The following is a 276,333-nucleotide window of genomic DNA, read 5'->3' on the forward strand; positions in this document are numbered from 1 at the left end:
GGGCAGGAGGGGACAAACGTCTCACAGAGCAGGAGACCCGCCAACAAATCAGCCCGCTTGTGGCGCTGCCCCTGCCGGACAGGCCCAAGGCGCAGGGACCCACCGTTGCGCCCAGTCACACTGCGTCCGGCCGCACCGCCAGGGCCCCCCTCGGCCCGGGAGCGGCCAGCCCCTCTGCCGACAGAGCCGCCCGCAGGCCCGGCCTGCAGGAGCTGAAGGCCGCCAGATGCAGGTCGCTCCAATGTTCCCGGCTGCGTGTGAGGAAGCCGAACCGGCAGGAGCAAGGGTCCTTGTCACTGTGCCACACAAAGCCCAGGCTCAGGGATGCGTCTTCCTTCCGTGTCTGTGGGGACACTGCCCATAGCCGGCCGGTCCTCACACACCCCCGGCCCACGGAGCCCCAGGTTGAGCCCTCCCCCCAGCGGAGAGAAAGGCGTGGGGAAGCCCAGCGCCTCTGCCATCGTGTGCTCCCCCCACCCCCCAACGCCGCGGATTCAGCAACCCATCCCTGCCGCCACATCACCGCGCGGGAGACAGGTCTCGCCCGCGTTCAAGGCAACTTCCCAACGCAGATGGGCCCGGTGCCCAGTTCGTCCTCTAGGGAGAAGAGCCGACGTTGTCCCGCGCCAGTGCTGGGCAGGGTATGAGCACACTCACCCCCACCTTTCGGGGAAACTGAGGCTGGGAAGCTGCGGGGCCACCGCGTGGCGCCGGGCCCGGACTCCGAGGCGGGGGTCCTGGCTCTTTCCTCCGCTTCTATTCTGCCCCAGCGAGTCCGCCAAAAAATTTGCCCTGAGCGTCTGTGCCACTGGAGCCAGTCTGTCCGCCGTCACCCAGCACGTGCCTGGGGGCCCTGCTCGTCCACGGCCCCGGTGACTCTGGTCGGAGGAAGCCACTACCACTCTCCCCAACGCAAAGGCGAGAGGGAGGCTGGGCCGCCGCCCACCCGCCCATCAGCAGCCCGAGCGCAGTCCCAGGGACCCAGCCAAGCTAGCCCGGGGGCCAGGCCTCCCCAACGTGCTGGATGCCCCCACCCCCGAGCAGCATCCTCCCACCCAAGACCCTTTCAAGCCCGCCACCCGGCCCACGCAGACTGAGGGCGAGGGTCCTGAAAGACCCCGGACCCGGCTCTGCCCGGACTGCCCTGCGGCCACGAACACGGCTCTCCTCCGGGCTCGGGCTCACCGTCGGCGAAAAGGCCAAATGCCCCTGTGAGGCCCACGCCATCGGGTCGCTGGGATTCTCAGCGGGCAAAGCAGAAGTCCCTGGAGAAGCGGCAACGGTCACCTGGGGGCAGAGCGGCGCCGTCCACCCCCTCCGCGCTGACCCCAGATGCCCTGGGAAGGCCCCGCACCCGGGGCCAGGTGTCGCCCCCCTCCTCTGCCCGACCCACGGAGACCCCGACAGGGCCCTTCTCTCTGAGCCTCCACGTCTGTGCAGAGAGCTCCTTTCCGATGGCCCTTCCAACGCTAAACGTCTATTTTCTTGTTATTCCAAACCCATCGGGACGCCAGTGGGGCCCCCTGCCGCTGACTCGGGTCAGCTCCCATGGGATTTGGGGCCACGGCTGGTTCCACAAAACTCATTTGATGAGAGAGCCCCACGGCGGCCCACGCCCTCGGGCAAGTCACCTTCAAAACGCCCGCTGGTCTCAGCAAGAGGCTTGGGCCAGCGACTCAAGAGGAGAGAAACGCATCTGGAAGCGAGACGTCCGAGGCGCGTGGGGCATGCACGCTCTGAGCCCCCGAGGGAGCTGCCACGGGCACCGGGCCACGGTCACGGTGTCCGGTCGCAGGCGCTGACGTCCGCCGCACCCCTGAGGCCGCCCCGGCAGCACGCAGGCGGGCGAGCGGCGACACCGCATCCCCCATCACCGGGCCAGCGGGCTGGGGAAGGGGACGGCCCCCGGGTGACTGGCCAGGAAGAGAGACACAGCTATGACGTCCCACCGAGGTGACTTGAGGAACCTGAGTGGTTCGGCCGGGCCGTGCCTTCCACGGGCTGTGTCTCCCCACTGATGACGTCCGGTGATGATGGCGTCCGTCCCCGGCGGGTTCTGGGAAACATCACCTGAGCAAACGATTGCAGGATCCCGGGAACCCATTGCAGTCAAGACACAGAACGAGCCCCACAAGGGTCTCTCGTACCTCACCCTTTGTTAGAGACCCCACGGCGCCCTCCATCCACCACCCGACAAACACGACTCTGCTCCCCAATTCTCCGGTTTTGTCATTCTGAAGGGGACAGACAGCAGAGCCGTTTGAAACTGGTTTTATTCGCTCAGCCTCCCACCGCGAGCCTGCCGGGGGCTGACTGCGTCCGCTCGAGGTTTACATGTGGGCGTCCCAGCCCCCCGCTACCTCGGAACGTATCTGTGTTTGGAGACAGGGCCTTTGAGGGGGTGGCTGAGTGCAGACGAGGTTGTTGCGTGGGCCCTGGTCCAGCCTGGCTTGTGTCTTTTAAGGAGAGGACATTTGGACACACAAAGAGACACCAGGCATGCACGTGCCCCGGGGGTGGGTTGTGCAGGGACTGGGGGAGGGGCGGCCGTCTGCAGGTCAGGGAGGGAGACCTCTGGAGAAAGCAGCCCTGCGGACCCCTTGGGCTTAGGCTTCTGGCCTCCAGACCTGAGAGGTGAGTGCCTGCCGCTGGAGCCCCCAGGCCATGGGAGGGCGTCCCAGCAGCCTGCGAAAGCAGCACGCGACCCGACCCGTCCGAGCCGCGGGTATGGACTGCTTGTGTCTTTCCTCGCCGCGGAGCCCTTCTTGGTGTGCGGGGACCGCACTTCGTTGAGCTCTTCACCTATCGAGGAACATCTTGGTTGTTTCCGGTCTGGGGCTACCCCAAAGAAAGCTGCGGTGAACAGTCACGGGGGAAACCCCAGCACAGCGCACACGCAGAGACCCCGCACGCACACGCACGCACGCACCAGCCACCGCCCTCCTCGGTGGGGGGGAGGATCCGCTCCACGGTCACTCTCTGCTCCTGCTGCGGGTTTTTTCCCGCAGAGCAAGGCTTTGGGCAAAGAAAGGACTCCCCAGGCTGCCCAGCGTCCTCCTGAGCTGACGCTCCTCCTGCACGTCCCGCTGTGCCTCAGCCCAAGAAGGAATGTCACGTCCAAGCCAGGCATGTCCTATGGCAGGTCCGGTCGTAAAACCTGGCACTCCCGGTCCTGGTGCTTTCTGGGGCCGGCCAGCGGTAATTGCTTTTCTGAATGGCATTTTTAGAGGCCGAGAGCAGGGCTCGGCTGGGGCTGTCAGGGCTGAATGGAGCCAGCGGAATCCGCTCCCGGGGTCCTCCCTGGACAACAAGGGGGCCTCCAGCCCCGAGCCTGTCCTGCCGGCGGTCCGGGAGACCCCCGAGGGAAGGCCCCCGCGCCCCCACACAATAGCAGCACCTGCCGGGCCGAGCCCTCCCCGGGGAGCCCCCAGCCCGTGCCAGAGGCCGGCGCCTGGCATGAGGCCCCCATTGTTCGCCGCCCTCCCTCTCCGGGGCTCTTCCTCGGAGTGGCAGGGCAGCTCCAGAGAGGTCACCTCCGGGGCGCTCACAGGGGGCTCCCGGGCATCTGTCTCAGGCCACGGGCAGCAGGAGAGGGCCCGGCCCGGGCCTATTGTTTGGGCCCCGGCAGCCACCCGACAGGAGAGGGGCCCATTGTCCCCAGGCAATCTGCCACGCTCCTGCCTCCCCGGGCTCTCCAAGAAGAAGGGGGGCCGCCCGGCAGGCCACCGTCACGCTCAGTGAGACGTACCAGCCCGCGCCCAGGCTCCCGGCCCGCCGCAGCCCCGGGCCCTCCACGCTGCGTTCGTTTTTAAAACGTGAAAACCGGAATCCATGTCCCTGAAGCCCTTCACAGCCCCTGTTGACCATGTCCCAGCTTCCGAGCGGGCAGCCACCGACTGCAGGACTCTGAACAGGGACACGGTGAGCACGGGCCTGCTTATCCCCGCGTGACATGGTGTGACATCGCGCTTTTCCACAGGGTCCCCGGAAGCTGATGGCGTCTCTGGGCAGGTTCAAGGCTCCATCATGAGAACAGCCAAGGGGGTTTTTTTGTACATTTCCTTCTCGAAAATTCCATCACGGCCAAAAATACTCTTCCTTACTCACAAAGGTTGCTAACAAGGGGATTAGCCAATCAAGTCTATAATTTAGCCTCGATAACCCGCAAAGGGTGTCACCCTGGGCTGGCAGCCTTTGGCCGCAGACCTAGCCTGGCGTTCCAGCGCCGCCCGAGAGGCCCGGCAGCAGGAGAGCCCTGGTGGGCGATTCCTGCTCACGCCTCGCTGGGCCCCCCGGTCTGTCACCAGGGGTGGGGGGGCAAGCCCCCCGTCGAAGGCCACGCGCTGCAGCGAAGCCCGTCTTCCCCCGGCTCTGGTTCGTGCGGATCTTCATTGACCAGAGCTAGTGGAGACCGGAAAGTCGCTTTATTAGCTGCAGCAGCAGCGCGGCGTTGGAAGCTGGGAAAGCAAGGGCTGATCTGCACTGTCGTAAGAACTGGGAGGCAGCTCTTCTCCTGGGGCTGTGCCCAGTAATTACAGGTAAAGCCCTGCAGGGGTGGGCCGTGCCTTCACCCCCGAACCAGGCGGGGCCCAGGGGACAGGGCCCAGCCCGCCCCGTCCCGCAGGATCCAGCACAGGGCCGGCCGGGAGCAAGCACTCCACTGTCACTTGGAAGAAAGGATGGTGAGTGGAGGGAGGAGGAGGAGAGAGGGTGGCGGCGGGGAGGGGCGGAGGGGGCCAGCATGCCAAGCCCCACATTGTTCACTTGCGCCCCCTCCTTTGGGGAACATCTAAAGAGCAGGCTGTCCCCTCTGAAGTCGGCGGCGGGAAGGGCCTTCCCCAGCCAGCTGGACTTGGCGGTGACCCCTTTCTCTGCCGCCCAGCTGGTTGGGGACAGAGGACGCGAGTGACCGGTGGGACCCAGCGACGTCCGCTGGGCTTGGGCAGAGTTTCTCACTTACAAATAGAAATGTCACGAGGGCGCCCTTCTCGCCTGGGACATTATCACTGTAAAGCCTGGTGCCAGGAGAGGCTGCGTCGTCCTGCAACCAGAGGAGAAGGTGACCACAGCCCCGATGCCGGGGAGCCAGCTTCCTCCAGACGTCCTGGGGACAGCCCTCTGCCCGGGGCCCGGACACCAACGCTGCGCACGCCCACATCTGGCATCAGCTCCACGTTAACACCCCGAGCTCACGTGCTGCTGAGAGCGTTCAGTGGCTCAGTCCCCACAGGTCCTCCCTCTGCCTTCCCTGCAGCCACCCAATCGGCAAAGGCACCAACGATGTCCCTGTACTCACGGCTGGACCGTGGGGCGTCGCGTGCAGCGGAAGAAGACAGACTCCAAGGACCCCTCGCCACGAATGTTTCTCTGCACATGACTTTCCGGAAAAGACAAAATTATAGAGACAGAAAACAGCTCCGTGGGAGCAGGCACTAGCAGGAAGGAAGCGTCGGGGTGACGGGGACATTCTGGAACCTGAGCATGCAGGCGGGGCGGCGCCGTGTGTCGGAGTGCACCGGACTGCGCGCCTGGGCAGAGCGGGCTGCGCCGCGCGCCCACGGCGCCCCGCGGACCTGACTTCCGCACCACGTGGTTACAGCCGGGCCTGGCTGGGGGGCTGGCATGGCAGGAGCCCTTCTGGGAAGACCAGGCCCTCTCTTCCCTCACGAAGGAATGACCCCAAGGTCAGCAAACTGGTTTTGATCAATGAACCTCTTAAAATGAACTATTAGCAGAAACCCAAACTGTAAGACAGAACAAAGCAAAGGTGCCTTCTCTTCAAACCAAAGGCACCACTGAGGAGCCTTGGGGTCCCTGGAGCCCCCAGGCCAGCGCTGCACGGAGGGACGTTCCACGGAGCCGGCCGCAGAGGCCCTGCCTGCTGGGAGAGGGGAGCCTGCGGGCCCGGGGGCCCGCGCGGCCAAACACAGGGAGGGGACAGGTAGGGACCCCAGTGCAGGGCGGGGAGCACAGCCGTGGGCCCGTCAGCAGCTGCCAGCCACGGCCCAGAGGGGCGGCCAGGCACCTGGGCTCCGGGAAGGACCCAGGCAGCCTTGCCCGCGGCCCCGCTGGGTGCCTCCGGGCCGGTCCCCCGACTCCTCTGTGCCCAGGTCCCCTCAAGTGTGAAACGCAGCGGCACCCACCTCTCTTGGCTCTTGTGACTTAAGTGACATGACCAATGTGACACCCCCAACCCGCACGGAAGCCGCTGACCGTCCAAGCAGTGGCCGCGCCCTGCCCGTCACCTGCGGCCAGCGTGGAGGTGGCCGGGGGCGGTGAGCCGAGGCCCTGCGGGCACCCCCGCCCGAGTGCGTCTGTTGGGTCCGTGTCGGGGCCTGTGCGTGACTGGGTGCGCGGGGGGCACTGAGGCTCGATGGGGCCGGAAGCCCGGCCCCCAGGGCCCTCCGCCGTCAGCCCAGGGCTCTGGCCGCCACTTGCTTCGGGCCTGGAAACAGGCCTGACGATCTCCAGGCGCGGGGAATCAAAGCCCCTCTGTCGCGCGCACATTTTCCGAGCGTTTGGAGGGTCTGGGAGGTCCTGGAAGGTGGCAAGGACGAGAGGCTGTAATTGGCCCTCCCCTGGGCCGATGCCACCCCTTGAGAAGGGGCCGCTCAAAGAGGGTTCAATTTCCCAGCCCAGGGAGGGCATGCGTTTAATTAAGATCCATAAAAACGTAGCAGGCTAAGCGAGAGGGCTATTCCATCTTTCACAGTCAATACTGGTATGTGTCTTACCTGGAAAAAGCGGTTTATGCCGAAAGAATTCCCCAAATGGGTTCCATATGCCTGCCTCCCCCCGAGCGGGGCCTTCCGCGGGGCTGGGGCAGGGGCTGCGGCTCCAGCCCCCTCCTCCCAGACACTCAGCCTCCATGCACACCCTCCACCGGCTGCCGCTGTTTAAACAGAAGACGTCATGGCCAGTGACATACGGGGGACCCCAAAGATCGCCTCGTCCAGGGGAAATTGCTCCTGGAGCCGGGCCCGTCTCAGGTGAGCCACAGAGAACAGCCGTGGACCGGACTGTTCAGCCCTCCCAAGGGCCGCGCCAATTACTCGGTGGCAGATCAAGGCCATGAGCACAGGCCCACAACGCTTGGGATCCGAGAGCTGGAAGGAGCCAGAGGGACGTCTGGACGCACCTCACACGTACTGCGCGGTTGGCACCGCCCCATCCCAGAGACAGGACACGACTAGTCCAAGGCCACAGGTCCAGGAGCCACGAAGGGCGTTGTGCGCTCAGGGTCCCAGCTGAGGACCAAAACTCAGGCAAGCGGCGCACAGAGATGGGGGCGTCTGTAACGCCCGCGCCCCCGCCAGTGCACCCAGACACCACCGTCTCCTGCCGGGGCCCCGCCCGTCACATGGCTCTCCGGGTCGCCCCTCGGAGGCATAATGTTATACATTTGTAGTTTCCTTATTCACCGGCTTTCCCCCCATTCCGGCTGATTCCCAGGATGGCAGAGGCCACGCTTGTCTTGCTCACTGGGATATCCCTGAGCTTAGGACAGATTTCAGCATAGATTTCAGCGTATAGCAAGCGCTTAGTTCATCATCGCCGCCCTCGCCACCACCGTCCTCATCACCACATCGTCATCGATAGCATCCCCACCACCATCATCACTGTCACCACCATCACCACCATCACCATCATCATCATCACCACCATCACCACCATCACCATCATCACCACCATCACCACCATCACCACCATCACCATCACCACCATCACCATCACCACCACCATCACCATCACCATCACCACCACCATCACCACCATCACCACCATCACCACCATCACCACCACCATCATCACCACCATCACCACCATCACCACCATCACCATCATCATCACCATCACCACCATCACCATCACCACCATCACCATCACCATCACCACCACCATCACCATCACCATCACCACCACCATCACCACCATCACCACCATCACCACCATCACCACCATCACCACCATCACCATCACCACCATCACCACCACCACCACCATCACCATCACCATCATCACCACCATCACCACCATCACCATCATCACCACCATCACCACCATCACCACCATCACCATCATCACCATCACCATCACCACCATCACCACCATCACCACCATCACCATCATCACCATCATCATCACCATCACCACCATCACCATCACCACCACCATCACCACCATCACCATCATCACCACCATCACCATCACCATCACCATCATCATCACCATCACCACCATCACCATCACCACCATCACCATCACCACCACCATCACCATCACCACCATCACCATCACCATCACCACCACCACCATCACCATCATCACCACCATCACCACCATCACCATCATCATCACCATCACCACCATCACCATCACCACCCCCATCACCACCATCACCACCATCACCATCATCACCACCATCACCATCACCATCACCATCATCATCACCATCACCACCATCACCATCACCACCACCATCACCATCACCACCACCATCACCACCACCATCACCACCATCACCATCACCACCACCATCACCATCATCACCATCATCACCATCACCATCACCACCATCACCATCACCACCACCATCACCATCACCATCACCACCACCATCACCACCATCACCACCACCACCATCACCATCACCATCACCACCATCACCACCATCACCACCATCACCATCATCACCATCACCATCACCACCATCACCACCACCACCATCACCATCACCACCACCATCACCACCATCACCACCATCACCATCCACCATCACCATACACCACCATCACCACCATCACCACCATCACCATCATCACCATCATCACCATCACCATCACCACCACCATCACCACCATCACCACCATCACCATCACCACCATCACCACCATCACCACCATCACCATCACCATCACCACCACCATCACCATCACCATCACCACCACCATCACCACCACCACCACCATCACCATCACCACCACCACCACCATCACCACCACCACCATCACCATCACCATCACCATCACCATCACCACCATCACCATCACCATCACCATCACCATCACCACCATCACCACCATCACCACCATCACCATCATCACCATCATCACCATCACCATCACCACCACCATCACCACCATCACCACCATCACCATCACCACCATCACCACCATCACCACCATCACCACACACCATCATCACCATCACCATCACCACCACCATCACCATCATCACCATCATCACCATCACCATCACCACCATCACCATCACCACCACCATCACCATCACCATCACCACCACCATCACCACCATCACCACCACCACCATCACCATCATCACCATCACCATCACCACCATCACCACCACCACCATCACCATCACCATCACCACCATCACCATCACCATCACCATCACCATCACCACCATCACCACCATCACCACCATCACCATCATCACCATCATCACCATCACCATCACCACCACCATCACCACCATCACCACCATCACCATCACCACCATCACCACCATCACCACCATCACCATCATCACCATCATCACCATCATCACCATCACCATCACCACCATCACCATCACCACCACCATCACCATCACCATCACCACCACCATCACCACCATCACCACCATCACCACCACCACCATCACCATCACCATCACCACCATCACCACCATCACCACCACCATCACCACCATCACCATCACCACCACCATCACCATCATCACCATCACCACCATCACCACCATCACCATCACCACCACCATCACCACCATCACCATCATCACCACCATCACCATCACTATCATCACCACCATCACCACCATCACCACCATCACCATCATCACCACCATCACCACCATCACCATCACCACCACCATCACCACCATCACCACCATCACCATCACCACCACCATCACCACCATCACCACCATCACCACCATCACCACCACCATCACCACCACCATCACCACCACCGCCACCGCCACCACCGTCGCCACCGTCAGTACTCCGGTGACAGTTAACCCACACTGAGCGCCAGCCGGGCACTGTTGCCAGCGCCCTGTGCGGACTGGCCCGCTGCCGCCTGGCTCTGTGAGGCAGGCCCGCCCCCGCCCTGGTTCACCAGTGAGGACCCTGAGGCTCAGGCTGGAGAACCATCCAGAGTCAGACGGCTCACAGAGGGCAGGGCTGGGAAGGGCCCGGACCGGCAGGAGCGGCTGCTGGTTGACCGGCAGCCTCTCTGAGCGGTGTGGGGCGGCCCTCTGCCCTCACGCCCCATTGTGTCTCACAGCACCTGACGCAGGGCATGTGGTCGTCCCTGCTCCGCAGAGGAAGAAGCCAGGGCTGCTGGAGTTCTGGCCACGCACCCATGGTCACCGAGTCGCTGACCACCTGGACCTCCGACCAGTGCTCTCTGGCTGCCCCTCGTCCTGGCCTCGGTCGCACACCCATGGCCCCAACCCTGCGTCCCGTGTTCCAGCCGCAGCCCCGCCAGGCCCGGGCTTCTCTCTGCAGCGAGACGCCCACCTGAGCAGCAGGTAAAGCTGCAGGGCCTCGGAGGGAGCTTCCTCCCCAACACCCAATCCCCCGTCGTTGACCGGCTCGTGCGGGCATGTCACGGACTCAGGAGCCCGCCGGCAGGACCCGAAAGGTGGGGAGGAATTCTGGACAGCGCCCCCAAGACGCTGGGACGTCAGAACTGGCGGGAGAAGGTGTTAGGTGGCGATTCGGTGTGGCCTTCACAGAGCAGCCCCCGAGGGACCCCTGGAGGCCTGCTCAGAGCTGCCTCAGTTTCCCCATCTCTACCAAGGGGTCAGGTTTGACAGCCACACAGCACACGCCCCAGGGGTTGGCGCCGCCACTACGCAGCTCCGGGTCGATGCTTTTAACTCTCACGTGGTCCCAAGAACCCCTTCCACTATTTGAGACTGAAATATATGGTGAAGGTGCGTGGCAAGGTTTTAAAAACAGGTCCACTCGGGGACCTTTCTTCAGGATTTCCGGGCAGACCGCCAGCTTCTCTTTCCAATTAAACGCCCCATTTGGCCAGCCGGCGGGCCCCTGGGCTGGAGGGGAGAGAGGCCTGCCTGCTACCGCCGCTGTCTGGATGTGATTTGGGGGGTAGGAGGTTTCATGAGCGGGGGAGGGGATGAGTCTGAGACGTGATCACCGCGGAAGCCTCCCCCGTCGGTTCCCTGGAAGGGAGAATCCGTGTGTCCCGGCCGGGCACAGGCTCCCACAGGAGGACAAGCTCTGGGAACAGCCAGGGGCTGGGGGCTGGGGGAGCCCGACATCACCGCGGCAGGGACGCGGGAGAGGGTGGCCCCCGAACGCCAGGGCACCTCTGCCAACCCCTGCGTCCGGTGATGCTGGAGCGGACGTAATAACAATGCGATCGTCAGAACAGGCAGCGCTGCGCAAGCGCACTGCATGCCGAACTCCCCCAAACGCTTCACGTGGCCGTACAACCACCCGCAGGAGGAGGCGCCGTTATGCCGACGGGGAAACGGAGGAAGCTCGGGGGAAGGGACTGAGCCGACCAAAGTCACCGGCCGGTAGCAGGGGACCTGGCCCTGAGGGAGAAATGAGTGCCCCAAGCCTCCCTTCAACCCTGAGTCTTGGCCGGCCGCTGCCTGCCTGGGGGGCCCCTGTGCACGCACACACACGTGTGCACGGGCTTGTGGACATTTGCACATATTTGCACAAGTTGGAAAGAGTCTTTGAAGAAAAAAAAGTAATGAAATGACTGTGAGCGAAGCCAGGTGCCCGGAAAGGAAGTGGAGGAAAGATGAAAGGCGGCAGCCGTGCCCCCCACCCCACCTCCGGAAGCTTCCGCCGGGCAGGAGGCCGCCTGATGGCTCCCATTTGTGGAGGCTGGGTGCCGGGGCTGCAGCCGCACGGGCTGTGTGGCTGCGGGGACACGTCGAGCGGGGGCCGTGACCCGGAGGCGGCTATCTCGGCCCGCGATCTGATCACCAGATGGACCCTCTCCAGCTCCCTCAACAGCAGGAAATCCGTCTGAAAGGGAGACAAATCGCATCCCTGCCTCCTCCCCATCTGCTGCGATCTGTGCGCACGGCGGCTGTCGGCGGCGCGCTGCCTAATTCCGGGTATTTACGGCCGAGGGCCTGCTAGCAGCGGGCTCTCCTGGGCTGAGCCGGGCTGCGCCGACCCCACCAGCTCTTTCAATCTGCCGCCCCTCGGGAACACGTCCAAGCCTCTAATTCAAGGTGACAGCAATCCTATTTCATGTCAGGCCCAAAGAGACCTCTTCCTGTTTTGCAGAGGACTTGTGCCTGATTTCAAGGCAAATGGAAGACAACTCGGCAACGTCCCCACCTATCCTCAGGCCCGGGGCTCCGCAGGCACCCCTCTCAGCCAGGATGTCACCTCCACGGCCACATCCTGGGTCAGAGGCTGGGGACGCCGGCCGCCTGCCCTGGGGAGACAGCGTGGAGAGGAGGAGGAGAATACCCTTCCCTGTCCCGGTTTGCCACCGAAGTGCTGTGTGCCATTGGCTAAGTCACCCGCCGTCTCTGTTCCTTATTTTCTTCGGCGGCACAGCCGGCGTTTCCGTGTTACAGTCTGAAGCCTGAGCTCTCCGGCCTGGCCTTCCAAACCCCCGAGGACGCCCAGGCCCTTCTCACCTGCCGCGGCGCGTGCTCCTGGGCACGGGAGAGCCTCGCTGGTCTCCGAGCCAGGCCCACCCACGGCCGCCACCCCGCCTCTCCTGGGGCCAGTTCTCCACTGGCAACACCCTCCGCAGCCCTATCTTTTGAGGGACGACCACCAGCAAGGCCCCCTGGCCCCAGCTCGCAGACGCCTCTGGCCCTGGGCATCCTGTCCACAGCGTCTCCCGGGGCAGGGGAGGGGCGGCCACTCTCCCCCCGAGAGGCAGGAGGTGGCCGGGAGCAGGTGGGTGGGACTTGCTCCTGCGGAAATGGCTTCACCAGTCAGCCCCCACGGACGTTGCTCCTCCTGTAAGTTCCACTTCTCCCTGCAGGCCCTGTCCCCAGGTCTGTCCCTCGCATCACCGGAAGGAGCTGAACTAAGTGCTACAAGGGAACTGCGGCCTCCTGAAGGGCCACCCTCCTAGGCCTCCTCCGGGTGACAACGACAACTTTATTGTTGAATGGCTACCGCCCACATCCTGCGCCCGGGACCCGGCCCCGCCCTCCCTGCGTGGACGAGGCCTCCGCCTCCGCGGGAAGGCTTCCAAGGGCGCAGGCCCCACCTCAGCTTCCCGCAGCCCAGCCTCACCCCTGCTGCCCCGACGGCCAGGGACTGACTCGGGCCACGCCGGCCAATACCGAGGCGGTGCAGCTCCACGGAGGGCCCATCGAGGCCACCCTGGGACGCCAGCCCTGCGACCCGTGGGGACAACCCCACCCAACGGGCGGCAGAGCAGCGAGCAGAAGGCAGGGCCTCTGCGGCAGAGCCAGAGAGACGTGCTGGGCCCGGCCCCTGACCTCCCGCCGAGTATCGTCAGGGGAGTCCTGCCTCCTCCCCGGCGGAGAAGAGAGGGGCCCAGGGAGGCCAGGAACGTGCCTGTGCCTGGTGTCCCTTGACGCAAACGTCTCCTCTCAGGTGCGAATGCCTCCGCTCTGATTTTTCTGTCTGCAGAACGTGCCGCCCCAAACCGAGGGCTCAAACGACACTCGCCGTTTATTGCCCCCCATGGCTTCTGTGGGCCAGGGCTTCCGACGGGCACAGCAGGGACGGTGCGTCTCTGGCCCATGACGCCGGCGCCTCGGCTGGGCACCCCGAAGGCGGGGGCAGCATCGTCGGCCGCTCGCCTGCTCCCAGGGCTGCCAGGAGAAGCTGCCGGCGGCGGGGGCCTCGTGCGTGGGCTGTCGGCCAGAACCATGTGCCGCCTCTTGGGGCGGCGCGGGCTTCCTCACAACATGGAGGACAGGTCCCAGGACAAGCCCCACGGGCGGCCAAGTGGAAGCCAGGCTGCCTCTTCTGACCCCCGGCTGGGAGCCGCAGGGCCTTGTTTTTGCCATCACCTCATCGGGAGCTGTGAGGTCGGCCAGGCCCCCTCCCCTCCTCACACTGTGCCAAGTGCAGGCCGGGGGGGCAACACCCCTGTAGGATGTGCCACCTTCCCTAGCCCCTCACGTTGAGCTTGGCCCAGGCACGACTCCACAGCTGTTCCCCAAACCTGGCTCCATCTCAGCCCCGGGCACCTCCGGGCACAGCCGCAGCACCGTCAGCTGGCGGCCGGCCAGGTGGGTCTGGACCAAGAGGGAACCCGGCCGCCTCCAACGGGGTCGGAGACCTGGGTCCTCCCTGTGGGGCGCCGCCCCGACCCCAGGGACCCGGGGCAAGCTGGCAGGAGCAGCGTCCCCACTGGCTGGGGGCCAGCGAGGCCGCCACGCTGCCCTGCCCGATTGCCTCATCCTCCTCTGATAAATGGAGAGATAGGCCGGCTAATTCTCGGGCGCCGCCGGGGAGCACGCCCTGTCCCTGCTAAAACGGGCCCGGACTCCTTATCGGATGGTCACTGCGCAAATCACCAAAGACAGGCTTACGTCACCCCCTCCGCGGGCTCCGGGGGGGGGGGGGCGGCTGGTCCTGATGGATTTGTCCACATGGAGATAAAGGGCCTTCTCCTGCCGCCTGCGCTGCGGTAGCTCATGTTGCAAACACATTCAAGGAAAGCGGCCGCGGCGCTGCTCAGCCACACAGAGCGCTGGGTTTTCCAGGAGACGATATTCTGGAATATTCCCACAGGACAACTGCGGGCACCCTGCCAAGGAACATGGTCCAGCCAGCGGGAACCGCCTCCCAGGAGGCCAGGGTCAGGTCCCGCCGCGTCCCTGCAGGGCCCAGCGCAGAACAGACTGGGCCCTGTGTTCAAAAATGAGGGAGAATTCGCAAGAGCGACCGCATGAGGCCAGCGTCGGCCTTTCTGGGAGCGGGGCCCTCAGCCACCACGCAGGGCACACGTCCACGAAGCCAGCTCTGCTCCCGGCCACATCGGGGGCACAGAAAAGCCAGAGTCCTTAGAACTCGGATTGCTCAGGAAGGTCAGAGTTGACGCTGGCGGCCCCCGAGGACCACCGGCGGGGCCTGGAGTGGCTGTGGAGCCCCTAGAACGGGGCCCGCAGGTCTGAGGTCAGAGCCCGGCTCCCCACCCCCGAGCCGTGCCGCCTCGCGTGCGGCGCTTGACCACCCTGAGCCTCGGTCTCCTCGCCTGCACGCGGGGTCATAACGGGGACCGCCCTCCCACGCGGCCGGGAGGCTGAGGTGCGGCCCAGTCCGAGGCCCAGCGCAGGATTAACCCAGGGCTCCTGTTCTCACCGAGGGGCGGGGGTTGCCGTCCTGTCACAAAGCTGTGAATGCTGGAGCCCTGGGCGGCCGACGGGGGCCCAGAGCCGAAGCCAGGGCCCCACCCCGCTCCCCCAAGGCCCAGGCGGGGAGCTCCGGCCTCAAGTCCCTGGGGTGGCGAGCAGCATGTGCGTGTCCCGCCCCCTCGTCCTCAGGCTTGGGCGCTACACGGGGCGCAGTCCTTGGTCGGGACGAGGTTCAGCGCGCGTTCCAAGGGGCGACCCAGCCCGCCGGCTGTCTGTAGGCTGCGGTCTGCGCACCCCGGGGTCCTGCCACGCTACTTCCTCGTGATTCCCGCCAGGAAGAGGACCACAGGCCCAGACAGCAGGATGTTCTGTTTATCATCACACACCTGCATCATCGGGTAAATTCCTGAAAGGAGACACCTGCCCTTTAGACCAGATCACGATAAGAACCGAATCCCCTGCCCACAGCGGGGCCCTTGTGGCAATGGGACGCATTTCCCAGACCAGCTTCTGGCTCCAGGAGTGTCAAGCTTCCTGTGCCCTGTGTCCCAACACGGCCTCACCCCACCGCGTCGCAGGAGAAAGCCGAGGGGTCTCCCCCGTGGGCACAGGGGAAGCCCTGGGAGTGACCAGGACCTCACAAACGTCCCCGCCAGGCTCCTCGTCCCTCACCTGGGCTCTGGGGATGCCAGAGGCCTCCCAGCACCTCCTCTGCCCCAAAGCAAGGGCAAGTCGGAGAGGGAAGGGACAGCGGCTTTGTCCACTGCCACTTAAGTGCCTCACTTCTCAAATAGAAAAAAACGTGCCCGGCCGTGCGACCACACTGCGTGGCCCTCGTGGGGGGACCTGGCGCCCAGTCTGTGACGAGCCACCGTGTGAGCAGGATGCCAGCACCCCAGGCCGGCAGAACCCTAGGCTCCTTCCGCAGGGCCACATGGTGCTGCTAAAAGGCCAGGAGAGCCCGGAGAGACTGTGAGTCCCCATGCCAAGCCTCTTGGTGACTCCTGATGGGTCAGACCATCCGAGGGGTCAGCCCAGGGGTGGGGAGAAACAGGGGGGCGCCCCACCCCCAACTCCCACCTAGCCTGGCCCCAAAACCCAGGTGAACCCCAGACACCTCACCGTGGCCAGGGAACTGCCAGAGAAGGCGTCCCTGTCCCTGCTCAAAATCCCTCTTCTCCTCGGCCACCCTGTGACCTTCGACAGCCGAGCCTGACAGGCTCGGACTTCCCTGTGGCTTCCTGTCACCTGCACAAGAAAGCCCCAGGCACCCCTCTGTGACCCGAGCCCGCCACCCCTCCAGCCTCCTTTCCTCACGCCCGCAGGGGCCCAGCTCGGAGGAGACAGGGACGGGGCGCCCTGCCCACCCCGACCGTTTCCCAGAGAAGACCCCTCTCCCCTGCCCCGCAAACTGTCAGAAACGTGGTAAGACCGTCACGACCCCTTCACAGCAGCCCCGGAAATAACAACGCTCAGGTCCGGGGAGCATTCTTCCTTGGGGCCACAGAGGTAGCCGGCTCTTCAAGGAGAGAGGGGCTGAAACACGTGCAAGGCCAAGGCGCTGGCTGACGCTCCTCCGGCGGCGGCGACTGACCGCCGTCCCGGGGGCCTCGGCTCCGCCCACCAAGTCTCCCCATCCCGCTTCCCCCCACACCCCAGGTTTTCCTGCGGAGCCCGCGCAGGCCCGGGCGCCGACCACAGAGCAGCCTCAGGTTTCTCCACCGTCAATAATTAATCGGAGTCCATCTGGGGTCAGAGAACGACACCGCTGGGGATTAGAATCCAGCACATGGTTGGAAACGTGAGAAAATAAGGGGTGGACCGTGGCCAGCCCCCGCCGCCCTCCGAGGGCCAAAAGTTCCGGTGCAGGTGGCGGCATCGGGGAGACTTTTCCCCTTCGCGTTTCCGACGGCCGCGCAGTGGCTGTGTGGGGCAGGGACGGCACTTCCTGTCGCGGAGGCTCACCACCCTGGGAACAAAAATTCCGTTGTCCAGGAGCGTCGCCCGCACCCCGCAGCACTTCTCCTGACAAAGGCAGCTCTGGAAACGATCAGGAAACAGTAAAGACGCAAACGCATCTGGCCTCGCTGCGACGTCGGCGCGCGCGTCCACTTTGTCGGGAGCCGTCACAGATAAGGCATCGGCTCATTCAATTAGGCCGAGGAAAATGGGAAAGGGCTTCAAGTCGCAGTCGGAATATTTCACTTCTTAGCAAACACTGTGTCCTGTTAAAAGGGGGGCATGGCCTACGTTGTCTGCGAATAAAGGCAATTTAGGGAGGCCCTGGACCCGGGAGCGGGAGATAAAAGCGAAGGCCTATTTTGACCTATGAGTTCACCCGCTGACTCCTGCAGCAGCACAGAGATTTGAAATGCAATCACTGGACTAACACGGATTGAGATGTTACAGGACATCAGGGATGACAAGCCGCGTCCCCGCCTTCGTGGGTAATGTGTAATGAGCCCGCCGGCAATGCGATCGGAGGCCAGCTGGCGGTCTGCGTGGCGACATACGCGTGGCCGGCGGTCACCGGGCCAGATCCCACTTCCTGCAGGCCTCCTTCGCGCCGCAGAGGGGACAGGACCCACGACGAGGGGTTTCAAGAAAAGTCACCTGCAGCAAAGCAGGAGCCACGCGGGCTGAAATGCGGGATCTCGGCTGGGTATGGGGAACCGACCGCAAAGTTCGGTGGAGCTTGAACAGCGTAGGAAGCCCACGCCGGGCGCGGCAATGTGCCCAGGCGGCACCTGCATCTGTGATGGGGGCTCTCCTGAAGAAACGGAAGGACGCCGGGTGTTTTCAACTGCACCAGTTCTCATAGAAGGAGGAGGGCTCTGTGCACAGCCAGGCGCCGCGGCCCAGCGCCGGGCGCGCAGCCCAAGCTGCCCCAGCGGGCTGCTGGCTGGTGATCAGAAACACCTGGTGACTGTGCAGCAAATGCAGGACCCAGGCAAAGTGCTGTGCCGGAGAAGGAGGATGCAGGAGACCTAGCAGGGTGGCCAGAGCTGGGGAAGGGCCCCAAGCCTTTGCAGGACTTGCAAGGAGTCAGGCTTGGCGGACAAGAATGTGGCCAGTCAAGGCCAAGATCGCCAGGGTCCCCGAGGTCTGCTCTGCGGGTGGGGTGGCCGCTAAGAGGAGAAAGGGGGTAGGGAAGGGCGCCGGTTCATATCCAGCCACCAGGACACCCGGTCTGGCTCAGCGCGCACGCCTGGCTTCCCTGGCGCGGCACAAACACCTACTCATGCCTCAGCATCTCTGAAAGGCAGGCCCCTCCCCACTCTCCCCGCTCCGCTCCCAGAAGCAGCCCTGGACTCTCGCCGGAAGGCCTGGAAGGTCCCGGCGCCCGGCCTCCGGGCTCCGGGGCCCAGAGGCAGTGCAGCTCCGGCAGCCTTGCTGCGCCACCTTCCAGCTACTCCTCTCCCAAGGGATTCTCAGGAACCTCTGGGGAATGAGGTGCCCCCTCATCAGGTCACCTTGGGCTCCTAAGGAGGACTCCTTAGAGACCCTGGATGAAGATACTTAATAAAGTTCTACACACATATCAGGAGGTGGACAACGCTCACCGCCTTTCTCAAACTGACCCGCCTAAGGGGACGTCCTGGGTGGAGAATTTCTCAGGATGAAGGACTCAGGGAGCGTGCTTTGGGGAGAGCTCAGGGCCCCTTCCTGGCACTCGGGAGAGCTTGGCCCCAGTTCCCGGACGACGCCGCAGCACCCCCCAGCCGAAGGGCGGGCCCCGGGGCGCCCGCCGCTGGCGTTCCCCTCTGGGTCTGTGCGAGGCGGGGCGCGTTTGCACAGGCTCGATCTCAAGGACTCCGGGCGCAAGTGCGGGTGGCAGGCGAGGCTGGCCTTGGGGCCCCGCACCCCTCCTCCCGCACACGCACGCACACTCGTGTCTTCCCTCACGGCACCCCACAGCAATCAGGGACTCAAGGCTGGGAGACCGACGCCCAGGCCTACAAGTTGCCCTCCCCACACAGACATTGCGTTCGCCGGCCGCCTCGCTAACCTCCTGGGCTTTCATGTGTCTCAGTGGGGAACTTAGGGGAAGCTTCCATGCGGACTGTCCAACCAGGGCCCCCAGCCAGGGCGGGCCTCCCCATTTACCAGCACCACCGTGGGGGTCCCCTCCCCAGGAAGCAGGGACCAGACAGTTCAGGTGAGTCAACGGCACCGACCCTCCCAGGTGAGGGCCTTCGGAGCAAGCCCAGCCCTTCTGAGAAGCCCTGCTAGAGCGGGACTGCAGGCTGGGTGAGAGGGGAGCTGGGGCCAGGGGCGCCCAGGGGGCGCGGGGGCCCCGAGGGGCAGCGGAGCCGTGCCCCAGCCCGCCGGTGTCCCGACCCGGAGCCCGGCGGGAATTCCCGGCCAAGGCCGGCCCATTGTCTGGAGGATTCTTATCAGCAGAGGCAGACGGCCCCTTTCCCGGACATCTGCCAACCCTTGTCCCAGGCTGGGTCTTGGGTTTCCGCAGGGAGGCGGCGGCCAGCGCCGGGAGATGGGCCACAGCGCAGGGACAGGCGCTGTTTGCGCACAGCGGTGCTGGGCGCCGGCTCCCACGGGGTCGTGTGTCTTTGTGCACAGGTGGCGGGGGCCCTGCTCTGCTCGCACGGTGCCTGCGGCCGCCTCCCTCTCATCGTCCCCTTCCCCTCGCCCTTTTCCCTCCCTTCCTCCTGCCTCCCTCCCTCCTTCCCTCTTTCCTTCCAGCAGATACTTGGTGCTCTTTCTGCTCCAGCCCCAGGCTGGACACCGGGCTCCCGGCGCTGCATGGGACTTGTCCACAGGCAGCCACAGGCCAGGGGGGGCTCAGCGCACCATCGCCAGACAGGTGACAGGCGGGAGCGCACCGGGGCTCGCTTAGCCAGGCCTGAGGCCTCAGCAGGCTTCCTGGAGGAGGTGACCTATTCCTAACAGCTGGCACGAGACTGGACATGTGACTGGTGTTCGGTATACATCTCAGGATTGATCAGAACATCTCTGATCACAGCAAGATGTCGCGTCACCCCCAGCAGAAGGGGGTCATTAAGGAGGCTGACCAAGTTCCGGAGACGATGCAGAGCGCCTGGCACGCTCCCACGCCGCTGGCGGGCTGGACAGCGGCACCAGCGCGCCGGAGGAAAGCGAGGCAGCTCCCGAGAAAGGAGGCACAGCTTCACCCTCAGACCCAGCAGCTCCGCCTCAGAGCTCGTATCTAAAAATCAGGGCATATGGCCGTTAAAAGACACGTGCACACATGTTCAGAGGCTTTATTCAAAGTAAAGAAAACCTGAAAACAGCCCAGATGCCCTCCACCCGGAGAGCAGATAACACCCACCCAACGGGACACTGCTTGGCATCCAGAAGGACCGCGTGGTGACGCACGTGGACACACGGGCAACTCTGACAGGCCCCGTTCCAGGAAAAAGAGGCCGGACATTGAAAAGGAAGCACATGCCGTGTGCATTCTCTCCGCTGCGATGTTCGAACCCAGGCCAACCTCCGCTGCGGGGCAGAAATCAGGGCAGCGGCTCCCCCAGTTGGGGGCGCCCCGGGGACTGGGAACTTCTGCAACTTGGTCTCTCACTGGATGGCCATATGGTTATGCACACGCAGGTACATGCTTTCACTATAAGAAAATCATACCTCGATTTTACAAGTACATTAAAGCCGGAGGGTGCTGGGCAGGGAGAACGGACACTCCAGGGTAGACTTGATGACGATGGACACGGGGCAGCAAGAGGGGCGGGGACACTGCGGCTCCAGGAACGCTCAGAGTCAGCAGCCGGGGGGCCGCGGGGAGGCCAGGGGCTCCGGGGCCCGCGGGGCGGGGCGCGCCGTGGGCGGCGGCCCGCAGGTCTCTGAACGCGCCCAGGCTGTGGATAACAGGCCCTGAAACTGACGGCACTTTCCCTCGTAAACGCCGACACATCCCAGACTCACCTGGCGCCAGAACACCTTTTTGCCATGGAACGTGCTTTTGGAAAGAGAAGTCTCCGTTGGCGAGGGCTGGGCGGGACCTGGCAACGACGCCAAACACGACCGGTAGGTGAGAAAGGGCAGAGACGGCTCCTGGAGGCAGCTGATTGGCTGGTGCTCTCTAACTCCGCCCCTTGCCCATTCCGGACCCGAGCGCGACGCGGCACAGGGGCCTGCTGGTGAAAGGGCGCAGAAGAGCGGAAACAGCAAGCACAGCAACCAGTGTTATTATGTTGTTGTTGTTGTCATAACACCAGAGAGAGAGGAAGAGAGAAAGAGGGAGAGGAACATCGATGTGCAAGAGAAACATCAACTGGCCGCCTCCCGCAGAAGCCTGGGAATGGAGCTCACACCCTGGTAGGTGCCTTGCCCGAGAATCGAACCCGCACCTTTCTGTGCACAGGACGGCACTCGACCATCTGCGGCCACATGGGCCAGGGCCAGCAACCCAATTTTAGGGGGTGGATGGAGGACGATGAGGAGGAAGAAAGTCTGACCCGGCAGACAACCTCAGAACGCTGGTCCCACGGCGGGCCCCTGGGAAAGCTGGGGGGGTGGCGGGAGACGCGCTTATTTACACAGGAGACTCCTCCAAAAGTCCCCTCTGGACCTGGGGTGAGGAGGCTGCCACCCAAGAGAACTAGGTTCAGAGATGTGGTGGAAGCCCACACCCCCACCCCAGCCCCCACCACTGGAAGGACTCCTCCTGTCTTGGAAGAATAGAAATTTATCCTCTGCAAGAAGGAGGGGTGGGGGATGGGGACACCAGCACAGTTGAGGCCTGGGACTGGCCAAAACCAGCATGGCCGGTTCAGTGACCCTTTGCACCCCCTTCCCCAGCTCAGCTCCCAGGACGGAAGCCATCCACCCCCCGCCCCCACCTGGGAGACTTGATCCAGCCCAAGAGGAAAAGCATTCTGACCGCAGGGGGTGCTCAAAGGCCAGCCCGGATCGTTCCACCGCGACGCCTGGAGTGGGCAAGCTCCACTCCCGAACGTCCACGGGGCCCCCGACTCCCGGCCGCCCCGGGTCCCCAGCCATCTGGGAACAGCCTCTCACGTGGGAGTGAGAGGCCAAAACAAACAACAGCAACAAAAATGGCAACTTGGACGCAACAGAGACTCTTCAAGGGAAAGAAGGCTCCAACAACTGTATCGGCCAAAAGGGACAGCGTCCGGTGCCCTCAGAGAGACAAGACCGCACAGCCCCGCGCGAGAACGGGGCGCGTCGGAAAGGGACGTCCGGGGGACAAAAGAAAGCAAGGGCCCCCGAACTTAAAAATAAAGTAATCACAGCAGGACTGGGCACTGCAGAGAAGCGTTAGAAAGTAAAGCTGAGAAAATACCCCCGAGAGCATAGAAAAAGGGTCAGGGATGAAAAGGAGGGCGGGGGAAGAAAGGAGAAGGGTGACGACGGAGGGGGGAAGGGATCCAACGTGCAGACAGCGGGTGCTACAAACGGACGAGGCGGAACATGGGGAAGGGGAGGGAACGAAAGAGGTGAAGCCTTGGGTGTCTGGACTGAGGAGGCCCACGAAATGCCCAGCACGGGAAATAAATACAGACCTACACCAGCACACTGTTTTTAAATTTCAGCACACTTGTGACAAAAAAGAGTCTACCAGCTTCCAGAGAGGACAGCCAGACCACCTACAAAGGATCGGCTCTCCACATGGCTTCAGAATTCTCACAGGCAACACTGGACGCAAGGGAGCAATGGAGCAAGGCCTTCACACTTCCAGGGGAAAAGTCACTGCGCACCAAACCCCACGGCCAGCCAAGCGTGACGGTGCAACAAAGGCCATCTGCGATAGGCGAGGGCTCCAAGATATCTGCCACTTTCTCAAGAAGCTGCTGACACACGCGCTACCCCAGCGTGAGAGTGTATACCGAGGACGAGAAGACTGGAGACACGGGGAGCCACTCAGCCCCACAGGGGAGGGGTGGAGGAAGTCCCAGGGAGACTGTGGAAGGACACAGCGTGCCGCCAGTCCAGGTGACAGCCAGCCATGTGACTCAGGACGTCCGTTCCGCTGCCCCCCTTCACCCAAGGCTGAACGCTGGCGCAGAATCTTGGCTCTTGGCCGGCGCTGACCAGGGACTGAGGCAGTGCCCAGCACCGGCGTACTCCCGAGAGCCGGAGTCCACCCAGGGCGAGCGCAGAGGATGGCACTACCGCATCCACGCTCTCTGGCCGCCCGCCCTTCCAGCAGGATCCCCGGGCCGGTCCCAGCAGGCATTCCAGCACCAGGACGCGCTCACATCTTTGCCCGCCAACAGGCTCAGCGAGGACTTTGTCAGGCTCAGGGCGACGGGCCAGGCTCTGACCCACAGACTGCCTTCAGCGCATCTTCACACGTGACATTTTCCTGGGAGCCTTCAGTCATCGGTGGCAATACTGCGCTCGTGCCCCTCCGCGGCGTGGGTTTTGCTACCCCTGCATTCTTCAGAACCAGACCATGTGTTGTGGAGAGGCCGTGGCAGATGTTGGCCTGGTGGTCACCAAAGCTGCATCCTTTTCCTGGTGGGCACCCAGTTGGATATGGCCAGCCTCCCGTGCAGGGAGTTCAGGTGCAGGACAGAGTCCGCCAGCTCCGGGCTCTGCCAGGAAAGCCCCCGGTGCCATCCACTCGGCCTGTCCCTCTCTGCTCATCCTCTGCCAGCCCCGTGCACACACTGAACGGAGGGCTCTGAGGCTCGGAGGACAGAGGCCCACGGGGAGGGAGGGGCCCGGGTCCCTGCGTGACCGTGTGGAGCAGAGCCGCGGCCCAGCCTGCACTGCGCTGTCTTGAACAAGCAGTACCCGTTGATTGGACGAGGCCACTACAATTGGGAGCTGACGGTTACAACAGTGGATATACTGGACTTAGCAAGGGATATTAACACCAGCTGTACAATGTAAAAGGAAAATCTAAAATTATTCCTACAAGCCCAGCTCTTGATGCAGAGTGGTTGTGCATTTAGTTAACATTTGCCGGACAACTCGGAACCAACGAGACCGCTCTTTAAAGCACGCACGGGTGATGCGTCCAGGGCACAGGGGATGGGGGGCGGGGGGCAACACTCCTGCTGTTCCTGGGAGACAGCGTGGAGCCCGCCTCTCCCACCGTGTCCATGCCAAGCTCGAGACGTCGGCACACACAGCTCTCCAGACAGACGTTCCTTTGCAAGCGGGAGCTCGTTTCTCCGACAGCACAGGATCAGCCTGGGCGCCCCCGCCCAGCGGCCTGCCCTCCACGGCCGCCCACGCCATCCCCGCCCCCTGCACCGGGCCTCTGCCCTGCCTGCCCCGGGAAAGCCCCCATGGCCGCCACAAACATGCTCTGCAGCCTTCGAGGCCAAGCTCAGACGTCACCGGAGCTGAGTCCCTCACCCATCCTCTGTCCCCTTCCCCGCCCCGGGGATCTGACTCTGTGGGGGCATCAGCCCACTCTGCCTCGCAGCACCAGGAAGACAGCTTGCCTGGGGCCAGGGTCTCCGGCCCACCGCGCTCCGCCCGCCTGCACCCACAGCCGGGATGCCCACCGCGCTCAGACCACCTGCGCCTGCAGCCCAGATGCCCACTGGCCCGGTGAAGGGTGTGGACACATTGCTCTGAGGCCAGGGGATGATTACAATGCTTCTGAAGAGCCCAAGAAAGGACAGGTGGACCGCTCCTAGAAAGGTGGCAGGCCCACCCTGGCTGGCGGGACTCCGCTGGTTGGAGCCTTGTCCCGTGTACAGAGGGCTGCGGGTTTGACCCTCGGCTGGGGCACATGCAGGGGCAACCAATCGATGTTTCTCTCTCTCTCTCTCTCTCCTCCTCCCTTGCTCTCTCTTAAATCAATACACATTTCTGAAAAAATATTATTTAATAAAAGGAAGGTGACAGATCCATACAGGTTCTTCTTTCCCAATAAGCCTGGGCTCTTCTTTCCCAAGCCGGACCCCCCGGGATAATAAATCCATGAGTCGGTGCAGGGCGGCCGCATGCTCGGCGGCAGCCCAGTGGGAGGAGCTCGGACCTGCGCGGTGGCCGGGCTGTGGCCCGGCGGCAGCGGCACACCTCTCCCCCTGGGGAGCCTGCACCCCTGCACCCCCTTCGCTGCACACTTCCTCATGCAAACCGGTTCGTTTTGGCACCCAGGTGGTCTGAGAGGCCCGCCGAGGACCCTAAACGCACCCTGAGCCGTCCAGCTGCCAGGCCTCTGTTCAGGCCATTCCTTTGCCTGGGACACCGTCCCCCGCCCCCCGCCCCCGCTGCCCGTCAGCACACCCCACACCCCGCCCCTCCCCTCCGGCAGCAGCCTTCCCCAGCCCTCCCCCTGGCTGTATCGCTGGGCACTCTGAGCCCCCTTTGGGACCCATGGGTGTGGGCACCGTGTAGGTGCTGCTGTGGTTCCCTCCGGCCGGGAGCTGTTGGGGGCAAGGCCATCCCATCCTCTGTCCGTCTGCACTAACGTGGAGCCTGCACGGGCTCCAACACCAGCGGCCGGGGCGGCATGAGCGAGGGGAAGAGCCGCCAGCCCCCGGCCCCAGGTCCCCAGCCTCCCGCTGCCGCACCAAACCCCGCCTGCGACCCCCCAGCCAATCCCGCCAGCTGAAAAAGGAGCCACACTACTTCATGACTTGACTCTTTATTTTTAGACCCAGTGACTCATCTCCACAACAGGGGGCTCTGCTCCTGGGGCGGGGGGTTCGGCGAGGCCGAGTGCCTGTCCTCAGGCCCAGCGAGAGGAGGGAGGGGGCGAGGCTGCCAGGCCACGCCCACAGAGGTGGCTGCACAGTGTGCCACAGCGCGTCCCATCTCAGGGGCAACGAGGGTGCAGCCAGGGAGCTGTTTTTCAGACACGCAGACTGGCCTGGGGGTGCAGGGGGGCCGGGCTGCGTCCTCCTCCGCGGCAGGGCGGGGGACAGAAGAAGGAGCCGCTTCCCGGGCCACATGACCCCTTTGGTGTTCGGGGAGGTTCTTTGATGAGATTAGTGCACGGAACGAGGGACCACACTGCCCTTTGCCCTGCCCCCCTCCGGGCGCCCTTCCCCACTCCCCCCTGCCCCTGAACACACAGGGAAACAGCCGACGGCCCACCCCCCGGCCCCGCCCCGAGCCTCGTCCGCGGAGCCCGGCTGCGGCGCTTTTTCAGTAGGTGTCACTCAATTCTTCCTTTAGTTCTTTCTTTAAAAATAATACATTATGGAAATCCACAGAAACCCCACAAAAAGAACAGATATGGGACAATGGACTAGTGTGGGGAGCTTGCTACCAGTGATGGGGAGAGAGCAGGCAGTGGGCAAAGACGTGTGGATTTGCTCGAAAGCCCTCGGAAGAGCTCCGGGCGAGACGCGAGAGAGGGCGCCGCGGCTGCACGTGCCGGGAGGCCGCCGGCCGGCAGGGGCCCTAGTCCTCCTTGGGCTTGCGGGGCCGCCGCCGGGCCAGCCTGTAGTCGATGTAGGTCCCGAGGCAGGACCACAGGAGGAAGCGCGCCAGCAAGATGATGACCAGCAGGACCACGAGGGGGTCGGGGCCCGCGCTGCCCCCCAACCAGGAGGAGGCCATGCTGCGGGCGGGCACACCGCGGAGGGGCGGCCGCGACACGGGTTACAGGCCAGGCTCTGCCAAGCACCCACGTGCGGCCAGGGGCAGGGCGGGGCGCTGGGGGCCGCCGGGCGCTCCCGGGCCCACGCCTGCCCTCAGGGGCAGCCCTGTCCTCTCCTCAGCCCCTGCAGCGGCGGTGGCCAGGCTCCAGTCCAGGGCCTCCTGGACGGCGAGAGGACAGATCAGGACGGCCAGCGGCCGCCTCGGTCAAGAGGCCCGTGCGCCGTTCATCCAGAATGAGCCGCTCTCCGGGCCGACAATGGCCGCATTGTGGGGAGGCCCGGGCAGGCGGCTGCCGAGCCCCCCTCCACCCACTCCCCCTGCTTGCGGCGCTGACGTAATCTGCAAACGTCTCCGGCGGCAGCTGCTGGGCGAAGCTGGCCACCTTCTCCGGCTCTTTCAGCCGCCCACGCCCGCTCTTCCGGCCCCGCGAGACAATCGGGCCCTTTCTCTCCCCAATTAGCTATCACTCTGGAGGCCGGCGCTGTCCAGCGGCCGCGGTCTTTGCAGCAGCAGCAGCAGCAGCAGCAGCAGCAGCAGCAGGCCTGGGATGGGGTGGGGGCGGGGAGGCGCAGGGAGCTGGGGCCGCAGCGGGACGCAGGCAGAGAGCTGTGCAGATGCAAAGGGGAGAGAGATGGGAGACAGTGAGGACAGTCCCCTCGAGCCCAGAGGGACCCCAAATGTGGCCCGGTTAGCACACGGGCCGCAGCAAGACAGAACGGGGATCCCAGCACCTCCTCCCTGCCCAAACACACCAGCAGACCCATGGCCAAGCTGGACAAGACAGTCCTGCAGGGTCCCCTGACATCCCTCACAGTGGCCCTTGTCCCCAACCAGGTCCCACTGCAGACCTGCCGAGTGACCTTGGGCAAGCGGCTCGCCTCCTCAGGGCCACGGACCCCTTGTCGGAAAGGGAGCGGGTGACAGATATCTATGAGAAGGTCGTGGAGCGGATTAGGGGAGAGTCGTGCCGGGACCAGCAGTGTCTGGGCGTGAAGCTCTGGTCCCCTCTCCCCCAAAGCGGAGGCCCTGCGATGTATCTGCCCACCCTCCTCTGCCCGGCATGTGTGCACACACACACACGCATGCACACGCACCAGGGCGTGCGCACCTCAACAGACCCGGTCCACCCCCAAGTTCAGAGCCACATTTCTGGGGGTGAAGACACAGTCTGAGCCCCTCCTCCAGCTTCGGTCCTGTGGTCCCTGAACACACGGGGCCCCGTTGGAGCTCGGGGGCCCCGTAAAAGGAGCGGGGAGCCCCAGGTGCCCGGTCCTGGGAGCCCAACCATCCTCTCAGTCGGGAAGTGGTCCGCCCACAGGCCCCCGAGCCGGAGAGAAGGCTCAGGCGCCCTCCAAGGCTGCAGGCCGCCAGAAGTCAGCTCTGGGACTCCTTTGCCTATAAAATGGCAATGCGCTCCCACCCAGCCTTTCTGGAAGGTTCTAAGGAATAAGTGCAAAGGCTTTGACGGTGAACACACCTCAAGGTGAGCAATGGAGCTGGGTGACCTGCTCCCTTGTGGTTTCCATAACGACAATCCCAGCAAACCCCAGACTCATGCTGAGGGCCCCTTGGCCCCCGCCCCACAGCTCCTGGGCCGGCAGCTCAGCACCGCTTGCTGCCCAAGGCTCCTTGGAAAGTGTGCCAGGCCCTGCTTTGCTCTTTGGATGGCGAAGCCTTTTTCTGTCCACAGAGAGAACCCCTGGCCACGGACCTGGCCAGGGGACCTGGCACAGCACGGGCCGAATGGCCCTCCCGGGCGACGTGCCGCTCTGGGTTTATCTGACACACGCAGAGGCTTGCGGAGCCCTTCTAACAGGCGGGAGCATGTAGGTGGTAGAACCCCAACATGGGGTCAGCGGTCGCGGAAGGCTCTGGCAAGGACGTCGCTTCCTGCACGTTGCAGAGACCCCTCCGCAGGGTCACGGTCCCCTCCCTGGAGACACCCCCTGCCCGCAGAGGGAAGGTCCCCGGGGAAGCAGCCGTGAGCCAGGGGAGGAAGAGGCTGAGTCCCCAGCGGCATCGCACTCACCTGAGCGGTCAGAGGCCCCAGCGGCGGGCGTGCTGGGGGAGCCGGCGGCCGCAGCCGCGCACACGGCAGGGCCCGTTCTCAGCCTCTGCCCCGGCAGGTGGGGACAAGGTGGCCTTAGATAAATGTTTGCTGAGCTCACGAAGTCCACAATGCCCTGTCACGTGACATCCAGGCAAGGAAACTCAGGGTCACAGCGGCCTCCCCCTTCCTGCTCAGATGTCCCCGGGGCCCCGGGACTCCACGAGGCCAAGGTCGGCAAGCCCTTCCAGAAAGGCAGCGAATGGCCCTCTGCCCTGGACAAGGTCATGGCTGTTCTCAGGGCTGCCCTCCTCTGAGAAAGGTCTACCTGGTGCAGGTGCAGGGGCCTGAGACGGATACGGGGGCCATCGCCCACAAGGAAAAATAATTAAGTGACAATGAAACACAGCAGGCAGGCATCGCTCGCTCAGCACCCACAGCCTCCGTGGGGGGGCGCCAGGGGCTCCCCGTTCACGGGACGGAAACGCCCCAGACACCCCGCCACCAGCAGTGACGGTGGATGTGGGGTACCTCCAGGGCTCCAGCCGCGTGCCGGGGACCCTGCCACCTGTCTCGGTGCCCCATCCTCTGGCTGCCGTGTCCCTCTGCTCCCAGCACAACTCTTCCAGGGGACACGTCCTCAGCTGGGGCAGCCACCCCAACACACAGAGGCCAAGCGCCCAGGGCTCATCCCCCCACCCCCAGCAGCCGTCCACCAAAGACTGACCGCGCGGGGCAGGGTTGGGGGGTGAAGACAACGCTCGCCAGGGTCAGGACAGAGGCAAAGGCCAACCCTGGCCCCCAGAGTTCCGCCCGAGCTGGCAGCGAACTTGGGGCCTGAAGTCACACCTCTCCTTGTCCCTCCCCCTTTTCTCCTGCCCCCCACTCCTCCCGCCCGTTTCTCCAGGGTCCCCTTCCTCTGACGCACCCACCAGAACGCAACCTGTGACAGATGACAAAGACGGCCCGCGTGCCCGGAGCCACCTGCCCGGGGTCGCTGAGGGCAGACTGGGGATCCGGGTTAATTTCAGGAGGACGAAGGGCTTGGGGGGTCTCCCTAGGCCCGAACGTCCCACCAGCGAAGCAGCGACCTGCATGTCCTCCCTGAGGAGCCGTTTCCACAGGTGAGGTCCGTGGAGGAGGGCCGGGGACGGAGACACAGCCTGTCCCCCCCCAGAGCCAGGCCCCGCTGTGGTGACGGCGCCAGATCAAGCCCCAAGGGCCCATTTGAGCTGCTCGCCGGGTCCCCATCAAGGTGTCCGTGCTGCTCTGGGCTCGGCTTCCTCGTCTGTTAAAGGGGCCAATAGCCGCTCCCCGTGTTCTGCACACAGGCCAGGGCTGAGAGCATCTGCAGGGGGAAACCACCGCTCCAACGCCACAAGGACCCCGGGGACTTGCTGGACTGGGGGCAGGACTGGTAAGCGAAGTCGAGTGTAGTTCCCCCCCGACCCGCGTCCATCACAGCTGCCCCGTGACCCTGGCTTCTGGTTGGTCGGTCGGTTGGGTGGCTGGTCTGGGGTTTTGTTTCACAGCAGGAACATCCCCTGAGACCTTTCACTGTGTTTCTGGGCTCTGAGCCCCACCCAAATCCCCCGGGGCCCTCGCAGCCCCCGGCCTGGGAAGCGCCCGGGGGAGGAGTTCTGCGCAGAGGTTTGGAGAGGCTGAACTAAAGGAAGCGCCCGTTTTCCCGCGGCCGGATTTGTACTCTCACCGGCCCCAACTGCGCTAAGACTCCGGTTCTCAGACGTGGAGTCTTACTGAAAACCGTTACCATTGTTTCTCTTTCATGCACGAGCAAGACGTGCTCCTGTGACAAAAAATAAAGCAGTCGGCGGAAATGGGCGCGTTAGCGAGCGACCGTGGAGTCGCGCTTCTGCCGAGATGGGCGCAGGCTGCTGGAGAAACTGAGGCCCACGCAGACCCCGTGTGCTTGCAGGCCCTCGGCTTTCCTCTCCTGCGAAGGCTTGTCTCTTCTCCCATTTGCCTCTTCTCCGAGGACATGGCACCTCAAAACCAGGCACAACCCAGTTTCCCCTGAAAGACTCCCCACTCACAGGCCCACATCCTTCGAGATCTTGTCCATATGAACATTTCTGGAACATGAAACTAATTTCCTTTCTTCCTGCATCACAAAAGCAGGTTACAGTCCCACAGTGGGAGAAGCAGGGAAACGTGGGGAGCTTCCCCGCGGGGGCAGGAGGCCCGGCAGTGGGGCCCCCTCCCCCCCAAGGGTTGTCCCCCGCCCCCGCCCCCCGAGTCGTGGGCCGAGCAGAAAGCCGGGCAGGGAGAGCGCGCTTGAGAAAAACAACGCTGCCGCCTGCAGCAGTTGAAAGCCGGGATGTAACTTTGCTCGGAGTGATCAAACAGCTAGTCAAGGACGCTGTCAGAGACAGAATGAAATTCCAAATAAATTAGCCATGTCTGAGGAGCCAATACAACACCGGATTAAGGCTCACAAAAGCAGCGCAATTTATTCAGCCTACCTTGTCAGAATTCTTAATAACCTCGCCTGGAGTTTCCCACCTCGGGCTGGGAGTCCCTGGGCGGGAGGGAGGGAGGGCACAGAGTGACCCCACTTGGAACGCGGGGCCGCTCAGTGTATGCGTGCAGCCTCCGTGAGCATTTATAAGACGTTGTTTTCACAAGCATTTCCGCGGAGACCATACGTGTCACACGGCAAGCTGTCGCCGAGCCCGACAAGCTTCCACAGCTTCCCCACATCTGAGTGAGGGAGTTCAGAGAGAATACAGACGTGGGGGCCCAAGGGGGCTATTAGCCACTTCGGCTTAACGCCCAGGGGCCTGGGAGGAGCGGCACCCAGCCCGCTGGCTGCTCCCCGTGCGTTCAGGCAGGGGTGTCCCTACCAGACCACCACTCCATTCAAGGCAACAAGACGGTGAAAGGTAAGCATCGCCCTTCGCAAATACTAACTGTCCCGTGATCCAACTCATTAATATATTCAGCGGCCCCACAAACAATACCTTTTTTTAATCCATGAACCCAGCCGGCTCTGAAGCCAACAAGCGCCCTTTGAAAGAGTTCACAGGCAGGGGCTTGTGTGGCTTCGAGGAGGCACCTTGAAGGCTCGTGGGGACCTCAGTGAGAGCCCGGGGCCCCTTCTCATCCACAGAGAGGGGGCGGGGAGGTGGGGGGTGGCTTTTCAGCACTGAGGCATGTGCTAGAGGTAAAACCAGCAGGAATTTCAGAGGCACTGGGAGGAAGCGGGGTGGTGGAGAGCCTGAGAACCAATGTCCCCATGCTTGAGAAATACAGAAAATAAAGATTTTCCCAGAAATGAAAAAAAAAGGAGTTGATCTAATAGTATTCATTTGTTTTAAATATGTAAAAGAAATATACTGAGCGGAGAGATAAAAAAGTCTCCACAGTTCCCCACACGTGACCTGGCTTAGACTCTCGCTTTCTGAATGAAACGGAAGGCAGACGACGGGGACGGGACGGGGAGACTCCGCGAGGCCGGCTGTGCCCGTGCAGAAGGGCGGCGCCGCGCGGAGTGTCCTCCAGGTCAGGCCGTGCCCTGGAGGGTGACAGCGTGAGGGCCTGGAGCCACCAGCAGCCTCCCGAGGTTGGCTGCGCCTTGGGGAGACGCGTCTGTCATCTCAGGACCCCTGAGGCGCTGGGGTTCACGAGCCTCCTGGAGTCTCCACTGTCACCAGTGGGCGACAGGGTTCAGTTACCAGCAAGAAGGGGCCACACAGGCCAGCTCGGGCATGTCCCCTGCTTATAAGCCGACTCAGGCAGGTCACCAGGCATGGCCAGCGCACAGAAGATGAGCGGGAACCGTCAGGCCGCGTCCTCCCGGCTTGTCAGCTTCCTCTGCTTGGGTCTGCCCCACGGTGCTGCGGGGCAGAGTGAGGGGTAAAACCCGTCACCAAGGGGCTCCAGCAGGACAGGGCAAAGGCTGTCTGCAGGGAACGTGACCAAGAATTCTTCAGAACGGATGAAAGACATCAATGCACAGATTCAGGCATCCCAACGAATCCAGCGTAGGATGAAGGCAAAGCAACCCACACCCGGCGGTATCACAGCGAAACTACGCCGTCCCAACGAGGAAGATGTCTTAGAGTATACGTAGGACTTAACAAAACCTTGAGCACCTTTGTTAAAATGACAGACACAGAGAAGCTGACTTGAAAGAAGAATTTATATGGCACCTACAGCTCCCAGGGGGAATGGGCAGGCGGGGCAAGCACACCGCCTCCCGGCTCTCAGGGGACAGGAGGCCCTGGGGGCCCAGAGCGAGAGCCTTGATCACTGTAGTGGCAGGAAGGTGTTGGGTGGAGACGTCCCCTCTCGGGCAGGAAGTAAAATGCTGGTCTGGGCAGGTTTAGTAGGTTTGTAATGGGACTTTCACGCACCCGTAAAAACACAGGGAGGATGTGGATGCAAATGACTCTGGCCGTCACTCTGGCCCGCGACTCGGGATGCCAAGCCGTCAGTTGTGGCACGCCAGAAATGACTGTCCCAGAAGAGAACACCCCGGGGCAGCCGGCAAGGCGAGGCGAGGCGAAGCGGGAGAGGCCGGCTGAGACCCGCCGCTGGCTGGGAGGCAGACGCGAGTCGAACCCCATCTTCAGGCGCCGGGGGAACGTGGCCGCCTAGACTTGTAAATCCAACCAAAAACGTTTACACAAAAGCCCAAGCTGGGGATTTCTTCTGGGGCCTTAGCTGTGAAGGCATGTGCTTGGCTAAAGGGAATGGAAAACTCAAACTTCACAAGAAACGTGCTTAATTGTTTTCCGAACAGATGACATCGAGCTCCACCCCAGCAGCCGCGTGTGGCTGTCCCGTTGCTCCTTGTCCTCACTGATGCTGGCTTTTCAGTGTCTGGCTGACCGGGTGGGCGAGGGACAGTGTCTCCGTGTGTCTGAATTTGCATTTCTGTGTTTATTTTCCATGTGCTTATCGGCATTTGGGTTTCCTGTCCTGGGAAGCGGCAGTGGCTTCTTTCGCCTGCTGGGCCACTGCCTCTCCCTGGTGATTTCAGGTCATCTTCACTGCGCCGGGCCTTTCGCTTTCTGCCTTCCGGAGCTCTGACCCCGGGGGCCTCGCCGGGCCGGAGGGACGGCCCCTCCCGGGGGAGCCAGCTCCTAGAGGCAGAAAACGACGCACCCACCAGCACACTCCTCGGACACAACCGACCGCCCACAGCACGAACCCTCGCCCCTTCCCTACGTGGCACTCACAGGCCGCGCCACCCAGGGGGTGGGTACCAGGCACCGGGACAGCCCTGGCGCCCCGGAGGCCACTGACACCACGCAAGCCAGCCGTCCTCGGTCTGCTCGCCCCGCCGGGCGTCCCTTCCCACCGAGGCTACCGCAGAGCCTCCAGCGCACACCTCCCCCACCCCACTGCCCAGTGCTGCCCCCCAGGGCGCCCAGGATACGCCGCGCCCCTCCCCGGGGGGCCTGGGAGTAACAAACTGTCTCTGCGATGGCGGTTATCTCCTGACCTGTCGGCTTAATAACAAAACCTACATTAAAACTTTCCCTCTCTTCACACTAACCCTTTGTCAGTTCTCAGCATGGCACCAGCCCCCTCAGTATGGCGGTTTGTCTTTTCCCGCTTTTTCCCCCAGTTCTCACCCGAGGATATGTTTCTTGATTTGAGAGAGAGAAACATCGATCGGTTGCCTCCCGTGCGTGCCCCAGCCAGGGATCGAGCCTGCAGCTGAGGTATGTGCCCGCACCGGGGATCGTCCCCGCGACCTTGTGGTGCACGGGACGACACTCCCACCAGCTGAGCCACCCAGCCGGGGCTTTCCATGCTTTTTATGGTGTCTTTCGACAAACGTTAAGTTCTGACTGTGATGCAGACAAACTTATCCACCGCGCTGAAGGCCCTGACTGGGACGGTAAGGCAAGGGAAGTTACACCCACCAAGATGGGAGAGGACACAATGCGGTCATTGCTCCCCAGCTACAGAGGCAGAGGGGGCTGGGCCATGTGACAAGTTGCACAGAGCCGCTCCCGCTCCTCTCGGGGGTGACGGCCGCGCACCCCCCCCCCGCACTGCCCCGCTCACACATCCCTGACCAGCGCAAGTCCCACGATCGCGCCTCACGCCGGTGTGGCACAGTCCCTCCCATTATTAGGTTACGTCACACAAGACTCCGTCCAGCAGAGAGGGATGAGGGTCACCCGCTGCTTTGAGGAAGTGGCAGCCACGTGAGCGGAGGCGGCCCCCGGGGGGGACCTGAGGACCGCCGCTAGGGACCGAGCGCCCACGTGCCCCAGCCGACGGCCAGCGGGGAAACGGGGACCTCGGTGTTGCACCTGCAAAGAACTGAGTTCCGTCGACGACCCCAAGGGCGGGGAGCGGGTTCCACCCCCGAGCCTCCGGCGGAGACCAGGTCCCTGGTCTCGGTAAGAACCTGGGCGGAAAACCCAGCCGAGGTGGCCGGGGCTGCTGCCCTAAGGAACCGCCGGCTGCTGAGCAGGTGCTGCTTGGAGCTGCGGCGGGCGTGGCCCTCGGCCACGAGGCCCGGGTAAGGGACACAGATCTGGGCGGCACCCTGGCATCCCGGAATGCTCCGAGCCCTAAGTGCGCGGTGGAGGCCCCGGGGTCCAGCACAGCCCCGCCTCACACTTCATACAAAAACCCAGTCCAGGCGGTTTAACCATTGAGGTGAAAGGCGAAACAATACAACTTTTAGAGGATGATATAGAACAACACTTTTATCCTAACCCAGAAATTACAAACCATACAAGAAGATTGATCAACTTATTATTTTTAGACAAGCAACAGGGATGTTTGTCCCTCATAGACTTATCAGCAAGAACAACCCCAAGGAACATGTTTCAGGCCAAGGAGAAATAGTTACAGAAGGCAGATGTAAAATGCAAGGAAAAGTGGTAAGCCCAGGGCTGGGTAAATCTAAACAAACACCAACTGCATAAAACAAGAAAACCCAGGTCTGACTTGGGACCTTAAAATTAGAAGTAAAATGGATAACACGATCGCTTGTAAGTCAGAAGAACGCTGACATCTTCTAAGGTCTTGTATCACTGGGCAGGAATATGAACTATTGACTTAGACATTTAAAAGTTAACCATGTCTGGTAAAAGTCTTTAGGGTCACAGCTGAAAAACAGACATGGAGTGTATTAAGCGTGACTAAGGCAGCAGAAGAGGAGGGAAGAAAGTGAGAAAGACCAGCCGCGTGGCAGGCTCAAAGAAAGGGCGGGGAGGAACCCCACCACCCCGAGGTCACGCTGACGGAGACCGTGACCGCTTGACCTTGAGACAACACCCGGCTGAGCCCTTACAAGGCTGCCATGGCTGTTTGCTCCGCTACCTGCAGGTTTCGGCGTGAACGTCCCCTTGTCGGATAGGCCTCCGCAGATCTCCCTGTCAGGCCAGTCCCGGGGTGCCCCGTTTTCGCTGCAGAGGCTCCCCTGGCTGGGAACAGTCCTCTCTCATTACTTGTGCATCCCACACTTGTGAATGCGCCTGCTCGCGAAAACGACGCGCAAGCCCAAATCCACACACGCAGCCCGTCCGTGGCCACCCGCAGACGTGCACAGAGCGTGAGCCTCCAGACGCAGGCTCCCCGGGAGGCCGAGCGAGGCGACAGCGTGCCTGCTGCAGCTCGCGCTGTGAACAAGTGTGCTCCTCGTGGTCCCCTTGTGCATTTTTGAGCATCGCGTGGGTGACTCTGGGGTTCGGAACAGTCCTGGGCGCACGCGGTGAGCCTCACGGAGACACGTGAGTGAGAGGAGGCTCGTCCAGGCATGGGTTACAGAGCTGCTGGCCTGGGTTCCATGTCAATGAATCAAAGTATGTATCAGATCAGTGTCTTTAAACAGAAACACATAGAACAGGGTTACGGACTGATCAGTTCACAGCGGTGTGGCCCAGGGTCCGCAGGAACCCAACCCCGTGTGTCCCCCGTGGGTCCATGTGTAAACATAATTACCACCCCGTGACATGTGCAAAAAGAATGAGTTAAAGGCACCTGAACCCACGTTCATACACTCGAGGTCCCACAACTCTGAGAGCTTTGAAAGGGGATCAGCCTGAGCACCTAGAGAGCTGGGCTTGAGAACCAGTTTCCTCCTTATTGAGCGAGTAACTCCCTCTCTCTGGGCCTCAGAAGCCTAGAAAAGGGGAGAGTAGTTTTTAGACTTAATTGAGCATCTACTTTATGCCAAACACTGTATGGATCAATCAGGGTATCTGAAACTGTCTACAGAGGGTTCACACATGGGGGTTCATTTTCCTCACCGACAAGGGTTGGGGCAGCACGCCAACCATGGGAAACTGCATCTCACCCCCGCATCCTGACCTTGTAGTTTTAGCCTCACGGCCCCAGATGGCTGCTGCACCTCCAGCCCTTAATCTAAACTCCAGGAAGAACAACATAGCCCAGGAGGAGACAGCAGTGCTTGGATCAGGGAAGCAAAGCTTACTGGGGAACTCCTAGCTCACCTCCACTTATACCCCCTTTAGGCAAGAATGGTGTCGCACGGCCCTGGATTCCAGGGCAGCAGGGAGGGCTGGGATCCTCGCTGGGCACTCTGCGGGTGATTTTGCATTCATTCCCGTGAGGCAGTTATTTGTAACAAACTCTAGTGCAAAGAAGTAAAATAACTCGAATCACATCCCCAGAGCTGGGACCTGAACCCACGGGAAGGTCTCCGAGCTCGTTCTCAGAACCACTGGCTTCTCCCAAGAAGCCTCTCCCAAGGGGGGGTTAATGTTTACTTTTTAATTGTTTTCCTCGATTCCTCTTCCGAAGTGCCCGTCCTGCTCCTAGGTGACCTTGACGGAGCCTGGCCCGCCTTCTGGTGCTCGGCACCCTCGACCCGAGAGCAGTGCTTCCCGGGAGTTAAGTCGCCGCTCCTGCTAAAGCTCCTTTCCTCGTGGGGCCCGTGGCTTTGGACCCCAGCTTGTCACCGTCCCGTGGCCCCAGACCTCAAGGGCCTCTCCTGACATCACCTGTCGACCCCTTCCCCAGAAGGCACCAGCGCCAGCAGGGGGATACCGAGTGAACGAAGCCGCGGAAACGGCAAACCCTTCGTGAGCCGGGAGCCGCCCCTGCAGCGTGGGAATCGGGCCGTCCCGTGGGGACGCCTGCCCGCCTGCCGGAGGCGCTAGGCTTCCCCGCCTCCCTCCGAGCCACCCCCCTCACTTCCGACAGCTCCCGCCCAGGCCATCTGAGATTACACAGCGGCCAGGCGCAGCCCGGAGGCCGCGTCTAAGGTTTCCTAGTAAATCGGGGTCCGCGTGCTTGTCTGTGGCCGCGAGTGCGGGACAATGGGGCTCCCCAGCCAAGCCACGTTGCGTAAGGCCCAGAGGCCGGCTCTCCATCCACCAGGAAATGAGCCCCTGGGTCACAATGAGAGGTCTATGTGGCCAGAGCGCTTCCTAAAATCTTTTTTTTTTTTTTTGTATGCGTATAGATTTGTTTTAGGAACAGGAGGGGCTAGGGATTAAGATAACTCTCCCAGGGCAGCCCACCTCTCCCAGGTAAACACTTCCTGTTCGCAGAGGCCCGGGTTCTGCCTCAGCCCTGGGCGAGGCCCTCGCTGACCGCAGGCGCCCCCCACCCCGCGCCCCCGCCGGGGCCGGGACTGCAGAGGAGGGTCGGCGGTCCCAGGGCCTGCGGAGCCGGGTGCCGCTGCACCCCCAGAGCCGGGGGGAGAGCGGGCGCATGGGCGGCGGGCAGGGCAGCGGCCCTGGGCCCCAGCCACCCCTTCGGAGGACATGCCGGGTGAGGACAAAAGCTTGGAGCTGCAGGTCCCAGCGGAGGGGCGGCAGGGCCCATGGGAGCATTTCCGGTCCCATCCTCCAGAGGGGCTTGTCGAGAGCCACCACACCACAAAGCCACACCCAGGCGGGGGCCGCTGTCCCCGAGCGGCTTCCCACACAGTCACCGTCCAGGCCGGCGCGTCCGCCTCGCCTTCCTCCACGCAACCCGGATCCGGGCAGGTCTTTCCCCTCCGGTCCTCTCTGCGCACCCCCGCCCCAGCCAGCTTCCCAAAACACCACGCGCACTCACTCACACACACGCGCGCACACGCACACACTGCAAACCCATCGACGAGAGACCCGTCCACTTCGTCCGGGCCCGCGAGGAGCACCCAGCTCGCATGGCCGCACTCAGTCTTCAGACGTCCCTGTGCAGCATCTCCGTCTCTGTTCTACAGATGAGCAATCGAGCTCAGGGAGAGGAAGTACTTCCCCAACCCCCCACAGCCGCCCCGTGGCACCGCTTCCCCCCTCGGTGACGCCAGCAGGGGACGCAGGTCTCTGTGACAGCACTTAGCCACTCTGTCTCCCCTGGGCAAACCTCGTCACCCGGCCTCTGAGCTCCCTCCCCGACGTGGCCATTCGCTCACGCAAACCAGGCTGCTCCCCCTCCCCAGACACACCCCCTCGGCCAACGGTGTCCCCAGTGGGAACGCCCCCTGCCTTCCAGCCAGCTCCCAAGGTCGCCCCCAGCGAGCTCAGCTCCTGGGATTGACTCCTGTGTAGTCCCCTTCCGCTCCACCCAGGACTGACCGGGGAACCAGTAGCGTGCTGCGGAAATGACAGTGTGTGATTCCTGAGTCTGGGCGTTAAGGACATTGTGGTTTCCTCTGGGGTCACCCACAGGGGAGGAGGCCGGCCACCCTGCTGTGAGGACACTCAAGCCGCCCTGGGGAGGGAGGTCTACACAGCGAAGAGCTGAGGCCTCCCGCCCACAGCCAGCCCCAGCCCTTGGGAGCGACTCAGCCCATCCCCAGCGGAGGCTTCCGACGGGTGCAGCCTGAGCGGGGACTGCGACCTTACGCAGTCCTGGGCCAAAACCACCTGCAGAGGCCGCCCCCAACCCCGGGCCCATAGAAACTGTGAGATAACGAACAGGTGCTGTGGGTTTCAGCGGTGGCACTTCAGGGAACTGTATCACACAGTAAGAGGTAATGGATCCAGTCCTCATTCCCCAAGACAGAAAACTGGGTGGCAGAGAAGCAAGCGGATGGCAACTTGAAAAGACGCGCAGCAGTATTAGACAGCGCTAGACACTTACTGAAATCGCTAAAATTTTAAACAGACAATGGCAAGTGTTGACAAACACACACGGCAGACAGATCTCCGCTGGTGGGAACCCAAAAGGGTGCCTCCATGTTGGAAAAGGGTTTGGCAGTTTCTCATAAAGGCAGGCACGCACTTAACATGCCGCCCCGCCATCCTGCTCTCGGGGGGCACCCACTAACACGTCCGCGCCGAGACCTGCACCCGGGGCTCAGAGCAGCAGCTTTGCTCGCAGCCGCCACAAAGGAAAACGGGGTGAAACGGGGTTACCTGGTAGATAGGAAAGCGATCGCGGTTTATCTGTGCGGCGCGGCATTCACACCCCTTTCGCACAACACTCAGCGGCCAGACGGGCGAACTACAGATACACGCCCCGTGCGAGGCATGGGAGCCAGACCCGAAGGGTTACATGTGTGTGATTTCACTTGTGTGGCATTTTGCAAAAGACAAAACCGCAGGGACAAGGAAAAGGTCCGTGGTTGCCAGGTGCTGAAGGGGGAAGGACCTTTGGGGATGAGGGGACAGTTCCCTACCTTGGTTGTGGTGGCAGCCACACAGCTGCATCCCTTTATCGAAAAGGCATTCAACTGCAGAACGCGCAACTTTTCCTACGTGGCAATTATAGCTCAGCAACCTCCCCGGAAGAAAAATCATCGTCCTCGTCACCGAAGGTAACGACGCGGGAGGAAGGGAGGCGCTCGCTCTATGCAGCCGACACAGAGCCCAGTGACCAACAGGCAGCGTCCCCTGGGGCCAGCTGTCCCGGGGTCCCTGTATTCTCCCCATTCGACAGATGAGCAGACTGAAACCAGAGAAGGGATGTCACCGGTGCCACCAGCGTCCACAGCACAGGCCACTGAGGCTGTGCTGGGGGGGACCCAGAGGCCGCAGCCGCCCGGGGAAGGTCCTGCTGAGCCCAAGTTCATGTGCTGTGGAGCAGCCTCAAGGGGAAGCCAGGCCTTATGGGTCAACACTCACCCCTCCTGGAAGCACCCTGGGGACAGAGAAGCCCCGGCACATGAGGGGAATGAGGACGGTGGGAGGGGGCGGAGGAGGGGCCCCAGAGCCTGAGCCAGGCCCTGCCCTCGGGAAGCCCACGGCTGCGTCTGCCCAGGGCCGCCTCCCAGACCAGGACATGCGGCTGCCCAGACACGCGGGTCCCCCTGAGAGCCACCCTCAGGCCCCAGGGGCATGGGGCCCAGAGTCCCGCACCCAGGGGCTGGGGTTTCAAGAAAAGAGGGGGACTCACAACGTGTCTCGGCCTGTCCAGGGAAAGCCGGGGAAGAGACCCTGGATGTCCGCCTTCAACCGCCGCATGGCCCAGGGGCCTGCAGGAAGGGGCCGAGGCTGGGGTGGCTCACTTAGGGACCGCTGCATCCCCCGCAGTTCTGCCTGAAATTTCTGGAATGTTCAGCCCCTGAATGTCTCGCTCCAGGCGCACAGCTGCAGGCCCAGCACGTGCAGAAGGCCCCCCCTAGAGGCAGGAACGGCCCGCGCCCCGGCCACGCGGCCGGCTGTGCTCTCCCCGCAGGTCTGAGTGCCGGGAGGAGGGCGGCCGGCTGCGCACAGGGCCACCTCCGGGCACGCCCGCCAGCCCGTGCCTCAGGGCCCTCCTCCGCGGGGGAGGGTGGGACGCTGTCTGTGCCCTGTGTCCCCACGCTGCTGCAGGGACGACATGTGCACAGCAAGATGGCGCAGGCCTGGGAGGCGGCAGGCGCACCCGGGAGGGAGCCCCCTGCCCTCAGCCGTCTCCCATCGAAGGTTCAGCCGCGGTGCCAGCGTGCCAAGATGTCCCAGTCTGGGAACCGTCCTGAGCTGTCCCCGGTGGCGCCATCCAGCTCACATGGCGGCCCGGCCGGACCGGGCAGCCCTTTGCCCCACGGTCTGCTGAGGTCCTCATCGCTCACGGGTTTAGGGGCTTCACACAAGGCCTGGCATGGGCACATGCCCCCACCCCCGAGGAAGGGACTTCTGGGTGGAAGCAGGTGACAGGCTTCGGGGTCTCCATTCAGGACCAGTGTGGTACTAAGCCGACCATAGGGACAAACACCTCCAGGACAGGGAACCCACGCTGGACAAAGGGCGGAGAGGGACATGTGTCGGACCCTCCCTCACGGGAGGAGGGCCGGCTCTTTCCAAACCTGGAAGTCCCCCAGGTAGGGATGGCCTTGTTGAAGATGCCTCCCGGTCACCTCCCTCGGGCTCCAAGTGCCGAGCAAGCCCTGGACCACGGGCAGGTGGCAGGCACCGCAACAGGGCGCTCGCCACCCCGGAGCCCTGAAACCGAGCTTCTAGAACGCACTAGCGCCTTTCTCGCACGCTCCTTGGGAGCATCCTCAAAAATGGCAGCCAACAGAGCAGGGACGGAGGCTTAGCGAGGTGGTGTCCCTTTTCCCAGCCCCATGGCTGAGAAACGCAGAGCCGGAGCCGAACCCCCCGTTCTCACTGCAGGGCCCCATCTCTTCTCCGAGCCTCCCCCTGCGCGGACGCTTGGATCCATTCATTCAGGGCGCCCCCCTCCCCCACCACCCAGCCAACCGCCCCCCGACCCAGGAGGGGCGTTCCCAGAAGGGAGACTCTTCTCACCTTGAATTAAGACTTTCATGAGCTCCCGGGGACATTTTGCTTTCGAGGGTTTCCTCTTTCATAAAATAGTAACAATAGTGATTTCTATTGATAGTTGCATTGGAACAAAAGCGAATTAATGTTCTCTATTGTGTTACTTTCTGGGGCCGCCATGACGAGTCACCACAAACCAGAAACCGATCTCACTGCCTGTAGACTGGAAGTGCACACCCCAGGTGCGGCAGGGCCGCGCTCCCTCCAGAGGCTCTGGGGAGGCTCCTTCCTGCCCCCCCCCCCAGCTCCCGGGGGCTCCAGGCGTCCCTAGGCTGGTGGTCGGGTCCCTCCGGTCCCTGCCTGTGTGTGCCCGCGAGCTTGTCAGAAGGAGGCCAGTCACTGGATTCCAACCCACCGTCCTCCGCTGTGGCTGCATCTTCAGCACCTCCACCTGCAAAGACCTTATTTCTGAACAACGTCACATTCTGCGGCTCCAGGCGGACAGGAAGTGTTGCCGGGACACAATTCAAGCCGGTACATGTATTTAAACATTTTCCTCAATGAGAAAGTTTATTTTTTTTTAATTCTGATTTTAAGAGAAAACATTTGTGTAAGCCCAGGCACTGTGCCCCCTGGAGACGGACCTCACCCTAGGACCTGCTCACCCCTGAGCCTGGCACGCCCGCTGGCGCGTAGCAGGGGCCGGCCCAGCGCTGTGCACCGGGCAGCCGGGGGGCAGGCCGGGCCCAGCTCTCTGCCCCGGAGGGCTCTCAGCCGCCCCTCCCCCCCAGCGCTGGGCAGGTAACTCTGCTGTAATCTCTCCTGTCCCAGGCACCTCCCCGCTGACCGCCCTGTGCAAACAGCCCTGCACAGGCCGCCACCCGCCGCCACCCGCCTGGCTCCAGGCTCCCGATAGGAAGGCAAAGGTTGGATTTTTCTTGACACCACTCTGATTTTTCAAATAGCAATCGAGTTACCAAGCTCGCGGGCACCTGGGCGCGGTTCCACCACGACTTGGCAGGGCCTGCAAGGGCAGCTGGCAGTGATGGATGCAGGGCCCCTCGGCACGCCCCCAGCCCGCCCGCCCTCCCCGGTCTGCCCGGCCACCCGTGCCAGCCCGGGGACCGCACGCGGCTAGCCCCTGGCAGCTGCGAGGCCTGAGTGCCAAGACGCAGAGCGGGCTTCTCCCAGCATCGGGATCCGGTGGGGCCGCTTCCTGGCGGGGCCTCCGAGGCCATGTGCGGGGGGCCTGTCCCCTGACAGTGGCCGTGCAACACGGTTTCCCACCCTCCCGGCCGCACCCTCCCTCAGCCCCATCACCAAAACCAAACCACTTGGAAAATGAAAGGAGTGCTGCGGAGGCGAGAAGGCGCGGAGCCGGCCCCTCGCGGTACGGCCGGGGAAACTGAGGCCAGACCAGGAGGCTGCAGAGCCTGGAGGGAACAGGGATTTTGCCTGTCACTCATCCACAGGGGTCCTCAGGTGCGGGGTAGGTGGCCGGGGGAGCTCTGCCGCTCCGGGCAAGCTGGGTGACCTGTCTGTGCCTTGGTCCTTCCTCGCACAGCGTGCATGCCAGGTAGCACCCGCTTCCCGGGGCGCCGTCTGGAGGACGGGGATCGATCTGTGTGTGGGGGACGTGAGTCCCTCGCCTGGCCAGGGTCACTGTGGGACACAGACCCTGGAACAGCAGAGGTCGCTGAAGGGGGCTCGTCAGCTCCGTGGCGGGGGCGGGGGGGACCAAAGGCGACTCCAGCAGACAGCTCCGCCCTGGGAGGCCACAGAGGAGTGCCGTCTGCACGCAAGCCCATCTCAGTGCCGCCGAGCATCCCAGGAAGGGAGGCTCGCTGCTACGAGAGAGAGACTGAGCCCTTGGGGCAGACCCTAAGGGAACGGGACCAGTTCAAAGTCCCAGACCGCGCCCAGACCCAGGCCTGTGCACTCCTCGGCACGCCACCGCGGGCCGGGCCGGCTCCAACAGGCCCACCCCTCCCCTGCCCGTCCGCATCGAAGCCTGGTGACCCCACCTCATCGCCTCTTGGACATCCCCAGAGCTCTGCCTTCCCATAGAGGAGCGTCTCCGGGGAGCCAGGGCCACACAGGCCAGAGGGAGGCACCCGGACAGGAGCAGGGAGGACCCAGGCACGGCCGGGACCGGCCCATCCCCGCGGCGGCCCCTGGCCACAGGGGCCGGGGAGCTGCTGGCCTGCGGCAGACAAGCCCGGTGAAGTGGGTTTTTTTTAATTTACTTCCTTTCAGTCGATTTACATTTTAGAACTGAAGCGCTGTAACGTGCTCTCCTGTGACACACGCTTCACTGCTTTGGCAGGACGATGAACATTCAGCATCCGATGTAAGATGCTTTATACACGTAAAGTGACACTGGATTGTGGAGAATGTAAAAATACCTTTATAATTCTGATACTATGTGCAGAAGCAATATTTTGGATAGGTTGGGTTAAAGAGTTATTAAAACGCATTTCAGGACCTGGCCAGTGTGGCTCCGTGGACTGCAGCATCGTCTCGTAAACTCAAAGGCTGTGGGCTCCACTCCTGGTCGGGGCACGTGCCTGGGCTGCAGGTTTGTTCTCCGGCCGAGGTGCGTGCGAGAGGCAACTGATCGATGTTTCTCTCTCAGATCGATGTTTCTCTCCCTCTTTCTCCCTCCCTTTCCTCTAAAATTAATAAGCATGTCCTCAGGTGACAAGTTTTAGAAATTGTCACTGGCTCTTCACCAGTTTCATCTTCCTGATTTAATGCAGCTACTAAAACTCGTTACCTCCGTCCACGCTTCGCGCTGCATTTCCGTCGGGCGGGGCTGGCCTGGACAGAACTGGAGGCCCCAACCCCAGGGTGCCAGCAGCGCTCTGTCGGGGGGACGCCTGTGAAGGGACTCATTTTGAACAACAGGGGAGCGCGCGCCCGGCCCCAGGCTCGGCGCACGCCGAGCTCCAGGCACCCAGACCCACCCCAGTGGCCCCCTCGGGCTCAGCAGGACGGACTCACTGGCCTGGGTCACACCACGAGCAGCTGGGGCCACTCATCTAGCCTCATGTTTGCATTTCGGCCGAGACGCTTGCAGCCTCCGGGACCATAGGCTCAAACGCCCACTGGAGCCCAGCCTTGACCTTGGCCTAGTTGGGGCGCAGAAGGTCCGCACGGGGAGCATCCTTGAGGGCTTCGGGGAAGCCTGGGGGCTTCGCCTGGCGACGATTCAGAGCCCCCCGGTCTCTCTCTCCCCCTCCAAATCCCCCCCCCCACCTGCCTGTCCAAATGGGCCGCACAGAAGAGTCTGCGGGTATCTGGGCTCTGCAGCCACCAGCACCAGACACCCCGGTGTCTCTCACAGGTAGGTGACTTGACTCGCCCGGGTCACGGAGCCAGCTGGGGCAGACGGGGCAGGAGGAGGTGCTCTAGCCCCTGTGTCCCGCCCGACGTGGTGTGGGTAAGACTGAAGGACAACTCCCAAGGGACACCCGGAGACACGCCCGGCAGCAGGTCCCAGATGTGGGGACAGGCTGTCTCCATGAAGAGGCACAGGGAGAGTGAGGGGTGCTTCCCGGGGACCCCCCGCTCAGGTTCAGAGAGCGCCCTGTCACCCCAGAGAGCCTGCCGCAGGGCGAGGGCTCCGGAATGTCAGCAGGACATAGCAAGGCAGTGAGTCAGCGGGAGCCGAGGGCGGGCGGCCGGCAGGGCTGCGGGCAGGGAGCGGGCGTGAGGGCAGACCGTCCATGCGGAACAGGGAAAACAGCGGCCTGGAACCAGCCCCTGGGCACCGTCCTCCCAGCCCGGCCCGCCCTGAGCAGGGCGCGGAGAGGCGCACGCCAGGAAGGGCAGGCACCTGCCCGAGGTCACCCAAGGACTTGAGGCCGGGACCCCGGGCTCCCCTCACAGCGCCCTCTGCAGGAAGTGGGGCGCCCCCGGCACAGCCACCCTGGGGCGCACGCTGGCTCTGCACGGGCAGCGCCACGCTGTGGGCGATGCAAGCCGCCCTGAGTCCGGCAAGCCTGGTTCTGGACCTGGCCCGGCTCTGCCTCCGAGGGGGACCTGGGCGGCCACTTACATGTGTGGGCCTCAGCGCCCCCGCCTGAAAACGGGACGACGACTCCGCCTCCCTAACCAAGCACGTTCGGATCCAATGAGGTGAGAACTGACATGCCCACGGTGCGCCTGGCACCCCGTAGGGGCTTTGCGTGAGTTGTCTGATTGGAGCCCCGCGCTGTGGCTGTGGGAGCTGGCGCGCAGAGACGCCAGCTCGCCTGGGGCCTTGTCCTGGACCCGTCCGGCCTGTGGACCCGCCTGCCCACCGGCAAGGCCCTGGGGGCCAGAGGAGCACACGGGAGAGTGAACTGCACCCGCAGGGGGCGGGTCTCATGCGAGAACTCTGTGGGGCGGGGCGGGGGGCACAGCAGGACAGGGACCACCATCCAGATGGAGGGGCAGGCACCGAGGTGAAGCGTCTGCAGATTCTGGGGTCACGAAGGTGGGGGGTGAAATCCCAGCTGGGGCCCTCGCCGGGGAAGCTCCCTCCCCGCCCCAAGCCCAGTCCCATATCGATAAGGCGGGGGAGGGTCCACATCGAGGGATGTGCCAAGGCTTCCAGGGGAGCTGACCCACAAGGGGCTGGTCACCATGGCAATAACTGTGACTTGCACCAGGGTTGGGGGGCGCTTATGATTTGAGGCGCTTTCTCATGTGAGCAACACTCACTCACTTGCTCACACGCAGGTACACAGACTCACACCTGCCCACACACACACACCCTCCCACATCAGCTCGCGCACACCTGTGTGGCGGGGACTCGGGGACACTGCGTGAAGGGAGAGCCAAGGGCCGACAGGGCTTGAGAACTGCCTGTTAGCAGCTCTAGTCCGAGCGGCCCTGCACCCGTGGGTCTGGGTGTGCGGAAGCGCCGGGGGCTGGTCTTCCCTAAGCCCCTCACACCCAAATCCACAGGTGCCCCCCATCATCTGCCTCCAGAAGCCCTTGGAAGCTGCCCTCTCCCGGTGCTTCAAGCACATCCCCACACCACCCAGGGGCGCTGAGAGCCCCCCAAATCCTCACATTCTGGGAGACAAGAGATGCTGCCACGTGTATGAGTTACAATGACATTTCCACATGTTCCTCTCCTATCGCGGCAAAACAGCCCAGGGACAGGTGGTCCCACGCACCCAGGACCCTGCAGGGTCCTATAGGAGCAGCAGGGATCCCAGAATAAGTGTGGACAGCTGCTTGTCCCAAAGCACATGGGCCCGTCTCTCATCACCGAGAGTTGTCACCAGCCTGATACCTGCTGGCCTTGAGGACGAGGAGCAGAGAGCCCCCCGGGAACCCACAGAGGCGCCACGTGACGAGGAGGGCCACAGGCGCTCCCCCGGCTGAAGGGGGCGCAGCAGGAGTTCGCGCTCTGGGCCAGGCGCGGGGTGTCGGGGCCGGGCGGCGGCCCACCCCAGAGAAAGGGCCCCTCCGTGCCCTCCTCCCCACCGCAGGGTGCCCGGCGGTGAGATGGAGGGGTAAGGCCAGCTCAGAGGCCCCAGGCGGGGGGCGGAGCGGCGCCCGGCAACCCCGTGAGGGCCTGCCTGTCTGCAGGGCCCCCTCTGCCGCCCAGCCCGCCTCGGGGCCAGAGGGGCGCCAGCCGGCACAGCCAGGCGCACTGATGTTTCCTAAGGCAGATCGGAACCTCCACGAGTTTGTGACATTCCCAGCAGCAGGTTGAATGGTGGCCCCCAGAATACACATCCAGTCCGCACCCCAGAACCTGTGTGTGTGACGCTCACTGGGAAGAGGCCTGGCAGGCGAGATCGCCCTGGAGGGCGCCAAACCCAACGACCAGCGTCCTGCGGAGATGGAAGAGGAGAGGCGTGAAAAGCCGAGGCCTGTGAAGACAGGAGCAGGGGCTGCAGCAACGCGGCCACAGCGCAGGGACACCCGCAGCCCCCGGGAGCTGGAAGGGGCACGGAGGGCCCTGGCCTCGAGGCCGCGCGGCCCTGGGACACCTGGTTGTCCACTCCGGCCTCCAGGACTGCTGTCAGTGTCGGAGCCGAAGCACGTGAGCGAGGAAAGAACCCTCGCCCAGGAAGCCTGGTCAGGGCCTGGACTCCAGACTGCGGCCCTCGGTGGAGCCCAGCGAGTCACCGGGTGGCGCTGGGGCCGTCCTTCAGCCTCTAGGAGCCGTAAAGGCCCCTGCCCCTCCCCCGCAGGGCAGGTACAAGGCCACTAGATACCCCGGGGCCCTGAACACTGTGAAGCGCCTTCCCTGGTAACTGGTGGCCACTGAAAAGTCCTTCGGGTTCCCATCTCCTGACGTGCCAGAGCCCGTGCGCCCCTCGCTCACACCATCCCGCCCCACCTCGGCTGGAAACCGGCGCGCGCGCCCTGCACAGAAGCTGGCAGGAGGTTGGGCAGACACGGCACCCTCGGGCTGCACCCGCCTGCCCCGGGAGGCGCGGCCGTCACATGGCTGAGGAGCCGGGCTGCTGAAAGGCCACCCTCCCCGCCGGCACTGCTGCCCGCTGCCAACGCCCGGCCCGGCTGGTGCCAGCAGCTCCCTGGGCTGCCATGTGCCGGCCTGCTGGCGGCCAGCGGTCAGCGGCCGGCCCTCCCTCCCCCGCACACACCTCTGATTCGGAGGAATGTGTGGGCGAGTGAGCTTTTCAGCCCTCCAAGGGGAAAAAGCTCACTCTCGGCAGAATTCTTCCCCGGACCCGCGGCCGCGGCCGGCGGTGGCTGGTGGGGCCCCGGGGGCTTTCCAGGGACCCCGCCCCCGTTCCCTTGCGTCCCCTGGAACCACGTGCACCCTCTCAGTCATCCCCTCGCTCGGAAAAGACCTGGCGGCCCAAGCACCAGAGTGGCTTGGCGTCAGCCCTCCAGGCTTTGGGCCACCTGGGCGAGTCGGGGACCTGGGGAGCAGCAGGTAGCCTTGCCGCCCCTGTGCCCTGAGCACCAGGCAGTCCATCCCCAAAGCGGGGACACTCCACGGGCCGTACAGGGGCGCACGTGGGGACTGTGTCCCTGACCAGCTGCCCGGGACACTGCTGACGCCGCTGCCAGGGTGGCGGGCGTCCAGCGGGACCTGGGCCTTCTGGGCCATGGGTTTAGTTAGATAAGATAACATACATCAGCGAGTGCGCGCTCGGCCCGGCCTCCAGGAGCGGCACTCGACAAACACGGGCGCGGGCACTTGTTTTCTCTGGAACAGCCCGGTCCACAGACACGGGGTCGGACGCGGGGTCAGACACGGCTTCCTCCAGGGTCACCCGGAGGTGAGCCCCCGCGCACCCGTCCTTGCACAGAGTGGGGGTCCAGCGAAGGAAGGGCGGCTCCCCTCATTCACCGTGGAGAACCCCACTGAGGGCCCTCGTGACGCTGGCCTGTTGTATGTGGCATTTTGTCTCCGACGAAAAGTTCAGGGCTGACAAAAGGAAACAATGTTTCAGGTCCATCCCGGCCCCAGCTTCCCTGAGACAACGGTGCGTTCGGGGGGGCCAGGCTTCTGTAGGAGGGGCTGTCGGTGCCCAAAGAGCCAGAGGCCCTGGGTGAACAAACCCCACAGGTTTTCCTGGGTCCCGGGGCGGCCACAGCGCCATGGCCACAGGGGTGCCCAGCCCGAGGCCCTGGAAGGGCTCCCTGCCTCACCAAGGGTCCCCCAAGAGCACGCAGGCAGCCCCCATGGGAAAAGCAGGGACAGAGGCCCAGAGGGGCCAGGTCCCAGCCGCCAGCAGCCCAACACCCAGCAGAGAGGACGGGGAGCCGGCGCATGATGCAGGCCCCTCCCTGCCCCGCGTGCATCCTGAGGAGGAGCCCGACAGCATCTTCCCACAAAGGCGGGGCGCCAGGTTGGTCTTTCTACCCCAGACGGCAGCCCCCCACGCCCCACCCAAGGGCCACCCCTCAAACCCAGGCTCCCAACACCCACTAGGCGGGGCCACGGAAGTGCTGTTGCCTCCCGTTCCCATCAGGACGAGAACACCGAAGGCACGCAGTCGGCAGCGCGCCCCAGCCAGGCTGCCCCGGCCGTCCCAGCCTGGGCACCGCGGATCCCAGCTGCCCTGGGAGCCGTCTTCCCCAGGGGGAGGGGGTGTGCGCCACCCGCACCAGAGCCTGAACACACCCCGAGAACAGGTCTCTACACCCCGACCACCACCCCACGCCCGCATCTGCCCGCCACCTCGACAGCAGGGCTTAGAGGCGACCCCGGCCTGGGACACATAGAAGGGAAAGGACCCTCCCGGAGCCCCGTTCACAGGCAGGAGTCCAGAGCACAGTGACCGCAGAGCCACAGGGCAGGGCCGGGCTGCACAGAGCCTTCCAGGATCCAACGGGGGGCGGGGGGGCTTTCTCTTAGGCAGGCACCCTGAGGAGCCACAGAGAGTTCTAAGTTCAAGGGCAGGGACGACATCTGCCATGTGGACATGTCCTCTGGGGGCCCCGCCCAGAGGAGAGGAGGCAGGGAGGCACGGCCAAGGCCTCGCAGGAGCCGACCAGGAGCACGGAACAGGGACCGTGGGACGTGGGACCACCGAGCACCGGTTTTCAGGAGGCAGGGCAGGTGGGGCACAGCCGGGGGGTCTGGGAGCTCGCGCACCGTAGGCACCTTTTTCAACGCCTCGCCACTGCCTTTGGGTTCCACAAGAAAGGATGTTTGGTAGAAAGTTCAGCAAATGCAAAACATGAGTATCGAATTATGAGTGTGCCCCCTGCAACGCGCACCCCAGCTGAGCCACCCGAGCCCAGAGCTTGAGGAGCCCGTGCGGGAGGCTTCTGGCCCCACCAAAAGCTGCGCTCGGTCAGGGATCGTTCACAGAACGAGAACACCAAACACGCTGGCCGACCGGAAGGCAGAGGCCCGAAGCGGCAGCCATGGGGCAGACCCCGGCCCGTGGCCATCCGGGGCACAAGGCAGCCGAGCGGGGGTGCCCAGAATCCAGCCGCGTGTGACAGAGGCGGGGACGGAGGCCCCCAGCCTGGGGGTGATGCGGGGGCGGGTGGCTTGCGGGGCTGTGGGGCCCACACAGAGAATAATGGGGCACTCATGCCAGAGCCCAAGGGGGCTGAGGGCCACAGCGCAGCCCAGCTGCCGGCAGGGGGGAACTCGCCGCGCCCACAGCAGGAAGGCGGCCCCCGCCACGGCCCGATGGGCAGGCGGAATCAGCACGCGGAACTGAGCTCCTTGGGCCAGAATTTGGAATGCCGCACGTAGCACACAGTTAATGATCAACTGATCACCCCTATCCAACAGACCCAGGGCTAATGGGGCCATAAAATGTGTAAAATGCCTGCCCCTGATCAGACCAGACATGACAACCGGGGAGCGAACATTCCTCGGTTTCCCCTTCTGACAACCTTGCTCTAGGAGGCAAGCCTGTGGGAAAATTCTCCCCGAGTAAAGCCATTTAGCCGGAAGGTTCCCACGCACGGGCTCACGCCTCCCCCTTAAGGGCCAAGACCCCCTCTCCCCTCGTGGCCACCGCGGAGGGGACCCGGATTCCTTCCCAAGCTGCATATTTGTGGAGACAGCCCGGAGCTTTCTCAGCCGAGCGTGTCTCTCGGCCTCCCCAAGGAACACAGGCGGGGCCGGGGGCTGGGCTGCGATCCTTCCTCTCGGATGCCCGCCACCCTGCCCTGACACCTGGGGAGGTGTGCTCGGCCAGAGCTGCTGACTTCGGCCAATTTATATGCTAATTCCAGAAATGGTTCTTCCTACATTAATCAAAGCCCAGGAATGTTCCAAAGGTCTGGACAGGTTGTACCACTGCCGACAGAGAGGCCGGGCAGACCAGCGCAGCAGCCCGGGGCGTGCGAACCCGCCGGCGGCACCGCCCATTCAGGCCCACGTGCCCCTTCAGCTGACTTGGCCGAAATAACGCTCGGTCGGCACCCCAGGCCTCCAGGCGCCCATCTTGACCTTGAGGCCCCCTTTCCAAGGAACCTTCTGAGAAAGCAAAGATTGCAAAACCACCCCTTACGGGTCCGCAGGGAGCCTGCGCCCCCAGAGTGACTGGCTGACTCCGAGTGCGTCAGCGCCACCAGACGGCTCCCCTGACGCAGAGCCTCGTCCTCACTGCCCCAACCCCGCGCACGCGCACGCACAGGCGCATGCGCGCACACATGCTTCCTTCTCTTCCCGCCTCCCCAAGGCCTTCCTGCTTCAGAGGCGTTGCACATCACCTTCCCCCAGCAAGATCTCTCCCCTCCACTCTCTTGACCAGGTTGCCCCAACTCATTCAGCTTAGAGAAGGCCCCCTGCCCCCAGTCAGACACCCAGCGGGCACCGCACCTTCCTTCCTTGGGCTCCTCACAGTTCTAGTGGGGTTATCACTTGCAGCTTCCATCCAACGGTGGGAGCAGGGACCCTGTATCCCCAGCGCCTGCCGCAGAATGCAGGTGAGGGGGAGGGAAGGAGGGTTTTTGGATGGATGGAAGGATGGACATTGGGATGGATGGAGGGATGAATGGAAGGAAGGAAAGATGGATGGATGGATGGATGGATGGATGGATGGATGGATGGATGGAAGGATGGATGGATGGATGGATGGATGGAAGGAGGGGAGGAAGGATGGATGGATGGGTGTTAAAATGGAGAGAGGGAGGGAAGGACCAGAGCAATGGCAGCCTGAGTTCGTGGATGGATAACTGGTCATCCTCCGAAAAGACCACATGGTGGAAGCATAATTTGTCTGTCTTGCCTTGTTCCTCCCAGAGCCCAGCGAGGATCTCAGTTGGGTAGACCCCCAACAGGCGGTGTCCCCCACTCCTAGCCTGGGAAGCAGCCCACCCCTTGCCTCTGTGCCTTTCCCGGCGGGCGCCGCTCATCCACCCGCCGCCCCCGCAAGCCTGTGCCTCCCTCTCCCACATCCAGACCCCAGCTGCAGCTCACGGCCCTCTTGCCTGGGGTCCCTAATCTCTCCTCCCATCTCTCGGTCCCTCAACCGGATCACGTCTGCACATAAGGTCGCCTTCACAGGGCCCAGGCGTCAGGACGTGGACATGTTTGGGGGCCACTATGAAAGTCCTGGGCAGAGCCCTGACGGGGGTTTCAGTGTGGTCCTCCCACAGCGCTGGGGATCCACTGGGAGCCGCAGCTGCCCCGTCTCCCGGGCGCGGGCCGAGGGGGCGCTGAGCTGCCCAAAGCAGCCCTCAGGGGGCTGCGCCTGCCACCCTCACCACGGCCCCCCGCCCGGGGTGGGGCGAGCACACCCACAGCACAGACGCCTGGGCAGCAAGGCCTGACACGCCCAGCACGGGGACCCGCCCCAGAGGAGCTCTCCGAGCGGGGGCCCGCAGTCCCCTCCCGGCCGTGCGGCCTGGCTGCCCCCCCCACCCCCAGGTCCCATAGCCCCCCCGCCCCTGCAGATGCGCAGGTCCCTTCAGGCCCCTCCTGCATTATGGCCCCCCAGCTCCAAGCGCGTGAGGGGCTCGCCCATCACAAGCAAGCTCACTGGCCACCTCGCCGCCGGCCATGAGCCGCCACGCTTTCTGGGCAGCAGCCCCACCTCTGCCTGCTGCACACCCCCCGCCCCAGCCTCACGCCCACGTGCAGACCCCAGGGCCCCTTCCTCCTCCCCCTCCTCGCCGTCGGTGATCATGCCCTCTCAGCATCCTCTCCCCCACGCGGGGGCTGCAGTCCTGCGAAATCCGTCTGCTGACCCCACCCGTCTTCCTGCGGTCAGGCCTCCAGGGAGCCGGACAGGGCCCGACCACTCTGCGGACTGGCCTGGAGCCGCGGCCTCTCAGTGGCCCCGAGCCAGCGCGTGAGTGTGCGGGAAGCGGGGAGAGGGAGGCGCGGAAGGCTCAGAGAACGGCTCAGGGAACCGCCCCGAGGCTCCTTCCCACAGAGGCCTCCCTGGGCAGCGCGCCTGGGAGGCAGGGCCCACGGCCTCAGGGGACTGGGCAGTACAGTTTTGCCCTGTGGATCCAGATCCGGATGAACTGGAAATGCAAAAGTCCGCACTGGGTGTACTGGCCAGCAAGCTGGAGGTGCTTCAAAGAGCCAGGAGCAGGGCCGGCCGGCCAGTTCACACGGCCACGGCCAAGCCCGGCAGGGACACAGGACCCCGCCCCGCCCCCAGGTCCCAGCCCCCGGCCCCCAGCCCCCAGCCCCCGCGCGCAGCTGGGGCGCCGACCACCAGCCAGCCCCTGGGCGGCGGGAAGCCCCCGACACCCAGGCCGGCCTCTCCCACGTCAGGCATTAATCACTCGTATCCTGATCGTGATCGATGGAGGCGACCTGGCACGCGGCCTGGCGGACCTCCAGGCCACCTCCAGCTACAGGAAAGGCTAGGATGGCAAAAGCGATCCCTGGCAAGGGGCAGCGCATTGTCCCACAGCTGTGGGAAAGTGCTCGATGTGCAAACATTTCCTTAAAACGAGCTTACAAGGCACCGTCCACGCTGGCCTTATAAAACATCGCCGCCCGGCTTGACGGGACAGAAATGACAGCAGGCTCACCCACCTCCCAGGCCCTGAGGCCCGGAGGAGCGGCCCCACAGAGCATCGCTGCCCCGCAGTGGGGGCGGGGGCGGGGGCAGCGGCGCTCGGAGGGGGTTCGCCCCGACACCCATTACGTTGGCGGGGATGGGAGCCCGCGCCCCCTCCCTCTCCCAGCGCCCCGAAGGCTCCTGAGGGCCCCGCTGGCAGAGCCGGGCAGAGGGCCTCGAGGGGCGGGGGCTCCAGGGCCACCACGCAGGAATGCTGGGGCCTGGCGCTCTCTCTGAACCTGCCATATGGCCCTGCCTCCTGGGACCCAGGCTGGTAGCCAAGCAGGAGCCCGGGGCTGGGTCCGTGGCCCTCCAGGCACCTGCACGAAGCCATTTGTCAAGGGTGTTTCCCAGAGGCTCTCTCGAAGGGGCTGCCCTTGGAGAAGCCGCTTGGGCTGCAGCCAGGCAGGGACGTCTGGGGGCTCTTGGCAAAAGTGCCAGCCGTCCCGAGATCAAACGTCCTCCCTCGGTTGTCCCTGCTTCTCTGTGCCAGGTGAGCCAGCCAAGGGGCGCCCGGGGTGGGCACGGGCGGGGCCGTCCCGTCCAGACGAAGGTGTGGGGGCGGGGGCTGACACAGGTGTGCTGGCTAGGCGGGAGACCTGCCACCCAGCCCCAGGGCGGGGCGCTGCGACGGGGGCTCCCCCGGGACACTGCCGTGTGCTCCAGGACCCTTAGCTGTTGGACAAGAAGCGAGGCCAGGAAACGGAAAGCCGGAGGGACGGGGGCCCTGCCCACTCGCGTGGCATCAGCACCAAAAAGGGAAGATGGCCAGTCAGTGCAGGCGCGGGGGGCGGTGGGGGGCCGCGCCATGGAACCGACAGAAAGCCACTTCCTCCTCCTTGGGCCCCCTTTCTGGAATGAGGGGGGCTGGGTGCAAATAAATGCGCTCTTCACGGTGTGGCGCGGGGCTTTGGGACCCCCTCCTGGCTGTCACACGGCCCAGGTCGTCCTCACACTACGGACGAGTCTGGGGGTGCCTCCGTGGGCGGGGTGCTGCCTGGCCCAGGGTCCGAGCAGCCAGCACCTGAGAGAAGCGCTGGGGGGGATGTTCCTGACGTCGGAGCGCTGCATCCCCTGCCCTCCCCCGAGGCCGTCTGGGGCCAGTCTCGCCTCCAGATATCAGAGCGGCTGTCCCCATCTGTCCCGATGGCCCTCGCCGCTAACAAAGCCAACGAAGCCTCTATTGGAACTGAAGTCTCCGGCGGGAGGCACCAGGTAGGCAAGACTCCCCTTGACCATGTCCAGGGGGCTGGGACCTGGAACAGCCACGCGGCGAGCCTGGTCTGTGCCAAGAACGGGCCCTGCGGCCGGGCACCACACGCTCATCACTCATCAGGTCCCAGCGCCCAGGGCACGCCCGCGGGGGCGGCGGGGGCGGCCCTCGGCTTCTCATTCCACAGAGGCGGCGACCGAGGCGCGAACGGTTCGCGCAGCCAGTGGGCAGTGGCACGAGACCCCCGGCCGTTCTAGAGGGCGCTGCTCCTGCTCTCACGCCAACTGGCCACCCTCCTCTGTCCCCTCCAGCGGCTGCCTGAGACCAGAATGGCAGAGTGGACACAGACCCACTTCACAGAGGTGGACAGGGACACCCAAGCCGGTTTGGCAACACGCTCAATGCCAAACAGCCGCCAGACGGCAAGACCAGGAACGGACCCCAAATGGGACACCAATGTCCAGCCTGCCGTTGGTCCCGATTCCTGCAACCCCTCCACCCTGTCCTTCTGGGCCTCAATGTCCAGCACGCGGCCCCTGGAAGCCCGCTGAGTTCAGCGGTCACCACGGAAAACATGGAGCGCCGTGGCCTACCAACGCGCGCGCGAGAGCAACGCCTCCTCGAGGGTGAATCGTGTCCCCCCAGACTCAGGTCCACCCAGAGCCCCGGAGCATGATCTTATTGGGGTACAGGGTCTTCGCAGGTGTTGACTAAGGTGGGGTCACACTGGGTTAGGGTGGGCCCTAAATCCAGGGACAAGTATCCTTATAAAATATACACAGAGGAGGAGGCCACGTGACCCCAAAGGCGGCGACCACAGGATCGCGGCCACATCCGAGTATGCCTGGCACTCCAGACGCCGGAGGCGGCAGGGGGGACCCTCGCCAAGGACCCTGGGAGGGAGCGCGGCCCTGGGGCACCTTGAGCTCAGACTTCTGGCTCCAGCCAGGAAGAGTGACTCTGTGGTTTAAAGCCCCCTGCCCCCGTCCCCTATTGACGGAGCTTCATCTCAGTGGCCCCAGGAAGCTGGTTGGACCCCCAGCCCCTGTGTTGGGTCGGGAGGGGCTACGCTGGTCAGCTCCCATCCTGCCACGTGAAACTCCTGTTCCTGCCGCGCTATCAAGTCAATTGGAATGTGGATGAATTTTGTTCTGGGGGGAAAAAAAGGGAGAAAAATAGGTTTCAGAACTCTCCACCCAGGAGCAGGGACCGCAGAGCCCGGAAGGCCGGCGCCCGCCCGTGGCCCGCCACGGGCAGCCCTCTCGCCAGGAGGCGCGCTCCCAGCCTCTGCCGGTCTCCCTCCCCCGCCCCGTCCCCCTGCAGTGTCCCGGGGCAGGCCCCTCCCCTGGCCACTGTCCACGGTGGGCTGGCAAGGAGACCGGCCTGCCTGCCTCCAAGGCCGGCCGTGCGGCCCAGCGGAGCCACCACCCCCGGCTGTGCAATGAAGCCGTGTGCCCGCGGCAGGCAGGGCCCTCCGGCCAGCCCCACGTTCCCCCAAACGCATACTTTGTGTCTCAAACACGCCAAAGGCATCCGGTCAGAGGGAGGGTGTTTCCCCAACAGGGGCTCCCTGCCCTGCCTGTGGCACCTTCCACACACCCAGCACCAAGGGGAGGGCTGGGCCCGCCCCCTGCCAGCCGCCCACTGCGTCCTCCAGCCCGGCACACGGCCACCTTCAGGCCCCTCCATCGGTGACAAGGTCCCCCAGTTCTGAGCTAAAACACCAGCGGCCGCGGCTGCGCCGGGGCGGCACTACCCTGGCCAGCCCCCGGGCCATGTCCCTGCTTTGGGACAGCAGGGCGTCCACTGCTCCTCTGGCTTCGGACCTGTACAGAGGGCAGGGGTGTCAATGCTGCTGGCGGGGAGGCTCCAGAACGTCCTCGGCCCCAGCCCCCGCGCCGTAAGACAGCAGGGAGCAGGCGTGGCCTGGACACACCGCAGGGGGGCCGGAGCCGGGGCCCCTCTGGTGCCAGTCCAGCGCCCAGTTCTATTTGGCAATTTTCCGAGAATGTGGGTGTAGGGGCCCCTAGGGCCAGAGGGAGCCCTGCCGCCACCGCACACCCCAGGTGGCCGCTGGCCTGGAGGGAGAGGGGCCCCCGTGCTCCGCAGTTCACAGGGCCACCCAGCACCAGGCCCCCCAGGTCCGCAAGACTGGTAAGGTAGTGACGAGGGAGCTGCCACGGAGGTAGCAAAGGCCGTGCAGGCCAGAGGAAGCCCCCACATAGCCCCTGGGGTCAAGGGAAGTGTGGGAGGAGGAGACTCGTTTGTAGACGGGGGAGGGAAGAAAGTTCCAGGCTCAGGTCACAGCCTCTGCCCTCTCCGGCGGACAGGACCTCCGGGGACACCGGCTGCTGGGGCTCTGCTGCCCTCTGCTGGCCGGCCCAGGTACTGCACGTGTGCCCGGCCGCAGCCCTCCAGGTGCGTGCGCCCTACCTGGCCCTGCCTCTCTGGCCGCCAGGGCCTCTTGTCGCAGGGCCCTCACCTGTATGCAAATCCCCTCTGGGGCCCCCAGCCCACTGAGAGCAGGGGCGGCATAAAGGACCTGCATTTCCTGTCACCGAAGCTGGCTCTGCAGGCGTCTGGTGAAAGGACAAGGCGCCCAGCCCACGGGACGGCCTTGGCCAGCTGGGGCCGCGCAGGCATCACAGCCGCCTCCCTGGTGCCCACCCCTGCGGGTGGGGCTCAGGCTTCATCGGACGGCACACAGCTCACCCGAAACAGGGCCCTGGCTGGTGCTGGGCGCCCCGTAGGGAGAGAAGCCGGCCCAGCCCAGGCCCTGCCTGCCAGGTGCTGGGCGAGGACAGCGGCACCGGGGGGCCGCCAGCATCGCCGGGGGCTCACTGGGGGCGCCGGCCACCCCTCCCCCGCCCCGTGGGCAGCAGCCTCGTCAGGGAAGGCTGGGCACCAAGCAGGCGCTTTAACTCACCTGGACCCCTTTAGGTCCCCAAAGCCCCACAAGGTCACTTCCATCCCCTCTCACTCCCGGCAAAGGGACCCCGTCCCAGGGCCGGGGCCTGAGACCAGGACCCGCCTACGGGAGCTGCATGGCGGAGCCTTGGGCCCGATGCGGGAACTCCGCCCTGGGTCTGGCACATCGGCTTTCTGGGCGACATCCTTCCAGCCGCCCACCTGCCTCCTTCCCCAAACGAGGTCACCGCAAGCAGCAGGTGGGGCCCAGGCGCCCGAGGACTCCAGGCGCCCTGAGCCACTTGGGACAGTGGCTGAGATGGAAGGGAGTCACCGGGAGCCCAGCCTGCCCACCGAAGCGTCCCCTCGTCATCCCTGTCCCCACCCCCTTCTGCGGGGACACGCAGAGCCCATGCAGACTGCGGAGGCCTTCCCGCATGCAGGGAGGGGCCGTCCTGCGTTGCGGAACTGGCGCAGCCACAGTCTCTCAGCAAGTGCTTCCTGCAGGAGCAAACCCCGACACTCAGGCACCACCAGGAAGGGAGGCCGGGCCAGGACCAGGCGATGCCTCTACCCACTGGGGGGCCCAGAGCAAGTAAAGCAGCCTCTCTGTGCCTCGGTGTCTCCATCTGTCAGTGCCGCGCTGCCCACGGCTCCCACAGTCTCTGGCACAGACAAGGCAAGGCCTCAGAAACATGGCTTTTCTTGTTACTAATTACCTCTGTTACGTTATTCCCAAGAGCACCTTCATGAGAAACGAAACGCCGACAACTTGTGTGTAAGCTGCACCACAGACTAGAAGGTGCTTCTATATCCTTCGCTTCCCAGGGTCCCCACAATTAGCCTTCAAAACAGGCAGTGACAAAACCAGAGCTGAGAAGACTCCCAGCCCAATTCCTGGGAGAGGCGTCCCAGCCCAGGGCCAGGCGCACCGGAGGCTGGGTGGCTCCTCCCCTGGCCAAGCCCTGCTTAGCGCGCCTCCACCAGGAAGCCCACCGAGCCTCCCCGGGCTGGTGCAGACATAGCCTGCCAACCACCTGGCAGAAACCTTCCCTTTTCCCTATGGCTGCCAGGAAGCTCTGTGCTGGCCTGCAGGCAGCCTCTTCCTGCCCACCCCCCTCCCCGGGGCCCGGGTTTTTTTACTTTCATCCCACTTCAGCTCTGCGCCCAGCACACCGTCACCCCCACACATCCATGAAGAGCAAGTGCTCATGTCTGACGTCACACACCTGTTCTAGGTGTCCACTCAGGCACTCGCTGAGCACCAGCTACACCCCAAGCACCACCAGGCCCTGGGGCCATCGGAAGGAGGGGACAGGAGCACCCCACTGCAGCGCAGGGCTCGTCGAGGGGTGCGGCAGCAAGAGCACGGAATCACGAAGTTGGGGGAGACGGCCGGGCCCCGTGAAGGCCAGGGCCCCACCTGCTGCGCCTTTGCTGGCGTTTGCGCCCCCGCCCCCCGCCGGCCCAGTGCGTGCAGCTACACAACGCGGCTCCCGCTAGGACTCTGCCACTGCCGGCCCCTGTCCACCCCTCAGGCCTGCGAGGAAAAAACTAAAGGCCAGGGGGGCAGGCGAGGCAGGTCTGGCTCACCTGCCGACAGGTGTTCAGCAGATTAGCCAACCGCTGCGGGTCCCGGGCAGCCGCAGCACCCGGCCCCGCAGGTGCGGGCCCACCGCCGGGCGCAGCTCCGATCGTGTTACCAGGAGAACAGCCCGGCCGCTGTGGCGGCCAGAGGGCCGGGGACGCCGCTACCGCGGCGCCTGCTGCCGCTTTGATGTGAGGGTGTCGTCGCACACCCACCCCCTTCTGTGAGGTTTAGGAGCAGTGCGGTGGGCCTGCCTTCCACGTCCTTTTAAGCAAGGAATTGTTCTAACCTTTTAATAAGAACCAACAATTATCTCCGAGGCGGGAAACCAAACCCTGGCCGCTTCGGTGAAAGACAAGACGCCTCCCTGCTGTGCTGAGCGGAGCAGACCACATGAAAGGCCCGGCCCATGCGCCAGGGCTCCGTCCGCTCTCGGGTCCCAGCGACAGACTGGGCCGGGCCCGGCCCCCGTCCAGCTGCCAGGGCCTGGACGGTGGGTGGGAGGGACCCGGGCAAGCACCTCCGTGGCCCTGCCTCTCCCATGACAATGCTGGGCCCGCAAGTCTGGAGTAACCCCAGGTGCAGCTGGCCCATCCGGCCCCTCGCCCCCGCGCCTCCTGCCTCCGTCCACTGCCCTCGCCCACTCAAGGCCAAGGCTCCCGGGACCCCCCGCACCGCCCGCCGGCGCGCCCACCGCAGCCTGGGCTCGCCCTGCCGCCCCCACCACACGCCAGGCAACAGCCCGAACTCGCCGAGCCCCCGCCCCTCCAACTATCACCCCCAGGTCGCCACCCCCCTTTGCAGGACAACTCCCCGGGGGAGCCGCCCAAACTCCTTGTCTTCAACGCCTCCCCTCTGGTCCTCTCCTTTTGTATTTTAGTATTTAGCACGTACGAAAGAAAACGTGTGACATGAATCTATGTCATAAAGTCCTTAACACGACGACCGTGAACCCCGCAGGGCCCAGGAATGGGGAACCCGCCCCCGGACGTGCGCACGCCGCCTCTCCCACTGTTCCCGTCTCCCGAGGTGGCCCCTCTGTGGGACCACACGCTCTCGTGCCCTCGCGCCTAAGGGAACCCACTGTCAGGGTGCAGGACTGTACGGGAGATGATGGGACGTTGGCTTTGAATTTTACATGAATAATGCTTTGTTGTGTGGAATCTTCTGGAACTTGCTTTGTTCACTCAACGCTGTGTTTCTAAGATTCCTTCGTGTAGTTCTGCGAGGCACGGAACTTATCCGTGTTCCGCGCCGTGTAATATTCCATCGCGGCAGTGGACCGGGACCGGTGTGCGCCCGTCGGCAACATCCGAGCTGTGCCCAGCTCTCTGCGGGGGCTCACGCTGCCCTTTGAACATCGACGGCCGGGCGCACACGGGCCGGGGTCTCTCAGAACAAGGTGTGTCCTGCTCAGCTACCCAAAAGGGTGCCAAACTATTCTCCCAAGAGGCTGCGTCCATTTACCATCCCTCCGAGTACCTCGAAAAGCTCCAACCGCGCGAGCGGTCAGACTGGTTCAACGCTGACCATTGAGACACAGGGAGACGCGTGGCAGCGAGGTCTCGCTCCGCACGGCGCTGACGACCAGAGAGGCGGAGCGTCTCCTCGCGTGACCGCGGGGGTCTGGCTTCTCTGTGAAAGGCAAGGTCAAGCCCGTTTTTTCCTAGGGCTCGACTTTCCCCTGCTCATTCGTAGGAGCTCTTCACGTGGTGCAGGTGCAAGTCCGTAATCAGCTGTACCTGGTACAAACACGTTTCCTCAGGTTGCGACCAGCCTGTCTACGGTGTCCATCAAAGTTTTACATTAAGTGTGTGACGTTCATCACCATTTTCTTCGCTATGCTGTTTTCAAGTTTTCCCCTCATGCCGAAGGCCACAGGGATCCACCTTCCCTCCGTCAGGGCAGCGACCCAGGCCCGGGTGTCCCCGCTGTGCTGCTCTGCTGGGTGACTGCACGGATCCCCATCCCCAATGCCCCAGCCAGGGCCACCATGGCCACAGGCAGCCACGGGGGACCCACGAGGGCCTCGCGGGCTGGGATGAGAGCACACGCTCTTCTCAGCGCATCTGCCCCCAAGCAGCGGGGTGGCCCCAGGGCAGGGACACGGGGCACTGCACACAGGCCCCCGCAGCGGCCCCGGCCCCCTGAACCGGCAGCCATGCCGGGCTCGGTTCAGCGACCGTTCTCCTTGGAACAAAGGCTCAGAGGCTGACGCCGTTTGAAACGGAGGGAGAGAACCCCCAGAGCACCTGCAGGAGCCCCGCCCAGGGTCACCAGGCACCAGAGCGGCCGCTCCAGCTTCAGCTGCCCGTGCCAAGCCCAGGGCAGCTTGTCCAGCTGCCTTGTGATGGCAAACATCGGGGAGGCTTCTCTGCACATGAGACACGCACAGGGCGGGTGGACCCCTGGCGCCAGCGCAGGCACCTGCACGGGACATCCCCCCCGGCGAGTGCCCACTGGATCCAGGCTCCCTGCGGGCAGAGGAGCCTGCAGCGCAGACCCTGGGCAGGGCCACAGCAAGTGAGAGAGAGAGAGGGAGGGAGGGAGAGAGACACGGAGGAGCCATCTCTAGGGGTCCCAGGGTGCAATAAGGTCCACGGAACCCTATCTGGCCACTAGGTGGCGCCAAGCCCTGGCCCTCAGAGGCCTAATGGTCTCAGACTTCTAACCCACTGCTCCGTGAGTCCTCCCCACCCCAAACCTGCCTTCCAGAAAGGCAGCCTGCAGAGGGGGCGGCTCTGGGGGTGTCCTCATAGCCCCCAAAGTTCCCCAAACCTGAGGGATTTCAGATGAACTCCAGGACCGGACACTACTACGTGCACGATACACTAAGACATCACCAGAGTTTACAAAACCCCGAGCCCTGGGGCTCACGACGTTTTAGAAGTTACTTTTTTACTGAAACGTCCTGGACAGAGAAGGCAGAGGTGACCCGCTCCCAGGGTGAAGCCGCGCACAGCCCACTCCCCGCGCCCTGCCTCCCCCACCACGCGCCTGAGGACACACCAGAGGGCCACTCCGGCACATCCATGTCTTTATGTAAACTACACACAGGCGCCCCTGGCCTCAAGCAGACAGCCCTGTGCCAGCGAACACCCAGGCGGCCACAACCCAAACCCCCCTCCCCGGGAGCTGGCCCGGGAGACGCCGGCCCGGCGCTGCGTCGAGGCAGGGGCGACAAGCTCCTTCTCCGCAGACTCACCGGTAGTGGCATCTGACCCGAAAGGAGGCACACCTGATCACGCTCACACAAGCCATTCAGTGGTAAACAGTCGGGACTCACTTCCCATGAAACCGCCAGGACCCCGAGCTCGAAGGCCTGGAAAAGCTGCCGGGGGCCTGCGTGGGCCCCGCGGGGCCCCAGTCCCTGATGGCCACCGGCAGCGAAGGCACCGCAGACACTGCAGGGCACGAGGGGGCTGCTGCTCCTTGCTCGCTGGGCCGTCGTGAAGGTCCCCGCGGAGTCGCCCTCTCTCCGAGTTCAGACAAGTAAAAGCCGCGCGCACGGCGCAGTGACATGGTCTGGGCGCTGCCCCAAGCGCTGGCCATCCCGAGACGCTGTGGACGGGGCTGCCGGCAGGTCCACGGGGCGGCGTGCAGGGCAGGGCCCCGGCTCTGTCGCAGCCTCAGGTGAGCGGAGGGGCTCGTCCAAGGGCAAGTCTCTCCTTCGGGCCACCGCACGCCTCTCCCCAGGACCGGCGTCGGCCCCCAGGCAGCTCCGCCATCCGCCGCCCCTGCGGGGAAGGCGCACCTGGACGTCACCTGCACAGCTGCAGGTGGGGATGATGTTTCAGCTTCTCCATCAGCTCCTCTTCCGTCGGCTCCTCCAGGACCTCCCTGCAGAAGCGGGGAGAAGGGCTCAGCGGGCTCTGGGTTCGGAGGAACACGTGCAGAGCTCGGGGGAAGCTCCATCCCTGCTCGCTGTCGGGGGGAACCTCAGGGACACGCACACAGGGGCCGTGGCAGGGCCTGGGGACCCGGGCACTTGGGCACAGCTTCAGGATGGGTGCTTGGCGCTCTTAAAAGCCCGGGCAAGGGCGGAGAGCACTGCTGGCGGTGGACCGAAAAGGGCTGTGCCAAGGCAGCAACGCCCACGGGGGAGACCGGCGCCCAGAGCTGGGCTGTCGCCGGGACACTCGGCCCCTTTCTGTGCCGGGAGAGGAGCCAAGCGCCACAGAGAGAAGTGGAGTAGGTTTGCTCGGGCCACCTGCTCCCATCCCCCAGCAGAATCACCTGAGGGCTGATGGAACCTCGGGGGGGGGGTCCCCTTAAACACGCTTGACTGGAGACCCGGACGAGGTGGCGGCCTGGGCGGCGGGAGCAGAGGACGCAACGGGCCTGACCCGGACGCTGGCCCCACTGGCACCCCACACGGCCGCCTCGGCCCCTGCACCGCGTGGAGCCCTCGGCGGCGGGGGGCGGGGGCCGGGGCCGGGGCCCGGGCTACGGGAGGGTCGCTGTCCCAGGGGCCGCCTGTAGCTCCCGCATGTCCCGCGCCCGCCTCCCCCAGGGGCCGAGCAGGGGCCCCGCCACCCACACACCTGAACAAGAGGTCCACGGTGCTTATCTCGTAGGTGGCCTCCAGGTCCCCGGAGAGGGACTGCAGGTGACCTCGGCGGTCCCACTTGTGAAGGAAGTTCTGGGAGGCAGGCAGGGTGGAGGGAGGCCAGTGGGCGTGGGCTCTGCATGAAACCAGCCTCGCCCGCCACCCCCACCCCCCCACCGCCGGGGCCCAGTGCATCCTGGACAGAAGGACAGACAGCAGGCTGCTTTCCAGAGGCCCCTTCCACCCTCCAGCCCCTGCCCAGGGTCTGGGACACCACAGGTCAAAGGTCAGGGGCACCGCAAGCAAGGCCCTCCCAGCAGCCAGGTGAGCTGTGCTGAGCCCCAGGGGCGGGCAGAGCCTGAGCTCAGGGCCCCTGAACCCGGCACAGGCTCTCGCACCCCGGTCCAGGGCAGCGGGCAAGGGTCTCTGTACCTCCAGAATCAGAGCCAGAAACAGGTTGACCCAGATGACAGACGACACCAGCCACCACAGCACGAAATAGATCTTCGACCACCTGCAAAGGACGCAAGGGAGGCCCGCCCAGGGCCCACCATGAGCCAGCGAGGTCGCGCAAGGAGCACAGACACCGCGGCGCCCCGTGACGGGGTCCCTCTGCGTCCCGCCCGGCAGTCCTAAAATGTTCCTGTTTTAGAGACGACCACACGGACGCCGACAGCCAGGCGGGGAGACGCCCAGGGAGCAGGGCCAGCGAGAGGCTGGACGCCGGGCCGTCCCCGGGGCTGACCTGAGCTCCAGGCGGAACCCCTCCACCCAGCCCCCCCCCAACACTGCCTGGTGGTGTCTCCGGGGCCTCTGCCCCTCCCACACACCCCTGCAGGGCCAGGCGCAACCCAGAGTCACGGGCCGGGGCCCAGGACGTGCGCCTTGCGCTGTGACGAGGGTGTCACTCACGGGCCTGCGTAGCGCTGATAGGCGTCCAGGAACACCTGCCAGTTGTTCACCACCATGACGTCCCACAGCGTGACCAGGGCGGCCTGTGGGCAGCAGACACGGTCCAGCAGGGCGCGGGCAGCGGGGAGGCGGGGTCCCGGGGGGCAGGGGAGGGGCTCACCGCAAAGTCGTCAAAGTTGTTGGCCCAGTACTCCAGCTGCTCGTAGCTCCCGCAGGTCACCGAGCCGTTGCCGGGGGCCAGGCTGGGGACAGGACAGCCGGGTCAGGGCGGGGCACTGGCCACCGCAGCCCCTGCAGGGCGTGCAGCCCTCTCTGGGCCCCCGAGGGGCGGGAGAAAGGAGAAGTGCCCCGGCCTCCCGAGGGGCGGTGAGGGGGCAGCGAGGCGAGGGGCGCGGGCCCAGGAGGGGCCGGCGGGGCCTCTCGAAGCTGCAGTCAGCTCCACCTGCGGACCCCTCAGCCGGCTCGGGGCCTCGAGGGCCAGCGAGCGGGGGGCTGCTCTGGGCAGGCTCGGGAACACTCAGACTCTAGGCCAGAGGTGTGGGCAGGGAGGGGAGGGCAGGGGAAGCAAGGAATTCCGCAAGGGAAGGAACCGGAAGCCCCTCCTGGGGAGCTGACCCGCGCCGCCCTCCAGCGCCTTCAGCGCCTGTGGGTCCCACCTCACCTGCCGTTCCCGGGGGGAGCCAAGATGACGCCCCGGAACATGTTCAGGCCGATGATGGCGAAGACGTAGTACACCACCTGCGGGGGCCAGGGCTGTGGTCGGCTCGGCTCCCACAGGCGTCAGGCTCCAGGGTTCGCAGCCCGGCCGCACCCCCAGCACCGGGGTCCTGCTCCCAGGCACCCCCTCCTCAGCACCGCCCTGCCCCCACGCACAGGACAAGCACCAGAGGGGAGGAGGAGGAGCCACCCCAGGGGGCCCCAAAGATACCCTGGGACCCCAGGCGAGGCCGGGGAAGCCCAGGCCGCCTGCCCCTCCGCCAGGACGGGGAAGGGTGAGGAGGACGCCACCGACAGCAGGGCCATAAGGTGGTCCCAGGGACAGGTGGGACGCCAGGCCTGGCCAGGACCATCCAGGAGGAAGTCGCACTGTGCTCCCCACGACCCCCAGGGGGCGCCCAGGAGCACCATCAGGCAGCCTGACGGGGGGAGCTGCTGCTGCCCCCGGCCCCTGCCTAATGTGCAGAGAGAAGGGGGCTAAGCCAGTCCCCTTCTGGACCTTAGTTTCCTGCAATGTGCAAACAGGGGTCTGTCTGGGGAAGGGGGGCCAAGCTTGATGCAAGACCCCATTTCCAGCCTCCTGGGACAAGCCCAGAGGGCCCGGGGCTCCCCTCCCAGGTGGCTCCCCAGCCCCTGTGGTGGTGCTCGGTGGTGGTGCTCGAAGTGCAGAGCAACGAGGCCGCCCGCAGCCGCATCTACGCAGCAGGGCTCTCGGCACCGCGCTCACCGCTGCGGCCCCTGCCCGCGGGCCCTGTGCCTAGAGCAGCCGCAGGGCGCCACCCGCACCCCGGCCAACCCGGCTGGGCCCCGGCAGGGCCGCCAGCAGCTCAGGAAAGCAGACCGTGGGGCGGGGCGGGGTCCCGCGCGTCACCTTTCCAGGAGCTCCTGAAATCACCCCGGGCAGGGCAGGGGCGGGGGGGCGACCCAAACCACACCTGGGCCCCAAGGGCCTCCTGCACTTCTTTTTGTCAGTTTTCAGTGGGTCCCATGACCCAGAAAACGGGAGGGGTTGGAAAGTGACCGGGAGGCTCTCTGGCAGCAGGAGACGCTCGGGCTCCTGCCCTCGCAGGGACAGTCCCCCCTCCCGAGCAGCCAGCCCAGCGCCGGCCGCTCGGCCTCGCGGAGCCCTGCTCCCACGGGACCCCTGCTCCCACGGGACCTCCACTGCGGCCCGCACGGCGCCAGACTCACCACCAGGATCCCGCCGAAAGCCCGCATGTTCCTGATGAGGTCCAGGATGGTGCTGGCCACCACGGCCATCAGCTGAGGGCAGGGAGAGAGCGGAGCCCTGTTCCTCCTGGTCCCCACGGCGGTGGCGCCAACCCTGCCCATGCCTCTCCCCCAGAAAGGCAGGTGGATTGCCACCAACTCACACCCCTGTACACACAGCCCACAGCCACCCCTACACACTCACTGTACACACCCACCCACACACACTCGCTCACCCACACGCCAGATCCCTCACCGGCCCAGCCGCAGGTGCCTGAGGTGGGCGCGGGCACCGCGTCCCTGTGGCGAAGCCCCGTGTGCAGCGCAGGCTGCACGGTCCGCCAGCCCGTGGGGGCTGGGTCAGCGCCTCGGTCGGAGGCTCCCAGGTTCCCAGGTCGGCCCCCCGTGACCGGTTCTGAGAGGGGCCTCAGGACACAGCCAGGCACCCTGGCCCTGGGGCTGCTCCCCACATGCAACCTAAGCCCACTCACCCCCTGGTACGTGAGAACGTCACCACGCCGGGGGCCAGCGGGCGGGGGCTGGCATATGTGCACACATGCATGCAGTGACTGTGTGCACATGTGCAGTGACTATGCACCTGCGCAGTGACTGTGGGGGGGGGGTGCAAGATGTGTATGTGTACAGTAGGTGCACAGGCATACATTGGGCACACAGGTATGACTACATGTATGTATTGTGTAATTGTGTCAGTTACATGCATATGCGTTGCTAGGTGCATGTGCATACGTAACAAAACCTGTAGTGATGTGTGTGATGTGTTGTTGCATGTGTATACTTAGATGTGGTTGCAAATGTGCCATGTGTCTGTGTGATCACATGTGATTATGTAGGTTGCGGTCCTATGTGTGCTTGTGTACATATGCACATGTATGATCGCGGGTGTGCGGGTGTGATACGTGCACAGAGGCTTCAGCGCAGCAGCCCCCACCTGCACCCAGGCCCCTGAGCTGCCCCCGGACGGGTAACACGGCGAGGTCACAGGTGACAGCTTGGTAATGAGTGCCGGTGTGCGCAGGGGAGCGGCCTGGGCACTCAGAATGGGCCTGGTACCCTCAACGTCTCCTCCTAAAAAGTCCCTGAGGGAACAGACAGAGCAGGGACCCCGCCCCTGTGACACCGCGGGCCTGGAATGACCACTGCGGTCAGTCCTGGCTTTGCTCCTCCCCCCAGGAGCCACTGAGGAGCCCACGCCGAAGGCCCAGCCTCCCTGCCCAGGCCCCCGCCCACGAACCAGCATCCGTGTGTGCGGCTGGCGGGCAGTGGGGCCGGCCGTGCCACGCACCTTCATGCTGGGGACGATGCGCAGGAACCGGAACACAATGAGCATGTTCACCAGACGCACCATGTCCCACAGCGACAGCAGGCCCTTCATCTCCGGCTTCCTGGGGAGACATGCGGGGCGGGGTCGCGAGAGGCGCAGGGCGCCCACCCCGGGGGGCAGGCGGGACCCACGCGGTCGACAGGCAGAGAGGACGATGGGTGCAGCGAGAGCTGGGAGGGCGACCCCACGACAAAAGGGCAGAGCCCGAAGGCCACGCCCGCCGCCCAGGCCCACAGTGGCCAGGGCACCTGCCACGGCACAGCCCCTCCCGGTGGCGCAGGACTCGCCGGCCCTCCATCGTACGCAGGAGACAACTGAGGGTCCAGACCCGCGACGCCCCCACTCAGGTCCCAGCGGAACTGGGAGCCTGGGCCCCGACCCCAGCCCCGACCCCGTGACCACACACCCTACCCCTGAGCCGTTCCTCCAACCCCGACCCTAACCTGGCCCCATCTCCTGACCCCTGAGCCTCTTCCTGGTTCTCCATCCCCTGACCTTCTCCCTGCCCCTTAACCACACGTCCTATCCCGACTCCTTCCCGATCCCACCTCCTGTCCCACCCTGTCCCCATCCTCTAACTGGTCCCGACCCGCGACCGTCCCCAGGCGTCCCCCACGGCCTCACCACGCTGCCGTCCCCATTCCAGTGAAAACCCAGTCCCCCGACGGGGGCAGCCCCAGGGTTCTCCGACCAGAGTGCGCGTCCGACACAGGAGAGCCAGCCCCGCGGAGGCCCGGCCACCTGGCAAGGGCCACGCCACCCCGACTGTCTCCCTGAGAAAACCCTCCCCAGCCCAGCTGCTCCCGCGGGGGGCCCTGGACAGCAGCAGCCCCTCGGGCCGCTCCGCCCCACAGGGAAGCCACAGACTGGGGCCGCCCAGGGCCGAGGCCGGCGTGGGGCCGGCTGGGGCGGCTGTGTTCCGGGCAGCTCAACCCGACGGCCACCATGGCTGCGCGGCAAGGTGTCCTGGGACCCTGCCCGGCTCCCTCTGTGTGGCCAGAACCAGGCACGGGGGCTGGCACCGCGGCAGGAGAGAGGTGAGCCCCGGGCCCATCCCCGCCGTCTTACAAGGAGGTAAACCGAGGCCCAGACCCAAAGTCACAGGACTTCTGAGCCACAGGGGCACTGCAGCCCAGCTGCAGGGCCTGCGGTCAGCCAGCCCCAAGCCGGGGCCTCTCCGCTCCGCCTGCAGGGCCCCTCCACTGTGCCTGGTGCCGGGGGCTGGGCCCACGGCTGCTGGAGGGCACCCTGACGGCGTCCTGCCTCCGCTCTAGGGACTGCGTTCGGAAGGCGGCCAGGAAACATTGGAGGCGCCCCGGGGGGCAAGGGCGCAGCGCTCCGACCGGCCCGCTCTCCTAAGGCTGGGCGAGCCCCAGCGGCCCGCGCGAGCGGGCTTGGCCAGGCGGCGGGGCGCCCTTCCCTGGGGCACCGGCCGGGCGCGGGCTGCTGTAGCCTCCCCCCGTCCTGCGGTCACGTACCAGCCTGGGTGTGGGAATCGGTACACAGCCAGAGTTGAAATCTCCAAAACCTTCAATTACAAAAGAAAAGAAGGCATTGCTACAGCAATGCCACCCTAGGCAGCTTTCCAGTGGGTTATAAAGCTCAGTCTAACACGTTCTCCCCAGAAGGGGCTGCGGGGAGCAGTCGGAGCTCGGTCCTTGTCCCTGTGGGTCGGTTCCAAATGCGGGGACTTCCCAAGGCTGACAAAGGCGTGCGGTCTCAGGAGCAGTCAGGGCTTGCACTCGTCCCGAGCAAGGGAGCGGCCGCCCCATCGACCAGGCTAAAAGGCCTCCTCAGGCGATCTCCGCTGCTGCCCCCAGGGGCCCATGGCTCCCCTCGGTCAAACATGGATACACGTCGCCTGATACCGCAGCTGATACACACGGGGCGCGACCCTCACTCCCACCCCCGGGCCCTGGGGAAGGAGACGGGACACGTCCTGAGACCCTCCTGCCCTCCCTCCGCCCACGTCAAGGGCCCACTGCCCCTCGCGGCGTCCGAGGCTGCCCGGGGGCTGGGGGGCCGATGAGGGCCACGGGCTCCCTCAGGCCTCCCTCGGGATCGGGGCCCAGGTGCCGCAGGAACTCGTGTAGCCCCGCCAGCCACCCCCCAGCCGCTGGCCGAGGCAGGGCCCCAGTTCCCGTGACCCCCGGGCCCCCGGGCAGCCTGACGTGGGCCGCAGCGCGACGCCCCCGCTCGGAGAGGCCACCCCGGCCACCCCAGGACACCCCAGGCCTTACCAGCAGGATGATGGTGAGGAGGCCGTCGAACACGTTGCTGGGGTAGGACAGGTACCCCAGCAGGCCCAGCGCAAACACCTTGAGCAGCATCTCCGCCAGGTAGTAGAGGACGAAGACGCAGTTGAGAATCTGAAAGGGCCAGCAGGTCTCGGCAACCGGGCCCAGCACCGCTGGCCTCCCTGGCCTCACCCGCCGGCATTCGGCCCCTTGAACCCTCGCGGCCCCCAGCTCTCTCTCTACATGGCCTCCCTCGGCAGTCTGCCCCGCTAGGCGGACTCCTCGGGGCTCACTGGGGCCGCCACGCCTGGCTCCCCGGCCTGCACCCATCTCCCCACCCACAGCCTCCCACCCCGGGCGACTCCACGACAGAACAAGTCACCCGGCCCTAGAATGGCCCTGCCCCCAGCAGCCCGGAGCCCCTCACTCTGCTCCCTGTCACCCCAGCAGAGGCTGGACAGCTGAGTGGCCTCAGCGCTCACCCCCAGGATGAAGTCATCGCGGTCACGGGGCAGCACGTCCGCGTCTATCACCAGAAACACCTGCAGAGCCGGCGGGCGGGGGCTGGTGCGGTCAGGCGGTCAGGGGCGGGGCGGGGGTGCGGCACCTCCCCGCGCTCCAGGGCACGCCCACACTCACACAGATGGACACGAGGTTCACAAGGACAATGAAGTTCCCCAGGTAGTCAAAGTAGCAGTGGCCGAAGAGGAACTGGGCGCTCTGCAGAAACGGGGACTGGTACTCGGGCCGCGGCGGGTGCTGGGAGGGAACGCGCGCTCAGAACCATGGGCCGTGGCGGCCGTGGCCACTGGGGGCCCAGCGTGACCCACGCCCTCTTACTCTGGGGTTCGACGTCTCCCTGCCTGGTCTCCTACCCCAGTCTGCCCACCCCAGGGAATCAGCTCTGACAGCAGCGGTCACACCCACGGACGTGTCCCTCCAGCCTCTATCAGCCCAGGGGGCAGACGCAACCCAGGCGCTGCTGCCGCCGGAGGGACCCACGAGGGCACGTCACACAGCATCTACCCAGGTGCCTGCAAAGCGCGGGCCACGGTGTGAAAAATGCTACGTAAAAAAACACCAGAAAGTCCTACACTGGGAACTACGAAAACTGAACGCAGAACAAAGGAACCCCATGGACGGACAGACAGGAGCAGAAAGTGACAGAGGGCAATTTGGCAAAAACACAGACGTGGAAGCCCTGGGACGCGGCGCAGGTCAACCCCTGCAGCGCCGCGTGGGACAGCCAGCAGGGGACACCCCGTGGTGCCTGAGTGGACGGGGCCGCGCCTGTGCCCACGGGCCCAGCCAGGGACGTTTAATTTACACCCAATTCAAGTAAACACTCAGTGCTCTTCACACCAGTCGCATCTCAGGGGCTCGGCAGCCACACGTGGCCTGTGGCCACCGCGTCGGGGAGGCAGAGTGAGAACATTCCACCCTCAAGGACACGGGACGACCTAGGAGACACCGCTGAGAGAGAGAGGACATGCAGAGGGGAAATCTCGTCACCTCCATGGCGTCAAAGAAAAGCACTTCTCAGGCTCACACACACGCGTGCCCGCAATCACGGGGGACACGCTGAGACAAGCAGAACAGAGGGGTGCTTCCAAGCGGGGTCCCAACTGGCTGTGCTGCTTCTCAACCGCCTGCCTCTCGGCTGCCAAGGCCCCGGCCACGCCCACTCTGCAGGGCAGTGAGCCCGAGGCCAGGCTTCCTCACCGAGGGCCCGGGAGGGCCTCTCGCACCAGGCACCAGGCACCAGGCACCGGCCTGGCCCCAGCCACCAGCACAGCCCCGCAAGCCTCTGGACCCAAACTGCCACCTCAGGTCACAGCTCTGGACTCCAACCCGGAGTGCCGTGGACAGCCGGTGTCCCCGTGACCATCGCCCGTGCCCCACGGAAGAACGTCGCTGAGAGGGGGACACCCCACAGGATGGCAGGCCACGTAGGGCCCGGCTCAGGGAACCTGGAAAGGCTTTAGGGAATCCAAGAAGCTCCCAAAGGGAGCTGGGGCCACGGAGGCGGACGTGCGTGCTGGAAAGCTGGCAACTGTGACAGGCGGACTCATGTCCCCAAAATTCCGCTGTCTGCGCCCTGACCCACAGGCCCTCAGCATGTCACTGTGTTCAGAGAAAGGGCCTTCAGAGAGGTGCTAGGCGAGAGGTCACTGGGGAAGGCCTCATCCCGTGAGATTGGGGTTCTTATAAGAAGGGGAGGTCGGGAAAGACACGTAGGGAGGGACGGCCACGTGGGGACACAGGGAGGAGCTGGCCGTCTGAGCGCCCAGGAGAGAGGCCTGGGGTGAAGCTGGGTCTCCGGCCTCTGGGACTAGGAGACAGCAGACCCTGCTGCTCAGGCCCCTGGGCTGCGGCCGCTGTCCTGGCAGCAGGGCTGACTCAAGGGCGCCGCAGAGCTGTGCACGGCCCGGCCAGCAGGTGGCGGGCTCTAGGTCTGCTGAGCAGCTGAGGGGCAGCACCACACCCCCACAAATGGCCCGCAGACACCTCCGCGCCCCCACCAACTGCCCGCACACACTTCCACCCGGCACCTCCGCGCACTGCCCCCCGCTGACCCGCAACCTAAAATGCAGGCAGCGGGGGCAGCAGGACAAGGGCCCTCAGGTGGCTTTACAAATCAGGGTCAGGACAGGAGACCGAGGCTTCAGACAAACTCAGGACCCTCCCAGGAAAGGACACAGGGGAAGAGGGGAAGTTCTGCCCTGGAGACGAAAAACCAATGTGGAGGGGTCTCCTGTGGATTTCCTGAGGTCGACCACACCTCCCAGCTTCCGACAGCCGACTGCCTCGGTTCCCAGTCCCCAGCCCGGGGCCTGAACCCGGGGCAGGCCAGTGCGGGTGCTGGTCATGACGTCACCCAGGCGGTCAACGCCCACAGACCCTGCACCCTCCCCACTCTCCTGGGCGGCCCTGGTCCCAGTTACCTCTTTAGTCACCCTTTTGTCAAACTCGTTGAAGAGTTTCTGGAACTCGTCGGCTGACAGCAGGCCACTGCCATAGGAGCGCACCCTCTGCAAAGCAGGCGCCCCGGTCAGCCGGGCCAGCCAGGGCGGGGCAGGCGGGGCCCGGGGCAAGGGGCGGCTGCCCATGGCGCCCCTGGCTGGCCAAGCCCCAGCTTCGCTGAAATGACACCCCTGCCCTGAAAAGGGGACTGCAGGCCCCCCGGGCCACAGGGAGGGGCCCAGAAACACAGAGCGGGGAGGGTGGGGAGGGCGGGGGGCGGGGGGCGGCACCTGCATGACGGCATGCTTCCGGGTGTTGTCCACCTGGACCCGCTGCAGCACCTGCAGGAGGGCCTGGGCCTTCACCCCGACTCCTCTGTGGGGAGGAAACACCCACGAGCTCAGCGCCCAGGGCGAGGGCCAGCGCCTCCCCACCTTCCCAGAGTACAGAACCCCGCGACAGGCCGCTGCCTGGGAGAGGAGGCGCAAAGCAGTGCACTCAGGCAGCCGGGGCAGGAGCCTTGCAGGCTGACGCGGCCCCCGACCAGGGGCGCAGCGGCACAGGGCCCAGGTCCCTCTGTTCCCGACACCCGCGTGGGGCACAGGTGGGGGAGCAAGCACCACCGCCAGGCTCCTGGCAGCCCAAGATTACAGGGGGTCACAAGGACACACACGAGAACTCAGACGCCAGAGCTGTGGGAGTCCTGGATGGTATGACCAAGTGGGGGCAGCGGAGGCCACAGGTGGCTTGACAGAGGTGCTAAGGAAGCCCCCGGGGGACATCGCTGCCCCCCCAGCAGCAGGCCCCACATCCCCGGGAAAGGGGGCCCCGTCCAGAGCCCCGCACTCACCCCTCCGCTGTTGTGGAGAGGACCTCATAGGCGGCCCGGGTCCCCAGCCGCTTCCGGAACAGCGAGGCCTGGACAGATTTCTGCAGGGAAGGCGCCTTTGAGGGACCCAGCTCGGCCCACCCAGGACGGCACGGCCCCTCGGCCCCGGCAGCCTCTGGGGGTGCCCTGCCCACCCTCGGCCGTGCGGCAGCCCCTCAGCCCACAGGGCCTGAGAAACAGTCCCAGAGAAAGGAGTGCGGCCGCCAGCCGCTGTGTCACCCACTAAGACGGGCTCCCTCTCCGCGCACTTGGCGTCCCCAGCTCTCCCACAGAGGGCCCGGGGTCGGGGCCCTGGGAGCCCCTATCTCCTTGCAGCTTCCCTTAGAGGAAGGGGACAAGGGAGGGAACCCCTGGGGGGACCGGTGGGGACGAGGGAGCAGGATGTGACACAGCTCCAGCTCATCCACCAGAGGGAGCCCGAGGGCAGTGCAGAGACCCCTGGGGACCCCGCCCCCCCACCACCACATGGGACTGGCCAGGACACAGGGCTGCTCAGCGGCTCCGCAGCCCCGCAGGCCCCAGGGGCGCAGCTCCGCTCACCAGCAGGTAGCCCCGGAACTGGTTGTAGATGATGGCCGTCAGCAGGTTCATCAGAAACAAGCTTCCTTCAAGAGGAAAACGCCACGGTCAGTGGGCAGCAGCGGCTTTGGGGGCCTGCGGCGGGGGCAGCGCCTGGAGGTGCAGCAGGTCACACGGCAAACCCCAGGGGTGCCAGCCTAGAGGACCCGGGGGCGACCACAGGGCAGGGAGTGTGGCCGGGCGCGCCGCGCCCCTGGCCTCCCTGTCCTGTGCACACGAGGCCAGTGCCGCCGGCCCGCCCGGCCGGGGGCGCCAAGGGCAGGAGCCATCAGCAGTCACAGGCTGCAAACCACGGAGTGGGCCACAGGGAGGCGAGGCCACAGGGACAGGCAGCGCTCTGGACCCTGTCACCCCCCGGGCGCCCCCACTGACCCGCCTGCACTCACCGATCAGGGTGAACACTATGAAGAAGATGGCGTAGGCCCGGTTCTTGGAATACGCGGGAACCATCACTGAGGAGGAAATAGGAGAGCCTGGAACACGCTCCCCACCTCGCGCTGCTCCCATCCCGGCCCTCGCCCCGGAGGCAAGGCCTTCTCCCTAGGCAGGCCCTGCGTGGGAGAGCCAAAGGCCTTCTGGGCCCCGCCCCGATCCTCACACCTCTGCTCGCACGCACGCCCGTGGTGATGGGGTACCTTTCAAGGACGCTCATCCCTTGTGCTGAGCTGGAATCTGCCCCTCAAGACCACTCCCTCCCCACCAACTGCAAGTTCAGCTCTCCCTTGGGTGACGCGCCGGGACACTCAGGACACCAGGGGACAGGGCTCAGGGTCCCACTGTCCTCCTGGGAAGGTCTCTGTGGTTGGTGATCACCCCTGAGCTCGAGATAAAAAGCCCAGTCCAGGCGGCCAGGCCAAGGCTGAGCTTCCAAGGACTAGAGCACCCCATCCTGGCCACAGCCCTGGCGTGAGCAGAGGCCCCATCAGCAGCCCCCGGGGGGCACCAGGGCACTCAAGACCCCAGAGCCTCCCACACACTGTGGGCCAGGCCTCAGAGAGAGGCCACGGTGGGGCGGGGGGGGCGGGGGGACCCTGAACACACTGCCATTCATCACCACATTTTTAGCTTCTCAGAGGAGTCAGGAGGGAAGGGAAAGAGGAGAGCGAGGGAAGAGAGGAAAAGGAGGGGGCGAGAAAGCAGGTGAGAAGGGAAGGAAAACAAAGAATGAGAGAGGAAAGGGAGGAAAGGCAGGAGGGAGGGGAACCGAGGCGTCCACCTGCTGAGCGGCAGGCCTCAGGCAGCCCCACGGGGCTCTCCACGGGGCGGTAACCCACCCCCTCCCAGCCCCAGGCCGGCCCGCCGCACGCGCACCGTCGGGGTTGTTGGCAGTGGTCAGCAGCACCAGCAGCGAGGTCAGGGCCTCCGGCAGGTTGCGGAAGTAGGTCAGCCTCTCCCTGTCCTCCCCATCGTCCTGCTGAGAGCGGGCGGGCATGGCAGCCTGGAGGAGCCGGGTGGGACCACCCACCCTGAGCTCCACACCCCCGCCTGCATGCCCCCTCATTTCCCCGCAGGCCCTGAGCTCGCAGCCGGGCAGGACTGAACTCCAGAGCCACTGTCCCGGGAAGCCGCCCGCCCACACGGACGCCAGCCCCTGAGCAGGCCCGCGTGGAGCCGTGGGCAAAGCTCCAGGGGGGCCCAGCTGCCAGCATCGGGGCCTGGGGACTGAGAGGCCACACGCAGGGGCCGCAGAGCACTGGCGGCCGATGCCGCACACGGTGCGCCGTGCGTCCTTCGGCGCAGCCAGGGCCGGGAGGCGCAGAGGGGCCGGGTTCCCGGGGCCCCAGCACAGATGGCCCAGGTGGGCCGGGGAGCGCGGGCCCTGGAGCAGCCTCCCTGGGTCGGCCCCCCTTTCTCCCATCAGGGGCTCGCCGGTCCCCGGGTTTGAGTGGGGACTCACAGGACCTCAGGCTGAGAAGGGGCGCTCACAGCCCTCGTTGCTCTCAGCCAGGGGCTCCCCGACCCCTCTCTCTCCTTGGGCGGCAGGGAGGGCACTGGCTCCTGACCTGCTCTCGGGGCCAGGCTGCGTTAGGCCTGGGGGTGCTGAGGGCAAGGAACCCACGTATGCGGGCCGCTCTCACCCCCTCTGACGTCCACGCTGGGGGGACCTGGGCCCGCACCACGACCGAGGCTCGCAGCCTGTCTGCCCCCCCGCCGCCCCCAGCCCCGTCACACGGCTACTCTCCTCAGCCCAGGCCCCTCCACGGGCAGAAAGGGAAACCGCGAAGGAGCCAGCCCCTCCGGGCACCTCGGGACGCTGGCGTTCCCAGGCCAGAGGCCGCCCCCACCTCGGCCTCTCCGGCACAGCAGCCGGGCCGGCGTCCCCGACAGCCCTGGGACCTGAGGTTCCGTCAGCCGGTCCCACCTCAGCCCGGTGGCCGCCACCCAGATGTGCACACACACACAATTATACAACACAGAGACACACAGGGACACCATACACACAATTACATAAACACAAAGAAACACAGACACACAGCACACACAGAAACAGACACACAGCACAACTACACGCAGAGACACACCACACACAACTACATGGCACCCAGAGTCATGCACAGAGACGCGCCACACAGTCACACAGCTGGCTCCGCCCACCCAGGGCTGGGAAGGGACAGTCCTCCGCCTCCCTCACGAGCAGCACAGCCCCAGCCCCAAAACCCTGTCACAACCTAACGAGGCCCCGCCCTGGCCGAGCGCTGGCCGCAGTCCCAGGACAGAGACGCAGGGCAGCTTCAGCCCTGAGGCAGGTGGCGGCCTGGCCAGCGTCAGGACAGGCACACCAGGCCCCAGGTGGGCGGGCCGGGGGCCGGGCCGGGACTGACGGGGGCTGGGAAGCAGTAAGGGGCTGGAAGGGGGGGACCCCAGGCAGGGAGGGCAAAGCCCACGGCCGGGAGAGGGACGTGGGGAGAGGTGCCTGTTGGACAGGTGCTGTGGCGGGACAGGCGGTGGGGCCATCCCGGTGACCCCAAGCGCCAATCTGAGGGGCCTGTCTAGGGGGGAGCAGAGAAAGCCCGGGCAGTGCCGGGGGGTGGGGGGAGCCGCAGAAAGAGGCGGAACCTCCTCTGGCTCAGGAGGCCCAGGCGGATGGGTGCCCTGGAGGGGAGCGGCGGGGCGCGGGGCCATTTGCAGACGGGCGCCGGGCGGCAAGCTGGGCGGGCGGCCCTCACCGCTGCTGCCCCCACGGCCCGCCCCCCCGCCCCGCAGGGCTCCCATGAGGGTCCCCACCAAGGATTTCCACCCTGAGGTCCCCACCAAGGGCCCGCCCTTCAACCGAACCCGCGCGGAGCGGCGAGGCGGGTACCTTCTCGCCGGTGAAGAGCAGCATCCCGAGCATGGTGAAGACGCACAGGTGCAGAGCCAGCAGCAGCACGACGCTGGGGCGGGGCGGGGGCGGCGACACAGCACTCAGCACCGGTCGGTCGCCCTCCGCCAACCCCGAGGGGGCCCCGGCGCTGGGGGCCCCGGAGCTGGCCGCCCGAGGGCAGGCCCTCCCCTCCGCCCCGCAGCCTGCCCCGCACCTCAACCAGGTCTCTGTCCTTGGCAGAGACATGTCCAGGGGGGTCCAGGGACCCCAGGGACTCTGAGGAGAAAGCCCACTTCCATCCACCTAGACGGCGCGGCCAGGGGCCAGCCACACAGGCCACTGGGGGAGGGGACTGGGGGCGGGGGACAAGTGGGGGAGGGATGGAAGGCGAGCAGGAGGGAGGGGAGCAGCCGCGGTGGGGACGAGGCGGGGGCACCCGGACTCGGACGCGGGGTCCCTGAGGGGCTGCGGGGACCCAGGGCGAGAGCGCGATGGCCGCAGCCGTCCAGGGGAGGAGCCAGGGACCCAGGGCCAGCGGGGGAGCCCCAGCCCGGACCGCCGGGCAGGCGGCAGCACAGCCCACCTGGCCATCTCCGGCAGCGACCACCGGATGCACTTGAGCATCTTCTTCATCATGGAGGAGTTCTGCAGCAGGAAGAAGGGCCGCAGGAGCCGCCGGAGCCGCAGGGGCTGCAGGAGACCAGCACCCTGAATGCCCGGCCGGCCCGGGCGCTCCGGCCCCACCCACACCTGCCACGGGAGCTGTGCCAACGGCAGAGACCTGGCTCCTGGTCACAGCCCTGGCTCCGCACTCAGACGTCCTCGCTGCTCCAGCCCGCCCAGCCCCGCAGACAAAGGTCCCGTGTCCCCCCACGGCAGGGCGGCCCACACAGCCCCCGGAGCAGCCTCCCCTTGGCTCTGGCCCTGGGGGCTGTCCCACCTCTGGGGGCTATCCCTTGCCTCCTCTCCCCTCAGCGCCCCCAGAGAAGCAAGCTGCTCAGGAAGCCCGCACCCACCCTGCACGCACACATGCACAAGCAGGTGCACACACAGCCCCGCCTTCCCCTCACTCACCCTGTCAGAACCAAAGTGCCCCGTGGCCCACTCCCTCAGGCCCCTTCTCCCTCCTCCACTCACCACCCCGCTAGCCCGAGCACCTTCCGCTCACACAAAGTGACACTGGCCCTTCACTCCTCCTATGTGTCCCTGCCCCTGTCCCAGCCAATCAGGCCCCCCGTCTGGGGCGCGGGACCCACCTATGGCAACCTGCAGGCCTCAGAGCCCAGGACGGCCTTCCGTCCACCCGTGCCCACCTGCACGGCAGGGACCCGCCGCCACCTGCCCCCCACCCGGTGCCTCAGGCCGTCTGCACGCCTGGCCCGAGCCCCGCCTCCCCGCTCTCCAGCCCGACGCCCTGGAGGCCTGGTGGTTTTCAGCCCCACATTGATGCTCTGGGCCCCCAAGTTCACCCTGTAACCCAGACTTTCCTCCCCAGACCTGCATCCTACGGAGTCTTGACTTAGAAACACAAGGCTGACGTGTCACCGCCCCCCCTGGTCGGGAACTGCCAGTTTCTAAAGCCGGAGCTCCCACCAGAGACACGCCCTAACTGTTCCTGACAAGGGGCGGGTGCCCGCAAGGCGGACGGTGCCCAGCACAGCCTGGGGTGCGGCTGCCCAGGGGGACACAATGACCATCCCTCAGGAAGCGCGGAGGCTGGGCGGTCCCGGCTCCCTTCGGGGCTGGGGCTCTTCCGTTGCGGGAGGGAGGGCAGCTCCGTATTAGGGAAAACACAAGCTGTGGGTGCTCTCCCGGCGGCGGGAGGGGCGTGTGGGTGCTGGGACCCCCACTGGCAGCTGCTCCCCGCTGCGCTCTGCCCATGGGGCCATAAGGGACCAGCAGGCCGGAGAAGGGACGTGGGCCTTTCTGTTCAAGGGTCGTTCCCGCGGCGCCGGCACGGCCAGCCTCCCTATGCTTCCTGTGCCCCCCCGGGCCAACCTCACTGAGCCTCTGGGCGACGCCGGCACCTGCCAGGCAAGGCCCCCTCCCCAGAGGTCAGAGGGCAGGTCCCAGCTCCAGAGCCGGTGGGAGGGGGTTCCCGCAGCCCACCCGATTTCCGCGGGGCCCCGTTACACTCTTTCAGTTTCTCGGCACCTGCTGAAGTCCCTACATTCGACTCTCCCCACCAAAGCACCTGCGGGGTGCCTGGGCTTCTGCGTCCCCAACGAGCCCTCACGGGCACGGGTGTCGCCAAACCAACTATGCTCCTGGGAGCTCTGCGGGGAGACATGGGTGCTGCCGCCAGAGGCTGGGCCACCTGCACTCTGGGGGCTCTACTCTCGGGGTGCCAGCTCTGGGCATGTGGTGAGGACAAGGCCCCAGGAGGAGGGGGGTGCTTCCACGGGGGACCCAGCCAGGCGGAGAATGAGCCAAAAAGGAGTGAGGTGGGTATCAAGCCCTCGTGCCTCCTCCCGGACCTCACTGTCACCTGCAGAGTGGGGACAGCTCCCCAGGCAATGCGCGACTGACGGTTGCGCAGGGCGGCGAAGCTAGGCTGGCGGATGCTGCGATGGGCACAGCGCCTCCGGACCCCGCCCGCCACCCCCCACCCCACCGGCAGCTCCGCCCTGCGGCCTGCCCCGAGGCCCCCACTCCCGCCTCGGAGGCCCGCACCACCTACCTCCTGGCACACGAGACCCAGCGACACCGTCCAGTCCACGAGAGACACAGCCAGCACCACAAGGTAGGCCAGCAGCCAGAGACTCCTCCGGAACTGGGTCCACCCTACCAGGTAGCTCTGCAAGGGAGACGGCAGGTGGGCGGCGGCCAGCTGAGGACGTGGGCGCGCGTGGCAAGGCTGCGTGTCAGAGCACAGAGCGCCTCCGCAGGCCGTGAGGTCTGCCCGGGACCTGGGGGACAGGAAGCCAGCCGCATCCCAGCCCCCCAGTGACCTCAGGCAACTAGTGACCGTGAGCCCGGCACTTGGCAGCTCAGGCGCCGGTCTCCCGCTCTGCCGATCCAGCCAGCCATCAAGTTAGCTCGTGCGACAAAACGCAAAGGCACAAGACGTGTCGCAGGGAAGACCGGGAAACAGGCCGCAGACACTGCAGCACGTCTGGGAGGGTGGGATTTTGCCCCCAGCTCTGCCCTCACCTAACTGCTACTCCTCACCACTGCCAGCTTGAAGATAAAAAGTGCACTCTGTCACCTTTTGGCGATTTCCCGAACACACCGACCATTCAAACACTGCTCACGAGCGCTTCCCCCCAGTTTCAGTTCCAGTCTGAAAACCCCCAAGCCCTGCTAACCACAGAATGAGCTAAAATGAAGAAATAAACTGTCTGGGTCCTCAGTCACACACCCACCCACGCCCCTCTCGGTCAGCACCCAGAGGCTGAGCCTCCCCTCCCCCGGCAGGACTGCTGGTCAGGCGAAAGGCACCGCGTGACCGGAGCCTGCAGGCTCCCCACAGCTGCCCCGCTGCGGCCGGCCAGGAGCCGCGGACTCCCTCTCGGTGGGAAGGAACAGAGCCCCGGGCTGCGGCCACACGGGCCCCCTGCGCCTTGGGGCTGAGGCTCTGACTCAGAAGTTCTAGCCCAGCTTCTGGAAGGGCTGGGTCTCCACACCCTGCAGGAGAAGCAGACCCCTCCCCGCCAGGGGCCAGGGGCCAGGGCCCAGCCCCTCCCTGGGCCCCTCACCCTCAGGGCGGAGGTGGGCCTGGGAGGGAGGGCGCCTCACTTCCAGGCCCTCGGCCACAGCCAGTGCTCCCCCAAGGCTGGCGGCTCCACCCTGACTCAGTTTACCCTCTAAGAGGGACAGAGCCTCTGCCTCAAGGCTCCGAATTCTCTAAGACACTGAGGCCTCAGTTCCGGCCCTGCCGGTCAAAGGGCACAGGCAGGGGAAAAGGCAGCCAGCTCCAGGGGCCTTCAAAATGGCTTGGAAAAGCAGCAGACGGGACTGGCTGGGAGGGCGCGGGGTCCCGGCTGCTGCCCCAGGGGCGCCCCCTCACCTTCACGGACAGGTCGGCCACGAAGACCAGCAGGCAAAGGCCCTCGATGCTCTCTGTCAGGCCACAGGGGGGGTCCCAGGGCTCCGAGCGATAGCGGACGTCCGAGGTGCGGGTGAGCGAGGAAGGGGTTTCAATAAAAGCCAGAGACAGGATCAAGAAAATGACGAAGCTCAGAATCCTGGGAAGGGGTCAGAGCAAGGTTAGGGTGGGAGAGCCAGCCACTCCCTGGGCCACAGAGCAGACCGGCGGGCAGAACGGTGGAGAGCAGCAGGGCGGGGCGGGACCACAGCACTCATGCGGTCAGGTGACACTGGTCGAGCAGAAACTCAATCGCCAGGGCTGACCAGAATGTTCTGGAAAGGAGCCCTCGCCAGAGAAGCCCTCCTGTCTACTGTCCGGGCTCCGTTCCAACAAGGGCAGGACACAGCCCCTTCTCCACCACGGGGACAGGGAGCCCACTGGGGCCCTGGGACCAGCCTCCCCGCCCCCAGCCAGGTCTCGGGAGCCCTGTCCCCGCCAGGCACCCTCACCATTGGCACGTGTCCGAGTAATACCAGCGGTAGAGCCACATCGACCCGGCGTCCATGCGGTGGTTAATGGAGCGATACTGGAAGTGGGCAGCCACAGGGGGAAGCGTCAGCGGGGTCCCCTCCGCGCACACAGCGCAGCCAGCCATGTGCGGGCCCAGGCGGGGACACAGGCCGTGGAGCCTCCACTCAGCACATGGACAGGCTGCTCCACATGACCTGACACCGTCCCACTGTGCACGCAGTCAGGCTCGCCCCGCGGACCCCCAGGACGGGCAGGCCTGCAGTAGGCGGAGACCCTATAGAGCCAAGGCTCAAAAGAGATCCCAGTGCCCCGTTTAGGGGCGGACCCGAGGAAGCTGTGCCCAGAGGCCCGGCCATCACCGTCACGTTGTCTGCCCCCCGTGGTCTGCCAACCTTGGCTTCGGCCCCAGGACGGCAAGGAGTACAGGGGCCATCAGGGCAGCTACCACCCCGTCCCCAAGCCGCGGGCAAGGCCAGGTCCAGCCCAGCCAGCAGGGGCAGACGCCGCCCACCTGGATCGCGTCTTCGATAAAGACCACAGCCTGGTCCAAGCACAGGTCCCTTCCCGTCGTGGGCCCTGAGGGCAGAGAGAACAAACACGTGGGGTGAAGGAGGGGCCCACACCCTGCTCACCGAGGTCAAGGAAAGAGCCTGGCCCCTCTCCCCAGGCTCTGGAAGGAGTCTGCTGCGTGTCCGCACCCGCCCTGAAGATGACCCCCCTCGGCAGTGTGCCCCATGTGGGGTGGGGTCTGAACAGGTAAAGGATCTTTCCATCGAGTGCACAGTACACGGGCCCACGGCTCTGCCCCATGTGCCCTAATCCCCGGGGACGAAGTGGAATCTCAGCCTGGAAAGATCAACAGATACAGCTTCTGAGACAAGGAGAGAAGGGAAGAGCCCTGGCTGGTGTGGCTCAACGGACTGAGTGCCGGCCTGCGAACCAAAAGGCCACCAGTTCAATTCCCAGTCAGGGCACAGGCCTGGGTTGCAGGCCAGGTCCCCAGTTGGGGTCACATGAGAGGCGACCACACATTGATGTTTCTCTCCCTCCCTTTCTCCTTCCTTTCCCCTCTCTAAAAAGAAATAAATAAAATCTTGTTTGAAAAAAGAAGAAGAAAAAGAAGAGACAGGCACCCGGGGGCCCAGGCTCGCTCGGGCCCAGGACGGGGGCCGCTGCAGGGGCTCGGCCCCCAGAAGCCATCGCAGCAGGCCAAGGCTGAGCACCCAGCACTCTCCCACACTCTCGCCCGGCTTCTGGCTGTTGGTCTGTAAAATCCTCGGGGCGGCCACCTGAGCTCACCACGCCTCGGCCCCTCGGGGCGCCCAACCTCAGGCCTGCAGCCCCAGCACCAGCCTCCCCTTCCCATCCTGCAACAGCCAGAGGGGTCTTTGTGACAAACCCGCACGTGCACATCCCAGCTTCCCGTGGGTCCCCACTGCTACGGGACAAAGGCTCCACCCTCAGCCTGGCACGTAGAGTCCCCACCCCTGCCCACCAGCCTCTTCTCCTGCTGCTTCCTCCACTCTGGGCCCTCCCTGCCATCGCCCTGAACGTGGCTCCACCAAGCCGAGCTCTCCAAGGCCTCTGAGCCCTCGCACAGGCTCTGAGCACTCCCAGGGCACTGTCTTCCACCTTGGTGGCCCAGTGACTTGCCACCCTGGGTGGCAATCCCCTGTCAGCCCCCTGGCCCCCAGTGGCCACAGCAGGTGGGAGTGAAGGAGTAGAACAGAGCCAGAGGAAAACAGGAGCCCAAACACAGCATCCACATCAGCCCTGGACCAGCCTCCCCGCCAGAAGCCTCCCTCCCCAACATCTGGGTCTAAAGCCCCCTGTCCCTCTTGCTCCAGGCTCCACGCTGCACAACCTGACCCCTCCCTGTGTGACCCTGGGCAAGCCTCTGAACCTCTCTGCGCCTCAGCTCCTTGAAGACCCTGTGCCGCCAGACAGATGTCCAGATTGAATGGGCTACTGTAGCTAAAGCGCAATGCACAGTAACTTCATAACGTTTGCTATTATTATTACTAAAAAGCCCCTTTGATAGCACAGCAATCCCTTGTCCTCCCCCCAAGTTTTCATAACCAGTAACAGCAAGAAGAGAAAACCACGGTCCTCACCCTGTGGCCATGGCCTGCAGGCGGGGCTGAGTGGGAAGGACGGGACCGCAGGGTCCCCTGGAGTCGAGGGACACCCAGCAGCAGCAGTGCCCCCCTCACTGGCAGGAGAATCTGAGTGCTGGGTGGACGTGCAGCCCCGCGCACCGGGCGCCCGATCCAGGAGCCACGCAAGGGGAGCTGGGCAGAGGCTGAGTGAGCCATTCTCAGTCCCCGCTGCCCCCGGGTCTCCTGAGCCCCCAGCGGCCTGGCAGGGAGACCCTGTTCACTGTCTCAGAAGCCCTTGCTGCAGCCGCAGCACCTGGACCAAGTGCATGCCCCTGCCCCCCCTCCCCCCCCCACCCCCCCGTCCTCAGGCTCCTGCCTCTGCAGGGCAGTCTCATCTGCCGGGACCGTGCTGGTCACAGTACTCCTCCCAGAAGAGCCATCAGCGCCAGTCGCCCAGGCTGCCCCGGGCCTGCGCTGCGGGCCTTCCACAGATTCCCTCGCACTCCTCAATGCCCCCCAGGGCAGCACCTGTAACTAGGCCTCATTTATGGAGACCCCGAAAAGTTAGGCAAGCTGCCAAGGCCACACAGCCAGGAAGCGGCAGCAGAGGAAGGCACCCAGACCCCAAGACACAAAGTCCGTGCCCCTTGAATGCCACCATATGCCCCCGTCCAGGGCCCTGCCAGGCCCGGCGTGGGCTGGATGGAGAACTTTCTGGGGACAGTCTCTGAGGTGGGCCGGCAAGCAGCCGCCTCCACCTCTAGTTTCCTCATCTCTCCTGCCACGACCTGCCACCGATGCTCCATGGATGGACACACACTACAGACCCCTCCCCGAGGGAGAAGAGTGAGTCAAGAGCAGGAAGGAGCACCCAGCCTGGTGCCAGAGCAGTGCCAGATCCCAGGGCTGTGACCTTGGACAGGTCCGGGAGACACTCTGGGCCTCAGTTTCCCCCCCCTGCAAAAGGAGGCTGGGCCCTTCATGGACGGCAACTCCCCCCTCCCAGTCCTCTTCCCTCCTGGGGATTCAGCAATCTCTCCCCGGGTAAACAGGAAAGCCAGGAGGGAGGTGCGGAGGGCGACGGGAGGAAGATGCCCTGGGGTCTGGAGAGGCCTGGCCCCAACCCCCGCGGGAAAGGACCAGCCAGTGGGGAGCCTCCTGGGCCCAGGAGTGAGAAAGTCGAGCAAAAGGACTCGCAGGTCACTCTGGGCTGGGTTCTGATCCCCCCTGGGCCACTTCCTGGCTGTGCGACCTTGGGCGGGGGAACCCGCCTCTCTGTGCCACAGTGTCTCCGGTAAGAACCGGGAAAAGTGGAACTGCTGCCTCGGAGGAGTCAGCAAAGCGATCCACGAAAAGGACGTGGTCTGGGTCCGCCCCGGGCATTCCGAGGGGGCTGCAGAGGACGGGCTGGATGCCCCGGGCAGCGCGACCGGGGGCTCGGCGAGGCCCGCGAGGCCCTCTCGCCCCGGCTGGTCCGGGGCAGGCACGACCCCGCAGTGCCTTAGCGCCGCCGCCGGGTCCCCAACTCCGCGCTGGGGTCGCAGGGCGCAGCGCCTCGCCCTCCTCAAGGCAGCTGGCCCCGCCCCCCGCGCTGCCCGGGCCCTCTCGGCTCCCGGCCGGCCGTGGGACCGCGACCGCAGTGACAGGAGCGACGCTGGGCGGGCTGAGCCGGGACCCCTGCGCCCTACCCCCGCGCGGCCCAGCCTCCTCCCCGGGCCGCCGCTCACCAGGGCCGACTTGGACGCTGCGGCAAGCGGGTGAGCCTGCCGGGCAGTCGCGCCCTCTGCCGCCGCGGACCCGGCTCAGAAGGGGTTCCGACTCCGCCATGAGGTCTCCGCTCGCCGCCGGGACCCTCGGAGAAGCTCAAAACTAGAGCGCCGAGCTCCACTGCGCAGGCGCAGTGTCCCCGCCCCGGCGTTCGGGAGGAGGAGCGACCAGCACTGTGACGTAGGGGAATGCCCTTCGCTAAGAGCCAATGAGAATGCAGTTCTACAGTCTGAAGGCGGGACTTTCTGGGCCCCGCCCCTCCGGGGTGGGGAGCCGCTTTCTTCCAGCAGGGAGGGTCCTGGAGAAACGGGTGTTCTAAGAATGGTCCCCACCTCTGGCTTTGCAGAGTCAGCAGCACCTGGTCGCCGGTTAGAAATGCAAGTTCCTGGGCCTTCCTGGGCCCTCCCAGACTTACGGAGTTCGCAGCTCTGGGGGAAGAACGTAGGAATCTGTTTTGCATGTGTTGGAAACGTGGGGTTGATCACAAAGGACACCTCCCAAAATGGAACTTTCATAATGAACTCGGCAGGATTAAATATAATTGAGGATGAAGTTTTAAAGACAAATGACACACTCGAAAAAAATACTTACATGCCCCAGCTGGTGTGGCTCGGTGGACTGAGTGCTGGCCTAGGAACCAAAGGGTCACCGGTGTGATTCCCAGCCAGGGCACATGCCTGGGTTGTGGGCCAGGCCCGTTGTGGGCCAGGTCCTCGGGGGCGCTGGAGGAAACCACACTTGAATGCTTCTCTCCCTCTCTCCCTCCCTTCCCCTCTCTCTAAAAATAAATAAATTCTTTTTTAAAAAAATACAGCACGGATAAAACATATGTGTAACATTAATATAAAAAGAGCTTGTTTTCTGTTGCTGCGGTAAGGTGACCCTGAGTCTCTGGCTTTCCGTCTGCCACAGCTCTGCTTTTAAAGCCACACGTGATTAAACGGCACCTCAGATAATCCAGGATCGTCTCCTTACCGTATAAGATCAGCTGGTTAGTAACATCAACTGCACCTGCAAAATCTCTTTTGCCTCTAACCTAACCTACCCTAACCGGTGACAGGCTTGACGCCAGCAGGCTGAAGGTCATGGGGGCCTAAATCAATGTTTTTAAAAAATGATTAAATTCTCCATTGATAGGAAAAGGGGCAAGAACACGAACCAGAAGTTCACAAAAGGAGAAATATCAACAATGAATGCTTCCAACAAAGCTCCACCTTGTTAGAACTGCCAATTAAAATAACAACGAAATCAGTGAGTGGACCCATCAGTTGGCAAATATTTGAAAGAGGATACAGCTCGGGGGCAGGAGTGTGGCTCTCTCCGGAGGGTAGAAAAAGAGCTCACAGGATATGTCCATGGGTTTGATGTTCTGGGGTTTTTTGAGCTTTTTAAAACTTGATAAAAGTGGGATTTTTATTCTGAAAAAAAGAAAATAAGAGACGCAGCCCTTTGTAAAAATGGCCACCACCTTCAGTTGCCTTGCTACAACTGAAGAATTTCCTCGATGTTTGGGTGCCAACCCACAGAGGCCCCCATGGCATGTGGCACAGTGGAAGCATTTACACCGACTTCGTGCGCTGGCCTCGCGGCTGGCGTGGATGGCGGGGGGGCGGGGGCGCTGACGGAAGGAGCCCTCACAGAAGGGGATGGAAATAACTCCGGGGGAGGGGCCCAGCTTGCTCCGGCAGGAGGGCCTGCCCCTCAGAAGCCGGCGTGCCGTCCCTGCCACAGCGAGGCTGTCCCTGGGGCGCAGACAGACGGCCTCTGGGTAGCGACGGCCTCTGTGTCCCTCAGTAGCTTTCAGGGAGCCAGCCAGGCTGAGGAGAGCAAGGGCTGGCAGGGGCCTCGGGGCAGCTGGGTTCTCAGAGCAGCAGCGGGCGGGTGACTCCCGGGCCCTGGGGCCCTGGCTGAGCTGGGCAGGTCCAGGGGGCAGTGCGGGCCTGGGAGCGGAACCGGAGCAGGGCTGATGTGACCGTGACAAACAACCCCCGAGCTTCCTGGTTTAAGACAGCGCTGTTGTCTCCCCGTTTTCCTTAGTCTGGAATCAGAAGGTCGCTCAGCCCGATGCCTCTGGTACTGGGTGTCTCAGTGTCTCGCAGTGGAGGCCTGGGCGGCAGCCACCTCAGGCTCAGCTGGACTCGGCTGCTCGTGGGCCGTTGGACTGAGCGCCCCAGGTCCTCGAGGGCTGGTGCCTGGAGGCAGCCCTCAGGTCCCAGCCACGTGGACCTCTCCACAGGGCAGCTCGGGATACACAGCCGGCGCCATCAGAAGGGACAAGCCAGAGGGAGACATCCCATCCTTCTTGCTGTGTCCTATGGTTAGAGGGAAGTCACCAGGTCCAGCCCCCGACAAGGAAGGGGCAATCACCTGCAGCAAGAACATCAGGAGGTGGGGGCCCTTGGGGGTCATCCTAGAAGACTACCTACCACCATAGGTGACAAGAAAGACTTTTTATGCTAATGCCTGCGCCCCTAAGACCATCTCCCATGCCACAATTCTCTCCTGGTTCTCACATCCACCCTCTCTCCCTGTGACGGATGAGGAAAGGGGCTGGAGGGGCTCTGTGATGTTCCTCTCAAGGCTGCATCACCCAATGGGCTGGACGCACCAGGTCTGAAAACGGCCCTGGCCCAGCATCAGCGGAGTCCAAGCACACAGGGGCTGCGCCGCAGGGGCGGGGGACGGGCGGGTGTGCAGAGAGGCAGCCCAGCAGGCAGCCCGCCACCGAGCGGGCCTGGGGAAGGGCCCTGGCTGGGCTGGCCTTGCAGTCACAGAGCAGCGGCTTCCCCCTGCAAAGGAGGCCAAGTCAGAGCCAGTGGTTAGAGAAGAAAGGGGGTCCTTGGCAGGCAGCCCCGTCCCTGCCCTGCCCCCAGGCAAGGAAACAAACCTGAGATTCAGAAGAGCACAGCGTCCTCCTCTCCCCTGCCCGCCCCACGTGCCACTCTCGAGGAATCCGCCCCGCAAGCTGCAGCTGCATCCCAGTGGTGCTTTTGTTGCCCGAGGTGTCCCTTGGAGCCTGCGGTGGAAAAAGGCATCCTCTTGGTGGGGACAGACCCTGACTGGCTCAGGCTGAGTGAGGATCAGTTCCTGTCATAGCAGGGCCACCGCGGGAGGCATGCGTCACCTGCGTAGAGCTTTTTCCCCAAGGCGTGCACCCGGAGGTTGCACCAAATTGGTGTGAATGCCCAAAATGCGTGTCCCTCCCAAAGCCCACCGGCTCCCGGACATGTGCTCCATGCTGTAGGCAAAGTGCCAACGCTCTTCATGTCGGGCTCACGCTTCACTTAACAGGGGAAATAACAGGAACTTCCTGGTGAGACAGCAGGGGCGCAAAGGAGGTTCCCAGAGGGGCCAAGCGTCCTCGTGCCTGGAGACACCGGTCCTCACGGGTCGGCGGATGCCGGGGACCTGTTCTAGGCTCCTCCTGTCACAATCCTTTCCTTCCGGGGGGCATGGGGCCCACCGCCCACACGGGGCCGGGCTTGCTCTGCGTGAGCAGTGAGCCTGTGCCCCGTGGGTCTTTCTAACGACGGCCTCTTGGTTTTCGTTCACTCGCTCAATCATCCACGTGTCTGCTGAGCGCCCACTACATGCCAGGAACTGACCCAGGCATGACCGACCGATACAAAAGGTGCCCAAATGATTCCTAAAAGCCCACGGGATAAAGTAAACATCACCTGGCCGCGTGGCAACGTAGAGAAAGCACAGGCGCCAAGTCATTCCGATCTGAACTCAGAGCCCTCCCCACCCCGCTCTCGGGAGCTCAGGCAGCCCGACACCGCGCCGGGCCCCCCTGAAGTGAGACAGGGTGCGCGCTGGGCCTCGGCCCCTGTTTCTGCTCTCCCACCCGCTCCTTCCACCTCTGGGGGAAAAACGACCCAGTGTTTTAAGACCACAAAGGGTTCTCAGGTCCCTGTCACACCTCAGCCTCGAAGCCACAGAGCAGCACTGGCTTCATCCTCTGCTCCTCCCAAAACTGAGGCTCAGAGAGGCCGTGCGCTTTGACCGCACACGAGTGTGGGGCCCGGTGGACATGAAGCCAGGCCTGCAATTAGAAGGACAGCGTGTCACTGAGCACGGGCCGCGAGCCAGGGCCTGGGTGAGCGAACCCCTCGCCTGGGTCCTGGGGACAAGTACGTGGAGCACCAAACCCTTCCGGGCCAGCACAGGCTGCACTTGGAAGGCTGAAGGCCGAGCCCAGAGGCCTGTGGGGTTGGGGCACAGCTCTGGGCAGAAGGCCCTCGGGGAGCCTGGGGTGAGGGCCTGGGAGAGGCCAGCCGACCAGGGTAGCATCTGGGGCCTTGCCAGGTCAGACTAGGCACAAACCTTGTCTTCCTGGACTGCGAGCCCTGAGACAGGGCCTGCGGAGGTGGTGCGGTGTCGATCCTGAGACGTTGCTGGGGGTCGGGCAGGAAACCAGGGGAGGAGCAGTATTGGCTGGCGGCAGCCACCTCCGGCCAGTGGAGCCCTCGGGGCAAGGGAGCTGGGAGCCCTCCCCACGCCTCTGCAGGGCTGGCCGTTAGATTAGCCAGGAGCCACTCCTAAGGCAGGACAGAGCTCCCTGCCAGAGACAGGCAAGCGCTGGCAGGGGGCACCGTCAGCGGGCACCGTCAGCCCTGTAGGTGAGCTCCAAGGCACTTCCTGTGGGCCACCCCAGCACTCTGGGCAGGGGCTGCCCCGCCCACGCCCCGCCCCCCACCCCACCCCCCTCGGCCATGCCAGCTCCGTTAAGCCTTCCCTCCGGAGGTGGCGGCTATTCAAGGAAATGGAAAAGGGGAAGAGCAGGCTCAGAGAGGACAGCACACGCTGGACGGCTGCCAGGGCGGGCGGGGCGTGTTCCTTAAACAGGATGGGCAGAGCCACATGGTGGCATATTATTCAGCCATAAAAAGGAATGAAGTGGTGAGTCCTGAAAATACTTATGCTCAGTGGAAGAAGCTAGCTGCGAAAGGCCACAGGTGCTATTCCATTTATGTGACTCAGACTCTGTAAATCACAGACACAAGCAGGTCTGTGGTTGCTCAGGCCGGGGGTGGGGGGCAGCGGCGGGGGGGCGGGGGCAGGGGTGGCGCCTGACAGGTACAGGGTTTCTTTTGGGGGATGAAAAGGTTCTGAAGTTAGAGTGGCGATGGTTGCCCAACCTTGCGAATACCCTAGAAAACATGGAATGGCATACTTTAAAAAGATACATGTTATTGTAAGTGGATTATGTCTGGATTCTGAACAGCAAACACAGGGCCGGCCATCTTTAGAGGGGGTGATCAGGGAGGGCCTCTGGGAGGAGGTGACATTTGAGCTGAGGTCTGAAGGACAAGGAGGGGTTGACCATGGGGTAGGGCAGGAGGGGGTGTGGCTGGCAAGTAGGGGGCAGAGGGCAGTGAGCTTGAGGGGAGAGGGCCAGGGGGAGGGACAGGGCAGCAGAGAACCCGTAGGGCCAGCCCTCTGTGCTGAGGGGCGCGTCCCATTCTGAGACAAGGGGAAGGCCGCTGGAGGGCCTCAAGCAGAGGAGGGACACAACAGCATTTATGCTTTTAAAGGGTGGTGGGCGGAAGGTGGTAGGTCAGAGGGGACAGGAGGCAGACCCCGGGAGACCAGATGCCTCCTGGGAATCACCTGGGACAGGTGCTGGGGTTACCGGGTTCAAACACGCTGTCATCGCCGTGCCTGAGGCTGTGGACAGGTCGCCTGGACTTGCAGTGGCTCCACAGCGTCTTAAGGCACCCTGCCCTCAGAAGACGAACCCCAGGCAGGGAGGGGAACGTCTGGGGGGCCACAGCGAAGGAAGGGGCTCAGCAGGGGGTGAGCCGTGGATGAGCACGCGACAGCAGGACAGGGACGGAAGCAGCCCCCGTGACCGCCTGGAAAGCAGCCCGGACTCTGAGCTCGCTGCCAGGCCAGCTGCCCCGGGCTCTCGGGCAGGGCACGGGTCCAAGGGGCAGAGACGGCCAGGACCACGGAGCCTGGGGGGGCGGCCCCTGGACGCCGGGGCGAAGAGGGGCCGGGGGTCACCCAGGCTGGGGAGGGCTGGCCCTGCCTCGGCCGGCAGGGTTCTAAGCCAGGCTAGGGGGCCTGGCGGTTTCATGACCAAGGTCTGTTCTGCAAGATGGAGGAGAAGACCTCACGCGGCTCAAGCGGCAGAAGGACCGTGTGAGCCCCTCAGAGCCAGCAACAGCCCAGCGGCTGGAACCAGGAAGCTGCTCAGAGAATAATGCCAAGGGGCGCTCCGCTCCCCTGCCGAGCTGGCTGAGTGCACCATGCGGGGGGGGGCTGGTACCACACCACGTGTCTCCTGTGTGCCACGTCCTCGCATTGGGTAAGCAGAGGGTCAGCCTGGGGTTCGGGAAGGGGACAATGGGAAGTTTAATGAGGACGGAGTTTCAGTTTTGCAAGATCCTGCGTTCTGGCGATGGGTGGGGACCGCTGCGTAGCAGTGTGAACGTGCCTTCAACCCCCGCGCCGTTCACTTAGAAATGGTTAAAATGGCAAATTCTGCGTTCGGTGGTTTTACCGTCATTTTTTTTAAAAGATCCCGTTTTGTTTTGGGTTTTTGGGTTTTGTTTTCGTTTTTTTTTTACTTGAAATACACATGCCCCCCCAGTCAGGACAATCTGTTCAGCTGGCAGATGGAACAAGACCTCAGGGGAAATTCCAAATCAAACTGCTGTACCAGGAGCTCGCCATCATGAGCTTCATCTGGAAAACAGCGGCGTCTGCCAGAAAGTTTAGGAAACCTGGCCTCCCGCCAGCAGGGGACACCGGCTCACTCGGACTTGAAAACAACTCTGCCATCTTGCACTTAGTCCAGGGAAGACCGTGACCAACTAGAAGCGGGGTCAAGGCAGGCTTTCATTTTATTTGCACACACGCACCGATGGCCGGCCAGGACGGCACTCCGGAAGGTGATCTCGGGACCTAGGACCGCGTCACCCCTGGCTTCCACCCTCCCGGGTCCTCCAAATCAGGAGGAGTTGTTGACACCAGTCCCCGGGGCGGTCCAAGAGCCACCCTGACTGCGGGTTACAGCCTGTCTCTGCCCCCTCCCCTGGGACACCTGCGTCGACTGCACAGGTGTGAACTGTCACAGTGACCTACTGCAGGGGCTGGGGCGATGGCGAGCCGAAGACAGCCGCCTTGATGCATGGCAGGAATGATTTCTCACCGTTTCTCTTCCCGGTCTCGTGTCCTCAAGACCATGTAGTGATTCCTGGGGTTACCCCTCAAATAAACTACATGCACCCCCCCAAAGAATGTTAAGGATGGTTGAAGGCAGGCGATGTGCCTTGATTTCCGAGTACGCCCCCAGGGGACACAGGGTTAGAGCGTGCGCAGGAGCAGAGCTCGTGGGAGGTCTGGAAGGTAGAGCAAAGTGGGGGCCATGGCTCTGCAGACCCCCTGCTTCGGGCTCAGGGCGGCCAGACGGGGCTGCTTGTCTGGCTGCTGCAGCTCCTATGCGGACACCTGGCTCCAGGCTGGTGAGTGACCACCTCTCCCTCGTCCGGCCACAGCCTGCCCGGCCGCCCTGTCCCAGCCCACCCACATGCCTCTGTGAAAGCCTTGTTTCCCCAGTGGTGTGATGTGTGTTTTCTGATCCAACTGGGGGGTTGTATTAAGGAAGGGGAGGAGGTGACAGGGAACCCCATAGATTAAAACAGGAAAAGAAGCATGTCCACCGATCAGCCTTGTTTGGACCCTCACTCACAATTCTCTACTGACTATAGAGAGACAGCTGTTTCCCGCCTCAGGGCCTTTGCACCTGCCCTTGTCTATCCTGGAACGCTTCCCCGTAGGCTCTGAGTACCTGGCTCCGCCCCCGTGCCCCTGCGGGTCTCAGCTCAAGCGGAAGGAGCCTCCAGCCCGCCCTCCCTCGCTAGGCCTTATCCGGCGCTCTGCATGAGTTTCCTACCGCTGCTATAACAAGCGAGCACAAACGTAGTGGCTAAAACAACACCCACTTACTCTCTTGTGGTTCCAGAGACAAGAAGCCTAAAATCCAGGTGGTGGCTGCCGGGCTGGCTCCCCCTGGAGGCCCTGGGGGCGGGGGGTCCGTCTGCTTGTCTTTTCCAGCATCTGGGCCACTTGTCGCCTTGGCTCCTGGCCCTTCTCTCGCATTCCCTGGCCTCTCTCTTTGGTCATCACGCCTCCCGCCCAACCTCCTGATTCTCCCCCTCATCGCGGCTCACTCCCGCCTCTGTCTTGGGAGGACCCGTGTGACCCTGGGGGACCCACCTGGATTATCCAGAAAAATCTACCTATCTCAAGATCCTTAACTTCCTCAAATCTGCAAAGCCCCTCTTGCCGTGGAAGGTCCCACAGTCTCAGGGTCTGGGAATGGGGACGTCGACAGTGTCGGAGGCCATTACGGACCCTGTGTCACTCCCCCCCTCCCACCACGTGGCTCTCTGTCGCCACGCCTGCTCGTCCTCCTCGCTGTGAGGGTCCCAGCCAGCAGCCTTCCGTTCACCTGTTTCTGCTTATCACCTCTTCCTCTTTCCCTTCACGTCTGGTCCTCCCCACAGTTCTTCCCAGGGCTCACATTGTTGGTGTTTGGTAACTGCGTGTTGAATGAAGATAAGAATGAACAAACGAATGAATGAATGAAGGATGGATGGATAGATGCATGACGGATGTGGATGGATGGATGAGGGATGGATGGATGATGGATGGATGGATAGAATGATGGATGGATGGATGGATGGATGGATGAACAAACGAATAGAGCCTCCCTCACGGAGACGGAGGAGAACATGGCCTTCTGCAGAGACTCCCAAGATGCCGCGCCTACCGCAGAAGCTGCAGCCTGGCTGGAGGAGGCGGGGGCAGGAGAGGGTCCTGCTCAGCTTTCCCCATCAGAAACGCTCACTAGACCTTTGAGAGACATTTTTATCTCAAGGGTTGACACCAAAGGGCCTCCAGGATTGACCTGGGAGGCCTAGAACATGCGCACGTTTGCCTGTCTCCTCCTGAGAACAAAGAAGCACCCACCCGTCAGAGCTAAAGTGGTAGGTGAGGGCGAGGCGTGGGACACAGGTATCACCCACCCCCGCCACCCTCTCCAGGGCCAGGTCCCCTCAGTTTGTCAGAGGCAGAGCCAGGGCTCGATCCCAGCGCTCCAGGGCCCTCCTCACATCCGGAAGTTCCCATGCCCAGGGCTGGAGAGGTGGACACGGCCAGGCCCTGCCCCCAGCGCCGGCCCGAGGCTGGGGTTGAGGGGTGTCCAGCAGACACACCAAGCTGCTCCCTGGGCCCGGCTTCCTCCTTCCTGAACATGGGCAGCCTGCAGGCAGGGATCTTATCTGTTCCACTCCCCGTAGGATTCCCGGGGCCTAGAACAGCTCCTGGCGCGTGGTAGGCGCTCGGTAGACAAACATGTGCTGGGTGAATCTGTCGAGTGGGGGTGCAGGGAAGGGGAAACGATGCCCGTTGTGCAGGCCCTGGCTCACGGACGCCTGACCCCTCATCGCTGCACCTGTCCCCTGATGGACGGGACAAATGGCCTCCGAGAGGTGAGAACATGACAAGCAGCGTGAGGTCATGGGCCTGGTGAGCTGACCAGACCTGCCCGGCTTGGCTGCCGCGCCCGCCCCCGCCCTCGCTGCGCCCCCCGGCCCCGGCGGCCCCCATCACCTGTGCGGCGGGCCTTCCTGCCCCGGGGCCTCAGCTCGTGCCCTTCCTCTGCCGGGTGCCTTCCTTCTCCCTCTCGCCTCGGCCACTTGTGCCCGCTGTCCTCGTGGGCTCCAGCGTCACCTCCTCGGAGAAGCCGGCCTGGTCCCCCTGGCACCCGCGGCCTCAGCGCCTTCCGTTCATGTGGGTTTTTACGTGTGTTTGGATCTCCTGATTCCGGTCTGCCTCCCGCCTGGACTTCAGCTGCGGTCACCCAGGGAGCGGCCGTGGGCCACGGCAGCGGACAGCCCTGTCCAGAACCGGCCTCCCGCCCCCAGGAACCCCGGCCGGGGAGGGTCCTGGCCTGAGGGGACTGTGGGACCACAGAGTCCATCGGGGAGGCCCACGGCAGGGTCAATTAAAAATAAGGCTCCTGGGCAGAGCCTTTCTGAGGGCACAGAGCACTTTGCTACCTGGATCTGATCCGATCCCCAGTGCAACTTCGTGAGTCTCTCCCGCCCCCACCTGACAGGTGAGGAAACCGAGGCCCAGGACCACCCAAGGTTGGAAGCAGCCATGTGCCGGCCAGCCGGGCTCCCTCCCCTGTCCCTGCAGGAGCCCAGCCTCCGGCTCGCGGGACGCCGGGTGGCAATAGCAGCAAACCCAGGCAAAGGACGACTTTCCCACTTGCGAGCACTCTCATTAGTTTTGAAGGAAACACATTTCCACACCAAATAAGGCGTGGGCCTCAGAGCCGCTGCCCACTTCACGCAATTCCTTTTAAGTGTCCAAATGCAATTACACTTGGAACTTGCCTGCGCTCAGCCTCCTCCAGCCTCCCCCCCGCCTCCCCTTGGCCTTCCCATATAAACAAGTGGTCCAGCTGGGCCCCAGCTGGCCTGCCCCGGGGAGGAGGGGAGGGTCACCGTTGCCTGCCAGCCGGGAGCTCCAGCCTCCTGCAGCCCCCCTTCTGCCCCACCCCCGCCCCGGCCAGCGGCCTGCAGGCCCCGCCGGGCAGGTGCAGGGGGTGCTCTATTTCGGGCTCCCTTCAAGACGCCCCAAAAGGCACCTACTCGCAATCGGGGCACCGGTCGCTGGGGCAGGGAAAGCACTGCTGGGCATTCCCTCGGGCTCCCTGGGCCGTGAGAAAGTTGGCCCAGGGCAGCAGGGCCTTCTCCAGGGGCTCCCTGGGAAGCCGCCCCTCCCCGCCCCGTCCCCATGCCACCCCTGGGGCGCCGGCACGCGCCCAGGCTCTGGCTCCCTGCCCCAGGACCCCGCGGGTGCTTGTGGTGGGGGCGAGGTGGGCTCCTCCTCCCCGTGAACAGCAGGCACCGCCGCCGCCAATTCCCGGCTTGGCCCAGGCGCGCGCGGTGATTTTCCACTTGGGCCATCTGATTGCCATTAGGGCTGGGAGAAGGGGATTCCTGGTCTTGTGAGCCCACAGGGGGCCCTGGGCAGCGTCGGGGCGGGAGGGGGCGTGCAGTGCCACCTGGGTGGCCTCACTGTGCCAAGTCTACCTCTCAGACGCCCGCACCTCCCCCTCCGTACAGCCCTCACCTGCTGTCTCCTGGCTTCTCCGTATCAGCCCCTCCGTGCATTTGAGCCACAGATGGGGACCTGCCCCTCCGGCCCGAAAGGCCTGGTGGGAACCCTCGGAAGGTACCGGGCAAGTGGACAGCGGGCGCTCCCTCTCTCCAGGATGCGCAGGAGATTAACAGCTGGACTCCGTCCACAGTGCTCCGGCCAACTTGACGTCACCAGGCGAGTGATGAGTTCCCAGTGGGGCTCTGGGGTGGGGGGGGCTCCCGAGCAGGGCATTCCTTCCCGAAGCCTCATCCCGGCTCAGCCCCTCCTGCTCCTCCCCCGCCCCTCCCCCTCCCGCCGGGCCTGGAATTGGGTTTGGGGCGGGTTCTGCTTCCAAAGCCATCTTCCCCAGCAGCAGGCAGGGCTCTCCACCGCGCTGGGCTCTTGTTTGCTGAGGCTCCGGCGGTGCTCTGCGCTGGCCTGCTGCGCCGCGGACGGAGGCGGGCGTCACCGAGGGAGCCCGCCACGCAGGGGAGGCCCTGGACGACCCGGACACCTGCAGGTAGCTCTGCGGGGCCCTGGCCCAGGGGAGGGAGGCGCAGGAGCAGGGCTGCAGGGCGAAGGCCAGGCGGGGGAGGAGGCGGAGGTGGCCTTTGGGGCAAGCAGAGCCCAGAAACCGCACAGCCCCACGCAGGAGCCCGGAGACCCCCGAGAAGGCTGTCACCACGTGAGGGCCTCCTGCAGCACTCCTGAGGCTGCGGCGGTCCCAGGGACACTGGGGGCCTCTGACAGTCCCCTTCCCGTGGGGGCAGGCCCTGGGGTCCTGGCAGTTCCCGACCCCCAGCCCTCCTCCACTTCCAGGTCCTGCTCCGTCCTCCGTGGGCGGGGGCCCCTCCTCTGTCCCTGCACCAACCGCGCCAGCAGCTGTCCCAGCCTGGAAGGGTGGGGAGGGAACACCCATCAGGCAGCATCCCAAGCTCCTACCGCTCTCACGCACTCCACGCACACCGGCTACCGCGCCTCTCCTCCTGGGGGCGCTGAGCGCGGGCAGCTTGGGGCCGCCCTGGGGTGGACACCGGTGGATCGGCCGTGGCAGGCACAGGAGGCTGGGCAGCTGCGTCCCACCTTCTCCCAGGCCAGAGGCGCCTGATGTGGAGTTGGCAGAGGGTGGAGGCTGTTCGAGAAATCTTCTGGAAGGTCTCACCCCCCGCCCCCCAGACAAGCCTCCTGAATCCAACCAAGTTGTAAGCAGAGGGGGGGGGGGCCTGGAGTGAGAAAATGCAGGCTGCCTGTGTCTGGGGGAGCGCCAGCCAGCGCTCGTGGGTCCAGGTGGCAGCTTGGGGACAAGGACAAGGGCTGGGAAGACAGGCTGGGGAATGGAGTCCGGCGGTTCCCACCTGGACCTCTGGGAGGACAGCCTCTCCTCGGGGCCCCTCGGCTTCGGGGCCGGGGGCCGGGTCGCGGAGCGCTGGGGTGACAGGCTGAGGGCCCCCCGAGGCCGGGGGAGCCATGCAGGTGTCAGGCTTGTGATTTGAGAGGAGGGTCAGGACCGAGCTGAGCTGGCAGCTTCCGGTTTTTTTTTGTCCGCTTTAGCGGAAGCTAGCTCCGCCGCAGGCCGGATCCCAGCTGCAGGGGCGCACACCCGCAGACGTCCCTCGTACACGTCCCTCGTACACGTCCCTCACACACGTTCCATGCACATGCCACACACATGTCTTTTTATGGCCCATCTGCAGTCCACTCGGCTTCTAGGGCTCTCTGCGTGAGTGCAACAGCTCCCCTTTGAGGGCTCAGAGACACACGGGGGGCACGTACCCGCCGAATCAGCCGCAGAGGTGAGCTCGGGGAGGGGGTCCCCCGCTGCAGGCCCCGTGCCAGCCAGGCATCAGGGGCAGGTCCCAGCCCACTGCCCTCGGGGGCGCCTGTGCGGTCGGGCTGCTGGCCTGCCTGGGTGAAGGGGTGGGGCTCTCTACTGTCAGGACATCTTGGGGGGCAAGCCAGGAGCCCAGGCCTCAGGGGCGGGGCACTGAGGAGAGGGGCCAGGAACGGGGGTGGCGAGTGGGTAGGTTTGCAGTCGCGGGTAGGCCCGGGAGCGCTTGGGCAAGCCCCAGCGCAGGAAGAGGCAGGGGCCTGCCCATGGCAGTGGGGACAGTGGCCCAGCTCGAGTCCAGGCCGCAGAGGGGGCGGAGGCTAAGGTGCACGGTCCCCAGCACCCGCTATCTGCGAGCCCACACTGCACATGCACCACGAACCCGCCCACTTACTCTTGCGCACAGGGCTCCCACCCGCACCCGCGAGAAACCTCCCTGGGACACCCATGCAGCCCCCACTCTGCGCGGGGTCGCTGTCCCGGGCCCCCTGGTCCGAGCCCAAGTGTCCTCGGGCCTGCATGGGCACCTGCCTCGTGGGTACCAAGGGTTAAGCAGGGGCGGGCGACCGCACCACCCTTTCCAGCCAATGAGGGGCGCGCCTGCCGTAAGGAATTCCGGGGGAGTTGAGCTGAGCACTGCCCAGCACTCCCTCCTGCCCAGGAGGGGCCTAGCAGCCTTCGCCCGGGGCTGGGCCCCGGCGAGGCGTCGTCTCGACATGCAGCCTCAGTTTCCCTGCCTGCACAGTACAAGGAATAGGTGCTTGTCTGTGGAGGCGGAGCACTCAAGTTGGGGGACCCCGCACGGGCGGACCCACAAACTTGGCCCTGGCAGGGAGGGCCAGTCTCTGGCAGGGAAACCCCCTCTCTGGCCTCCCCGACCCGCCCTGCAGTCCCGGCTGAGAGTCCGGCTGCCCCTCCACCAGCCTGGAGCCTGGGCCGCCGCAGGGCCCCCTGGCTGGCTCCCTCCCGTGGCTCCCGCCTTCCCAGCCGCGGGAGCCCTGACCACCCGCAAACCTGCAAAGCTAGGCGTGCACAGGGCTACAGGCTGTGCTCCTGGGCAGGTGGCCTCACCTCCCATCCGAGAGGAATGACAGCACCTGCCTCGCAGCTGATAGCGAGGACCCAACGGGACGATGGGGGTGGCCGGCTGGCACAGTGCCTTGGTTGCAGCGGGCATCCATTACGCAGGGACTGGCAGGGTGACAGTGACACTGATGATGACCGAGCTGTCCTGGCTTCAAGGCAGCTGTAGGGGAAAGACCAGCCACCTTCGCGTGTTAAGAACGCAAGGCCCTCCTCCTCCAGGAAGCCTCCCTGCCCTCTGGGATTGCTTCCCCGGGAACCCCTGTCGCATCGTGGGCTGAGCACAGAGGAGGGACCTAGGAAGTACGTGTGGCTCCCAGGGAGGCCTCACTCCCGTGCCAGCGGGGGTTGGACACAGGTGGCCTGCACCGGCCTCAACAGAGTGACCCCTGTGCCTCCCCCAGGGCCCTGCCCCGCAGGGAGCCGGGGGACGGCTGGTCAGCCTCTCCTCTAAGGTGCCTGCCCCAGACCCCTGGGGCAGGGGGACAGCGGTCTGGGGGGGGAGGGTGGAGAGCACCGCTGCCCTGATGTGGCCCTTTCTGCCTCGCTAGGTGGGCCGTGCCGGCTGGCGAGCCGTGAGCGGGGCCGTGAGGAACCTGGACCCCGCAGGCCCAGAGATGGCTGGAAACTGCTCCTGGGAGGGCCACCCCGGCGACAGGAACAAGGCAAGTGCCCGAGGCAGCACGGGGCAGGGCAGCCGGCGCCAGCGGCTGGGGGGCGGGGGCGGCGGAGGGGCAGGCCCTGCCCAGCGCTCCCCACCTCCACACACTCTGCTCCTCAGGCCCCTCCTCTCGCTCAGGACCCGCCGGTGGGCAGCCGGATGGCCTGGCCCTGGTGACTGGGTCCCTCAGGTCCCCAGTGTCCTCACCAGCGAGGCAAGCACAGGGCACCCCACTCCGCTGAATCCCTTGGGGGTGTCAGTTGCCACCCCAGAGACCTCCTCCACCTTTTCCCCGCAGAGATGGGGTGGTCGGCTATTTCCCATGGCCACCCCGAGGGGCCGGCTCCCAGGTGGTCCTGATGTCGCATGCTCTGCGGGGTGTGGCCAGCTCCGAGTCACCCTGCCAGGGCTGCCCAAGGCCAGGGTCTCGGTCACATTTACCTCCCGTCTTCAGACGCCGGCCGTGGCTGAGACCCTGACCGGCCTCCGTCCCACCCCCAGGACCCCTCTTCCGGAGGCCCTTGGATGCTCCGACGTCCCTTCCCACACTCAGGGAAACCCCCTCAAGGTGGAAGGAACTTCGTGTTTACCTAGCGCAGCTTTTCCACGCTCGAGGAAACTGAGGCTCCCACTGACGTAGTGACTGGGCCGCAGTTGGCCCGGAGGGCCAGGCAGAGCTGGGACCCCTGGCCCAGGGCCTGACCTCCAGCCCCCGGGATTCCCCTGCTCTGACAGTGACCCCCGTGGAGCAGCAGCCCCGGTGGGCAGAGGTGGGACTGTCTGGGGGCAGCTGCCAGAAACCCCTGATGAGAGGCAGGGCTGGAGGCAGCCGGGCTCCAGGGCAGGCATTTCACAAGGCGGTACGTGTCCAGCGATGGCAACTCCACGCCCAGTGACTCACCCTCCCGGCCCTCCCGCTCTGACTCCGAGCGTGGGATTGCAGGCTTTTTCCAGCCTGCAGAGGCACGGAGTGACCCGGCCCGTCGGGTCCAGCCCCCGCAGCCCGGCTCCCTCCCGGCGTTGGGGCTGGTCCTCCACGGCCCGTGTAGGCCCCCCGCCTCAGGGACTGCTAGGTCTGGTTTCCCAGCTGAGAGGAGGAGGAGACTGTCAAGGGGCTGCTCCGTGGCCTGGGGTGGCCCGAACCTCCCGCAGAAAAGGCTGAATAAAGGGCACAGTACGGGGCTTGGGGGCTGACAGACAGAGAGGCAGGCAGGCATTGAGCCAATCAATGATCTTAGCGGGTGATGGGTGGTGACTAGGACCCCCTGAAAGCGCGTCTGCAAAGTCTGGCCAGCACCCTCCGGCCCCCATTTGTAGATCCCCTTGAACTGGCTCAGAAGGCCCCTCACGTTTTCACGGGTGTCAGGCCCCGGGAGCAGCCCCTCCAGACCCAGCTCTCCGCCAGAGCTGGGGGCCGTCCGGAAGGCGGCACTGCTGTCCTGCCCTAAGAGCCTTCCCGCGTGCTCTGTTTTGTTTCGGGGAGTCATGAGCAGTGGGAACTGGTACCCAGCCTCGGCGGGGGGGGGGGGGGGGGGGGGGGGGGACGGTGGGGGCTGGGGCCCAGGCGGGGTGCGGGCTGTGCAGTGAAGAGTGCTGAGCTGACGGATGGGTGCTGAGATGGATTAGTGATGCCTGCCCAGGTGTGGGCGGTGGAGCATCCGTTCTGTTGGGCCCACGCAGTGTTTTTTAATGTGAACATTTAAAGATCAGGAAAGTCACCTTACAGTCTGGGGTCCTGGCTTCTCTGGGGACAGGGAAGGGTGGTCAGGGCTGGGGCAGAGCAGCCACCCACCTCCTGGTGGCCAGGTCTCTCTGGTCCCGCTAGGAGCCAGGTCCACTCTTCGGTTTTTGTAACTGAGGAAGTACGCAACCCGACCGGGGACCAGGCATGTGCCCGACTGGGAATCGAACCAGTGACCTTTCAGTTTAGCAGACGACACCCACCCCGTGAGCCACACCCGCAGGGGGCAGACAGGATTTTATTTTTTATAAATATTTTCACATTTTAGTGTGACATATTGCAAGTGTACAAAAAAGCTGGAACAAGAGTAAATGCACAGCACACACTCTCCGGCAGCTCACTCTTTCCCTTTCTCCGCATTCTCTCTCTTGCTGGACCTTTCCTCCCACAACTATTTGAAAGTAAGTTGCAGACACCAAACACTTTGCCCCCCAGTAACCTGCTTCTTCAAAGAGCAAGGACGTCCGCGCACGTAGCGCAGCCCGTTCTCCTCGTGAAGCAGTGCCGCCACCTGCACAGGGTCGGCACTCACGCAGGCCTCCCCGAAACGCCCTTGCCGCTGCTACCAGGGCCGCTGCGCAACCTAGGACGCAGCGTGCGTTCCCTGGTCATGCCTCCCTCCTTCTGGAAAGGCCCTTATCCTCCCTGTGCATGGGTGGACATTTCCGGGCATGTGTCTGGTGACAGGGAGGCGGCCTAGTGCCCTTCCTAGTGATGATGGGTTATGCTCACTGTCACTCCTGTCGGCTGCTAGCTGCAGAGTCTGGGTCATAGAGCGGAGTCAGAGGTGTCATCTGCTCTGGATGGGGCTGAGTAGTTGCTCCGGGGCCAATGGCGCTCCGGGTCCGGGATCCTAACGAGGACCAGCGTTCCTGGCTGCAGGGGCGGGGCAGGGCGGGCCGGCCTCACCAGGTGCCTCCTCTCCCTCCGTGCGGCGCAGGTGTGCCCGGGCGCGAGCGAGGCAGCGGAGCTGTACAGCCGCGGCTTCCTGACCATGGAGCAGATTGCCGCGCCGCCGCCGCCGGCCGTCATGAACTACGTCTTCCTGCTCCTCTGTCTGTGCGGGCTGGTGGGCAACGGGCTGGTGCTCTGGTTCTTCGGCTTCTCCATCAAGCGGAGCCCCTTCTCCATCTACTTCCTGCACCTGGCCGGCGCCGACGTGGGCTACCTCTTTAGCAAGGCCGTGCTCTCCGCCCTCAACACAGGGGGCTTCCTGGGCACCTTTGCAGAGTACGTGCGGGCCGTGTTCCGGATCCTGGGGCTCTGCACATTCATCACCGGCGTGAGCCTCCTGCCCGCCATCAGCGCAGAGCGCTGCCTGTCGGTCGTCTTCCCCGCCTGGTACTGGCGCCAGCGGCCCAAGCGCCTGCCGGCCGTCGTCTGCGCCCTGCTCTGGACCCTGTCGCTCCTGGTCACCGGCGTCCACAACTACTTCTGCGTGTTCCTGAGCCGCCAGGCCTCGGGGGCGGCCTGCAGGCACATGGACATCTTCCTGGGCATCCTGCTCTTCCTGGTCTTCTGCCCGCTGATGGTGCTGCCCTGCCTGGCGCTCATCGTGCACGTGGAGTGCCGTGCCCGGCGGCGCCAGCGCTCGGCCAAGCTCAACCATGTCGTCCTGGCCCTGGTCTCTGTGTTCCTCGTGTCCTCCATCTACCTAGGCATCGACTGGTTCCTCTTCTGGGTCTTCCAGATCCCAGCCCCGTTCCCCGAGTACGTCACCGACCTGTGCATCTGCATCCACTGCAGCGCCAAGCCCATCGTCTACTTCCTGGCCGGCAGGGACAAGTCGCAGCGGCTGTGGGAGCCCCTCAGGGTGGTCTTCCAGCGGGCCCTGCGGGACGGCGCGGAGCTGGCAGAGGTCGGGGGTGGCACGCCCAACACAGTCACCATGGAGATGCAGGGCCCCCCTGGGAACGCGTCCTGAGGGGCCGGGACCTCCAGGGACCCCCCGCTGGGGACAGGAGCTGGGCAGCTGCCCCTGCGCCCAGTACAAGGAGAAATGCCTGCTTCCTGCCGCTCAGGCCTCCTTCTCCCCCCCGGGCGGGAGGCTCTGTGGGTGACCAGGACGCCGGGCAGCCGCCTGCCGACAGACCCCGCGGCCCCGCCAGGCGCCCGGCAGCCGTTCTCCTCCGTCAGTGACCCACGCACAGCACAGACAGTGTCCTCAGGCGGTGGACGCCCCTTCCCCCTGGCGGGTCAGGAGAGGGGAGGGGAGGGGCTGCCAAGCCCCGCCCACTCCTGCCCCTTGAAGGGAGCCCTCCTTGAAAACGGCACAGCCCCCACTGTCACCACCGGGCCACCGGCCTTTCTCCGCGGTCGCAGCACCTGTTCCCGCCACTGCACCCTCTGGAGGGGACGCTGGCGGCCAACCCGCGTGGGACGGTGCTGTCTGGGGGAGCGCGCGGGGTCACCTGCCCCCTGGATGAATCCAGTGGTCACCACGGGCAGGTAGAGGCGGGAAGGGCCTTCGGCCACCGTGGGCAGGTCGCTTTCTTTTCTGGCTCCGCGCCAGCCAGCCCGGCAGCCTCCCGGGGCAGGCGCCGCGTCCTGGCTACTCTCTGACTGGTCCTCGGCGCCTGCAGGCCACCCACGCAGTCTCTGGGCCCCGAGCCCACCCAAACGTGGGCGCTGGCTCTACCGGGCCATGCCCGCCCACCTCCAAGCACAGCGGCCCAGCGTAGCCAGAGGAAGTTTTAAAGAAGACTATAAATGTACATCAATAAATTTTGTATCTTAACTGCCCCCGTCCTCTCCGTGGTCTGGTTCCTCGAGGAGCCGCCCTGGGCGGCTGGAGCCCCGCGGCAGCCTTTCCGGGCGCCCCTCCCCGCAGCCTGCTCACTCCTGCTCCTGTGTTTCCTCTCCCGGGGGCTCTGCCCGCCCCCCCGGCCCCCACGTGCTGTCCCATGGGCCGGGGTCCACCCGCACAGAGTGAGCTGCGTCGTCCGCCAGCCCCGCTGCCCTCCACGTGTCCTCCAGGGCCCTCTTCCCCCACCCAGGCCCCTGCTCTCCCTGGGGACCTCAGTTTCCAGCGCACCTACTGGGTGCCAGGCCCTGTGCTACTACAGCCCCCGCCTGTGAGGAGCACAGTGTGTCCGCACGGAGGCGCCGGGGCGGGAGCTGCGCTTCTCCTCTTGCTCCCTGTCCAGGCTCCCTGAGGCAGGCCAGTCCCTGGGCCCGGCGCCGCCCTGCTTCAAGCCAAGGCCGGGCCCCTCCATGAGGCCCACGCTGGAAGCGGCCTGAGGGTGACCGGGGGCCATTTGGAGGCCCCGGTCCTCAGTGCCTAGAGTCCACCTCTTCCCCGGGAGCCCCCTTCCCAGGCCTCCAGCGCTGCTCCCTTGTGGGGAGCTGCCCCCACACCCCTGCCAGGAGCTTGGAGGGGGCCTCCCTGCCGAGGCTCAGCGCCCAGGCCTGGTGGGCGAGGGCTGCCTGCCACCCACATCCCCGGCCTGGAGGGGGGTGGGGGGCCAGGCCTGGTGTGCACACCAGCCTGCCCTTAGCAACGCCAGGCCTGGGAGGGCGGGGGGCCAAGCCCAGGAACCGGGCCGCTCCCAGCCGGCGGGCCCTTCCTGTGTGCTGAACACCACAGCCTGGCTCGGGGGCAGCCCTGCCCTCCCACCAGCACCCGCAGGCCCTGGGGAACCAGGCACCTGCCGCCCGCTCCCAGGTGGTGGAGGGGGTGGCTCGAGCACCTGCCTGAGCCGCAGCCAGCAGCCACAGGCCTCTGCCACTCCCCCAACCTCCTCTGCCATGCAGGGGTGGTGGGACAGTGGGCCGCCCTCCTCCCCCACCGCCCGCCCCGAGGCAGCGTGGCTGGGCCCCCAGTGCCACGCCTGCTCCAAGCCGCCTTCTTTCTGGGTGTCTGGTAAAGGCAGGAGGCGCGGGCCTCCAGCGCCACAGATTTCTGCCCTGACGGTGTCAGGAGCCAGGGACCCAGCTGTTCCCTGCTGACCACGGCGGGCCCACAGAACAACAGAGCTGCCTCTCGGGCAGAGGGAACGGCCCTTCGGACTGAGGAGGTTCTAGGGAGCTGGACAAAGAGAGCGCGCTGCCCGGCTGCTCTGGGCATCGCTACGCCCTGCTTGTACCCCCACAGGACACACAGGGTGCGGGGTGGGGGGCGGCGGGGCAGAGCTCTGCCCTTTATCACACTTGCTATCACCACTCTCTACAAAAATGGACAAGAGGAGAAGCCCACTCTTTCAGTCAATGTGAGGGATGAGCAGCGGAAGTCAAGGGAAGTCGAGGGTAAGCCTCGGGGAGGCGGGGCCACCCCCCACCGGTGCCGGGACCTCAGTCGTGCTGTGCCTCAGTTTCCTCAAGGCCTGCAGCCAGGCTCTGGGGCCGAGGCGGGGGGAAGGGAGAACATGGGGCCACAGAAGGAGAGACATTCCTGGGGACCGTCCATGCCGGGCACAGGTGATTAAGTCAGGGACTGCCACCTATCGCGGACCTACTGTGAGCCCTGGCCCCTGTGCTGAGAGCTCCACTTACAAATCTCATTGGATCTTCACAACAGGTTCCGTGGTGGCAACGGGTGGCGCCTGCCACGGAAGCCGCGCTCACGGGAGGGTGGAGCTGTCGTCCAGGGTCAGCCCCACGCAGCGGACAGCCCTGGCTGCAGCCCCATCACCGCCCCCAGACTCGGCGACCGCCTCGCTTCCCTGGACGCCCAGGCCCCTTGCCGTCTTCCCCGGCTCGCGAGAGCACAGCTTCCCAGCGGCTGCCCGCCTGGCACCCACCCAGCTTTCTCGAACCCTCTGCCCGCTGGGGTTTTGCGATAACTTGGGTTTTCTATTGTACGCCAGATTTTCAGAGCCCAAGGTCTTTTGGCGTAAGTACAACTTGGTTCACGGCGGACCCCTCCTTCCCGGGAACCACGGGCGGCATGGGGGAGGCAGGACGGAGAAACGGCGCACTCGTGGCCCGGCCTCTCTGTGCGGGGGAAAGCCAGGTCCCATGTGCTTGTCACACGTGCCGACGAGGCCAAAGCCATGAAAACACACTGCAGAGGCCTTCCCAAATCAGGACACCCGAGTGCAAGCGCAAAACATATTTTAAGCCAGCGGGGAAGGGGGGTGGGCTGGAAAGCAGCCAGTGGGGGCTTAGAGAAAACAACAGGGCACAGTTCACAAAGTTTAGACTCATGGAAAACTCTGCTCAGTGGGTCGAAATGCCAGCGCGAAGTTTCCTGGCAATGCAGAAGAACGCTTACCCACTCGGATGGATGGCTTTTAAAAATCGTTTTCATTGGTCTAACTGCAGTCTGAGTTACGTACAGTAAAATGCAGCCGTTTCGTGTGAAGTCCAACGACCTCTGACCCGTGTTGGCCATGTCTCACCAAGGCCATGAACAGATGTGTCTCTCTATCCAGAAACTTCCCAGGGAGCCCGGGACGTCCCGCCCTGCCCCACCACTGCCCCCGGCCTGAGACCGCCACTCATCCCTGCTTTATGCCACTGGAGAGCATCCATTAGAGATTAGTTTCATCGACAGATTTCTATACCATGGCAACCGGGAGGTTTGGTGACAGTTTCATCTAGCCTTGGGGTGGTGTCGGCGGGGCAGGGGCGGGGGTGGTTCCAGAAGGGATCTTCCCCTTAAACATGGCTGGACCCGGGGTCTCGGATGATGTTCTTGCGGTCACCCCCCTGCTGCATGGTTCTCATCTCTGCTTTTGTCTGGGTTGCATTTATTCTCTGTGAACACACGAAATGGCAGGTTCCAGTGTGTATCTGACAAACTCTGCAATCCCAGCAGAGCGCGTGTCCCTCCCCAGCGAGTCTAACTGCCCCTGGCCAGGCCCTGGAGCAGGAGGCGGAGGGGGAGGGCGCCCATCTTCCCCAAACCCACCAGGCCGAGGGCTGAGGGCAGCCTCAGGCCAACCGCCAACAAGGAGCAGAGCCGCACAGTCCAACCGCCTGCCAGGGGCTGAGTAGGGCTTGGCTTCCTTGCTTTCCATCCGCTCCACGTGTGAGCAGCCAAAACCAGGCCCCTGCCCAGTCACAGGCCTTGGATCTACACCCGGCACCAGGGCACTCTCCCCAGGGACTCTCTGGGGGATGGGGGTGGGGGGGCGGGGATCCGAGGGAGGCCGGGGAGGGCACCCAAGCAGCAGCTCAACGAGGACCTGGATGCTCAGAGAGGCCAGTCACCTACTAAACGGCATGGTCCCCAACTAGCAAGTGGCTGAACTTGGATGTGGAATAAGGTCCTGGGCTCCAGGCCTGGGGCGCCTTCCTCCCGGCCCCTCAGCGGGCAGAGCCCAGGGCAAGCCTGCTAGCCAGAGCCACCGTGGCAGGAGCTGGGGGCGGGTGTAAGGGCCTCTCCTCGCCCACCAGAGCCCAGTTCCCTCCCCTGCCCTGCCCTGACTCCCGCCCATGGAGCCCGCATGTGCCCTGAGGTCGCCAAGGCTGTCCCCGATGGCCTCCAGGCAGGGAGGCCTTGTAGGACGGAGTGAGCCTCCACGGCTCCCAGCAGGCGCCGGCCCAATCCACTCCCTACCACCCAGCCCCACCCTGGGCAGGAGCCGAGGGCAGCCTGGCCGGCAGGCAGCGAGCTGGCTCTTCACTTGCCTCCCGGTGGGTGGGGGCCCGCCCGCTTCTCTGAGGGAGCCTGGAGAAGGTCTCTGACGGGTCCTAGAGCCAGGGCCCCTCTGGGAGACCGAGAGAGGCAGCCCCAGGGCCTGGGCCAAGGGGACCTGCCAAAGTTGCCCAGCCGCAGGCACAGAGGGGCCAGCCGCCATTCCCCGAAGGGCAGAGCGCCACCTCATCGGATCGGGGTGGAGGCAGGAGAACGTGGTGGGGACCCGCGATGCCTCGCCGCTCCACCAGACACAGGTGAGCTGGCTGAGCTGGGCCGGCGCCACGACGTCTCCAATCCGGCACCTCCTAACGAAATGGGGCCAATGAAGCCTCCTCATACCCATTTCAAGTTCGCATCACCCACAGCTGCTGCCGCCTGGAGAGCCCTCGCCAAGGGTGACGGCAGAGCCAGGACAAAGGCGAGACGTGCAGGAGCCAGGGACACGGTTTAAGGAGGAGACATAAAAGCAGGCTTTGAAAAAGCAGCTTATTAAACAACTGGGTAATATATTTTCATTTATGTCACAAAGTTTCTATGTAAATGCACAGGAAAAAAACCAACCCTCAAGGACATAATCACACCATGAACAGGGACACCAGGGTGAGGGCAGGGCAAGGTCCTCTTTCTTTCTCTCTTTTTAAATATCTTATTTACTTTTAGAGAGAGGGAAAGGGAGGGAGAAAGAGAGGGAGAGAAACATTGATGTGTGAGAGATACATCGATTGGTTGCCTCTCGCATGCCCCCTAATGGGTACCTGGCCCTCAACCCAGGCATGTGCCCTGACTGGGAATCGAACCGGCAAACTTTCAGTTCACAGGCTGGCATTCAATCCACAGAGCCACACCAGCCAGGGCAAGATCCTATTTCTTGATTACCATTTGGATCTTTTAAAATAAGACTGTTTTGGTATTTCATCTGTACAATTTTTTGAAATCTTTAAGTACAAGGAGACACAGAGAATATGATAACAGTCGTGGGAAATAACACACTTCCGTAAGTCTTCAGGGGAAGAGACAAAAAACTCAGACAAGACTCTAGAGAACAGGAATCCAGAGTCTACGTTGGAAGCCGTCATCCCTCAACAAGTCGTCACTGAGCGCATGCTGCATGCAGGCGCCGTGCTGGGGACGCAGGGGACAAGGACAGGGTCAAGATAGACGCAGGCCGCTGAACGAGGTGGTGAGACGGTGCCAAGGGAAGGAGGGCCCGGGTGTCCGGGGCCGCCGAGCGTTGCGTGAGCCTAGGGGCCGCCCCACACTTCCCAAGCGGAGCGCCTCCTGAGTGCCCGGACCTGGTTCAGACCAGGACGCTCCCGGCCCCGCCGTGGGGCAGGCCACAGCCCTGCGGAGATGCCAGACGGCAGTCACGGGGCCTGTTGTCACGCAGCGTATGTGGCGTTTGCTTTTATGAGGAAATATGCTCAGGTCATGAGTTCCTTTCAGGCGGCGCATCAGTCGCTCTGGCAACCGTAACCAAATACCGCCGATGGGGCGGCTTCGACCGCAGGCATTTATTTCTCACAGATCCGGAGGCTGGAGTCTGAGGTCCAGGTGCTGGCCATTTGGTCCAGGGTGAAAGTTGTCTTCTTGGCTTCCGTTGGCCCCCTTCTCACTGTCCTCACATGGTGGGGGAGGCACAGGACAGGAGAGGGAGGGCGGGAGCGCCCCCTGGTGTCTCTTCATAGGAAGGCACTAATCGTATTAGATCAGGGCCCCACCCTTACAGCCTCAATGGACCCTAATTCGCTCCTTACACCCCCCATCTCCAAATACAGTTGCACTGGGGGTCAGAGGTTCAGCAGGTGAATTTGAGGAGGACACAATTCAGTCCACAGCAGTGGGGATAAGGACTCTTCTCTCTTCAAAACTCCCAAATCCCCCTTCCTTTCCCTCAGTCCCAATACTTGACCTCCCTTCTCCTTCGGCTGAAACAGAGGAGGCCTGAGAAGAGCAGCGTCATCTACCCACCTCGCGTCCCACAACCAGGAACCGTGGCAGGCCCTCCAGCTCCCTGGGGCGCCCGCTCCCGCTGGGCCCGCCCCTCTGCCGTGTGGGGCCCCCTCGCCTCTCACGGCTGCCCCTCCACCCAGGAGCCCCTCCTGCAGCTGGGGCCTGTTTATTGTATCATCAGCCGCCCCCACCCACACATAAGCATGCAGTATGTCCACATCTTTCTAAAAAAAAAATAAAAGGAAACCTCTGCTCCCGTGTCTCACCTCCCTGCCGCATCACGACAAGCCCCTTCAGGAGGTCCCTGCACAACCTGGCTCCCCGGTGCACGTGGGGTCTCTGCTGCGGCGTGGAGCCCCGTTGGGGGTTCTTCCGGAGCCACCCCACCTCACACACCAGCCCCTCCCACGGCTCAGCGCGCCCCCCCTTGGTCCGGCTGGGCTCTGTTCGAGCTTCGCTGAATGGCTCCCCTGTGACAGCTGCCCGCTAGGGAACGTCACCGGGTGGGAGCCACGTTCTTCCTGCTCCCGCCCACCGCCCCGCAGGGCGTCGCCTCTAGGGAGGCAGCAGTGCCCGTCTGCTTGTCCGTCCGCCCCCGGACCAAGGCAGGGCGCTGGCCCAGTCCGCACCTCCGAGTGGACGCCCAGTGGCAGCTGGGAAGAGGCCCTGGGGCTCGAGGGCCCCTGCCCAGGCCCTGAGACTCCTGGCCCAGAGCAGGCAGGGGTCCGACGTGCGTGGGGAGGTGGGGGTTGGGGCAGCACTGGCCGGCGGGGCCGGGGGGCCGGCACCGAGAGGACTCCGGCGGCAATGGGCACCCGCCCTGCCCGCTCCGCGCATGGCCGCCCCTCCCGGGAGAGCTGCCCAAACACTCCTTAGTGCGGCCTTTGAGTGCGCCGTGTCCGCCGCGCCCCACGGCCAGGGTCGTGTCCGCTGGGGAGGGGCCGGGGAGCAGGGGTCCCAGCCCGTAGGAGCCCGGTAGCCCTCGCACCAGCCCCTCCCAGCAACCCGCCCTCCTCAGGGTCTCCAGGCCCCGCCCCCCCGCCCCCACGCGGAGTCCCCACCTTGTTAGTTTCCTCGCGCAGCGGTAGCGGGTGATTGTGTCTAATTGCGTGTTTCCTCCTCTGGACTGTGAGTCCTCTGAGGACGGGCTCCGCCCATTGTGGTCATTGCTGTATACGGGCCGTGTGTGTACACATACATGCATGTATTGTGTGTTGTGCACGTGCGTGTGTGCATGTGCTATGTGTATGCATGCTGTTATACATGTATGTTGCTGTGTGTGCTCTATGTATATATGTGTATGTGTGCGCTTTATTATATATGAACACATGATGTATATAGCACTACGTATCTGGCACATAACATAAGCTTGATAAATATTACTTAACTTTGGGTTGAACCTAAGAAGAGAATTCTGATTGTGGCCGCTGGATACCTACGGAGGTGGAAGCAAATAAACAGTAGAGATGGGGGTTTTTTAAAGTTCTTGAAATACAAACCTCTAGCAAACTGATCAAGGGAAAAAAGAAGTGAAGGCACAAATAAAAAATGGCAGGTAGAACGAAGCTTTTAAACATTATAAAAGTATTATACCCATACACATGACACCAGAAAGCATTTTGGAAAAATAATATTACATACTCTCACTCAAGAAGGGATTGGAAATCTGAATAGACCTAAAACATTAAATAAGTTGGAGTTGTAGGGATTTTTCAGAGCTGTGCATACAAATCACCAGACCAGATGGTTTCAGCTCCTGCCAACCTTCAAAGAAAGATAATCCTTACGTGATACAAACTGTTCTAGAGGGCAGAGGAAAAGGGCAATCTCTCCAGGATAACCTCACGGCTTTGAAATAAAAAGACAAAGATAGCCCCAGCAGGCAAAAGGATGGGCCAATTCACTGACAAACATGGATAAACACTTGCTAACAAAAAAAAAAAAAAAAATCACAGCACCCAGGCAGGGGAAAAGCAGAGCAAACCAGAAAGGGTGTATCCTGGAAATATAAGGGTAAATAAGCATGAGCAAACCTATCACTGTATGGTCACCCCAAACACAGACTGCGGAAGAAGAAGAAAATGATTAAGTAGATACAGAAGAAGAACTGTGATAAATTTTATCCTTCGTTTCTGATAAAAACTGTCGGAAAGCTAGAAAGGGAATTTTCTCACCTTGATCAAAGATAATACCATAAACTCGTAGTAAACACCCTGTCTAACGGTGAGACTGTAGACACATCCTCTTTCAGTGAGGAAGGAGGTAAGCGGACCTGGTTCCGGTCGCTGCTGAGCGGAGCACCAGCTGTTCTAGACTACGCAAGAGGACACGAAAAATAAATTGGAGGTGTGAGGACAGTTGCATAGAAAATCAAAGTATTCAACAGACAAACGGATGGGCAGGATAAAATAAATCAGGACGTTTGCCTGCTTAATAAAAACTATAAATCAGCAGGGTTGCTCCACACCAGCCATAATCAGCAGAAAGACGCAACAGGCATTTCTGTTGTGACCACGATGGGGCGACGGGCACAGGACCTCTCCCTGCAAACAACTAGGAAGCTGGGGAAGACATGAGAAACAGCCGCTGAGCCCACACGCTGGACGAGCGGTGTCCCAGGCCTCTGCCTGGACTAGCGACCCAGGGGTGGGGGCGCCAGACAGAGTGCGCGGGCCTCCCGAAGGGAGACTTCAGGGACACTGAGGTGGCTGGAATTTGTGAGATGGAGAACCAGCGAGAAGGGAGCGCGCGACTGAGGCAAAGGACTCCAAAAACCTGCCCGAGGTCCTCCCGAGGCCCTGGCTGAAAGCTAAGCTGTGCACAGCATGAAACGCCACAGAGCTGGGCAAAGAGCGACAGCTGAGTAGCCGTCAGCTGAACAACTCCCAGAGCTCACGTGAAGCCATAAATAAATAAATAAATAAATAAAGATAGATATAGATAGATATAGATATATATATATACACACACACATATATATATATATATGCTGTACAGGGACAGACAGACAAACCGATGGGACCGCATGGAGAGGTCAAAGACAGCCCCATGAATCGACAAGAACTTCCTAAGTCACCGGGGGACCGGGGATGGGAGGGGGCGTTTAGGAGGTGGGGCTGGGAAAACTGGCTCCTGACTGGGAGGAGAAACGAGGTGTGTCTGCTTTCCATCCCACTTTAGGTTCCAGTTAGAGTCAAGACCAAACTCTGAAAGGGAACCTCTATACAAGCAACGGGGGGAACGTAAGGGGCAACCTGTTTCACCCGGGGAGATGGAACGACTTAAGGCCCAAAGGGCCCGGCATCCCGGGGCGACAGTGTGCGGAGTCGGCGGTGCCAGCAGAGCCGTGCCTTTCCTACGAGCCAAGGGCCTCTCCCACAGCACGTGTGTCCCGATGTCGCGAGGCCACGCAGCCGGAAGAGGACACGTCATTGCTCCGTTTGTAGGGGATCTTCTGGTCGGAGGGCGGAGGTTAGCTTCCCTGGCCTCCGCCTCCTGCCCCTCCGCTGCGGTCCCTGCCGCCACACGCCCGTGTGTCCTCATCCTCGACCCCCGGCCTTTGCCCCAGGGTTGCCATGCACCACCCCACACCCATGGCAGGCCCCTTCACATTCCCCTCAGGAGGTCACACTGGACCCCAGAGAGCGCCTGCCTGGCCCCGGAGGTGCTCAGCTGACCTGGACAGGACTGTGCCGGACGGTGAGGCAGCAGCTCCCTCCCAGACGCCCCAGCGACAAGCAAGGCGGGCAGCTGTCCCCTGACCAGGGTCAGAACAAGGGGTGGACGCCTCTGGTGTCCAGCCAGCCTCAGGGCCGCGGGCTCGGGGGCCAGGGCGCCTGACGGGAGGTGCCCCCAGAGCCAGTGCCAACCTAGAGGGGGCGGGGAGGATGCATGGGAAGCAGATGGCTCTGCTCCCCAGACAGGGCCAGCCCACGTGCTGGCACCTGGCTGCGTGGCCCTAACAGGGGAGTCGGGAGCCGGCCGAGGGCTCCTGTTCCCGCTCTAGGCACCTTCTGCAGCAATTCCCAGTTGTCTCCTCAAAAAGGAAGGCTCCCAGCCAGCTGGGACAAAGGTCAGGCCCTCAGAGAGGAGAAAAGCCCTTCAGTAGTCAGCAAGGTGTCAGCCTGCGGCAGCACCCCCGGTCTGCAGATGTGGCACGGCAGGCAGTCAGGAGTCTGGGCAACAAGGCCGCTCGGGGCTGGACCTGGGACCCGCTGTCCTGCTTTCCCCGCGGCCTCCATTGCCCGGGGCCCGGCTGTGTGGCTGCTGTGAGCGTCCTCAGCTTCCGAATGCCCGCCATCCCACCTGAGCTCAGTCTGTGAGTCCCAGGCTGGCACGTGGGTCGGACTCTTTACCCGTCATTTTGGGGCTCTGATGGAGCCCCCAGGACCGGCACTGGCCCTGCATGCCATCAGCACCTAATTATTGCTTGTCCCGCCGCTAAGAATCCCTGGTAGCTGGACGGCGCTTCACAGTAGTGGGGCGGGGAGGCCGATGTTTGGTCCAGCGTCGCACAGCCAGGGAAGAGGGCTACGACTTGCTGTCTTCTGACCACAAAGCACGCACCTTGGCCCTTCTCTGCCTGACCTGGGCAGCGACAGAGGGGCCGCCCGAAGCAGACGGCTGGAAGGGGCCCTAGAAATTGTTCACACAGCGACGTTTGCACAGGACTGAGGGCATCGCACCTCCACGGAGCATTTTAACACACGCGCTGCCGGCTTGATTTCCTTTTAAAGAGCTGAGCACAACACACGATGGGCTCTGTCACACAGCTCGCCCAGCCTCGCACCGGGGTACGGTGACACTGTCAAGATGCTAAAACAGAGGGGTTTTTGTTTGTTTGTTTGTTCTAATTTTTAGAGAGGGGGAAGGGAGGGAGAGAGAGGAACAGATACATCCATGTGTGGCTGCCTCTCGCGCGCCCCCTACTGGGGACCTGGCCTGCCACCCAGGCCTGTGTCCTGCCTGGGAATGGAACCGTGACCCTTTGGTTCACAGGCCGGCGCTCAAACCACTGAGCCACACCAGCCAGGGCTCAAATATAGTTTTGAAGACTGGACTTGGAAGAAAAGCACAAATTGCAAACAAAAGGATTATTCAAATTTGGAAAGACATTTTGGCATGTTTCAAAAAACAGTGAGAAATTATAAACTCTTGACTTAAATGGATATGCAGGGAACCGTTGGTTGTTATCTTTAATTTTGTTTATTTGGGAAAGAAGTAAGGGAAAGATCAGGTTGAAATTAATGGGCTGTGAAAGAAAAGGGATAAAAGTAAATGGTGAAGCCAATGGATATTAGTGTGAAACTGAGACCCGGATGTGAACCAAAGTAATTCATGTAGTGAAATCACGTGGCATTTGTCTTAGTCTGTCTGGCTTATTTTACTGAGCATAATACCCTCTAGGCTGATCCACGTCGTCATAAATGGTAAGATTTCATTCTTTTTTATGGCTGAGCAATATGCCATTGTGCATATCCGTGTATGTGTGTGTATACATATATCTCTCACATCTTCTTTGTCCAATCGTCTAAATCTAGAGAACAAAATACACAAACAAACAAAACAGAAACAGACTCCTAATCACGCAGAACAAACAGTGTGGCCAGATGGGAGGGGCCGGGGGGCTGGGTGACAGAGGTGAAGGGGTCAGGAAGCACAAACTGCCAGTCTTGCGACTGTCCCAGGGACGTAAAGTGCACACGGGGAACACAGTAATGTTGTCGTCACGACGTACAGTGACAGACAGGCACTAACTGGACTTCTCAGGGGGACCCCTCCCTAAGCTACAGATCTAATCATTATGTTGTACTCCTGAAACTAATAAAAAATAATACTGTCAACCGTAATTAAAAATAATTTAAAAAGTAATTCGCCAAGAGGAATAGGTCATTTGGAAATAGGAGATGCCAGTAGGCTCTTGGATTTTTCAGAAGGAGGCAAACGAGCAGGAATGCATCTTATAAACACACTGGGAAATGCGTGGACCTGGCATCGGTTTGCCAGCAGCAAAGAGAGGCTAACACCCTCAGTCACCGCTTCAAAAGAGACACTGGCAGCAAAATACTCCATTGGTGCCGTGAGCTCAAAGACAACTTCAGATTAAACAGACAAGAGGAAACTCGAAAGGCCCTCGAGTCTCACCGGTCACCTACAAGGAACATTAATAGACATCTCCCCACATCAGACAACAATACTAAAAACGTGTGAGCCCTTTCCAAGGACCAGTGGCGGGGCTAAGGAACATTGTGAAACTATCAGTAACATGAAACAAATTTTGATCGGCCATACTAAAAATATTTGAAGTATCTTTCAGTTCTCTCTACGGAAAACATTCTCAACTGCGGAGATATGAAAAGGCGTCCAAAGAGAGTGCAGCCAAGAAAAAAACATCGCAATGTTTCATATTTTGCGTTATTTGGAGTCCTTGTTGGCTTTTAAAAACCTGGGGTGTGCTGTGCCGACTTTCCCCATTCTCAACAAATACTCTTTGTTCTCTCTCACTTTGTCTTATAAGTTTATATTCTTCAGGAGCACCCCCTCTTGCTGAGAAGCTTTTGCCTTGACAAGATTCAGCCAGCATGGAAGGCAGAGGAATTCCCATGCAAACTCCAGGACGGCCCCAACTGGTGTGGCTCAGTGGGCTGGGTGTTGTCCCGCAAAACCAAAGGTCGCAGGTTCGATTCCTATCAGGGCACAGGCCTGGGTTGCAGGCCAGGTCCCCAGTGAGGGGCACGCAAGAGGCAACCACACAGGGATGTTTCTCTCCCTATCTTCCTCCCTCCCTTCTTCTCTCTCTAAAATGAAATAAAATCTTTTTTAAAAAATTTCAAAAAGCTCCAGGAGGGTCAGCAGGCCCCCTGGGTGAATGGACGTCAGCTGACAGACGACCACACAGCTCCTGCCACGGGTGCTCGTGAGCCACAGGCGCCTGGGCGGTGGCCACTCTGATAGTACCAAACGCTTTAAGTCAACAGAAGGCAACTCAAATCCCTGATTTCTTGTTTTGGGAGCTGGACGGAAACTCAAGGACTCTCTGTGCCAATGCTGAAAGAAACTTTTTTTTTTTTTGGTAGACTGGAGGCTGAGATTGATTTGGGGGAAAAAATGTACTTTTGCCGTTGGCGGACTGTTCAACTCACCACCTCACAATTTTGTTATTCACTCAACCAACGTCTGTGAGCCCTTTCTGTGGACCAGGCATGGCTCACAAGAGGCTGCCCGTCTGTCTGCGGGGAAAAAGATCCCAAGAGCCCAGTTGCGGAACTGCCCACCGGCTTCCCCTCCCCACCCCTTCCCCCGGAGGGGGCTCTGACCGCCAGCCAAACTACCACCCCCCCGCCCCTCCCGCCGTCCTCACTGCGGATCGGCCGCCACGGGTGCGCGGGATGGGCGGCGGACAGAAACACCGGCTCTGACCCTGTGTCAGTGAACGTGGGTGACAGGGGAGGCGTGGGTTGAGGCGGAGCCTGACAAAGGAGGGCGCCTCCTCACTCCAGACAAGAGGAATGTGTGGCTGCGCACATGTTTACAGGAACCGGAGGGTGCGTGACGCCCACGCAGCTGGACATGGTCCTAGGGGTTTGCTCTCCTGTCGACACGGATCTGAAACCCGCCCAGGCCAGGGGCTGGGATGGCAGAGGGCCTCTGGCTCCACGCGGATGGAAGGGCCCAAAGCCCTCAGGGAAAGGAGGGTCTTGGGCCGGGGAGGCCCCGTGCTCCCACCGCGGCCAGCGCCAGGCCATCCCGCGGCGCCGGGCAGTGAGGGGAAGGGCGTCTTGGAAACGGGCAAATTAGGGAAAGGCCGTGTGCAGGTGGGCGTGCTGCCAGGTGGGCTGCCGTCTGACATCCAACCCCTTTTCTAGAAAAGCCGCAACCTCCTGTGTAGGAATGGCCTCCTGGCCTGTTTTGGGGAGGGGAGGGATGCGTTGTACGATGCGGGTTTTTTTAAGGTGTAACCAGCGATTTACTACATGTGTACATGGGACATGATTACCACAGTCAACACGGCCGCTCCCCATCACCGCTGCCGTGTGTGTGTGTGTGTGTGTGTGTGTGTGTGTGTGTGTGTGGTGAGAACGCTCCAGAAAGCACAGCGGTCAAGTGCCCCATTCTGCGTTGTCAGGTGGGGTCGCCGTGCGGGGCCTCGCACCCCCACGCTGGCTCGGCTTAGAGCTGGACGTTCATACCTTGACCAGCGTCTCCCCGCGTCCCCGCTGCAGGCCCAGCGGCCACCGCCCTACTCTCTGGTTCTGAGAGTTCAACTTTTGCAGGCTCCACACAGAAGTGGGATCACGCAGCGCTTGCCCTTCTGTGCCCGGCTTTTCACGGAGCCTAATGGCCCCGGACTCGTCCGCGTGGTTGCAGGCGGTGGGACCGCCGTCCTTGCATGGCCAAGTGGTGTCCCCACGTGTGCACGTGCCACGGCTTCCTCGTCCACCCGCCCGGCCGCGGACACTCACGTTGCCCCTTGTCTTGGCTATGGTGACAGATGCTGCGGCGAACGTGGGGCGCGGGCCGCCTTCGCGGTGCTGACTCCATGCCTCTGGGTGAATTTGCGGAGCCGGGGCCGCTGCAGCACACGGCAGCTCTATTTTTAACTTTTTGAGGAGCCTCCGCACTGTTTGCTATGGGCGCCTAGCCAACGTGTGTGGTCCCCGTGCAGTGAACACACAGCATGAACATAACACTCAGGCAGACTTTGTGCAGACTTCGCAGCACATGCTGCTTGGGGTTGGCCCGCGCCCCGGGGCCCGCACAGACCCCGCGGACCCCGGGCCTTAGGTTGGCCCCGGGCAGCAGCCCACGCCCAGGGGCCGTCTCAGCAGCAGCCAGGTGCAAGGGACAGGGACCACGTAAACCAGGTGAAGCACATACCTTCCCACAAGCTCATTGGTGCCCGCGATGAAAACATGCAATGCAAGCTTCAGGCAGAGCTGGATCAGGGTGCGGCCCAGAACCCGTTTCTCATTCTCACCTTTGACTTCCGCTGTGAGCTACTTTAGGCCAGCGCTCCAGGCCCCCGAGGGCAGGCACCGCCAGCTCCGCTAGGCCCCTGTCCCCCTGCTGGAGACCGAGCACTTCCCGATGCCCCAGAAAAAGATGGGCCAGGACTGGCCCAGGGCCAACCTGAGCCCCATGCTCCTGCCTGGAGCAATGGCCTCGGTCAGGTGGGATGTGCTGTGGCGGGCCTGGGACCAACATGGACCCACAAACCCAGCTGAAACACAGAGCTAAGGGGGAAGCCAGGCGGGCTTCCCAGAGGACGAGGGAATTCATGCTGAGCAGGGAAAGAAACAGGTCTCTGTGTTGTGCCTCCTCATCGGCCATCGGTGCTCACCGCCCAGACCAGCTGCCCCCCGACGGGACTTGTCGGGGCACCCGGAGACCCCGGGCCAGCCCAGGAGACCCGTGGGGAGCAGCAGAGGGCGCCGGCAGCGGCTGGGCCCCTTCCCCAGGACTGGGCACTGCGGCCGGCAGCAGCGGGCGACGGGCCTTGGGGGACTCCCTGCCGCGGAGCCGGAGGCAGGGGTGCGCCAGGGGGGGAACACGCCCCCCCTCCCGCACTCGGCCACTCACCTGTCCCCTGGGCGCCCCGGGGCCACTCCTCTGACCTTTGTCAGCGTCCCCTTCTCTTCTGACTGTGGGGACACCAAAAACTCATCACACCCCTGAGCCCCAGAAGACCTGGCTACGCTGCCACACACAGGAAGTGTCCCCGCCGAGAAAACAGAGCCCTCCACAGTGGCCCCTCTGCCCGTTTGTCTCCAGGACACAGGAGCTGCTCTTTATTCAGGAAAAGGCAGCAGGACAAAGAGCGCGGAATAGTCTCCTTCTTCTTCATGTACTTCCATGGGTAAAAAAGTAGTTGGGAAAAAAAGCAGATTTGTGAATAACGATCATAGAAAGGTGATTTGGGGCAAATCTCGTTGTTCTTGTAGATGGTGCTACTTCACCAGCACGAACAAGGGCCACAAACCGCACCCCAGCCTCCCCAGCCCACCGCCCACCCCGGAGCCCCCGACGCCCCCGCCCCCCGCCCCCCGGCTCTGGGGCGACGGACGTCAGCAGGGCCCTGGCGACTGGGGCTGCCGCCCCCGCTGAGGCCAAACACTGCCACGCCGGTGAGCGGAGAGAGGGCTCTGCGCAGCGGGGATGGAAACAGCCTAATTTTTGTTCTCTGCAGCCCCGTAACCTTGACCCAGGCGAGGCCTCGGAATTTTCTGCTCGTTTTTCAGCGACAGAATCTTGGAATCATTTTACATTGCAAACAGGCCTGGTTCCAAAATGAAGATGTTCAGTCCCCGGGGACGGTCAAAACAGTGAACTTGACGTGGCACTTGGTCCCGGTCCTCCCAGCACAGCCCGGGGAGGGGGGAGGCCAGGGGAGGAGGGGCGGCCAGGGCACAGGGTTCGGGTGGCCTCCAGCTCCCCGTGCCCCGTGGGTGGCAGAGCCCAGGATGGCTGCAGCCCACAGACCGTGATGCCGGCCCCGGCCCCCCTTCCCCGCGGGTCTGGCAGGCGAGGAACATGGACACCCCCGCCCCCAGACTCTCCTGAGTGGACGCACCCCCTCCGCACCCCTTCCTCACCTCCAGCCTCCTCCTGCAGAGGCAGCCCCTCTGGAAGAAGCCAGGGAGACCCCATGCCAGCCACCTCCCCGCCCAGGGCCACACCTGGGCCACGGGAGACACCTGGCTGCCCCCCAAAACAGCAGCTGCCTTCGTCTCGTCCTCTGGGGTCCCCAGTGTGAGTCACACCCCAGGCTACAGCCGCTTTCAGTCCCTGGTGAGCCACACCCAGGCCTCTTCTGGGGGCGCATCCCAAAGCCCGTCCAGCCTCCCCCTCCTGAGCCCCTCAGCAGCTCAGGATAGAGCTTGCCCCCCACGTGCCCTGAGGGGCCAGGTGCCCGCCGGCCAGCACAGGCGAGGGATGGTGACGAGCACACCCCACGGACACGCACACCGATTCCTCCGTCCAGGAAACAGCACGGAAGCCAGAGGTAGAGCCCGGGCTGGCAGTTCCCACCTCAGCCCGGAGGATGCAGAGCTCCCAGGACGCACCCCGCTCCTGCCCCCCACCCCCGCTGCTCCCCGAGGGCCCCACAAAGTCCAGCTGGACACACCAGGCCGCCCACGGCACAGGCCGGGACACCCAGAACCCCTCCCCCACACACACACCAGGCACGCAGGGCTTCTGCGCAGCGGGTGTGACTTACACACATGACGAGCATGCTTCTTACTAGGAACGTTGGGGCAGCACTTCCTGAGCCACTGAGTCACACGTCAGCCAAGCCGGAAACATGGGGGCCCCCCACACCCCCACAGCGGGTGAGGCAGCAGTTCAATGACTTAACCAAGAATATCCTGCAGTTGCGCTGTGGGCGAAAGAGGCGACTCGGCTCCGGGCCTGGGGCCCAGGGGGCAGGGATTCCGCACGGGGAAGGCCGGGAGCAGAGCGTGCACAGCAGAGGCTGAGACCCCAGCAGGGCAGGTGCCTCGAGAGGCAGCCAGTCGATGTTTCTCTCCCCCACCTTCCTCTCCTTTCCTCTGTCTCTGGAATCCACAAACATATTTTCTGGTGAGGATTAAATATAAACAAAATAAAATAGTTAAGATGATCCACTAAGAAAAAAGGAAAAAGGAAAAGAAATAAAAAGACCGAGAGAGAGGAAACGGAAGGGAGGAGGTGGGTCCGGACGGTGGAAAGGGGAAGAGAGTCACCGAGAAGAGAACCTGCAACTAAACCGCCGGGGAGGACCTCCCGGGCAGGATCGCGGGACCGCTGCCGGGGGCAGGGACCCTGTCCCGCGCCGCCCACTGGCACAGGTCCACTGCGAGGCTCTGGCGGCGGGGGGAGTCCAGGGGCCTAGATGCCACCCCGCCCTGGGGAGCACAGGAACGTGTTTAACTGAGATTCACAACCAGCGCACATGCAGACGCCGAACAAGTCTCATCAAATGTGTTCCAGCTTCTATTTCATTCCACTTTCATTAAAAAACGGGTCACTGTTCACCCTGAGGATGTCACAGCCCTCCATCGGGATGTGACCTGCAGGTGAAAGGAAACAAAACCGCGCCCAGCTCACGGACAGGCAGAGCGGCGGCTGTGAAGCCCCGTGCCCCCCAGCCGAGCTTTGCCACTTCCCCTGAACCCCAGGGCTCCCCTTCTACAGCCAACGCCCAGCCCCCTTGGTCTCTGGGTGGCAGGGAGCCCAGCAGAACGGACTGCGCTCCCCAGCTCGTGGGACAAGGCTGCAAGCCGGACGTCCTGGGACCAGCTGGGCTCCGGCCAGGAGAAGGGGAAGCCGCCGTGGATGCTTCCACCCCGGATCTGACCCAGAACCCAGGCTGCACAGAGAATGCAACCCCAGGATGAGGCCACTGCTTAGCCCTGGGAGGACAGAAGGGGACAGAGAGGGTCTCCAGAGCTCGGGAGCTCAAGGGCCGGGCCCCACAGGTCTCCTGGGAGCAGGGCAGGTGGCCTTGGGGTGAGGGGCTGGCTGCAGAGGCGGCAGCAGAAGCCGGAGGCAGGGGCAGCAGGGACGCCGAGAGGGACTGGACAGCAGGCCCGGCCCCTCCTTTCCCCTCCTTCCCGAGCCTGCGCCGGCCGAGCTGGCAGCCAGTGGGCGCGTGGTTTGCTGAGGGTCAGCCCCACAGAGCACAGCGCCAGAGCGTGGCTCCGGAGCAGGAAGAAGCTATGTCAACGGCCAGCGATCCTGCACCGAGGAGCCCGGGTGACCAGCGAGGAGGCCGCTCACCCGGGGATCCCAGGAGGCGCTGTCCTCAACCAGCCCGCCACCGGGCGGTGGGGAGATGCCAGTCAGATGCGGGGATCTCCGTTCTGAAGGCCAAGGGGCTGCCGCCAGATTGGCGGGGGGCGGGGGTGTGTGAGAAAGAGACGTGCACAGGACAGCTGTGAGCGTTGGGGGCGTGCAGCCAGAGAGAGGGACCAGCGGCCTTGGAGGGCTCAGGGTCCTGCCGCGGCCACAACAAATGACGCCCCACTCACTGGGCAGCTTAACACGGCAGAGATGTATTCACTTAAGGTTCCAGGGGCTGGAAGTCTGGAATCTGGGTGCCGTGGCGCTGAGCCCCCTCCAAGGGCTCTGGGGGAGGGTCCTTCCTGCTTCTTCCAGCTTCCCGGGCTCCGGGGGTCCCTGGGTCTGTGGTCGTGTCTCCACCCTCCGCCTCTGTCTTCACATAGTCTCCTCTTCTCGTGTGCCTGTCCTCTTCTGTCTCTTACAGGGACGCCTATCACTGGATGGAGGGCCCACCTGGATAATACAGGGCGATCTCATCGCGAAATCCTTAATTACGTCCTCCAAGGCCCTTTCTCCACATAAGGTTGTGTGCACAGGTTCTGGATGTGAGGACGCAGGCAACCTTCCGGGGCCTCCACTCAGCCCCGCACCGAGGGGCAGACTGGGTGCCGGGACTGGGACATGCTGTGGTTGCCACGCCTCTTAGGTCTGAGAGGCAACGTGAGCACGCTTTCGTGCGCAGTGGTGGGGAGCTGTCTGAGCGGAAGGCCACGAGGCTGGGGAGCGGCTCTGGCCCTGCTTCCGGGACGGGAGCCCAGCGGGGCCTCTGGTGCGTGAGGTTTAAGGGCACAGGCTGCTCCGGGGCACAGTGAGGAGCACAGGGTGCGCCCAACGCAGAGGCGCTGGGGGACACCAGAGTCACCAGCCTCCCAGCAAGAAGCCGCCCTCGAACCTCTGGGTCTCACTGTGCTCTGTCCCAGTTCCTGTGCCCCCGATCCCAGGGGCAAAGCACAAAGTTTTGGGTCAAGTTGTTATGCAGCCATGGCAACGGGACAGGCCATTTCTCCCTTGGATGATCTGGGAAGCCCCGCCCCAGTGGGCCTGGCTCGGATCCCACCCGGCCCCGCAGGAAAGACGGCCCCCGCGTCCTGCCCAGGAGGAGCCTCGGGCCGCAGCCCCTGCGCCTCGGGCTGCCCTGCTTCCGTCTGGCACAGGCACCTTCATCTGCATTCAAGGAAGGCTCCACGTTTTGAAAATGCTTTCTGTTTTTCGATCCCTGCTGGGGGTCACAGATTGGGGTGCTGTGCCTCTAGGCAAGACTTGCAGTGTCCTCTTGGGGGGGGGCGGTCTCAGTCTGTGCCTCCTCTACCCAGGCCGCCCCTCCCTGAGCGGGGGCGGGGGAACCCCGGTGGGGCCAGCACCTCCCACCACCGGGCGCAGGCTGTGCAGCTGGGCTCTGCGCGGTGCCTCAGGTTCGCCCCCAGCCGGGCCCCGCTGCCTCCGGCCCCGAGGCGGCGTCACCGCGGCCACGGACAGACAGCCCACTGAGGTCTCTAGTGCGGGAGGACGGGGGGGCACATCACTGCAATGCACAAGCTGTGTCCTCTCGACTCCAGAACAGGGTGTAAATGGCACCACCAGGACACCAAGACACTCCCTCGTTCGCTCGAGATGACAGAAGAGAAATTTCTGGCACCAGCTGGGCTGTGATCCCCGCAGGCGCTCCCACCTCCGCCTGCCCACAACCTCCTTCCCCCGAGGACCACCGCGGCCCCTGCGGCATCTCTGTGCAAGTGAGAAGCTGGAAGCCCCTCCACGTGGCCACAGCTTGTGCGGGACCTGCCGGGCAGGGCGCACAGGGGGCCGCAGCCCCGGCTCGCCCCCAAAAGGCCCAACCGCACAGCCCCCCGCAGGGCCTGCTCTGTCCACCCTGAGGGTTGGGCAGAACCGCCGGCTGCTGGCGCTGCCCGCCTGGGGCCGAGGACAAGGATGGTGTGGGTGTTCGACCAGAAGTCAAGGGGCGTGAAGACGCTTGGGTGGCTCTGTCTCTGGATCCTGCCGGCCCCACCTCAGGTCACGAGAAGAGTCTACGCGCAGCCACCCCATGAAGAGCTTCACCTCAGATTTGGAGCGCACCCCAAAACCGTGGCTTCCAAACACTCTGCACCGCCCGCCCCAGCAGCTTAAGTGAAAAGGACACCCTGAGCCCCAGGGAGAACTGATCCCGGGAATTCAAGGTTGGTTCAACATTTGATGGCCAGTTCCCGGGACACCCCGCCCCAGCAGGAGAGAGGACAAATGCCACATGGCCCCCGGCAGGCCCGGAAAAAGCGTACGAGGGAGTCCGAGGCCTGGCCACAACTTAAAAATGAAAGCTCTCATAAGAAATGGTACCCGTAAACAACAACTCGCAACAAAGGAAAGAGGGGAGGGAACACAGGCTGCCGGCAAATGACACCAGGGACCCGGCGGGGTGAAGGCCGCACAGCCCGACCCGTCCCCGGACGCGGCGCTGCCCCAGGCTGCGGCTGAGTCTGCTGCATGAGGGTCACCCTCAGGAAAGCTGCACAGCAGGGCAGCTCCCTGGCAGGGGGGGCGGAGGAGGGGGCTGAGCAGCGGCTGCGGAGGGAAGGGAAGACCGCGGCTGAGAAGGCAGCCAGCCAAGCGCTGGAGAGAAGTAGCAAAATAATTCACGAGCGACGACCCTCCCTGGCAGAACCGAGCATCTGCCCGCCCAGAGGAGAAGCCTGCTTCCTCCCTCCGCTTTTCCCCCAGGCAAAGAAGTTTCCAGACCAAATAAGGCTGCAGCTCTCGCAACACTCCTGGCACAGAACGCAATTCCTTTTAAGTGCCAGGTTACAACTCGGGCCCAAGACGTCCCAGAGCAGCGCGGTGCCCATCGGCCCCGGCCCCTCCGTGTAGCGCCCTGAACACGCCCTGGGAAACGCAGAGCAGGCCGGCAGGGCCGGGACGGCCGGTCGGCCGGCGGGAGGCCCCGTGCTCACGGGGGCGGCAGGGCTCCCCGGCCAGCGGCTCCTGCGCACGGCCGCCGGCTCCTGGGGCCCGGGCGCCCTGGCCCTGACGTGCCCAGCGCCTGTGTGGGGGCCACGAGCCCGTCCCTGTTCCCCTGTCACCGCAGCTCTGCAAGATGAGGGCGAGGACGGCGAGCTCTCTGAGCGCCGAAGCGCCGGGCGCTGTGTCACAGGCCCTGGGATGCTGCAGGCGTCTCGCCTTCGCAGCAGCCCTGTGACCTAGGCCCTGTCATTTCCCCATCTTACAGGTCGGGCAGCTGAGGCCTGGGGCCGCGTAGCCTGTCGAGCAAATCTGGACGCGAACCCCAGGGCTGACCGGCCCCAAAGCGGGGCCCCCTCATGGGCTGCACAGCCTCGGACCCGAGCGGGAGGGGGTCGTGCCCACTGGGAGGAACCCTTGGCCTCCCCCCAGCCCCTGCACCCGGCTCCTGCGGTCGCCATGGTCGCGCCTCCTGGCTGGGAAGGCATCTGGCCTGGGATGTGTTTTTCCTTTTTTTGGGCTCCTCTGTCCAGACCAAGTGCAGGGCATTTTTCAAGCAACCGGCTACAAACATTTTCCTAAGAAGGTCTCCCTGGATGAGAAATGGAAACTTTTTGGGGCCGCAACCATCAACTCGGACAGTTTAACGATGCACCAAAACTGGCCGGAGGGGAGGTCCGCGGGGGCTCCGCGCAGGGGCAGGGAGCAGGGCGCAGGCACCGCACCAGCTGGCGGGGAGCCCACTCTCCTCGACCCGGTGCCACCCACTCATCGCAGGGGCTTCTCAGCACACAGGTGGGTGCAGACTGCACCCATCCCCGTCACAGAGGAGCAGACAGGCTCTGGAGAGGAAGGGACTCACCGAAGCTACGCTCCACAGAGCCGGCGCTCAGACTCGGGGTCTTCCTCCTCCAGACCCTCCCAGCGGCCCAGCCCCGTCTACCTCAAGTCCTTCCCGGCAGAACAGCCGTGGGAGGAGCATGGGGAGGAGGCACGGGGCCTGCCTGTTCTCTCGCCCCAACCCGCCCAGCCCCCCCGTGCGGAGGCGGGGCACACCCCGCGAGATATGCAGACGCGGGCTCACCTGGACAAGCCAAGGCTCTTTTAGCTGCAGTGACAGAAGCGCAAGGCAGACGTTCTTCAGCTAAAAAGGGGGGTTTAGTAGTGCAGGACCGTGGGAAGAAGGGGGCAGGGCTCAGGTGTGGCTGGATCCAGGCGCTCCCGCCATGGGACAGGCGATCCCCCTGCCTCGTTCCCGCTGTTTCCACGTCGAGTGCCTCTCTCCTGCGGGCAGGCCTCCTCTGGAAGGCAGGGTGGGGCTGCCAGCCCCACAGCGGAGAAAGGGCCGACACCTCTCCCTCAGCATCTGTGGGTGGACCCCAGGGTGGGGTCCAAGGGGCCCTGTGTGGACCCTGGCCCCTCCCTGACCCTGGCCCAGCCAAGCACACCCTGGCTGGGTGACCGGGGCCATCACCGCAAAGAGAGCGGGACAAGCAGGCACCCTCAGCCGGCACAACAGAGGCACCAGGTCCCCAACAGCCGTGACCCCAAACGCAGACACCTCGCCGCCTCACAGTCGTCTGCACGCACGGTTCCCGCTGGCCACAGCGCGAGGGCCGCGCTGACTGCAGGCGAAGCCCCCGGCCCCTCCTCCCGGTGCAACTCTGCCGACGCAAGTTGTCGGTGGACAGCGTGGCCCTTAAACACAGTGCGACGAGGCCCCTGCCCCCTTCCTGAACAGTTCAGTCCGAAGGACACCGACCGGAACAAGCAGGAAGGTGTGCATGTGAGGTGGAGGGAGGGGGGACAGTGAGGCACACAGGGCATTGGGCGGGGCCCCCACGAGAGGGCGACACAGTGCAGTGCCAGGCAGGGGGCGGCGGGCCCCACGGGCAGCCGGCCCAGCTCTGGCACAGGCAGAGGCCCCCGGCGAGTGTGCCTGCCGTGGGAGACGCATCAGAGGTGCAGAACCGACAAGGCTCCTGAGGGAGGCCGACCAAAGGCACAGCCACCCCAAACGGCCGCTCAGGGAGGCTGGGCACCACCAGAGGCCATGGGGCACGAGTGGAGGCCATGGGACAGGAGTGGCACTTATGGGGAGGGGACGTGTGCGGCAGGTCTGGGAGGGAGGGCGGCGGAGGGCGTCCCGGAGGTCACACCGGGGCTGGGAGTGGGGGCAGAGCTGGGAGGCGGGGCAGACCCCAGTGCCGATCGGCGCCACCTCTGACCCACGGCTCAGTCTGCGCGGCCCCACCCGCTCCGACATCACAAAGTCCCTGGACGCCCGAGTGTTCAGGGCAAACGGCCGACTTAGACATATGACATTCTCTGGGTGGTGTACACGTCTTTAATTTTTAAATAATTCATATCCCTTTCAAGCAAACAAAATCCTGAGACTACAGTAACACGTTCCCCTGAGCTTCTCTTAAACAAGGTAGTTGGCAAAGCACGTGAGCAGCCCTCGGGGGGCCCTGGGCTCAGACGGCCCTGTCCTAGGCGGTTCCCCAGCAATGCCATTTTGGCCTGTCCCTGACCCCAGCACCGGGAAGGGCCTGCATGGGCCAAGGCGCCCTCAGGAGCCACACCCTCCCGATTCCACAGGAGCAGGGACGGGCCACAGCGGCACCTGCTGCCTTGTGGGGTCAGGGTGGGGTCCCTGCAGCCACCAGGGACAGCAAAGGGAAACAGTCTGGGGACAGTCACAGTGCCAGCAGGGGGAGAACCAGCCCCGCGGGGACCCACAGGGAAAGTGCCCAGAGCGCTGGCACCTGGAGCATGCCCAGGGCCAGCCCCAGGCAGTGGACGGCCGGCACATCTCCAAGGGACCAGGCCCTTCCCGCCCCTCATGGAAGCAGGAACTCAGACGCTGGAATCTCGGGTTCGACTGGGAGGGAAGGGGAAGGCGGGGAACAGGCTGGGCGGGAGTGAGGAGGGGACATGGTGTCCCCGGGTCCCCCAACACCAGGCCCCCGAGAGGCCAATGCACTGCCTGGACCCTGGCCCTCTCCTCCCATTGTCTGGGAACGGCTCCTTGCTGGGTCCGGAGGCCCACCCGCCCTCCCACGGGCCCACACTGCACGCAGCCCTGGCGGAGGTGGCACGCGTGTGCTCGCCCCGCCACCAGAAGCAGCTCCGGGGAGCAGAAGGAGCCAGGGACGGCCGCACATCCCAAGACGAGGCCTGGAGGCCACGCGGGAGGACCCGCTGTCACTTGTCCTTCTCCCTCCTCTTGCTCTTCCTCTGACAGGTCAGCTCGTCCAGCTTCTTGTCCAGCCGCCGCTGGAGCTGCGCCCTCTTGGCCGGGTCCAGGGACCTGTCCTTGGTTCCGCTGCCCGCGTACAGGACCCCTTCCCGGCTGATCCTCTGCCGGGCGTGGGCGCGGGCCCTCTCCCCGCAGCCGTGAACCTGGGGGGACATAAGAGCCAGGGAGGTTGAATGGGACCTGGGGACACGGCTCTGCAGTCCCGCCCATCGCGGAGCTTGGGGGCCATGACGTCCCAGCACAAGCACTCAGAGGCGCTCCGTGCTCTCCTGCACACAACCCTTCACCTGCAGGCGCCCTGCCCCGCACCCACACTTCACCCGGGCCCCCTGGCAGGGTGGCGCAGCTCTGCAAGTGACCCACGAGACACGGGCCCACCCACGGCTGTGTTTACAAAGCAAAAGATACTGAAGGTGGGACTGTAATCTCCTCTGTACAAAAATCTTGTTCTCCGGCGCGCTGCGGCTGGGGCTCCCAGTGTGCACCTGCTGGTACGTGCCCGCCATGGGTGCGCCTGCCTGTCCCGCACTGTTCCAGGAGTCTCGGGCCTCCCCCGACCCCGGGCTGTCAGACAGGGCAGGAAGGCGGGGGCCAAGGGGGAACAAAGTGCCTCCCAGTGCCGGGGCCACAGTGCCACCCCAGTGGGCACAGTGCATGGACTCCTCCCAGAAAGTGCAGGGGCCACCAAACCCACAGGCCCCTCCCACAGCAGAGCGTCCTCGCTGCCCAACGGCGGGCACTTCCTGGTGGGCCGCTGGGGACCCAAGTTTGGGCCCAGTAAGGACCCAGACCAGACAGCCAGTGGACTTGCGGCCCCACCACAGCCAGGATTCCCCGTCCGACAAGAGGCGCTGCTGGCCTTCCCGCAGGAACCGACCGACGGCGCCGGGAGCGGCTCCGCTGGCCCTCGCGGCCTTGGCGCCCAGAGCCGCTCCTGGGAAGCCCCCAGGGGCCCGGCCACCCCCACCCCAGCCGCACAAACCCAGGTGTGACAGCTGTCTAACCCTCTACAGATACCCCCAGAACCTGCCCGCTGTGCCGAGAGTGAACCTGGAGAGGGGAAGGCAGAGGGGGAAAGCCCCTCTCGCCTGGGAGACACTTTCTGGGGTCCGACTAGGCAGGGTTCCCCGTGGGCAAGCGATTACAGCCCCTGACCCACAGTGACACAGCAGGACACAGCTCCCCCTGAGCACGCCACCCAGCGGCCCTCCCCCTCCCCCAGAGCCCACAGCCCCGAGGACCACCCTGGCTCCCTCCTCTTTTCCCCCTTGACAGGCATCAGCTCAGGGTCCCTGAACCCCCACCCCCCGCTGGACCCCTGGGGCCCCCGCCCACGTTCCTGCACCCCTCCCGCTGTCCCTGGCCTCCTCCCGGGCCCTCCCCGCCCCCCGGTCTCCCACAGCTAGCCCCGCCGCCATCAGTGGGCCTGCGCTCCGCCCGGCGCGCGCCGTCCTGCCCCGCACGCGACTCCGGCTCCCTGCACGCGCCACCTCCCGCCTGTCAGGCCTGGGCCCAAGCGTCACCGCCTCAGAAGCGGCCACCTTGGCCCTTGGGGCCCCCGCCACATTATGCCATTTGCTGGTCTCTTATCCTGATTCCCCAGCAGGCCCAGGGCTGCCTGGGGCAGAGACGAAGCCCGTTCCGGCCCCCCGTTCCCGCCCAGTCCCCACTCCTGGCAAAGGAGGTTCCCATGTGCTCAAGGCAGCTGCCAGCCAGCTTCAGACGGGCAGGCCCCGCCCCCACCGCCCCGCCTGACCCACTGACAGCCCGGGGCCCTGACAAACTCCCAGAATCCCACCCACGTGGCTGTCACGAGCAAATGCAGCATCTCCTGCTCCTGCCCGGGGCAGCGGCGGGGAGGGGGCTCCAAACAGTGAGTCAGTGTTCGTGTTTCACGTTTCAAAGAAAACACCCCTTGAGACACTTAGAGCTTACGATCAGCTACCGGTTCCGACGGGAGCATGTCCACCCGGGCCCTGGAGCCTGGAGACCAAGCCCTCGCCCCATCCCGGGCGGGGCCGGCGTACCTCGGGCAGGCAGTGGCTGAGGCAGTAGCGGCGGCTGCAGTGCGGGCAGAGCTGGCCCAGGGTCACGACGCTGGCCGTGCACTTGGCGAGGCCGCAGGTGCTGTCAGCCTTCACGGCAGCGGAGAGCAGGGCGTCGAAGTCGTCCGTGGCGGGCAGACGGGGGGCCGCGGGCCCTGGGGGAGAGCAACGCCGCTCAAACAGGGAAGAACGAAGGGTGGGACCAGACGTCTCCTGCTGGGCCCTGTTTGCCCCACCGAGAGCTGGGCCTACTCCCTGCCTTCCCTTCGGGACCAGGGCGCATGAGCAAAGGTAGGCTCTGTGGTGCTGGGACGCGTCCCTCTCAGTCCCCACCGGGCAAGGGGCCGCGCAGCCCCAGCCCCTGCAGTGCGTGGGGAGCTCTCCTGCTTTGGTCCAGAAAACATTCAATACGAGGATGTTCCTTACGAAGTTAACTATAAAAACAAACACCCGAAACCACCTACCCCCGCCCCCCAATGGTAACGGTGTGACAAACCACAGCGTGCTGGAGATGCAACGCCAGGAGACCTTAATGTTTTTAAACAGATGCATGAAAAACTTAAAAGAGCAAGATGCTTTTGAGTGAAGAGACACAGAACTACATGTGGTTGTAATTCTGCAAAATAAACACACACAAACACATAGAGAGACACAGACGCACAGGCACAGATGGGACGGGGAGGCGCCGCCCGGCGGCTGGTGTCTGCTCTCTGGGCACTGACACAGGAAGACATTTCCCTGCTCTGCGATGCCGTGACCGGTGCGCCGCGGTGCTCAGCACTCAGGTCAGAATGGTGGGCCAGGTACGGCTCACCTGTCCTACAGGCCTGCACGGCCGTCACCTCCCCAACCCTCCCCGCAGGACAGGCAGGGCTGCACATCCCAAGGGCACGGCCCTTGATTCATGGGCCTCTAGCCCACGGGGCTGCGGGTCCTGCTCAGGCTGCCTCTGCCTCTCACCGGCTGGGGCCCTGGAGACCAAGAGGGACGGGTCATGCCCAGAGCCCGAGAGGCGAGCTCAATTCTGAAAGCGGCTGCTTAAAGACACGCTTCAAACACTGTGCAGTACCCACGCCCTTGAAATGGGGCGACATCTCCCCAGGACGCTGTCCTCCAGTGACCACGCCGCGCGACTCCGCCCGGAAGGCAGGCCCGGGCCTCTGGGCACGATCTCCTGGCACCTGCCCCTTTGGGGCATCTACTCTGTCCCCAGCATGGTTTCAGAAGGAGTTCAAGGTCTCTGCTCTGCCGGGCGTTGGTTCCTGCAGAGCGGGTGGCACCTGTCCTGCTCGCTAGCGCAAAGCCTGGCCCACGGCAGCTGCTCGCTGCTGCTACGGAAAGAACTCCGCCGCTTCCAAAACCCACAGGTTACACCGGCTCCCAGGGATCACGTGAATAAAGGCGAAGGGGAGGGGCTCACCCCAAGTCTCCAGAAAATCCCGCTGCGACCACCAGGTGTCCCAGCGCTGCCCCTGGACATCGGATCCCAGCGCAGGGCGGCGTCTCAGGGGACGGCCCACGCAGCGCAGGACGCCACAGGCCACAGCCGCACCCGCGCCCTCCCTGGGCCAGAGTCAGGGCGCTGGCACGGCAGCAGGGGCCTGGCACTGCGCTTCCCACCGCCCAGAGGACACCCGCGAGCCGCCCATCTGCTCCGCCGTCCCCGCGCCCACAGCACGTGCGCTCTGTCTGCCAGGCCCTGCACGAGGCTCCGGGGACTCGAATGCCACCGTGACCAGTCGCCACCCTCGGGGGGCTCACTCCAAGCCCAAGAGGCGTGAAACACAGAATTGGGGCACCACCGGGAGGAAGCCCTACTTCTTTCTGGGGGCGCCAGGTGGGTTTCAAGTGGGGCAAACGTCCCAGTAAAGAGGACATCAAGCCTGTGTTCCTGTTAGTTGACCCGACTAACCTTTTGCATCTTTTTTCTTTTTCTTTTCTGGGAACTTCCGCGGCCCCGAGCCCGTAGCCTGCGGTCTGTCCTTGGCTTGCTGCCCCTGCCTCTCCCGCTCCCTCTGCAGTCTCTCCAGGTGCACGGCCCTCAGATCCAGGCCGCTCAGCTCTCTGGTGGGGGGCTCCGCCTGCACAGGGCTAGCGGGCTCAGGTCGGAGAGGGGCTTCGCTGTCAGCCCCTGCTGAGGGCTGGGGGGCCGAGGGGGCCGGCGTGGCCAGCGGGGCAGGTGTGGCCGACGGGGCTCTCTTGCTCACAGTGATGAACCTATTCTTCCCTTCCCCAGCGCTGTCATGCCTCAGCCCGAGCTCCTCGGCTATCTGGTGAATGCGCATCCTGTCGTGTGAGTTCAGGGAGGCAGGAAACTCCAACTGCGTTTGCTCACTCGCCACGAACTCTGCTATCACGGCCCTGAAGTTCTCGGCACCGTCCCTGCTCTCCGTCGGCTCTGGGCCGCCTCCGTTGAGGCTGGGCTGGGAATGGGCCTCAGAGCCCACAGGCTTCCCGCGCCGCGTCTTCGGGGCCGGCCTGGCCTCCCGGGCTCCCTCGGGCCGCCTGCTTCCAGGCTTCGTGGAAGACGTGGCAGAGCCTTGGGGCTTCACGTCTGCCTGGCCCTGGCCCTGGGAACTCTGGTGGGAATAGTTTTCAGGGACGATGTCGTCAAGATACTCAAAGGCCGTGCGTACCTCGCCGTGCTCTGAGATGTAATCCACCAGGGTCTTCAGGAAGGCGTGGTTGCTGACAGTGCGTGAATCGCAGACAACCGCCACGTGGCGCCGCGCGCGGGTGACAGCGACGTTGATCCGCCGGTCCTCAGCCAGGAAGCCAACCTCACCTAGAAGTGAGGCAGGGCAAGTGGGCAAGCGGGCAAGCAGATCGAAGGCTAAGCAGCAAGCCACTCTCCTGCTCTGATCAGCAACCGCCCCCTAAGACGGACCAGCGCCAGGCTCGCCACCGCTGGGGCCCCGTCCCCACGTCCCATGGACTCGCCCCGCCCCCCCAACGCCACTGTCTCATCTGCGGCTGGAAGGCCCGTCAGGTGACACCCGGCTGGCTCACCGTGGCCCATCAGGACGGTAAGATGGCACCCAACCCGTGTTTCGGTGGCCAGCATACTGTCACTCATTCCCGAGTGGGTGCGAAGTCCCTCCCCCCAGGCCCGGACCTAGGACACAGCCCAGGGGACGAGGACGCGGCTGCAGCAGCTGCCCGAGGGGCATGCGAGGGGCGCCCCGGGGTCTTCTCTGCCCACCCAGTCCTCCCTCCCACCTGCTTTCAGCCTTCCACTGACAATGCTTTCCGAAGCCCACTGCCTGGAAGCTGTTTCTGGGTTACAGTTTTCTTGCCAGACTATCCACAAGCCTCGGTGGCCTAAAAACCACGCCCTGAGGCTGACCCGGCCTCGAGACCAAACGGAGCGCTCCAGGCTTCGGGGCTCCACCTCCCCAGCAGGGCGTCCGGCCTCGCTGCCTGTCCCAGCTCCCAGCCTCCCATGCACCTCGTGCCCGGGCTCCGCCCTGCGCAGGCGACCCGTGCCCCGCCCCACGGGCGCTGCTCCTCTCCTGCCGCGGCGCCCGCAGGTGCTGGCTAGCCCCCAGAGCAGGGGCCTCTGGGAGGCCTTGCCACACTTGGCTCGCGCTGGCTTCCCAGTCGCCCCCCAACACACAGGCAGCTCGCGGAGGACGGCCAGGCGCCCTCCCGGCGGCGGCACGACCCCCAGCGGACCCCGGCCCTCCCTCCCCAGACGCCAGCGAGCGCTCCCCACCTTTCCTGTTGGATCTGACGAAGGACAGGACCACGGCCTCCTTCTCCCGGCCCTGGAAGCCGTCGACGGACCGGATTTCCAGCTCGGGGTGCCTGTGCGCAAGGCTCTGCCGGAGCAGGTCCACCTGAAACCCACGCAGGCCCGGGGCTTGGCACGCTGCCCTGCAACAGCGCAGGGCCTCGCCCACAGGGCCGCCCAACCTCGGGGACGGGCCTCCGTGCCACCCTCCTCGCAGGTGCGTGACGAGCACACAAAATGACTGTCACTGACCTGGATAGGACCCCCGCCCCACACTGACACCACCATCTCTTGCAGCTCGGGACAGCCACCAGCCGCAGACGGCCCTGTGTGTGACGCCTGCGGAGCAGGAGGGGGTGGCCGCCGAGCCAGGACCTCTCAAGGCTCTGAAGCAGGGGCGTTTTCCTACCAGGGGACACAGGCTCTGCTTCAGAGGCACAGAGACGCGGGGAGGACACATGAGAAAAGCCAAAGAGAAGGGAACAGCTGTCTGTTGCCCCTGCTGACCCGCCGCCAAGCCACCCGCAAGGGGCAGCCTGCGCTGACTCTCCGTCTGGGGAATCCACTCCCACACCCACTCCATCCACGGCGCCCCACAGGAGCCCGGCTGGGCCAGGCCCCAGCTCCCGGCCACAGCGCCTGGCTCTGCGAGGGGGACAGCCCGAGCCAGACTCACAGGATCGGACACGGAGGTTCTGGCGGAAATGCCATAAAAGGAAGACCGTTCCCCAGGGACGGCCTGTGCGAGGACAACGTCAGCGTGAGGCTGTCACAGCCACCGGGACACTGGCCAGAAATGGAAGCCAACACCAAGGGCCAGGCGGGGAGGTCACGTGGGGTGTGGGGTGGCAGAGCAAATGAGACAGTTGGATAGACAGACAGACGGACGGACAGAGCAACAGGAGCTCTTGCTGATGTCATCCGAGCCTAAATGCAGGCGTGATGGGTCCACTCCACCCCACATTTTCGGGCACAAGGACCAATACACGGCCCGTCCTCCAGGACGTGGGGAGGGTGAGTCCCACCGACAGGCATGGGGGGGCGGAGGGGCCTCTTGCACCTGCAGGTTGTACGGCGTGATGACGGCAATGTCTCTCGCCCGGACGCCAGCATCCACCAGGGCCTGGACGTGCAGGCTGACCAGGCGCACCTCACCTGCGGAGGACAGAGAGCGGGTCCAGGACAAGGGACTCTCCTGACAGCTGGATGAGCGTTTGCTCTTTCCAGCACTTTCCGTCTGTTACGAGGAGCTGATCTGACAACATCCTGGGAGCTCACACCTGAGTTGGAGGGTTGCCGGTTTGACCAACCCAAGTGCAGGACACCCTGCCCACCAGAGTTTGTAGAAACTGCAAACGCCCCTGCAGTGCAAGCGTGGCCACGCGTCCCCCGTGAGCGGCGCCTGGGAGCGGGGCTGGGCAGACGTCCTGCTGGCTGAGCAAGGACCCGGGCCCAACCCAGCCAGGAAGCGCGGGCCACTCTGCTCAGACAGGAGGTGACCCCCCGCCCAGGCCATGGCTGCCTCGACTGGCGCTGCTGGCTCACGGAGAACAGCGCCGCTGACTCAGGCCTGAGAGCCTCCAGCCACCGGCCGCCTGCGGCCCCAGGGAGCTGTGCTCACAGCCTCTCCCGCACCGTCCCCTCGAGTCCACTCCCGGTCAGCAGCTTGGACGGGCCTGTGTGTTTGAAAGGAGCCCGGGGTCCATCGCGGTGGAAAAGCCGGCCCCTCCCAGCGCGCTCACCGGGGTTGCCTCTAGACGGGTCGTCGTCCTGCTCCAGCTCGGACAGCCCGCAGCCGGCCGTGTCCACCAGCAGCAGGGGGAGGCCCGTCTCCTCGGTGGCCGCCACCCCCGGGAGGTCCCTGCCACGGGCAGACGGGGCGCGTGAGGCCCCAGCGTGCGGTCCCTGAGAGCAGCACCCGCGCTTCCCTTCCTCCCCCCATGCGGCCCCTCCCACAGGCGAGTGGGGCACCACCCACAGCAGCACGGCAGGCAGGAAGCACATCCCACGGGAGCCCCCCTCACCCAGCTCTGCAGCGCACGCCCGCCCCTCCTCCCGGAAAGCCGGCCCCCCAGGCAGCGCCTCCCCAACCGCTGCACAGCCCCGCAGTGGCGCAGCCCTGCCACTCACCGCAGCAGCCGCTCCGCCACGGATGGGTGCGCCGTGAGCCGCCCCTCGTACAGGGCCTCGGAGGCCCAGCGCATGATGGCGCGGTGCATCCGGTACTGCACCGTCAGCGTGCGCACCACGCCCCCGCCGCGCTCCGCGGCCAGGCGCTCCATCAGGCTGAGCGACAGCCCCCCCAGCGCGGCCCTGCACCGAGAGGGAAGGAGAGGAGCCTGGAGGGAGGCCTGCCCAGCCCGTCGAGTCCAGCTCGAGACCCGGGCCCGGGGGAGGCTGTGCTCAGGCCTCGAACCCGACTCCGCTCCCAGCTTGGACCTAAAACCAAGGCGGGGGGTTGGCTGAACAGGGGCTCCCGGCAAAGCCTGCATTCTCCCCCGGGCCGGCAGGCATGTGACAACGGGACTTAGCAGGTCTGAGATGGGAGCCGATCCCGGGCCACACAGGGGACCCCGCGTCATCCGGGGGTGCTTGTCGGAGGAGACACAGGGTCAGGGTCGGAGAGGACAACGTGAGGAGACAGGGGACGGGGTGCCGCTGCTGGCGCTGGAGACGGGCAGGGGCCGCAGGGTCGGGAGCACGGTGGAGGTGGGCCTCCCCCGGGAGGCAGCACCCCCCCTCCCCGGAGGAGTCTGTGCTCGGTCAGCGCTGGGAGTGCGGTCCCGCAGCGGCCGGGCTGCACGTGCTGAGTCGCTCCCAGGGCCTCCATGGAAGGATGGGCCTACTGGCCGGGCCCTGGGGTCCCTCCCCAGGGGCTGGCCAGCAGAGCCCACGGAGGCGCCTGCATGCACACGTCGGTCCCGTGACCCCCCGGACGTACCCCACCCAGCGAGCACGGCCGAGACGAGTGCGGCACGACCTCTGACCCCAGGAGCGTGGGCTGAGAGATACGGCATCTAAATGAGCAGGTGTGGAGGAGGCACCACCTGGGCCTCCTGTGAGCTCGCGACTCTCAGGCCGGCCCTCGCGGGGCAGAACAAAGCGGTGAGGATACAGAAGGAGCAGGGGCGCCGGGCAGAGGGTCTTACTTGGAGGAGACGACGGTGGGGGGCAGCTGCTTGTGGTCCCCGGCGAGGACGCACTTCCCGGCCCTCAGCAGGGGCACCCAGCAGCTGGCCTCCAGGGCCTGGGCGCACTCGTCGATGACCACCACGTCGAAGTGGTCATCGGGCAGCAGCTTCAGGGGGCCGTCAGAAGAAGCACCTGGCGAGGCCCGAACCACAGCGTTTACAGGAGGCGAGGGCCGGGCCGGGGCAGCCGCAGTCACAGCCAGAGGGACACAGCGAGCCCGCTGTCCCACACCCAGCCTCGCATGCCGACTGTGTGTGTAACGAATGTGCGTCCCGGGATAAAAAATGTGGCAAGGACGTTAAAAAGTCCACCATCCCCATCCACCTTACAGGGGACACGGTGTGTCCCCAGCCGTCGGCCACTCTGGTGCTTCAATCCCCAAACCCGATCACCCCGGGGGGGCTACGAGCCCCAAGCCCCCGGAAGGCTGCCTTATTTCTAAATATTGTTCCTGTCTCATTTTCTGAACTTAGAATGTAATGAACGCTCCTCTCAGGTGTTTTCAAAACAGTTAACCAGTGCGCCTACGCCCCGAGACAAGCCTCCAGCGTCTGAGCACACGAACCGGGGCACAGGCTCTTCCCTCCTGCAGTGCAGGGAGCGGTCCAGTGCGGGCTGGACCAAGCCCCGCGCGACTCCCTGTCCTGGCCGGGCATGTGCGTGGGCCAGCCCCCACCGCCCCTGAGCCGGTCCCGCGTCCTTAAAAATATCAGAGAATGTTACGAACAACTTTGTGCCCCTAAATCCAACAACTCAGATTAAATGAGTTAAGTCCTTCCCAGATACAAGTTCGCTCAGGAAGACGTAACCTAAATATCCCCGTATTGATGAAAGAAATTGACTTTGTAGTTAGAAACCTCCCCACAAAGAAAACTCCAAGCCCAGATGGTTTCCATGGTGAATTCCACCCAACGGGGAGGACCAGCCTGCACCCACGCTTCCAGGAAACTGCGGGGGACGCCTGCGAGGTGTCCCGGGCCCCTCACCTGTGTTTGTGGCCAGGACCACGTCCGCTGCCCGGAGGCTTTCCAGCGTGGCGGCCTCTTCCCGCTCCCTCAGCTCCTTCCTCAGCAGCTTGATTTCGTTTCGAAAGTTACTTTTCTCCCCCTTTTCCTGGGTCTTTTTCATTTTCCCCTGTAAAGGAAAGTGAAGAAAATATTAATTATTTTGACACAACTTGGCGCACACCTAACTCTTCTTAGTTCACAGAGTACTTTTACTTATGATCATTCAGTCCATTTCAGTAAGTTCACTGAAAGGCACTGAAGGAGCCAAACTCTTTCTTGAAGGAGCAACAGATGCACAGAGGTGACTAAGCCCCTGCCGCCCTGCATGGCCTGAGAGCCGCTGGCCCCTGCGCGGGCAGGGGCGGGGGTGGGAGGGAAAGCCCGGGTCCTCGGAATAGACGGTGCGTGGCCCTGGGCTCGGATGGGGCTGGCATGCGGCCCCGCCCTGCCCTGACAGAGGGTCGCTGGCGTGGCTCCGGGGCGGCAGAAAGCAACCGCCTGTCCCCGGACGCGGGCGCGGGCGGTTCATAGCCAGGGAAGCTGCGCTTTCCCTTTCATTCCGCGTTTGTCAAGAGATTAAAAAGATTTTGTTTAGTCCATAAAAGGGTTACCTAAAGCTCACCTTACTTCAATACTTAAAAAGAGACATAAGCCCCCTTCCCTGTGAGTCCTCCTCTGGGGGACGGGGTGCCCAGAGCGGGGACAGGTGGGGCCGCTGTGTCTCGCTCACAGAGCAGACAACCCAGAAGCGCCAGCTGGAAGAGGACAGGACAAGGCTGCTCCGCATTTGCGACAGAACACAACCGGGACCCCGGAGCACTGTGCCGCCGCCAACGTCAAGGGACACGCACTGACCCTGTCCCTCCCTGGCTGTCCCCACGCTGGCAGCGCGCGCCCCCCCCCGCTCTGCGGGAAAGACTGGCGCGTGGCGCCGGCCCTGAGGGGCTGGGACACGGAGGAGCTGCAGCGCAGCCGCAGGCGGCGAGCCCGCGCAGGCAGGGTGCTGCCGTAAGTCCGCGCAAACCCGGAACTGGAGACCAAAGCGCCTGGAAGGGCCGGGCCACAGCAGAACCAGTCACGCGGGCCTGCCGCCTGCCCTGTCCTCCTCCGCGAGGCGCACGCAGAAGGGAGGGACACATGGGGGGGTACGCGTGTTCTCTGAAATTTTGTTTTCAGGTTTGTTTGGTTTCTTTTGCTACCAAGAGTATCCAAACAACACGACCAGGCATAAGGGACACGTAAGAGCAGTGTCTTCTTTCAGGCAGCCCCTCGCCTGCTCGTAGAACTGCCCCGAAGACAGCCGAGCCCATACGAAGCGCCGAGCGCAAGGGGCGGCCCCCACGCGGGGCACCACTGACAGAGCCGGCGGAGGCCGCAAGGGGCCGGGGACACAGGCAGGCACAAGTCAGCCCCAGACATGACCGCGGGTCGGAGCCCCCTGGGTGCGGACGCCGACCAAGAGACACGTACAAAGGCCTGGTCGATGTCCCTCCTGATGTCCGCCACGATCCGGGCACAGTCGCTGCGCGCCAAGGCCGCGTCGAGGCAGTGCTGCAGGATGGACTCCAGGAGGCGGGCGGGGTGCCCGAGCCGCAGCACCCGCCGCCCGCTCCGAGCCAGGGCCTCCACCAGGTTGTCCACGGCAACGTTGGAGGGCGCACAGCACAGGACCTGCGGGAGCGCGAGCTGATGAGACCACTTACATCTACGCAGAGGAGAATGGGGAGGCTCCCAGGTAAAGAGCGCAGGGTGCAGCGTGCACGGGCGGTGAGGGAGAGCTCACGTCACCGCGCACCGTCACAACATCTGGACAGCCGGGACTCGGGCCCTGAGAACCTCCTCGTCTCCAGAGCCCCGGAGACGCTGAGGGACTTGCAGCTGCACAGGGAAGGATGCGGCACCCAGAAGTAACCGGTGGGCACAGGGTCTCACTGCCAACCCCACGGGTGCACCCCCGACAGCGTGGGCCGGGGGGAGCTCGACTGGGCTCAGTCTGGCTCCCAGAACCGCAGCCCCGCCATCTGCAGCAGGCGGCAGCCGGCACGGGAGGCAGACAGCAGGGCCCCTGCTCGGGTCAACGTCAGGCACGGCGGCCACGCCCCCCCCCCCCAACCAGGTGGCCACAGGCACCCCTGTGCCCGACCGTGGAGCCAGGGGCATCCTCCTTTGGGTGTAGTGAAACCCCCAAATCTGCTTCGGCCAGGAAGCCATCTTGCCCCGCTGCGCAACGCCCGCGGCACAACATCTGCCTGCAGAGAACCTCGGGATGCGGTCCCATAACCGAGTGCTGGCTGTCCCTGCAGCTCGACGTGGCAGCGGCTCCGCCCAGAGGCAGGAAGCTCACAGTCAGCTGGGCAGCCTCTGTACAAATCCAAGTCCCGACTCTGCCACTGACTGCTGAGGGACCGGGATACGGCCATCGCTCCCCTGCAAACTGGGGCCGCCCCTGCCCTGGCACCCAGGGCCCAGTGAGGACTACACGAGGGACTGCCCGGAGGCACTTGGAGGGCGCCTGGTCCATTAAAAGCACCCAGTGCATGAGACCTACAAACGTCGAGTGTTAGTCTTCCGATTCCGGTCATCCAACATTTATGAACCAGAGGATTTTTTTACAGCTTTCCCCGTGCTTAGAACCCACGATGGCTCACGCTGACAACAGAGGAGGACAAAGGAGCCTTCCCCAACCTTAAAAACACCAGTGAACAGTGACAGTGTTACTTCCCGCCTCGCAGGAAGTCAGGGGCCCGTGTGCTGCAGGCGCACGGCACAGCAATTACCCAGCCCGCCTGACTCCCGTAACCGCCCACTGCCCTCGCCCCACACCCGCGTGCGGCTCCGAGGGCACGGACAGGCCCCGGTCCCCTCCGCGCCCCAGCTTGCCCCGCGCGGCCCTGGCCTAGAGCACGCGCACAGGGTCAGCAGACGTGCCGAGCGGACACTCCCGGCCTCAGAGAGCTCAGGAGCCTGTGCCCAAGTCCCACGTGGCCATCAGGAATTAGAAGGGGCCGCCGTGCCCAGCAGACATCAGGAGGCCCTGACCAGGCCCGCCCGAGCCGCCTGGGGCCTGCTGGAGGCTGGTGAGCATGGCGGGCCGGAGCCGGTCAGCACTGGGGGGAATCCCGGGGACCCCGGCCCACCTTGAGGCCCTGTTTCACAGCCTGAAGAATGATCTCCACCAAGGTCGTGGTTTTCCCAGTGCCGGGAGGCCCGTGGATGATGGCCAGTTCCTTCTGCGACAGCGCAAACATCACCGCTTCCTGCTGGGAGGCGTCCAGGGAGGCATTGTAGAAGGCCGGCGCCTCTGCAGGAGGAGTGACCCAGTCAGGCCCGGCCTGGGCCCCGGGCACGCCTTCCCCACGGGCAGCAGGGCCGAGCCAAGGTGGGAGCCGGGCCTGCCCGGGAGTCACGCAACCAACACAACATCGACCTGCTTTGTTTCAGGTTTCCCTGGAACAGGAAGCGGCAGCCTGCGGACCAGGCCTGCTGCCCGCTTCCCTGAGTCGGGTTCCACTGCGACTGGCCACGCCTGCCCAGGCTGCAAAGCCTGAAACACTGACCATCTGCCCAGTTACTGGAAAAGTTTGCTGAGTCATGCTCAGGATAACAGACTTTTCTCCAGTAAACATTCTTGGAAAATGTTTGTTTCTACTACGCTGTCCCTTTATAGACACGTGCCCATAAAATGTCAAAAATAAATGATACAAAGAGTACTAGCAAATTCTAGGACCGTGTTCTACTCCGAGTCTTTCCGACTATTCGTTATTCACTCCGCGGGCTCCGTGACGCGACAGCAGGTGCCGCTGCATCTGGCTCTGCTCCCACAGTGTCCAGCCCGCGTGCCTGCTCGGCGGGGACACCCATGACACTGCCAGGGCTGATCCGAACATGTCAGACTCAGAGGGACGTGGGACGGAGCGATGGCACCTGGGCCAGGGCGCCCGGGCGCGTCCCGCCACTGCAGGCCGCGGCCCTTTCTCCTTAGGTGTCAGCCATGGTCCCCACAGGCCACGTTCCCTCAAAGGGAGTGAGTGAGTTCCACATGTGCGTGTGCAAAACACACGCGCATGTGGACGTGGGAAAACAACCGACCATCAGGCACACGTATCTGTGAGGCAAACCACACAGCAGGTTTCCAAGGGACCGTCTCCCTGCTCGCCTGCCTCGGTATTTCCAAATCTTCCCCGACAAACACGTCACTCTTACAGTCGGAAATTCGCTGTCTTCGATTTAAGGATGCTCAGAAGAGCCAATGAGACCTTTCCAACCGAAAAACTATACCCTCGTGCACACAGATGAGGGTACACCTCAGGCGTGACCGCTGCCCCTGCTCCCAGGCCCTGGGCCGGGAGGAGCACGGGCCCCGGAAAGGCCCTGGGCTCAGAGCGAGAGCCCAGTGCAGGCTGGCCGCTCCCAGGAACTTGTGGGAGAAGCGAGGGCGATTTCCTCCTCTACGGGTGCATTCTCAAACTCTTGCCAAAAATGGCCCAGGGCCACGGGACTCTCCTTGCTTCCCACAATGACTTCAACCAGAAGAGAAAAGGCGAACGTTCTTACGTATGTTGCTGGCCGGGCTGGGGGCTGCGCCACCAAAGAGGACCTCGATGAGCCGGGACGCAGGGCTGGCATGGTTCTTCTTCAAGGCAATCAGCGCTCTGTCGGGGAGAAAACGCAGGGCGGGTGCTTACTGAAATGCAGCCCCAAGGGCGGGGCCGGGGCCAGGCCGGCAGCTGCTCCGCCTGCGGTCCCCAGGGCTGCGGGGGCCCGCGGACGAGCCCACGCCACCCGAGCACCCCGCTCTCCCTGCCCGGCGGGGCCGTGCTCAGGTACAGCGAGCTGCGTTTAAGGAAACTGTGACACGTGAGGTCCAGCCACCTACTTACGTTTTCAGTCGCTTGTAAGTGACGTCATTGGCAAGTTTTAACAGTCGGTAGGAATTCTCATGGTCTAAGCTCAACTGGCAATCACAGGACTGGTCAAAGGCCACTGTGACCGATTTCTGGGTGATCCGGGTCAGCACCCCGGTGGCCAGCTGACCATCGCCACCATACAGACCCACGATGTCGCCTGCAAAACAAAGACTCAGTCACATAAACACCGACCAGTGTTGACTGTAAGTTATTTTATACAATAAATTCTGGCATATTTCAAATATCCTGTATGTTGCTTTCTTTAGAAATGAAACCAGTGGCAGTAAAAAAAATAAACGTTTAACCTCTAAATCATACGTGACCATTGATGTGAGATCAATGAATGGTTTAAGACAAACGTGACAGTCTATAAAACGCCAGGTGCACACCCCGGGCCATGCCCCGGGCTGGTCGCTGCCCTGGGTGGGAGTCGCCCTGGCCCCGCACGCTCATCGGGGAGGAGAAAGGTCAGCACAGCAACCAACCGGGCGCCCGTGCCAGGAATGCCCGGGGAGGGACGATGAAGCTCAGGGAGGGGAAGGAGGAGGGCAAGGGCACCGCCTTAGCGCGTGGGGCAGGGCCGGGCCAGCAGGGGGCCCTGGACGAGGCGGGGCCACGCGCACATCTGGGGAGAACACCGCTGGAGGTGGTGCAGCACGCATCTGCCACCCACGTCCTGCGGTCACTGTTCACGGTGTCACCATCGGCCAGGGACGAAGAGTGTGTGGCCCATGCCTGAGCCAACTGTGGCTTCGCCTGCCCCTGGCCACGGGGGCTGTTCAGGGACGGGCACGGGACCAAACCAGAGCCCCTGGGACACAGGGCGTCTTGGCTGGGGCAGCAGGAAAGGGGCCCTCCTCCTCCCCAGCCAGACCGTAACAGCCCCGAGAGGATGCGGGCCAGAGCTGCTCCCTCGTGGCGCCTGAGGAGGAAGCTAGCCCAGAAGGGGACAGAGCCAGAACACGGGGCGCAGCTCGGCCCAGGCGGCCGCCTCCACACCCTTGCGCTGGCCTCGCGGCTGCCTTGGCCAAGGCCGCCCTCCCTGCCCTGGCCGGTCTGGCTCCGGCTTTCCGCCGCTGGGAGGCGGCTCTGACCAAACAGAGCTCACTGTGGTGTGAAGCCAGGCCACGCACATATTCACGCCCTGCGGGCCCCACGCCTGCCAGAGTGCGCCAGGCACTGACCAGGGGCTGTGGCGCACTCTGGGCGTTTTCTTCCCGGCAGAGAGTCCTATCTGCACCTTGACTTCTTCTCTGCCTCCTTCCCCAACTTCTTTAATCCTAACCAAGGACGTGTCTTTATTGATTTTAAAGAAAAAGGGAGACAGAAAAAGAAACATCAACGTGAGAGAGAAACAGCGATAGGTTGCCTCCTGTACACGCCCCTGACCACAGACTGAACCTGCAACCTAGGCGTGTGCCCTGACAGGGAATTGAACCCGCAACCTTTTGGTGTACGGGACGACACACCAACCAACAGAGCCACCTGGCCATGGCCTTCCTTAACTTTGAAAAAGAAACACCAGGTGGCAACAGTGCTCTTGGGGCAGGGGGCAGGCTCTGTGTGCGGGGCCCACCCCGGGGCGCCCCTCCCCACTGCGGCTGCCCCGCGAGCACCGAGTGGGACCCCGTGTTCCCGAATGCCACGTCTCCAAGCCACTGAGCCTTAAAACTGCTCCTCGGATAAAAAATTACAACGCCACCTGAGTTTATCGACAGCTCTGGCAATACCCCAAATTTTCGGAGGGCTGTTTTTCCATATAAATGCCACTTCCTCTGACTTCCTGCTTATCGAGGAGTGAGCTGTCCCTTAGGTCATTCGCTCCACAGAGCCTGTCAACTGAACACACGCTTTTAGCTCCGCACTCCCAGAGTTTCCGAGCCACCCACACAGACATCCAGTCCTGCTCAGGCAACCCCGAAAGGCACTCCTGTAATCCCCTCAGCCTTGGGTGCGGCCACCCGTGTCAACTGGTCACGTGTAACCTCGTCTTTACAAGAGCAAAATCCACAGTTTGAGGCCAGTCATAGTCGGTTACACGCCCATGTCAGAAAGGCACAGACCGGAAGAAAAGCTGTTGCTGGGAAGCACGCCGGCAGATGCGCCTCTCCGGGGCTCCCAGGTGACCAGGAGCTGTCCGTACAGCCCGGTCCGCTGGCTGGACAGCTGCAGCTTCAGCAGGCAGACGCCTCGGCTCTGAAGCTCTTTCAGGGAGACGTTTTCCTGCCAGGACCTGGAAGACACCCAAGAGTTGACATCAGAATTTGCACTTCACCTGATATTATTTCCACCCGTGCAGGAGAAATCTCAAAGAGAGAAAAAATGAAGATCTGGGCACAGGCACTAAATATGGGCCAGCGACATGCCGGCTCTGCCCCCTCAGACCAGCTCCCGCCGCCTCCCCAAGTGCAGTTCATGACATGAGCCTTGGGCCACCTTCACCAGCTCCTCTCCCCCCTCCATGCAGCTCCCGTGAGTCACTAAGTCCTCTCGGGCCCCTCCTGTGTATACTGCGAACCCACCGTGGCCTCTCACTCCCCTCTCCGGAGCCCTGGTTCAGATTCAAGCCCACCTCACTGGCGGTCGGGACCGAACAGAGCTTCCTGTCTAACAGCTGGGCTCTCCCCCTCCAGTAGCCAGCATCGACACCCAAGTGATCCTCCTGAAATGCAGATGTATTCACCCTCCCCCCAACCTGCTTATTTCAGTGCAGGCTTCCTCCACGCTGGACTGTAACGCAAGCTCTTCGGCGAGGCCCTTCCCATCCTGACGCCTGTTCATCTTCCCACTGGCGTGCGCACTCCGCACTTGGTACCATGCCAAGCACTTGACTTTGAGTAGAAGCACTTCATTCTCCCGGGACACCTCTGAAGTGGGAATGATCCCATTTTACAGAGTAACTCAGGCTCAGAGACATAACCTGCAAAATGCCACAGCTAGAAACAAAGGAGCTGGGATCCTCTAAAAGCTCTTAACGGTCAGGGAGCTCTTAACAGTCATGATCGAAGCCCCTCAAACAAATGCCAGCAATGCATACAGCGCTGTGGCTGAGTGCAAACTCTGGAATCAGGTGCTGACTCTGCCTGTGTTAGCTTGGGCAGGCTGCTTAACCTCTGTCTCAGCCTCCTAGATGTGAAAGAATAATGGTGTTGTGCTTGGTAGGAGCACCGAAAGGTGCTGACGCAGGCGGAGTGCATACGGGCGCTGGCCCTTAGTGTTCGAGCACGGGAGCAGCTGCTCTTGTTCAGACACAAGCGCATCTCTCCACTCCTCCTGCAGGTCCACCTTCAGTCGTATCTTCCTGAGGCTGGGCGCAGACAGCATGTTCTCCCTGAAAGCACCCTTCCTTTACGCCCCGCCCGCCCGCAGTTAGATGTCATTTCCCCACCCCCACACTCCCACAGCACTTTCGGGCCCCCAGGCATTAGCATGTGCCCCTTGTCTCGCTGGAAGGGAACGCTCAGGCTTCTGTCTACGCCTCTGCTTATTCCCAGGCTCCCACTGCCAATCACTCTCTCACTGGGGCCTGGCACACAACAGGTGCAAACACAGGTGGGCGCCTGAGAAAGAGGGCTGGGCACGCGCTGGGATCGAAATGGGGGCAGAGGCAGGACCTCGGAGAGAAAGTCCGGGAACTGTGGGTACTCCAGGTCGAGAAACGAAAGGGCTTTCTGAGGGTCCCGAAGCAGAACGGGCTTTCCCACAGGTGACGAGGTTTCCACCTCTGGAGGTGGCCGAGCCGCTCGAAGAGTCCGCCCGCGTCTCAGATCAGGGCTGGGGAAACTGCCGGACCGACCCCGGCCGCCGTACCTGCGCTCCTCGACCTCCGCTTCTCTCTCGAGCTCCAGCAGGTCCAACTGCTTGGCCACGAAACTCTCCACAGCCGCCGAGGCCATCGCCGCCGCCCGACCCTGCCCGGAGCCGCAGAGGACCGCCCGCCGCGCGGGGAATGGGTTCCCCGCCGGGCCTGGTGCGTCGACGCACCAGGTTCATGGCGCTTCCTCTTCCGCTTCCGGCCGACGCTGCGGGAAGATGGCGGCGGCTGTGGTGGCCTCGGTCCTGCCAGTCACCTTCGGGCGGCTGGTGTCCGCGTGCAGCCGCAGCATCCTCAGACCGTCCGGGCCAGGAGCTGGTGAGACCCGGGTCTCGGGGTGAAGGGAGGAAGCGGGGGAAGCGGTACTTCCCGCCGTCCCGCCACGTGTGTGTGTGTGTGTGTGTGTGTGTGTGTGTGTGTGTGTGTCCGACCTGATGCTTTCGGTGCTGATCGCCTTTTTTTTTTTTTTTTTTTTTTTTTTTTTGATGCGGCGAACACAGTACCGGCTTTGGAGTCGGGGAAACCGACATTCAGATCCTGATTGCTTTAGTTAGTAGCTGAATCATTACCGTAGTTCTTCAACTTCGGAATAAACCCTGTGTTAGGGGAGGAGCAAACTGACGTTCAGAGAGGTTAGGTAACTTGCCCAGGGTCACCCAGCAGGGAGGCGGGCGGGGTGTGATTGAGAGAGCTGCGTCCGGCTCCAAAGCCTGCGCTTTCCCACTGCGCCCAGGCTTTGAGCCACTCTCTGAGCCTCCTCGTCCTCTCGTGGAAGAGTGGTGATGACTGTCCCTGCCTAATCTTAACCCATTCAGCGAATACAGCGGCTATATTCTAGTCACTGGATCCGGAGGCTCAAAAAAGGCTGTGTTCATCAAAAACTGTAAATGTCTGCTTCAAAATGGTTGGAGTGCGTATGTGTGCACAAGTATTTATGTATGGTTTTAAATTGGGCTAAAATGTACATTCAACGATATTGAAGAGTTTTTCCTTTTTTAGATGCCACAATAGTGTTATGGTCACCTGTATCATTTGATGTGTCGTTTTGTTTTTTTCATTTTTTACTTTATTGTATTTTCCATTACCATTTACCACCCATATCCTCTGCTGCCTCCACCCCCGCCCCCTGCCCACAGTCACCACGCTGTTGTCCACGTCCATGACTTTCCTTTTCTTTCCTTTTTTGCTTGATCCTTCCACCCCCTACCCCACTTTGTTTTGTTTTTTAACAAATTATCTTTCACATGTCCACATAAGAAATGTCCAAACCTGTAGCAAATTTTTATAAGAATTTATTTGAGCCTAAAGGAAAAGTGCCAGGAGCAAGATCTCAAATGCTCCAGAGAATAACAGCTTTATGCACTTGGGATTTAGGAAGATTACGTAACAGGTGGGAGAAGGCAGAGCGGGGACAGGGTCGTGAGATTCTGTGCTTCCTCAAGGGTGGCTGGATTTCAGAGGCGTGTGAGCCTAGGTTGCCGAGAGCAGCAGAGCTACAGGCAGGGCTGGCTTAAAACCCTTCACTGAAGAAGTGATGGGCCTGGGCTAAGACCACCCGCCATGACTGCCCAGTTAGGAATTTATGGTTGTTACAACATCCCTTTTCCATCCACACCTGGAAATGTACTGACGTCTTTTCTGATAAGACAGTGTCTGATTTGCTTTAAAGTAATGGCTAAGTTGAGCCAGAAGCAGGATAAATCCAACAGGATGGTCCTGAGTCTGTAGCCGTTGAATCGGGGCTATGGGAGGGTTCAGGGCTCACTGTGCTGTTGTCTTCACCATAGTGCGCTGGACATTTTAGGCAGTGATGTTTTTGCCAAAACAGTGGGACTTCCTCTAGAGTGCCGTGTCCAACTGCAGGCTCAAACTTTTTAGGAGATTAACGTGAAGTGCAGTGGATACAGAGAAGGTGGGCAAAATGGCAAGCAGACAGGACCTTGAGGATAAGTGAAGGAAACAGGATGGAAGGACACAGCCTCAGTCCTCAGATGCAGAGGACGGTCCTGTGGGACCCCTGTGGGGCCCAAGGCTAAGCTAAGGCCACGGGTAATAGATGCAGGAAAGCAGGTCGGTCCAGGAGCTTTCTCGCTGAGCTTCCAACAGAGGGATGGCTCCGAGGTGAGGTGCCGAGTTTCCAGGCACAGAGGATCGCAGCGGGAACGGCAAGGAAGCCAGAGGGCAGGTGCTGAGGGGGAACAAGGGGAGCGTGTCAGAGAGATGGCTTGTTCTGCCACCGCCCTATGGGCCCCTGGGAGCACTCCTGCTTTGTGTCTGAATAAAATAGGAGGCCTTTGGACGGTTTCAGCAAGAGGATGAGACGATGCGACCTAAGCTTTGAAAGGATCGCTCTACCGCTGCGCAGAGAAGGGGCCAGAGGGAGGGCAGGCATCGGTGTTAACCCAGGCAGGAGGTGGCGGCGGCGTGGATGATCTCAGTAGTCGGAGCCTGGATCACTTGACCAGAGAGCCAGCGGGACTTGCTCATAGGTTGGCTGAGAGGTGTGAGCAAAGGGTCAAAGGTTTTGGGGCTGAGAGTGGTTGGGCAAAGTTGTCAATATGTGAGACAGAGAGGAGCAGGCAGGGGGGGAGATCTGGAGCCTTTGGTAGGTTTTCAGATGCTTATCTGATGAGCAAGTGGTGATGGCATATGGCCAGGCTGCAGGTGTAAACTTAGGAGCCACCAACATATAGGTGACGTGTAAATCCATTCGACTCGATGCCGTCCCCAGCGGAATGGCCGTAGATGAAGACAAGGTAAGGTTTAAGGATGGAATGCTGGGTGCACAAGACAGGAGAGGAGGGGGAACGCCCCCAAGGAGACCAAGAACAGGGAGCGGCCGCTACCGGGCGAGCTGGAAAAGGGCACATTTCATGGTATATAAATTATAGCTCATTTTAAAAAAGAGACAACACTTACGGAGGAATCTGCCCTCTGCTTTTTGCGCCTAAGTTCTGTGCTTTTGCTTCTGAGCCCTTCTGAGGAGACTGTGAGCGCCTTGTCCTTCCGTATGTTAGTGCCTGCTGCTTCGTAATAAATTACCCCAAAACGTGGCAGCTCAGGAAACCAGCATGTTTTGATGGTTTCTGCACGTTTCTGAGCTGTCTCTGCACGTTTCTGATGGTCGTGAGCACAGTCGGTCATGAGGACTGCAGCTCCTAGTGGGCCGGCCTGGCTCCTATTCCCTCAGGACTCCACCCGGGCTGGGGCGCCTCCAGCTCCGCGCCCCCGCCCGCCAGGGCCCCCCCCACGCCCCCACCACTGTGTCAGGTGGCATCTCACGGGCGCTCGCCCTGAGATCGCTGCCGTCACTGCAGTCACACGCCATCAGTCACAGAAACCAGCTCCGTGTCGGGGGTGGGAGCGACACAGGGCGAGAACACGCGGGGGGTGGGGCCCCTGAGGGTCCCCCGCACTTGGCACAGGACAGCGTCGGAAGCTACGGAGCGCCGGAGCGCCGGGCGGTCAAGGGATGGGTCTGGTGGGAGGGTGAGGCAGCGTTAGGCCCTGTAGGAGGCCCGACGAGCAAACCTTGAAGCTCACGGTGACAACGGGCGACTAAGCGATGCCGTGAGCTCTGTGGCCTGGATTCCTGTGGACCAGCAGTGACGCCGTCTAAACCGGCAGCGGGGGCGGCTCCGAGGGCGGCCCGCGCCGCACAGCAGTGACGCCCTGTTTCTCTCTCTCCCCCAGCCTCCCTGTGGTCGGTGTCTGGAAGGTCCCATTCACAGAGCACCTCACCTCCCCAAAGGTAATGTCACAACGCGGGTTTTGGCGACTCTTCCTTTCACTTGTAGGATTCTCTTCCTGAAGCCAGAACTTCAGGCATTTGGGTTTTCAGGAGTATTTATATTTTCTTTTAATTTTTCTAAGTCTTCTTCTCAGACTCTCGACATAGATAAATTTAGACCGAACTCCAAGAGTCCGAAGAGTGAGGCGTTCAAGGCCTGATGCAGCTCTGCGTCTTTGGGGAGCAGTTCCAGCCCCGGCCTGAGATTCCGGCCGGGGAGCTCGGTTCATGGTCTCTTGGAGGGGTCTCTGGGGTCTGAAAGAGCAACTCCAGTGTTAAAATTTCATGCTTAGGGAGGAAATGCTCCTGTAAACTACAGGAGGTGACTGTTAAATTCACATGGGCAGTTGGCTCACCCAGGCAGGGGCGGGGCGGGGCGGGGCCCAGGCTGGACCTGCTGCGCCCACAAGCCCCTCCGTGGGCGCTCTGCCTCTTCTGCAGAGAGGGGCGTGTGTCCCTCGCCGCACGGAGCTCTGTGAGGATGAAGGGAGCGTGCCATGCATGGGCAGCACCCGAGTCTCAGCCGTGAGAAGCCCAGGGGACCTTTGTTTCTCAAAAGGGGAAGTTGACAGCCGAGTCAGGGTGTCCTGTGGCTTATTTTCCCACTTCCTCGGTGGAAGGTCGTGGGCTCCTTTCCCGGGTGCGGCTGGGTCCTGCCAGACCTCGTGCCTCTGGGGCCCCGGGGCGAGCACAATGGGAAAGGCCAGGTAATGTTTAGGCCAATGGCACCAACCCGGGGAGTGCACGCTCATCCCCCAGATTTGTGCTGAGCTCAGGCCGAGGGCTGGCGAGCAGAACAGAAGGCTTCACCTGCCAGTGGCAGGCAGCCACAGAAACTTAGAAACAGCTCTGAGTACTTCCGTCCAGGCGCACACACCTCCTGTTTTGTGGACTTCGGGAATGTGAGGCAAAAATGGGTCAGGAATTTAGGGAGACTCCTCCTCCTGCTTTCGAGGCCAGGTTCCCCTTCCTTTTCGCCGCCCACCCTCGGCCACCGCACTCTCCTCTACACCAGGCTGAGCGGGGTGGGGGCCCCTAAAATGAAGAAGGTGCCCACACCAAGCCCAGCGCCCTGCGGCGGGGAGGGGCGCACGAGGCGCACGCCCAGGCCAGGCCGAGGTGGTCCGCCGCTCCGGGGCCTGCGCAGGCCCTGCCCCGCTCTGCCAAGTGCTGCTGGGCACGCGGTGCCTTCCGACCCCCACGGCCCTGATGGCCGGTGCTTCTCTTCCTGTTTTCTCAGTGAAAGAAGCCGGGCCCTAGAGCAGGCAGCCCCTCGCCAAGGTCATGTGCTTGCCAGCGGCAGGGCTGGGCTCCCGACCCAGGACCCACGGAGTCCCCTGGGGAGGGCCCTCTGCAGGGCTGCGCCCGCCGCTTCTCTTCCAACGGCTGGGCCAGCGGCCACTGCTCCTGGGAGTGCGTGGCGGTTTTTAAGAGGATGTGGGGGGCCTGTCCTCAGAATTAGACCGCAGGTGGGGTCCCCCGCAGCACGGGCCCCTGAGGGTGGGGGCGCCCAGCCCGTGCTGGCGCCAGGCAGCGGCCCCGGCCAGCGAGCATGGGGACGGGATGGTCATGGTCACGGGGCAGGCCCTTGTCCTCCCCGGCATTTGCACACGGCTGTCTCACGATGTTGAACTGCCTTTGTGCATGTGTGACGCATGTGTGAAATGTTTTTTACAGCTATGTCCCTAAGACATCCCTGAGCTCACCACCGTGGCCGGAAGTCGTTCTGCCAGACCCGGCGGAGGAGACCAGACAGCACGCAGGTGGGAGGCAGGGACAGGGCAGCACCCACTGCCCCGCAGCCGGCCACCCGCCGGGGGGCCGGCCCTGCTCCTTCGCGCTCTGCGGCCCCGCATGGGGTGACCGCTCTGGGTCGTTCTTGACCCTCTAGCAGCAGCTGTGAGAGCTCCCTGAGCGCCACTGTGTTCACCGCAGTGGCCTGTGCAAGGGGAGGGTGACACACGTGACAACCCGTGGGCGCGGGCGCCGACCCGTGTGTCAGAGGGACCGTCGGGGTGTGGCAGCGGCGCCAGCCTGGAGCGCCTGTGCGAGGAGGCACCGTGTGGTGTGGCTGGTCACCGCAGCCCATGGGCATGGGGAGGTCCCCAGTTTTCCCAGAAAAGCTGGAAATTCAGGTGCATGTGTGGAACCATCCGGTCCTAAAACGCTGTGTCGGAGACTGCGAGGAAAACGAGGTGCCGTCTGGGTCCCGGCCCCTCGGCCTCGCGCGGCCTCTGGTCGGGGCCGTCTCCGGGGCCAGGTGCGGCCTGCCCTGGGGGACCCCCAGCTCAGGGCCAGTAGGAGCGTTTAGACAGTAAACCTTGCAGGGCAGAGGGGCGTGGCCCGAGCGGAGGCGGTGGCCACCGAAACGGGACCCGGCCCCCGCGCGTCGTTCCAGGTTTCCCTCATTTGCAGGAAGGCCTCCCCTCTGCCTTTCTGGGTTTGCACACTTCCCAGTCCCCCAGCTCTGTCTTAGTAACGACAGGGAACCAGACGGGGCAGCGGGGCTTCCACCCAGAGGCAGAGGACCGAGCCGGGCCTGCCGTGCGCTTGGCCAGAGGCTGTTGGGGGCGGGCACGCTGTGACGTCGGGGCGCCTGGTCTGGGGGCCCACGGGCCCAGGCGCCAGCTGTCGGCCTGTCCTGCGGCCGCTCCACCGGAGCTCCCTTCACGCCCCTGCGGGCGGGGGGGGCGGTTTTGTGTTTTAAAGCCCCCTGGGGCCAGCGTGGCGGGTAGCTCCCCCCTTCCCGTCGTGGGTCACGCCGGGCCCTCCCCCACAGAGGTCGTGAGGAAGGTGAATGAGCTGATCGCCACAGGCCAGTACGGCCGGCTCTTCGCTGTGGTGCACTTCGCCAGCCACCAGTGGAAGGTGACCCCCGAGGACCTGATTTTAATCGACAACGAACTGGACATTGCGTGTGGCGAGAGGATCCGGTTGGAGAAGGTGAGCCTGTCGGTTTCTCTGTGTATTTGGGGACTTGGTCACTAAATGTGCAATCCCGCTCCTGGGCCTTCCCTGCAGAGGTTTCCTCGAGTCGGAGGGGACCATGAGCAAAGCCAGGGGACAGGAGAGCGAATGACAATGGAACTGGCCGGGCAGGCGCAGGCAGGGCCGCGGGAGGCGTGGGCAGAGCCGGCTGGGACGTCAGCCTTGTCTCCTGACGGCCTCGTGTCACGTGGATGTGTCCCCACAGACGTGCTCCCACCACAGGTGTGGCAGAGCCCCAGCTGCAGGTGTGGGGTTTTCCAGCCCATGTTTTATGGGGGAGAAAGGTGGAGTTTCGGCTAGAACACGCCTGTGGTTGCCGGCGGCCGCGGGCCTGAAGCAGAGAGGCCTGGCCCGAGGCCCGCCCCGGGCTCCGGGGCCTTCTGAGCGTTGCCCGCTGCATGCTCCGCCCGTGCGCTTGGCCCAGCACTTCTGCCCTTCAGTCATGATTCTGTTTGCCAGGTTCATAGAGGCTCTTTGGTTTTTGCCTACTCTGCTTCTACTTACAAACCTATGTATGAAACAGAAGCTCTCTCCTGGCAGGTTGCAGCGTCATCCTACACACTAGAGGGTTGTGGGTTTGATCCCCGGTCAGCGTGTGTACGGGAAGCAACTGATTGATGTTTCTCTCCCTCCCTCCCTCCCTCCTTCCCTTACCCCTCTGTCTAAAATCAATAAGCCTGTCCTCAGGTGAGGGTTAAAAATATACACATAAGCTCTCTATGCTGTACCATTTTTCTAGAACATATATCACCATTAATGTAACGACACGCAGGGTTTTCTTTATTAATGAAGGCTCCCCCTTCCTTTGTGATCGGAGCTCCTGCACCTTCCCTCTCGGGTCCTCACACAGCCTGCGCTCCAAGCACCCCACCTCAGCTCGGAGCCGGGCGCCAGCTGCCGGCGAGCTCGCTCCTCCAGAATGACGCTGGTGGCTCTGTCTGGCTCATGACCAAGAGGATGCTGACTTCTTAGCTTCTTATAGGATCTAAGGCTTCAGGAGTGCGTTTGTGAAGATCCCTAAGAAGGTGTTATTTGGCGACATTTCACGTTGACAACATGGGAGAAAGCCCTGCCTAACGCTGGCTGATTTTTATAACATAGGATTTCTAAAAGTAACTCTGAAACATTTGTGATGATGTATGTAGTCCTTAGGTGCTGTTATAAATGTTTTCTGTCTTTAGACATTTAAGTTTAGCACAGTTGGATGTTTTTCTTTTTTATTTATTTACTATTAGCGAGAAGAGGGGGGAAGTAAGGGAAACGTCACTATGTGGTTGCATCTTTTGCGCCGCCCGCCGGGGACCTGGCCCGCAACCCAGGCCTGTGCCGTGACTGGGAATCGAACTGGCGACCCTTTGCTTTGCAGGCCGACACTCAGTCCACTGAGCCACACCAGCCGGGGCCAATTTGATGTTTTTCTTACCAGTGAGATGTTAGGCATCTTCCAGCCCCTAATAACACAGCGGTGCACTTGGCGCGAGGGCGTCTGCACCTGCAGCGACACTCAGCGTCACGGTTTCCCTGCCCTGAGGACGTGGTGGCAGTGGTGGCGCGGGATTCTGCTGTTGCCAGTTACCCCTGAGCCTGAGTCTTTGCAGTCCTGTGACCGGCTCCCAAAGATGCTCTCGTCTCACTCGTGTGTCCTTCCCTGTGTGAGACTTCCCTACGAAGTCTTCATTTGTTGTTGTCTTGTTTTTAATAAAAAAGCCACCGTTTTCATAAGAGGGGGACATGTCACTTGACAGGTGACCACCACGTCAGATCATCAGTTTTGCCCATCCTGCGCCTGACAGTCCAGGGCATGTCCACGAGGCACCACGTCTGGCGAGAGCTGTTTGCAGTTCGTTTGAAGCGAAGGGAGTGACTAGGGAGCTGGCAGCTCACAGCCACAGCTCAGCGTCTGACCGATACCCTTCTCGTCTTCCAGCGCGTTTGAGTCACTCCCTATTCTTAGATCCTCTGCCCTGTGTCACTTCCCAGGTGCTGCTGGTGGGCGCCGACACCTTCACGCTGCTGGGCAAGCCTCTGCTGGGGTAAGGTGCTCGCCGGCGCCGGCGGGGGCCCTGTCCAGGGCAGGGCAGGGCGCCGGGCGGGGGGCGCCCAGCAGGGGAGAGAGCAAGCCTTCATTCAGAAAACCTTACGTGCAGCATCAGCAAAGCTGAAAGCTGGCCGAGAAGGTACATCGTTGTTTATTTTCCTCCTTTCTAGAAGGGACCTGGTTCGCGTAGAAGCCACAGTCATTGAAAAGACAGAATCGTGGCCAAAAGTCAACATGAAATTTAAGAAAAGGAAAAACTACAGGAAGAAGAAAAGTAAGTTATCGAAAGCCAAGCAGGTGCCCTCAGGCCTCGCCCCACTTTGGGCCTCACCCCGCTCTGGGCCTCGGAGGGGCGGGCGGGGTCACCCCGCCCACGCAGCCTTCTGTCCTGTGGGATCCCGTGCAGCGGCCGGGGCACGCCACCCCCACGCAGCAGGAACGGGCCTTAGATCACCCGTGGGGCGACGCCATTTCTCGAAGCCGGGGCCGGGGGCAGTGAACAGAACCAGCCCCGTTCCGAGGGGCACACGGGTCCATGTGTGTGCATTTACACGCGCATGTGCGTGCGCACTGGGACACCCCTGAAGGGGAAGACGCCGCGCAGGACCCATGGGCACGGTTGCCTCTGGACAGGGGTGGGCTCCGGGGCAGGAGGGGTCGCCGTGTCCTCTGTCGTGGTCCAGTGCGTGTGGCAGGCTCCTCAGAGCGCTCGTCACTGAGCTCCATGCGTGTGCCATGTGTCCTCGTGCCACCGCCATCACGTGAAAATCCTCGGAAGGAGAGCGTGCGCCAGCTGTGAAGTGGGGGCCATGCGGCCAGCCCTCTCCGGGGGAGGCGGGAAGGGAGAGAGGTCCAGGACGGGTGGGCGGCTGTGAGTTCTGCTCCAGCAGTGGGGGCCCCCAGGGGCGGCGGGTCCCGGCAGGGCCTCAGTCCAGCCAACCCCGCCCAGCCAACCCCGCCCACCCTCCCCCTCCCACCCTGGAGGGCGCCCGAGCGGGGCCTGGCCTGTGCTGTGCCGTCCCTTGGACCCCACGTTACCCTTCCTTGTCCAGGCCTCGTCCACCAGCACTGCCTGGTTCGTCCACAGGCAGCAGGAGGACTGTCCTCCTAGGGGCCTCCTCTGGACGTCACAGTCCCCACGAAGCAGGGACCCGGCGGCCCGTAGGAGCCTGACTCCAGAAACGCCTGTCACCCCCAGTCCTTGGTCACAGCGGGAATCGCTGGCCCGAGCCGCCGGAGCGGGGAGCACGTCCAGTATGCCCGAGAGGGCGGCTCTGGCCCCGTCAGGGAGCCTGGGGGTCGGCCGGGTGGGGCCGTGCGCCCCTCCGCGGCCCGGGGGTCTCCACGTGGGCACGGAAGGGGGAGGAAGGCGGGGGCTGACTCACACGGCCAGGGTCTGTGGGCGGCTGTAACCGGGCTCCCTCTCCCCTCAGTTCTGGTGAACCCGCAGACTGTGCTCCGGATAAACACCATCGAGGTCGCCCCGTGTTTGTGCTGACCGCCGCGCTGACCTTTACAGAAACGTGAAAATAAACCGTCTTCCGGGAGCCCGCGTTTCTGTGTCCCGGAGCCCAAGCCCTGCGCCGGCTGGGCCCCCGCCTGGGTGCTGGGGCCATGCGCCTGGTCTCGGCACGTGCAGCCCACCCCGGGCCGAGCCTGGGTGGGTGCTCGTGTGAGAGGCAAGCTGGCGCTCCTAGCCGCCCTGGACCCCCACCGCAGGTGGCAGGCTCAGGGGGCCCGTTGGAGGGCGCCACTGGGACCCGGGGGTGACACCAAGAGACACAACCTGGATTCCGGGCCAGACCAACAGAAACCTGAGCAGGCTCCACGTCTGAGTGATCCGGCGCACCTGTGCGAAGGAATGTGCCTTTTTAAAAGCCGGGCTTGAAACCAGGCAGCCTGCAGCAGGGAGGGAAGGCGCGGGGGTGGCGCTCTGATGGCCGTGGGGGGAGGGGCTGCGCGGGGCCTGGGGCCAGAGAGCCGTTGCTGCGAAGTGGCAGAGAAGACGGCTCGCCCGAGGAGGTTTGACCTGGCTCCCGAAAGCAGACACCTGTCCCAGGGGCTTGGGGTCAGGCGGGCAGCTAACCCAGGACAGAAGGGGCGTGTCCTGAACCCAGGGCGGCCCAGGGAATGAAACGGGGACTTTGTGGAGCAAATACAGGGGAGCAAGAGACTCTCAGACACCCAGGCCCCAGTTCTGTGTGTCTCATCGGGGCAGGGCCGCCCTCCAGGAGGAGAGTCAGGGCTTTCAAGGGACATGAAACATGGCAAAAACTTTCTTGGCAAGATTCCTTCAGGAGTCCCTTGCCGGCCTCTCCCCCCACCACCACCCCGGAGGCCCCAGGTCGCCCTGACTGGAGGCCGGCCCAGCCCTGAGAACACGCTGCCCCGGCAGTGCCCTCCATGGACAGCAGGGGGCGGCCGTCCTGCAGGAGGAGCCCTGGAGCCCCATTGTCTCCCTGGCTGCAGGCGCTGGGTGGGCGGTGGAGTGGGGGGGTGACCTTTGAAGGTGGGGCACCCTCTGGTGCTACCCTGAGGTGTTTGTAATAACTTCCCACGCGCTCCGGCTCCCTCCCCATCTGAGAGCAACATTTCTGCAGCCCTGGGCTGGCCTCACTCTCTGCCAGTCTGGCACCGTGTCCTGCGATTGTCCTGGGTAAGTTGTAACATTTGAGACAGGGCTCCCCTCCCACGTTCTTTGAAATGCACACTGGCACGCTTGAAAGAGAGAACAGGTTCTGAAAGTTCTGCCCAGTCAGCTGTGTGGCTTCGCACGGCGTTCTGGAGTCCCAGGCCAGCAAGCTGTGTATGGTCTCAGCCAAGTTCCCAAGCGCTGGGCTTCATCTTCCCCACCTGTCTGTGGGGGCAGGTATGCTCGGGCAGGTGCGCCCGTGTCTCCTGGAGGGCCCAGCCTGGCGGCCCGCCCACAGAGCGCTGATGTCAGGGCTGAGCTGGTGAGAGTGCAGACCGGACCGGACGTCATTTGCAAGCAGGGGGCAGGAGCTCCTGCCCAGAAGAAAATGGACAGAGCACTGACCTGCTGCAGTGTTGGGGGGCCTCAGAAACAAGCCCTGTATTTCACGCAAGGAGAAGCTGTCCGGTTCTCCTTGCGTGAAATATCCCAGGTGGGCAGGCTCCGGGAGAGGAGGCGGTTCCTGGGGGTGGGGCGGGGAGCAGGAGAGCCAGGCACAGGGAGGTTGGCACAATGCGAGTGCCACTAGGTTTCTGCAGATGGTATGTTTTATGGCGTGGATGTTATACCAAAGTTTTTAAAAATAGTAAAAAAATGGCCCTGACTGGCGTGGCTCACTTGGGTGAGCATCGTCCTGGAAAATGGAAGGTTGCCGGCTCAATTCCCGGTCAGGGCACATGCCTGGGTTACAACCACCAATCGAAGTTTCTCTCTCATATCAATGTTTCTCTCTCCTTCCTCCCTTTCTAAAAATTAAAAGTCTTTTAAAAAAATAAAAAATGGTTAGGTTAATGGCGTCGCTTATCGGGCACGAAAAAGCGAAAGGAGATCCGCATCAGCTTCTCAACAGAGTATGAAACGTTCTCGCAGTTTCTTGGCGGGGCTGTTCTGGGCAGCGGTCTCAGCGTGCTGCAGGTACCTTGGGTCTGGCTCGCCGCTCTGACCACGCCAGCACTCGCTGCCCCGTCCCCGCTGCCCCAAGGGTTGCAGGCCGGGTTCCTGCCCAGGGAGCGAGTGGGTTCCCCCAGGGCCAGCTGGCACCTGCTGGCCGCCCCTCCCGCTGACGCAGCCGCCAACCCGGCCATTGCCCACCTGGGCCTCCTCGCCCAGCTCCTGAGGCCACGTGGCCGCCCCCAGCCGTCACCCCAGCTTCTCCCCTGGACTGTGGAACTCAGCCCGCCCTTTCCAGGCCACAAGCCCCAGGCCCGAGGCAGTGCCACCCGATGCCTCGCAGGCAAGCCCAGCATGTGCTGGGCATAGGCGGACAGGGTGGAAGGGGACAAAGGGGCCCTGGACAGCCCAGGGGTTCGGCCCTAGGGTTCGAGTCACCAAGCAGCACACCCGGCTGCCGTGAACGCGTGTCACCAGCTCTGATGGGACTGCCCTGGCCACCCGTCTCGGGAGGTCCCTCCCCGTCACTGTGCCGGCCCCCGGCCTTGTTCCTGGCGTCAACCTGTGTGTGTTTAATTGTCCTGGGCTTCTCCCCTGCTGCCCCACCGCACTGCCAGCCCCAGGGGGCGGGGGACGGCGCGCGCACCTGTTACACTCACGTGTCCGTGGCCACCGTCACCACACCCCCAGCCCGGCCGCATGTGGCCCACACGCTGAATGAGTGAGTGAACGTCGTCTCCACCAGAATCCCAGTCCCATGCTCCTGGCAGCGACCACGGGTCCCCGGAAAGGACAGGAGTGGCTGGTTCCATGCAGAGCAGGCCTGTGTGGGGCCCGGGGAGGAGGGGCGACCACCCAAACCATGGGGAAGCCCGAAACAGGTCGGGCACCGTGGCCCTGTGCAGGGGGTTCGGCGGCGTCCGCCGAGGCGGCCCACTGAGGGGCCGCCGTGGTCCCAGCCGGCAGAGCCAGCAGGCGGGTGCGGCTGCTGTGGCTTCCCTGCCGGCATCTCCACACCCCGAGAGGCCCCTGGGCCTCCGCCACTTCTGTGGGGTGGGGCCCGGCCCGCGGGGCTGGAGACCAGTGCGCCACCTGCAGCCTGGGTGCCCTTTGACCTGCTCTGCGCTGACGCCCCGAAGGACGCCCCTGGGCTTCCTCTTCCGTTCCGCCTGTCGGTGGCCGCCTGGCACACAGACATCCCCCTGGGGGCCTGCCCACCGTTCCCAGCCTCGATGTGCGAACAGAACCGCCAGGTCGTTTCTTGTTTTGTTTTGTAACAAAAACATTTTATTTATTTTTAGAGAGAAGGGCAGGGAGGGAGAGAGGGGAAACAGCGATGTGCCAGGGGCCCGGCCCACAACCCAGGCCTATGCCCAGCACCAGGAATCGAACCAGTAACCCTTTGGTTCCCAGGTCAGTGCTCAGTCTGCTGTGCCACACCAGCCGGGGGAGAATCGCAAGGTCTTGCCCTGCACCCAGTCTCTTGATGAAAGTCCAGGGCTGGTAGAGGCTGTCAAGCGTCTCCTGGAATGACCTCTGAGGGACGAAGATCGCTTCATCAAGCGGTCATTTTAAAGCGCACTTCCATTGCGTGGGGCTGCCCTGGGGCCCACCTCAGAGAGGAGACGGTCAGAGAGGGAGGCCCGCGGGGCGCGGGCCCTACGTGCCTGGCCCAGGGGGTGGGGCCCCAGGCCTGGAAAGGCTCAGGTGCACCCATGGGCCCGGCCGGGGACGCCGGCGATGCTCGCCGAGCGTGTGCCGCGCGCAGGGCTAGGCCAGGCACGTCACACGTGCCGACTCGTCCCAGCCGCCTCCTGCCCGTGACGCAGACATGCGGGCGAGGAAAGGGGGCTCTGACAGGCGTGGCTCACAGGGCCAGCTGCCCCGACGCCGCGCCACGCGGGCCGCGGCGGCCGCCCTCGCCCCCGGCCACGGTGGAGGCCCGTCATCGGCGCTTGCAGCTCTGTGGCACACGACATCTCTTGCCTTCCAGAAAATTCTCTCCTCCCAGGATGGTGCGAGGCACAGACACAGAAACACACGACTTCCTCCTGTCAAACCCATACCTTGAAATTAAAGCTGGTGTTTCACTTGATAGGGAACGCTTTCCTGGGAGAAACTTTCCAAATCTCAGGAAAGAAAACATGTTCTGTTAAAACGCTGGCCCGAGGCTGCCTCTGGGTGCCCAGCGTCTCTGGGGGCCACGCCGGCCCCGCCTGGGCTGCTTTGGGCCCTGCTGAGCTCACCTGGAGGAGAGAAATCCCCAGCCCGGGAGGCCTCCCTCCCAGGAGCGTTCGAATTGGACTGAAAGGTCTCAGAGGCTCAGAGAGCATTCTGCACAGGCGCGGGGGGCTGTCAGGAGGCAGGCTCTGAGGCCTGGACTCACAGCCCCCACCCCCCACCTGGGGAAACCGCCTGCCCTCTGTGCCTGCGCTGCCCACACGGCCCACCTGTCCCCTCCCGTTAGCACACGTTCCTGTTCCTGTCTGTCGGACACTGAACATTAGTAAGAGTTCACCACGCTCGCTCTGCCGGGGCAGGACGGGCTCCTCTCCTGGGACCGCTTCACCCACCCGGGACCGCGACCTGGTCCAGGGTCCCAGGTCTGACGGGCAGGGTCCCCTCCCGGAGCGCTGGCTCCCTCCTCAGCCCAACAGGCTCAGTGGCGTTTGCTACAGGGGAGCAGCCCTGGCCGGCAGCAGCCTCAGCCCACAGAGGGGGCGGTGACGCCTCCCTCAGGCTCTCGTGACACCCCTTGCCGCCAGCACCATTACTCCCTTTTAAAATGCAGGTTTTATTACCATGACCATTCAGGTGTGGTGAGGCCAACAGATTAGGACACAACCGCCGCTGAGGTCATGGTGTGTCACTCGGGGCACAACACACCAGAGACACAGTGACACCGGGCCATCTGGAAGCTGAGGGAGACCAGCCGCCGCAGGCAGGGGCTGGGGCTGTGGTTTCCACGGGAAGCAGCCGATGCTTCTTCTCAGGCAGGGTGAGCAGGTCTAGGTGGGGCTTGCTCGGGTCATTTCAGTGGGCTCGGGGGCAGACGGGATGTCCCTGGGTGTCTGGTGCCCTGCCCGAGTGCTTCTCAGTGGACCGTGTCCTGAGCGTGCGACCTGGGAGGTACTCGAGGTTTAGACTCCAGGTGGCTGGTCTGTGGGTGAAAGGCACACTACACTCTCTGCGAGCTGTTTACCATCCCTAGAAAGGAGCTAACACGGGTAAGGGCATGCGCTCGCCCCCCACCGCCAGAGTGTCAGGCAGAAAACGAGAAGGACAGCTGCACCCTGGGGCACTTGGGCGTGAAGGGAAGAAACACCTGATCTGGTGTTCGGATGCCAGGGCCCGGGCCCGGCCTGGTGGGTAGTGGTTGTACAACCAGGCAGGACCTTCGGGCACCTCCCATACGTCAAGCACCCAAGAGCAACCTTCTACGCCAACTTGTGGGGAGTAAACTCAACCGTGCGCATACAGGTGCCAACGTGCGGGGAAGCCCTGTCCTGGCCCTTCTCCTGAGGACAGCCCCCTGCCCCCCACATGCCCACAGTGCCCGTGAGGCGCGCCTGCCTCGCAGGGCCCTGGCCCGGAGCCGGGGCCTGTGCTGGGGACGCTGCGGTGCACTGGGCCACGGCCGGCACGGTGACGAGAAAGTAATGGCAGAGAGTGCGGGCGCAGCAGCAAGTGTGGCTGTGGCAGGGAACAAACAGAAGGGGGTGCTCCAAGGGAGGGCCCGGTCACGGTGAAGCCGCTCAGGACATAAAGGGCTCCAACGCCCCAAGGCCCCAAATCCCCAGAGACAGGAAAGAATGCAGTGTCCTGGGCCTGTTTGCCTGGCGGTTCCTGCAGAGGAGATGGCCAAAGGGATGAACTTCACAGAACAAAGTCTCCTTGTGGCAAGAAATACACGCTCTGATGCATGTGTACTTGAACATGACTTCTCTGTTCCGGGAAGCACCTGAGTGAAATCCCGAGCCCCACGTTAAACAAAATGCAGCTGGGGGCCAGCTGCCCGGAGCAGAGCAGCGGGAGGCTTTCAGCTGCTGCAGAGCTCGGGCCCTTGCCCCTGCCGCGAGCACCTGCCGGATGATCCACGTCCCAGGGGGGCATGAGCAGAGACCGCAGAACATCTGTGGGCAGGTGTGCCGGCCTGTCCTCCGAGTCTCCTGCCCTCCGCTCACGGCCACGCAGGCGAAAGGCCCAGGCGGGCGTGCGCCACGACCTCTGACTGCTCACGGGGAAGCTGGACTCGAACCCCCAGAGCGTACCTGTGCTTGTCACCGACAACAAGCTGACACGGACGAGGGCGGGGTCCAAGCAGACGATCTGGCTGAAAGAACCACGGCTGGTTGCTACGGGGTGAAGGTCCCCAGCTGCCTTCAGGGAGAGCGCGGCCCTGAGGACACCTCGGCCTCAGACCTGCAGCCTCCGCTCTCGGAGTCCAGCCCCTGCCCAGGTGCAGCCCGTGGACGTGAGCCAGGTGTGCTTCGCTGGCCGGTCAAGGCCCAGCGGACTCCCGGACAGCTGGCTCCTCCCTGTCCTGGAGCCCTGCGCCTGCGGGGCCTGCCCACCCGGGGCTGGCTGGGGTCATGGGCCAGCGACCCCCAGGCCTGCCCTGGGTGCTGGCTACCAGGCCACATTCCAAGAAGTCACCTCTGGCAGCGCGTGAACCTCAGTTCCCTCTTGTCAGGCGCCGAGGGGCTGCCAAGAGAAGACAAGGGCCCCTGTGCACCCCGGCCCTCGCTGCCGCCTCCCGTCCCCTCCGAACCCTTCGTGGGAGTGTCCCAGAGGGGACCCTGTGGGTGTGTGTCTGAGTCTCCCGTGAACACGTCCCTGGGTGATGATAGGCCACGCTCGTGCGGTCACACGAGGCCAGTGCCAGGCAGGTAGTGGGATCGAGGGCCCTTCCTGAAGACGTGACCTCTCCCCCGCGCCGGGGCCCTTGCCGGGAACCCCAGCCGTGGGTCCTTCCCGCACCCCAGCCAGAACCCGGCACCGTCAGCTACTCCACCCCCGCCTCCAACCAAGTGGCCGTGAGTTCTGCCATTTTCCCTTCACAGCGTGACTCGGATCTTTCCTCCTGGATCCATTTCCTTGGCCACCGCGGGGGTCACAGGTCACTTCACACGCCTCAGGGCCCATCCCACCCCCCAGGTGCGGCCAGGACGGCAGGTACATCAGGATCTCGCCAAGGCTTTTTGTTTGTCCCCAGAGCAGGCGGAGCTCCTTGCACACGAGGACAATGTCATCACAGCTTCCGGGTCCTGCACAGAGCGAGGCACTGGGGCCCACGCGGGACAAGACCCAAGGCTGCTGGGGGTGGCATCCAGCTCTACCCCTTTCGGCCATGGGACCTTGGACCCAGTGGCTCTGCCCGTCTCCGCCTCAGTCTCTTTGTCTGCAAAACGAACAAAATAACGGTGGGGAAGCACTTACAAGCTCGCGAAGGATCCGAACAAATGAATCACAAAAATAACATCAAGTCTGTGAGAATGAACGGAAGAACGAGTGGATGGATGAATGAATGACGAGACACAGGCACGAATGTTGGAAAAGACCGTTCTCGGGAGCTGACTTCTCCTACGCGCTCTGCTCATGAGAAATATTTGCGAACACAGGAAACCACGTTCCTGGGTCAGGTCCCAGCCACGTCGTCACGGTGAAGCCCAGAGGCCAGGCCGGGGCCCCAGCCTGAGGACCAGGCCTGGCGCAGCAGGCGTTCACACTGTTATTTTCCTTGCCCCAACGGGCACGGAATGTTTAGGACCTGGGCAAACTTGGGAGAGAGTGGCAAGTGGCTCGTGAAGGGGACAGGGATGGGGGTCGCTGTTTCCAGGGGACAGTCCAGTGGCCCGTGGCAGGTTCAGGAGGAGCACCACTTCCCTCTGGAGCTCTCTCCTCCTCTGCAAGGTGCTGGGCTCTGCCCCCGTCCCCGGGCCGGGCCAAGCACGCGGGCACTGCCTGCTGCGTTGCCGCCTCTCACCCGGTGCCAGCTGCAGCGAGGCACTGAGGCTGCCGGGTGACTTGAGTTACCACATTTAATCCCGAGAATAATGCCGCTAGGTCAGTCAGGGCCCTTCAGACAAGCAGAGCCAAGAGCGTCCCTATGGATATACAGGAAGGGGTGAGTCGGGGCTCCTGCTCTTTTGGAGGCTGTCCCACCGCCCACCACCCGCAAGCTGCAGACCACAGAGAGTATGGTTCCGGTCTGAGGCTGAAGGCCTGGGAACCAGGGAAGCCAACAGCATGAACCCTAATCCAAATTTAAAGGGCCAGGAGCACTGATGTCTGAGGGCAGGAGCAGGCAGACGTCCCAGCTCAAGCAGAGAGAAAATTCGCTCTGCCTTTTTGCACTACTTAGGTGCTGGGAGGAAGACATTTCCCCCACCCTTCTGAGTGGTCTGATGATTAAATTGACATGAGTCAGATTAACGGAAAAAAAAAAAATCATCGAATCACGTCCGAGGGCCCCTAAGCAGTCAGGCGACTGAAGCCTGCGTGTCCCCTGAGCTGAGGGGACGGGGCCTGGGAAGCAAAGGGGAGGAGGGCGATTCTCGGAGCGGGAGGAACAAAGGTGTGGTGGGTGACCTTTGCCAAAGTGGGACACAGAGAGGGCTGCAGGTGAACCGGTCTTGCCAAGTTTCTCCTCCACCTACTGCCCTTGCGGACGTCCCAGCGATGGCTCTCCTCCCGCTGCAGACCCTCGAACTAAATTCCTTTTGGCAGTTAAGGGAGAAAGAAAAACTCCGAGTCTTCTATGTCGTAAAACTAATCGGCCCAAGGTAACCCTCAGGTCAGAGAGACACATTTCGGGGTGGCCCACACATCGGTGAGGGCAAGGCGACCTTCCTTACTCAATCTACCGACTCAAGAGCAGACCTCTTCCTGAAAGTCCCTCACAGGCACGCCAAGGAAATGACGCCTTGCTCCCGCAGTGTCCCTCGGCCCAGTCAAGGTGACACATAAATCTAACCCCGTAATTCTCATAGTGATCTACACGGTAAGTTGTTACTCCTATTTTACCAATGGAGAAACTACCACATGGATGAATCTCAAACGTCACGCTATGCACAAGACGTCAGACACAGAAGGACACGTATTAGGTGGTCCCCTTATAGGGACTGTCCAGAACAGGCCAAGCTGCACAGACCCAAAACGCGGGGTTGGCCAAGAAGTCTGTTACATTTATTTCCATAAAATGAAACACATTTCTCATTTTTTAAATTTAATTTTATGTATTTCTTCTTAGAGAAAGGGGAAGGGAGGGAGAGAAGAGAAACACTGATGTATGAGAGATTCATGGATTGTTCGTCTCTCGCACATCCCCAGCCGGGGACCTGGCCCGCAGCCTGGGCACGTGCCCTGACTGGGAGTCGAACCAAAGACCTTTGGGTTCGCAGGCTGGCACTCAATTCACTGAGCCACACCAGCCAGGGTTAAAAGACCCATTTTTTCATTTTCACCAATATCTTTATTGATTTGGATACTTTGAGCATGTCGGCTGTCTCCTGTTGCTGGCCTCTAGAGTAGAGGCCAGGGGCGCTGCTAAACATCTTCCAGTGCATAGACAGCCCCACAGCAGAGAATTATTTGGTCAAAATATCAATAGTACCAAGAAACGTCACAAACCACTTTTGACACATTCAATCAGTCACAACATCTTCTCCATACACTGCACAATTTTTTTTTTTGCAATTCAATTGCATTTTTACCTTTCCTGAAATAATAAAGCATAATATGCCAAAAATGTTGCATGTTTTCTTCCATCTTCAATACTAAAATGGCTGTGCAAAAATTCACCAATTTTGATACATTCAAAAAAGATTTATTTTTAGAGAGAGGGGAAGGGAGAGAGAAATAGAGGGAGAGAAACATAGATGTGAGAGAGAAACATTGATTGGTTGCCTCTCACACTCCCCCACCTGGGGACGTGGCCCACAGCGCAGGCCTGTGCCCTGACCGGGAACTGACCCGGCGACCTTGCGGTTCACACGTCATAGCTAAATCCAGTGAGTTACACCAGCCACTGAAAAAGCATAATGGGCTTTTCGGCCAACCCAGCAGATGAGTTAGTGGTTGTGTAAGCCTGGAAGGGTTAGGGCCTGGCAGGAAGTGACAGCAAGATGTTTCTTTTGGGAGTGAAGAAAGTTTTCTACCACGGACCGCAGTGACCTTGGCACAGCTCTGTAAATACCCTGGAAACCGCTCATTCAGGTAGATGGGTTGTATTGTGTGCAGATCATATCTTGATAACGCTGCTTTAAAAAGACACACACACACGCTTCAGCTCAGTATATAAAAGGATCCACAACATAATAGAAAAAGAGGTTCTTCTAGGTGGGCAAATAATTAAATTGACATGAGACAGATCAACAGGGAAAAATGATTTAATCATATTGGTAGGAGCAGTGTGAGCAGTATCCTTACAAGGAAATACAAATGGCCTTCAAATTTATGAAAAGACACTCAGCCTGCCTCATAATAAAAGAAATGCAACTTGAAACTGCACAAGGACAGCCCTGGCCAGGCGGTTCCGTTGGTGGGAGCATCGTCCTGTGAGCCGAAAGGCCACAGGTTCGATTCCCAGTCAGGACCCGGGACTGGGTTGCAGGCCAGACCCCAGATGGGGGCGCACGAGAGGCGACCAATCGATGTATCTCTCGCATATCAATGTTTCTCTCCTTCCCTTTCTCCCTCCCTTCCCTGCTCTCTAAAAATGAATAAAATTAAATCTTTTTTATAAAAAACCATGAATATATAAGGAAACACCACATCAATGTTTCTCTCTCTCCCTTCCTCTGTAAAATCAATCAGTAAATAAAAACTAAAAAAAAAACACAAAAAACCAAAAAGAGTGGCGGGCGCCCACCATCCTGACGCACGGCTGTGGGGAGGCCCCGCGGAGCAGCGCCTCATACCTGTGCTGGGTGTGCAACCTGGGGCCGCCCCGTGGAGAGCGAGAGCGGTGGCTTCACGCGTCAACTCGACTGGGCCTCCGGGGCGTGGGGGAGACAGGCGTGTGGTCAGACATGATCCTGGGTGTGTCTGTGAGGGCCTGTCCAGGCGAGACTAGCATCTGAGCTGGTGGGCTGAGCCAAGCAGAGGGCCCTGTCTGATGTGGTGGCCTCATCCTGTCAGCTGGAGGTGTGAACAGAACAAAATGGCTTACCCTCCCCTGAGAAGGCGGGAACTCCTGCCGAACTGGGGAGTGGAACGGTGATTGTTTTCCCCGTTTTTTGGACTCAGATTGAAACGTCGGCTCTTTCTGGGGCTGGAGGCTACCAGATCGCACACTGGAATTTCGCCACCAGCTCTCCGGGGTTTCCAGGTCACCTCTTATTGTGGATTTGGGGACTTGTCAGCTTCTGTATTGCATGAGCCGATTCCTTGTAATAAATTATTTTAGCATATTTTTTACATTACATAATATTAAAAATAACATATACCTCCAATACCCTAATAACTCGGCTTCTCTCGAGAATCCTGGCAATTCAGGGACACACAGCACCCTCGAGCACCCCCGTGGCCTTGACCCAGCACCCACGATTCTGAGAATCCGCCCTTTCAGACAGACTTTCAGGTGGAAGGACTGACCTTTGTATGGTTAGCAATTGCAATAATTTTTATAGGGCAAAAGACAGCCAACACCTAAGTGTCACAAAGAACAAATAAACGGTGGTGCCATAAACCGTACAACAAAACACGGTGACCTTAGACGGTATGTGAACAATAAACAGGAATGAGAGGAAAATAGCACCAGGACACAGAAGTAAATTTTTAAAAAAACAGGGCAGGGGGCCGCTGTAAGCTTCCTTTTCGATAAATAAGAAGGAAAGATATATACATATTCATTTTTGCTTGTATTTTCATAAGGAAATTCTGGAAGGACAACCCAAGAAACCAGTACAAGTGGTTACTCGGGTGTCATTTGGGGCAGGGTGGGTACGACTTTTCCCAGGAACCCCCCACCCCCACCCCGCACTGTGCGCCGGGTATGTAACAGCTCTGGCCACCAGCACAGCATCAGCCTAGGACGAACTAGCTAAGCACTGTGCGCCTGCTTTGCCCGCCAGAGAGGAGGGCACCGCGACCAATCAGGAACCTCCTCGCCCAGTGCCCCAGAGGCTTCTCTATTGATTTGATATTTGAACCATATTAACGATTTGAACATAGTCCCTATTCAAAAATAAAGATATCCCAGGACGAGCCACCTGCGCTGTACTTGTTCACGGTTCTCCTAGAAAACGAGCCGCGGGAGGGTGGCGTCCATTCTGGTCATCACTGTCCTTGCCCCGCCTCGGAGAGGCCTGGCGCAGGCGGGTGCGTGGGTGGGGGGACGTTCGGGCGGCGTGGCTGACCAGTGAAACTGGCAACGGAAAGCAAGAAACGGCAGCGGACGCCTGACATCAAGGACGGTGCGCTCCGACCGCAATCTCATGAAGCAGTTAAGGAGGTAGCTCTAGGGCAGGTGATTTCCAAAGCACACTGCTGGGGAAGGACGGGGTGGGGGACGGGTTTCAGCACTACGTCCGCAACCCGATCTGTTCTATGCAAAAGACATCCCTAAAATAACACTATGTCATGTAAAATGTGGAAGGATCTAGAAGAACACGGAGCCGACTAACAGTTGTTACTTCCAGAGAGGGGAGTGGGATGGGGGTAGGGAGGGAGTTGGGGACCAGGCACTTCTGACCAGTTTCTACTTGTCCCCGAGAGTGCACTTCTTACCTGGGGGAAGTTAATAACGTTTAATCTAGAAAGACAGAATGGAAACGCTTCTGAACCATCCGGCTTCCATTTTGTAAAAACGCACGACATGGGAGACTAAAGAAATAGAAAGTAGCACAGAAGATCGAAAGGAAACGCAGCCGAGTGTTATCAGGTAGTGAGATTTCAGGCGATTTTTAAAAGCTCCCTGGTTTACCGTTGAGTGTTTTCTCTTTTTCCAAGTGATTACACTTCACTGCGTAATTTTAGAACTTAAAAAAAGGGGGCCCGAGTCGCCAGCACCGGAGGCCAACTCCGGCTGCAGCCCCCGAGGTGAGGGCGCTGGCCGCGGCGCGGGCGGGTCCGCCCGGGCTGGCTGCCGTAGAGACCGAGGGCCCCCGGAGCAGGAAGCCGCGCGGCGGGTCGCGGACGCCAAGGCCAGGAAGTGCTGGCTCCGCGCGTGGAGGGACGCAGGGCGCGCGCGCTCCGAGTCCCCCGACCTCGGCGCTCGGGGCCGGGTGCGGGCTCCCTGCGGAAGCTCACGCGCGCCGCCCTCACTCTCCCCACTCGTTGCGTGGTGTCAGCCAGGAGCGAGGTCCCAACGAGGCCCGCGGGAGCAGGTCCCTCCAGCAGCCTGACTCCGCCCCGCGCACGGGCCTGGGCGACCTTGACCCGCGGCGACTTCCCTGGGCTCCCCTCCCCGTCCCCAGCCCCGCCCCGCAACTCGGGCTGACCCCGGGCCGGGCTCCTAGCGCGTCTCCGGTTCTGCCTTCCTTCCCATCCCGGCTTGTCCTCGTGCCCAAAAGAGGGGCTCTAAAAGAGCCTGGGACGCAAACTGGGCTGTGGATGGGCTCGGAGAGGAGCCAGGGCAAGCGGGGAGGGAGAGCGGAGGAAGCTGGGGTGGGGGGACATCCCGGCGCCCCCAACTACCCCCCCCCCCACCCAGTGGCAGGACCCGCGGCTGCGCACGGTGCGCGGGACTTGGGCCGCGCCCTGGCCATCAGCCCCACCTCCCAGGGCCTGGGGCGGGCACCCAGGCGGGCAGGGGTGGGACTGCAGAGTCGGGATCTTTCACTGAGCTTCCTGCAGGAGAAACACAAATTCAAGGGAGCACAGGGCAACTGGGCGGGTTTTAACTGCAACTGCTCGGGCGGCCGGCAGCAGGCGGCCGCCGGAACCCTCGGGTCTGCCGCTCCTGGCCCACCTCCCGCCGCAAGGGCCTGTCACTTCCTCTCTCCAGACCTCACCCCCGAAACCCACCCCCCTCCTCCTATCAAAAGCAAATGACCTAAAGGAAACAATTAGCGTATCTGGCAGCCAATTAGAGAGCCCCGCCAATTCCCCCCTTGTCTTTTCCATGGAAGTTGTGGCCAGTTGGCCAAGTTTGGGGCGTCAGAAATGGGACTCCACCTCAGTGCCCGATCTGGAGCCGAGCGAGGGCGGCCCCTCAGATCTTAGAAAAGGCGGGTGCCCTGGAACTAGGCCCTGTGGGAGGACCCGGAGGAAGGGGTTATCAGGCTGTTCGGGGTCATCTGGGAGGCTTCTTGGAGCAGGTGGCGTCTGAGTTGGATCTTGAAGGCTAACTTAAGCATTTTCCGGGTGGGGAAGGAGATAGCCATCGGGTTACATTTCAGGGTCAAGATCAGAGTAGGAGCTCTGCTGGCCATCCCGCCCCCAACAGGTGGATTGGGCTGATTTATTCACCACTCATCAAAGGAGGATAAACAGAACGTGATCCATCTCTGCAGCAGGATATTACTCAGCCACAAAAAGGAAGGAAGCTCAGGCAGCAACATGGGTGAGCCTTGAAAACACAGGGCTCAGTGAATAAGCCAGACACAGGACACATATTGTGTGATTCCATTTGTAGGAGCTGTCCAGGATAGGGAAATCCACAGGGACAGAAGGCAGACTGGTGGTTGCCAGAGGTAGGGGCACAGGGGACGGGACTCATAATGGGGGCGGGGTCTTTAAGGGGAACATATTTTTCTAAACTGTTCTGGGATTAGAGTGTGGGAATGTTTACATAACCTTCTGTATATAGTGAAAACCACTGAATTGTATACTTTTGAAGGATGGATTTCACAGTATACCTCAGGGATGGCCTAGCAGGGTTTTTTTTTTTTTTAAGGGAGAAGGGCCGTGGGCAGAGCTCCACGTGGGGGCAGCACCATCTGCTCGCTGCCCCATTCTGCCCTGGAGGAGAGTTTACCTGCTCCGGGCCTCACAGCTGGGCAGTTCTGCCGCTGAGCCAGGACCCAGGTGCCCCCTGAGCATCTGGGAAGAGTCCCGGTTTACCCCGTCTGCCTCCCTGGCATTTAGCCCACAGCCAGGCACAGAGACAAGAGGTGAGGGGGAAGGAATTCCACACGGTGGGAACAGCAAGAACAGATGCCCAGGGGCAGGAAGTGGCGTGAGATCCTGAGTGGAACACGCACAGTGTTCGTGGAGGCTGACAAGCACAGGCCAGGAGGGCCTTTGCAGGCAGATCTCCCCGGGCCTTGCGAGGAGCCTTGGAGACAGGGCCAGCTTCACGGTGCGCCAGCCTGAGAGTGCTGGCTCTGCGCAATCTCAAGACAGTTGCGCAGAGCCAGCACTCAGACAGGCCAGGGCGGGCTTCCAGCTCAGTGGTCACTGTCTTGAGATTCTTAATAATTCTTGAACAAGGGTCGGGTCTCTGCATCTAAATTTTGCACTGAGCCTGGCAAATTACGTGGCTGCTTGTACCCAAGGCCACAGAGTGCAGCCAGGGTGCTGAGACCGGAAGGCGAGCTTTCTGTACACCGTGGAGGACAGGCAGGAGTGAGGTGCAGAGGTTCCTGCTGAGGCCCCTCTGGGTAGGAGTTTGGGAGGGTAGGAATGGGGGTGTGGGGTGGGGGGCAGAGTGGGAGCTCTGAGGAGGGTAGGTGAGGCAGGCTAGCAAGAGAGGCAGGACCACGGTGGGAGGGTCGGAGCCCCATGGAGGTCGGGGTGGCGGGGAGCAGGAGGAAGGCGGCCACGGAGACCATCCGCAGACAGGTCCCGGGAGAGGGAGAACTTGGGGCGGGGTGACTCAGAGGTTCAGGAGGGGACATGGGGCCACAGTGAAATGCAGCAGAGGATGGGACCTGGGGGACGTGGCAGGTGCCAGGGGCGGTCAGCAGCGAGCTTCGCAAGGCCCTGTGCGTGGGCTGGAGGAGGAGGTGCTGGGCGGGCCGGCGTGGGCCGGGGCCCCTGGGGTCTCGTCTGCAACCACTCCCTGGTCCACTGGCTGCCTGGCACGGAGCAGTGGCTCCAAAAATGCTTCAAAGTTCCCGCCCTGGGGAGTAAGGGCCACAGATGTGCTCATTTATTGGCCCCTCCTGAGCCCCTTTTACACAAGGACCACCTTCCAGGGACAGGAGGGGACTGAAGGGGAGAAACCAGGGGACACATGATCCCTTTCCGGTACCTGGGAGCGAGTAGAGCAAACATCACGTTCCATCTCGAATTGAGGATCCGGAAGCGTCCCCGGCCGGGGTCTGCGGGGGAGGCAGCGTCACAGCTGCCAGGGCCCAGAGCCAGGGCTTCCCTCGCCGTTGGTGTCTCCGGGCGCCATTGTAGGTCTTTTTTAAGGAAAAAGGAAATATCTGAATACATTTGAAATCTGGGGACCACAGCATTTGCAAGTGGGAAGGCGCCATGCAAACTGCGGGTCTTGGAAAGCCGTCCCGCGGTCCCCCAGGTGGCCTCTGCACCTGGGAGGTGGCTGGGGCCTCAGAGGTGACTGGGGAGCGGAGGGGCACTCGGGTGGGACAGAGCCCGTCCCTGTGGGCTCTGCGGCTGTCCTGGGGCAGACAGCGTCAGGGTCGAGTCGAAATGTGTGGGGACACCTCCGCACATTTGCTGAGCGCAAGTGAAATGTCTTGCGTCAGTCATAAAGGAGACGCTTGGGAGAGAAACAGAGTGGGGAGGAAACGTGGTACGGTTTTTCCCAACACAGAAAGGTAGGCAAAATCTGAGTTTTTCCTAAATAGGTACAAAATTGGTCAATATCGTACAGGGCAATCAGCCGTAACTTTGGGGGATACTTTTTTTCAAATGCTAGAAATCTTTTGCATTTCTCTCGGACAAAATCTGCCAGCTGGCATGTAAGCGCCTGGGAGCCACAGACACGTTTCCCTAGAGAACGCGCCGGTCCCTGGGGTCTCCAAGTGGGCTTTGGGAAGTCCAAGGCTGAAATTAGTTCCCGCAGCGTGTGCGCCTGTGCATTTTCCCGGGGAAGGTGTTGGTAGCTGTCTGCAGGGTTTCAGAGGGTCAGTGACCTGCCTGACCCCACCGCCGAAGTGTGAAAACTATGGCCGCAGATCCAGCCACCGGATCCTTCTCCTGTCCCGGAGGAGGAATTCGTTTGCAGGTCGACCCAGCAGCCATCTGTCACTATTCTCACGTGGATGGATATTCAGGCATCCGCCGAAAGAGTATAAGCACTTTGCCCCTTCCCCACCTCTGCGGCCCAGAGCCCCGGCTGGCCTAGCCCTGGCTGTGGGCCAGACAAGACCTTGACTTCAAGGCGCACCCACTGAGATGCCACCTGCTTGGTGCCCAGCAGGTCGCTCTGGTCACACCAAGCAGCTCAGGTCTGGGCCGATGGCCCACTGTCCACGTGGGCCAGGCAACTGGGGCCTCGGAGGCGACTGGGATCTGAAGAGGTCACCATGGTGACCTTTGAACTACTCTGACCTCTTCAAAAAGCCCGGAAGGGAGGCCACATTCATCTGACATCGCCGACTTGCTGGCTCCTGGCTGGCGCTCGGTGGGGCGCTTGGCGGCCCCGGTCCCGAGGCAGGAGCTTGTCAGAGGACTACGCTCCGCCTGGCAGATGTGCTCCTGTTTCTGACTCATAAACAAGGAGGTGAGTGATTCTTTCATTGGATCGATCGTACTGTTTGCAGACAAAAGCTTTTAAAGTATGGGCTCCATAGAGCGTTGTCCTGCTATGCCCGAGTTGCCGGTTCAGTCCCGGCTCGGGCGCATACAGGGGTCGCCCAGTGAATGCATGGATGCATAGAGCAACACATCGAGGTGTCTCTCTTGCTTCCTCTCTCTCTAAAGTCAATGAAAAAAAACAAACCCCATGAGCTCCACAGAGAAAAGCTAATAACCCCAGCTAACGCTTGTGCGGGCACATCGGGTTCTAGGACAGAAGGCCTGTGGCCTCCAAAACCGGCTGGATCCTCATTGGTAAAAAAAAGATTTTACTTATTTATTTTTAGAGAGGGGAAGGGAGGGAGAAAGAGGAGGAGAGAAACATCAATGTGTGGTTGCTGCTCTCATGTGCCCCCTCCTGGGGACCTGGCTCGCAACCCAGGCATGTGCCCTGACTGGGAATCAAACCAGCGACTGTTTGGTTCGCAGGCCCGCGCTCAGTCCCTGAGCCACACCAGCCAGGGCTGAACCCCCATTTTTGTAAGTAAAGAAACCGAGGCCAAAGCAAGGAAGCGAGGCGCACACTCGCAGCCGGCCAGCTGCAGGCCTGACGGGGGCCTGGGTGTGCGCCCTTGGGCCGCCGGCCTGGCTACTGGGATGCCTCCCAGGGAGGGCCAACGTCCCACCAACCCCCTGGTCTCCAAGGCACCCCATCAGGGTGGTGGGTCCTTCAAGGTGCTGAAGAAACCAGATGGGCTCCTTGCCCGGGAAGCGGGGGGAAGGCGAGGGGTGGGCGCACAGGCGCCCCTTCCCACTCCTGCCCACGCCCCGCGCCTCCCAGGCCTGGGGCTCTCTCCCTGCCTCTCCCTGCTCCAGCGGGGCTGGCAGCCAGCCTCTACTCTCCCCTCCGCCTCACCCTGCTGTCTCCCTGGGGGAGCCGGTGTCTCAGCTTCCTCACCTCTTCATTTCCTGGCCCCCCAGTACATCACCCCTGCCGCTAGCTGTCACCGCCCCACCCCCTCTCGGTCGTTTTTAATTTAAAAGATTGAGGCCTAACAGATGGCAGAGAGCACCCTGTGCACCACGTGAAGCGTGCAGCCCCCGCAGGCCCCCCACGGGCGCGCGGTCAGGGTCCGTCGCTGCCAGCACCCGGGCACGGCTTACCTGACCGAACTCGCAGTACCTGTATTTTCTGTGTGTGTGTGTTGGCTGTCTTTTGCTCAGCATACAATTGGTGAGGTCCATCCATGTTGTATATGTCTTGCTGCTTATTATTGTTACACTGTATGGAGAAACCACTGTTTGTTTATCCATTCGACAGAGGATGGACGTTGGGTTATCTGAGTTTTTGTCCCTTTGAACGACTCTTCTGTAAACGTCCCTGGCGAGCCCTCCGTGGACAGGAGCTCCCGTTTCTCTCTGGTGTGTACTCAGGGGTAGGATTACTGGGTCAGAGGGCAAGCCTATCCCATTAAGAATACATTTTCATTGTTGCTCTGAGTTCTTTCACTGGCTTTGTTCAGTTTGCTTGCAATTGTATTACCCCACTTTGTCCTCACCAAACCCCAGGGGCGCCGGCTGAGCAAATATTATTAGCAAATATTATCACTATCCTGACGTGCAACGGCAACAATGACCACCTACACAGGTTCAAGGTTCAAGTTCAAAGGGGCTCAAAGCTCTGGGAAGGGAGGGAAGCGCACAACTCTTTGAGATTACCAAAGGGTTTCCTATGGGAAATGGCAGCCGCATTCCAAAATGCCTCACACACTTTTGGATCAGAACCTGCCGAGAGCTGCCAGCAGGAGAGCGGCTGGCACCAGCGAGGGCTCAGCTGCGCTCTTGGCAGTTGGAGGGCTGAGAGGCCTCGCAGGGCTTGGTGGCGCTCTCCCCCGCACTCGGGCTGGACGATGCTGGTGCGGTCACGTTTCTAAAACATAATCCTTATCTGTTAGAGATTCTTACTCAAGAACTAGTGGACCAAAACCACAGGATTGCTGGGTTTGCTTTAAAGAAATTAGGTGTGTTGGGGCGGGGAGGGGCACGGATTAACACCTGGTCTCCAGCCCGGTCAAAGGTGAACCTCAGTTTTGGCTTTATAGGACTTTACTATTCTATTCCCATTAATTTTTTATATGTTTACATTTTTCCATACAAATATATACTTAGAATAAAAAAGGGGAAGTCTTTTAGTGAACCTAAAAACACTATATGCATTAAAAAAATTTTTTTAAAGATTTCCTTATAGCCATAATAGGCAGCTCCTAAACTAAATTCATTTCAATCCTGGAGGAGAATTTGAAGAAAGAAAAAAAAAGATAAGAAAGATTTCTTTAGTTTCTGAGGCTGACTTGGGGATACTTTTGGGTCTGGCGGGAACTCGGGATGGGACCGGGCTCAGAGCTCCCAGGGGCCTGCTCCTCCGCTGCACCCCACCCCGCCCCCACCCCCCTGGGGACCTGCAGTCCCAGGCTGCAGGGCAGGAGAGGACACGGGCGCCTCCAGGGGGCAGCTCCAGTCGCCGACGCCCCAGAGCTGGGCCACTGGGGCACAGGTGAGTGCGGTGCCCTGCCCTCTGACCCACCGAGGCCCTACCCCTGCCCCTCCCGGTCTGCAGGTGACACATGCTCAGGGAGGGGAGCCGGCGAAGAACCCCTGGGGCAGACTGGGCTCCAGGCCAATGCCAGCGGGGCGCGTGACTGAGCGCGGAATGAGGAAAGTGACCTTGGGCCGGGACCTGCAAGCAGCCAGGCTTTCAGGGAGGGGAAGGAAGGGCCTTTGAGGAGAAGGTGACAGCCCAGAGTCTGAGGCACAAGCCAGGAAGGCCCAGGTGCTGGGAAAGGCAGGCAGGTGACCCCGGAGCAGCCAGGATCGGTGAGATGCAGCCCACGGGTCAGTGTGCTTTGGCCCACATCCCCTGCCTGCTTGGACAGCAAAATCTGTGGGGGTCCGGCTCCACTTCCAACCGCAAAGAAATGCAAAATACTTATTTTAAAAAATTGGTTTGATAAACAACATATTAACAGGGTTTTCTTTTTCATTACTGATTTTAGAGAGAGAGGGAAAGGATGGGGGAGGGAGAGACATCGATTTGTTTGTTGTTCCACCCATGCCTGCATTCACTGGTTGACTCTTTCGTATGCCCGGACAGGGGATAGGACCTGAAACCTTGGCTACGGGAAAACGTTCCAGCGACTGAGCTCCCCCCGGCAGAGCCCAAGACATGCATATTAAAATAGAAGAGATGTCTGCCCCCACCTTTAGGATTGGCGAAGATGAAAAAAAGGGATCATGACAGCCAGTTAGGCCCTGGAGACAAGGGCACCCCCGCAGTGGGTGATAGTAAGCTTTCCCAGAGGGCAGCGCAGGAGGTGGCACCAAAATGTCTCACATGCGTGTGCGCCTATTGACCTGGTTGCTTCACTTCTAGGGATCAACAGAGAGAAACTGACAGCTCAGTACCAACCCCAAGGCCAGCGCAGCTTTATTTACACCTGCAGTAGTGAAAGGGATAGGGGGTCAACGTCCACGGCCTGGGCGCCGTGCTGTGAATGGTGCAGGTCGTCACCGAGCCTGTCTGCGACAGTTACACACACTGCATATCCTATGAAAGGATAAAGTCAGCCCCATTGGCTAACATGGCACCATTTGCCAAAGGGGCCTGTGACCTTGTTAAAGGTGACTGCCATTTTACTCTTCTGAGCTTGTCCCCAGGACTGGAAATGACTGGGAGTAAGAACAGAACTAACCGCCTCCCTACAGCCACAGGCGGAAGACTGCGATCACCCCGTCGCCTCCCCTTACAGCGGCCCAGGGACCTCACCACAGCAGCCGCCCCGACCCTTTTTTAATCCAAGTACAAGCCAATCAAAGTTCAAGCCCCCCCGCCATGCGGTGTGTCTCTCCACACCATGCCCCTCTCTTTTCTTGGAGAATGAATACAACCTTTATTCTTCCCCCTTCCTTCTCTCTGTGAATTCTTTCGCAGCCCGCGTCACCGACCCCCCTAACATCCAATGACTGGGTTGGAACCGTCTGGACAGCCGGCACCACTGTCAACGGGGGTGGTGGCGGTGGGCGCTAGACAGGGCTTCCGTTTTCTCCTCCAAACCCTTCTGCGGTAAAGACCAAATAAATCAGACAGAAATAGAGGCAAGCGTAGATTTTCCATAGCCAAAAGGTGATTGATCTTAAAGAGAGCCGAGACTTTGTTCATAAAACAGGTGCATTTATGAAACACCTGCTGTATGCAAAGCCTACAGGCTCCGGGCTGGGCGGACATCGAAGGCCACAATGGGGCTGTGGCTCAGCGGCTGCGAAGGCCGCTCTATCTGAGTCTCCCCTCCCCCTGCCGCGCCAGCCCTCGTCCTAGACCCCTGGGATCAGCCGGTGGGCGGCTTCCACTCCAGGCCCCTCTCCCGAGCTCAGTCGCCCGCACCTGTCCCTGGGACACTCTGCCACCACCTCCTGCCATTTCTTTCCTGGCATTTACTATACTTTAGGCGCCTGTATGATTAGTTTATGAAATCTTACCGAAGCCCCGCAAGGAGGTTGTTTTTATCCCAATTAGATGAGGAGGGGGTTTTAGGCCACCAGAATCCCCATGAGGGTGTTGGCCACTTGAGCCACACTGCCTCGGGGTCGCATCATCTGTCCCTCGGAGGATAGGGTCCAGTTTGGGGCGTGGGCCCTGGAGTCAGCCTTGGAGCCAATACCGGATCCATCTTCTTAGTCGTGTGTGATCGTGGGCACCTTAGTGATCCTCACCGCCCCATCCCCCGCCCTGGGCTGGGATCAGCTATTTATAGGGGTGCCGTGAGGATTACCCAAGGCAATGCCTTTATCTGCGAGCACAGCTGGGCGCCATGCATTGAACGGTATGGCCCTCGTGAGCTGGACCATTTTTCAGATGAGGAAACTGAGACTCGTAGGGGAGGAATCTCGCCCTAGACCTCCATGCTCGTGAAGGCCGAGGTGGTGAACACCGGTGGGAGCCCCGGTTTCCTCACCTGACCTGCTCTTGGGGACGCCCCGCCAAGGCCCCGCCCTTCCCACGGCCCGGCCCGGCCCAGGCCCCGCCCACGGTCCGCCGGGAGTCGGGAGTCACCACCCGCCCGCGCTCCAGCCAATCCGCGGCGGCGGGCGTCGGAGGCCATCCGCCTCGCCCGCGGCCCTCTTGCCCCCGGCGCCGGATCCCTAGCTCGCTCACTTCGCCGCCGCTGCCGCTGCCGCTGCCGCCGCCGTCGCCGCCGCCGCAGCCGCCGCGCGCCTCCGTCCCCGGACTCGGTAAGGCCGGGCCGAAGCCACACGCTTCTGGGAGGGCTGGCGGGCGCCGCCCTGCGGGCTGCGGCGGGGACTGCCTTGACCCGGACCCAGGTGTAGGGTAGGGGGCCAACGCCGGAGCCGGGGCGCGGAGGGGAGCCCCCAGTATTCCTCTCGGACGGTGGGGTCAGTAGAAAACCCGAAACCGGAGGTGGGCAGGGACTTCGCAGCCCCCGCAGTGGATTGGGTCTGGGGTCCTCCCTGGGGTCGGTCTGCACGCGGGCGGGTCCCGTGCTGCGGCGGCGGGGATGCTCAGCCCTCCGGCCTTGGCGAGACGCCTCCGGCCTGGGGCCGGTCGGGCCACCAGCTTCCTTCCCCGCGCCACCTCATCCGCACTTCCCAGGAGTGGAATGAGCCTGGGGGTCCGCCCGAGCGTCGGTCGACCCGCAGGCAGGTACAGTGCAGGAAATAGATGGAGGGATGCTTGGTTTTCCGGACTTGGCAGGACGCCTCCGGCCCGGGGCCATTCTTCTTCGTCATCTGGCCTCACTCTACGGACTGGATTAGGTCTGGGTTACGACAGCCCCCTGCAGGAGTCTGGGGACGCTCTGTGCCCCTCCCCCCAGGTCCCTCCCCCGCATTGCAGCCGTCGGGACACGCCCTTGGCGCGGGCACTCCCGGCCTGGGTACTGCAGACGCGGTCTGAGCGCCCGCGCTGGACCAGATTAGAGCGCTGGGCCGGGGTCCCCGCTTGCGAGGGCCCCACCCTCTCCCGTGCCGCGCGGGGTCCGGGGTAGGTGGGTGCAAAGAACCTGCCCAAGGTCGCGCGGGACCGGGGGTAGGGGGGGGCGTCACGTGACCGGGACCGACCCAGCCTGCAAGCCTGACTCCGGCAAGCCCCTAACCCCAACTCCTTACGCGAGCCGGCAGCTAGTTTCTTTCGTTTCGGTCGAAAGGCCGTGGGTCGGCGTCTTCATAATGTAGATGGTGGTTGGCTTTCATTAAAGACCGAGGAACAAAGATGACGGCTGAATTTTTTTTTTTTTTTAACACCGACAGCAAAAAATCCCAAGTCAGTCACCAGTTTGAATACAGAATAGATTTAATATTCCAAACTCCGGACAGGCTTCTCAGCCCCACTATGTATTATTACCATTTCCAAGGGCACATTTTAGTAGGAAACTTTGTAAATTACCGAATAAAATGAAAATCAGTTTAACTTTTTGAAAGTTGTATTTTATTACACCGTTTCTTGCACAGGCGTCCGGTTTCTGGTCATTCCAGATATTCAAGCATGCTTATTTCCTTATAAAACGCAAACCAAGTGAATAAAATATGGCCGAACTCACTGGTCTTTTATATTTGCCTGCGAACATCACCCTCCCAAATTACTTAGGGCGACTTGCACTGGGTGAGTGTGGTATAGGTACGCGGACATTAATGCTGATAATGCTAGTGGAGGCGGCCAGGGAGTGCCTGGTTGGAACCGAATATCGTTTTTAGACTACGGTGTGCCCCGGGGACTCTTTTCGAAAGCAAACGTCCCGCTTCCTTCCGAGGCAGTGAGGCTACACTTGACCTTGCACTTTGATCTCCATCTGAACGGCTGTGTGAATCACACAGAAAACAGGGCCATCTTTGGGAGTGCGCATGCTTTGTATCAGAGTAGCCCAAATTGGCATCGTGCACAGGCCAAAATAACCTTTCCAGTTTGTCCTGAAAACAAACGGCCTAACCCGGAGGTAAAGGGAGGAAACCTGGCGTGGCTGCCGCCCTTGGCCTCGACCGGGCCCACTGGTCACCAAGCGGTCAAGCCTTGGCCTCCAGGGAGTCCTCGGGCCAGGGCCCGCGCTTACGCAACCCTGGCTCTGCGTGCCCATTCATAGAAACACCGTTAATTAATGTTTCCTTGTGCAGCGCAGCGAGCCCCTTCCGGACGCGCTCCCGGCTCGCGGGGGGAGGTGGGGGGGCGCGGTGCTGCGTTTCTGGTGTGGGATGTCATCGGGCACACTAAGCTCTTAACTGTCCCCAAGGTTGGCCACACAGGACTTGGCCTTCCCACGAAGAGGCGCTGCGTTTCGCTCGCTGTCGCCTTGGTGGCAGCGCTGGCGACTCGCGCCAGTAAGCTCCGGAAGGTTTCTCGAGGCGCGGCGGGTGGAACAGGATCTGAGCGCCCGGGTCGCGCCAACCCGGGGGCGGGGCTCGCGCTAACCTTTCCCCTACTTTTCTCAGCCGTCACGTGACTCCCGCGGCGGGGCGGTGGAGGGGGGCGGGGTGCTTTGGGCGCAGTTTGCTGGCCTAGCCTTAGAGGACGCGTTCCAAGCGAGCAATTAGACAGCCTGAACTCCAAAGGCGGTAGGAAGGTGGCAGGCGGAAGCGCGCTCCCGCTCGGGTCCGGAGTTGGTTCTGCTCTTTGATCGGGAGCATTTTTTTTTTTTTCCTTTGTTGGAAAAAATGTTTAGTCACTGTGCATGGTTATTATTGGCAGGCCAGAGTTCTCTTGCCGGTGGGAGCCTGGACTTGCATTCCGGAAGTGGTGGTGCTTTTGAGAATGAAATTGTTCTCTAAGCTAGTATGTTTAAAGTGTGTTTCAAAAATAATCTCATACTTTACCAAGGCCTCTGCTTTCTTTGCATGGCTTGAGCCAAGCTTGAGCTTTTCCTACGAGAACTTCTCTATTTTAAAGACAAGCACATGGTGGAGGGAGGAAGGGGCGGACGTGGGGGCCCAGTGCATAGCTGGCCTCCTCCCTCCCTCTCCAGAAGACACCACGGTTAACAGCTTCTCAGATGGTTCTAGAAATAGGCTAGGCTGTACAAAGAGTGCTTAAGAACAAGCAGTTATTTAACAGACATAGTGTTCTGCTTGTTGATTTGTACTACTTCGTTGTCCTTTGTGAGCTTGATCTTCTGTCCCAAGCAAATGTTAGGTGGAGGTAGGATTGCCAGCAGGCCGTGCGGCCGGCTTGACCTTTATGGGTGACTAAGAGCCTTCATTTTCCCTCATGTCCCCGTTTTCTTTTCTTTTGCATTGGTTGTGTTCTGGGCTGTTTTTGGAAGTTGACAACCTGAAGAAGCGGTGCTGCTGAGCGAGGCCTGCCCCGCCCGGTCGTACGGCCAGGTAGTTGCCACCGGAGGGTTGAGAAACGACGGCGACTGCCCTTCTTCCCGTGGATTACTGACTGGTGGTGGACATCGAGCTCTTTAGGGTAAGCAGGAAAAGAATCTTCCGCGCTAGGTATGGGGTGGCTCGCCCACACATTCAGGAACCTGAGGGTCGTTCTGGAATCTTCTCAACTGGCTCCTAAGCCCCACCTGTCACTTCTTCCTAAATGGCCCCTGGACTTGCCTTCCTCGCCGTTTCCCTGAGGCAGAGCAGCACTCAGATGCTTGCGGCGCAAACTACAGAATGTGTGAGCAGCCTTGCTCTCCTGGATTGCTCCCACCCCCTCGTGTGGTGGGGGTCCTCTGGGGCACAGCAAGGTGGGGACAGGGCTGCCAGGAGCAGAGGAAGATGTAGGGTCCCTCCGGACCGCGCGCCTTGCTTGACCCTGTTACAGTGGTCAGGGACGTCTGGACTGGGGACCAGCAAGCTCATTCACTCCCCACACATCGAGGGGTCGGTGACCCAGCCGTCCTGGCTTCCTGTGGGGTCCCTTGGCTCTTGACCCCCAGCACGCGCACAGTATTCCGCCCTTTGCATTACACCGCAGCAGGTTGGTGAGGACGGTGGCTTTCAGCTTCCGAGGGCTCCAGTTGGGGTTAGCTCCCTCTCTTTTGAACCTTTAGACCCTCATTTAAAAAGTTTGTATTAAAAGCAACCACAAGCCTAGGCCCGGAGGCTCAGTTGGTTGGAGCGTGGCCCTGTGCGCTGGAAGGATCCGGGTTTAGCCTCCAGTCGGGGCGCACCCTGGGGGCAGCCAATCCACGTTTCTCCCTGGCCCTTCCTCTCTCTAAAATCAGTATTAAATATTCTCAGATGAGGATGAAATAAAATAAAAAATACAAAAGCAAACACAAAATAACCTTGCTTTTAAGAAGTTGTCGTGTCCTCTAACCCAAACCTTGCTTTTTATGAAATAATTCTTCATTTCTAAAACGATGCATTTCGCTCCGATTCCCCAAGCGTCAACTCCTTTACGGCCCTTAAAGAAGATAAAATGCGCACCCTTTGGGTTTCTCTCTACTTTTTCAAGCACACGTTGTATAACGTGAGGTCCGCTAAGTCTTGCTAAAAATAAATTGGCCACGCTGCGGCCAGGTCAATGTCCAAGACGATCAGGTGAGGTCTCAGACCCTGGCGTGGAAGAGGAAGAATGCAAACCCATGTGGAAACCCACATTCCTGGAGGACTCTTCCTCAGCACCCTCTGCAGCTGGGAGGGAACAAAGACTGTTCCTGCGTTGAAGACATTATGAGAGCGTGGGCCGGTTCCTTAACCCTCCTTCCATTGGCGTGAAGTGTGGGTACTACACATGCTGACAGCCCCCACCTATGATGGCATGACTTGAGATTTTCAACCTTCTCATGGTGCGAAAGCAGCATGCACTTCCGTCGGCGCTGTCCTTCAGATTTTGAATTTTGATCTTTCCCTGGGCTACCCGTGAGCCACCGCTCCCAGCAGCCACGGGATCACAGGGGTGGAGGGTCGCAGGTCCACGACCCCTACTGAACGGCCCGCTGTGTTGCCGGGGTTTTTTGGGTGCTGTGTTCTGAGCATGTTGAAAGTAGGCAGGGCTGAGGAAGCTCTGGTGTTCCGTCGGGTTGGTGCGTTATGTGCATTGTCGACTTAACGGTATTTTCAGCCTGGATGCGTTTATTGGGATGTAGCGTCATCGTTAAGGAGCACCTGTACCTCACATGCCAGGAAACGTGTGAAAGGTGACCACCTTTTCTCAGGACACATGCGTGTGCATGCCTGCGTCTGAGTCGAGTCTGTTGCTGAGCTGGAATGGGAACCCGGATCTGTGTTCTCCAGAGCCCGTCTCCCTCTCTTTTCCTGCTGCTTCCCTGGCCGCAGGGGCGGTTGGGTTTATTTCTGGGAGCAAAGGTGAAGAGTGCGTGGGACATACAGGGCAGCCCTTGGGGTTCTAGGAGCACCCGTGGCAGCCGCGTCCTGCGAGGAGGCGGGGGCGGGGGTCTCTGGGTGGCGGCACACCTCTCCCCGCGGTCGTGCCAACAAAGTTTTGTGCCCACGTGGGCAGGCGGGTCCTGCGTGCACATCGGGGAAGGCGCCTGAATACATAGTGCAGGTCTGGGTCTTGCCAAGACATCTTGTTTTCTTTATCTCCGTGACCTTTCCCCAGTTCCCGTGAAGGTCTGATGTCTCTGTTTATCTGATTCCCCAGCGCATTACTTTTCAATGGGGAGCCATACAGGCTTAGCTTGCGATTTGCTTTGTTTTCATGGGGTCTTAGTAGTCAGAAGTGCATTGTGTCTTGAGAGCCATAGAAAAGTATGATTCAGAATTTCCCTTACGACCTGGCTTGACTCCGCCCATTTACCCTGTAAATGTAAATGGTTTATCAGAAGATCCTTCCCTGCAAGACAGGAGCCCTCTGATGAGTTTAAATAAGGCAGTTGCTGAATGCCCGGGTGGGAATTCAAGGCACAGCCTTTCATACGAGGAGGTTCCTGCGCCTTCCCGGCCGTGAAGCCCCCGCAGAAGCATAATGTGAGTCCTGCTTCTGAGGCGCCTCCATCAGGTTGGATGAGGCTCCCTGAGAAAACACCAGGGCGCGGTGACAGGGCGCCGGGCCTGCGCGTGGGAGACGACGCGGCCCGGACAATGCGCACCACGCACGAGGGGCAAGGAGCTGTTTCTTTCCCCTTCCTGTCAGGACTAATTTGTGCCCCGCCTGACTTCTCGCCCTCATCGGCCATGTAGTAATAGCAGGAACTAAACACTCAAGGAGCAGGGACCCGAGGAGAGGCGAGAACCTTGCTGCGCCTGCAGGTGTCGGGGAAATCCCAGGGCTGATGACGCCCTTCCAGAACCGTCCCTGTACTTTCCTCAAAGTGCTTTGGGGGGCAGTGCCAAGGCCAGCGTGGGTGCCACTGCAGTCGTCACGTGGGGCAGGGGTGTGGTTTCCCCACGTGGGAGCCCGTCCTGAAGGACCGAACCAGCCGAACAGAGCCACCCCAGGCATTGGTGACCAGACCACAGATGTTGTGAGAGATAACTAACTGCTCTGCCCGTCAGGGAAGGTGACACAGCAGACTCCCCCGCTCAGGGGTGTTCCAGGGGTGGTGGCCCGCATGCCAGCCGGCCCTGGGCTTTCTCCCTGGGGCAGGCTAGGGCTGTGCTCCCTGAGTCCCGGCCTGGACGCTGCCCCTGTGGGGAACCTGTCCCGAGAGGATTTCCAGCACGGCCGCTTCCTGCTCGGGGAGTGGTCCCGCTGTCAGCTGTCAGCCTGGTGCTAACAGGCAGGGCCAGCTTCAGCACGCGGCCAATTGTGCAATTCTAACGGGAAGATGAGCGCGCACGTAATTTTAGAGTTGGCACTGCCGTGTCTGTAGTTACTGTAGTTTTATTGCCGGCTGCAATCACGTCCTTTTGGTTCCAACGGGGTGACCTCAGTTTATATCTTTGCTGTAACTTCAGGAAGCTTAAGTGGCATTTTCTCACGTGGCGTACTTATCCCTTCGCCTGGTAGGTCGGAACGTGCGTTTCGGAGTTGGACCCGAGGCTGGTCCCCTGCTCTGCTGTGTGCCGCCTGTGACCTTGGGCAAGTTTCTTGACAGTCAGGCCTAGCAAATGGGGTAACAGCAGTACCCACTTCAGCCCTGGCCGGGTAGCTCAGGGGGTCAGAGCGTTGTCCTGATACAGCAAGGTTGCTGGTTTGATCCCGGGTCAGGGCACACATAAGAATGAACCAGTGATGCACGAAGCAGGGGAACAACAAATGGATGTTTCCCTCTCTTTCTCCCCCTCCTTTCCTCTCTCTCTCTCTCTCAAATCAATAAATAAAAATTTTTTTAAAAAGTACCCACTTCCTAGGGTTCTAGTGGGCAGTAGATAGGCTAATGCAGGTGAAATGTCATTTCATTATCCGGCATATGCCAAAGAGTTTGGTAGAAAGAGTATTTGTATCTTCATTGCTAACAGCACAAAATCTGTGCCTCACCTGTCCGCCCACTTACCTACCCACCTGCCGCTTACCTCTCTCCTTATGTGTCAGTTTTCAAGGCTGTGTTGAAAGACTCCTGACCACACATTTTTATATTTCAGTTACTATAAAGACTGTCTTCTTGGCAGCCTGCCGTTGCCCCATGGCAAGCTTCATTGTTTTATTGTTCAGAGGTGAGCTCCACACCTCCACCTGGGCACACTTTGAACTCCGACATCACCCTTTGCTTTAATAACCTTTTACTTCTTTTCCTTCGCCATAGAGGACCTGGGGCAGGGACAGCGTCACCTCGGTCTGCCGGAGGCCCAGCGCCTGTTCTTCTCCTGGCAGGACCGAGACACACCTTTTGAATGGCTTCTTGCTTCTGGGCCAGCGGTAGGAGTTACAGGCTGCTTGCCTCTGTGGCGGAAGGTTTTAGGTGAAAAGGAATTGATAGTGGACAGCAAGACAAAGGTGCCCCGTTTGCAAAACACAGGACAGACCCAGTGATGGGCCGGGATTTGAGCGGGAGGCATCAGGCGGAGCCTTCCAGTGGAAGGGAATCTTAAGGGAGCTGAGCAGGATGAGGCAGCATTTCCTTCCCAGCCTGTCGTTTGGCATTTGGTGTTGGAGAGCGGCCTGGGGGCCCGTGGCCTGACTCACACGTGTGACCTGGGGCAGCGGAGAACTGACGTGGGGGGGGAGGATGGAGAGGGTCGTATACAAGTGGCCGTCATTGGCTGGCAGGACAGGCGGCCCTGCCAGGTGTCACAGGTGGAATTCTTGTGTTTTGGGAATGTGGAGTCTGTCGAGGTAAGAAACAGCCACACCCCCAGCGAATTTTTATGAGTTTGTTTGAACCAATCTGCAGGCGCAGGCCGGGGAGCGAGATCTCAGACACCGGAGACGGGACCGCTCCTTCCCCAGCCGCTCTGGGGCATCTGCGATTAGACGGGGGAGGGAGGAAGTCGAGGCGCGGTCCGATTCCAGGGGTGGTGCAGAGGGACTGGAGCCTGTCGCTTCCGGCGGCGGAGCCCGCTCCTGGCTGCAGAGAGGCCCACGCACCTGTGAGCGTGGTTAACGAGATCACGTGCTCTCCCGGGGACAGTTATGGCTTATGTCAAAGACGTGTTAACCCAGATACACAGAGACCATGGACAGGGCTTGAGTTGGGCAAAAAGAAACCCTTCTTTCTCTGTCTCCCCTCTTTCCTCTCTCTCTAAAATCAATACAATTAAAAACACTTAAAAAAGGACAAAGCTGGTAGTGTTACAGAGAAGTTCTCTGCGCTTCTTAACAAGTGGAGAAGAAACAACTCAAAAAAAAAAAAATAGACAAACTTTTTACTAAAAAGCTGTGTGCCTGGCCCTGGCCGGGCGGGGGGCGAGGGCGGCGGCCTGATGCACCGGGTTGTGGGCTTGACCCCTGGTCCGGTCATGCACAGGGATCGTCCAGTGAGGGCATCAGCAAGCAGAACAAATCCATGTTCTTCTCTCCGATCAATAAAAAATAAATCATTTAAAAAGTGCTATGCCTGGGGCGTGATATGCCCCCGCCCCCGACCATGACCTGCCTGGCGAGGAATTTGTGACCGGCTCACTCGGTGAGGTCCACGGACCCCTCTTCTCGCCCACACACCTGTGTCAGGCGCTGGAGGAGGTTTGTGTGCGACATGCCTGGCCTCTTCGTCTGCAGTGGGAAGGCTCGCCTGAGCAGGCCCTGGAAGAGGGCGCTCCAGGCCGGGCAGGAAGCAGGCAGGTAGGAGGGAGCAAGAGAGAGCGGGGGGCCTTGCGGCTGTGGGCGGGGGCTCTCAGGCTGGCCTCGTGGCCAGCGCGCTGGCGAGGTGGCCTGGACAGCGGACTTGCGAAGGGGTAGGGACCAACCCCAAAACCGCACGGAGGTGTAGTTTTTTTTTTTTAAATTGATCTTTTAGAGAAAGAGGAAGGGAGGCAGGGAAGGAGGGAGAGACAGAAACATCGGTTTGTTATTCCACTTATTTATGCATTCACTGGTTGGTTCTTGTATGCGGCTGACTGGGGGTCGAACCCACAACCTTGGCGTATAGGAACGACACTCTAACCAACTGAGTACCTGGCCAGGGCAGAGATGTGAAGTTTTTAAAACTATGATAAACAGGTCCTTGTTCTCACTTGGAGCCTCTTCTGGATCTTGGTGTGTTTTCCTGAGAACGGATTAGCGCAAGGCGCTTAAGCCCTAAGTGCCGACCGTGGAGAGTCGCCCTCCTCAGTGGCCTTTGTGACAGTCACCTGGTTTCCCTGCTCTGCCTGGTGTGTTGCAGGCACGGAGGTCTGTGCCAGCTCACTGTCAGGTGGGGACGCCCCGTGCCATTGGCGGAAGTGATTTGTGGCCTGCAGGGCAGCAAAGGCGCAGCGCACGGCATGCTGTCCGCAAGAGGTGGCCTTAGGTCCCCGAGGCCGCCTCCCGGCCCCCAGCCAGACCTGGGGGAGCAGCACCCTGTTTCCTCCAGGAGCTGCTCGTGTTGATCTGAGGGGTCAGTGACAGACTGGGAAGAGATTATGGTCTCTTTTCTCCTGTCTGTATTTTCTCATTCCTTCTTTAGGACGTTTCTTTCCCCTTCTCTGCTTTCTTTTCCTTTTTTTTTTCCCTTTTGATTTGTCGTTCCACTTGTTGGTGCATTCTCTGGTTGACTCTTGGATGTGCCCTGCCCAGGGATGGCGCCTACCGCCTGGGCTCTGGGGGCGACTCCCCAGCCGGCTGAGCTCCCGAGCCAGGGCCTCCTCTGCTTTTCTCGCCAGCGCACGCGTTGTCCCCTGGAGCCACCTGAGAGCCGGGGGCGCAGGTGCGCGGTCTGTGCGGATGGTTCCCAGCGGTCGTGCTGTGCAGCTTCGTCCCCAGGGAAGCCACGTCTCTCCTCCCAGATGGACAGAGCCAGTAGGGATGGTGGAGGGGGCGGCACGTACTTCTCAAAGCCAGCAGGTGTGGCGGGCGCCTCCCATGCGGGAGTGAGGAGTGTCGGTGCCCGGCTTGGCCCGCGGTGCTGCTGTTACAGTAGGAGAGCGGGCGGAGAGGGTGCGCAAAGGCGGCGAGATTCTCAGTGGACGCGTTCTAAGCGTCTCTGGAGACATGCATGAGACCCTGAGCCTTGTGTGCACAGGTAGAAGACGTTAAAGCCTGGGGTAGGGCCTGTAGGTACGGAGGGGCCGCAAGCAGGATGGTGACCCCAGCTCAGAATGCGGCGGGGACACTGCTCGCCTGACCCTCGGGGCCTTGCTGTGCCCTCTGCTGCCGTCCTGGGAGGCTGAAGGGGTGCAGAGGAGAGGCCTCCCAGCCATCCCGCATCGGCGGCCGGGACCCAGACCCCGGCCTGGCCTGACCGCGGGCCCCAGGGCCCGCCCTCTCACGGCGGGTGGGCGTGCCCCGCTGCACTCACAGCCGTGCCCAGGCTCAGGGGTCTGGGACTTGGGGGAGGCCGGCGGGGGCGGGGAGCTGCAGAAGGCAGCCTCGGGTCAGCCTGGCAAGTCCCAGCGTCCGCGCACCCCAGGAGGGGCGCGCAGGGGGCGCCGTGTTCCCCCCAAGTGTGCGGCCAGCGCGCGACATAAAACGCAAGGACAGCAGACAGCCCTGCTGGATAATAAAGGTCCTCATCACCCCTGATTGTCCGCACGTTTATCAGCTGCTCCCCTCTCCCACCTGGAGCAGGAGCCACCCCCCACTCCAAAGCCTGCTTGAAGAAAGCCTCATGTTCTTCACAGTGTTCTCCTGGTGTGAAATTAAGGTTCCCTCGCAAATGCCCGTTTCGCTGGTCAAAAAGCCGGAACATGGTATAGGAAAGCACGCTGTCTTCAGTGTGCTTCGCGGCGTCTCAGAACTTCTGTGCAGAGAGGCTGCCGTGGCCACCCCTGCCCCGGTAAACCTCTAGGCACTAACACCTAGCGCTTAGAAAGAAGAACTTCTGCCATTTCATCATTTGCTGTCGAAAGTTGCTTCAGCGAATCCAGAGGTAGCTGCTGAGCAGGAGGCTGAAACCTTCCTAGGGATGACAGCAAACAGACCAGAGGCTTTGAGTCCCTGCGGACGCGAAGCAGGCACAGGCAGGTGGATTTGCCCGCTGTGGGGAGGCCGTGCCAGTAGCCTGTCCTGCTCAGCTCCGCGTGCCGCCTCACGGGTTTGTCTCTGCAGGTGTCCCGTCCACAGGGACAGGATGGCTTTCAGCTGGCCAGGGGGCATCAGTCAAAGCCGGGCACATTCTGCTTCTGGCCGGGGGGTTTTCAGACGGGTCTGGGAGCCCTTCATTCTTTAGGGTCCAAGGGAGGCAGGAGTGGGGTGGATGGCTTAACCTGCTGACCCTTGCTGTGTGTTTCCATTTAAAGAGAAGGTCCCTAGCTTTAGGGACATTGGGGCCCTCTGGCCCAGTGACCCCGGGCTGCAGCCAGCCTTGGGGACGTGATGGCGGCTGTCATCAGGTGCTCCGGGTGCTGCTGCAGGCCGAGGGGCGGGAGGCTGCACCCACGTCCGGGCGGGAGCCGGGTGCGCGCCCTGCAGCTGCGCAGCGGTGGCAGCCCCCGCACGGCACGGTGGGGTGGGGGCGCAGCACACCTGGCCGGCCGCCGTGCGCTTCTCCTTTCACTGTTGAACCAGGTGTAGTCGGCTGGGCGGGCCCAGCAGCAGGTGTTCCCACATCTCGGATGCCGCAGCCCCGCGAAGCCACATGGCCGGCAGGCGAGGCCTGGGTGCCCCCTGGAAGGTGGGCCCGGGAGCGCTCCGAGGGTCCGGGGCTTTGAAATGCGCCCTCCAGGTGTGAAGCTGGGGTGGCACCGGCTGCTGTGGACACGTGTTTGATTTCACTGAACGTATTTTAAGAAATTGGAGAAGATCGGAAACGCACAGCAGGGGAGAGACTGGCATGACGGACCCCCGTCCAGCCGCCCGTTCTCACCGTGACCAGTTTTCGCCTCTGTCCCTCCCTCCCTCCGTCCCTCTGTCCCTCCGTCCCCCTCCCCCAGGTTCTGCAGCAAGTCCCAGGCATGATAAAACATAAAATCACATTGGTAAATATTCCAGTGTGTATTGCTAAGAGATAGCAGCCACAACTTGCCAATAACCACAATGTTAAATGACACCTGAAACCATTCCACCGCCGCCCTTCACACCTCGATGTGACAGTTGTTTGGAGGCGTGTCCTTGGTGTGAGTGCAGCGAGGACAGGGACTGGGAGGAGCGACAGCGGCCCATTGGCTGACGGGCCGCCTACCCGCCCGCCCACCTGGATTCTGTATTCGGGGAGGGAGCCTTTAGTGCGTAAGCGTTGAGGACACAGCACTTAGGTGTTATGAGGTGGTGAGTGTCTTTTTAGAACGGCTCTATCGCAGTATAATTCTTGTCCACATAAGCCCCCAGCTAGAGTAGCCGCGGCAGTGGGTTTAGTACAGTCACAGGGATGTGCGGCCATCGCCACGGTCAGTTTTAGAAGACAGTGTTGTCACCCCACAAAGAAGCCGCCCCTTCCCAGTGACGATCCCCGCCAGTCCTAGGGGACCGCTACTCTGCCTCTGTCCCCGTGGATTTGCCTGTTCTGGACGTTTCAGAGAAACGGAACCACACGCGGCGTGACCTTCATGTGTGGCTTTTGGGCCAGAGCAGAGAGCTTCCTGGGGTCACCCACGGTGTGGCTTGTGTCAGAGCCTCCTGCCTTGTCTGTGGGCGGGCCACGCGTCCCTCACCCTCCGTCACAGCAGGATGTTGGGATGTTCCCACTTTTCTGGCTCTTACGAGTAACGCCGCTGTGGACACCGGGGCACACGGTCTAGGGTGGACGTGTTTCCGGGTCTCTTGGGCACACGCCCAGGGTGGGACTGCGGGGTCATGGGGTGCCTCCGTGCTAAGGTTGCGCGGCGCGGCCCAGCCGTTTTCCACAGGGGCTCCCTGTTTGCGCGCCCCCGGCGGCGGTGCCGACTCTGGTTTCTCCAGCCCCTCGCCGGCCCTCATCATCGGCTTGTGGGTCACAGCCATGCTGGCAGGCGTGGCGTGGCCCAAGGGAGCGGCGTTCCAGTTATAGGTGTGGGCGCACACCCACGGGGCTGGAGCGCCAGGACTGGGAGGCGTGAGAGCTCGTTAGATTTGCTCTGCGAGGTTTTCGGGCCTTGGGGACGTGCAGTTCGCTGATTGCTGCTCACAGCCCCAGGCGCGAGCAGTGGCCCGGGACAGCCGTCTTGGCCCCTGCAAACCGAGAGCAGCCAGTGATCCATTCCAGGGCATTGAGGACTCTGGTGTTTCATTTTTAGGCTGAACCAATCAAAATAAGCAAATCCTTAGTTAATTCAGAGCGTTCTGACAAGGCCAGAGGAGGCCTTGGGGGTCTCGGCCTCTCTCCATCTGCCCGGCAGCGGTTTGGTTCCTGAGCAAACGTCCGCACGTGCTGTCGCATAGAATTGGCTGCGAACACTATGTGTTTAATCAACTGCCGTTGATAATCCTTTTGTGTTCTTGAGAGATCACGTAACTTTATTCACCGTGATGCACACTGCCCGGAATCCTGCCTTGGGTCACCCTGAAGGCTTTGATGGGGGGAGGGGGGAGGGGCGGGGTGGGGCGGAGTTAGCGGGAGGCTCTGGGAGAACCCCTTGGGCACTTCTCGAGAAATACATCCAGAGCACTGTGTCTGGGTGCCATCTCCACTATTCTAAAGTATTTGCGGCAAACCTTTGCTTAGAGAGCTGGCCGCTTTCAAAGCCCGGATCTGTGTCTTCAAAATTGGCCAGGCTCCGGCAGCTTGTGCCATGCCTGCTAAATTGTATGTGTATGTTCTGGAATGCTTGCTGATTGCACTAGGCTAAGGTCACACCATTTTGTGGCTGCTGTTGTTGCGTGTTCCCCCCCCAAACCCTGCGAGCAGAACTGCTCCGGCTCTGTGCTGGTGTCGCCGGTGTGCCCAGCCCAGCCCAGCCTCCCCCTCTGCCCCTGGTCACTTCTGGTGTGAAGAGGTGAAGAGTCTGAGGGGGCTGGCCGCTCAGGCCCGAGGGCAGATCCGGGCGAGGACCCCAGCGTGGCGGGGCTCCGGGCCCGGCCGCTCTCCTGTGCTGAGACTCTCCCCTGCCAGCACGGGTGGCTCAGGCCTGAAGCCCTGGAGAGCCTCTGAAGCTGGCCTGGGGAGGGCCAGCCTCCTGTCCCCACTGTCCCCACTGTCCCCACTCTGGGCCCCTCTCCCCTGGAACACCTGCAGCTTCTGGGTGTTGCTCCCTCGGCCCACCCCACCCCCTGTGGCAGCCAGAGCGGGGTTGTCTCAGAACAGAACAGTAGCAGGTACAGCCGCCTCAAAGCCCTTGGGACATTCCTGTCGCCCTTAGCACACAGCCCAGCTGCCTGCCCTTGACCCCACCCGCCTGCCTTTAACCTTTCGCCATCAGGCCTGCCCCCAGCCACCCTGCCCTTGACCTCCACCGGGAGTCCTTGCGCAGGTCTGCCTTCAGGCTGACCCTTCCTCTGGGCATGAGGCCCCCTCCAGCGCCCCCTCTCCTCTCTGCTTCCCTGTCTGAGGACAAGGGGACTTTCTTGCCGGTGTCTCGATACCCCCATGGCTTCACAGAGAGGGCAGGCCCCAAGCACTAGTTGAATGAGCAAACGAATAAAAGCTGGGCGCCCCCCAGGACCTCCTGGGGCGTCGCGCGCTCTGATCGGAGCGGAGCGGAGCGGGCTCGCTGACCTCTGCCACTGGGCATCTCTGGGATCAGTCTCCGCTCTGCGCGTGATGGGCTTCAGTGGGGAAACATGGGAAGAGCTGCGTGTGCCTAGAAAACACCGCCATGCAGCTGGAGATTTTTGTGAGGGTTCGCGGCAGGTTTTCCCCTCTCAGCTGCCTTTTCGTCCACGCGGTGCTCTGCGTCCACACAGTCGGGAGGAGATGGAACGGGCGCCTGCTCCCCTTCAGAAGGGTCAGAGAGGTTGGCGGAGGTGGCGGCGGCCGTGCGGGAAGAGGTGGCGGCTCCTCGGGGCCGCATGTCCCTGGAAGGACAGGAGGAAGCAGACAGGAGCCGGGGTGACGGGGACGAAGGGCGTACTGTAGATCCCGAAGCCGCTCCGGTGGAGCGTGCTGTCCTTTGCAGCGGCAGCTGGTCCCTGGGGCCCCACCCGGGCTGGGCGAGAGTGCTCGGAGGCTGAGTTCAGCCGTGGCCTCCGAAGCGGAAGGCCGGCTCCGGCCGGCTGGCTGTCAGGGGCCTGCAGTGGGTGTTCCAGGCGCCCGCCACTCGCACACCACAGGCCAAGGCGTGGGGTCCGTCCACGTTCCCACCTGAAGGGAAGGGCCCAGGACCACGGCGCACGCATCCGTGGCCCCCAGGTGACCGGCGGCTCCCGGACCCCTCTGGGGACCCAGGGCCTGTAAGCACAGGCAGCGACTGGCTGTTTAGTGCTGGGCGGGCGCGGGGTGGGGCCACCTCTCTCCACAAAAGCAGGTGTGTGCATGAAACACGTGAAATCCGTTCAACGGGGAAGAGAAGCTAAAATTCAGACCAAATGACACTTCTGTCTAAGGGGTCTTTCTGACATCCAGGAAGACGTCCCCCCGCGAGTCATTCTGCCTCCCCCTCTCCCCAGCAGATCGCTGACGATGGCGGAAGCTCACCAAGCCGTGGCCTTCCAGTTCACGGTCACTCCGGACGGGATCGACCTGCGGCTGAGCCATGAAGCCCTGAAGCAGATCTACCTGTCCGGACTTCATTCCTGGAAAAAGAAGTTCATTAGATTCAAGGTTTGCAGATACTTGTTTAAACCTTTCCCGTTTTCCCTGGAACACCAAGTACCACGGTCCTCTGGGTGTGCTGAAGTTTTCAGAGTGGTAGTTGGCACACGGTGTGTACTTCTGTGGTACGTTAGGCTCATGAAGCATGTTCACGTGTACTGGCTCACTGAATTCTTGAAGAAACCCCAGAAGGCTGGTGGGGTGCCCTGTTGGGGAGGTGAGAAGTCGGGGCTCAGGGAGGGCGGGTGGCCTGCTCAGGAGAGGCAGAATCAGGACGAGAACCCTCGTCTCCTGCTCCAAGCCCAGAACCCTGCTCCCCTTCTGGGAGCAGCGTTGTCTTCCAGCTGCGTGGAACCGCAGTGAGTCTATTAAACAGGTATCTCACTGATTCAGTATTCAAACATTGGCACGTAGGCACATAAATTCACGTATACCGTCACACATTCTCAGCTCTGTGTACCTGAGAGGAAATTTACCGTGTTTCACCTTGTATAATGCGCACTTTTTTGCCCACATTTTTGAGGGGAAAGTAAGGATGTGCATTATGCACAGGTAGTACGAATTCCATAGCTATATAAATGTTTTTAATTCTTTTATTTATGCTCATGCGTTAAAAGTGTAACTCTAGAAAGCAATAATGATATCTGTGTGCAAAGTAATACCCTGGAATACGATGATCAGTTTTATATATAAATTAAAGATTCAATTTAAAAAATTAAGATGAAAGGTTTTTTTCCCTGAAAGTTGGGCCAAAAATGTAGGAGCACGGTATCCACGGGGACGCATTATACTCCGCAAAATATGGTATTCACTATTTTAAGCACGTATTTTTTTAAAATTCAGCTTATTTTTAAAATTCAAGCAGGATCAAAGGGCATCAAAAGGGAATCGCCCCCCCGCCTCCCACCGCCCAGGAGTAGATCACAGAGTTGGTATTTTTCCTCTCATTTTCCCATCCAGAGGGTAGCGGAGGGCCCAGGAGCTGCAGTAGGCGATAGCAGCGACATCGGAGGTGGGCCTGGCTGGACAGGGGTCCCTGGGCTAATCCGGGGGCCTGTCCACTGATGGGCACCACAAGTGAAGCAGGGCGCCCCCTACGGGGGAAGCGAAGGTTGCCTGCAGCCTTGGGAGGGCTCCTCCAAACAGTGGGAAGTGCAAGCTGAGGGGCAGAGGGGTGGCCGCCATCTCAGCCCAGTGGCAACGCGCCTGGCGTTGAAGGCCTTGTCTTCGCGCCGGGAAGGAAGCCCGATAGATAGGAGGGTACGGGATGTGAGGCAGGGTGGGGCTGCCCACAGCCCGGGCCTCTTAGAGGGCCCGGTAACCGCTCTGAGGGGGTGCGCGGGGGCTGTCAGAGCAGCTGCAGGGGGAGGGCACTTTATCCAGAACCTTCCTCCCTCGACGTTAATTTCGCGTCCCCCTTTTAAAATCTCTTCCTTCCCGTCAACGGGAAACCCAGTGGAAACAACGCCTAGGGCACAGGTATCTTCTCAAGAAAGCAGACAAAGCTTTGGGTGTTTTTTATTTTATTTACTTATTTTAAAGGTTTTATAAATTTATTTTTAGAGAGAGGGGAAGGGAGGGAGAAAGAGAGAAACCGGTTGCCTTTTGGCGGCCCCCCGGCAGGGGCCGGCCCCCAGCCCAGGCCTGCGCCCGCTCGGGAACCGGGCAGGCGACCTTGGCCTCTGCGGGACGGTGCCCACCCAGCCTGCTGAGCCAGCCGCCCGGCCTGGGCGCTCCGAGAGGGTTTTAACCCACTGTCTTCGTCAAATTGCTCTTTTATTAGTGGCTTCAGTAAGACTTTGTTTTACTTGGAAGTTTTGAAACAGATAGAAAAGTAAGAGGCACAGGGCTTGGCTCCCAGTTTCCTCCACTGTCAACATGTTGCCAATTTTGATTCATTGTCCTCCAACCCCCTTCTTTTTGGCTGGGGGGAGGGAGTGACAAGCATCTTACAGCGCAGTCCCCAGTACATACTCCAGGGTGAAGCAGCTCCTTGGCCGGGGGGGAGGGGGGGCGGGGGGGGCGGGGGGAGGGTCTGGGCCTGGCAGGCGTAGAGGTCCGGACGAGGACTTCCTGGTGGCTCAGTGATGTCCCCCCCCCCCAGGTGTCATTCATCAGTCTGGTGGAGCTCACAAACCTGTGTGTTGAACTGGTCTTTCTTCTAACGTCCGGGGTCCCTCAGGGAACCTGTTTAAGGGAGGGTTTGGGCTCCGCAGCCGAAGGAGGGGAGGCGCCGGGCAGCTGTGGGGGAGGCAGGCGCTGGCGCTGTCGGAGATTCACAGAAGCGAGGCCGGGGCCAGCGCTGCAAGCACCTCCCCCCACTGCCCGACCCCTCGCAGCCCCCCATGCGGGGGCGCCCTGACTCTGCCAGGGGCGGGGGCGACGCTGCTCACTCGCGGCGCATCTCCTTTCAGAATGGCATCATCACCGGCGTGTACCCGGCCAGCCCCTCCAGCTGGCTCATCGTGGTGGTGGGCGTGATGTCCACCATGTACGCCAAGATCGACCCCTCGCTGGGGATCATCGCGAAGATCAGTCGGACCCTCGACACCACGTAAGGACTCCTTCGGCATCCAAGCCCCCAGGGAGTTACTTTCTTTGCCTTGGTTGCTGATACCCGTGTCTTCCCAGTGGAGCGACTGTTCGGTCCCGGACTCAGTGTGAGGCTTTGGCCCTTGCTGTCCTGTCTGCTCTCATCCCGAGCGAGGCGGGGACTGGTGTTCAGACTCCCGCAGCCCCTGACCGTCTCGGGCCGTTCCCAGCGGGATGATAGCCCCCACGTCCTCATGCCACAGCTGGGCTGCGTTTTGGGGCCAGGAGTTGCGGGTGGGACTGGAGTCCTTAGGGACGAGATACAGCCCGTGTGCGCCCCAGCTCCCAGGCTGGGTCTGTGGCGCTGGGGTCTGGCCTGAGCGACACAGGAGCTTGGGGCCTTTGCATACACAGCACCTTGCTGGCCTTTGGATGTGAGAATTATCCTTTCAGCAGCCCTGGGTCTTGACGGCAGCTCACTCACCCACAGTCTTAAGCTGCCCCGGGAATGCTGGCTCGTGCCTTTATAAGCATCCGTGAGGCCCAGGGTAAAAACCCCCCCCGTTACTGGGGTAGAAGTGGGCCCGCCCCCGATGTGCCAGATGCCCTGGCGCGCCTGCAGCCCGGCGGCCCTCGCCTTGCTCACGCTCACCGCTCCGGTCCCTGGCCCCCTCCTTTCGTCCCCCGGGGGCACTGGCCCACCCCCCGCAGACGGCTTGGCCTGAAGGCTGTGCTGTTCCTACCTGCTTTTCAGGCTGCGTGGGTTTAACACAGATTTCTAACTTCCTCTCGGCTGTGGGCTGCCTCTTAACACTGGATTATATTTAGAAGTGTTGGCTATTTCAAGCCCTTTTAAGCTGGGTCTTTATAAGACTTGTGCCTTTGTCCCTCTAAGCCAGTTGTGGTAACTGGGCCACCCCTGTCCCAAATGTAGAAAAGCCAGGTTAGGGGCCATTCTGGGGCTGTCTCCCGGGGGAGGGGGGTGCGGATGCACAGGCATCCGCGCGGCCTGTGTGAACCCCTCCACGTAGCCTCAGAAGGAACGTGTTCTTTACGAGGAGCTCTTTTTGCTCATGTTCTGTGTTTATGCTTAAAAAATCCTGAATGTGTCATTTATTTGTTAATGCTGAAATACCCTATGATTTTTGTGCATCGAGTGAGTATGGATGTCTTTTTCCTTCGGTGATGTCACCCTCAGTTGTCTGAAACGAAGATCAGCTCAGAGACAGGTCCTTGCACCCCTGCTCCCCAGCCTGCTTGTAGACGAGGCTGTGGAAAATGAACGGATAGGTTTTGAGTAGAGGCCACAGTTCAACTTGAACTCAAAATTTGACAGGTTCTAGAACGACACGTTTTGAAAAAGCAAACACACTGGACCTGGAAGAGGTGTTTGTGCGCCACTTTAAGTGCTAGGAAACGCTCAGTTGCTGGTGTCTAAATACTGGAGATGCCTTCATGTTGCATATTGGTCGTTTTAGTAACTTGAAGCACACTTAGTTTTTATTTTGTAAATACCTTGTGGTTCTCAAAACAACTGAAACTGAAAGCAAAACCACAAAGATGCGTGGTCGGCTGCGTTTCTCCTCGTCGCAGATATGCCATAAAATTGGTCGCTTTCCTCAGCACGTGAAAACACTGTCTTTATTGTTTAGAAGATCATTTTATATGGTCTGTTTCTTCGTGTAGCATGGTAAACATGCCCGCCTCCCCGAAACACAAGCTCGCTTGCTGTGAATAGCTGAGGTCGTAGTTTTGTCAAATGGCCTGAGTCTCCTGCAACAGCAGCGTCCAAAGGCTCGTGGGAGAACCGTGATGAGGGACGGGGCGGGGCCGGCTGGGCGTCGTCCTCCGGGGCAGGTCACTGCCTCCCGTGTCACCTCTGTCTTCCTCCCCAGACCCAGGAGGATGTGGTGCATTTTCCCTCGTTACACAAATCAGTCTTGGCTGGTTTTGAGGATCCCAGAAGCAGGCGGGGTGGGGGTTCCTGTTGAGGCGAGAAGGAAAATGCCCAAGCCTCCACGGTGTCCTCTCCCGTCGGGCAGACTCCGGTTCCCGACCCTGGGTCCGACGGCGCGTCAGCGTCAACGGGAGGCCGCTGCGGCGTGTGGTGCCCGGCGTCGTGCGGGGCCGTCCCCGCGGCCTCTTTGGCTCGCTCACACGTTCCCTGCTTGTCCCGTTGCTGCGGCAGGGGCTGCATGTCCAGCCAGACGAAGAACGTGGTCAGCGGTGTGCTGTTCGGCACAGGCCTGTGGGTGGCCCTGATCTTCACCATGCGCTACTCCCTGAAGGTGCTGCTGTCCTACCACGGCTGGATATTCGCCGAGCACGGCAAGCTGAGCCGCGCCACCAGGATCTGGATGGTAATGGAGCGCGTGCGGGCGGGCGGTTTTCTAGGCGCATGAGGGAAGCGCACAGGACCGGCGACACCGGCGCAGTTTGTGGTGTGTGTGGCAAAGCCGACGCCTGGGAAGCCGTCGCCACTGTCAGCGACGCAGGCGTAGCATCCCCCCGGAGTGTCCCCATAAGTTTCCTCGCGTCCCCGTTTCTCCTTTGGTCTGAGGCCCTCGGTTGCACAGTAGGCCCCCGGAATTGTTTATTTCATGGAAGTGAGGCTTGGTGCCCGGCGCCCCGCACACCCCTGCGCGCGAGCCCACTGCGCGCCCCTGCCCATCCGCCTTTCCCCAGCTGACCTCCGCGCTCTCTTGGATTACGTCTCTGATCGCCCGAGAGGCAGAACGGAACACCCAGAGCAGACGCAGGCAGAGACGGTTTCCCAGGCGTCTCAAAACAAGTGACGTGCCCTCGGGGGCACTCAGGGCTGATGGCCAGTTGGGTCCCAGCGCCCTTCACCAAGAATCCCCCCGCCCCCGACGCACGCACACACCTCGTGAACCCTAGAAATTCCTGAGGTCTGGTCAGCATGAGATGACCAGTTGTTACGCCAAGTTCCGACCATTGCAGCCTAAAGCAAGGGCCAGCGCGGGCAAGTGTGCGGTCCGCGACGCTTGGCGATGACCAAAGGGGCACGCTGCCTCTGGGCTTGGCGTGAGGTCCGGGCGCCTCAGCTCGAGGCTCTGGGCCCCGCAGGGGTGGGTGGGTGAACTCGCCCCACGAGCAGCAGGGCAGTCAGACCGCCACGGCGGGGGTGGGCGGGGCTGGGCGGGACACCTCAAAGTGCCTGTCAGACCTGGGCTGTCACTTGGCCTGGCTGTTATTTGGGGCTCCTGCTCCTTTGCTGGGGCCTGCGAGGACAGGGGCAGAAATGGACTGGAGGAAAGAGAAACCAGCAAGAAAACGGAAAGCCGGAGCCCATTGACAGCTGGTTTCAGGTCTTCAGCATCGTCTCAACTTGTGTAATCTACTTTTTTTTTTTCAGGGTATGGTCAAGGTGTTTTCAGGCCGAAAGCCCATGTTGTACAGTTTCCAGACGTCCCTACCACGCCTGCCTGTCCCTGCCGTGAAAGACACCGTGAACAGGGTGGGTGTGGCCGCGAGCCCCCTGCAGCGCCCACGTGGAAATGCCAGGCATCCGTGGGATTGCGGTTTATGGCTTAATGACGGTTGTCAGTTAATCTGCCATCACTTGGACGTGTTAGCTTCCAGCGGTACCTCGAGGGCGATTCTAGGAGGTCATTTTCCCTGACGTATCAGTACATCTTAGGTGATTTGGTAAAAGGCATCATATTTGATAGAGAAACCACTTGGCAAATTTTTTAAACAGCTTTATCGAGATAATATTCACATACCATCCAAATTCACACCAAGTGTCCAAAGTCAGTGGTTTTGCTGGGTTCCTTTACTAATAGTATTAAACTGTGGCTAGTATATGTATAATGTCAAAATGATCATGTTAGCCATTTGAAAGGGGACAGTTCTGTGGCATTAAGTACAGTCACAATGTTGTGAAAATCCTGGACCTGGAGACCCGGCCTTGGCCTGGCAGTGGCAGGCTGGTCCCCGTCCCCTGCCGTTTCCCGGCTCCTCCCTCCCACCCTGCTGTCCCGAGCACTGAGTGCTCCTGTGTCATCGCACGTGGTCGGTCATTGCAGCCAAGGTGAGAACGGAGCTCTCGTCACGGGCCCGATGAGGGGGCCCCCCCCTGAAATTTCCTTGTTCACTAAACTGGGACCTTGGTCGGCTGGCGGTCACTTTGGTGATTTCGTGGTGACGCAGGGTCAGGGGAGAGCGGGTAGGCTACCGAGGATGAAGGGGCCTAATTGTTTAATTATTAGTCACCCAGAACGTCCTGTAGCGTTGGGGTCAGCCGGCTGGTGTGAGGAGTAGCAAACCAACGCGGGGGGAGACTTTCGCATCTCTTCGCTGTGTTTAATTTTTTTCTAAGGACACGATGTGTTTCAACCTGGCTTGTGTGTTTCTTGTTGACCCCAGTATCTGGAGTCGGTGAGGCCTCTTATGAAGGAAGCCGACTTCAAGCGGATGACAGCTCTCGCCGAAGATTTTGCTGTCAACCTCGGGCCAAAACTGCAGTGGTACCTGAAGTTAAAGTCCTGGTGGGCTACCAATTACGTAAGCGGACGCACACGGTTCTTCTCGATGGAATTCTTTGTATGAGGACACTGACTAGTTCCTTGAGAGGGGACATTTGGCAGGCGAACCCGGGTGCGGGTGGGAGTCTGGGTTTTGAGGAGCAGCTGACGTGGAAGAGAGGTGCTACCTGTGACCCGGACGTAGCCAGCGGGGGGCCGGGAGTGGCGCTGCGGCGCAGCTGGGGATGGTATCGATCGTTAAGAAATGCCGGCCTTCAGATGCCGGTCGCTCTTCTCCGTTGAGTCTTTTTTTTAAACCACCTGAGAAATGAAGGTGACCTACCTCAAGCTATGTCGTGACTTTAAGAAAACCCATTTTCCACGTCCCATTTTCTTGCACTAAGTGCGCCCCGCCCCGCCGCGGGCCCGCGTCAGTCTCGCTGAGCTCGTGTGTTTGCGCCAACAGGTGAGCGACTGGTGGGAGGAGTACATCTACCTCCGGGGCCGGGGGCCACTGATGGTGAACAGCAACTACTATGCGATGGTGAGTCTTCCGGGCCACATGTCCAGGGGCCCCACCGTGGCCTGGGGCTCGGCCTGGGCCCCTCCGGTCCTGCCCCTCTGCCCAAGGCTCCATACCCACCGGGGAGCCCAGGACCCGCTTCCCATGCCGGACAGAGAACCGCAGGACGTCCTTCGGCGTTTGCGAGGCTGCTCAAGGACACCGAGCTCTTGCTGGGGAACTTGGGTCACAGAAATGCCCCTGGGGCAAGCAGGCACCCCTCCCAGCCAGAGGTGTGCCCCGGCCTGTTTTCCTGGCAGCGCTGCATAAACGGCCGTGTCCCCGCGGTGTGAAGGGCTCAGGGACAGACAGCGAGCTGGCCAGAGTCTGCCTGCCTGCTTGCACACTGCGCTTGCCCTCCTCCTGCAGACACGAGGGGGTCACTTGTCACGTGTCATTTTCATGTGTCTGGTCTATGGAGACGTTGGTGGCCTGGGGAGCACATGTCATTATTTTGTTAGAAGCCCCTCAGTCCTGCCTCCAGGCAAATAACTGGCGAATCAAATTCTTTCTCTTTCCATTTTTTTCTTTTTAAAAAAATTTTTTAAAGATTTATTTATTTTTAGAGTGGGGGGAAGAGAAGGGGAGAGAGAGAGAAACATCGATTGGTCGCCTCTCACGTGTGTCCCGAACCTGCAACCCAGGCACATGCCCTGACCAGGAATCGAATTGGTGACCTTTCAGTTTGCAGGGCAACACCCAGCCCACTGAGCTACACCAGCCCGGGCTCTTTTTTTTTAATTCATTTGAGAGAGAGAGAGGCATCAATTTATTGTTCCACTGGTTGCTTCTCGTGTGTGCCCTGACCAGGGATCGAACCCGCCACCTTGGCGTATCCATCCGGACGACGCTCTGTCCCACTGAGCGATCCGGCCGGGACCCTGCTCTGCTCTGTACCTCCTTTTATTTTCTGTCTTGATTTCTCTTTATTGTTTGTTCTTTCCCTCTGCTTTTTCTCCTTGTTAAATTTTTCTCTCCTTTTCCTCTTAACCTTTTTCCCGTCAGAAACACTCTCAGACTGACGGCACAACCGCGGGCCTGCTGCCCGGAGCTCTCAGCGACGGAGCTGCTGGCCAGCGGCTCCTTCCTTCCTCCGCCGGCGGGGACAGGCTCTCTTGGTCCAGCCAGACCCGTGGGCCATGGCCTTCCCTTCCAGCCGCGGGAAGTGACATTTAGAAATGTGTCTCCAGGTTTTGGAAGCTGTGGGCGTAGTAGTGCTCGATATAATAGGTTCCTTTATCCTTTGGTTACATCTTGTGCCGAAAGCTTCCTAACTGTCTGATTGCTCTGTTATTTCTGTGTTCCATGAGGATGTCTGGGACAAAGTACTGTTACCTTTTTTTCAATTCAAATTAGGTTCATTTAAAAATTAAAGATATACTGTTATCTTTAGCCCAAAAATTACTTGGGGGTTTGTGTTCTTACAAAAGAAGAACAACATAATATTTGTGCCCCGGCTGCCGTAGCTCAGTGGGTTAGAGCATCGGTCCCAGTAAGTCAAGGTCGTGGGTTTGATCCCGGGCAGGGCACACACAGGAAGCAACCAGTGGACGCATCAGTAAGTGAAACAACAGATCCACGTGTCCCCCTCTCTTTATCACAAATCAGTAAAACAAAATAAGATGGGCAAAGTGCAGGAAGTGAGATGACAGCTTGTTCTGCCGCTGAGCAAGAGGTGGCGTGCACCATCCGCGCTGACCGCATCCCGTTGCAGGACCTGCTGTACGTGATACCCACGCACATCCAGGCCGCGAGGGCGGGCAACGTCATCCACGCCATCCTGCTCTACAGGCGCAAGCTGGACCGGGAGGAACTCAAACCAGTGAGCAAACGAACCCCTTTTTTGGGAAAACGTTCTCTTCAAACCAGCTGGGTTGGGGTATGATTGGTTTGTGCACAGCGGTCGGCCCCGGCGCGGACGTGCCCTCCCAGCACCCGCCCCCGCGCTCAGGAACGTGCACCCAGCCGTCCCTCCGCGCGCCCGGCCGCCCCGTCCCCTTCCGCGCCCCTCCCTGCCATTGCCCGCCAGGGACCCCCGAGCTACCCTCTGTCCCTCTGGGCCACTTTTTTTTTGGTCTGATGCACTTCACGTCTGTGTGATTTGCCTCTTGAAGAAGCTCTTGTTCGCTTTTGAAGGAAAACGATGTAGCTGATGAACCGCTCAAGAGGAACGAGACACTTCTTTTGTAAATAGCCCTTTGGTTGAAGTGTTGGTTGATACAGGGCTGGTTAGAGTGTGTTCCTTAGGAGGTGACAGCGTGGGAGGCAGTGCCCTGGGGTGGTCCAGCGAGTCCCCGGGAAGCCCGGCGCCCCCGGTGACAGCTGTCTTTTACGGAGTTAGGATACAAGTCCAGTGTTCCGGGGGGGCAGGGGTTAAATTTGCTCCTCTCTCCCCTGTGGAATTTTTGTTTGTTTGACACACATTTCTGTTCCAGATCCTTCTTCTGGGATCCACAGTCCCGCTCTGCTCCGCCCAGTGGGAGCGGATGTTCAACACGTCGCGGATCCCAGGAGAGGAGGCGGGTGAGTGCTCGGCCTCGCTCCCTGTCACCACGCAGCACACTTCTCAGGGCGAGGCCTTCCCCCGCCTTGGTGATGTTTATTCCTTTTGGATGCAGTTGTAAATAGGACTTTTTAAAAAAGGTCTTACCTATTTTTAGAGGAGAAGAGAGGGAGCAAGGGAGGGAAACACCAACATGTGAGAGAAACATTGATCAGTTGGTTCTCACATGCCCCCACATGGGGACCTGGCCAGGAAACCCAGGCCTGTGCCCTGACGGGGAATCGAACTGGCGACCCTTTGGTTTGCAGGCCGGCACTCGATCCACTGAGCCACACCAGCCAGGGTGGGATTTTTTTTTCTTCATTTCTTTCTCTGATAGTTCGTTTTTAGTGTATAGAAATGCGACTGATTTTTGCATGCCACTGTATGCTGAATTTGTTTAGTAATTCTAACAGTTCTTGGGTGGGGTCTTTAGGGCAGCCGTGTCCAACCTGCGGCCTGTGGGCCGCATGCGGCTGAGGAGGGCTGTGAATGCGGCCCAACACGAGATCATAAATTTACTTAAACCATCGTGAGATCTTTTTGTGATTACATGTCTCAATGTATTTAATGTGTAGTCCAAGACAACTCTTCTTCTCCCAGGGTGGCCCAGAGACACGAAAAGGTTGGACACCCCTGCTTAGGGTTTCTCTGTATATCACGTCATCTGTAAATAGGGACAGTTTTCTTTCTTCCTTTCCAATGTGGGTGCCTTTCCCTTTTTCTGGCCTAACTGCTCTGGCGAGGACTTCTCGTACTGTGTTGAGTAACAGCGGTGAGAACGTACCTCCACACAGTGAAGTCCCCGCTGATGTCCTCAGTGGCGCACAGCTGAGAGCTTTTCCTTTAAGACGGGGAGCAAGATACGGTCTCTTCCTCCGGTGCAGCATCTGAGGGCCATGCCCCCGGGGCTGTTTGACAGATGAGAAAGCGGATGCTCGGGGTGGGGGGCTAAGTCAGGGGTCTAGGCCGATACATCTCACGTGTGGCTGTGCCCAGAAGTCAGGTCCGCCTGGTTCCGAAGCTCTTGGCCCTGGCCCTGGCCCTGTGCCAGCCCCCGCTGCCGGGAGCCGTGGGCACGTGAGCCGAGGGGAGGTGTGCGGGGCACGGGACACAGCATGAGGGTGCGGCTGGAAGGCCGGGGGCCTCTCTCGCCCCCCTCTAACCTGTGCTGTGGATTGTGCATCTCGTTCGCCCGCCCCCAGACACCATCCAGCACATGCGGGACAGCAAGCACATCGTCGTGTTCCACAAGGGACGCTACTTCAAGGTCTGGCTCTACCATGACGGCAGGCTGCTGAGGCCCCGGGAGATCGAGCAGCAGATGCAGAGGATTTTGGACGACCCGTCGGAGCCGCAGGCCGGGGAGGCGACGCTGGCGGCCCTGACTGCGGGAGAAAGGTGTGCGGCTCCTCCGTGATGCGGGCCGCGTCTGGGGCTCGGGGCCCCTCGGGGCGCCCTCCCTGTCCCGGGGCCCAGGTGGCAGGGGGCCTGTGTCCGAGGCCTGGGGCGCGCGCACGGGACTGGGGCCCTCATTGGTCCAGCTTTGTTCCGAGGGAGCAGGTCCCGCCCCGTGCGCGGGTCCCCTTGGCCGTCTGTGTGGGGCAGGCAGGCGCGGGTGCCCTGGCACCAAGGCACAGGACAGAAGCGTAAGGAGCTAGGCTCCTCCTATTTAATTCAGACAACAAGACAAGTTTAAGCCAAGGCGTGTATTAGGGTTAGTTCCTGCCTCGATCGGAGATCCCTCAGAGGCCTGCGTTTGCCTGGGGACATGGTACAATATACGGGACAGGAGTCTCAGCTTCGGCTCAGAGGTGCTCGGGGCAGGATGGTTTGTTCTGGGCGGGGGTCACTGTCCTGTGCGTTGTAGCATGACGGCCAGCATCCCTGACCCCAACCCCTGAACGCCAGTGGCAACGCCCTGGTTGCGACAAGCCGCACTGTCTTCAGACTTTGCCTAGTGTCGCTAGGGGACAGTGTTGTCCCTGTCTGAGCCCCCGAGGTGCGGCGGGCTGACATCGTTACCTGGCGTTAGGAGTGAGGTGGTGAGGCCCCCTGCGGAGAAGAGGAAGGTGCCCCAGGAGCATGCTGGGAGCCGCAGGGTAGGGCAGGGGGCTGGAACTCGAGGCGGGGTGGGCCCCATGGACCCGATGGCATTTGACCTTGATCCTGAGACGGGGGGCCATTAAAGGGACCACTTTGGGCTGCAGCAACCTGAGCAGATTGACAAGGTTATTCTGGCCTCGGAGGCTCCCGAAAACGGGGGTCCTCATACAGGGAGGACAAGGCTCAGCAGTGTGAGCGGGAGCGGAGGCTCCTCCAAGAAGCCGGGAGAGCTCGGCCGTCGCTGGGGCAAGGACTCAGCTGGAAGGGACAGTGTCCCGGGGAATGAGCCCACGCCCCGAGTGCTGAGGGTCAGCGGGGCTGTGAATGGGATGCAGGTGGCGTCGGGCGCAGGTGCTGCAGAAGCGGCGGGGGACCGTCCACCGTTCCCGCCTCGGATTGAGCGAGTGAGCGCCCAGCCCTGGCACTGCGTGCGTGGGGCATCGTCCATCTCGGCTGCCCGAGCCCTTCCCCCAGACGTTGGCATGGCCGCCAGCTTGTCGCCTGCCCGAGCCCACAGAGCCGAGCGCGTACTAGTCGTGCTGCCACCGCTGTTGTCACCTGACATAGAGGACACAGGGCTGGCTCCTGTGGGGACTCGTCATGTTTACGGGGCTTTCGGCACCACGGGCGGCTCGGCCAAGCTCCCGGGGAGAGGGTGGGAGACCAGCCGCTTGGCCGTGACCTGGAAGGGTGGGCAGGGGCACAGGACCTGGCGAGGCCTGAGTGAGGGGCCAGGGCGGCTGTAGGGAGGCATGTGTCGTGTCAGGTCCGCGTGTCCCACGTAAGGTGGGATGGAAAGGAATGCCTTGAACTTGGTCCCTGGGTGTGGAGGCCCTCATCACGGCATGTCCTGTGTTGTCAGCAGCATGGACTCGGGCCGGCTGGCCTGGGTTTGAATCCCTCTCTGCCGCAAAGTATCTGTGACCACATCTCCGTGCCTCGGTTTCCTCTTCTGAAAGGAGGGCGCGGCCGTGGAGAGCAGCCATCGAGCCAGGCCTTGCAGGCGGCTTGGGGCCGAGCCGGCACAGGGGAGGGCTCACACGCCCTGGCTGCCACGTCATGAGGACAGTCCTGAAGTGCGGTCCTAAAACGCGTCCTTTTCCTTAGGTTCCTAAAAACCTGTGATAACTGTGAGAAACGGTGTTGTTTCAAACGTCACGTGCAAGGCGACGTCCCCAAGCTGCTACCGGTCTAACCGTGCACAATCCTTCCCCCAGAGTCCCCTGGGCCAGGTGCCGCCAAACCTACTTCGCGCGTGGGAAGAACAAACAGTCCCTGGATGCGGTGGAAAAGGCCGCGTTCTTCGTGACGTTGGACGACACGGAGCAGGGGTACAGGAAGGAGGACGCCGAGAAGTCGATGGACAGCTACGCCAAGTCTCTGCTGCATGGCAGGTGTTTTGACAGGTACTGCCGTCCGCGTGCGAGAGGCAGCAGCCTGCCTCGGAGTCGGGGAGGGACACTGTGCCTGACTGGCCGGCCCCGGGGATCTGTGCCCGCGAGGATAAGGCTGGCCCGAAAACACAGCTGTTAGTTTTTTTGTTTTGGGTTTTTTTTAAGATTTTCTTGATTTGTTTTTAGAGAGACAGGAAGGGAGGGAGCAAGAGAGGGAGAGAAGCATCGACTGGTTGCCTCTCACACACCCACAACCCAGGCCTGTGCCCTGACTGGGAATTGAACCAGTGACCCTTTGCAGGCCGGCGCTCGATCCACTGAGCCACACGAGCCAGGGCACAACTGTTAATTTCCTCCTCTTCACCCAAACTGTCTGTCTTTCTGTCCGTCTGTCTGTGTCTCGCTCGCTCTCTCTCACACACGCAGCCTAAGCAGCACATCTGAGGTCCTTCCCCTCTGCACGACCACGTCCGCTTGGGGGTGCCAGGGAGGAGTGGGTGCCGGGGACCCGGGCGGGAGAAGGTGGCGGACGGGGCCTGGCCCAGGTGTTGGCTGTGGTCCATGATGGTCACGGGGCCGTCCCGCCTCCTGGAGCCGCCCGTCCTTATCCGTGAAGTGGGCTCCTGCCTGCGCGGCAGGTGGGGTGCAGGCATGTGTTGTGACCTCCCTTCTCTCCGCAGCTGCCTTGTTTGTTCTAACAGCACGTCCTGTTGTCCTTCAGGGCCCCAGGACACAGGTGCCCATCTCTGTGTCTGGAGTCCTGTGTGTGCTTTGTTTTCATTATTCACTCCGTTATTCCCTAACCCCTGGGAACTGTTGGAGGGCTGTGCGCAAAGTCAACAGGCCCATCTGGAATGAAACAAAGTTATAGCTTTTGTTTATTTTTGTCCCTGTAAGTGTTTTAAGTTCCACAAACATTTTTGTGTCCCGGCAGGTGGTTTGACAAGTCCTTCACGTTCATCGTCTTCAAAAACGGGAAGATGGGCCTGAACGCCGAGCACTCCTGGGCCGACGCCCCCATTGTGGCGCACCTCTGGGAGGTGAGGGTCCGTGGGTGCCCGGGGGGCAGGCGGCGGGGGCGCCGCTTGGGGAACCAGACCCCAGGGCGGATTTCATTTCCTGGTGTTTGTCCGATTACATGGTAGTGCTTTCAGCGCATGTCAGTACCGCGTGTCAGCGCACTGGCCAGAGGCTGCGCGGCTTCGCTTCCCCCGCAGCAGGTCCTCGCCTGGGCACAGGCGTAGTGCTGCCTCCTGCTGGGAGCAGGGGCGGGACAGCAGGGACAGCAGGCGGGATTGGAGTTCCAGTCACTGCAGAAGAGACCACCCCTTCGCTGTATGGTTGAGAGTTTCCCGATTGCCAAGTTTGAGGCCAGATAAAAACAAGAATTTGAAAATCTTGGTTTATAAAAACACAGCAAGGCCTTGTACCATGTTTTATAATTCTTAAAATTACTAGTTAAAGGCCACCGAGTCCGGCTTTTTAAACTCAGCAGCGCGGATTGGCCCTGGCACCTTTTGAAACTTTTTTTAAAAATTATTTTATTTTTAGAGAGAGGGGAAGGGAGGGGGAGAGAGAGGGGAGAGACATCGATGTGAGAGAGAAACACCGATCCGTTGCTACTTGTACACGCCCCGTCAGGGGACCAAACCCCCAACCCAGGCCTGTGCCCTGACCTGGAACCGCCTGACCTGGGGCCGTTTTGCTTTGCGGGATGATGCCCAGTGGACTGAGCCACACCGGTCGGGGCAGCCTTTTTACACTTTCAAAAACTTGTTTCTCTCTGACCTATTTGAACTGCTTAGCTTTGCACGTGAAAATGGACTTAAGGTCCTGTGTCCTTCGCTCACCTGCCAGGCTCTTGTGTCGAGAAGTTCCTAAACTCTGGGATCATCCACAGTGGTCTTGAGCCAAAATTCTGTATTTTTTTTTTTTTGGTTCGATGAGATTCGAGGAGAATGTTTGCCAGAGCAGCAGGCCGCTCGCAGGGGCACACCGAGCGCCGGGCCTGTGTTTTTACAGCCTTGTTATTTTGCTGTTGCTCGAATGAACAGAGTGGAATAAAATGGGCCTGAAGTCACTGCCTGTGGGGACACATCTCCGCGACCTCAGGCTGGGTCCCCCACTGTCCCTCCCAGGGCACAGTGCCCGGGTTGTATACCTGAATTAAGTCGTGTAGACATCTTGGGGCATTTACTTCATTTTTTCTCTTGATATTTCTGCGAAGGTGTTGACTCCGGACATTTTTTATTATAAGCCTGTGTCCGTTTTTCCCTGGAGTGACACAGGTGGCAGAGCGTGTCTTGCTTCCCCCTCAGGTGAGCTCTCGGCCCAGAAGACTCTTCCCCTGCCGCCGGCCCCCTCAGGGTGACCCTACTTCTTCTCAGTGTCCCTGTCTCCAGCCCTCTCAAGACTAGGCCCGGAGTCCCTGTCGTCCCTTCCTTGACTTCTCTCGACTGTCTTTGCCCTTGGCTGGGCTCTGAGCAAAATGTAACCTGCCTTTCCTTCAGCCAGTGGAGGTTTTCTGCATGGGAAAAAGGAGAAAAAAGGGGAAACAGCAGTGTGCTCAGTCTTCAGGACAGCACTGTGTCCTGAGACAGGTACCTGCGACGGCAGCTGAGCACCAAGGGTCCCTCGCTGGGGCCAGGCTCTGCCAGCGCCGACAAAGGCTCGGAGCTCCCTTCGGCTGGAAACCCTGCAAACATCCAGCCGCCGGCCCCTCGGGGCAGGACCAGGGACCTTTAGGCCTCGTTCCGGAGCACAGCGGTCCACTCCAAGGGCTCTGAGGGACCGGTGCCTATTTCTGATAAAAAGGGAGAACCTGCCTCACAGCAGGGAGCTCACCGCAGGGCGACAAGGTCAGGGTTATTTCTGAGGTGCTTCCGACAGGATAGGTTGAGGTATTTAGCCCCAGACCAGGGTGACCTGTTAGAGGCGGTGACGTTCAGCTGTCCCAGCCCAGCTGACGGAATGACCCGTGGCTCCAGGGCCCAGACGGGAGCCCGGCGTCGCCCACGGGCCGGGGAGCGGACCCTGTCTCCTGCGGAGGTCCGTGCCGGATCAGGGGCCCGAGCAGCGACGTGTGACCGAAGGAACGCATCGCGTCCAGGCCGAGCCCCGTTTGCACTCGGTGGGCTCCTGACGTTGAGATGTGCTGGAGCCCGGGCTCCGACGCCGGGCAGCGCGGACGCAGGCAGAGCCTCCGTCAGGGCTCAACTGCGTGGCCCTCGGCCACACGTCCGTGTGGGCCCCCACGCGCCCCCTCCTGGAGCCCCCGTTCCCCTCGCCATCTGACAGTGTCCCCGTCTGACCTCAGGTGGGTGGTCTGCCTCCCTCGCTGGGACGGAAGCTCCCTGAGCACAGGGAATCTGCCCCCTAAGATGCTCCCACCCGCCCGCGCCTCAGCCCCGGGAGCTGTCGATCTCCTTTCCGTCTCTGGACCTGCCGATTCTGGCCGTTTCACGGGGCGTTCACGCTGTTAGTCCGTGTGGCGGCATGTGCTGCTGCCCATCCCTTTCCAGGGCTGAATAGTATTCCTTTGTGCAGGTGGACTGCTCTGTATCTGTCCAGTCGTCATCTGCTGGGCACTTGGGTTCGCTCCACCTTGACCACTGTAAGCGCTGCTCCTGTGAACGTTTGTTGTCCAGGTTTTATGTGAACACGTGTGTTGATTTGTCCTGAGTGTAAACCCAGGATTGGCCTTGCTCGGTCTGGGGCAGTGTTTCGCTGGCTGAGGAAGCACAGAAATCCTTGTCTTTTGTTAACCCCTCTGTGCCGGGCGCCCGGTGCAGCTGCTGGCCCTGGTCGGTGCCCAGTAAACCCCGTGGAATAAGCTGGGAATGGGCGTGTTCACGGCTGCCCTCGGGCCCTGGCCGTGGAGGAGGGGCAGTGTGGACCCACCGCGCTCCCTCGCTCTGAGGCCCGGCCTTCTCACGTGTGCGAGAGGCCGTACAGCCCAGCCGTCCACGTCCCCCGCAGCCGGCACCGAGGCGGCTCTGAGCGGCCTCGCGCGAGCGGTGGCGGGCTCCGAAGTCTCGTCCCGCCGTGGCTGGGCCTCTCTGGGTCCCTCCTCTTGGCTCTCCAAGGGCAAGGCGAACGCACACACCCATGCAAGTCCTGGCTTGGCCGCGCTCCGGGCCTCGGGGCTCCATGCGCTGTGAGCACGCCCCTCCAGGGCTGCGCTGAGGTCCTAACAGTCGCTCTGTGAAGAACGAAGTTTTGTCTACTTTGGGGGTACAACTGGACTGTCGTCCCTGACTTTCGACCCCTGGCTTCCCCCCCGACAGTACGTCATGGCCACGGACAGCTTCCAGCTGGGCTACTTGGAAGACGGACACTGTAAAGGAGACGCCAACCCGAACATCCCGTACCCCACCCGGCTGCAGTGGGACATCCCGGAGGAGGTAAGGCCGACTCGTCACACGGGTGGGGGTCCCGCGGGCTGGGCGTTTTTCCAGCCGTTCTTCCCGAGTGTTCACGGCCCAGCTGAAGACCACGGAGACTGATGTCCGCCTAAGGGACTTTGCGGGGCCATGGGCTCTCGTTGTCTTGGAAACCCCAGGAGATATTCCTTCTTCTGTCTGAAGCGTTTAGCAAAGGTTTTCAGGGAGTGTCGCGGCTCAGATGTAGCTCCACGTAAAGGTGAAAAAGTGAAAACAAAATCACTTCCTTTGGAGTTGAAATAATCTTTTTTAAGATTTATTTATTTAATTTTAGAGATGGGAAAGGAAGGGAGAAAGAGGGACAGTTACATCAACGTGCGGTTGCCCCTTGAGCGTCCGTCTCTCTACTGGGGACCTGGCCCGCACACCACGCATATGCCCTGACTGGGAATTGAACTGGCGACCCTTTGGTTCGCAGGCTGGTTGGTACTCAATTCCCTGAGCCACACCAGGCAGGGCTAATGGTTGATTCTTGTATGTGCCTTGACAAGCCATCAAACTGGCAACCTTGGCGTGCCGGGACAACGCTCTAACCCTCTGAGCTACCCGGCCAGGGCTCCGCCATGTTCTTCCGTGGTGAAAGCTCATGTTCATTGTATGGCTGGACCACAGCCCATTTACTTACTTACTTACTTATTTATAGAGAGATGGGGGGAGGAAAGGAGAAAAGGGGAGAGAAACATCAGTGTGCATGAGATACGTCAATTGATCGGTTGCTTCTCACACGCCCCCAACCGGGGACCTGGCCTGCAACCCAGGCATGTGCCCTGCCTGGGAATAGAACCAGCGACCCTCTGGTTTGCAAGTCAGCGCTTAGTCCGTTGAGCCACACCCGCCAGGGCTCCATTTATTTCTTAAAAGTGGTTCTTCAGTCACCACTACATAACGAGGGGGTTGCCAAAATGAACCCGTGGCGGCGGGGGATCCCTTTGGAGTCCCACCGGGAGCCAGGAAGGCCCTGTTTCCCCACGGCTCCCTTGGGCGGGGTTGGCGCCGTGTTGCTCTCCCACTGCCCCTGGATAACCTTTGTGGAAAGGACCAAAGCGAAAACGCGCCGCGTGTGCCGTGCTCTAGGCACCGGCTCTGCCAGCTGCCCTGAAAACAAGCTTGGACGTCCTCCGCGGGCGTTTCCCCCGGAGAGGAAAACCTCTTTCTCTTTTCCCCCAGTGCCAGGAGGTGATAGAGACGTCCCTGGCCAGCGCGAACCTTCTGGCCAACGACGTGGATTTCCACTCTTTTCCCTTCGAAGCATTCGGCAAAGGGCTGGTGAAGAAGTGCCGCACGAGCCCGGACGCCTTCGTGCAGATGGCCCTGCAGCTGGCGCACTACAAGGTGAGCGCCTCGCGGGTGTGTCCGGAGCTCGGTCCGCTCACAGGCCCCGGCGGGGTGGGGCGGCGGGGACCGTCCCGGGAGCCTCGCTGCCATGCTGGGTGTTGCTTCCCGCAGCCCCGTGGGGCCCCGCCATGTCCTGTGTCATACAGGGCAGGGAGAACCCGGGGCGGGCACGGAGTGAGGTCTCACCGCTCTGCAAAGGGGAGACTTAAACCATAACCTCAGCTCGGACCCCGAGGGCGTGGTCAGGCAGAAGTACTTAGGGAGATGACGTGCTGTCTCTAACCTTTGGTGTGGACTGAGTTTGCTCATAATCATAGATGCAAAGAACCTAAAAACAACGTCAGCACATAGACTCTCCCGGTGTAGAAGTATCCGCAGCAGGAGCTTATACCAGTGGCGGGAGGGTGATGTGGGTACTAGTGCACCCCGTGACAGATGAGGTCACGTTATTAGATGACAGAAGAAACGAGTTGTTGTGACAGATACTGAAAACGTAACATTCCTTCCTGGTAACTTTCAGTCCCAGGACCTCTTTCCTTCACATGGCAAATGCCATGGGTGTCAATAGCCAGCACAGGGCGTCAAAGGGGAAGACGTGGGGGCAGCCCTGAGAAAACGGGGCCCGGCTGCCTCAGGGCCCCGCCGCTCGCAAAGGTCTGCGCCCTGTGAGCGTAGGCTGATGGGCTGCCCAGCAGGAGGAAGGTCGTGCCTGCGCCCTCGCTGCGGAGGAAGGCGCTCAGCAGGGAGGCCGGGGGCAGAACCCGCAGGGGCACACGCCACGGGCGGAGACCGCCACGCGGGCAGAGAGACGTGACACAGATGAGTCTTCCCAGGTCAGCGTGAACACGGGGGTCCGAAGATCAGTCTAGGGAAGGAGGTCCATCAGTTGATCCTCAGGTTCATCCGGGAGAGCAAACGTGCGAGAAGAACTAAGTTACGTTCTGAACGATGAACGTAGTAGGTGGACACGGGGCGGCGTGATGCGCAGACTCTCAAAGCCTGAAATACAGAGACGGAAAGTTGTAGTGACCGGCAGGGTTCGGTACGGCCGGGGTTGCTCCTTGGGGTGACACAGTGCGGGGTGCAGGGGACGGCTCACCCCGGGGGGAGGGGTGACTCGGTCAGTAAACGGGGCGGGAAAGTGTGGCTCCTGATTCCCCGTTGGGGGCAGTAAGCAGCCCAGCAGGACAGTGGGGTCGGGGCAGCTGCTTTCCCAGGAGAAGGGCATGGCAAGTGGTTCGCGACACACACAGAACGTGTGCCCTCCCTGGGTGCCCCAGGAGCACGCACGGCTCACACGGTTCTGCCGGGGAGCAGTGTGCCCAGGACAGGCCCGCAGAGAGGAGCGCACCCGTGCGCTCTGCGGGAACCCGGAGCCATCCGAGCGGGCATCCGCGTAAGACGCGGCAGTTATGGTTGCTTCCCGCGGGTGACTGTTGCGTAGCTAGCGGACGATGTCTGCGGTGTGTTCTCCCTGGAAACCCTGAGCCCCGAAATGGGGGGCAGGTCAGCCGTCCATTACAGGGACCGGCAAACCCTGGCCCACCGGCCCCACCCAGCCCTTCGCCTGGTTTTGCCTGGCCCTTGAGCCGAGAATGGTTTTATGTTTTTAATCACTAGAAAAAATCCAAAGAAGAGCAATGTTTTATGACATGGGAACATGAAATGGGTTTTCAGGGTTTCACAGAGAACTGGCACTCGGCCCACAAAGGCTACACTGGCTCCTCGTGCGTAATCCAGACGGCGGTCCCCACCTTGTACCTTACTGTTTGCAAAGTCTAGAAAGGAGACACGGGCTGGGAAGGCTGATCGTTATTTCCTTCCATTTTTCTGTTTTTGGTGGGAGGTTTTTTTTTGTTTTGTTTTTTGCACAAGTCTGTATTACAGTTACTTTTTAGGTAATCAGGGTATTAAAAGTTAAGATCTCCTTGTTTTAAGAACCCAGGCGCATACACCTGTGCTTTGTCCTCAGGCCAGAAATCCTCAAGATTTCATCCCGAGCCCCTCCCCCTCGTCCGGTCTTCACCCAGCACTCAATCCGTTAAACATGATCGCTTTATTAAAGTGACATGTTAGAAAGGTAAATTAGATTTCTCCATCCCAAACTTATTTATTTATATGTTGATTGACTTCAGAGTCAGAGGAAAGGGGAGAGAAGAAGAGAAACGTTGATATGAGAGAAACATCAACAGTCAGTTGCCTCCCATATGCGCCGCGACCAGGGATCGAACCTGCAACCTCTGGGGGACAGGACGATGCTCCAGCCAGCTGAGCCGCACCGGCCACGGCCACCCCAAACTTTCCAGCGTGTGCTTGGTTGGGCACCAGCTCTGTAGGGACAGGGCTCTCTGTGGAGCTGAGGGTCAAGACCTGGCTCTGCCCGGCCCAGAGCCGTGGGACCTCCCCATGGCGAGGCACGGATCCGGACGTCCTGCCTGGCCTGGGGTCTCCTCCAGGGTCCGGAACCTTCTCTGTCCCTGGACCCCCTGGGCCGCTGGAGGACCCCTTCCCAGAATAGGGTTAATAAAGCCTACAAAGAAATGCACAGGGTGACCCCGGCTAAGCAGGTCATGAAAACGCAGATGTCAAAAGAGTCACCATAAATTTGTGGTGCAGTAAACCTAATTACGCCCTAGGTTTTGAATAGCCAGTCTAGCAACTGCTGTAACTTTGAAGCAGTGATAAGCATAGCTGACATTTTGGGACATGTGGAACAACTGTGAAAACAGCTATGATTTTCTATTCGAAGTCACAGACGCCTCTCAGGCTACTGTGGTTTGTAGCCAGCAGTTCTACAGGAAGTATTCCAGTGTGAGGTTAGTTGGAAATTAACACGGTTACATTTTCCCATCCAAGTTCACACACCCGCGCCCGGGGTCAGCAAGCAGCGGCCTGGTTCCCGGCCGCCCTCCAGCCTTGCCTGGCAGCACCGCGGGCCTCGCTCACCCTGTCCCGCCGCGCGGCCCTCAGGCCGCCCTGGGACCTGCGGGGCTCCTGCCACCGTGGGGCCGTCGCACTTGCTCCCTTCACTAGGCTGGCACCGTTCCTGTTCGGTGCGCCTGCCCCTCGCCGCGGGACACCACGTCAAGGCCGTTGGCTCCGCGGGGGCAGGAACGTGGCAGCCACAGAGGAAGAGATGTCCGTGAATACGCACTTAGTGATTGGCTGAAGGCAGGCACTGGGCAGGGGCCATCGTGTGGTCTGTGGTGGTTTGCCTCCGGCTCTTCAGCTGCATTTTCTCTCTCCGAGAGAACAAGGGGCACCGAAGGCACCCATCCGCCCTTCGCGCCCGGGCCGTGGCGCTGCTGTGGGGCAGGCCTGTGTTCTCACGCCTCCCGTGTTAATGTCTTCGTAGACACTCCCTCCATCCGGCGCGCTAGACACCGGAGACGCCTCCCGAGGGCGGCTGGCCATGGCAGGTCATTATGGGGCTGCAGGCGCCACGGGCGGGGCTCTGTGAGGGCGTGTGAACACACTAACATCTTGTGCTTTTGCCACGAGGTTTTCGGTTGGTCCTTGTTTCAATTGTGGGGATAGCGCATGACTGCTGGCTGCTTACAGCGTTCGAGTTTGACGTGGGAAAGTTGACATCAAGTAAACCATTGCTTCCTAGGTCCCCCGTTAACCTTTATTAAACGACTAAAATACCAGATGGGTGCTGTTCCTCCCCCCTCCACTCCCCCTCCCTGCCACTCCCTTCACAGTGAGCCCCCTGAGGCCCCCGCAGTAAGGGGTCTGCGGGGGGGCTCTGTGAAAGGCGCGTCAGACACATCCCCTGGGACCCTGCTCAAGAGAGGAGCTGGACGCCTCTTAGACCCCGTCTGGGGAATTTTTGTGACTGGCGTGTTAGGGACCGGTGCTGAGTGGGTGTTCTTTGTTGGGGGCATGTGGAAGCCTTCAGTGGCAACCACCAGAGGCTGGGCGCAGTCGCAGAGGGGAGCCAAGCACCCCGCGCACCACCGGCCCTCCCTCCTGCCGGCCCGCTCCTCCACGGCACGTGCGGGGCCGTGGGGCCAAGAGCGTCCCGGCAACCCCGGCAGCCGGCAGGGCCTCTCACAGGTCTGGGCGGCGGACCAAGGACGTTCAGCCTTGGTGGGGTCCCACGGCCATGCCAGGGTGCGCCCGAAGGCCCAGGTGTTGCCTGTCAGGAATAATTTGGGTCTCGTCAGTGACGGGAACCCGCACCTCCTCGAGCCCCCTGGTGGCCGTGGGTACCCGCCCAGGCAGAGCGCTGGTCGCTTCCTCGCGTGGGGTGTGCGGTTGGCTGTCGTGTGCGGTTGGACGGCACGTGCTGCCGGGACTCCCTCTCTGTCCTCCACCCCTCGCTGCTCCTCCCGGAGCCCTCGCGGGGCTGCCATCACGCCCTTCCTGGCCCCAGACCCCACTACAGCCTCCACCCGTCTTGCCCTCCCCCTCCTCTTCTCCCTGGCCCGAGGCCCCGTCCCCCACCTCCGCACCGTGGCCTCAAGCACAGCAGGGCCACCTTGGTTCAGCCTAGCTCTCGGCTGGCTTCCTCCTGCCCCCAAGAAGCTGGTGTGGCTGCAGAAAACCCCCAGCTCCCGGCTCAGCCCACTCGATTGACAAGCAGTGATTCTGGCGTCTCCGGGCACCCCTCTCCCGGTGCCCCTAAATGCCCGGGTCATACCCCCTCAGACTCCCAGCACCTCCTCCCATCCTTACTCTCAGCAGGCGACCTTGTTTCACCAAGAAAACAGGAGTGTCCTAGAGGGACCGCCCATCTGCTCCCCACTGCCCCTGCCATCCCCACAGCTGCCCCCTCCCAGTGCCCCTCCCTCCTGCCCAGCGGGAGCTCCGCCGCGAGGCAGCCCTGCCGCCCCGTCCCCTCTGTTGCAGCATTGGTGTCCCCGGCGGGTGTTCCGACCATCACCCAAGCATGGTGGGGGGCCTGCCGCCACCACCTCCCACCTTCAGGCAATTTCAGACTGTCGCATGCAGACCTGCTTGGCGTGTGTGCATCCCGTAACTGTTGGCCCTTGGAAGGCGTGTGCAGCTCGGGGGACTGGGCCCTGGCGCCCGCTGCCCCTGGAAGGGAGACCTGGGTTACGCAGAGCGGACCCCCGGCCTTCGTGAAGCTAACAGCGCCTCCGCCCGCCCGCTGCGCCATAACCCCACGCGACGACCTAACACAGGCTGCGGCGGGCCCGCCTCTCCTGGCCGCCCCGCCCCCTCGCCGGCGTCCCCGTTCCCCGCCTGCCTCCCCTGAAAGTCCCTTCTCTCCCCCAGGACATGGGCAGGTTTTGCCTCACGTACGAGGCCTCCATGACCCGGCTGTTCCGCGAGGGGAGGACGGAGACGGTGCGGTCCTGCACCACGGAGTCGTGCAACTTCGTGCTCGCCATGGTGGACCCCTCCCAAACGGTGAGGCGAAGGGCGCTGTGCGCGCCGTCCCACGGGGGCCTCCCGCTATGGTCCAGTGGCTCCACGTCCAGCCCCTCCTTTCCTCCGCCTTTCCATGGGAACAGCAGGTGCTACAGTGTCACCGTCGGGGCACACGACAGGGAGAGGTTGACATTTGTGCCCGCCCCCTGTCATTCTGTCACTTCTGCAAATCCGGGTACGCGCCCTGAGAGTCTTTACGTTAGCATAGCACACAGGTGAGCCAGGCATTGGAGTCGGCGGCTTCAGGCCGGTGTGAGTTGTTGGGGAGAAATGGGGAGCCCTCCGCTTGGGGTGACTGAGGCTGCGAGCAGGCCAGGGCTGGGGCTCCCTGTACCGGCCTTTGAACGTCGCGCCGGTAGCCTGTGGAGGGCTGTCAGTTCCTGTTCGGCACAGAGGAGTTCGGCCCAGGCTGTGTGGGACCGTGAGCGCAGGCGCCCACGCTGAGCCCCAGGGCTCTCTGCCCTCCCCTGGGGCCGGGGGTGGTGTCAGGTCCCAAGTGGGTGGGCACAGCCCGCGGGGGTTCCCCACAGAGATCCACTCACTCTGTGACTGGCCTAACAAGAGTCCAGGAGAGCCTGGAGCAGCAGCCCCAGAAAGGGCTAGAAGCGCTGTTTTAGGGGGGCTGATAGTGGGATGCTTGGGAGGAATGTTTACCACCCACGGTAACATTTCGGACAGAACCTCATTTCCTGACGACGAGGGAAGCGGCCCCTGGCACTCTCCTGCATACTCAGCGTTACCCTAAGAAAGGCCAGAGGCCACAAGCGCTGCCCGGGGATCCCAGAGAGTAGCTGGAGCGGAAGCCCTGGTTCAGGCAGAAGCCCTCGTAGTGTTTGGACAGGAGACAAGGTGGGGCAGTGAACAATGAGGAGACAGGAGGGGGAAGAGTCCCGTCCAGAAGGAAGGCGTTTCTGTCCTGCAGAAGACACAGCGATGCTAGTTCTGAGAAGGTCTCTAATTTTCACTCTGATAGGGTGATCATAGTGTCTGCTTTCCTCTAATCTTCGCAGATACTTCCTGGGGACACAGTGTTGCCTCAGGCTCAGCCCAGAGATTATTTTGCCCTGTGTGAACGTCCTGCCGTTTGAAGCATAAGATGTACAGGGCGGCTCCCCCCAGATCGCCTCCCAGGCTCTGTTTTAAAGTGACTGTTTGTTACTATTTTTACACGAGTGATCTCATTTGTGTAAAAGGTGTAATGCCACCAGGCGGGCCGCCCGCGGGCCCCCAAAGTGTTCCTCCAACGACGTGGGGGCGGGGCAGTCAGGCGATGGGACCGCGGGGCAGTTTCTCCTGGTCACCGGATATCGGCGTCCTGTGGGGCCCCTGCGCCGCGCGACCCGAAACTTTGCACCCTTTGCTATTTAGGTTGAGCAGAGACTCAAATTATTCAAGACCGCCTGTGAGAAGCACCAGCACATGTACCGCCTGGCGATGACCGGCTCTGGGATCGACCGCCACCTCTTCTGCCTCTACGTGGTGTCCAAGTACCTCGCCGTCGAGTCTCCGTTCCTGAAGGAAGTAAGTCGCGTCTTCCTGCCGCGGCGCACACCAGCTCGTGGGCTGAACCAGAACCCAGTAAATTCGTGGGACAGCTTTACAGACGGAGCTGGTGCAGCCAACGGGTCTGGGGGCTGAACTCAGCGGAAAACGTGATGGGTTTCTTCGACCCTGGGATGCCCTGTGCTCTGGTCGCTCCTCCAGGCCTCCTGGACATTAGGAGCCCCCAGAGCGTGGATAACAGTAAAATGTGCCGAATGAATGACGATGTGACGAGCTTAGTTGTTGATAGAGTGTATTTAATTTTATACACTTTCATTTCTAGGAATGGCTGTGTTCCACAAGCAGCCTGAAAGATTTCTGAAAGCGGCCCCCATGGCGAACCTTTTTTTTTTCCAATCCTCGCCTGTGGATATTATTTATTGATTTTAGAGAGAGAGAGAGAGAGAAAGAGAAATAGCCATGTGAGAGAGAAACAAAGATCGGTTGCCTCCCATACACGCCCTGACCAGGGATCAAACCTGCAACCGAGGTATGTGCCCTGCCTGGGAATTGAACCTACGACCTTTTGGCTGTGGGATGACGCTCCAACCAGCTGAGCCTCCCAGCCAGGGCACCCCCCCTTGTGAATCTTAACGTCCCTGCCACCTCTTCTGCTGGAGATGCCGTTCGCTGGTGTTGGCCCCTCCAGCCTGCTGTGCACAGCTGCCCCACGCCCCGCCTGCAGGTGTCCTGCGCCCGAAGAGTCGAAAACCGAGCCCGCTTGTTCTGGTCTCCCACCGGGGCCCTTTGGGGACAGAGAAGACGGGATTGGGAAAAGGGTCACTGGAACACTTCCTGGTATGTCTCACCAGGTCCTGTCCGAGCCTTGGAGGTTGTCCACCAGCCAGACCCCGCAGCAGCAGGTGGAGCTGTTTGATCTGGAGAGGAACCCGGAGTACGTGTCCAGCGGAGGGGGCTTTGGGCCGGTAAGTCCCAGAGCCAGGACACGCCTGTGCCCCGCCACCTCGGGCTCGTCTGCGTTCAGAGCCCTGAAAGGGAGTTCCTGCCAGTTATCAATACGGACGGAGTTTCTTATTCCACAATTTGTAGGATTTGTTATTGGTTACCATTAAAAGTGTGCATTTGAAACAGACTCTTGGACCGGGGGCTCGCTCGCCCGCGGCGCCTGTCTCACCCTAGCAGCTTCTCCTGAATTGCGACCTTCACTGCGAAGTTCCATGCGTTTTCCCAGTTAAACCTGGGAAGACGTTTTGACTCTAACAAAGACATCCCGGGGGATAAAGAGCTTGGCAAGCCTCTTCCCTGTCCCTTCCAGTGCCGCCTGGGGTCCGTGCGTTGGCCTGCACACCTCCTCCTCCCCGGTTGTGGAGCTGAGGTCGGTCTCCCTACCTCGACTGTTATCTTAGTAAACCCGACACAGGATAGATGAAACAGAGTAACCATCGTGACATCCAAACGAGGCTCAGCCTCGGGTGCCGCTTTTGGCCACGGAGCCCATTTTGCCGGGGGCGGGATCCACGCGTGGATATGAGTCAGGCAGTTTGTGTCTGAACAAACTCAGTCGTTAGCTTGAGTTTTCTGCGTGCGCCGCCCCCGCCCTGCGGAGCCACTGGCCCTCGTGGCCACCCGATGGGATTTCGGTTCCCCGAGTTCTGAGACTAGGGTTCCTCACGTTGACAGAGCCGGTGCCTTCATGTCGCCCCATCCATCATCCTTAGAAAATGGGCCAGGCGCTTTCTCCCCAGCTCTCTTCTGTGAGGTGCTCGTCCTCGCTGCCCGCCCTGGGGCGGCGCGGAGAGCTGAGGGCTGTGGGGGCAGACGCCGGTTGGCAGCAGTCTCGCGTTGGGGCCGTGAGAAAGCCGCCCCCTCCCACCCTCGTCTCGTTTCCTGAGCTTAAATTTCAACCCACTTTGTCCTGCAGGTTGCCGACGACGGCTATGGCGTGTCATACATTTTGGTGGGAGAAAACCTCATCAATTTCCACATATCCTCCAAGTTCTCCTGCCCTGAGACAGTAAGGAGCGAACACCCTCCCCTTCTCAGGGGGCGGGGTGTTTTTACCATTTCCTTTTTTAAGAAATGTTTATTGATTGATTTTAGGGGTTAGGAGACAAAAGGGGCAGGGAAATGTCGATTTGTTGTTCCACTTATCGATGCATTCACTGGTTGTTTCTTGTACAGTACGTGCCCTGACCAGGGATCAAACCCGCAACCCTGGTGTATCTGGACGATGCTCTCCGTCCGGGGCTGCTGTTTACTTTTTTTAAAAGAAACATATTCTTAATTTGACCAAACATTTTAATTCGCTTATGTACTTTGACTTGGTTTGGATCTTTACAAATTAATCTTGAAATTCTGTTAACCTTGTTTTTAAGGAAATTATCTTATTTGGTTTAATGTTTATATTTGCTTGTAGCAGTGGCTTTAAATCTTAGCGTTGGCAAGCTCGTGTAGCTTTCAGAGCCTGCCACATTGGAGAGTGGACGCGGATCAGTGTGCACACGCTCACACACTCACACAGACACGCACACACACACGACAAGGCAGGGGCTGCGGCGTTCTGTGGGTGCAGCACGTGCCCCCGCTCCTAGCATGGCGCTGTTGATCCTCATTTACCTTCTCTGCTTTCCATGTTGTACATTGTCTGACAAGCAACGCCAAGTTCACTAACAGGGGAGACTGGAACTCATGTATTTACTGTGTTTTACACGGCATTTAACGCCTCGACATCAGGGAGCGCCTCAGATCAGGAGCACGGCCACACACCACACCCAGCCTCTCACCTCTGCTAACCCTCAGCAGTGCCCCAGAACACACAATCGACTGATGTAAGGCATGAAGTCCAGACTTAGAGACTGGGCGGGAAAAGAAACGGTAGTTCGTTGTTCAAGTCAGAGTGCAGGGGAAGAGGCCTGGCAGGTGGGGACCACCAGGTTGTAACGCATGTGTCTTCTTCTCTTTTCAAATGAAAGGATTCTCATCGCTTCGGGAAGCACCTGAGACAAGCGATGACTGACATCATCACTCTGTTTGGGTTCGGCTTCAACTCTAAAAAGTAACTCCCACGATAGTCACTGGGAAGGAAAATGAGCTCTTCTGATTAAAAACCAAATGAAAAATAGCTATTAATCCTGATCGTAGTTCAGGATGAAAAATTGCCCTAAAAAACTGAGAAGTTTTCTTGCCGTCAAGGGTTTGGTGTTTTTGTTTTTGTTTTTTTTCCCCTAGAACAGCAGCCTCCGCCACCCCGACTTGGGGGACCTTTGAGGGAGTGCCCCCAAAAGTCTTCACATTAACTTGTGTTTATTGAGGGACTAAAATATCGCGGTGCTCACGAAGGAGTCAGTGGGGCTGTGACTTCGCACGTGTTGGGAGCAGCTGCACTTCCTCGGTGGCGACCCAGCACCTGGTACTTAGGGGCATTTCATTTTATCAGAGCAGCGTAAGCGTATGTTCCCTCCAGAGAGAAGGGCGTCGTGTGGGTCGAGGAGGGTGGCTGTTAACAGCTGACGCACATATAACACAGTAACTGAAATTGTCATGCTTTTGGAAGCAGCTTTCGTCCCTGCGGTGCCCGTCCTCGTCCAGCCTGGCCGCATGCACGCCTGTCCGTGCGGGAAGCACGCAGTGTGCGCATCTTTCACTTCCCAGACCTTGTGAGTGTTCCAAACCCGGTGCCTTAACCTCGGAAGGCCCTAAATGTGAGGGAGACCAGATGAGAGGTTTATTTTGTAAATAAATAAATATAACTATAGGTGTCTTACTCCTTCTCAAGTCACTGAGTGGATCACCCTAAATAGGCATTTTCTGTGGTTCTCCCACCCCTAGAAAGCCCGGTTCCCCTATGGGGCAGCTGTGGGTTCCTCCGTTGCGCTGCCTCCCCTGGAGAGTTGGCGTGCGTCAGGAACGGGGCAGGTTGGGCAGCGTGCTCAGGTACCGTACGTCTAGCGTAGTCCCTGCCCGATAACATACAATGTGCGTTCAGTGGTACTGCTTACCCCAACCAATGGCAATCGACCCTGACGTTTGCCCCTGAGAAAGGAACAAAACCTGAGAAAAGAAGAGGAACCTCCAAATGGCCGGGAGAGGGCAGCGCCACAGTGCCTGGCAGAGCGCTTTCTAATCCCACCTGGTCAGAGAGAAGACCCCCCTCTGCTTCCAAAGGAGATGGGGGGCCAGTGCGCCGGGTCATCTTGGTGACCGGCCAAAATGTCACGGGTGATGAGTGCTGGGTCTGACGCAGCCCACCCTTCAGATAGGAGTGCCTTACCAAAAAAGGGTGAGTGACCAAAAAAGCAATTATGCACTGAATCGTCTTCAGTATTTAATGTAAAAAGAAAGGATCCTGGAGTGAATACCCACTGTCTCTGTGCTGTTGTGACAAGCTCGGCTGTCCCTTTAGGCAACTGTGTATTTATTTTTCTGACCACTTCGCCCTGGCTGGGCTTGCCTCGGGACAGCCCCGCACTTGGGGCATCGGTGGGGCTGACCTGCTGGAGGCGCTCGCCCCAGGGCACATGGGGCTGTCTCCCTGTCTGCATTGTAATGTAAAAACCCCACCTGATGGGCCAAAGATGTATTTCTCTTGAAAGCAAGAAGTGAGAACAGAAGAAAAAAAAAAAACCCGCAGTATGAAACCCCCTGCTTATCTGTGGTACGCGGTCCAGGAGATGTGGGCCAGAGCCCCCTCCGCCCCAGGCGGCGTGGCTTCCAGTCAGGGCCCCCTAAACCCTGCGTCATTGACCGCTGACCAGTCTGTATTACCTGGCATTCCAATGTCCACATGTTAGCACTCAAACATATTTGGGCTTATCTCTCAGGTTTTAAATATTTTTGCAAATCAGTGCCGTTGTCAATGCAACTTTTCTATTCCTTAAAAGACAGAAGAGTGGATTTTTACTGTACATGTTGAAAGGAAGAGATAGGAGTATTGTGTGTTTAATTTAACTTGGAATGAACCGCAGTCTTACTGGAGCTGTGGTTTGAATTTGTTATCTTGGACTGTCCTTTGCATGTAAATACAATATGCTCTTTTGGATGTAAATCTTAGAAATGCAGAATGAATCTTGTCATTAATAAAAACATTAATCCCTGTCTACCACTGTATTTGTTTCTCTTTTGTTCTGTTAATAAGGAGGGCATAAGTCAGGTACCAAGCTCAAGCACTCGGGACAAAGGTGAGAAACCGACAATGCGCAAAAGGCCCCGGGTGGGGCAGAGGGGGCGCCGCGGCATCTGGGCCCTGGCTGAGCATGGAGGTTGCCAGGGAGGGCTGTGGATTTGCACTCTGCACCCGCTCCTTCCTCCACCCCCTGTCCTGGGCCTAGAACAGTGCCTGACACAGCAGCAGCTCAGTAAACATCCGTCCAGTGCATGTGTGGATTCCGTTTTCTCAGCAGTTCTTACTGAGTGCCAACTAAGCACTGTTCCGGGCACGTGGGGATACAGCAGGGCCGCCACCAGCGTCTGAGGGCAGGTGGGGATCAGATTCCGGGCGGAGGAGACAGGCAGCCTACGGTTGCGAGTGTCCGCGGCTGAGAGGGGATCACGGTGGTGGCCAGGCAGGAAGAGGGAGGAGGAGCAGGCCCAGGAAGGGGCTGGTTTTTTAGAAACAGGTTTGGCTGAGTGGGACCAGCAGGGCCTGCGAGCAGCAGGGGCAGCGAGCGAGCGGACGTCCCAGGGGCGGTGCCTGCGTCCCAGGGGCGGTGCCTGCGGGACGCGATGCCCGGCGGGTGGGAGCCTGCTCCGCAAAGGCGTCTGCTGGGGGAGGGAGTGAGCGGATGGGGGCGACGTGCTTGCCCAGGGTGTCGGCCACTCACGTTTCCACGTGGGCTCGTGGGGTTATATTAGCTGCCTTCTAGGTCCCTACGGTGTGGGAAGCCCAAATTGCGCTCTGCCCTGCCCTTGAACTCAGCTGAGTTCCACGTGATGTGGTTACTCCAGCCATAAAATTAGGGTAAAGCCACCTTCACACACGGGTGTGCAAATCCCAGGGAAAGGGCTGAAAAGACAATTCACAGTGACCCGGCTTTGAAAGGCCGGTGTAACTGGGGACGGCGGGGTGCTTAGGGGAACGTCAGCTTTATGCGATACCTAAATACTCCGGCAGGGGGGCTTCTGTTCACATAATTTAAAAAAGAGCTCGCCTAGCTTTAATCCGAAGCCACTAGAGCCTTCTGTGGAGTCCTGCCCTACGGAGTACGGGCACAGGAAGTGACTCCAAAAACGGACTTCAGTTCAAGTCCAGTATGTCTGTAATGAACTAGTTCCTGGGGATATTATTTTGGGTCATTCATATGGCAGAAAAATTCCAGCAGTGATAACTTGATAACATTTATTTTGAACTCCACTTTAATATCCCAGAATAAGTTTTCAGATAAGTCCTAGCCCACTTAAAGCTGTCCCTTAAATTTGGGAATTCTCAACCACATAAAATATTCCTGGGACTTCTTGATGTTGAAGTGTGTGGCTAAATAGTAGTGTACAGTCTTGCTGTCTTGGTTACTCTTTGAAAAGTTTTTAAAAAATGACGTTAGGAAGTTGATGTTTTACATTTTCATTTTTTACCCAAACAATACTAGCATATGAAACAGTGCCCCAGAGTTACAGGGAATCTGTCCTTACCCCCAGCACCCGGCTTCCAGCACCTTTCAGCTCCGCTTGGCGGGCCTGGCAGGTCAGAGCATCCCCGCACAGAAGCTTACACTTGCAGTGTCGACTTCTTCCGTGAAGGGTGGATTTAGCGCACTCCCCACCCATAGTGTGCGGTACCTCACACAGTGGGAGTTGTATTTGTTACTTCTAGGTCTTGCCAGACTCCGCCTCCCCCGACCCTCCTCCCCAGCCATCAACGCTGGGTCGTTCCAATTTGACTACGGAGAATGCCCAGTTTTCAGCGACTCACCCCAAGCTCCAACACTTAAGGATGTGAGGTGCGCGCTCGGCTGGGAAGATGCGGGTGCAAGCCCCTGGCCTTCCGTCCACTCGCGGCGCTCCCGAGCGCAGGAATCAAGCCAGGGAGTCCCACCAGCGCTGCGTCAAACGGGCCTACGGGCCTCAGTGTCCCCACCGAAGCCTGGAGCTGCTGCGCCTCGGAGCTGCTGCGCCCTTCCCTGCCCACCTCCACACGACGGCCCGCCCGTCCCTGGTGCCGTCTGCGCACCGCGCGCCCGCCCCGCTCTCACCGGGCCGCCCCTACTAGGTCCCTGCGTCTCCGGCTCCCTCGCCTGCAACCCCATCCCACTCCCGCGCTCCGCCCCGCTCACTCCCACACTCCTGCGCCCCCGCGGGCCCCGCCCACCTGCTGGCGGCCCCGCCCACCCGCCAGCGAGCACCTCCCTCCGGGTCCCGCCCCCTGCCTCGCGCCGCCGGCCCCGGCCCCGCCCACTCTCACCCCTGACCCCCCGCCCCTTCTCCAACCGTCAACTGTCACACGAGTTCCTCTAGCTGTCGGTGCGTCCCCCTGAGGAGTCCTGTCTCGGCGTCCCTGCGCTCCTGAGACTCCGGCCGCCGTCGGGCCTCGCCGGGCCCCGGGCCGGCCTCTGGTCTGCAGGCGGGGAGAGGGGCGGTGCCCGCCTCACCAGGGGGCGCCGCTGCAGGGGCGCGGGCCCGCACCGATCCCGCCGGGCCGGGGGCGCGGCCCAGGCCGGTCCGCAGACATGGAGGAGGGCCCCCTGCTCGGCAGCATGTCCGGTCCCGAAGAGGCGATGGTGCCAGACCTGTTCGGCGCAGACGGCGGGTTTGCTTCGGAAAACCTGCCCCTGAAGGCCCCGGCAGTGGCGAGGGCCGGGGACGAGGAGTTCCACGGGCTCAGAGACGCATACCTGGGCGCCGCGGACCCCACGGAGCCGCTGCTGCACGCGTTCAACCCCCCGCTGACCGCGGCCTGCGAGGACGAGGCCAAAGCCGGGCTCCTGGTGGAGGGACACGAGGAGGACATGGCGGGGGAGTTTCCGCGGCTCCCCGAGCTCGACCCCCTGGGGGACGCTGTGCTCCCCGCCGCGCCGGCCCCGCAGGCCTTCAACGTGCACTTCCTGTCCCCACTGCGGACTCCGCACGGGAGCCCCGCCGTCGTGCCCCTGGGCGCCTGGGCACGGGAAGGAGCGGCCCACGCCGGTGTCCGCGTGATTCCAGTAAGATCTGCGAGAGGAACAGGCGCAGGGCCCCTGTGGGCCTCCCAAGCAGGGCCTTGAGGTCGCGCTGGCTGTGCACCAGCTTCCCTCGGCAAGCGCCTTTCCCCGTCGTTGGCAGCCCTGGGTGGAGCCCCTCACTCCGAACACGGGGGCGCCCTTTGCAGTCCCAGATGCACCAGCCAGCCAAGCCATTGTCCCTGGAGGTGGATCCTGTCGTGGGCCCCGGGTTCAAACCCGGCCTAACCCGGCAGAGGGCATGCAACCCGAGGGGAGAGCTGAGAGTGTGTTGACCGCCCCCCCCCCCCCCCCCACGTTTGCCCTCTGGCTTTAGGAAGGGAGCCCTGTTTGTCCGTCACCAGTGTCTGTGAAAGCAGATGCAGCATCGTTGAGGTCTCTCTCATATTCCCGCATTTTACTTTTTTCCCTTTTTTTGTTTATAATGCTTTGTTGTTTGAGCACTTGTAATATAAGTCAGTAAATTCCTGCTAGTTCTCAGCTAACTGCCCTCCTTTGCTGCAGGAAACCACTGGTAATTTTCTGCTCTGTTCCTGCTGAAACTAATTTGTTTTTATAGGAAGCAAAGGATCCCAAGGAAATGCATGTTGGCCCCCCAAAGCGCCTAGTTTAGAAAAGTAGATCACTCGGTCATGACATCATTTTAGTGCCATAGATTAAGCCGTCACAGCAGGTCTGAGTTGGTGTCAGGACAGCTGGAGCCTGACTTTGTCAGAATCCACAGCAAGTTTCTGCTCCCCGGTTTTCTTTTAGCACAAGCACTGCTCCTTGGCGTAAAGTCGCGGCCGGGCCCCACCTGGCCCTCAGTTGCCTGCAAGGAGCCCCAGCGTGGCTAGGCCCCGCACCTCACCCCATGCTGGTCTTCCTCCGAACCGTCCTCAGGCGGCTCGCGTGTGAGTCTGCATTTGCTACCAGGCCAACCGTGTCCTGGCACCTCCTGCCTGTGGGTCCCAGCCCGGCTCCTGTGGAGACACCATCTGCTTTGAAGGACTTGCCTGTCCCCTCTCAAGGCAGCAGGACGGGCGGAGGTGAGGGTGGGGACCACGCTGCAAGTGGACTGCTGTTTTCAGGCCTCCTTACGTTCTTATCGAATGTAAAAAGCATGCCAATTTTAAAACCCTCAACTCTGATGGCGATTTTTTTTTAACAGAAACCCTTTAGTTTTCTAGAAGCTCCACCAACTTGCAGCCATATGGGGTCTCTCCCTGCTCTCGGTGGTCTCGCTGGCGTGACCGTCGTGGGAGAACAGAGCCTAGAAGCGAAGTTGGCGGTCAGCCCCGCCCATGCACGCTGTTCTGTGTTAGTAACGGATACTGCTGTCCCAGGGGAGCTCTACTATTTATAACTGTTACCGGCAACGCATTATAAGTTACATTACAAGTATCGCTAAAACAGCAGCAGAGATTTCAGGTTTCACGAGGAAAAAGCAAACAATCGACAGGAACATTTCATAAAACCCGATGAGTCTGCTGTAAGGACAGCGATTAAGGGCTCACGTTTCCGGAAGCTCCCACTAGGCCACCAGCTCCATTAGGGTGGGGGCTGGGGAGCAGCCAGAGGGGCACCCGAGGACCCAGGCATCGTCTCGGTTGCTTGCAGTGGGTGCCACATTGAAACCACATCTCTCACCTTGTGGGCAGATGGTTGGGTCCTCAGGGTCCTCCGTCCCTAGCGAGGCTGGTGGGCGACTTGTTGCCCCGCAGGGGGAATGTGCACGAGGTAGAGAGGCAGGAGAGGGGCAGGAAGGCTCTCTGCTTTAACAAGGCCGCTTCCACAGGGGGGTTCCTGTTTTATGCACCTGCTGAACCCAGTGCCACAAGGGGACTTCTAAAGTAGCAACTCCTTTCCAGGTGGAAGTGAAGGAAGGAGGGGGCGCTATCCCAAGTGAGATTGCGGAGGAGGCCGTGCGGCAGACCCCTCTTTCCCAGGAAGCCCGCCTGTTCCCATCGTCGCAGGAGGCAGAGGGCGCCTCTGTCGGCTCGCACAAGGACGCCAGCCCCCTGGTAAGGACGCCAAAGCAAGCGTGGCTCTCCGTGTGACACGTGCGGCCTTACCGTGAGTGGCTAAGCTGGCGACAACAGTGGTGGTGCTTTCAGTGACAGTTTTTCTTCCCGCTGAACTGTCGCATCCGCGTCTTCGGTCACCTCATCTACCAGGAGGGACACAGGCAGACCCTTCCTAGAGTTGCTTTCGCCTTGGAGGTTCTCATTTCTGCCTGGTTTCAGCAAGTCAGATGCAGGCTCGGCCATGGCCATATTTTTGAAGGCTAGTAACCACAAGTCCCCTCTGCCAGCAAGGACCCAGGCTGATGGGCGGGGATGGGGGGTAGGGGACAGGTGACCAGCTCGGCTGCCTGGTTGGCAAGTTGGGAGGGTGGGGGTGGCTGCAGGGCACAGGCCGCTTCCCTCCCTCCCTCCCTCCCTCCCGGCCTCCGAATTCCTAGCAATGGCAACTAGCACCCCGCAGGACGGGCCGTCTGGAACAGCTGTGGTTCGCGTGCTGTTTCCTTTAATCCTCTCATCAGGTCGGTAGGGTGGCCGTTATTTTCATCTCCGTTTACAGATAAGAAAAGAGGTGTGACACCGCCATCTTTACCGGGGCCTCCAGGGCTCGTTGTCCTCAGGGACAGGCAGGGAGGGGAGCGGGGCCTGCCCCAGGCCCTTCAGCGAGCAGAGAGCCCAGCAACCAAGGCTGCAGCCCCTTATCCCGAGACAGAGGCCGCAGCCCTAAGGCCTGCACTTCTCCAGGGAACACTTGAGACAGAGCTGACAGCAGCCGCGCAGCTCAGCACCCACCCGCTGCGCTCCCCTCTCTGCCTGTGGGTGACTCGGGCCAGGTCCCGAGAGCAGAGCTGGCCCAGGACCCACGGCCGGTGACGGGACGAGCTCTCGGACCCGAGTAACGGCAGCATGAGGGAGCAGGGGAGGGGTTGGCGGGTGGGGGGAGCCCGACCGTGCGTGGACAGGGGCCTGGAGGGTCCACCCCGGGCCTGTCTCCCTGCCGTGTGTGCCCGTGTGCGCGCACGGCTATAACTTCTCTGGAGGCAGACAAAACCCCGGAGAACGTGGCCGCTGCTGCCGCGCATACTGGTGCCTCGCCCACACAGGCCCTGCGCTGTTACTTCGGGACATTGGTCCCTCGGGCTCACTTGAGCTCTCCTGTTCAAGGGACCCAGAGGCAGCCTCAGGCAGGAACCACAGCTCCTGCAGACGTTTGAGGGCTTTGGCAGCGGCACTGGGCGCCGTGTGGGGCCAGAAGCCGCCGCTGCTCCGGCCTCGGACAGGACCGCACCTGGGAGGCTCCGGCTGACCTTTGCCCGACTGATGAGACCGACTGGCAGGCTCACTTGGTGGCGGAGGACTGACTTATGGTCAGAATCCAGGGAGGCGGCCTGCGAGTGCGGGTCAGGCCCAGGAACCTTGGCGGGGCATCTTAAGAGTTTTCCGTTCTTGGATTAACCTTTCTGAATTGTACTTGTAGAAAATAAAATTAATAGACATTTTAAATATCCCACATGTTAAATAATAACATGTGCATGTGGCAGGAAAGAACAATTGTTGTGAAATTAGAAACTATTCTAAGTGTGTGACCAGCTTCGGAGATGGAGTCGGGGGGACCAAGCCCTCGTTAGAATGAGGGGGAGCTGAGGGGGCGGGGCATGGGCGCTCGGCACTCTGCTCACGCAGCCCCGGGGCAGTGGGGGCGCGGTTCCCTGCTCCGCATCCCCCGCCACCCAGCTCAGGGCCAGGCACCTACGGAGAAAGGCAGGGGCAGGACCTGCGCCAGCCCGCCCACGCATGTCTTGGCGCGCTCCCCTCGCAGGAGCATGAGCCTGTGGAGCGAGACATCGAGACAGGCCTGCAGTTCGCCGTTCTCCGTGGACACTTGAGTTCCAGATCATAGCCACATTCCCAGGTTGAGGTCTATGTAGCTCCTATTACTGGCTGCTTTCAAAAGCGAGGGCTGTTTTCTATTTTGCTTTTAGGTGCTGTGCCAGCTGAGAGGGGGGACGCCGACGCTGCGCATAGACAGCTCTGGCGCGGGCGATCTCAGGGCCCTGCGCTGGGCCCCTCCGGAGGAAGGCCGCAATGACCCTCCCCCGCCAGGTACGGAGCCGCCCAGAAGCGTGTGTTGCATGTAAGGTGGTAGGTGACTGTTTAGCTTTGTATATAAAATAAAAGCAAAACCGGCACTTAGGGTACCAAGTAGGCAATTAGGCAAACTTCATATTCCACAACAAGGGGCTAAGAGGAAAAATACCTTTACAGGTTAATATATGTGCATTGTGTCGACTGTCTCCAATTCTCGGGTAGCCGCCCTCTGCTGCCACTAGCTGAGAGGTCTCCGTGACCCTAACGGGGGACGACTCACGCCGACTAGTGGCCGTGCCCAGCAGTGCCTGGGCTGACGCATCAGCCCTTCACAGGTCCAGGGGGGCTGACAGCTCAGGTGCGGTGTGAACTGGCATTGGATGGAGACATTTTTGTATAGTCGCCTTGAGCTGAAATAACTGTATCAAATGCTGTTATGGGACATTGTTTTACTCAGAAACTTCTTCAAACTGGCACAATAGTAATAACACATAAGTACGTGATTATCCTGAAATGCCTTCGGTGTGATTAAAGATGAAAAGGATTGTGTTTACGGAAGTTAGTCATGAATTCTTTAAAACCTGTCATTTCTATGAGGACTAATGTATCGTGTTACTCTAAATCTTGGGTTAACCAGAATGATTTTCTTACCAGATGATTCACTGACCTGCCCAAAATTTAAATCCACATTAAACCCAGGCGTCATTTCAGTGGACCTTTGGAGTCCTGGGGGAGAAGGAAGATCGCGGCTCCTGTTCCACCGTGGTGGTCCCTCTATCCAGGGACAGAGTGGTGCCTTCAAGACATGGCCTTCCCTCCTGGGGCGGGGCGGGGGCCCGGCTGCGCACAGCCGGCCAGCTGGGGGTTTGGGGATCGTCCCCTGTCGGTGGAGCTGCCCCTGTCCCCTACCCAGGCAGGGAGGGTTCTTTCCTAGCGCCCTCCCTTCTGGAGTCTGGCAGGCCCCGCAGAAGACGAGGGTTTGTATATTGCTCACCAGCGCTGTTTCCTTGTCAGCTGATCGCAACTCCCCTGCCTAGTCCCCTTTGTTACACTGTAAACAGGTTAAACATCCCCCTAAACTAACTGCTTCCTGACCCAAGTCTCAAGGTAGCAGCACTCGGGGGCCGGCGCGAGCCCACAGCGGGAGGTGTGCTCCGCCGGGGCGGACGTTCAGGAGACCATCTCTCCTTCCACCAGGCCCCCCGACGCCAAGGTTCGCAGGCCCTTCGTGCCCCAGAGATGTTCTTCGCCGCACCCTTAGGCCAGAGAAACACCTATCAGCTCTAGTCCTTAAATCTTTTGGTCCCAATAGCCTGATTTGTACATCCTGACACCTTAGGGTTGAAGAAAGAATACACATAAATTGCGAGTAGTTCACCTGGTGTCCAACAGATGTCGCTGTGCTCGTGTGAAAATAAAAATCTCACCAGTCCCTGCGGCGTTTGCTGTGGCAGTCGCTGGGGGCCGGGGCACAGCGGCCGACGCTCACGCTCAGCCGCTTGATGGCAAAGAAAAAGGGTGTAAGAGGTGAAAAAAATACACTGACCTGGAAGGTTTTATAGAATAAAAACATAAATAGGATGAAAATAAGTTTAAATGACTTTGCACATGATAAATCCATGATACATCTGCAGTATTGTACTTTCTTCCGTGTGCAAGTGGCAGAAAAACAATATGTGGTATCAATCAATCTTAATTGTCTTCCTTACAGATGGCCCTAGACCAGTGACTGCTTTAGTAGGACAACTTTTGCCAGTACCGGCAAAATTAAACCTCATTACGCAGCAAGTGAGTCATAGTTTTAGTTTCTAAAAATACAGCTGGGGCATTATCGTCTCTTGAAATGTCTACTGTCAGAGCTGAAATTTCTCAGGCAATGTAATTTGTCCTCCAGCTAAAGGGCAGCCGTGAAACAGTGACCGGGTATTCAGCCGTTCCCCACGGCGTCAGGCCTGGGGCGGCACGGAGGGGCCCCGGCATGGTTGCCCGCCCCCTCCAGGAAGCTGCCTCGCCCTCTCCTCAGCCTCCCAGGCACCGTTCTGCCCGTGGCCGGCCCGACCCTGTGGTCTGGCTGTCGGCGCCTTCCTCGGTGCCACGGGAATGCCTTGTTGAGATTTAGAATGCCTTTAGGATTACACTATTGTATGCCCATAGTAAACATGCTCATAAGACAGATGGGCTCTTTTCCCTATGTCGGGGCGCAAAGTGCCACCTCCCCAGCAGCGCCTCCCGTAGCTCCCAGCTGCCTTGAGTTTTCCGGGCACGCGTGCACGTGGGTGCGTCCACTGGTGCTCACGAGCTCCGCAGGAGCAGGGGTCGCGTGAGGGCATTGGTTTCTGTAAACCGAGCACCAGGGCAAGCCTGGTGCTCATAGGGCATTGTCCCCTTCACCTGGCGGGCGCAGGTCTGGGCACAGGGCTACATTAGCCAGCTAACAAGAAGCGAGCCCCCAAAACAAAATGGAACGCATGACTCTGCCCGCCTGCGGGAGACAACTGCACGGTGGGACGTGGAGGCGGGCATCGGGGACGGGGTCAGTGGGGGAAAGCCGGTCACAAGTTTAAAGAGGGCGTCCCGGCGGGCTCTGTCGAGGAGGGGATACTTGATGACAGTCTTGAAAGCCAGGAGGCGTGAGCCATGTGGGTGCCACCTGGAGGAAGAGTCCCAGAGGCGGCAGGGACCAGCACCGCCCAGGGTCAGGCCTGCGGGGGAGACAGTGACGGGGAGCCGCTGGGGCCGGGGTGCAGCGGGCGGGAGGAGGCGGAGGGGGAAAGCCTCGCAGGGGCCTGGCGGGGCTGGCGCGGGGCGGGCTGGCGCGGGGCCAGGGCAAGGCGGGGAGCCTGCCGTAGTCTGATCTCAGTGATCTCTGAGAGGACGGAGGCTCAGCCCCGCGGTGGCAGGCGGTGGAGCCATAGTGTTGCTGATGGGCTGGGGGTGGGATGTGAGGCGGAGGAGTCAAGGACGCCAAGACTTGCAGCCTGAACCAGTGCCCAGGTGGCCTGCCCACCAAGAGAGCCTGGAGTGGGCCCGTCTGTAGGGGGCTGAGTTCCATGTGGAGCACCGAATTCGGGGCGTCTCACAGACATCCGAAGTGAGGCCGCTGCCTGGGCATCGGGGGCTCCGAGGGGAGGGAGAGGGCCGGCAGGCAGGTGGGGCCGTGAGGCCGGAGGGTTTGCATAGAGTTAAACGTTTGTGAGCGAGTAAACATTCCTCAGACGCTGCAGTAGCCAGGGGTGGGGAGACTGTTCTGAGCTCAGGAGATGGGCGAGTCCCAGCCATGACCCCGTGAGCGCTGGACGCGGAGTCTGTCTGCGGTGAGCCTCGTGCCCGCCCGGCCGCCCCACGGCGCCACCTCCCCTCCCTCGCTGTCGCGGTTCAGGGGGGCGCACACCAGGCTGCTCGTAGTCCTCTAGGGTCTTGCCCTAGAAACGCCCCGTAGGGCCACGACCTCCTCCCCACCTTCCTTGCCACCTTTCCTTACCTGTGCTTGTTCTTGTCACCACTTTCACTCCCCTGACATCTTTTAAATTACTTTTTTATCCTTAACCAAGGACATGCTTATTGACTTGAGAGAGAGGAGAAGGGAGGGAGTGAGGGAGGGAGGTAGAGAAACGCTGATGTAAGAGAGAAGCATGGCTCGGTTTCCCCACACAGGAGCCCAGACCTGGAATCGAACCTGCAACCTTCTGGTTTACAGATGAGACTCCAGCCAACTGAGCGACACCAGCCAGGGCTCTTGGAGCAATTATTTTAGCAATGCCTCTGCTGCATCCCTAGAGCCCTCTGCTTCCTTGCCCAGCCCCCAGTTCTGTGTACTCTCTGGCTCTTCAGAGTGTGCAGCGCGGACCAGCAGTCTGGGCGTCTCCTGGGGGCTGGTGAGAAACGAGGCCCCGGATGCCCCAGACTGGCTGATGCAGAGTCTGCATCTGAGGGGCCCGGGTGGTGCGCGCTTGCTTTCTCCCCCAGGGTGGCCCAGCCCTGCTGCAGGGAGCCCTGGATTCAGGCAAACATTGCCTAGACGTACCGCCTGCATGGTCCGCGGAAGACATTTCCTTCTATCTGCTTTACTTGGAGGCTAAACAAGCAAAAGGCAGAAAGAGCTGTACCTCGTTTATGCAAAGAATTGCCTCCGCCCTGAGCTGTGAAGTCTTTTCTCCAGAAGAACAGAGCTCTTTGGGCTAGGAGGGGACATGGGGCGGAGCGACTTGCGGACACCTGCCTCCTGCGGACAGTCAAAGGGCACAGCCGCTCTTGGCCAGGAGAGGGGGCCCTGGCGCCGAGGTCCCAGGCCTCCCCGGGGGTTTGTGCAGGAAGAGCTGGACTCGGGTGGTTCCTCCGCATCCCCAGGCCCTGCCTGGCCGAAGCAACACACATTGGAAAAGGGGCAGAAGAGAGAGAGTGAGGTAAAATGGCGTTCTCCCAGACTACACTTCTTGAATAACACTTATTTCAAGTTTGAATTTCAAGTTTTCAGGGGAGGGAGGGATGAAGGGACAAGGGTAGGATGTGAACTGTGAAACAGACTCGCAAGCCTAACACCTGTAATCCAACACCTGTAATTTCTTCACGCTCCGGCAAGAAGGAAATCAGAGCAGCGGCGGCTTTGCTGGCCACGCCTCCCCCGGCTTTCCCGGGAATGCCGTCTGCGAGCCAGGCCCTGAGTCACAGAGGAAAAGGAGCGAGAGCTCAGGGAGCAGAGGGCGTGGGGAAAGCCGAGGTCATGACACTGCTTTTGAATTTGTTAAAATTGACCATGAAATATTTTTTGACCAGATGAAAAAGAAATGGCTGCAAATGAGACATCGAATGTCAAGATCACTTCTGTTATACTAAGGACATAGTGATAAGGGCCATTTTTTGTTTACAGAAATTTGTAATTGAATTTACTTCACAAAATGTATTCCAATACAGTGTCCCGGGCAGCCAGCTGACAGCTGTGTGTGTGGCCACCAGCCAGTTGGTGGCTGGGCCCATGCGCGGGACCCTCCCTCCGTCCCATCGCCAGGCCTGGTGGCCCTGCACCCACCCGGCTCCCTGGGGCTGGGCTCCGCCCTGCGGCTCGCGTCCACAAGGCCTGGGCTGGGGTCTGCGGGGCTGGCGTGGTCGTCCCAGGGACAAGTCCCAGGCGAGGCTGTAACAGGATTGTGATGGAAAGCTCTGGAAGGAAAGGGATCGTTTTTCTCTGTGTGGAGGGGCTGACTGGGTGAACTTTTGAAATACACGCTAACTCAGACTATGCTTGCCTGGACTTCCGCAGCTCGGTGACGGGGCCCCGCCATCCACAGTCAGCGGGCCTGCCTTCCCCGCGGGATCGGCTCTCGCAGGACCGCCCAAGGCAGCTGCGGCGGGGTAAGCACGGGAGCAGCAGCTCTCACTTCAGGGCTCTAGGAGGCTCTCTTGGGTTTGTTTGTGGCTTCTTCTAAGTTATAACATGAGCTTGCCCGGCAACCTTTCTGACCTGTAAAGGATTTTTGCACTAAGCAGCGCCCCTGACAGTGCTGCTGTCTGTGCGCGCCCGCCTGTGTGGCAGGAGAGGCCCCCTCCCCCACCGCTGTCCGCTGTCTAGGCTCCGGGCTTCAGGGCCTCCGTCTCCGGTTCACACAGGCTCGCACCGGCGGGTTTCTCCCTCCTCCCTCCCTGCCATCAGCGCAGGCCATGGCGTGGCAGGGACTTGGCATGGACGGTGGTCTTCAGCGCGCTGTCCCTGCGAGGTCCACGCACACTCTCTGGCAGGTGTCAGCTGTGGCCCTTACCTGGGACCTTGTCTCGCCATTTTCAAGGGCTGTCTGTGCTTGTGACCAGCTGAGCGAGCGCGGCGGGCTGAGGCGCTCTGCGGGGGCAACCTGCTCGCACCGACAGAGTCAGGGCGGCCCTCTGCGTCACAGAGCCCGGCGGCCGCCTCTGGACCCCCCGGGTCCTGCCTCCTGGGGCTGAGGGCGCAGCCTAACACAGCCCAAAGGAACCAACGGTGCGATTGAGGGACGGGGGCTCCCGCGGTGGCCACCCGGAGCGCGTGTCCCTTGAGGCTGGAAGTGTGCAGAGAGTGGTTCGCAGCAGTGAGAGAGGCCAAGGGCCACCCCGCCAGGGTCTGGGGGCTGCGTAGCCGTGAAGACTGTAGCTGCTCCAGGGCTAGCCGCTGCCCTCGCCGCTGCCCTCGCCGCTGGCCCCTGGCCGCTGGCCCCTGGTGGGAGCATGGCACACCCGTGAATGCTCTTCAGTGGGTTTAGTGGAGCAGGAAGCGGGTGGGGGGCTGTTCTCCCTGCCCCTTGGGGACACTGCATTGTGAGACATGCTGCCATTACTATGAGTGGTCCTGACGTCACAGCCATAAACATTTCGGGATGAAACAAAACAACATAAGCGATCCGGAGACCCCGCTGGTGGCATCGCAGGTTCGGTTATGCCGCACAACCAGAAACGTCCAGTCCCAAAGACACTCACTTCATCTTCCAGTCTGGAAGCATCGCCATGTGCCTGAGCGCGCCAGAGCCTTCCAGGGGATGGGGGCTTCCAGGTCCTTGTGCAGGTGCAGTGGAGGTGTCTCCGGGCGCAGCTGGGGACAGGGCGCTTTCCCTGCAGGGCACCAGGCCTCCGGGGCCCTGCCCTCCTCCCCGCCCCCCTTCGGTCTCTACTAGGTTTTCTCAATCCGTCACATATTTTCCTGTATTTTGAAGTAATTAAGCAGGTCATAAAAGATTTTTTTATTATATATGATATGCCATGAACAGCATGAGCTCTGTGTTTGTCTTCTTTTGCTGCAAATAATTGCACGATTTGATGTCGCTGTCCGAATCAGCCCTGCTTGTTCTTATCAGAACCTTCCTGCACTGAGGGTCTCCTGGCGCCCCCACTGGCTCAGCGGCCGTGGTGAGCCGGCGGCCAGGAGGCTGCAGGCTGTTTCTGTCTGTCGGGGTCCTGGCCCGGCTCACCCCTCGCCTCTTCAGGCCCTCCCTTAGCCGCCCTTTCACTACGGCAAGGCCGCAAGGCCGGATGAGGTCCGAAGCCTCCAGGAGGGTTCTCTGTCAGCACAACACGGTTCCCGCGTTTCTTACCATGTAGGAACGTGACAAGGACGTGTGGCGCCGTGTGGGCCTCCGGCCAGCCGGCCCACCGGCCAGTGCGCGCCCAGTCGCCGCGCCCCAGCGCGGAGCATGAATGGCCGCCTGGTTCCCCAGCCCATCGCGCACGTCCCTCCTGGCGCTATCGCCTGCGCGGCGCTGACACCGTGGCGACGCGATAAGAACGATTCTCCTTCTCTGTAAACTGTTTTCCTAACCATGAGGTCATGTGTCATTGTGGAGCAGTTTTTTGACGATGTTTTTCTGAGTCGGGGTGTCCGTTTGGCTCGCAAGGCCTCAGCGTTCAGGCCGGCACGGAGGTTTTTCCCATTGAGTGTCCGTTACCATCTACTCGCTGGACTTAAAAACCAGCGACTCTAACGGGCCACGTCTCATGAACGGGCTTGAAGGCCACTTGCATTCTTCATCTCACTCCTGATATAATATACGTGCGCGTGCTGGTACTATTTTATTTTTTTGAAGTTTTAACATTTAAGGTGTTTTTTCTTTCACTCACATGGTTGCAGTCCATATGTATGTCTCTGCATCTTGCTTTTTTTTTATTGTGGTAAAATAAGCATCACATTTACCACTTGAACCGTTTTTAAGTGTGCAGCTCAGTGACATTGGTTCCACCGCAGCGCCGTGCAGCTGTCCCCACTTTCTCCTCCCAGACAGACTCCACGCCCCCGTGACCCCCTCCGCCGCCCCAGTGACCTCTGGCTGCTCCCGCTCCTCGGGGCAGCGGGGCCGTCCAGCGTCTTCTGCTGACGGTGGCCGCCTCCCGTCGGGAAGGCCCGCCCATGTCAGGCGCCTGCCAGCGCCCGTCCCTGTCTGGCTGACCAGCACCCCACTGCGTGTGCAGGGCGCCGCGTGGGTATCGCTTGCCTGGTGATGGCGGCGTGGGCGCCGGACCTTTGGCTGCTGTGGGTGTGCCAGGGCCCTGCTCCGGGGGTCCTTGTCGTGTCCCTGGAAGCGGAACTGCTGGGTCACGTGGTGATTCCAGGTTCAACTCTTCCAGGAAGCCCCGCCTAGTGTCCGCAGCGGCTGCTCCCCTTCATTCCCAGGAGTAGCGGCGGGAGGCGGGCACGGGAGGGAAGCCTTGACTCACAGACGTCCAGGGCCTCTGAGACACAGCATGTGACGCAGTTAATAGTCACTGATGGTTCTTCCAGGAAAACCCATCACAGGAGGTCCTCGCTGCCCTCCTGCCGCCAGCCATGCCTTTGCAGCCTCCAGGGCCCCGGGCTCCCAGACAGGCTCCCGGTGCGTGGGCTCCCAGACAGGAGGGAGCCCGATCCACATGTGCTTCCTCCGCCGCTTGTCTCCGCCCCCCACACAGTGACCTGGGTGTGGCACGACGAAGCCGAGACCAGGCGCGGCCTCCAGGCCCCGCTGGCCTTCACTCCCCGTCGGGGTCTGGCTGAGGCATGAGTCCCGGCCTCGGGCCGGACGGCAGTGGGGAGACCGCTCGGAGCGGCCGGATGTGCCCCCAGCCCAGTGCTGCGTCCCCGGTCGGTGGTAGGGGGCGGGGGCTGGGCCGATGGGCAGCCACGGACACTTCCAGGAAGTTGTTGTGCTTTGCAAACTCATATATCAGGAACCAATGGTTTGAACTAGTTTCTTCTTCGTCTGTGTGAGTCACTGGAGAGCACCACGCCGGTCGATCCAGTTTTCACAGAGAAGCCGTGCAGACCGCACATGCCGGCCGGCTCCCGTGCGACACGCTCTTGCTCTCCTGTCTGACTCTGCCATCATGCCTTTGACACACGGTGCTGTTGTCTTCACAGGTACTGTGATTGCTTGGCCAGTGGGGACTTTGGCAACAACTACAATTGTAATAATTGTTGCAACAATTTATGTCACGGGATCGAACGGTTTAAGACCATTAAGGTAAGTAATGTTCCCACTAAACACGGGCATCTTAAAGCATTGAAAAGTGCTTGAGATGTTTGTAAAAACCATCTCCAGAGAGTCCTCATTTCGATACTGGGAAAACCCCAAGTGTTGAGTTCACACTGAATGGGACTCTGTTCCCGAGGCCGGGGGCCTGGGCTCACGACGGGCGGAGAGCTGTCCCTCCCCTGGTGGAGCGGCTGCCAAGTCCTGAGGATCCTGGTCTAAGGATGTGAAGATGTCCACTCTGTCTCGATTTGAGAAGTTTGGGTCAGATGTGTAGCAGGGAGGCCCAAGGCGAAGGAGCACAGTCCGCAGAAGTGTGGCCGGTCCACCACACAGAGAGAACGGGGGCGGGGGGCGAGCTCAGCCATCTTGTCCGTCTGCTTTGTACTCCTGGGGGTCTGGGGACAGGAGAATGTGGGCTTCCTTTCCGGGCCACTGGCCCCACCAGCTCGGGGCACGCAGGCCGCTGCTACAGGCCAGTGCGGAGCTCACTGCGCCCGCCTGTCTCTGTGCGCCCGGAGCGGGGAGGACGGCCGGCGGGTCCCACAGCCAGCCCTGGACACGTCCTGGTGTCCTCCAGCTCCCAGCGGGCAGTCGAGGGTCACCGCCTGTGGACTTGGGACTGTCCTCATGTGCCCTCATTTGTCTGTTTATTTTTTCTAAAATAATTCCTTTCTTGAATGATAGATATACGTCAGTTGAAAATGCCTTACAGTTTTGGTCCAGCCAGATCCCCAGGATGGAAGAAAACGACGGTGCATGTGACCTGAGTCCCATTGCACTTCCTCCAGGGGTGAAGGCGCTGTCTGCCCTTGAGAATGAAAAAGCTTCATCGGAAAGGCGCGGCATCCCCACGCACCGCTGGCAGGGGCACGAGCCGGTGCGTCCTCTCTGGGAAAGGGTTGGCGGTAGCTGCAGCTAAACCTTTGCAGGCACTGTGACCCAGAAGTCTCATCCCTGAAAATGGGGCCAATAGAAAGGAGCGTGCATGTCCACCAGAGGCTTGGCAAGAATGTTCACACCAGCACTGTTGACCGTAGCCCCACACCGAGTGTCCGCCTGTGGTTGAAGGGGCAGCTGCAGTGTGACACTGGATGTTCGCGACAGAGGAAGGACCAGAGCCGTGTGTGGCCGCGCAGGGGAGCCTCCCTGGCGCTGCGCTGCTGGGAGGAGCCAGATGGAAGGGGGGTGCGCCGTGCCACCCACTGGCACGAAGTCCGGCCCAGGCTCCACAAAAGCAAGCACAGCTGGACGAGGTTCCCACGGGAGGCGTGTCCGTCAGGAGGAGCCACGAGGGAGCCTCTGGGGGCTGCAGGCTCCTCGAACTTGACCTGGTGGAGGTTACCCAGGGGCGCACAGCTGCTCAAATTCACTGTGCTCCATCCACAGACATGCGCACCATAGACCCTCGTCCTGCAGCGGCCTCACTCCAGGCCGGCGCTGTCACAGGCCTCCTGCGGTTGTGGCCGTCCCTCGGCTCAGGCCCCAGCGGCCAGCGTGTGGGCGGGGATGCTGCTGTGACTTCTGTGTGTCTTGAATCTTTATAAAGAGCATTGAACCTTTTTTTTTTTTAAATTAAAACCATGTGTACAGCTGGATGTCTAGATAGAAGGCAGATAAATAGATAGAAAATTTAAACAGGCCGGATAAAAAAACAGTTGTGTTGCATGAGAGACAGCCCAGCAGTGAGACCTGGGCTCAGTGGGGGCCTGGGAACCGGATTCCATCACTTGCTGTCTGCTGTCTGGCCTCTGGTGCCTCCGTCTCTTCAGCTGCAAGGCGGCTGCGGCGGCAGCAGCTGCGCGTCCACCACAGGGCTGCTCCGCAGGTGAAGTGCACAGAGACCTGCAGAAGAGGCCAGGACGTGGCACACGTTGAGTAAATGTGAGCTGTCAGTAGAGCTGAGTCCCTCCTGTCTCAGGAAGAGCGGGAGAAACGCTGGAAGGAACATATCCACAGAGGGAAGAGCCAAAGCCCGGAGACACGGCTCCAGGAGGCCTTCGGGTGCGAAAACGGACCAGAACGAAGCGAGCGGCCACGCTTCCAGGGCAGCGGGGGAGGCGCCTGTCGGGACGCCCCCACAGCCACAGCTGGAGGGAAACGCCGGCCAATGGGGCCCTTCCACTGCACGGGACATTCTAACAATGCGACAGCCCCTGATGGAGATCTGCGTTTTGTCTGGAAGGAATCTGAAAGCTTTCCAGCCAAAACTCGGGGCAGGAAGGGTGGGAGCCGCAGGGCGCCAGCAGGGCAGAGGGCACCGGCAGGGCAGAGGGCGCCGGCAGGAGCTCGGGCTGCCTGGGGGCTGCTGCGCGGGCCCGAGGCCCAAGAGCGGCCTGGAGGTGCAGACGCCGAGCTGGGCGTGGCCTCCGAGACTCCGGCTTCCAAAGTGTCGCTGCGGCTGAAGTGGAGATAGAGAATTTCACTTTCTCCTCTCCAGGGTTTCTAAGGGGTGCTCATCTGTCTGTATTCATGTCTTTCTTTCTTTTTTTGTTTTTTTTAAAGATTTTATTTATTTATTTATAGAGCGAGGGGAAGGGAGGGAGAGAAACATCAATGTGTGAAAGGAGCATCAATCAGTTGCCCCTCGCACGCCCCCAACGGGACCTGGCCCACAACCCAGACCTGTGCCCTGACTGGGGATCAAACAACTGGTTTTCGGGATGGTGCCCAGCCCTCTGAGCCACTGGGCCGGGGCTGCGTTCGTTTCTGAAATATAAATCACATGCCTTATGGATCCAGTAGGTGAGCCCAGGCTGCGTTTGGGAGCCTGCCCCGTTCCCTGAACCCACCGTGTCCCATGCACGAGGACGCCCGCTGCTGGGGCTGCACCCGCTCTGTGGCTACAGCTCTGACTCCGGAAGCCACACACGATGGCCAGCAGTCGGTGGCTCTGGAGGTAGCCGTGCCGCCTCCAGCCCCCCACCCCCCGCCCAGCAGAGCAAAGGCACGGGCCCCCAGGTGGACACTGGCAGGTGCTTGGAGTAGGCGGGAGCTCGTCCCTGCTCACAGCCCCTCCGAGACGAGGATGGCTGGCGCCGGCCCGGGTGGCCGGGTGCCGACGGCCCGGGTGCGGGCCGCCCCCTGGACAGCCGCCTGCTTTCCCTCAGGGGCTGAGTGGCCGTGGGGGGCTCACTTTCCCCATCTGTTTCCTCTCTCCCTTTTCCATCTCGTTTCTTTCTGTTGAAGGGAAAGAGAAAGAGGTAGGACCCTCAGCTGCCTTAAGAGACTGTCCTTCAGTTGCTTCAGGCCTTTGGGGGGAAGCTGTGAATTTCACTTCTAAAGGTTGTCAAGGAAGGTCAGGCTTAAGTCAGGCCCTCAGGGCCCCGGACCCAGGCGCTGAAAGGTCCGCGTGAGCAGGCCCCACCGTCCCCAGCTCAGGTTCTGAAGTACAGTCAAACTGTGGCAGAGACAGAGCATCCTGAGAGTGAGCCATCACCCCAGGCACAGCGGCATCTCTCCCCTGCGCCCTTGCTTGCTGCCGCGTGACCCTGAATCAGCCACGTGCCTAGGCCCAGCCATGGCCACGTGAGGTGCAGGTGACCTATAATCCCTGGTGTTAGAGTAACTAGAAATCCCAAAGAAACCTTCCGCTCAAAACTCCCGGAGATGCAGAATGAACGACATCCGGTACCCTCTGACGGGGCCGGCCGAGCTGGAAATCCCGGGGCTGGAATGGAGAGGAAGCTGGACACCCCAGTGGTCCTCAGGGCCAGCTTGCAGGCTGCCCGCAGGGCCGGCGTGAACGGAGGCTAGGACCCAGGCTTGCTGGGCCCAGCTGAGAACTGCCCACCCCTTGCATGCATGCGGGTTCCAGTTCTGTGGCCGCACAGCCCCGGCCGCAGCGGGGAGAGGCGAGCCCCAGCTGGGGCCGCACAGCCAGCTGCCGCCCACACGCTCTCTTCAACCCCCGAGGCGGGCGCGGCGTGTCCCGAGAACGCCCAGTGGAGACGGAGAGCCCCCTGGGGACCCCCACCCACATCACCCACCCTTCCAAAGCCCCTCCCACCTCTCTCGTCAGCGCACCGTTATGTCCCCGCTATGGCGACACGAGGGGACGTGGGACGTGCACTTCGCTCTCCTCACATTGTGGCTTTTTTTCTTTTGGTATAAAAATTGCAGACTGTGTACACATGCAAATATAAACAGTTATTTTATGTTCAATAGAATTTGTTTTTTGATGAATTATAGGACAACCTAATTTCATTGAAGCATTTTATATTACCAGGCCAAAATTTTGTGCTCTTCTATTTGCAAATGCATTGGTTGCAAAAATTACGAAGAAAGCCCAGAACGGCCAGTGCTGATGGCCGTGCCTACCCACGTGGAAGCTGGGGGTGCCGAAGGCGGACTGCGGAAATTCAGAACCCAGAGGTGGGTGCTCTGAGCCAGCCCTCCTGCTGGGGAAGCGGGGGGCTGGCTGGGGAGGAGGCTTCGTTCACACGCCGGGAGGGGCGCGTGCTGTGCAGGGCGGTGCCGGGGAGGGGGAGACGGTGCCGCGACCCCCTCCGGCCAACCCTGGCCGCGGCTGCCTCAGACGCTCCGCCGCTGTGTCCCGTGTGTCCTCTCAGCAAGGGCCCCGCAGGGGTCACCGGCAGGCCACGGGCCTCAGGCGGCCACGCATGACGCCCAGGCAGCAACACCTGGCCGCCCCTCTCCGCCTGCAGCGACAGCACAGAGCCACCCGGTCACAGGCTGAGGTCCTCGCTGAAGTGAGGGGACCCACGGCCACTGGACAGTCCCCATTTACTTATTTTGTGGCCATGTGGTGATCCTAGTAGGTCTCAAAGGTTGAATAATGATTTCACTATATATTGGCCTGGATTCATCCATTTAAAAAAATGGCTTTATGTTCAAATGTCATTAATTAATATCATTGAAAAGCCAAGTTCACGTTCATTTGCTTCAAGGGACACCCGCAGGACACATGATTGTGACCTGCAGAGACCTTAATCTGTAAAAACTTACAAAACATGGCTGAGTCTTCTGTGCAGTGGCATGTGACAGCATCTCCGCCCCCTGGGGACCAAGTGTGTCCGGCAGGGCCTGATGAAGCCTCCAGGCATTGGACTCAGGCCTCAGACCCTGGCCACTCCTGTGACCGGAGCCAGCCCCATCCCCTCGCCCTCAGCAGACGCCCTTGGTGCCGCATCCACGGAGAGACCTGAGCCTCTCCCAGCCACTGTCCCCAGCGCCACTCATGCTTAAGGTCCTGCAAGCCCCCTGGAGTTGTCCAGTGGGAGCACGCCCGGGGCTGCGCTCGCTCCACTCCCCGAGCTCGAGGGGACGGGTGGGTCCTGCGGGGGCACAGCCGCCCTGCAGGCCCCTGTCCAGGGCTCCTCGGGGCCTCCGGGGGCTCCCTGGCTCCAGGGCCACTGTGGGGGCGAGGCCGACACCCCACCTGGCTGTGCAGACCCCGCGCAGGGTGTGTCTCCGGGGGCTCCTCGCACCCAGCCTGAGCTTTGTGGGTGGATCTGATTTTGAGAAAACTTAGAATCTGCCATGAGAGGAATGTCAAGGAGCTGACAGGTTTACCTTCCTCTATGTTTTTCTTCTAAAAATAATCCTTGATGTCATTCCAGTGAATAGCTTCCACTATTAGGGAGACACCGTTCAGTCTTTACCAGGGACACCCTTTAAAACGCCGTGGCAAGCCTGTCCCCTTGCACGAGCGGCGCCTGAGGGCAGCGAAGCCCGTGCCTGCCGTCTGACGGGCGCGTCTCCGGCAGGCGGCCGTCGTGCATCTCCTGGGAGGTGGTGGAGGCCACCTGCGCCTGCCTTCTGGCCCAGGGCGAGGAGGCCGAGAGGGCGCGGCGCCCCGCCGGCCTGGCCCAGCAGATGGTCCTGGAGGAGTTCGGGCGCTGCCTGTCGCAGATTCTCCACACTGAGTTCAAGTCCAAAGGGCTGGCCATGCAGTAGAGCAGAGCCCAGCGGGATGTGGGCACCTGAAGGAGACCCGTCGAGGAGGAAGGCGGTTTTCGGGACACGAGGCCAGGCCTGTGGGAGCGGCCACCGCAGTAAGGTCAGGCTCTCCCTCTGCATCGGGGACTCGGGGGCTCAGTGTCAGAGGGGCCAGTCCCCCGAAGCCCCTTTGTGGGGACATGTGTGACACGGCCATTGCAGTGAGGCCAGAGGAGGGAGCGGGGACCCTGGGAGGCCCGTCTGCACTGACGTGGGGGCTGGCGCGGGGCCCAGGGAGAGCAGCAAGTCCAGCCCTACTGACTTCGTGCCCCTCCCCCAGGAGTTTTCCCCTGGAGGCGTCTCTGCGTGAAAAGCCATAATAATTTTCCCCAGTTATTTAGAAATAAAGTCCCCAGATGGGCTGCCGAGACACAGCTTGAGATCCCTGGGGAACTACTGAATGCCCTGGAGGACGTGAGTGCAGACTTGTCCCCAGAGCCACAGGGTCATCCGCCTCTTCTGGGACCCGAGACACGCAGACCGCGGGGGCGGGGGCCACGCTCTCCTCTGCAGTGTTTTGAGTGTGGGACTGAAAGTTATCTAGTTTCTTAATTGTTTCTATTTGAAGTGTGGGAAAGCTCTATTATCCAGTTAAATTCCCCATGATTATTACTATAATAGTGTAGTTGTCGGGAATGTATGGTTAAACTAACTAGTTTGCAAAATCCAGCAGGTAAGATTAGCTGTTAAGCTGACCCTTTTGGTTCTATTGTAAAGCAAGGAGGAATAAAAGTTTTGAATGTCCCATTGTTGTGACTCACTTAGTAACGGAAAACGGGCTTCCTCGGGTCTCCGCGTGTGTCACTGGCACTGGCCCCTCAGACAACGCCCAGAAACTCCTTCCAGGCAGCTGAGAAGGGGGGCCGCGGGCTTAGTCCCGATCCTTAATTCTTCCACTTCAATCCCACGTCCGGTCCTAAAGCAGACTCTTGGGGGGGAAGCCAGGGCAGAGGCGGCAGTGTGAGGTGGCGGGTTCTCGGGAGCCGAGCTGTCACTCCGAGGGCCGCCAGTCCCACAACAGCTGGGACAGAGCCACCTACCCCGCCTCACGCTCGCTCGGGGCTGGAAGGGTCCTGGGGCGTGCCTCCTTCCTGGGGGCTTCTCCGCAGCTCTGCCAAAGGCGACATCTGCTGGCCACACAGGTAATTAGAAATTTCTAGTCCACAATTTTTTATTATTTTATTTTATTATTTTGTTTTAATTTTTCTCCTCACCTGGGGATGTGTTTTTGATTTTGGAGAGAGGGGAAGGGAGAGAGAGAAACATTGATGTGTGGTTGCCTCTCCCACACACGCCCTGGGGACCGAACCCATCACTCAGGCACATGCCCTGACCAGGAATTGAACCCTCGATGTTTTGGTTTGCAGGACAACAGTCCAGTCAACTGAGCCACACCGGCCAGGGCCCATTGACACATTTTAAAAAGTGGACGGAGGGGCCAGGCCGGAGGTGGCCAGGCTGGAGGGCTGCACGGTCTGAGAGCAGGTGTGGGGGCGGCCCCGCCAGGCTTGCGGATTCTGGCCCACACGGTCTGCCTGAGTCAGCCCCTCTGGGGAGGGGCCTGGTGCTCCCCCAAGTCCGAGAGGATTAAAGAGAATTAATGAAATATGAGGGGAGGGTGGGGGGAGTGAAACGGTGCGCCCTGGGCTGGACAGTGCAGCCTGGGTGGGAATGTGGAGCCCACAGGGGGCAGCGCCCGGGGAGCCTCAGGACCACAGGACGGGCGGGAGGGGTGGGGCTCCGCTGTGGGAGGAAGGAAAGCTCCCTGGCAGTCCCGGGCAAGCAGAAGGGGACAGGGGCTCAGGTCGCCCCGCCCCCTCCCCCCGGCCACAGCCTCCGGGAGCAGGCTGCATATTGCATATTGCATATGTGTCACTGGGGCACACTAAAGACACGGTACCCAGGCTCCCAGGGCCGCGGTCTGTAGGCCGCCCGGCACGAGGACACTCATGTCAGCCAGGGTGAGAGCCACCACCGGGTGAAGTCATGGAAAGACGCGCCCGCCTCACTGCAGACCCGCTCCGAACACGAAGAAGCCCCCACGTGACCCGACGGGAGGCCTCTGCCCACCTGCGTTCTCTGAATCTTCGGTGTGACTGTCCTGCGCAGGGGACGCACCTGTCACTGCCCTTCATGGAGCTGTGCCCACGTGCTAGCCTCCCACACCAGGGAGTGGCACGAGTCCCCTCATCTATGAACACTCCCCTTCCTGCCTGGACCACACAAATTTCCAGGCCCTACCCTGGGGGCCCACCTCACTCCTGGCGCCTCCCTGCTGGCTCTTTCTTTCCTGCTGATCACCTGTCACACTCACAACACGGAACAACAACTCCCCTGTCATGTTGCTGGCACGTCAGACATGGGTGTCCGCTCCCCGAAGCGTCAGCTCCAGGGGCCAGGGCCCCCTGCTTCTCTGTCCCAGTGACAAACTTACCTTCACAGTTGTGTTTGACTCGGCTTCGCACGAAGAGAACCTCACGCTCCCCGGCCAAGCAGTGACAGGGGCGGGCGTCTCGGAAAAGGCCTCGATGGCAGGGTCTGTTTTTCAAGCTGCTCTCTGACACACAGGGCTGCCTCTTCTTTGAGAGCGCAGTGCAGCGGGGCGGGGGGAGGGGCGGGGCGGCGAAGGGACAGGCGCAAGGAAGAAAAGACAGCGACAACGCTTGCTGGTTTTTATTTTGCCACTCAAAGAAATCACCGAAGGGAAAAGTCTACGTGGTTGCAACACGGCGCCGAAGCAGACAGGATGGGCGGCTGCCTCCTACAGCGGGGCCTCATGTGACGTCATGAACCTGCCTGGCTCCCTCGGGGCCGCCCGCTCCGCGTCTTCTGAGGAAACGGCCGCCGGGAGCACGGGCACCAGCGCCCCGGCCTCTGCAAAGGAACCGGGGACGCGACACTCAGGTGGCGAGCCCCTGCCGCCCGCACGGAGGACAGTCGCACACCCCAGGGCTCCTGGGGCTCGGGCCCCAGCTCCAGCCCGGCCTTCCGCATTCCCTACCTCGCACCAATTGGACCTGCCTGCTTAGCGTGCGTTTGAGACTGTCAGACTTTTAAAGTCATGCTTTAGGAAGTGTGTTTCCTGTTTGACTCTTAAAAATTGGTATCTCCTAATGAAGAAAGTTCCATGTTACAAAATCCAAAACACAAAACAAAGTAAAACACAATACGCCCAGGAAGAGCCGGCCGGCCCCTCCCAGGAGCCATGGCAGAGAGTCCCCGGAGGCCCCACTGGCTCCCACAGAGGGACTCAGGGACTCAGTTCTGGGGGTTCCACGTCCTTCTCCCCAGCCTCCTCCTTCTAAGGAAAAGAAGCTGGGCCTTAAGCGTCCTCGCCCGTCCCCCCCGCCGCGCACTGCCCACCTGAAGCCCTTCAGCCGAGGCAGCGCGGCCAGGCAGCAAAGGCATCAAGGCAGCGCCGAGAGGCGGCCAGAATTGTGCGGTGGGAGACCTGACAACCAGAGGCCTCTCCCCCTGGCCCTCCCCCTCCCCCCCGAGCGTCAGAGTGCCTGTCTCCCCGTGTCCCCGCCCCACCCCTCCACGGACAACTGTCAGCTGGCCGAGCGTCCCGCGGGGTGGCTTGCTATCCACCTAGGGCCAGGCTCTCACTGCCGCAGGGATGCTGAGCATAAAGCGCAGACAGACAGGCTGGGGCGAAGGGGCCGCAGGGAGGCCTCCCGCCTACAGGGTCTGCAGGAGATGCAGCGTTGGGAGCCGCTCATTTAAGCGCAGGCTGCCCCAGATGCAAAAGGAAAAATCCAAGCCTGAAACCTTGGCGCTTGTTAATTTACACCACTTAGGAGATCCGGTTCCAGATGGCCTGGGAGGGACCCGGCCTTGTGTGCCATGGCATTACAGGCACGGTGGTTGTGGCCACGTCGGTAATTCCACGGAGTGAGCTGAACCCCAAGGCCCTCTCTCCTTGGTAACAGTCGGTGTGATGACCCTTTCTGGGGACAGTGTGGAACCGGCAGCAGCCCCAGCCCCACAGTGGCTGGTTCTGGTTCCGTGCCTTGTAATCCCAACCAAGAGTGGTCATATTCCATGTGCAGGGGGTGGGAGGTGATTGGTTACTGAGGTCTAAGGAATCCTTTCTACACCAGCTTAACTTTTAGGTGCCCAGGGTTCCCAGAGGTGGAAAGAAAAATTGGTCGCATTTCACAGACCTTTGAGATGCAAGAAAGTCAGGAACTCCATTATCGTGCGCACAGTGCGCTCGTCGCTCTCGGGAAGCGGCCTGTCCAAGCTTCCTAGAAACCACAAAGGAATGCCATTCACGCCCCACTGCGGGCGCTCTGGGGCTCACGGCAGCACCGTCCACGGCCCGGTGACCGTGGGTCAGGGATCCCGCTGCCCGGAAAAGCCTCTCTGTGCCGCGGCGACCCTCACCCGGAGGGAGCGGGGTGGGGGGGACAGGGGGCGCATCTGGAAGGGCTCTCTGCTGTCCCGTGCTGCCCCGGGACCTCGCCCTCGGGTTTTGTGGCTTGTTTCTAGCAGTGGACAGATGTGGCCTGGCCAGGCTCGGACCACCGCCCTGTGTGCCCCGCAGGTGAGGGACACAGGAGTGACTGGGCGCCCCGGGGTTAGAGTCCTCTCACCTGGCCTCGCGTCGTCCTCAGGAGGGAGCTCCCGCTTGCCGGCGAGGCCAAGCTTGTCGTGGAAGGACCTGTGGTTGTCAATGGCATCTGTGTGCAGATCAGAGGGGACAGCCGCTGAGTGTTGTCACTGTGGTCACACCCTCCCCTCACCTGAGGAGGACATAGGGCTGCCTGCGATCCAGGTGCCCCCAGAACCACCTGCAGAACCGCAGCCACAGTGTGGGGACTGCAGGGGAGGGAAGGACATCGGCCATGGGGCCTGGGCGAACGGCCTGCGCCGGCGCTGGGACTCGGAGGCACAGGGCCCGGGGGACAAGGGCCTGGTGCTGCGAGAGGCTCCTGGAGGGGCTGGCGGGTGATGGGGGCCGGGAATCCGGGAGCCCCACCCCACACCCCCTTCCCGCTGTGGAGGCGCGCGCCGAGTACCAGGCGGGAGGCGCGGCTGCACACGGCGGGCGGCCCCGCAGCGGCGCCAGGCGCCCCCTAGGGGCCAGCCGGTGTCCTAACCTACGCAGGACCCGTCCTCCAAGGGTCTGGGCCCCCGCTTCCCTGTGTCGGACCCTCGCTGGGACCCAGATGGATCGGCGCGCCTTGTCGCGCACTTTCCAGAAAAAGCGCAACACCAACAGCTACCGGTGGGACGAGGCGCAGCATCACTTACGTGGGCCAAGCAGGTAGCCGGCGCTGTTCAGGGTCCAGCCTCGCTTTTCCTTCACCTTAAATGGGAGAAAGCAGGTCAGTGGCAGGGACTGTGCCTGGCCCAGACTGGGGGCCCCCAGCAGCCCCAAAGACGCTTCTGCTTGTGCCGCCCCGCACGGCCCCCGGAGCCAGAGACGCCGGCAGCCACGGGACCGAGGCCACGGGCGCGCTGGAGTCCCGCGTGCTCGCTCGCCGCAGGCCGAGGGCCGAGGCGGAAGCCGAAGCCGAAGCCGAAGCCGGGAGGTGGGGGTCGCGGTAGATGACGCCCCCGGGCTTCCCGGGCGTCAGGGAGGAACCGGGACAGCTCCCGGAAGCTGCTGGCGACCCCAGGTGTGTCCCCCGCGCGCTGTGCTTGGCCCGACACTCGGACGACTACCTGCTTTGTCCAGTAATTCGCAGCGGGCCCGCCCACCACGGACCCAGTCCTCGCAGTGGTGCCGGGGACGCGCATGGCCGACGCGGGCCCCCCCCACGGGAGGGACCCTCTGTGGATGTGGATGAAGCCTGGTTCCGCGGCGCTGGCTATGCTCGGGGAGGCGCGAGGCCGGGATCAGAGGAGGAGTGTCTCAGCGCGGACCCCGACCTCCCTCGAGCCCAAGTCCAGCAGCGGGGCCCCGCGCCCCAACCCGTGTCTGCCTTGCGCACAGAGCGCCCTGCTGCGCCTAGGCTGCTGCGGATGCGACCACCCCCCTTCTCCGAGAAGGGACGCGGCTGTGGGCGGGTCGCTGGTCCCCGCCCCGCACTTACCGGTGACCCGAGCCCCGGGGTGGCCGAAAGGGCCGCAGCCAGGAGCAGGGATGCGAGCAAGCGGGCACTGGCTCCGGGCATCTGCAGGGGAAGACGCGCGTGCACGTCGGGCGGAGCTCGACCCGGCCGGCCGGCCGGGCGGCAGGGAGGGCGGCGAGGACCGAGCGGCTTGGAACGCGCCCCCTGCGGCCGGTGCCTGGACGGGGAGCAGGGGACGGGGCAGAGGCGCCGCGCCCCCGGAGCACGCACGGGCAGGCGGGGAAGAGGGGCGCCTCCCGCTGGGCCCCGAGGGCACGCGGTACCTTGAACGGCGGCGGTCTGGCTGTCAGTGTCCCAGCGGGTGTCAGCGGGTCAGGGCGTCCGGGCAGGCGTCCGGTCAGGCAGGGCCGGGCTGGGGCGCTCACCGCATGGCACGAGTCGGGATCCCTCGACGTGTCGGCGCCCGGAGCGGCCGCCGCGGCTATTTATGCGCTGTTAGCAGCGCGTCCCAGAGCCGCGCGGCCACGTCACGGGGCTCAGTTCCCGCCTTCCTCGCCGGAGCCCGATGGGGCGGGGGTCTGCGCCGCTGGCTCTTTAGAGGGGCTCCAGGCCTCGCATCAGGGACACGCAGTGGGCTATATTTGCGGGGAAAGGTGGCAGGGATGGCGGAGAGACGCCCCCGCAAGCCCCGCTGTGAAGACCCCGTCGCTCTGAATGGAGAACCCCTGCCAGCCCCGGAAGAAAGCCCCCGACACCGGCCAGAGCCGTCAACGCCCTGCGGCCAGGTCGAGGCGGAGAGCCCCACCCCCACCACCAGGACCCTGGTCCCAGCGGGGGAGTGCGACCCGTGCCCAGCACAGCTCTCCCCTGTCAGGAAAGCCACTGAGCCGTAGGGCCAGAGACCCTGGAAGGCCAGGGCGGCCACCACCCCCTCGTCCAGGGTCTGCTCAGTCCCCTGCAGCGTTTCCACCTCCTGGCGCCCAGGGGACTCCAGACTCCCGAACCCCAGTCCTATTTTGCTAAAAGGGGGCAAACCAGCGACGGCGGTTGGGCTGTGGGCCCCAGGGGACCATCTCCACCCAGAGCTCCGGGCATCCCCTGCAGCCCCTGGGCACTGTTGGCTTGGGAGGGGCCCTGCCAATATTCTCCTGACTCCCGGGTGCTGGACACAGAGCTGTTTTGAGCAGGACCAGGTAGCGGCCGAGCCCTTGGGGGCTGGTGGGGGGAGGCACCCAGAGTGGAGACCAGCCAGGCCCCCAGAGGTGGCCACAGGGCGGGCGGGCAGAAGAGGCCGTGGCTGGGGCACGGGAGGGAGGCAGACACCGGCCCCCTCGGCTGGCTTCAGGAAAGCTCCCCAAGCTCCCAGATGGCGGGCACCCCAGGCTTCCACGGAAGGATGAGGCCGTCAGGCGGGACTGTGCTTGAGCTCAGCAGTGGCCCATGGGGGCGGCCCTTGCCGTCACTCGGCCCGTGCTGGTTCCCGGAAGGCTGCCGCGCCACGCGGGATGTGCAGCCGATTGAGGTCATCGGGGACCTGGAGGGAACAGGATCCCCGGACAAACGGTGATAATGTGATGCTACCCCACCTCTAGCCTACATTTCACTTTTACAAGCCTTTTGTGCAGACTGCTCAGGCCACCCCCCGGGAGAGCCACCGGCCTCCACGTGGAGAAGGAAGGACACCAGGCGCCTGAGGACTAGGTCGAAGCCAGCTGGCTGCTTAGGGGGGGAGCAGGTCCTCGCCAGGGCGCTGAGCGCTGCCCTGGTTTGCCAGAGGGCAAGGAGCGGCGCTGGCAGGGGGCTTGGCTTGGGGGTCTCAGGAACAGAGTTTGGCAGCCGCTGGGGCAACGGGGTTGCTCTCAAGGGCACGGCCTGACTTTCAGTTGCTCCTATTTCCGGCAGCCTGAGGTGGGAGGGCAGGAAGGGGTAGGGGGCCTGACCAGGACTCACACTGATTTAAAAAAAAAAAAAAATTATTAGAGAGGGGGAAGGGAGGGAGAAAGCAAGGGAGAGAAACATCAATGTGTGGTTGCCTCTCATGCGCCCCCTACTGGGGACCTGGGCCACGACCCAGGCGTGTGCCCTGACTGGGAATCGAACCAGTGACCCTTTGGGTTGGCGGGCTGGCGCTCAATCCACTGAGCCACAGCAGCCAGGGCACTGACTGATCTCTGAAGCCCACAGTCAATACGGGCGCACGTCTCTCCCCAGGAGGGCAGAGGGAGTTGGGGGCAGAGGGACAGCCGTGGTCAGAGGAATGGAGGGCAGTTTTCTGCGACTCATCATGGAAGTGATGGTGACGTCCCGTCACGCTCCGTGCCCTAGGACATGGGTGGCACAGGGGAGGGGGCAGGGGCCAGGCATGGGCCCCAGCTCCCTGACAAAGGCCACCACCTTTTGAGAACTGCTGGTTTCATGGAGGGCGGGGTCCTGCCATCACATTGGAACACGTGCCTTCTGAGAACACGTGCGTGCCGTGCGCGGCCGGCCCGTCTTGGCCAATCTCTCCCCCTCCCGTGTCCCAGGCTGGGTGCTCCCCGCCACGGCCGAGAGCTCCAGGGCCCCTCTGCTCTCAGCGTGCTTGTCAGGGAGCCGTTCAGGCTGAAGAAGTAGAATTTTGCAACTGAAAACTTGGGTCCAGAGACGCCCCAGCCACGGAGCCACATTCAGGCCTCACCATGGGGGAGGCATCCCTGCACACAAGCAGGACGCACGTCCCCCTGGTCAAGGGATGCACTTAGGTGGGCTGTCAAATTTTTATCCAGATAGCCTCAGACCTTCCTGGAGGCAGAGCCCCCTGTGTGCATGGCCGGGGGCTGCCCGGAGCCGGGGCGGGGGGAGGTGGCGCTGCACCACCCTCGGGGCATGGGCAGCGGACCGGAGAACAAGAACACGCAGTAGCCGGCCACCTGCCCTCTGGCCACTTTCCCCATATGTCTCATGGGAAAATTCGCACGTATTATGGATCCATCTAACAAAGCTACACTGAATAGGGGAAGACCTGTGCTCAAAACCAAGCCGCCGCCTCTAACTTCACCACGACCCTGCCTGGGGGACACCATGGTCGCTGCTTCTCCCTTCGCTGGGGTTATGACGGTGACGCCGGCCAGGAGGAGATGGGGGAGGGCTGCGGGAGGGCTGCAGACCAGCGCGGCAGGAGCCGCGAGCGGGAGCGGAGGCACTGCGGTCTCTGCTCAGCGGACTTGGTCAGACACAGGAGGGCGGCGCCGAGGAAGACGCATCTGCTCCGCTTCCGGCCTGGCCGCGCTGGAGCCCCCGGCCCTGTTCTAATGGGCTCTGCGTGCTCGGCGCTGACCCAACCGGAGCCATTGTCAACCTGTCATCTCAAAGGCGGCCCAGTGTGTCGCAGACAAAATGGGTCACCATTAGAGTAATGGATATCAAGCAGAAAGCGTAATTTCCGCCTGGCGTGGTGAGGTGGCCCATCTTCCCTTAGAAGTCCTGTCCACCGCCACCAACAAAGCCAGCCGGGGTGTGACGGTCAGAAGGGGCCACACCAGAGCTCCGCCACGTGCCCGGGAGGGAGGGGTGCTGCTTGCTCTACCGCTCGGCCCCCTCAGCAGGGAGGCCCAAACACAGAAGAGCAATTATGCCAATAACCACCCTGTTATGAGAAGGTCTGTTGATTCAGGGAGCCTGACCTGACAGGAGACCAGGATTGGCCAGGTGGGGCCCAGCACAGGGCTAGGCCCCCATTTAGGTCCTTTTCCCTTCCTCCTTCCCGCTGCCTGGAAGGTGGACATTGAGGGCTGGAGATGAGCAGCCATTTTGCATCATAAGGTGATGACTTTGAATGACAGCAAGACCGAAGGAGCCTGGGTCCCTGGGCTGCCCACGACCAGGCTTTTAGGCCATTGTTGTTTGGGGGGAGGAGGGTTCCTGTTATATGTAGTTGGAATGACTCCTGTTTAAAACAGTATTTCACACAATACAGTCTGCATGTTTGATGAATGAATGAATGAATACAAATGAACAAAGGGACTCACCGCCTCCAACGCTGGTGAGGAGCCCACGTCGGTGAGATGGGCTCATAAAAAGCAGAGGCTTGGCAGAGAAGATGACAGATGGGCACGCCTACTGCCCCCACGATGACCTCATCGCTGCTGGAGAAACGGGGAAATGGCTTAACGGGCTAAGTGATCGAAACGTGGCTTGTGTTTGGCCCTGCCGATGTCTGTGTGTCCTTGAACCTCTCCCTCCGTGACGTCTAGCTGCTGTCCCCACCCCCACCCTGTGCCACTCCAGTGACAGAGCCGGCACAAAAATATCCCAGGTTGCTCCTTAAAAATAGCTTGATGAGGATCTGGCTCCAGTGGGAGTTGCTTTAATTCTTTGAGTGGGTTTTGGAGTATCGGGGCCTTTAGTATGACTTTGTTAAGGGATCTGTGATCCATGTGAAGACTTACTTACCTTGTCCTCACAAACATTCGGGGCTTTGACTAGGGCGCAGGCGGGGGCCGGGGGAGGAGGGGACCGGAGGGGTTAGTGGTTTGGGGACATCTGGTGAGGGAGTTCTTTCCTCCCTTTCGGTGGCCTTAGGGGAGACCCCTCCACGCACTTCTTCGAACGCCTGGCTGGCCAGAGTCACGTCCGACTGCAAACGCAGCCTCTTTACGGGGGGCACTGGCAGCACCCCACTGAGGCTGGGGCCCAGGGCGCCCAAGGCGCCGTTCTCAGGGCCGCACGGTCTGGTAGAGTTTGAAGTGAGCCGTGGGACCCCTTGGCCGGGACCGCTGTGTGTCCACACCCCTCCCCGCGCCCTGGCGGCCCGCACGCCACAGCCGCACCGCCGGGCTCTCCTGGAGAAGCCGCGTTGAGGACGCTAAGTCTGTGCTCTGTGGGGCCGATTTATCCCGGCTCACGTTCCCCCATGAGCTGCCCTCCCAGGGCATCCAGCGCAGTCCCTGCCCACGGCGCCCGCTGCCCTGGCACCGAGGCGGGACTGCGTGTGCCCTGCAGAGTGGCTGGTTCTCCCCGGGGAGGAGGGTGAGCCAGGCCTGGGGGCCCCGGAGGAACGCAGGGACTGCAGCTGGGGGGCCGGCGGGCCTCTCGCTGAGCCCACAGCCCACGCCACCCACATCCCACCGCAGCTCTGTGCGAACTCCCGGGTGAGCGGGGTGGGGGGCCTCGTCCTGGACGGTCATCTTACGCGTCCCAGGCTCTGGCTGACTAACCTTGCCCCCGCCCCCGCGTGGAGCCTCCCGCTCCCCTCAACCCACCACCTGGCCTCCTTCCCCAGCTCTCTACCTCCGCCCTCTCCTCCACCGCCCCCATTCCTGCCTCTCTCCTCCGGCCCCACCCACTTCCATGCCAATATCCTCCCCCGCCCCGCCCCCAGTCCAGACAAGCTTCCCAGGGGATACCATCGCTGGGAGTCCAGGAATCCACCTGTGTGCCGGGGTGACTCACCAGCTGAGCTTTTCCTGGCGGCTCAGGCCGGATGGGGCCAGGCTGCTGCCCGCGGTGGGGGTGCTGGGAGCTGGTGACTCAGCCGCGGGCCCTGGGCAGCTGCACCTGTTTCCTGGCTCTGAGTCAGGCCCAGGGCAGCCCCCCAGGGAGCCCATCTGGCTGACGGAGGGTGGGCGCCCAGGGAGAGGGCAGGTGGTGCCGCGGCGGGGGGGCTCCAAGCAGAGGGGCCTTGTTAGAAGCGAGGGGCCATTGTCCCGGGGCCTGAGCTCTGCGGGAAAGCAGCCTCATGGCGCTGCCCGCTGCTCGGGACCGGGAGACCTCAGGGGCTTCAAAGACGGGGAGCACCTGAAAACCCCGCCGCAGAAGACAGCCCCGCAGACAAACGTGCTCAGGGAGCGCCACGCTGGCTGCGGGCGGCCCAGACATGGAGCCCCCAGCCCCTGGTCGAGTCGGGACGTGCCTTCCCCAGTCACTCGCCGCCGCCCCTCCGGGCCCCCAGCAGCGGCGAGGGTCTGTGTCCCTGGGTCATAAACGCATCGGCTTCCTCCTCTCCTCTTGCCTGAGCCTCCGGGTGGCTTTGTGTCTCTGTGAACCGCTGACCCCGAGGGCACCCACCTCAGTCGGCCGTGGCCAGGGCCTGTCAGAGGGCGACAGCGTCTGGCTTGTGGCCAGCTCCGCGTGGATGGGAGTCGGCTGAGTCACTTAGAAAGTGGGCCCCCTGACGGTTGTTGGCTCTGGTCACCGAGAGCCAGGCTGAGGGGAGAGCTGACTCCTGCACCGGCTCCGCCCCCCTCCTGCGTCCCTGGAGAGGCCACCTGCCTGGCCCTGGCTTTGGGGGAACCGAGGAAACCGGCACAGAGGCCGCGTTCAAACCTGGCCTTGGTGCTCGCAAGCTTTGCCGCCCGGAACCCGTCACCGCCCCTCCTGGAACTCCACTCCCTCCCGGCTTCCCAGGTGGGACAGTTCTGCCGCTCCCGGGATGTGATGTGGAAGGGACGAGGGCCTGCGAGACACCCCCCCACCTTCTCTTTTATAAATTTATTGATTGAAAGAGGGGGAGGAAGAGGGAGAGAGAAACGTCGACTTGGTGTCCCACTCACCCATGCATTCTTCAGTTGGTTCCTGTGTGCGCTCTGACCGGGGAACGAACCCGCAGCCTTGGCGTATCGGGATGACGCTCCAACCCCCTGAGCTCCCTGGCCAAGGCCAGAGCCGCTCTTTCGAAGGCCCTCTGTAGTTTTCCTTAAATGCTTGCCGCCAAAGACGTAATGTCAGCCCGTAACAGAACAGTGTCAAACAGCAAAATTCACCCATAATCATGTCACTTTTTCTAAAGTTTAAAAAAAAAATTATTTATTTCTAGAGACAGGGGAAGGGAGGGAGAGAAACATCCATGTGTGGCTGCCTCTCGTGTGCTCTCCACGGAGCACCTGGCCCACAACCCAGGCATGTGCCCGGACTGGGAATTCAACCAGCGACCCTTTGGTTCGCAGGCCGGCCCTCAGTCCACTGAGCCACACCAGCCGGGGATTATAAAGTTTTTAAAATAAGAAATGCCAGTTCTGCCATCCATGCTTCTAGAAGGGACCTCAGCAAATGGGCACGTGTGTTCCCTCCCTGGTATTTCCGTGTTCACCGTAGTTATACATGTGATTTTTTTAAAAAGCAAAGTGGACGGTCGCTATGTGGTTTTTTCGCAGCCGGTCGCTTTCATCAGCGCAGCTCAGCGGCCCTCCCCTGGAGGACCGCCGCCGTCCTCCGCGGCCGGCACACGACCCCGCGACCTCCCCTGGGCCGGGGACACGCACCGGAGCCCAGTGTCCCGGGACGGAACGAGCTCTTGGTGCCGATGTCTTCTGAGATCGGGTGAGGTGGAGAGTGAGCCCTGGGGACAAGGGGCCCAGGGTGAGGGCGTTTCGACTCCTTACAGACAGCAAGTCACCTGCTAGAGAGCTCTGCTCGGTCACAGCCCCTTTGCAGAGTCCCAGTACCCTCGCCCCAGACCCCGGCGCGTGCTGGCGAGCCTCTCACAGTCGCTGGGGCCGCCTCGGCAGCAGAAAGCCCAGCCTCGCTGGCTTCCGGAGGCTCTGCTGGGCGGGGCGGGCGGGGCGGGCGGGGCCACGGCCCCTGCCGGGCGTTTCGGGGAGCCGCCCCCGGGGCCCCCTCTGCCTGGCTTCTGCCTCCTGCCTGTGTCAGGGCCTCGTTCCTTTTTTTTCCTCTTTTTTTTTCTCTTTTTTTGGCTGAAGGATTTCGCCTTTACCACAGGACCACGTGTGTAGCCGTTCACCTGTTGATGGGCGCTTGGGTGGTTCCCGGCCTTTGGCGATTGTGAACAACACCGCCACGAACATCCAGGTATGGGTGTTCGCTGGAACACCTGTTGTCAGTTCTTTGGGTGTATATCTAGGAGTTGAGTTACTCGGTCCTATATTCCGCCTTAAACTCTTTGAAGAACTTTATTTAAATTTTTGACATTTTGGTCATCATGGATATCGTACATTTATTATGATTTGTTAGTGCTGCACTGAAATATTTATCTTGGTTATTGGTGCTCCCCCCAACCCCCTGGCAGTGCCTGAGGCCAGTGCCTCCCCCGCCTAACCCTGGTCCTGGCCCCGCAGGGTGGCGTCCGACCCGGTGGGGAGAGTGGACGATTCAAGATGTTTCTGGAGGCAAACACACCTCTGTGACTTTGCACTTGCTATTCCCTTGTTCTAGAACGTCCTTCCCCTCAGGGTGACCAACCATCCCAGTTTTTTTGAGACTGAGGGGTCTCTGGGGGTCCCGACCAAACCAGGACGACCGGTCACGCTCTCTTCCCTGTGTCTTTGCTCGCTGCTTCCTCTCGCCCTTTGACCACCTGGTTTAGCCGTCCAAGCTCACGCTCCCTGTCGGGTCCTCCCGGGCCTCTGTCCCGCCTGCCCCTCCCCCATCCCTGCCACACCAACCCGCCTTCCTCTCGGTGCCCCTGCTTCTGTTCCACTCCATCCCAAGCGGCCCCCTTGCTGACTCGGGCACCATGAGGAAACGGAGACACAGGACCCACTATTACACTGCAATTTCGGATGAGCCGCGACTAGACGCTGAGTACGTCCCCTGCAATGTTTGGGGCACGCTGCCCTAAGATGTTATTTACTGTTATCTGAAATTCGAATTTCACCGGTGCCTGGCATGACTGGGCACCCCTAGCCGTTGGGGTCCTTAGGGCCCGCGGGGGCCTGTCCTCCAGGGCCGAGCCCCTCATCACGGCATGAGCTGTTCAAGGGCCACGCCGCTCTCCTTGCGGGGTCGAGTCCCGCTCCGAGGAAAACGAGAGGCCACCGCAGGCCCCACGTGGTTTGAGGAAGGCAACATGGGTGGGAGCGCGGGCAGGAGCGCTGGTCAGGAGGAAACCGGGCGGACAGACCCTTTGCGGTGAGAGCTTTCTTCCCTCTGCGACGCACTGACAATGAGAAAAAATTAAATTCTCAAGCCCCATGATTATATTTGAAGAGGCAGAATGACTTCTCAGAGGAAGGATGTGCCAATTACCATCGCCAAGGCCATCTTTCCCAGGGCACACAGCTGTCCCGCCAGCTGCCCGGGCAGCAGCGGCCCCACCGAGGACCCCGGCCCTGCCGGCTGCATGTGGTCTGCGTCCCGGGGGAGGCTGTGCGCGCCGGCCGCGGGGGCGCGGGGGGCACGTGTGGCGGCGCCGCTGTGATTTGAGCGGAAACAGGCGGGAGCCGCGGTGGCGACCGCCCCAGGGCGTCCTGGCTGCTGGGCCAGCCCCAGCAGGGGCCTATCCGGGAGTCCAGCCGAACTCGCTCCCCAGCCTCCCACGGCTGGGGCGTTCCCGGCTTCTTCTTGCCATGTAACAACCTGCCCCTAAACTTCGTGATTTAAGACAACTTTATTTGCTCATGATTAGGATTCTGCAGGGACAGCTCACGTCTGGGGCCTGCAGCCTCACGTAGCGGCCCAAACAGGGCAGGTGGATCCACTTTAGAGGCCGTAGACTCACAGGGTTGGGTTGATACCCTCCCCTCTCGTTGCCAGGGTTTCCTCTCAGCCTGGGGCCCGGTCCCCCAGGGAGGAGAGGCCAGGTCAGAGGCAGCACCTGGGCCTGTCTGATTGGCCAGGGCAGTTACAGGTCCCGCCCAGATGCAAGGGCACGGGGAGACCCCGCCTCTTGGCGGGCAGGTGTGGAAGTATCTGTGGTGATTTTTAAGGCACCACATCTGTCACCACACTCGAGGGTTTCTTGTTAATTTTGCAGACACTTCTTTGGGGGCACAATGTTGCTTCAGGACCTGTCCAGGGGTTATTCTGCTGTTTTAACCTTTCAGAGGTTTGAGGCATAAGATGTGAAGGTCAGTACCTCCGGGATGTTAGGGTGGCTCTGTTTACTTACTGATTATTGACACTCTGGAAACCAAGTATTTCATGCACACAGCGCACGCTCTGCCGGCTCAGCGTGTGAGGTGGCAGCGCGGGTCATCAGAACTGACCGTGTTTTCAGGTCTTCTTGCTCCCTGTCCCGTACCCCCAGCGAGTCCCTTGTTATTCTGTGTGCAATTAGAAAATAAAATGATTCTGCCGCGGCTGGTGTGGCTCAGTGGGTCGAGCGCCAGCCTGAGAACCCAGGGTCACCAGTCTGATTCCGAGTCAGGGCCCAGGCCTGGGTTGTGGGTCGGTCCCTGGCTGGGGGGCGCATGAGAGGCAACCAACTGATGTTTCTCTTATGCTTCCCTCCCTCTCTCCCTCCCTCCCTTTCTCTCTAAGAGAAGTAAAATCTTTTAAAAAATAAAAATAAGAAAATGAAATTATTTTCTGAGGTTTGAGGGGCTTTTCCCCCTCTCATTTTATTCTGATTCTCAGTAATGAAAACAGAAGCAGAATAGAAACTGTCCAGGTAACGATGAGCCACGTTTCTCTCTCTTTTATTGAAAAACAAGCCACAGCTTTGTGGGTGGATAATACATTCAAAATCAACACTGATATTAAAGGGACCCGCCAAGAGTCCCCCCTGGTCCCCCCCCCAGCAGCGCCGGTTCGGCTTGGACCCCCCGGTGCCGGGCTGCCCGTGGGGGCCTCCTGGAGGGAGGAGCAGGGGCAGGGGCAGGAGCTGGGCGGAGCCACGCAGGGGCGCCAACTGCCCGCTGGGCGCCACAGGGGCTTTTGCTCATCCGGGCACTTGGACAGTCTTCCACGTTGTTGCTCGGAGAGCGACCTCTCACTCCGCGCCAGACCATGGTTGATTTGGCCTCTCCCTGCTGGTGGCATCTGCCCCAGGTCCCTCCTTTCCCCAGAGGAGCAGTGTCGCCTGGCACCCTGCGGGCCCCTCCGTGAGCCCGCCCTCCCCCCAGGCCTGAGCGCCCTCTGCTCCCACCTGCAGGCAAAGCACTTGGACTTCCATCAAAAGTGGGGAGCAGGACTGGGGATCCAGAGACAGAGCCTCCTCCTAGCTGGTCCCAGCCTACGCCCACCCCCAGCCCGGGGGGTGGGGAGCCTCGGGGGTGAGTTGTGAGCCTCACTCATCTACACTGATTCTTGGGCACCCACCACCTCCCGGTGGGGCGCCTGCCCCACACCCTGGGGCCTGACATGAGGACCCGCAGGGACCTCGCAGGGAGCCACGTTTGCCCCTCTGCTCGGGAAGCGCCTTGGTGAGGGGGCCCGTCACGCCGCCCCGGGACAGTGGGGTGCAGGGCCCGCGGCTGCGGGGGCGCTGCGCACCCCGGGGCTCCCCACCCCCCAAGCAGCCACAAAGGGGGGCCCTCTTTTGTGTCTTCAGGCTTATTAGCCTCCAAATGTGGCGAGATTAATGCAAATTGGGACATTTATGCTCATTTGCTATTTCCAGTTTTGAGCCATGGAAAGGCTTTGTGTAAAAACGGTGATTAGTTTTAATAACTGACAGTCACAGTCACCTCCGGATAATCCAGCCTTACCCGAGGTCTCGGAGCTGGGAAAAGGGAGAAAAGCGCGTTTATTTTCTCCCTTTGCAAACAGCTCAGCCGTGAAGATGGCTGTTGGCATTATAGCCTGTTAACCAAGAAGGTATTTCAAAATTATCTTAAAATGTTCCCTCTCCCAAGGAACAGTATAGAGCAATAAAGTCACATGCTCACCAAGGATAAAATGCCCAGAAAGGGAAGTTCTTAGGAGAATGAATGATGATGAGACACTGAGACGGGTCCCCCCTACCCTCCAGGAGACCCGGGAGGGGGCAGGAGGGGCCCCGAGGAAGCCAGCGCGGTGGCGGCTCCACCCCAAGGGCCACAGATCAGCTCTGAGACAGAGGCATGCGACGCTGCTCCTCCAGGTCCGAGAGCGCCCACTCCGAGGTCTAGGTGTGGTTTGCTGGACTGCCATTAGCAGCCGCTTTCTTTGTTCTGTGTCTGAACTACAATAATTTGGCTCCTTTGGTCACTTTGGTTTGATCTCCCTTTCCCCCTCCTGGCGGGGCAGGAGAGGGTCCATTAGAGGCCCTTTCATCTGAGGATTCCTTTGTGGATCCGAGCTACTGAGTCAGGGGGCAGCGAGGCGGCAGGAGGGGGCTGGGCTGGCAGGCCAGGCTCTGGAGCCAGGGCGCCCGGGGGAGGGGCACACGCACAGGCAGCTGCCCTGGGAGCCGGCTCCCGGGGGGGGGGGGGGCTTCCGTGGGGTGGGGGCTGCCCACCGAGCCCCCGAGGCCGTGAGCATGCCCATCCAATGAGGCAAATGTTTCATTCCATTGCAAAAACGTGTTGCCAATTTGTAGTTTATTGGAGAAATGTCCCTTCAGCTGACAAAGAGCTTCCAGGTGAAGAGAGGGCGCAGGGACCCGCCACCACGCCTGCCTGGCCCTCAGCGCTGCCCGATGACAGGACATGCTCACCCTGTGCCCAGCAGCACGGTTCACGGCACCCAGCGGCGGAGGCGACCACGTGCCGGGGACAGGCGACGGGCAAACACGCCGCAGCCCGCCCACAGGGGCTGTCACTCAGCCTTCGGAGGGAAGGGACGCCAACGCCTGCTGCACGGAGGGACCTGAGGGCGTTGTGCCGAGTCAAACAAGCCGATGACAAAGGACAAATGCTGTATGGCTCCACTTCTCCTAGGCCCCTAGAGTCATCAGATCCACAGAGACCGGACAGCAGGGGCCGGGGGAGGGAGGGGAGCTGGCGTGTAACGGGGACAGCGCTCTGGTCTGGGAAGGAGGAACCTTCCCGGGACGCCGGTGGGGGTGTTCCTACCGCAGTGTGAGCGTCCTGAGCGCCGCTGCGCTGTGCACGTAAGGGTGTACGCAGAGGCCAATGTTATGCTACATATATTTTACTGCAATTTTTACAGGGAAAAAATTGGCCAGAAAGAATAATTATCCTGAAAAATCAAGTAATTCTCTACAATTCCCCCGCAAAAAAAAAAGAAGAAGAAGAAGAAGAAAAAGAAAAAAAAGCATTTGGAAGAAGATTTTTACAAATTTCAGAAACTGCCTTCCGATCCCCACTGTGTTCCTGGTAGGGGGCAAGAAGCAACAGGCCAGGAGCAGGGCGCCGCGCAAATAGTCCGCGGCGCCTGGGTCCCTAATGCCCCAAATGCTTCCTGATGGTTTGATAAAGTCACGCCGCCCAAGAGGCCTGCGGGTGCCGTGACCTTCTGGCGGCCATGGCCCACTCCGGCCCGTGCGTCTCGTTTCCGGGCGCGGTGCTGGGAGCATTCTCGGAGGAGCGCCGTGGTTCACGTTTGACACGGGCCGGGCTCCCTGCTCGCCAGTAAGTGATCCATCTGAATGCGGAGCTGCCCTGCTCAGACAGGCCCACGGCGCGGGGTGCGGGTCTTTATTTTCTTGGGGTGGCCAGTCCTAGAGTTGAGTAGGTGCCCTTTCCCCAGGATCCCTCTCCCGGGGGGTCGGGGACCATGTCGAGTTGGGGGCACACAGACATTAGCATGGGGCGGGGGAGTGCTCCCCAAACCAAGTGCAGAATCCTCTCCCCCGCTCCGGCCCAGCACCGACAGAATTCGGGCACCTGTCCATCAGCCACGGCCTGCAGCCCCAAATTCAGAAGCAGAGGGCGTGTAGCAGGCACGAAGGCACAGAGACCACGCCCCCTCGGTGTGCACCCCAGCCTCCAGGGCTCGCGGTCACTGCTGCCTGCTTCCGGCAGAATTTCCCACTGCCACTGGGGCCTGCCCAGCTTAGAGCCGCCGGGGGGGCCCACTCCTTCTGCGCAACCCTAAAAGTGACTGCCAGTCACTTTTATCCCGCAGTGCGGGATAACCCTGTGATGCCACCAACGCCTCAGAGCCCCTGAGGACAGGCTGAGGCTCACCTGGCCTCTTTGCCTGCCCTGTCCGCTTCCCTCACCTCCTTACCGGTTTCTCCCTCAATAACCCACTCCCACAGGAGGGAACCCAGTGCAGGGCAGGAGTTAAAAGTCGAGGGTTTCAATTTATTCCAACCTGGGCCCAAGTTCTGAATCTTACAAGCTGTGTGAGCGACCCACCAGCTCAGTGACCCCCACATCCTACTGTCTTCACCTCCTTGGGCTGGCGCCCGGCAGCCTTTTTGTGCCATGAGGTTCCTCCCCACCCTAATCAGGAGTTATGGGAAGAGTCTGGGTACGCTGAGCACCTGACTCATATTGGGTTCAGATCTCCTCCCTCAGAATTTGGGATTGGGACTGAGACTGAGTTACCTTACTTCAATTTGTTACAACAACCCAAGCCTCCAGGTCACTTGGAGCCAAAGTCATTAACCTCCTTCAATAATAAGGAAACAGAGGCTCTGAGAAGTAACTTGCCCGAGGTCACCCAGCCAGGAAGGGCAGAGCCAGGACTTGGAGCCAGGTCTGCAGGGCGCAGAGGTGCACCCTCGCGCCTGGGGGGTACTGGTCTGCGGCAAACGCAGGGGGCCAGCCCGCCGCTCCCCAGGCCGCCTCTACCCCCAGCCCCGCCCCTCCCCCCAGCCCTGCCCTCCACAGGATGCCCGTCCCCCCCCCCCCCCCCCCCGCCGGCCCTGACTCATTGCGTCTACCCCAGGCAGCTGGGAGCCCGTTAGAAAGAGTCAGTCTCCGGGGACATTGGCTCCATCTGGGAACAGCCGTGCTCACGCGGATGAGATGTTCCCAGAACCAACATCAGACATTTCACAGATGTGAGCGCTGCGACTCCCAGTGCGAGGGGCCCACCCTGTCCGGCTTCTAGACTGTTCTAGGCTCAAGGGGCCCTGGGAGGCTGCTGCTCACGGCAGGACCGGCGGGGACGCTGAAGTCAGGCCCAGCAGCTGGCCTGGGACATGGAGTCCCCATCGAGCCGCGGACAGGATGGCTGGCCTCCAGGCCCCCCCCACACCCCCACACCACGGCAGGTGTTGTCTGGAGCCGCAGGAAAGCCCCCGAGCCGCGGAGTCACAGCGGAGGCTCCCGGGCGGGTGGAGCTCGGACGCGGACTGCCAGCTCGGGGAAGGCCCCGCGCGAGGGTGCAAGTGGGCGCGGGAGCCTGTGCACGTTCGTCCCTGTGAGCGGGGCACGCACGTGTGTGCACGTGCTGGTGTCGTATGGGTGCAGGTGTGTGGGTGCGTGTGCTTGTCCAGTGTGTCCCTGGGTGTGACAGGCCCTCTCTGTCCCCAGGTCTCTACCCCAGGACCCTGAGCTGGGACCTGCCCAGGGAGCGGCAGGGTGGCATCTCCTGCAAGTCACCCGTGCGGGGACTTGGGGTCTGAGAGGCTCTTTCTTTTGCCGGCTGGTGGCACTGCCGTCCCAGCCCCCAGGGCCCTGCCCGCCCTGCCCGAGTCCCATCCACGCTCCCGACGTGCTTCCCAGCCGTCCCCGCTGCCCTCAGCCACACACTCTGGAAAACATACGGACTCAGTCTGCCAAATCGAATTTGACTTATTGGGTTATTTTTGCCCTTTTAAAAAAGCATCACCATGCCTGGTAGTTTTCCTAATTGAATAACATGCAGCAAATGAACTTCTATTTTTTAGAAAAGCCAATCCCCTGAAAGCATCATGAAGTGGGGAGATGTTTCTGCCTGCCTCTTGCTCTTACGGGCTAAGCCCCGCCCCCTGGGGCGCCCCCACACCTCGCAGCCCCTCAGGCCACCAGGGGTCATTTAGAGCAACAAGGGGCCGTTCTGGCTAAAGACGCGCATATTGCACAGCAAAGGGCTGCTTCCTGGCCGGGTGGCCCCTTGCTGCCCCCCCCCCCACCAGGCTGGGTTCCTCTGGGGTGTCCCCTCCCCCCGTGGCATGCCTGGCAGCCGGCTGGGGACAGTCACCCCAGGTTGCAAAGGGAGAGGCCCCTGAAGCCCCCCATCACCAGCCCAGATCGCGGCTCCCACCCAGCAGCTCACCTGAACCCAAACTGCGGGGGGCGGGGGCAGGGGGCGAGGAACAGCCAGATTACGAATCACAGAGCAGCTCCGCCACATGCCCCCCCTCCCAGGGGCCCACCGTCCGTGTCACGGCCACGCTCCGGGCTGCTGCCAGGCACAGTCCGGCCACCTGGGCAGGATGCCCTGGTCCACTGTCCCCACTGCCTCAGGCTGGGCCTTAAACCAAAAGGTACGTATTAGGCACAGGCCTGGAGGCCGGAACTCCAAGGTCAGGGTGCTCGGGGGTAGTTTCATCCTGCAGCCTCTCTGGGGTCTCTTCTTATGATGTCAGCAAGCCCACAATGGGGGCTGCCCCATGACCCCATGTAGCCCTAAGGCCGTCCCAAAGGCCCCACCTGCTGCATGTGCCCTCCCCAAAGACAGGAGCTAGAGACCCCCCAGGGACACGGACACCCACCCCCGCCTCTCAAGCCTGGAGATGAGGCCCCAGCTGCTCTCCATCCCCGAGGGACAGGGCCCCTGTGGTGGCGCACAATGGCCTCATTTGCACTGAAATTATCAGCAGTTTGGGCCATTGGAGCTCACTCAGGTAAACTCTCTGGAGCAGCTGTTCCTGTGGTTACATTTGGGTGTCTTTTTCCTGTGTCCAAAGACATGCGCTCCTTTGGTGGCTGTTGAGTCTGACCTCCACGTCCTTCCAGAAGTGCTGGTGCTGGTGACTGGCTGACCACAGGGCTGAGGCCGCGCCCAGGGCCAGACTCCGGCCAAGGCGCGAGGGACCGGCCGCCACTGCCTGTGGGCGCCTCTCCACCCGCACCATTTGCATTTTTATCCCTTTACTTGGCTCTCCCTGGGGAACTTCAATATTTGAAAATGTTAAGGCAAATGGAGATTTATATTTGAATCTTTCTGGCATCGCCTAACAAGGTTTGAGTTTCATTTGACGCTATTAAAAACACATCTCCAGAATATTTGCCAGAGTTAAGAACTTGAGCTGAGCGCAACCTGCAGAGCCGACCCTCCGAGGGAGGCCGGCGCGCGGGAGATGGCGCGGCCCTCAGCTCTGAACCGCTGGTGTGGTTTTACAAGGTTACTCGTCCTTTTGTGTCTACCTGGCAGATTTCACTTGGCGCAGAGTCCTCAGCCTCGTCCCCGTGATGGTGGGTGTCAGAACCTCCTTCCATTTTAAAGCTGAATAGCATTCCCTCATATGGATGGAACGCATTTTGCTTATCCATTCATCCATCGGCAGGCACTCAGATATTTCCTCACTTTATCTATTGTGAGTAATGCTGCTATGAACACGAGTGTGTAAGTATTTCGTGAAAACCCTGCTTTCCATTCTTTTGAGTCTATACCCAGAAATGGAATTGCTGGGACATGTGGTAGTTCTGTTTTTATTTTTTCGAGGAACCACCCAGCTGCCGCGCACAGCAGCTGCACCGTGTTGCGTTCCCAGCTGTTGCGTTCCCTGCGGCAGCGCCCAAGG

The 276,333-nt window shown here is 61.7% G+C and overlaps 7 protein-coding genes across 10 annotated transcripts; 4 read left to right on the top strand and 3 right to left on the bottom strand.

Annotated features, from left to right (window-relative positions):
• Window positions 1–63,799: 63,799 nt before the first annotated feature.
• Window positions 63,800–87,915, bottom strand: TPCN2 (two pore segment channel 2). 2 transcript variants are annotated; one of them, XM_054570512.1, is made up of 25 exons: window positions 87,760–87,915; window positions 84,445–84,509; window positions 83,912–83,988; window positions 83,382–83,559; window positions 82,053–82,169; window positions 79,956–80,062; window positions 79,370–79,442; window positions 77,380–77,479; window positions 76,455–76,520; window positions 76,030–76,094; window positions 75,451–75,530; window positions 74,891–74,975; window positions 74,582–74,668; window positions 72,276–72,395; window positions 72,119–72,178; window positions 71,640–71,768; window positions 70,878–70,927; window positions 69,361–69,460; window positions 68,040–68,111; window positions 66,793–66,869; window positions 66,292–66,373; window positions 66,132–66,214; window positions 65,652–65,733; window positions 65,215–65,312; window positions 63,800–64,510 (listed from the first exon to the last, which is right to left on the bottom strand). In XM_054570512.1, the coding sequence occupies exons 1-25, from the start codon at window positions 87,857–87,859 to the stop codon at window positions 64,432–64,434; spliced, it is 2,232 nt and encodes a 743-aa protein (XP_054426487.1). In that variant the 5' UTR covers window positions 87,860–87,915; the 3' UTR covers window positions 63,800–64,431. The 2 variants fall into 2 exon arrangements, with proteins under 2 accessions (XP_054426487.1, XP_054426486.1); XM_054570511.1 differs by having other exon boundaries at window positions 77,380–77,482.
• Window positions 87,916–99,348: 11,433 nt separating this feature from the next.
• Window positions 99,349–106,950, top strand: LOC129068335 (mas-related G-protein coupled receptor member F). The gene is made up of 3 exons (XM_054570513.1): window positions 99,349–99,485; window positions 102,428–102,541; window positions 105,219–106,950. Exons 2-3 carry the CDS (start codon window positions 102,494–102,496, stop codon window positions 106,200–106,202), a joined length of 1,032 nt encoding a protein of 343 aa, XP_054426488.1. The 5' UTR covers window positions 99,349–99,485; window positions 102,428–102,493; the 3' UTR covers window positions 106,203–106,950.
• A 24,770-nt stretch (window positions 106,951–131,720) lies between these two features.
• IGHMBP2 (immunoglobulin mu DNA binding protein 2) lies at window positions 131,721–150,690 on the bottom strand. The gene is made up of 15 exons (XM_054570767.1): window positions 150,542–150,690; window positions 148,795–148,964; window positions 146,705–146,888; window positions 146,379–146,476; window positions 144,962–145,125; window positions 143,295–143,495; window positions 141,804–141,951; window positions 140,775–140,949; window positions 139,756–139,938; window positions 139,368–139,486; window positions 138,686–138,780; window positions 137,608–137,731; window positions 135,805–136,677; window positions 133,875–134,047; window positions 131,721–131,990 (listed from the first exon to the last, which is right to left on the bottom strand). The coding sequence occupies exons 1-15, from the start codon at window positions 150,625–150,627 to the stop codon at window positions 131,793–131,795; spliced, it is 2,991 nt and encodes a 996-aa protein (XP_054426742.1). The 5' UTR covers window positions 150,628–150,690; the 3' UTR covers window positions 131,721–131,792.
• Window positions 150,691–150,723: 33 nt separating this feature from the next.
• MRPL21 (mitochondrial ribosomal protein L21) lies at window positions 150,724–161,284 on the top strand. The gene is made up of 7 exons (XM_054570768.1): window positions 150,724–150,863; window positions 154,239–154,296; window positions 156,013–156,098; window positions 157,115–157,278; window positions 159,304–159,356; window positions 159,532–159,635; window positions 160,795–161,284. The coding sequence occupies exons 1-7, from the start codon at window positions 150,764–150,766 to the stop codon at window positions 160,857–160,859; spliced, it is 630 nt and encodes a 209-aa protein (XP_054426743.1). The 5' UTR covers window positions 150,724–150,763; the 3' UTR covers window positions 160,860–161,284.
• Window positions 161,285–178,450: 17,166 nt separating this feature from the next.
• CPT1A (carnitine palmitoyltransferase 1A) lies at window positions 178,451–231,022 on the top strand. Of its 3 annotated transcripts, none has more exons than XM_054570770.1 (20): window positions 178,451–178,527; window positions 186,877–187,011; window positions 199,486–199,636; window positions 202,042–202,181; window positions 204,348–204,519; window positions 205,536–205,637; window positions 206,549–206,686; window positions 207,113–207,190; window positions 208,923–209,030; window positions 209,644–209,731; window positions 210,956–211,151; window positions 213,074–213,262; window positions 214,185–214,290; window positions 217,537–217,653; window positions 218,860–219,024; window positions 224,272–224,406; window positions 225,796–225,948; window positions 226,782–226,895; window positions 227,852–227,944; window positions 228,903–231,022. In XM_054570770.1, the coding sequence occupies exons 3-20, from the start codon at window positions 199,496–199,498 to the stop codon at window positions 228,987–228,989; spliced, it is 2,322 nt and encodes a 773-aa protein (XP_054426745.1). In that variant the 5' UTR covers window positions 178,451–178,527; window positions 186,877–187,011; window positions 199,486–199,495; the 3' UTR covers window positions 228,990–231,022. The 3 variants fall into 3 exon arrangements, with proteins under 3 accessions (XP_054426745.1, XP_054426746.1, XP_054426744.1); XM_054570771.1 differs by lacking the exon at window positions 178,451–178,527 and adding an exon at window positions 183,689–183,827 and having other exon boundaries at window positions 186,863–187,011; window positions 199,483–199,636; XM_054570769.1 differs by lacking the exon at window positions 178,451–178,527 and adding an exon at window positions 183,690–183,827 and having other exon boundaries at window positions 186,863–187,011.
• A 2,566-nt stretch (window positions 231,023–233,588) lies between these two features.
• On the top strand, window positions 233,589–243,521 carry TESMIN (testis expressed metallothionein like protein). The gene is made up of 5 exons (XM_054570682.1): window positions 233,589–234,062; window positions 235,928–236,080; window positions 238,063–238,183; window positions 239,880–239,956; window positions 243,426–243,521. The coding sequence occupies exons 1-5, from the start codon at window positions 233,589–233,591 to the stop codon at window positions 243,519–243,521; spliced, it is 921 nt and encodes a 306-aa protein (XP_054426657.1).
• A 12,329-nt stretch (window positions 243,522–255,850) lies between these two features.
• GAL (galanin and GMAP prepropeptide) lies at window positions 255,851–259,214 on the bottom strand. The gene is made up of 5 exons (XM_054570683.1): window positions 259,134–259,214; window positions 258,349–258,403; window positions 257,688–257,774; window positions 257,256–257,339; window positions 255,851–255,963 (listed from the first exon to the last, which is right to left on the bottom strand). Exons 1-5 carry the CDS (start codon window positions 259,212–259,214, stop codon window positions 255,851–255,853), a joined length of 420 nt encoding a protein of 139 aa, XP_054426658.1.
• Between the last annotated feature and the right edge of the window lie 17,119 nt (window positions 259,215–276,333).

Source organism: Pteronotus mesoamericanus, unplaced genomic scaffold (assembly GCF_021234165.1).
Source record: "Pteronotus mesoamericanus isolate MK-2021 breed Mesoamerican mustached bat unplaced genomic scaffold, CSHL_Meso_final contig_214, whole genome shotgun sequence".
Classification (NCBI taxonomy): Eukaryota; Metazoa; Chordata; class Mammalia; order Chiroptera; family Mormoopidae; genus Pteronotus; species Pteronotus mesoamericanus.

Excerpts from the sequence above, each read along its gene's own strand:
- IGHMBP2 (XM_054570767.1), bottom strand. The coding sequence starts at position 150,627 with ATGGCCTCGGCGGCTGTGGAGAGTTTCGTGGCCAAGCAGTTGGACCTG. Across the intron at positions 139,939-140,774 it reads CCCACCGTCGTCTCCTCCAA|GGCCGCGCTGGGGGGGCTGT; the intron begins GTAAGACCCTCT and ends CTCTCGGTGCAG. Across the intron at positions 139,487-139,755 it reads GTGGCGGAGCGGCTGCTGCG|GGACCTCCCGGGGGTGGCGG; the intron begins GTGAGTGGCAGG and ends TGCCCGTGGCAG.
- LOC129068335 (XM_054570513.1), top strand. The coding sequence starts at position 102,494 with ATGGCTGGAAACTGCTCCTGGGAGGGCCACCCCGGCGACAGGAACAAG. Across the intron at positions 102,542-105,218 it reads ACCCCGGCGACAGGAACAAG|GTGTGCCCGGGCGCGAGCGA; the intron begins GCAAGTGCCCGA and ends CGTGCGGCGCAG.
- TPCN2 (XM_054570511.1), bottom strand. The coding sequence starts at position 87,859 with ATGGCGGAGTCGGAACCCCTTCTGAGCCGGGTCCGCGGCGGCAGAGGG. Across the intron at positions 76,521-77,379 it reads CACTGCCAACAACCCCGACG|TGATGGTTCCCGCGTATTCC; the intron begins GTGCGCGTGCGG and ends TTTCCTCCTCAG. Across the intron at positions 70,928-71,639 it reads TCCTCACCATCATCCTGCTG|GTTTTGGAGATTTCAACTCT; the intron begins GTAAGGCCTGGG and ends TTGTAATTGAAG.
- CPT1A (XM_054570770.1), top strand. The coding sequence starts at position 199,496 with ATGGCGGAAGCTCACCAAGCCGTGGCCTTCCAGTTCACGGTCACTCCG. Across the intron at positions 206,687-207,112 it reads CCTGGTGGGCTACCAATTAC|GTGAGCGACTGGTGGGAGGA; the intron begins GTAAGCGGACGC and ends TTGCGCCAACAG. Across the intron at positions 213,263-214,184 it reads CATGGCAGGTGTTTTGACAG|GTGGTTTGACAAGTCCTTCA; the intron begins GTACTGCCGTCC and ends GTGTCCCGGCAG.
- MRPL21 (XM_054570768.1), top strand. The coding sequence starts at position 150,764 with ATGGCGGCGGCTGTGGTGGCCTCGGTCCTGCCAGTCACCTTCGGGCGG. Across the intron at positions 156,099-157,114 it reads GGAGACCAGACAGCACGCAG|AGGTCGTGAGGAAGGTGAAT; the intron begins GTGGGAGGCAGG and ends CCTCCCCCACAG. Across the intron at positions 159,636-160,794 it reads AAACTACAGGAAGAAGAAAA|TTCTGGTGAACCCGCAGACT; the intron begins GTAAGTTATCGA and ends CTCTCCCCTCAG.
- TESMIN (XM_054570682.1), top strand. The coding sequence starts at position 233,589 with ATGGAGGAGGGCCCCCTGCTCGGCAGCATGTCCGGTCCCGAAGAGGCG. Across the intron at positions 236,081-238,062 it reads ACAAGGACGCCAGCCCCCTG|GTGCTGTGCCAGCTGAGAGG; the intron begins GTAAGGACGCCA and ends TTTTGCTTTTAG. Across the intron at positions 239,957-243,425 it reads TAAACCTCATTACGCAGCAA|CTCGGTGACGGGGCCCCGCC; the intron begins GTGAGTCATAGT and ends GGACTTCCGCAG.
- GAL (XM_054570683.1), bottom strand. The coding sequence starts at position 259,214 with ATGCCCGGAGCCAGTGCCCGCTTGCTCGCATCCCTGCTCCTGGCTGCG. Across the intron at positions 257,340-257,687 it reads TGAGGACGACGCGAGGCCAG|GAAGCTTGGACAGGCCGCTT; the intron begins GTGAGAGGACTC and ends TGTGGTTTCTAG. Across the intron at positions 255,964-257,255 it reads GACTTTCTTGCATCTCAAAG|AGGCCGGGGCGCTGGTGCCC; the intron begins GTCTGTGAAATG and ends GTTCCTTTGCAG.